At 38.6% G+C, this 235,387-nt stretch overlaps 2 protein-coding genes, 2 non-coding genes and 2 pseudogenes across 4 annotated transcripts; 4 read left to right on the forward strand and 2 right to left on the reverse strand.

The window, feature by feature from the left end:
• Positions 1–727: 727 nt before the first annotated feature.
• Positions 728–144,429, reverse strand: POLQ (DNA polymerase theta). Its single transcript, XM_053565718.1, has 30 exons — positions 144,242–144,429; positions 143,228–143,407; positions 138,795–138,925; positions 136,771–136,927; positions 135,059–135,167; positions 124,865–125,084; positions 120,094–120,241; positions 114,280–114,426; positions 112,006–112,218; positions 107,614–107,756; positions 105,310–105,514; positions 104,836–104,978; positions 95,000–95,193; positions 93,978–94,102; positions 91,309–91,552; positions 83,617–86,696; positions 81,625–81,768; positions 79,284–79,480; positions 76,057–76,297; positions 68,955–69,148; positions 65,415–65,552; positions 62,625–62,799; positions 57,841–57,970; positions 57,144–57,262; positions 41,867–42,051; positions 38,178–38,289; positions 18,331–18,455; positions 7,423–7,576; positions 2,252–2,367; positions 728–1,779 (listed from the first exon to the last, which is right to left on the reverse strand). The coding sequence occupies exons 1-30, from the start codon at positions 144,420–144,422 to the stop codon at positions 1,666–1,668; spliced, it is 7,764 nt and encodes a 2,587-aa protein (XP_053421693.1). The 5' UTR covers positions 144,423–144,429; the 3' UTR covers positions 728–1,665.
• LOC128568302 (U6atac minor spliceosomal RNA) lies at positions 121,109–121,235 on the forward strand. Its single transcript, XR_008375110.1, has one exon. It is a non-coding gene; the product is annotated as a U6atac minor spliceosomal RNA (small nuclear RNA).
• On the forward strand, positions 141,232–142,321 carry LOC128568071 (programmed cell death protein 2-like; annotated as a pseudogene).
• Positions 144,430–170,136: 25,707 nt separating the features above from the next.
• Positions 170,137–170,240, forward strand: LOC128568306 (small nucleolar RNA U13). The gene has a single exon (XR_008375113.1). It is a non-coding gene; the product is annotated as a small nucleolar RNA U13 (small nucleolar RNA).
• A 27,889-nt stretch (positions 170,241–198,129) lies between these two features.
• LOC128567457 (protein archease-like) lies at positions 198,130–198,602 on the reverse strand (annotated as a pseudogene).
• Positions 198,603–214,158: 15,556 nt separating this feature from the next.
• On the forward strand, positions 214,159–235,068 carry FBXO40 (F-box protein 40). Its single transcript, XM_053564879.1, has 4 exons — positions 214,159–214,296; positions 227,357–227,386; positions 228,225–230,132; positions 233,803–235,068. The coding sequence occupies exons 2-4, from the start codon at positions 227,384–227,386 to the stop codon at positions 234,016–234,018; spliced, it is 2,127 nt and encodes a 708-aa protein (XP_053420854.1). The 5' UTR covers positions 214,159–214,296; positions 227,357–227,383; the 3' UTR covers positions 234,019–235,068.
• The last annotated feature ends 319 nt before the right edge of the window (positions 235,069–235,387 follow it).

The raw sequence follows: 235,387 nt of genomic DNA on the forward strand, positions 1-235,387 counted from the left end.
TCAGGAATTAGGATGTGGATGTTGGTGAGGGAGGAAGACACTGGTCTGCCTAACACATTGCCCAACTGTTTTATTTACATAGTGATTTGTTGCGTGAAGAGCTACCAGTGAAATTTGAATTTTATGCAATTACTTTGGTAGCTGAAATGTGGATTATGTTGCAAACTCATTTAAGTAAACAATAGTGACTAGAATTTATGCATATCTGAATCATGCAAAGCAGGGGCTGCCTGTTTAAAGTCCAGCTGATGGGTCAAAAAGGATGAGACAATACATGTGACAATATATGCAGGCCATGGCTACCATGAATGAGTTAGTTTACCCTCATATTTGAAGAATACTTATAGGTAAAGAGAGTAAGCTTTCTCTTGTGCTAGATTTCAAATCTACCAGAATACTGACAGCACTACAGCTTTTTCTTTGAGAAGCATAGTACAGGTAAATATCTTCTACCCACTGCCCCTTCCTCTGTCTGAGTCTCTTTGCATTATACTCTACTTATAAAGTGATGGTCTTTTTTCTTTATTCTGACTAATAAATATAACACCTTGTCTGATAACTAAGAATATAATTAACACTTCCAATGTGCTCAGAGATTATGAACAAGTTATGGAATAAGTCACTTATTTAGTCACTTACTTACTAAAGAGGGGGCTGTGAACCAAGAAATGCTTACTTAGTCTACATACAATTAAAAAAAAACTACTGATATACAGTTTCTCATAAATTCATTTTATTTCAACAACAAAAGGTCAGTTTCACAACACTGATTGGGATTACAAAATACAATCTTTTCCACATTGGTATTTTCACCATGCTAGAAACAGAGAGAGAGAGGCACTAAAGGACTGCCATATTTCCCTTTTCTGGCAGTATTATACTTAACTACAATAAATAAATATTTAACATCCAATCTTATAGAACAAAATACCTCTTGAAGAGGTACAGCTAATTTTACAATACATAAGTACTACAAATATATTCATTGTACAAATTGGGAAGGGAAAAGGAATAAGAAACATTTCAAGAAACTTCATTTCCTAGATACCACCCATACCAAGTCCTACCACTACTTTACAGAAGTCGTAATTTATTAGCCAATACTATTTTAAAATACTATTTTGGTAGTCCTAAATTGATACTGGAGCAAAAAAAAAAGAAAAAAAAAATCACACGTAGTGCCTAACCCTGGTGGTGTATGTGAAACCAAATCCTTATCTGCCTCTGGCTCCTTCAGGGATGTATGTCCTGAGTGTCTGAATCCTGGACAAGCCTGAAGAAGCCCCTGAGGCAGCAGATCCATTCTCTTCATATTCAACCCAAATAGATGAGGACCCAAAGTGCTAAGTGCGTATTTCAAGCATCTGTTTTGAACATGTTTGAAGCCACAATAAATTATAAAAGTCAAATTCATAGCTACTCTTTGAGAGTGAATATAATCATCAAACTTGGTATTTCACTTCCCTCATCCCCCAAAAAAGTTTGTTGACTTTACAGAGAATAGACTCTAAAATACATTTTGAAACTCTCACTATAATATTACTTAACCTATGTCTATCAAAACTTGAGAGTTTATTTTCCTGATAGGTGAAAGGATAATGTCCATTCTTTACAAGGGACATTATCTGCACCTAGCTTCCCTGGGAAGATTTCATCAAGGCAGAGTTATACATCAAAGTCCTTCAACTCTCCCCAACTGGAACCTATTTTCACTTTCACTTTCAGTTTCACAGAAAGTTTTATAGCATTTTCCATCTCATTCTTAACAATCTGAGCTACCTACAAAAAAAAAAAAAAAAAGAGGTTAGCAAAAACTCTCCTCAAAGAATGTTTCCCAACCTACCCACTGAGAAGGTGATAAACCAGATTCTGGGGCTTTTCATCCGGTGGTACTTGAAATGCTACAGTAAAAAATGCCAGGCATCTCAAAGTGCTCTTCACTAATGAGCAGGAGCTTCTGATAATTTTGGCTAGAATACTTGGAGCTTGGATACCCTCAGGACAAGACACCAAATTCTTGTCTAACTTTCCCCCAGATAAAAAATCCCTGCATTAGGAATTTCATTAAAAATGAGTGTAAAACTAAGCACTTTTCACTCCTCTTCTATTTGTAAGTACTGAACATTTCTAGAACCATCCAGGGAATGGGGCAGGGTTCCAAATCCTCATGCGTAGGATGGAAAAAAAGGGATCAGACTGACCTACAACATCTTAGCTTCCCACTAAGTGAACACAAGCATTGCGAAGATACCTGAACAACATCCTCTTCTGCTACTTCATATAAGAGTTCATCATGGAGTTGAAGGATGAAGAAACCTCCTCTGATTGGGCAGAATATCCCTTGCAGTTTTCTTTTTGATAATAATCCTATACCATGAAAAAGTAACAAAACTGATCAGCATTTCACAGTGCCATAGAACAATGCTTTTAAAGATTTCAAGAAACTCTTGAAAACTTTAACGAGATTAAAATACCTAGGACTTAAAACTATCAGGAAAATAACTACTTGCTGATTGCTACCTAGCCTATCTATTAGGTAAACTCAAATCCTTATTAACTTCCTCCCAGAAAGGGGTCTAACAAAGAAGTCAGAAAATGGAGTATGAAGAAATTTACTCCAAACTCTAGCCTAACTTTCTTTTTATTTCAAAGTATTAAGGGAGTACAAATACTTTTGGTTATATGGATTGCTTTAATAATTCTTGAATCCATGGTTATAAGTGTGCCCATCACCCAGATAGTGTTCATTATACCCAAGAAGTAAGTTTAGCACATCCCTAATTACCCCTCTCCTTTGCTTGATTTCCATTGCATTTTATTTCCCTCTATGCATGTGTGTGTTAATCGTTTAGTACCAATTTAATAGTAAGTACATGTGGTGTTTGTTTTTCCTTTCCATAGATAATTATCTTAGGAGCATGGTCTCCAGTTCCATTCATATTGTTACAAAAGATATTAAGTTGTCCTTCCTCAAGGCTGAGTAGCATGCCATGGTATACATATACACATTGTGTTAATCTTCCCACGAATTGATAGACACTTGGGTTGATTCCACATCTTTGCAGTTGTGAATTGTGCTGCAATAAACATTCAAGTGCAGGTGTCTTGTTGATAAAATGACTTCTTTTCCTTTGGGTAAATACTCAGTAGTGGGATTGTGGATCAGATGATAGGTCTACTTTTAGTTTTTTGAGAAATCTCCATACTGTTTTCAAAAGAGGTTGTACCAATTTGCAGTCCCACCAACAGTGTATAAGAGTTCCTTTCTCTGCATCCATGACAGCATTTATTGTTTTTTGGACTTTTTGATAAAAGCCATTCTCAATAAGGTAAGATTATAACACACTGTGATCTTAATTTGCATTTCCCTGATGATTAGTGACACTGAACGTTTTTCATGTGTTTATTGGCCATTTGTCTATTTTCTTTTGAAAAGTTCTGTTCATGCATCCTTACGCCACAGGAAACCTGAACAGTTAGCCAAGGGTGGGATCCTGTGAGAGGCAATAGGGGTGGACTCAGCTGGAGTTCCAGCCTGCTAGCAGATGTTGAACAGAAACTGTAGAGAGAGGGAAAGCCACTGCTGAGAGCCAGATTGTAAATATCAGGTAGCCCCAACACAACAAGCAGACTTTCTGGCTAACTGGGACAACTTCAGCCTGTCTCTAGACCAATGGTTCTCAACCTGTGGGTTGCAACCCACAGGAACTGTATTAAAGAGCCATGGAATTAGGAAGGTTGAGAACCACTGCTCTAGAGGCTTTCCTCAAAGTTGGGATCAGACCTTTGACCCCTCCTGAAATAGCTAGCTTTCCAGCTTTTGTGAAGGCTGAAGGCAAGCTAATACAACCCACCCCTAGCCAGCCTCACCCTCACGCCCTGATCCCTGCTATAGCAGAGAATAAGGACTCACCTGGAAGTTCTAGAGTGCCTGAGTCATTTGAGTGCTCCACCTGAAGAACTAGAACTGGTCACACAAATAACAGTACAGCTTGTTCCTTCTAGCAAGTGCCACCAAATGAAAGGTTGATCAATTTGCACAGCCCTTACAGCGTTTACTGACTCAATTATAAAGGGTATGGTTGATTCTCATCCATTAGCACCACCTATACTGTCTCAGAGATTAAACTGGGTGTGCCAACACAATTGACACTGTTAAGAAGAACATAGGGCTAGGAAATGAGAAAAGATTTCAGAGACTGCATCCTCTCTCATCAAAGAGACAGGGAATCTACCCGCTCACATAGCTCACTACTGCTACAACATAATAACAACTAGCAACTGAGAAAACTACAACTCTAAGGGTATTTTCAATTAAGGCATCCATTCAGAACTTAGACGGTCACCAAAGCACCCACAAACAAAAGCAGAAGTCTTTACCCAACATGTGACACAAATACATCCTTACGAGAATCCTCCCCAACTCAATTTACAAGTGCAATCAGGATTACCTTAATATTCAAACAAGGAAGGGACACAATAATAAAAGAAAATTAAGGACAAATATCCCTTATGAATAAAGATGCAAAAATAGTCAATAAAATACTAGAAAAATAAATTCAACAGCACATTGAAAGAAAAATAATCCACCATGAACAAGTACTTCATCCTAAGGATGCCAAGGATGGTTCAACAGGTAAATCAGTATCATTCAACATATAAAGCAAAAACAAGGATCATATGATCATCCCAATGGATGCAGAAAAAGTATTCCACGAAATTAAGCATACTTTCATGACAAAAAACTTCAACAAACTAGCCATAGAAGGGACATACTTCAAAATTATAAAAGTCATATATGACAAATCCACACCCAACATCATACTGACTGGGGAAAAGCTGAAAGCATTCCCACTAAGAACTGGAAAAGAACAAGGATGCCCACTGTCAATACTTTTATTCAACACAGTGCTGGAAGTCTTAGACACAGCAATTTCAAGAGAAAGAAATTAAGGTTATCCCAATCACAAAAGAGGAGGTCAAACAATTGCTTTTTGTGATATGATCTTACATGCAGAAACCCCCAAAGATTCCATTAAGAGACTCCTGGAATTGATAAATGATAAATAAACTCAGAGAGGCAGCACCTATGTCTCGAGGAGTAGGGCGCCAGCCCCATATGCCAGAGGTGACAGGTTCAAACCCAGCCCCAGCATCCCCCCCAAAAAAAAAAACCTGCAAAAAATAAACAAATAAATAAACTCAGAAAAGTCTCAGACTATAAATTCAATGCATACAAATTAGTAGCATTCCTATATACTAACAATAGTCAAGATGAGGGTCAAATCAAAGACTAAATACCATTCACAATAGCTACAAAGAAAATAAAGTATCCAGGAATATACTTAACCAAGGAGGTGACAAGAAAAGTATGAATTACTGAGAAAAGAAATTGCACATAATATAACTGGAAAAAACATATCATACTCATGGATCAGTAGAATCAACATAGTTAAAATGCCCATACTACCCAAAGTGATTTATACATTCAACGCAATCCCTGCCAACATTCCAATGTCATATTTCACAGATCTAGAAGAAATAATTTTGTTTCATTTGGAATTAGAAAAGAGCCCAAATAGCTAACTAATCTTAAGCAAAAAGAAATAATCTGTAGGTACCATATTACCAGATTTCCAACCATATACTATAAGGCTATACTAACCCAAACAGTGTGGTATTAGAATAGAGACATAGACCAATGGAACAGAGACACTTTAAATATAAAACCATCCACATACAGCCAGCAAACTGATCTTCCATGAATCTGATAATAGCTTACACTGGAGAAAGGAAACCTTACTCAATAAATGGTGATGGGAAAACTAAATAACTACATACAGAAGAATAAAACAGGATCCCTATCTCTAGTCATATACAAAAACTAATTCAAGATGGATAAAAGACTTAAATGCAAGGCATGAAGCCATGAACATGCTAGGAGATAATGTTAGAAAAATTCTTCTGGATATTGGCCTAGACAAAGAATTGATGAAAAAGACCCCACTGGTAATTACAGCAACAACAACAAAATTAAATGGGACTTGATTGAATTAAAAATCTTCTTCACAGACAAGGAAATAATTGACAGAGCAAATAGACACCTACAGAATGGGAGAAAATATTTGCATGCTATACATGCAAAGGGCTGATACCAAGAATCTATAAACAAGCCAAACAAATCAGCAAGAAAAAGACAATAAATCCCTTTAAAAGGTGGACAAAAGACATGAATAAAACTTTTTCAAAAGAAGACAGACAAATGGCCAATAAACATATGAAAAACGTTCAGTGTCACTAATCATCAGGGAAATGCAAATTAAAACCACAGTGAGGTATTATCTTACCTTATTGAGAATGGCTTTTATCAAAAAGTCCAAAAAACAATAAATGCTATCGTGGATGCAGAGAAAGGAACTCTCATACACTGTTGGTGGGACTGCAAATTGGTACAACCTCTTTTGAAAACAGTATGGAGATTTCTCAAAAAACTAAAAGTAGACCTATCATCTGATCCACAATCCCACTACTGAGTATTTACCCAAAGGAAAAGAAGTCATTTTATCAACAAGACACCTGCACTTGAATGTTTATTGCAGCACAATTCACAACTGCAAAGATGTGGAATCAACCCAAGTGCCTATCAATTCATGGGAAGATTAACACAATGTGTATATGTATACCATGGCATGCTACTCAGCCCTGAGGAAGGACAACTTAATGTCTTTTGTAACAATATGAATGGAACTGGAGACCATTCTCCTAAGATAAGTATCTATGGAAAGGAAAAACAAACACCACATGTACTTACTATTAAATTGATACTAACTGATTACTACATATATGCATAGAGAGAAATAAAATGCAATGGAAATCAAGCAGAGAGGAAGGTGGAGGAGGGAATGGATGAAAATTTACCTAACAGGTATAGTGAATACTATCTGAGTGATGGACACACTTGCAATGCTGACTCAAGCATTACAAAGCAATCTATGTAACCAAAAACATTTGTGCCCTTGTAATATTTTGAAATAGAAAAAAAAGATGTATTTATTTTCATAAAAATGTTACTCATGTTAAATGTTATTCGTTAGGTTTATTGTTATTTTAAATGTTAATAAATGTTTTAAAATTCCTTTTAAAAATATCTAATATGGTAAATTTAGTAGATATAACCCACATAAATAAAAGCTCCATGGGATCCTTAATAATTTCTAGAAGTATAAATTCTAGAAAATTGAAAATATTATAGAAATACTTATACAATCCTATATTATTGGTCATTTTAGTTTCCTGCAACTGTCCAAATTATGAGACCAATATATTTGAGAACTGCTCGGAAAGTATAAAATACTTTGCCTTTTCTTTCCTGATACAATTATTCTCACCATGTTGTAGTAGTAGCCTCATCTCTGAACAAACCTGTTCTGTCATTTTGGAGCATACTCTCTCGATGACCATGGGATTTGAAGGTTGACTGGAAGGCCTCTAACTGCTTCTGAATGTTAACTGTGGCTATTTTGACAATATCAGCCGCTGATCCCTGGACTCTTGTGTTGATAGCCTGACGCTCAGCCTATAAAAAAAACAAAAACAGGCATTCAGATATGTCAACAAGGTTTCATACTTGCCTTTAGTGTCCACAAATCAGTGCTCATATTTGTAGCCAGACTAGAATCTGGACTGAGATGCACTCAGCACATCAATTATTAAGCTGTATCCTAACAACTATATAATCCAGGGCTCTAGACTGGGCTGTTTACATGAGGATAAATATAAGGTCAGATTGTTTCAGTTTAGAAATTTTCAAAACTCTTTAGGACACAAAAACCAATCTGCACTCAAAACTGTTTTATAAACATATCTTAAGTATTGTAGTTGTTCTAAATATCACTCTGAAGGATATATTCTTCAAAATACCCTTAATCCTAAGCAGATATGAGTAGAATATCAGTTGTAATGTAGGTTGGAATGTCCTACACACATCCTCCATATCCATGGTCTCTTGGTCCTATGTAGAGTTTTGCCCCATCAGATTTGGGGCCCTCTTGTATGAATCAGAGCTTTTGACAGGCTGCTGAGGCTAATCATTAGCTGCTAATCAAAGTGCAGATCCTAGATTCCTGAGTGTTAAGTTAGAACTTCCCTGAAACAACTGCTGCCAAGGGCTTTTTGGCTGGCAAGCATATCTTCTAAAAATATTTATGGAAGGGTAGAAGAGAGGGTCTTGCTTAATACCAAGATGTAATCCAGTGGTTATCAACCTTCCTAATGCTGTGACCCTTTAATGCAGTTCCTGTGGGTTGTGCCCCACAGGTTGAGAACCACTGATGTAATCTATCAATGACTATCACTCATGGTGCCCCAAAGTATCTCAGAAAATAGGAAGGGTCTACTCAGGGAGGAGGGCCAACATAACTTGAGTTAGTCTCTGAGCTACACCCAGGTTGAAATATATTAATACCTATTAAAGACACAGAAGGTTTTTTTTAAAAAAATAGAAGTTTTTTAAAGTCAAATACTCATTAATCTATTAGAAAGACACTCAGTTGTCACTGTTAAAAGAATGACTGAATTTCACTATTATACTGTTTCCTCTTCTTTCTGGAAATTGCATGTCTCTGTGTAGTAGACTGCAGTTACTGTTGCTATTACTTGCTGTTTTTTTTTTTTTTTCCTGTAAAATTACACAGTCCCACCCATTGTCATGTGATTTGAGGTGTTCCATGTAAAAGAATGATGTTGACTTGTTTTGGACAATTAAATAGTCTTATTTCCTAAGGTGTTAGTTTTAGGGTTGCAACTTGATGGTTTACCAGGCTCCCTTCTACCTTTTGAGGGTTGAACCCAGATATTTGCTCCTCCAAACCCCTTAAGACTTTCACCTTAGGAAATAAGATAAACTGGAAATAGTCCGGCTCTAACAGTGTTGCTTCAAATCATCATCTTGAAATAGGATCAAAGTAATTCTATATTGTTGGTCATTCTAGTTTCCTGCAAGAAGCAAAGGTAAATTCTGGCTCAGCACCTGTAGCTCAGCATCTAGGGCACCAGCCACATACACTGGAGCTGGCAGGTTCAAATCCAGCCTGGGCTTGCCAAACAACAATGACAATTCCAACCAAAAAATAGCTGGGCTTTGTGGTGGGTGCCTGTAGTCCCAGCTACTTGGGAGACTGAGGCAAGAGAACTGCTTAAGCCCAAGAGAAGAGCTTGAGGTTGCTGTGAGCTGTGACACCACCAAGGGTGACATAGTGAGTCTCCGTCTCAAGGAAAAAAAAAAAAAAAAAACAAGGTAAATTCTGTCTGAATAAAAATAGCATTATCATACAAGCTTCAAATTACATCCACAATCTTTCATATACAAGGTTTGACACTCAACAAAAACTAGGAAAACGTGGAATTGAGAAAATATAACCATTTTTATAGAAAACTTAAAAAAAAGGGGGGGCAGAAAGAACAGACTATAAGATACAAATATGTAACTTATCAGACTATTGACTATTATTTAACTTAACCTAGGATAATCATGCTTAACATAGTCAAGAAAATAAAAGACAAAACAGACTATATAAGGAGAGAACCACATACCATAAAATAAAAACAAAATAGATACTCTAGATCTGAAAAATATAATAAAAAAACAGAACTTAAACACTCCTGGGTTAACACAGCAAATTCTGAAAGGCAAATCAATGAACTGGAAAATAAATTGCAAGAAATATTCAGAATAAAGCATGATGAAAAAAGAAAACTATAAAAGATATGAAACATAAGGAATTAAAAAAATAGACTGAAAGTTGATAATAGGAGTTCCAGGAAAAGTAGTAAGAATGTGATAAAGCATGGACTAGTAAGATGGCCAACTAGAGGCAGCTTTCATCAGGGGCTCCTGTCCAGAGAGAAAGATACCAGACAGAAGTGGACTCAGTGAAACTGAAGGTGGGGAGCTGAGCTAAGAAAGAAGATAGACAAGTGCACATGAACCAATACCTGGAAGCATGGCACCTTCCTAGACTCAAACAGAAAAAATTAGAAATTTTGAATATACCTGTATCAAGTACTGAAATAGCATCAACTATACAAAATCTCCCAAAAAAGAAAAGTCTGGGACCAGAGAGGGCTTCACATCAGAATTCTATGAAGCAAATATCACCTTGATCCCCAAACCAGGAAAGGACCCAACAAAGAAAGAAAATTATAGACAAATATCATTAACGAATATTGATACAAAAATATTCAATAAGATCCTAGCAAACAGAATTCAATAACATAAAAAAAATTATACACCAGAATCAAGTTGGTTTTACCCCAGGGTTACAATGTTGGTTCAAGATACATAAATCTATAAATATATCACATAAATAAAACAAAAAACAAAGACCGTATGATTTAATAAAGACCATATGATTCAACAAAAACCATAAGATTCTATGCAGAAAAAGCTTTTGATAATATTCACCATCCTTTCATGGTTAGAACACTTAATAGGCTTAGATGGGACATTTCTTAAACTGATAGAGTCCATATACAGCAAACCTACAGCCAATATCATATTGAATGGAGTAAAATTGAAAACATTTCCACTCAGATCTGTAACTAGACAAGGATGCCGATTGTCATCACTGCTATTCAACATAGTAATGGAAGTCTTCACCATTGCAATCAGGCAAGAGAAGGGGATCAAGGGTATTCAAATAGGGTCCAGAGGAGGTCAAACACTCACTCTTAGGAGTTACATGTTCTTATACCTGGAAACCCAGGGACTCACCTATAAAGCTCTTAGAAGACATCAAGAAGAGATCAAGAGATAGCAGTGTCTCAGGATACAAAATCAATACAAGTCAGTAGCTTTTATATATACCAACAATAATCAAGCTGAAAGGACTCTATTTCTTTTATAGTAATGCCAAAAAAGATGAAATACCTGGGAATTTATCTAACAAAGGACATGAAAGGTCTCTATAATGAAAATGATAAAACCCTGAGAAAAGAAATAGCAGAAGATGTTAACAAATGGAAACATGCTTGTGGCTGGGAAGAATCAATGTTGTTAAAATGTCCATACTACCCAAAGCCATCTACAGATTTAATGCAATCCTTATCAAAGCACCAATGTCATACTTTAAAGAACTTGAAAAAATAGTATTTGTTTTATAAGGAATCAGAAAAAAACTCGAATGGCCAATACATTACTTAGAAATAAAAAGAAAATAGGAGGCATTACATTACCAGGCTTCAAGTTATACTAGAAATCTACAGAGTTCAAAACAGCATGGTACTGGCACAAAAATAGAGATACAGATATATGGAACAGAATAGAGAATCTAGAAATAAACCCAGCTACATAGTATCATTTGATCTTCGATAAGCCTAACAAAAACATACACTGGGGTAAAGATTCCCTATTTAACAAATGGTGGTGGGAGAACTGGCTAGCAACCTATAGAAGACCGAAACTGAACCCTCACCTTTCACCACTAACAAAAATTGATTCTCACTGGATAAAATATTTAAACTAAAGACATGAAACTATAGAACCACTAGAAGAGAGTGCAGGGAAAATGCTTGAAGATTTGGCCTGGGGAAATATTTTATGAGGAAGACCTCCCTGACACATGAAGAAATACCAAAAATATATTACTAGAATCTGATCAAGCTAAAAATCTTCTGCACAAGTAAGGCACTGCAAATAAAGCAAACAGCCTTCAGAATGATTCTGACAAAGGTCTGATAACTAGAATCTACAGACAACTCAAATTAATCAATAAAAAAAGAACACACAACTCCATTTCTTTGTGGACAAAGAGACTTGAACAGAAACTTCTCTGAAGATAACAGGTGAATGATCTACAAACACATGAAAAAAATGCTCACCATCTTTAATCGTCAGAGAAATGCAAAACCACTTTAAGATAACTACTAACTCCAGTAAGATTAGCCCACATCACAATATCCCAAAACTGTAGCGGTTGGCATGGATGTGGAGAAAAGGGAACGCTTCTACATTGCTGGTAAGATTAAAAACTAATACAGCCTTTTTGGAAAGAAATATGGAGAATTCTCAAGGAACTAAAAGTTGGCCTACTGTTTGATGCTACAATTACATTATTAGGTATCTACCCAGATGAACAAAAATCATTTTACAACAAAGACATTTGTACCAGAATGTTTGTTGCAGCCCAATTTATAATTGGTAAGTTGTGGAAGCAGCCCAAATGCCCCTTGACCCATAAATAGATTAACAAGTTGTGGTATATGTATACCATGGGATACTATGCAGCCATAAAAAACATGGAGACTTTACAGCTTGTATGTTTACATGGATTGGGCTGGAACATATTCTTCTTAGTGAAGTATCTCAAGAATGGAAACAAAATTGTCCAAGGTTCAATACTATTATGAAACAAATATATAATCATTTACACATTGATAAAAATGATAAAACACAAATATAGTCCAGAAAGAAGGGGGGGAGAGGAGAAAGAAGGGAGGGCAGGTGGAAGGATAGTGGAGGGAGGGTATTTGGCGGGATCTCACCTAATATGCACAATGTAAGGGTACATTTCAAAACAACTAAGAGTATATGATAAATGTCTTACCACAAAAAATAAGTGACAGTTATGACAATCAGTTTGATTTAAGCATTCCACATTGTATATCAAATCATCACATTGTGCTCCATAAATGTTTACAGTTATGATTTAATAAAAATTAAGTTAAAAGAATATTATAAAGCAATAACTGAAGAAATAACAAGCTAAAAATTTTCTAAAATCAACAAAAGGTAAAAAAGCCACAGATTCAAGAATTTCTAGTACCTTCAAGAAGGATCAATTAAACACATCTTCACACACAGGTACATCAATTAGAAAAACACATTCACACAGGCACATCACAAGAAATCTGCTAAAAACAAGACAGAAAGAAAAATATTGTATTAAAAACAACTAGAGAAAAAAGGTAGAGTGCAATCAAAGGAGTAACAATTAGCTGGGAATTTGGTAGACTATAGCCTGCAGGCCAAATCTGGTCTACTTCCTGTTTCTGTAAATAAAGTTTTATTGGAACACAACCACATTCACTCATTTATGAATTGTCTATGACTGCTTTTGCACCACACTACAGAACAGAGTAGCACAAAGACTTTAATCCTACAACACTTCCTTTATTTGATTCAGGCACTATTAGAAACCAAAAGGAAAGTTCTATCTATTGGCAAAATGTTTTCCTTCTGAAATCTGAGAAAAGGCAAAGATGCCTCTGTTCTATGCTGTCCTACTTCTATTCAGTGTTATCCAACCAAGTAAATCACACTTGTAATCCTAGTACTCTGGGAGGCTGAGGCAAGAGGATTGCTTACGGCCAGGAACAGCCTAAGCAAGAGTGAGACTCTGTCTCTACTGAAAATAGAAAAATTTGCTACCCAGGAGGCAGAAGTAGGAGGATTGCTTGAGTCCAGGAGTTGCAGGTTGCAGTGAGTTATGATGACACTGCACTGTAGCCTGGGCAACAGAGAAAGACTTTGTCTCAAAAAAAAGCATATGAAAAAAAAGCATCCACCAATAAATTACTGCAATTAGTAAATATTATTTGTTAGGTTTCTAAATAAATGAACAACAATGAAAATAATTATATTTCCAAGAAACAGCAGAAAACAGAAAACATAAGAAAAAACCTTTTTAAAGACACCATTAATAGCATTAAAACTTTGTAAATACCTAACTACAAATTGAAAAAAAAGCATCATAGTTTCCCCCAAACTATTTAATGTTATTGATTATTGAAAGAACTAAGAGAAATTAAGAAGGCCTAAAGACCTAAATAAATGAGACAAGTATTTCCTGGGTAATATGGGTTAGCAAACTCAAATTTGTAAATATGTCCACTAATCTCACCTTGATCTATAAACTCAAGGTTATCTCAATTAAAAATCCCAACAATATTTTGTATTTGTACAGAAATTGACAAGCTGTTTCTAAAATTTATATGAAAATACAAAGAACAAAGATTCGTCAAATACTCTTGGAAAAAGAAAAAGAGAGGAACAAGGTAGGAAAACTTACTCTACTACATCAAGACTCATACAAAGCTGTTTAACTGAGGCAGGTGGTATTATCACAGATCTAAATGTGAATTAAAAAGCCAGTCTCAAGAGTACATATGATTCCATTTAAATAAAATTCAAGTCCATACAAAAGTAACCCAGTGGAGATAGTACTGATTTGAAGGGAGCAGAAAGAAACCTATGGGGTGCTGAAAAAATTCTGTATCATTATCTTAATGGTGGTTACACAAGGGCTGTCCAGAAAGTATCCAGCCATGTGTGTCTCTATTTTCATATTACATGGCTGGACACTTTCTGGAGAGCCTTCATATACATACATAAGACTTGAAGCTTTACACTTACAATATGTGTCCCTTACTACTCATATGATATTTCTCGATAAAAATGTCAAGAATAAACAAAATTAATACTATCTCCTCAAAGGCAGACACAATGTGGGAGAGAATAATTTTCACACAAGTAACTAGTAACTTGTTTCTACAAATCAATGAGAAAAAGGTAGACAATAGAAAAGTGATCAAGAAACCTGAACAGGCATTTTCCCATGCAAAAATAACTAAAAGGCTGATACACATTTATAAGGTTGCTCTACCTCACTAGTATTCAAGGAAATATAAAACTATAGGATACTACTTTGTACCCACCAAAATAGCTAAAATTAGACAAGTTTAATAGTAAGTGTTGGCAAGAATGCAGAGCAATGAGAACTCTTACACCCTTCTGATGGGAGGACAAACTGCTACAACTACAACAGAAAACAATTTGGCTTTATCCACTCAAGTTGTGACTATGCAGCCGTCCTGTGACTTGTCTTTACCAACAACCTTGGACAAGAATGTTGAAATCAGGGAGATACACAATAGCTTCAAACTGGAAACCAAATGTTCATCAACAGAAAAATGGATAAATTATGGCATATTCATATAATAGAATACTATTTTAACATGAAGGACTTGCCTACAATTTGAATAAAAGAATCTACATACAAAAGCATACCTACATATGATGCATATAGAGCTCAAACATACGTAAAACAGAACTGTAATGTTAGAAGTCTTGATAGTGGTTATTTCTGGAAAGGCAGCGGGTACTGGTTAGGAGGCTTTAGGGCACTGACAATATTCTCGACTTGGGTGATAGGTACAGGTATAGCTCAGTGATAATTTACTGAAACTTACCTTTGTTTTCTGTGCTTTCTCTAGAAGTATATTTTCCAACACAATGGAAGTTTAAACAAAAACTAAACCAAACAAAAACAAAAAAATAATCTGGCTATATATACATAAAAATATATATATATATTTTTTTGGCCGGGGCTGGGTTTGAACCTGCCACCTCTGGCATATGAGCATATGTAGCCCATTTGAGCCACAGGCGCCGCCCTAATCTGGCTATATTTATTCCTAATTCAGAGGGCTGGAATATTTTTTTCTCAGCAACAACATAATTAATCAATTAGAAATTTTATGTCTAAGTATTTGGCGTGAAAAACCCTTACTTTCACATCTTTAGGGTACAAAAATATTAGCTTCCACAAATTTATATGATTCATTTGCATTAATAAATCTATATTCCATTTTTCATTGTTTATAAATCCCAAGAAATATAATTAATTTCTGTTAGATCAAATCCAAATTTCTCAGTCTGCTATTAAAAGCCTTCTGGCTTTTACAAAAAAGCCTTTTAGCCTTCCAGTTTCTAGCAGGCTCCATCTATCCAGTAGAAAATTATCCACCCGGAAGAGACAGTTCAAATTCTCCATTCCTACCAGGTTGGCTTCTAGCCACTCTTTTTGTGATTATCTTTTTCTCATTTCCAACAATCTAAATTTTATTTATTTTATTAGATCATAACTCTGTACATTACTGCATTTATGGGGTACAACATGCTGATTCTATATACAGTTTGGAATGCTTACATCAAACTGGTTAACATAGCCTTCACCTCACTTATTTAATTGTTGTGTTAAGACATTTATACTCTACTCTTAATATACTTGACATGTACCCTTGCAATATGCACAAGAGGTGAGGTTAATTACCATAACCTCCACCTGGCCACACCCCTCCCTCGCTCTCCTCTTCTCCCTTTCATTCTAGGCTATAATTGTGTCTTATCATTTGTATGAAAGTGTGGGTGATTATAAATTGGTTTCATAATACTACTGAGTACATTACTTTTTCTTCCAATCTTGAGATACTTTACTAAGAAGAATATGATCCAGCTCCATCCATGTAAACATAAGAGAGGTAAAGTCTCCACCTTTTTCTGGCTGCATAATATTCCATGGTATACATATACCACAATTTGTTAATCCATTCATGGGTCGATGGGTACTTGGGCTGCTTCCATGACTTGGCAATTATGAATTGGACTGCAATAAACCTTCTTGTGCAAATATCTTTGTTGTAAAATGACTTTTGGTCATCTGTATATATTCCGAGTAGAGAAACTGCAGGATCAAACAGTAGGTCTACTTTTAGTTCCCTAAGTGTTCTACAAATTTCTTTCCAGAAGGAACGTATTAGCATGCATTCCCACCAGCAGTGCAGAAGTATTCCCTTCTTTCCACATCCATGCCAACATCTGTAGTTTTGGGATTTTGTTCTATGTGCTAATATTACTGGAGTAAAATGATATCTCAAAGTGGTTTTGATTTGCACTTCTCTGATGATTAAAGATGATGAGCAATGTTATCATGTACTGGCACAAAAACAGGTAGACATATGGAACAGAATAGAGAACCAAAAGATGAACCCAGCTACTTATCATCATTTGATCTTTGATAAGCATATCAAAAACATAAATTGGGGGAAAGATTCCCTATTTAACAAATGGTGCTGCATGAATTGCCTGGCAACATGTAGAAGACTGAAACTGGACTCTCATCTTTCACCATTAACAAAAATTGATTCTCATTGGATAAAAGATTTAAATGTAAGACATGAAACTATAAAGATACTAAAAGAGAGTGCAGGGAAAACTTGAAGAAATTGGCCTGGGAGAATATTTTACGAGGAGGACCCCCTCACCCCAGGCAACTGAAGCAACACCAAAAATACATCACTGGGATCTGATCAAACTAAAAAGTTCTGTACAGCCAAGAACACAGTTAGTAAAGCAAGCAGATTTGAAGGTTATGTTTCTGGCAAAGATTTGATAACTAGCATCCACAGAGAACTCAAACTAATTAATAAGAAATGAACAAGTGACCCCATTTCATTGTGGGCAAGAGACTTGAACAGAAGCTTCTCTCAAGAAGACAGGCACATGGCCAACAATCAACAATCTGTTCAAGTCCTACCTTGTCCCTAAAGCTTAATAACTAATATATAAATGATGTTTTTTATGCATTTTTTGTGTTATCTTTTCCAGTAATTGTATTTCCCAGTGCACCAACTATAGTGCCCAGTTCACTTAGAGATTTGGTAAAAGCCTGAGGAATACCCTGCCTGCATGTGCTATGTGGGAGGCTGGAGAGTGAAGAAACTGATTGTTCCTTCATAGTCCCTAACTAAAAGCTCTAGTGCTCTGAAGGAGTAAAGCTCCAGATAGAAGTTTAGTTGAGTATTTTCATCACATACAATGCGTGATGAGCACTAATACACAAAATTATGAGGGAATGGCCACATAAAACCAGTTAAAAAAGGAAGACTTAGACTTTAATAAATATTTAAAAACTCAGATACATAGAATACTTTTATGAATTCCAATGATTTCAGAAAAAAATTAATCATAATTGGAGCAAACATCATCAATAAATCTTAAAAATGATAAAAATAGCCTTGTTTAGTATTTTGAGTATACTAACAACCTCTGATGAGACAGACCTTTTAAAGTAAATAAATGAGTAGAATAAACAAAAAATATCACAATTTAGTGTGTAGCTAATTTCTGAGTAGCATTAGCAATCTGTGATATGACACATCAGTATATGGTACCTGAAACAAAGAACAGTTAGCAAATGTAAGAATTACGTTTATTTGCAACTTATTAGCAAAGCTAATAAATAATTGGCTTATTGAAATACAACATCTTTAAGGGAAATATTAAGTGAACTCATGTTTACATTTATATCCAAAAGACTATGTTCCACAAATAGTGGTATATGTCATCACTTCAGAAATCTTTAGTGATAGTCGACCTTATACATTCAGAAGATCCAATTAATATACTAGTAATCCTTAAAAGGGACACTAGTAGTGTTTAGTCTTTGTTGAAAATGTACATGTGATTAAAAATCCAGAGAAATTTCAACATACATGGGCTTTATGGTAAGGGTTGTTGTCTTTGATTCCTGGCAAATATCTATGTCTTCCCAAAATGGTCTGAACAAATCCATCCCTTTTACAATTCTTCACCGTCTCTCTCATGAAATGATTAATCCCTACAAAAAAGGATAGAAACATTTAATTACAACTGAATTCCATACATCATTTCATTCCCTGGTTTCAATAAAGTGAAATATACCAAAACCCCACAATATAATTATTAACACTAATGTTTCATCAAAACTGTACATATAAATTTTCATTCACTTTTTATAGATTTTTCCTTTTTGAGAAACAAAAGTGACTTCAGAAATGACATAATCTAACCCTATTTTTGTTTTTTAACACCACCAGCACCAAAATGTGAAATTAAATTCTAGAAAAGACCAGGTACCAACATATTTTTAGTCCAGGAGGTAATTATTATACAATACTTTTCATAGATTTCTGTTGTAGTAAACAAACTTTCTTTTTTTTTTTGCAGTTTTTGGCCGGGGCTGGGTTTGAACCGGCCACCTCTGGCATATGGGGCCGGCGCCCTATCCCTTTGAGCCACTGATGCCGCCCATAGATTTCTGTTCTTTGATTGTGTGAATCCCCTTGTACTCTTTAATCTTACCATTTCTTGACTTAACATATCCCAATAAGCTCCTTGTTACCCATCTGTGCTATGATCCAAAGCAGGATCTTATGAAATCAATGAAAGAGTTATAATAAACATTTTACTAGAAATGTTTATGGCACACTTCTGAAAATTCAAAAAGACTATGTAGAATGTAGGATTCAAACACATTTTGATTCCTTAGCATTAATCCTTCGCAATCTAGGTCAGTTATTATGTCTTATGGATCTCCAGGATGAATCCTTTGCTGTTGGTGATATCTGACCACTAGCAAAGGTATTTCAGAAAACAATCAGGTTCTTATCATTTTCCCTTTAAGAATTACGGTTTTGGTAGTATTTTTCCAGGATGGAAATCTCACCCCACCTGTTTCCAAGTGGAATAAAAAGCCATTTTAATTGCAAAAAAAAGAAAGAAAGAAAGAATTGCTGTTTTATTGCAGATTGAAGAACAAAGAAAAGGATAAGAACATGGCTGACTGGAGCCAGCTTTCCACAGAGGCTCCCATCCAAAAGAAGAGTTAAAAGGATAGAAGTTTAGCAAGTAAGCTGATGGTTTGGAGCTGAGCCAAGAGAGAAGGTTGAAGAACACACATCAACCCTGCTGAGGCGAGCTGCTACTTCAAGGAAACAAACAATAGGTACAAAATCCATCGCCAAGCTGATGGGAGTCCCCTCCCCCATGAGAACAGCTCGCAGTATACTTTCTACAAACAAGTGAGCAGAGTTCTGGTATCCTCCTATGTTATCCCATGGGAGAGACCCCCTAAAACTTGGAACTACTTCACCAGAAAGGACCCACTTTCACTAGTGGCACTCTCCTGCCAGGCATACAACTGTATATATTCTCTATCTGCAATTCAGAACTCTGAGCACTCCCCTCCACTCTCACCCCAAGGTCTGGAAACCTGTCCCCCATGGAGTGCAGATTCTGAGGCATTTTCTCGAGAGGTGTGAACAAGGTATGGGCTGTTGCAGGTCTGTGCTGATTCTCTACTCGGGTGACAGCCACTGGCGTAACAGATCTGGGATGGAAATGCAGGCCCCGTGAGTAAAGAGTATGCAGTACCTGCCCGGGTACTGCAAGGATGGAGACTAGAATACACGTGCACAGAGACAGCATACTCCCAGGGCGGGACTGATCCAGAAATGCTGCTTTAGTGAGCCTAAAAAGCACTGGCCCTCAGGGGAACTTAGCTGAGACAAAAGCAGACGGGGCAACAGCACCAGCCCAGGGAGAAGCAGAAAATGAGAGCTGTGTGTGAGTACGGGCCCAGGGAGAGGCAGGAACTGAGCTGAGTGAGAGCTCTAACCACACCCACCCGAACACAGACTGCAGCACAGACAGAGATTCCAGCTCCATGAGAATTGGCACATGGAAGTGGCACAGGGCAGGGCTGAGTCACAGTTTCTGTGAACAGCACCTGGCCCACAGTGGAATATAGCCGGGACAGAAACATTAATTCTGTGAGAATATAAGTGGCAGCAACATCAACTGGGGGCAGGACTGGAACCAAGTGAATTGCCCCAGGTTCCATTAAGCACCTGAGGTTGTCAGCCTTCAGCTCCCCCAGCCAGCTGGTGGCAGAGTGCAGCGGCCTGGCCAACGAGACACAGATCTCCCTGTCACTCAGGCAGACGCAAACCCCTAGAGCATCTCCTCATTAGAGGGAACTGGGTCACAGCCCTGGAGGGTTACCAGTGACTGGGTGTGATGGAGGTGCAAGGTGGGAAAGGAGGCATCAACCTTACTATACTAATTTATTCGCTGGGTGGGCCCTTCTGACTCCAGGGAGCATCAAAGCAAGTCATACTCGAGCTGCCAGCAGACCCCTGCTATCTAGTTGCTGGAGACCTTTTGAACTCTCCCACTTGAGATTGGGTGCTAACTGGGACAATTCATTTAGAACTCTTGACCTGGGCCAATCACCTGAGGACTACACAAACTGGTACCCTGGGTGTGTGGTTGTGGGAAGGTTAAATTTTCTTTTTCCAGTTGTTGCCCACGGGAGGTGGGGTGACTTAGTGCTTGTATTTCTCCACAGCTGAGACTTCAACCCAGATTTACGAATTCTGTAGGACTGGACAGAGACCAGCTGAAAACAAGACAGAGCCACTTAGCCCCACCTGACCAAGCAGCTCCCCAGGGTCTTGGCCATAGCACTGGACAGGTACTTTGCAGAGCTCTAGGGGAAAAGGTACAGACACCAGCTCTTGGGCAAAGGGCTGGTTAATCCCTACTCCAAGAGCCTCCAACCTAACTTCACCTTATCTGCTCATCTAGCAAACAGTGTAAAATAATCATGGGGTGGAATCAGGGAAAAAACTCTGGCAGAATAATCAGAGTAGATCAACTCCCCCAAGGAATGACATGGCAGACATACCAGAAGATCCCATTCATAAACAAATGGCTGAAATGTTAGAAATTGAATTCAGAATTTGGATTGCAAATAACATTAATAGAATGGAGGTAAAGTTGGAATTAGAAATTCAAGGAGCATTTCAAAAGTTGTCTCAAGAATTAAATGAATTCAAAGACAAAATCACCAAAGATTTTGACACATTGAGGCAAGAACTTCTAGCCCTCAAAGATCTGAGAAATACAGTAGAATCCCTCAGTAACAGAATGGAGCAGGTAGAAGAAAGGATTTCTGACACTGAAGACAAAGCTTTTGAATGCTCACAAATGCTCAAAGAGGAAGAGGAGTGGAGAGCAAAAATGGATCATTCTTTCAGAGAGCTATGGGATAATTCAAAGAAAACTTAATATTTGCCTCATAGGAATCTCTGAAGCCAATAAGGTGGCTCTGAATGGCCCAGAAGCTCTAATCCATGAGATAATCAAAGAAAACATCCCAGACATGCCAAGAGATTCTCAAATTCAGGTAGCAGACAGTTTCAGAACCCCAGCACCACTCAACCCGAATAAGGCATCTCCAAGACACATTATAATTACTTTGTCAAAGTTAATATGAAGGAGAATATTCTGCAAGCAGCCAGACAAAAGAAAACCATAACCTACAAGGGGAAGAATATTAGAATGACTGCAGATCTCTCTACTGAAACCTTTCAAGCTAGAAGAGGGTGGTCATCGATTTTTACTCTACTAAAACAAAATAATTTTCTTTTTTTTCCCTTTCATGTGTTCCTCCAATCCTTTAATTCATCAGTTTAAGCAAAACGTCTCATTTTAGGGCTAGCATTTAACATCTAATTTTTTTTACTTTTTTTTTTTATTGTTGGGGATTAATTGAGGGTAGAATAAGCCAAGTTGATTGCAATTGTTAAGCAAAGTCCTTCTTGCAATCATGTCTTGCCCACATAAAGTGTGACACACACTAAGGACCCACCTCCCTCCTTCCATCCCTCTTTCTACTTTTCCTTCCCCCCTATAACCTTAATTGTCATTACTTGTCCTCATATCAAAATTGAGTACATAGGATTCATGCATCTCCATTCTTGTGATGCTTTACTAAGAATAATGTCTTCCACTTCCATCCAGGTTAATATGAAGGATCTAAAGGCTCCATTTTTTTTAATAGCTGAATAGTATTCCATGGTGTACATATACCACAGCTTGTTAATCCATTCCTGCGTTGGTGGGCATTTAGGCTGTTTCCACATTTTGGCAATTGTAAACTGAGCTGCAATAAACAGTCTAGTACAAGTGTCCTTATGATAAAAGGATTTCTTTCCTTCTGGGTAGATGCCCAGTAATGGGATTGCAGGATCAAATGGGAGGTCTAGCTTGAGTGCTTTGAGGTTTCTCCATACTTCCTTCCCAGGTTGTACTGGTTTGCAATCCCACCAGCAGTGTAAAAGTGTTCCCTTCTCTCCACATCCACGCCAGCATCTGCAGTTTTGAGATTTTGTGATGTGGGCCATTCTCACTGGGGTTAGATGGTATCTCAGGGTGGTTTTGATTTGCATTTCTCTAATATATAGAGATGATGAACATTTTTTCATATGTTTGTTAGCCATTCGTCTGTCATCTTTAGAGAAGGTTCTATTCATGTCTCTTGCCAATTGATATACGGGATTGTTGGCTTCTTTCATGTGGATTAATTTGAGTTCTCTATAGATCCTAGTTATCAAGCTTTTATCTGATTGAAAATATGCAAATATCCTTTCCCATTGTGTAGGTTGTCTCTTTGCTTTGGTGGTTGTCTCCTTAGCTGTACAGAAGCTTTTCAGTTTAATGAAGTCCCATTTGTTTATTTTTGCTGTTGTTGCAATTGCCATGGAAGTCTTCTTCATGAAGTCTTTCCCCAGGTCAATATCTTCCAGTGTTTTTCCTATGCTTTCTTTGAGGATTTTTATTATTTCATGCCTTAAGTTTAAGTCCTTTATCCATCTTGAATCAATTTTTGTGAGTGGGGAAAGGTGTGGGTCCAGTTTCAGTCTTTTACATGTAGACATCCAGTTCTCGCAACACCATTTATTGAATAGGGAGTCTTTCCCCCAAGGTATGTTCTTGCTTGGTTTATCGAAGATTAGCTGGTTGTAAGATGTTAATTTCATTTCTTGGTTTTCAATTCGATTCCAAGTGTCTATGTCTCTGTTTTTGTGCCAGTACCATGCTGTCTTGACCACTATGGCTTTGTAGTACAGGCTAAAATCTGATATACTGATGCCCCCAGCTTTATTTTTATTACTAAGAACTGCCTTAGCTATACGGGGTTTTTTCCGGTTCCATACAAAATGCAGAATCATTTTCTCCAAATCTTGAAAGTACGATGTTGGTATTTTGATAGGAATGGCATTGAATAGGTAGATTGCTTTGGGAAGTATAGACATTTTAACAATGTTGATTCTTACCATCCATGAGCATGGTATGTTCTTCCATTTGTTAATATCCTCTGCTATTTCCTTTTTGAGGATTTCATAGTTTTCTTTATAGAGGTCCTTCACCTCCTTCGTTAGGTATATTCCTAGGTATTTCATTTTCTTTGAAACTATGGTGAAGGGAGTTCTGTCCTTAATTAGCTTCTCATCTTCACTGTTATTGGTGTATACAAAGGCTACTGACTTGTGGACATTGACTTTATATCCTGAAATATTACTGTATTTTTTTATGACTTCTAGGAGTCTTGTGGTTGAGTCTTTGGGGTTCTCTAAGTATAAGATCATGTCGTCAGCAAGGAGGGAGAGTTTGACCTCCTCTGCTCCCATTTGGATTCCCTTTATTTCCTTGTCTTGCCTAATTGTATTGGCTAGAACTTCCAGCACTATGTTGAATAGTAAAGGTGACAGAGGACAACCTTGTCTGGTTCCAATTCTAAGGGGAAAAGCTTTCAGTTTTACTCCATTCAGTAAAATATTGGCTGTGGGTTTGTCATAGATAGCTTCAATCAGTTTTAGAAATGTGCCACCTATGCCTATACTCTTCAGTGTTCTAATTAGAAAAGGATGCTGGATTTTATCAAATGCTTTTTCTGCATCTATTGAGAGGATCATGTGGTCTTTATTTTTGCCTCTGTTAATATGGTGGATAACATTTATGGACTTGCGTATGTTAAACCAGCCTTGCATCCCTGGGATGAAGCCTACTTGATCATGATGAATGACTTTTTTGATGATAAGCTGTAATCTATTGGCTAGGATTTTGTTGAGAATGTTTCCACCTATATTCATGAGTGAGATTGGTCTGAAATTCTCCTTTTTGTTTGGGTCTTTTCCTGGTTTTGGTATCAGGGTGATGTTTGCTTCATAGAATTAGAATGTGTTGGGGAAGCTTCCTTCTTCCTCAATTTTTTGGAATATTTTCTGCAGTACAGGAATAAACTCTTCCTTGAAGGTTTGATAGAATTCTGGTGTTAAGCCATATGGACCAAGGCATTTTTTGGTTGAAAGATTTTTTATTGTTTCCTTGATCTCAGTGCTTGAAATTGGTCTGTTCAGAAGCTCTATTTCTTCCTGGCTAAGTCTAGGGAGAGGGTGTGATTCCAAATACTGATCCATTTCCTTCACATTGTCAAATTTCTGGGCATAGAGTTTCTGGTAGTATTCAGAGATGTATCTCTGTGGGATCCGTTGTTATTTCCCCTTTATCATTTCTGAGTGAGGTTACTAGAGATTTTACTTTTCTATTTCTCGTTAGTCTGGCCAATGGTTTATCTATTTTATTTATTTTTTCAAAAAACCAACTCCTTGTTTCATTAATTTTCTGAATGATTCTTTTGTTTTCAATTTCATTGATCTCTGATTCGATTTTGGATATTTCTTTTCTTCTACTGAGTTTAGGCTTAGATTGTTCTTCTTTTTCCAATTCCATAAGATGGCTTGTGAGGTTGTTGATGCGCTCTCTATTTTTCGAATGTAGACATCTAAAGCAATGAATTTTCCTCTCAAAGCTTCTTTTGCAGTATCCCACAGGTTTTGGTTGCTTGTGTCTTCAATGTTGTTATGCTCAAGGAAGTTAATGATTTCCTGTTTTATTTCTTCCTGCACCCATCTGTTATTCAACAGAAGATTGTTTAATTTCCATGCCTCTGTCTGGGGTCGAGCGTTTTTGTTAGAGTTGAGTTCAACCTTTAGTGCCTTATGGTCTGAGAAGATACAAGGTAAAATTTCAATTCTTTTGATTCTGTTGATATTTGTTTTGTGTCCCAGGATATGATCAATTTTGGAGAATGTTCCATGGGGTGATGAGAAGAATGAATATTCTTTATCTTTGGGATGGAGTGTTCTATATGCATCTATCAAGCACAGTTGTGCTAGGGTCTCATTTAAATCTCTTATATCTTTGTTTAATTTCTGTTTAGAGGATCTGTCCAGCTCTGTAAGACGAGTGTTAAAGTCCCCTGTTATGATGGTATTATCAGATATCATATTGCTCAGATTAACTAAGGTCTGTTTCAAGAATCTGGGAGCATTTAAATTGGGTGCATAAATATTTAGAATTGAAACGTCTTCTTGTTGTATTTTTCCCTTGACCAATATAAAGTGACCATCTTTGTCTTTTTTGACTTTAGTTGCTTTAAATTCACATGTATCTGAAAATAAGATCGCAACTCCTCCTTTCTTCTGAACTCCATTTGCCTGAAAAATTGTCTTTCAACCCTTGAGTCAGAGCTTTAATTTGTCTTTTGAAGCCAGGTGTGTTTCTTGCAGACAGTAGATGGATGGCTTGTGTTTTTTAATACAGTCAGCCAATCTATGTCTCTTCAGTGGGGAATTCAAGCCATTAACATCTATTGAGATAATTGATAAGTGTGGTAGTATTCTATTCATCTTATTTTGTGAGAGTCCATTGCTTAGTTTTATCTTTTGCATCAGTGTGGAGGTTTGGTTCTGTCCTTTAATTTCTGAGTTCTTACTTTGCTGCTGATCCATTGTGGTGGTCAGTGTGTAGAACAGGTTGAAGTATTTCCTGTAGAGCTGGTCTCGTTGTGGCGAATTTCCTCAATGTTTGTATATCCGTAAATGATTTGATTTCTCCGTCAATTTTGAAGCTTAGCTTAGCAGGGTACAAAATTCTGGGCTGGAAATTGTTCTGTTTAAGTAGAGTAAACGTAGATGACCATTGTCTTCTTGCTTGGAAAGTTTCATTAGAGAAGTCTGCGATCACTCTGATGGATTTGCCCCTGTAGGTCAACTGGCGCTTACTCCTGGCAGCTTGCAGAATCTTTTGCTTTGTCTTGACTTTGGACAGGTTCATCACAATGTGTCTTGGCGAAGCTCGGTTAGAGTTGAGGAGACCTGGGGTCCGATATCCCTCTGAAAGCACTGTGTCAGAATCTTTGGTAATATTTGGGAAATTTTCTTTATTCTCTAGTATGGCTTCCATTCCTCTGGGGCATTCTTCTTCCCCTTCTGGAATTCCTATAACTCGTATGTTGGAACGCTTCATAAAGTCCCATAATTCTGACAGCAACGGTTCTGCTTTCTCTCTCTTCTTTTCTGCCTCTTTTACTATCTGAGTTATCTCAAAAACTTTGTCTTCTACCTCTGAAATTCTTTCTTCTGCCTGGTCTAACCTGTTGCTGATACTTTCCATTGCATCTTTAAGTTCCCTAATTGACTGTTTCATTACCTTCAACTCTGCTATATCCTTTTTATATTCTTCATATCGTTCACCTCTGATTTGATTCTGTTTTTGGATTTCCTTTTGGTTATTTTCCACTTTATTAGCAGTTTCCTTCATTGTTTCCATCATTTCTTTCATTGTTTTCATCATGTGTATTCTAAATTCTCTTTATGTCATTCCTAACATTTCTTTACAGGTGGAATCCTCTGTAGTAGCTACCTTATAGTCCCTTGGCGGGGTTGTTCTGGACTGGTTCTTCATGTTGCCTGAAGTTTTCTGCTGATTCTTCCTCATGAGTGATTTCTTTTATCTGTTTCCTTGCCGTAATTTTCCTTTCACTTCCTCTTGCTCTTTAAGTTCTTGTGCCGTTTTTCCACTGTTTTAGTCCTCCTCTTGGGGTCCAGAAGTCTCTCGCTGACTCCCTGTATCCTCACAGGGATCATGATAAGCAGATCCCACCAGCCAGAGATGCCTGGAGTCCTATCTCCCCAAACTCACAGTGCTCAGATGCAAGGAAGGTGTTACTCGGCCGCCATCTTGCTCTCCTCGAGCAACATCATAGTAAACATGCCCAGTGGTTTAGAGGAGGAGAAATTTCTGTTACTTGTCTTAGATTCATCTTCCTAGTGCTCATTCCATACTACAGAACTTGACTTTCTTGAAGGTCCAAAGTCTGCAAGTCTTTGCCTGGTCTCCTCTCAAAACAAAATAATTTTCAACACAGGATCCTGTATCCAGCTAAATTGAGTTTCATGTGATAAAGAAATTAAATACTTTAATGACATTCGCATGTTGAAGAAATTTGCCATAACTAAACCAGCTCTCCAGGATATTCTCAGACCTATCCTCCATAACGACCAGTGCAATCCTCTACCACCAAAGTAAACTCACTCAGAAACTTTTGATCAAATTCCAACTTCCACAATGGGAAAAGGATTAAAAGTTTCCACTGGACTTTTAAAAAACTCAATACCCAAAATTCTACCAGGCTTATCAATATTCTCAATTAATGTGAATGGTTTAAATTTTACTCTAAAGAGGCACGGGTTGGTTGACTGGATACAAAAACTCAGGCCACATATCTACTAGGTATAAGAACCTCAACTTACCATAAAAGATAAATATAGACTCAGGGTGAAGGGATGGTCATCTATATTTCAGGCAAATGGAAATCAGAAAAAAGCAGGTGTTGAAATTTTATTCGCAGATACATTAGGCTTTAAACCAAGAAAAGTAAGGAAAGATAAGGACAGTCACTTCATATTTGTTAAGGGTAACACTCAACATGAGATTTCAATTATTAACATTAATGCACCCAACCAGAATGCACCTCAACTTATAAGAGAGACTCTAACAGACATGAACAACTTGATTTCCTCAAGCACCATAACAGTTGGAGATTTTAACACTCCTTTGGCAGTGTTGGATAGATCCTCCAATAAGAAACGCAGCAAATGGGTGGCCCCTGTGGCTCAAGTAGTAGGGCGCCAGTCCCATATGTCAGAGGTGGCGGGTTCAAACCTAGCCCTGGCCAAAAAAAAAAAACAAAGAAGAAGAAACACAGCAAAGAAATTTTAGACTTAAACTTAACCATTCAACAATTGGATTTAACAGCCATCTATAGAACATTTCATCCTAACAAAATTGAATACACATTTTTCTCATCAGCCCATGGAACATACTCCAAAATTGATCACATCTTAGGTCACAAGTCTAACCTCAGCAAATTTAAAAGAATACAAATTATTCCTTGCATCTGCTTGGCCCACCATGGAATAAAAGTTGAACTCAGTAACAACAGGAATCTGCATACTCGTACAAAAACATGGAAGCTAAACAACCTTATGCTGAATGATAAGTGGGTCAGAGACAAGATTAAGAAGGAAATTATGAAAGTTTTGGAACAAAACAGTAATGAAGACACAGTTTATCAGAACCTCTGGGATATCATAAAGGCAGTCCTAAAAGGAAAATTCATAACACTGCAAGCCTTCCTCAAGAGAACAGAAAGAGAGGAAGTTAACAACTTAATGGGACATTACATGCAACTGGAAAAGGAAGAACATTCCAACCCCAAACCCAGCAGAAGAAAAGAAATAAACAAACAGCAGAATTAAATGAAATTGAAAACAAGAGATCAGGAAATTATATAACAGATCAATAAATCAAAAAGTTGGTTTTTTGAAAAGGTCAATAAAATAGATAAACCCTTGGCTAAGCTAACCAGGAAAAAAAAAGAGTAAAAATGTCTAAATTCATCAGTCAGAAATGACACAAATGAAATAACAGATTCCTTAGAAATTCAAAAAATCCTTAATGGATATTACAAGAAACTCTATTCTCAAAAATAAGAAAATTTGAAGGAAATAGGCCAATACTTGGAAGCATGCCACTTTCCTATACTTAGCCAGAATGAACTGGAAATTTTGGGAAGGCCTGTATGAAGATCTGAAATAGCATCAACTATCCAAAATCTCCCTAAAAGGAAAAGCCATAGACCAAAAGGCTTCACATCAGAATTCTACCAAACCTTTAAAGAGGAACTAGTACCTATATTACTTAACCTTTTCCAAAACATAGGAAAAGAAGAAATACTACCCAATACATTCTATGAAGCAAACATCACCTTGATCCCCAAACCCAGAAAAGACCCAACAAGAAAAGAAAATTATAGACCAATCTCACTAATGAATATTGATGCAAAAATATTCAATAAGATCCTAGCAAACAGGGCCACGCCTGTGGCTCAAAGGGGTAGGGTGCTGGCCCCATATGCCGGAGGTGGCGGGTTCAAACCGAGCCCCGGCAGAAAACTGCAAAAAAAAAAAACAAAAAACAAAAACCAAGATCCTAGCAAACAGAATCCAGCAACACACCAAACAAATTATACACCATGACCAAGTGGGTTTTATCCCAGGGTCTCAAGGCTGCTTCAATATACGTAAATCTATAAATATAATTCATCACATAAACAAAAGAAAAAACAAAGACCATATGATTGTCTCAATTGATGCAGAAAAAGCTTTTGATAATATCCAGCATTGCTTCATGATCAGAACACTTAAGAAAATTGGTATAGAAGAGAATTTTCTTAAACTGATAAGAGGTCATCTACAGCAAACCCACAGCCACTATAGTATTGAATGGACTTAAATTGAAATCATTTCCACTCAGATCAGGAACCAAGCAAGGTTGCCCACTGTCTCCACTGCTTTTCAGCATTGTAATAGAAGTCTTAGCCATCACAATTAGGCAAGAGAAGGCGATCAAGAGTATCCATGTAGGGTCAGAGGAGATCAAACTTTCACTCTTTGCCGACAATATGATTGTATATCTGGAAAACACCAGGGATTCTACTACAAAACTCTTAGAAGTGATCAAGAAATACAGCAGTGTCTCAGGTTACAAAATCAATACTCATAAATCTGTAGCCTTTATATATACCAACAATAGTGAAGCTGAAAAAACAGTCAAGGAATCTATTCCTTTCCCAGTAGTGCCAAAGAAGATGAAGTATTTGGGAGTTTATCTAACAAAGGACGTGAAAGATCTCTATAAAGAGAGAACTATGAAATTCTAAGAAAAGAAATAGCTGAAGATGTTAACAAATGGAAAAACATGCCATGCTCATGGCTGGAAAGAATCAACATTGTCAAAATGTCCATATTTGGGTAAAGCAATCTACAATTTTAATGCAACCCCTATTGAAGCTCTACTGGTACACTTTAAAGATCTCAAAAAAATACTTCATTTTATATGGAGTCAGAAAAAAACTCAAATAGCTAAGACATTACTCAGAAATAAAAAACAAAGCAGGAGGAATCATGGTAGCACACCTCAGATTATACTATAAATTGATAGTGATCAAAACTGCATGGTACTGGCACAAAAACAGAGAGGTAGATGTATGGAACAGAATAGAGAACCAAGAGATGAACCCAGCTACTTAACGTTATTTGATCTTTGACAAGCCAGTTAAAAACATTCAGTGGGGAAAAGACTCCCTATTTGACAAATGGTGCTGGGTGAACTGGCTGGTGACCTGTAGAAGACTGAAACTGGACCCATACCTCTCAACATTAACTAAGATAGACTCTCACTGGATTAAAGATTTAAACTTAAGACATAAAACTATAAAAAATGTAGAAGAAAGTACAGGGAAAACACTTGAAGAAATATTTTATGAGGAAATGCATGCCCCTCCACCCCCCAGGCAATTGAAGCAACACCAAAAATACATTACTGGGATCTGATCAAACTAAAAAGCTTCTGCAGAGCCAAGAACACAGTAAGTAAAGTAAGTAAGCAGCCCTCAGAATGGGAGAAGATATTGGCTGGTTATGTCTCAGACAAAGGTTTAACAACCAGAATCCAGAGAACTCAAATGTATAAGCAAGAAAAGAACAAGTGATTCCCATCGCAGGCTGGGAAAGGGACTTGAAGAGAAACTTCTCTGAAGAAGACAGACGCACAGCCTATAGACACATGAAAAAATGCTCATCATCCTTAATCATCAGAGAATGCAAATCAAAACCACTTTGAGATATCATCTAATCCCAGTAAGATTAGCCCACATCACAAAATCCCAAAACCAGAGATGTTGGCGTGCATGTGGAGAAAAGGGAACACTTCTGTACTGCTGGTGGGAATGTAAGCTAATAAGTTCCTTTTGGAAAGATGTTTGGAGATCACTTAGGCATCTAAAAATAGACCTGCCATTCAATCCTTCAATTCCTCTACTAGGTATATATCCAGAAGACCAAAAATCATATTATAACAAAGATATTTGCACCAGAATTTTTATTGCAGCCCAACTCATAATTACTAAGTCATGGAAGAAGCCCAAGTGCCCGTCGACCCATGAATGGTTTAATAAATTGTGGTATATGTACACCATGGAATATTATGCAGCCTTTAAAAAAGATGGAGACTTTACCTCTTTCATGTTCACATGGATGGAGCTGGGACATACTCTTCTTAGCAAGGTATCTTAAGAATAGAAGAAAAAGTATCCAATGTACTCAGCCCTATTATAAAACCAATTTATAGCTTTCTTATGAAAACTATAACCCAACTATAGTCCAAGAAGAAGGGGAAAGAGGAGATGGGAGAGAGGAGGGAGGAGGATGGGTAGCGGGAAGGTAATTGGTAGGACCACACAACGATGCATTTAACAAGGGCACATGTTAAATTTACTAAATGTAGAGCATAAATGTCTGAACATGATAATTAAGAAAAATGCGGTGAAGGCTGTGTTAACCAGTTTGATTAAAATATTTCAAATGGTATATAAAACCAGCACATTGTACCCATGATTACATTAATGCACACAGCTATAATTTAATTAAAAAAAAAAGAAAAGGATGAGATATAAGAGGCTGCTCCTCTACAAATTCTCTTACTCCTATAGGAGGCCTCCAAATATTCAAATTGTAACAGCTACTTTAAAAAACAATCAGTTCTAAGGAATAGTGTATGTTTAACAAAAGGCATCCACTTCAAATGAACAGTTATGCACTTTAACAAATGTACATCCCCTTATAGCTACTAGAAGATATGAAGCACTTTCCTCTCCCTTTATACTCAGTCCCCATTATTAGGCTCAGACACTCATTGATTTGATAATATTTCTTAGTTTTTCATGTTCTTGAATTTCATGCAAATTGGATTATGCTGTGTACTCTCATTTGTGTCTGCCTTCTTTTACAAAGAAAACTATTTTCAAGAATCAATATAGTACTGAGCATCAATACTCAATTCCTTTTGTCTGATCTATATAATGTTCCATTTAAAAGACATATCAATAAACATTCCGGTACAAATATCTGTTATAATGTGATTTTTGGTCTTCTGGGTATATACCTAGTAGAGGAATTATAGGATTGAATGGCAGATCTATTTTTAGATCTCTAAGTGTTCTCCAAACATCTTTCCAAAAGGAATGTATTAATTTGCATTCCCACCAGATGTGTAGAAGTGTTCCCTTTTCTCCACATCCATGCCAACATCTCTGGTCTTGGGATTTTGTGATACGGGCTAATCTTACTGGAGTTAGATTATATCTCAAGGTAGGTTTGATTTGCATTTCTCTGATGATTAAGGATGATGAGCATTTTTTCATATGTCTGTAGGTCGTGCGCCTGTCTTCTTCAAAGAAGTGTTTCTTTAAGTCCCTTGCCCAGCCTGAGACGGGATCACTTGTTCTTTTCTTGCTTATACGTTTGAGTTCTCTGTGGATTCTGGTTGTTAAACCTTTGTCAGAGACATAACCTGCAAATATCTTCTCCCATACTGAGGGCTGTCTGCTTGCTTTACTTACTGTGTTCTTGGCTGTGCAGAAGCTTTTTAGTTTGATCAGGCCTCAGTAGTGTATTTTTGAAGCTGCTTCAATTGCCCAGGTGGTCCTCCTAATAAAATACTCGCCCAGACCGATTTCTCCAAGAGTTTTCCCTGCACTCTCTTCTAGTATTTTTATAGTTTCATGTCTTAAATTTAAATCTTTAATCCAGTGAGAGTCTATCTTAGTTAAGGGTGAAAGGTGTGGGTCCAGTTTCAGTCTTCTACAGGTCACCAGCCAGTTCACCCAGCACCATTTGTTAAATAGGGTATCTTTTCCCCACTGAATGTTTTTAATTGGCTTGTCAAAGATCAAATAATGTTAAGTAGCTGGGTTCATCTCTTGGTTCTCTATTCTGTTCCATACATCTACCTCTCTGTTTTTGTGCCAGTATCATACAGTTTTGATCACTATCGATTTATAGTATAGTCTAAGGTCCGGTAGCGTGATTCCTCCTGCTTTGTTTTTATTTCTGAGTAATGTCTTGGCTATTCGAGGTTTTTTCTGATTCCATATAAAATGAACTATTATTTTTTCAAGATCTTTAAAGTATGACAGTGGAGCTTTAATAGGGATTGCATTAAAATTGTATATTGCTTCGGGTAATATGGACATTTTAACAATGTTGATTCTTCCCAGCCATGAGCATGGTATGTTTTTCCATTTGTTAACATTTTCAGCTATTTCTTTCTTTTTTTTTTTTTTTTTGTAGAGACAGAGTCTCACTTTATGGACCTCAGTAGAGTGCCGTGGCCTCACACAGCTCACAGCAACCTCCAACTCCTGGGCTTAAGCGATTCTCTTGCCTCAGCCTCCAGAGTAGCTGGGACTACAGGCGCCCGCCACAACACCCGGCTATTTTTTGGTTGCAGTTTGGCCGGGGCCAGGTTTGAACCCACCATCCTCGGTATATGGGGCCGGCGCCTTACCAACTGAGCCCAGGCACCACCCTCAGCTATTTCTTTTATTAGAGTTTCATAGTTCTCTTTATAGAGATCTTTCATGTCCTTTGTTAGATAAACTCCCAAATATTTCATCTTCTTTGGCACTAGTGTGAACAGAATAGATTCCTTAACTGTTTTCAGCTTGACTATTGTTGGTATATATAAAGGCTACCAATTTATGAATGTTGATTTTTGTAACCTGCGACGCTGCTGTATTCCTTGGTCACTTCTAAGAGTTTTGTAGTAGAATCCCTGGTGTTTTCCAGATATACAATATCATCTGTGAAGAGTGAAAGTTTGATCTCTTCTGACCCTATATGGATACCCTTGATCGCCTTTCTTCCCTAATTGCAATGGCTAAAACTTCCATTACAATGTTAAAAAGCAGTGGAGACAATGGGCAACCTTGTCTAGTTCCTGATCTGAGTGGAAATGATTTCAATTTAACTTGATTCAATACGATATTGGCTGTGGGTTTGCTGTAAATGGCCTCTTATCAGTTTAAGGAATGTCCCTTCTATACCAATTTTCTTAAGTATTCTGATCATGAAGGGATGCAGGATATTATCAAAAGCTTTTTCTGCATCCATTGAGAGAATCATATGATCTTGGTTTTTTAACTTATGTGCTGAATTATATTTATAGATTTACGTATATTGAAGCAGCCTTGAGACCCTGGGAGAAAACCAACTTGGTCATGATGTATAATTTGTTCGATGTGTTGCTGGATTCTGTTTGTTAGGATCTTGTTGAATATTTTTGCATCTATATTCATTAGTGATATTGGTCTATAATTTTGTTTTCTTATTGGGTCTTTCTCTGGTTTGGGGATCAGGGTGATGTTTGCTTCATAGAACGTGTTGGGTGGTATTCCTTCTTTTTCTATACTTTGGAACAGGTTAAGTAATATAGGTACTAGTTCCTCTTTAAAGGTTTGGTAGAATTCTGACATGAAGCCATCTGGTCCTGGGCTTTTCTTTTTAGGGAGATTTTGTATGGTTGATGCTATTTCAGAACTTGATATAGGCCTGTTCAACATTTCCAGTTGATTCTGGCTAAGTCTTGGAAGGTGACGTGCTTCCAAGTATTGGTCAGTTTCCTTCAGATTTTCATATTTCTGAAAATAAAGTTTCTTATAATATTCATTTTTTGAATTTCTTTTTTTGTTGTTGTTGCAGTTTGGCCGGGGCTGGGTCTGAACCCGCCACCCTTGGCATATGGGGCCAGCGCCCTACTCACTGAGCCACAGGAGCCACCCTCATTTTTTGAATTTCTGAGGAGTCTGTTGTTATTTCGTCTTTGTTATTTCTGATTGATAAGATTAGAGATTTTACTCTTTTTTTCCTGGTTAGGTTAGCCAAAGGTTTATCTATTTTATTGACCTTTTCAAAAAACCAACTTTTTGATTTATTGTTATCTTGTATAATTCTTTTGTTTTCAATTTCATTTAATTCTGCTCTAATTTTGGTTATTTCTTTTCTTCTACTGGGTTTGGGGTTGGAATGTTCTTCCTTTTCCAGTTGCTTGAGATGTCCCATTAAGTTGTTAACTTCCTCTCTTTCCGTTCTCTTGAGGAAGGCTTGCAGTGCTATAAATTTCCCTCTTAGGACTGCCTTTGCGGTATCCCAGAGGTTCTGATAATTTGTGTCTTCATTGTCGTTTTATTCCAAAAATTTGGCAATTTCCTTCTTAATCTCATCTATGACCCAGCTATCATTCAGCATAAGGTTATTTAGCTTCCATGTTTTTGTATGAGTATGCAGATTCCTGTTGTTACTGAGCTCAACTTTTATTCCATGGTGGTCCGAGAAGATGCAAGGAATAATTTCTATTTCTTTAAATTTACTGAGGTTAGACTTGTGACGTAAGATGTGATCGATTTTGGAGTATGTTCCGTGGGCTGATGAGAAGTATGTGTATTCAGTTTTGTTGGGATGAAATGTTCTGTAGATGTCTCCTAAATCCAAATGTTGAATGGTTAGGTTTAAATCTAAAATTTCTTTGCTCAGCTTCTTGTTGGATGCAAGTTCTTTGTTAAATTAGAAGTACTAGAAATATTTTTTCTCTTTCTGTAGCTTATTTTTATAATTTCTTAATGGTGTCACTTATCTCTCTCTTTTTTTTTTTTTTGAGACAGAGTCTTATTATGTCGCCCTCAGTAGAGTAACGTGGCATCACAGCTCACAGCAACTTCAAATGCTTGGGCTTAAGCGACTCTCTTACCTCAACTTTCCAAGTAGCTGGGACTACAGGTGCCCACCACAACACCTGGCTATTTTCTTGTTGCAGTTGTCATTGTTGTTTAGCTGGCCAGGGCCAGACTCGAACCTGCCAGCCTCGGTGCATGTGGCTGGCACTATAACCACTGTGCTAAGGGCACTGAGCCAGCTTATCAGTTTTTAAATGGTTAATTCAATGTTATTATCACCAAAGAAATCTTTGCTTACCTCAATGTCACAAAGATTTATCTTGTTTTCTTCTGGAAGATTTACATTTTAGCTATGTATGAGGTTGGACAATTAAGTTTGCAAAATCATACTAGAAAAAGTGCTACGTATCTCATTGTTGAATATCACTATGGTCATCTTTGAAGTACTCCTCTTGGCCATCCAGTGACCACAGTTTGAAAGTCTATGTACCACATCAGGTTAATTTTTGTGTAAGATGTGAGATAAAAGCTGAGGTCCATTTTTTCCCATACTGGTATCCACTTGTTCTAGCATCAATTGCTGAAAAAAAAATCCTTCCATCCACTGAATTATCATGGCAACTTTGTTAAAAATCAATTCACTATATATGCATAGGCCTGTTTCTGGTCCTTCTGTTGTGTTCCATTATTCTGCCTACTCCTATGTCTACCTTGATCATTATTGTTTTATAATAAGTTATGAAATCAAAAAGTTTAAGTCTTCAACATTGCACTTTCCCCCAAAACATTATTCTCATTATTCCAGGCCATTTGCGTTTCCACATAAATTTAATCAGCTCATCAATTTCTATACAAAAGTCTAATGTAATTTTGATTGGAATCACATTGAATCTAAAAATAATTTATAGAGAATTGTCATCATAACAATCTATAAAATAATTTATAGAGAACTGTCATCATAACAATGTTGTACTTTCCAATAAATTATAATATGGTATATACCACATTTCTTTACATATTCATCAAATGTTTTGGCATTTTCAATTATATAAGTCTTACATATACTCTTAAATTAATGCCAAGTATTTCATATTTTTTGATGTCATTATAAATAATATAAAAATATATATTTTAGACTTCATTTACTAATTCTTGTAAGTATACAGAAATACAACTGATTTTTACAGATGGACATTGAATGGTGGAACCCTGCTAAATTTAGTTGTTTTTGTAGAATACATATGAATTTATATGTACAACATTATATGATGTGTGAATAACAACAATTAGTGGATAGGGTTGATTTACAAAAGAGCAAGAGAGAACTTTTTCGAGGTGAATTTTATTATATGTAAATTATACTTCCATAAACTGCCAAAAAAGAAGAGATAATACAAGATGATGATACTCAAACTCCTCTATAAACAGCAGTCGCTCTCAGAGTTGCTGGTACATTCGATCAATGATATATTGTTCAAACTAAAGCTATCTAAACTCAAAGCACAAGTCAGTTTCCAGATTTTCAGGATATTCATGACACAATAGCATATACATAAATCGCACTTTGCTATTCTATTACTACTTTTATTAAAAAGTTTTTTTCAAAAAACAGGAAGATTATATTTTAGTTAATAATACCTGATGAAAACATATGAATTAACAGATACTTCAACAGAAAATTTAGTAACACTAATTTTTTGAAAATTAATATAATGTAAAAAGATGGTCGAAAAGAATTAGTATCTAGAAGATAATTACCCTTGTATCTGGATTTGAAGGAGTCGATATAGCCAGCAGCATCATTTTCATTAATGTCCATCTGCTCTCCCAAAGCTTTAGCTCCCATTCCATAAATGATTCCATAGCAAATCTGAAAGGAAGTCACATACTCGGTAAATAAATTAAAGGTCATAAATAACTATATAAAATGTAGTTTGTTGAGATTGAAATTTTTATTTCATAGGGAGTTAGAAATAATTTTGATAGGTCAGATCCCCAGCAAACATCTTTTCTGCCTTTTAGCATTACTTTTTGAGAAAGAAGTACAAAGGGAGGGAGAGGGAGAATATTAATGATACAGGGTATATGTATGTCTTTTAAGAAAATAACCCCAATGTCTAAGAGGAAACATTTATTTCTACTTGTCCTTTAACCAGCAGTCTTTAGAGTAGCTTTTTACTCCTGATTAGTACTTCACTAACTTCCATTTGAAGAAGTGTCAACAATCAGGGAAGAGAAACATTACAAACCTTCCTCTCCTCACCTTTGGGCAGGACTAAGAGTAGAAAGAGTAGGCTTCATGGTTTAATAATAGGGTAGACTTCACTGGAAATAAATTATATTCCTCACCACACAGCCACTTGAAAGATCCCACATCTGCAGAATTCATTTCACTTAAATACAAATAAAAACTCTAGTGGAAATTCTGGGAGCAGCAAAAGGAAATGGTATAAATAGGTCACTAGAGAACCTGATTTAACCTAAGTATTGCCTGGGTTCAAAAACCTGTTCCACCATTCACAGGATGTATGATTCTGCACAAGATACTTAAGTTCTTTGTATCTTAATTTCTTCATTTATAAAATGAGGATAGTAATATCTATGTCATGGGATTTAGGATTACATGAGTTATTATTTATAACTATCTAGGAAATTTCCTAACATAAAAGAAGCTTTATATAAATGTTGTTAAATAAAACATAAAAAGATGATTATCAGACTTCCAAAAAACTTTTTTTTTGAGACAGAGTCTCAAGCTGTCACCCCGGGTAGAGTGCTGTGGCGTCACAGCTCACAGCAACCTCAAACTCTTGGGCTTAAGTGATTCTCTTGCCTCAGCTTCCCAAGTAGCTGGTACTACAGGCACCTGCTGCAATGCCTGGCTATTTTGTTGTTGTTGTTGCAGTTTTCATTGTTGTTCTAGCTGGCCCAGGCCAGGTTTGAACTGACCAGCCTCGGCGCCACTCCCAAAAAACTTTTAATGTGATGAACTGACTAGAGGATCCCTCTTCTTTTTTAATACATTAAGAAAGGGCTATTTCCTCCTTTTTTCTTTGCCTGTTTGGTTTTTTACATTTATTTTGTTGTGACTCCTACCGTTGCTTTTATACTCATATTACTAGGTACTATCTGAGATCTCACCAAGACTCAGGGATTAGATGGTTCAGTACATAGTGATATAGGAAAAGATACTGGTATAGCATAAACATTATAAAATCATGCAAGAAATTGTTAAATGGAGGTAGCTATCACCAGAGAATAATTGTGTAGGTTCTGACCTTCTGACTTATCCTGGCTCCACTTACAGATGCATGACTTTAAGCAAATTACTAAGTTTCTTTGCCTCAGTTTCCTCCTCTATAAAATGGGAACAGTAATAATCATACCTATTTTATGGGCTGATTATAAGTATTAAATATGAGAATATTATCTATTTTACCTAGGGCTTCCCCAGAGAGGATTAAACAGAAGACAGAGCGGGCTTTCTACACAATAGAAGAAACAAGTGTTGGTGCTAAAGTGCTGAAAGGAAATGTTTTATGGTCAATGAGCCAGTCAAAAATTATAGCTGTGCTGCACTCGATTGCTTATAGCAGCAGAATCCACAATTGCAAAGACACAGAAACAACCCAGGTGCCCACCAATACATGAGTGGATTAATAAAATGTAGTATATACATACTATGGATTACCACTCAGACATTAAAAAAAGGCGATCTAGTATATTTTTGGATAATCTGGGAACTGGAAACCATACTTCTAAGTGAAATGTCACAAGAATGGAGAAACATCGGTGGCGCCCATAGTTCAGTGGGTAGGGCGCCAGCCACATACACCCAGCCTGGCAGGTTCGAACCTGGCCTGGGTCAGCTAAACAACAATGACAACTGCAACAAAAAAATAGCCGGGACGTTGTGGCAGGCACCTGTAGTCCCAGCTACTTGGGAGGCTGAGGCAAGAGAATCGCTTAAGCCCAAGAGTTTGAGGTTGCTGTGAGCTGTCACATTATGGCACTCAACCGAGGGTGACATAGTGAGACTGTCTCAAAAAACAAACAAACAACAACAAAAAAACAGAATGAAGAAATGTCACAAGAATGGAGAAACAAACACATGCATTCAATACCAAATTGGAACTAATCCATCAATACTCAAATGCACATGAATCAGTGAAAATCAAGCTTGGGGGAGGGAGGAGGGGGTGGGTAAATTCACACCAATTAGGTACAGGCACATCAACCCGGGTGAAGGAAATACTTCTGTATAACTTTGATTCAATCCGTACAAAAACAAAGTATGTAAACCAAGCATGTGCATCCCCTAATATCCTGAAATATTTTTTAAAAACAAAACATGTGTACCCCCTAATATTTAAAAAGGAAAAAAATAAAAATAAATGAATTACAGCTGTAACTATAAGTGTAAATGGAAAACTAATAAAGCAGGATCTCAGAGTGGGATGGCATGCCTTTACCTCAGCCAACAATCCTGCTTTATTACAAATAGCATTGGATTTCCCACAGGTCATGTAAGTTATCAGAGTTCATTTAGGACAGAAAATGGTATAAATGTGGCCTTTGATTTTCTCTGTGCCTAAAAGTCATCCAGGAGTAGAAACTAATATGGATCCACTTCAAAGGTATAAGAAGGGCAGCAGAGTATCACAGGTAGATTAACTAATCAATAACCTCAAAAGCTATTAGGTCTGTAATCCTAGACTCCGGGAGGCCAAGGCAAGGTGGATTGCCTGAGCTCAGGCATTCAAGACCAGCCTGAGCAAGAGTAAAATCCTATTTCTGAAACCAGTGAGGCATTATGGCAGGCAATGTAGTCCCAGCTACTCAGGAGGCTGAGGCAAGAGGATCACTTGAGCCCAAGAGTTTGAGGATGCTGTGAGCTATGCGCCACAGCACTCTACCAATGGTGTCAAAGTGAGACACTGTCTCAAAAGAAAAAAAAAACAAAGCTAAAAAGCTATCACTTATTAACCATTATCCACATCTCTGAAATATATTTTCAGTAAACATTCAGAGAACACCTTCTATACAAAGTACTGTGGCTTGATGCTGTGGAAAAATATTAAAAGGAAAAAATGGAACTTTACCTTAGGACACTTAAGAGACTACATATACAAATGTACACACACACCCTTCCAGACACACACACAATGAGTACCAACACAACATCTACCATTACCAGGCACTATGACTAGCCATATTATGGTTTAAACGCATATGGCTTTCCTGACACTAAGTGGCCTCAGATCTCAGTTTTTCTAGTTCATTTTACTGCCTCTAAGAAAGTCAGTATAATGAAGAGATGAGCTCAGACAAAATGTAATTTGAAAGATCCAAAGATGAAGAATTGCTCAACTACAAATAATTGAGACAATTTAAACTTTTAAAATCATTCAACTCTCATTTATAGTAAATATGTTCACTAAGATCACCTGCTTTGCTTGTTGCCTCAGATCATCACCAACAGACTCTGGCTCAATCATCTTCCATTCTGCTGCAATACTCCTGAAAACATCAGCTCCAGTGTTTAATACTTGAATGAGACGATGATCATGGGATAAATGAGCCAAGATTCGCAGTTCAAGCTGAGAGTAATCAGCAGCCAATATTAAACCACCTGAAGAAAAAACCATTTTAGAAAGGTTAGTACAAAGTTCTATATAATATAATCCAAGTTCTCTACAACTAAGCAGGGTGACAGAAATTTAGATCTAACTTAGTTTTGAGATATGTTCAAATGTCAAAACCCTGCTCTTAATAGATGCAATTCAGCTCTGTATCTTAGATCATCTTTATCCCTTTAGCTTTCCAGTAAATATAATATGGGAAAAGCCACCCCTGACATCTTCCCCTAATACTGTGTGGTGCTTTCCTCAGTGTTATTGCAGCACCTCACACAGAATCTAAAACGGTTCATTCCCACCTTTCCAATGTGGCACTGAATTCTTGGGAACTAGAGACTTAATTTTCATTTTCCTTCTACAGAAAACCTTACACAATTCCTGGGACAAAATAGGCCCTTAACAAATGGTTGTTGAATTAATAAATTAATGGAGAAACTGGTGTTCAATGTGTGCACATGTTAAGTGGGATGAAGAGAAATATGAATTGCTTCAAGAATAACAAAGATATTTAATGAAAAAAATCAACTGGTAAACAGGTGAGTATTATTAAGAGAATTAAGATAATTTAGCTATAAATTTGAAATAGGTGGGTTAGATATACATGGCAAAAAGAAAATATTTTAAAAATAAAAGGAAGGTCAGAGAAAAAATAGGGAAAAATTTTGGAACTGATCACAAAGGACCAATAATTACTGTTGAAGAAAAGATCATTAAAACAGTGAACATTAAAAAAGTCAATGGTAACTACCCATTACAACACAAAGCAAAAAGTTGTAAGACTTCTACAGGACACTTCCTACTCTACACAATAAGATTTCTGGATAAGATACAAAAACATATAAAAACATTTTATATGTATATGAAATCTCCTTCAAAAGGAAATTATATTGGCTTGTGTGATGGCTCACGCCTGTAATCCAAACACTCTGAGGTGGGTGGATTGCCCAAGCTCATATGTTCAAGACCAGCTGGAGCAAGAGTGAGATCCCCTCTCTAAAAATAGCCAGGCATTGTGGCAGATGCCTGTACTTGGGAGGCTGAGACAATGGAATTGTTTGAGCCGAAGAGTTTGAGGTTTCTGTGAGCTATGATGCCATGGCATTCTACCAAGGATGACAAAGTGAAGACTCTGTCTCCAAAAAAAAAAAAAAAAAAAGAAGGAAATTATATTATAAAATCAAAAATATATTTAATATATAAATATACACATATATTATTATATATAATCTCCTTTATATTATATATAATCTCTTTCAAAAGGAAATACCTAGGGACCAGAACAAAAGATAAAACTCAAAAACTCAAAACTAGACCATAGATGTTTAAAATAATGTCAAAGAAGATAGTGGGGCACTATATTGGTCATTAGGCCATGGACTTTTTAAAAAAAATTATTATGAATACATAATAGTTGTATATCTTTATAAGATATGCTGTGATGTTTTCATACAGGCGTACAATGTGAAATATCAAATCAGGATAATTGGGGTATCCATCACCTCAGGCATTATCATTTCTTTGTGATAAGAACATTCTAATTCCACTCCCCTCTCCAGCCTCTGGTAACCATCATACTACTCTCTAATATTTGGCTCCCACATATGAGTGAAAACATGTGAGATTTTTCTATGTGTGGCTTATTTCATTTTTTAAATTTCAGATTAATATGAGGGTACAAACAACTAGGTTACATTGTTTGTGTTTGTTAGGTAAAATCCAACTTGTAGTGATCTCTTCACCTAGGTGTGCCAGATATTCTTACATTGTGCCCATTAGGTGAGAGCTTATTTCACTTAACATAATGTTCTCCAGTTCCATCCATGTTATTGCAAATGGCAATATCTCATTCTTTTTCATGATTCTATAATATTCCATTGTGTATATGTATCATAGTTTCTTTATCCATTCATCTGATCACTGATACTCAGGTTGATTCCAAATCTTGGCTATTGTAAATAGCGTTGTAATAAACATGGAGTGCAGACATCTTTTTTTATATACTGATTTCCCGTCTTTTTGTATCTTCTCAGCAGTGGAACTGCTGGGTCATGTGGTAGTTCCATTTTCAGTTTTTTTGAAGCATCTCCATACTGTTCTCCATAGTGGTTATACTAATTTACATTCCCACCAGCTATGTACAAGGATTCCCCTTTCTACACATTCTTGCCAGTATTTGTTTTTGTCTTTTTAATAAAAGCCATTTATTTTCACTGGGGTGAGGTAACACCTCATTGTAGTTTGGATTTGCATTTCTTTTATGGCTAATGATGTTGAGCACTTTTTCATATACTTTTTGGCCATTTGTATGTCTTTTGAGAAATGTCTAGTCAGATCATTTACTCATTTTTTAATTCAATTATTAATATTTAACTTTTTCCTTTTGAGTTTCAGAGCTCCTTATATAGTATATTCTGGCTATTAATTCCCTTGTCAGACAGGTAGTTTGCAAATACTTTCTCCCGTCCGTTTCTTCCCTTTGTTGACTATTTCTTTTACTATGCAGAAGCTTTTTAGCTTGCTGTGACCCCATTTTACAATTTTGCTTTGGTTGCCTGTGCTTTGGGAGTATTAACCAAGAAGTACTTCCCCAGACTAATTTCCTGAACGATTTCAACAATGTTTTCTTGTAGTAGTTTCAAGGTCTTAGGTTTAAGTCATTAATCCATTTTCACTTGATTTTTTTATATGGTGAGAGGTAAGGGTCTAGTTTCATATTTCTTCTAGTTTGCGCAGCACCATTTATTGGAGAGACTATCCTTTACCCAATGTATATTCTTGGCACCTTTGTCATAGATAAGTTCACTATAGATGTATGGGTTTATTTCTGGAGTTTCTTTTCATGCCAGTACCATGATGTTCCAATAATTACGGCTCGATAGCACAGTTAAGTCAGGTAATGTTATTTCTCCAACATTATTCCTTTTGCTCAGGATGGCTTTAGGCTCTTCTGGATCTTTTGTTGTTCTATATAAATTTTACAATTATTTTTTCTATTTCTGTGAAGAATGTCATTTTATTTTGATAGAGATTGCATTAAATCTGTAGTCTATTTGGGGTAGTATGGACGTTTTAACAATACTGATACCTCCAATCTAACAAGTAGGGACAACTTTTCCATTTTTTTCTATCTTCTTCAATTTCTTTCATTAATATTTTGAAGTTTTCATTATAGAGATCTTTCTTCACTTCTTTGGTGAAGTTTATTCATAGATATTTTATTTGTATCTATTACAAATTGGCTCACTTCGTTGGTTTCTATTTCAGATTGTTTACAGTTGGCATATAGGAATGCTATTGATTTTTGAATACTGATATTTTATCCTGCAACTTTTTTGATACTGATTTTATAACCTGCAACTTTACTAAATTTGTTTACCGAGTTCTAATACTTATCTTTTATTTTTGGAGAGATCTTTAGGTTTCTCTGGATATAAAATTATATTGCCTGTAAATAAGGATAATTTGATTTATTCTTTTCAAATCCTTTTTTTTTATTCTCTGTTCTTTCTAGAACTTTCAGTACAAAGGGCCTAACAGACATCTAAAGAACATTCTACCCCCAAACTACTGAATATACATTCTTCTCATCAGCCTTGCAATCATTTTGCAAGATTGATCACATCTTAAGCCACAAAATATGTCTCAACAAATTTAAAAAATGAAAATTACACCATGTATCTTCTCAGATCACAGTAAATAAACCAGAAATCAACTCCAACAGAAACATTCAATTCTATATAAAGTAATGGAAATGAAACAACCTAATGTTGAATGATTACTAGGACAAGGAAGAAATTAAGGTAGGAATCATAAGATTCTTTGAAAATGACAAGGGGGCACAAGTTATCAAAATCTGTGGGATTCAGGCTCGGCGCCATAGCTCAGTGAGTAGGGCACCAGCCACATACACCGAGGCTGGCGGGTTCAAGCCCGGCCCGGTCCTGCTAAACAACAATAACAACTGCAAAAAAAAATAGCCAGGCATTGTGGTAGGCGCCTGTAGTTCCAGCTACTTGGGAGGCTGAGGCAAGAGAATTGCTTAAGTCCAAGAGTTTGAGGTTGCCATGAGCTGTGATGGTACGGCACTCTACGGAGGGCGACAGCTTAAGACTCTGTCTCAAAAAAAAAAAAAAAAAAACTGTGGGATTCAGCAAAATGGCTACACCAAAAAGACAGAATGATCACAAATCAACAATCTAGTGAATCACCTTAAGAAATTAGAAAAGAGCAAACCAACCTCAAACCCAGCAGAAGACATACAAGGGCAAACATCAGACTAGAATTAAATAAAATTGATAATGAAAGAACTACACAGAAAATGAAACAAAAAGTTGTTTATTTGAAAAGATAAACAAAATTGACAGACCTCTTGCTAGATTAACCACAACAGAAAAGCATCCTAATTAGCTCAATTAGAAATGAAAAATGGATTTTAGTCTGTACTACAAAGCCATAGTGGTCAAGACAGCATGGTACTGGCACAAAAACAGAGACATAGACACTTGGAATCAAATTGAAAACCAAGAAATGAAACTAACATCTTACAACCAGCTAATCTTCGATAAACCAAACAAGAACATACCTTGGGGAAAAGACTCCCTATTCAATAAATGGTGTTGGGAGAACTGGATGTCTACATGTAAAAGACTGAAACTGGACCCACACCTTTCCCCACTCACAAAAATTGATACAAGATGGATAAAGGACTTAAATTTAAGGCATGAAACAATAAAAATCCTCAAAGAAAGCATAGGAAAAACACTGGAAGATACTGGCCTGGGGAAAGACTTCATGAAGAAGACTTCCATGGCAATTGCAACAACAACAAAAATAAACAAATGGGACTTCATTAAACTGAAAAGCTTCTGTACAGTTAAGGAGACAACAACCAAAGCAAAGAGACAACCTACACAATGGGAAAGGATATTTGCATATTTTCAATCAGACAAAAGCTGGATAACTAGGATCTATAGAGAACTCAAATTAATCCACATGAAAAAAGCCAACAATCCCATATATCAATGGGCAAGAGACATGAATAGAACCTTCTCTAAAGATGACAGACAAATGGCTAACAAACATATGAAAAAATGTTCATCATCTCTATATATTAGAGAAATGCAAATCAAAACAACCCTGAGATATCATCTAACCCCAGTGAGAATGGCCCACATCACAAAATCTCAAAACTGTAGATGCTGGCGTGGATGTGGAGAGAAGGGAACATTTTTACACTGCTGGTGGGACTGCAAACTAGTACAACCTTTCTGCAAGGAAATATGGAGAAACCTCAAAGCACTCAAGCTAGACCTCCCATTTGATCCAGCAATCCCATTACTGGGCATCTACCCAGAAGGAAAAAAATCCTTTTATCGTAAGAACACTTGTACTAGACTGTTTATTGCAGCTCAATTTACAATCGCCAAAATGTGGAAATAGCCTAAATGCCCACCAACCCAGGAATGGATTAACAAGCTGTGGTATATGTATACCATGGAATACTATTCAGCTATTAAAAAAAATGGCGACTTTACAGTCTTTGTATTAACCTGGATGGAAGTGGAAGACATTATTCTTAGTAAAGCATCACAAGAATGGAGAAGCATGAATCCTATGTACTCAATTTTGATATGAGGACAATTAATGACAATTAAGGTTATGGTGGGGGGGAGCAGAAAGAGGGACAGAGAGAGGGGGGTGGGGCCTTAGTGTGTGTCACACTTCATGGGGGCAAGACATGATTGCAAGAGGGACTTTACCTAACAATTGCAATCAGTGTAACCTGGCTTATTGTACCCTCAATGAATCCCCAACAATAAAAAAAAAAGGAAAAAAAAAAAGAAATGAAAAATGAAATATTACTGATATCACAGAAATATAAAACATTATCTCTGAATACTAAAAAAAACTTCTATGCACATAAGCCTGAAAACATTGAGGAAATGGGCAAATTCTTGAAAACACAACCTCAAGGAGGAAGAAATATAACTCTTGGGAAGAGGGAGGGGGCTGGGGGATCACGGCGTATGGCCCATCTCTTGAAGGCAGGACACAGAAGAGGAACTTTAACAATGCAATCAGTGTAACCTAATTCTTTGTACCCTCAATGAATCTGAAACAATAAAAAAAAGTACAATATTTTCAAAAAATAAATAAAAATACGGTTTGGGTAAAAAAAAAAGAAAAGAAAAGAAATATTACTCCTAGACAGACTAATATCAAGGAACAAAATTGAAGCAGCAATAAAAATTCTTCCAACTAAAAAAAGTCCTGAACCAGATAGTCTCATAGCCAAACAAAGAAGAATTGCTGGCTATTCTGTAGAAATTCTTTCGTAATGTAGAGGCAAAAGGAATAATCCCCAATGTGCTCCATGAAGCCAATATCACCCTGATAACTAAAGCCAGAAAAGAGCATAACAAAAAAAGAAAACTATAGATCAATATCCCTTACAAATAGATGCAAAAATTCCCAATACAATTTTAGTAAACCAAATTCAGCAGCACATCAAAAAAATTATCCCATGACCAAGTAGGCTTGATCCCAGGGATGCAAAGATGGTTCATAATATATGTAAACTTATAAACATGATTCACCACGTAAACAGAAACAAAGACCTATAATCATCTCAATAGATGCAGAAAAAGCATTTGACAAAATGCGTACCTTTTATGATAGAAACTTTTAACAAAATAGGCACTGATGAAACATACCTCAAAATTACAAAAGCTATATATGAGAAAGCCAACATCATATCCAAAGGAGAAAATCAAAAGCATTCCGCTTACAACTGAAGCTAGACAAGGTTGTTGACTGTCACCACTTCTATTCAACACTATCCTGGAAGTCCTAGGCAGAGCAATCAGGCAGAGAAGGAAATCAGGGTATCAAAATGGGGAAAGAGTTCAAACTATTACTGTTTGCTGATGATATGATCTTATAGCTAGAAAATACCAAAAACTCTGCCAAAAGACTCCTCAAATGGATACATAAATTCAGCAAAGTCTCAGGTTACAAAATCAATATACACAAATCAGTAGCATTCCTATCCATCAATTAACAGTCAAGCTGAGAATCAAATCAGACAATACCTTGTGAGAGTGTATAACACGCCCCCTGGGTGAGGGGCTCTTCTACAAGTGGAACTTTACCCTGGAAGTGAGAACAATTAACCTAAAAATTATACCCTCACATTAATTTCATTTAATTATAATAAACTTTTTAATAAAGACAATACCTTTCACAATATCAACAAAGAAAAATAAAATACCTAGGAACACATTTAATCAAGTAGGTGAAAGACTTCTATAAGAACCATGAAACACTAAGGAAGGAAATTGCATGGTATGTAAACAGATAGAGAAACATACCACCTTCATGGATCACCAGAATAAATATTGTTAAAATGTCTATGCTACCCAAAGTAATTTACAGACTCAATGCAATCCCCATTAAAATACCAACATCATTTTTTGCAGACCTAGAAAAAATAATCCTATGGTTCATACGGAACCAAAAAAGAGCATAAATAACTAAAGCAACTTTATGCAAAAAGAACAAGTAGGAGGAACCACTTTACCAAACTTCAAGCCATACTACAAGGATATATGATAAGCAAAACAGCATAGTACCAGCATAAAAACAGAGACATAGACCAATGAATCAGAACAGAGAACTCAGATATAAAACTATCCTCATATTACCATCTGATTTTTTGACCAAGCAGACAATATACACTGGGGAAAGAATCCCCATTCTATAAATAATGCTGGGAACACTGGATAGCCACATACAGAAGATTGAAATAGAATCCTTACCTCTCAGTACTCAGAAAAATTAATTCAAAATGGGTAACAAACTTAAACCCATTGACAAATGGCCAATCCATGTATAAAAAAAATGTTCATTGTCTTTGATCCTTAGGGAAATGCAAATCAAAATCACAATAAGATATCATCTAACTCCAAAAAGAATGGCTTTTATTAAAAAAAATCCCAAACAACACATGCTGGTGTGGATGCAGAAAGAAAGGAACACTTACACTCTCTCGGTGGGACTGCCAACTAGTACAACCTCTGTGGAAATCAGTATGGAGATACTGTAAGGAACTAAAAATAAACCTACCATTTGACCCAGCAATCCCATTCTTGGATATTTAATCAAAGGGAAAAAAGAGCTATTTTATCAAAACGACAGTTGTGCTTGAATGTCTATTGCAGCACAATTCACAACCACAAAGATGTGGAATCAACCCAAGTACCCATCAATATATGAGTGGATTTACAAAATGTGGTGTGTGTAAACCATGGAGTACAACTCAGCCATAAAAGGAAATGGTGAACTAACACCTTTTGTAACAACCTGGATGAAACTGGAGACCATTTTCCTAAGCGAAGTATCACAAGAATGGAAAAGCAAACACTACATGTTCTCACTATTAAATTGGAACTAAATGATCACCACTCATATGAACATAGGGAGGTAAAACTCAATGGAAATAAGCAGGAGGAAAGGAAAGGAGGGAGTAAGTAAAATTACACCTAACAGGGGTAATCCACACTATTTGGGAAATTGGCACATTTATAACTTAAAACATACAAAATAATTCATGTAGCCAAAACATGTGGACAGCTGCAATATTCTGAAATTGAAAAAAACACTTGTTACTGTGATTTTAGTTATAATTTTTTTTAAGTGTGAACCAATTCTAAAATGTAATACAAAAGCATGCAACTGATGAAGAATTAAGTGCATGTGAAGCAATTAGTACTATAACTGAAACAGTAAAGAAAAAAATCTAGAAGAATCAGTGTCACAAATTTCATGATAGCAGGTAATTGCAATTTGCTGCAACAGAGCTAAATAAAAAACCAGTGTGGTTCCACAGGGAAAAAAATCATTTTAGAAGAAACAAAGTGAATAACACTAAGACATTTTCAGCAAATTTACATCACAAATTTGATAAAATTTTTCCTCTCAGTATTAAAAAAGAATCAAATTAATAGCCTGAAATTAGAATTAAATGTCCAGCAAAAAAATTACTAACCTTTTGAGTGCCTACATGATACCCCAAGTGAAAATTTTCATTATCTAACTTCGTGTACCAGGTCAAAGTCAAAACTTTGTTTCATATGCAAATTTAAAATATTGTATAAAATTACCTTCAGGTTATGTAAATTATATATAAAACATAGATGAATTTCATGTTCAAACTTAGGTCCCATCCCCAAGATATCTCGCTCATGATGTAAATGAAAATATTCCAAAATCTGAAAAAATATGCAATCCAAAATACTTTTGGCTCCAAAGATTTCAGATAAGGGTCACCCTGTAATAATGACTTAGCATAAGAGTCAGTGAATTTATTTAACTTGGACATAGTTTCGAAACAAATGTTTTGCTTCGAACTTAAATCTGTACTTCTAAAAAAAAAAAAAAACAAAAAAAAACAAATGAACCAGTCAGATAAACCCATAGGAGGAGAAAAAAAGAAAAACTTTGTCAGTGTAGATGTGAATAATTTTTTTTTTTTTTGAATGAGTTTTTGGTGAACTCCTCACTGCTAAATTTGACTGGCTTTAAAAAAATAAAAATAAATAAAAGCCAGGCACGATGGCTCACACCTATAATCCTAGCACTCTGGGAAGCCAAGGCTGGTGGACTGTCTGAGCTCAGGAGTTTGAGATGAATCTGAGCAAGAGTGAGACCCTGTCTCTAAAAAAAAAAATAAATAACTACTATTTTGTATGTGTGTATATGTAGAGGAATGGACACCGTGCTTGCAAAGGACAGTTACTGATTCTTATCATATTAAAAGGAAACACTGAGAACAGGACGGTCTCCTGGCAAGCTGAGAGAAGTTTTGTGACTTGGGGGAAGTCCCCCAAGTTAACTCAGTGTTCCGGAATGAGATAAGATCCGTCACTCACTAGTAAGCACGTGTTAAACACTGATGCTTAGTACTTCTTCACGGGGGTTGTGAGGAAAGAACACGTGGCAATCCTAACGCATGCAGCCCTCATATGTAATTACCTCAACTCTCCACACCTGTTGTGTATGTCATTACCTTAACTCTCCACACCTGTCGTGTATAACCTTAATAAACAGCCATTGAGGAGGGGGCTCAGGGCTACCCTGCACTTAAGGTTAGCCCGCCTCCCGCAAGCTTGTACTTCTAATCCGTGTCACGCCTGGTTCCTTCCTGCGGCAACTGAGACCAGGGCCTTAGGGGTCGCGACATGTATGTGTGGTTTTAAATAAAAGGTTTGTGGCAGCCCTGCATTAACCAAGTCTATTGGTGCAACGATTTCCAACAGCATGGGTTCACTTTATGCCTCTGTGTCACATTTTGGTAATTCTAGCATTACCTTACACTTTTTCATTATTATACCCATTATGTTGATTGGTGATCAGTGATCTTTGATAGCCCTATCATCATTGTATGTACCATAAACCACACCCATGTTAGACAGCAAGCTTAATAAATGTGTTCTGACTGCTTCACTGACCAAGCATCCCCTGTTTTTCTCCGTCTCCTCAGGCCTTCCTGTTCCCTAAGACACAACAATATTGAAATTAAGCCAATTAATAACCCTACAATGGCCACTAACGGTTCAAGTGAAAGGAAGAGTAACATGATTCTCACATTAAATCAAAGTTGAAATGACTAAGTTTAGTGATTAAAGGCCAGGAGCTGGGCCTCTTGCACCAAACAGCCAAGTTGTGAATGTGGAAAAAAAAAAAATTATTCAAGGAAATTAAAAGTGCTACTCCAGTGAACACAAAAATTATAAGAAAGCAAAACAGCCTTATTTATGACTGAAATGGAGAAAATTTGAGTAGTCTGGGGATAGAGGAACAAACCAGCCACACGACATTTCCTTCAGCCAGGAAAAAGCTGTAGCTCTCTTCAATTCTTTGAAGGCTAAGAGATGTGAAGAAGGTGCAAGAGAAAACATTTGAAGGCAGCAGAGGTAGTTCATTAGGTTTAAGGAAAGAAACCATTTCCATAAAACAAAAGTTCAAGGTGAAGCAGTAAGTGCTGAGGGGAGAAGCTGCAACAAGTCATCCAGGAAGTCTCACTAAGATCACTGATGAAGGTGACTACAGTGAACAACATATTTTCAATAGAAATAAAATAAAATAGTCTTATATCAGAAGTCTTCTATTAGGTGCCATCTAGGACTTTCATCATAGCTTGAAAGAAGCTAATGCCTATCTTCAAAGCTACGAATAGACTGATTCTCTCATAAGGGGCTAATGTGGTTGGTCACTCTAAATGAAAGCCAATTGCTTATTTGCCATTCCTAAAATCCTAGGGCCCTTACGAATTATGCTAAATCTACTCTGCCTATGATTTATAATTGGAACAGCAATGCTTAGATGATAGCGTATCTGTTTACAACATGGTTTACCAAATATTTTAAGCCCACTATTGAGACCCACTGCTCAGAAAAAAGATTCCTTTCAAAATACTGGGTGTCCTAAAGGTCACCATACGTAATAAAATGAACAAACTCATACTATATTTTATATTTTTGTATTTATATGCCAACATGTAGAGAAATATTTTGTAAATAAATGAACATTTAGCAACAATTTCGTATTTCCCCTATGTATGTATAAAATGACCTTTGGGATGGATACCCTGTATTATTGCTCATTGACAGTGTACCTGGTCACCCAAGAGCTCTCATGGAAATGGTCAAGGAGAGAAATACAGTTTTCATCTTTGTCAGTGCAACATTCATTCTGTGGCCTGTAGATCAGTAAGTCTTGAAATAACTTTTTTTTTTTGCAGTTCTTGGCCGGGCTGGGTTTGAACCTGCCGGCATCCCACTCCTTTGAGCCACAGGCGCTGCCTCTTGAAATAACTTTTAAGACTAATTTCAGACATACATTTTATAAGGCTAGCTGCCATACATGTGATTCCTCTGTTGGATCTGGGCAAAGCCAATTGAAAATACTCCGGAAAAGATTCACCATTCTAGATGCCATTAAGAACATTCGTGATTCATGGGAGGTCAAAATATCAACATTTGAAAGAAGTTGATATTTTCCTATGCTAAAGGATGGAGGAAGTAATTGCAGATGTGATGGAAAAAGCAAGAGAACTAGAATTATAAGTGAAGCCTGAAGATGTGACTGAATTGCTGTAATCTCATGATCAAACCTGAACAGAGGAGGAGTTACTTCTTATGCAAGAGCAATGAAACTGGTTTCTCCAGATAGAATCTACTTCTGGTGAAGATGCTATCAACACTGTTGAAATGACAAGAAAGGATTTAGGGTATTACATAAACTTATGTAAAGTTTAGCTGATAAAGTAGCCACAGGGCTTGAGAGGATTGAGTCCAATTATGAAATAAGCTCTACTGTGGGTAAAATACTATCAAATAGCACCTGCTACAGAAAAGCATTTCACAAAAAAAAGAATTAACATGGCAATTGTCATGGTTGTCTTATTTTAAGAAATTGCTACAGCCACTCCAACCTTTAGCAATAACCACCCTGATCAGTCAACGGCCATCAATATCAAGGCAAGATCCTCCACCAGCAAAAATATTATGGCTCACTGAAGGCTCAAATGATCATTAGCACTTCTTTCTTTTTTTTTTTTAGAGACAGAGTTTCACTTTATCGTCCACAGTAGAGTGCAGTGGCGTCACACAGCTCACAGCAACCTCCAACTCCTGGGCTCAGGCGATTCCCTTGCCTCAGCCTCCTAAGTCATTGGGACTACAGGGGCCCATCACAACACCCGGCTATTTTTTTGTTGCAGTTTGGCCGGGGCTGGGTTTGAACCCACCACCCTTAGTATATGGGGCTGGGGCCCTGCCCACTGAGCCACAGGCGCTGCCCGTCATTGTCATTAGCATTTCTTAACAATTAAGCATTTAATTAAGGAATAAACATTTTTTTGCTATAATGCTAGTGCACACTTAGTAGAATGTAGTATAAACATAACTTTTATATGCACTAGGAAAATAAAAAATTTCTGTTACTTACTTTATTGTGATATATGCTTTATTGTGGCAGTCTGGGAATAAACCTGCACTATTTCTGCAGTATGCCTGTATAAATATAGATCAAGTATTTCTAATAAAAAGTTAGAATCTAAACTAAGTGTAAAATAGACGCTAGATTTAGAAGATTTAAAATGAAAAAATGTTAAATGTCTCATTAATAATTCTTATACAAATTACACGGTGAAGTGGTAATATTTTGGATATTTATGGGTTAAATTTTAAAAAGTATTAAAATTTGGCTCAGCGCCCATAGCTCAGCTGGTTGGTTTGAATCCAGCCCAGACCTGCCAAACAACTACTATAACCAAAAAATAGCTGGGCTTTGTGGCGAACACCTGTAGTCCCAGCTACATGGGAGGCTGAGGCAAGGGAATCGCTTAAGCCTTAGAGTTTGAGGTTGCTGTGAGCTGTGACAGCACAGCACTCTACCCAGGGCGAGACTGTCTTTTATTTATTTAAATAAATAAAACAAAAAGTATTAAAGTTAATTTCAAACTTTCTCCCCAATTTTAAAGTATTTAAAATATAGAGGGGGCAGCACCTGTGGCTCAAAGGAGTAGGGTGCCGGCCCCATATGCCAGAGGTGGCGGGTTCAAACCCAGCCCCAGCCAAAAACTTCAAAATAAATAAATAAAATAAAATATAGCAGTCTATGTCAAAGGTCTATGTCTATCTCTAGGGACACCTGGACATCCAGTTTTTGACTCTTAGCCAAGATTAGGGCAGTGAGATTAATAATAAATTAAGATCCAAAATTCCCCCTACTAACCCACAGGTTTAGCTTCTTTACTGATAGTTTGCCACTGGCCTAACCAATTAAGTCATCCTGGCTTGATTATATAGCCAGAGAGGCATTAAAGTCCCACTGGAAACTTCTGCTTTGAGGTCTCCTTCAGCCTAGATTCCTTTTACAGATCTTGGCAGTTCAAACCAGAAATAAAGTGTGGTCCTTCTATGTGAATAAAGACCTCTGGCTCACTGAAGGCTCAAATGATATGGGAGATCATCCTTGTTCATGGAATGTCTCTTGGACTTCAAATGCTTATCTATACTCTCTTTTTGATGTACCATATCCTTTGCTTCTAAATAAAAGCCCTATGTGAGTATGCTGCTCTGTAGGAATTTGGTGAGACCTTTCAAATGCTGAACTGGGGAAATCTTTACAATGTAGCTACTAGGAAATTTAAAATAACAAATGTGCCTCACACTAAATTCCTAATGAACAAGGCTTCCTCCCTTACAACACAAAAGGAGAAACCAGGATTGTATAATCTCGATTAAATTAACATATACCACACATATCTTTTGGAGACTCCCTTAGATAACTGTGATTGGATTTTGTATGCTGATACTGAAAATTGCCAAGCAGGTCGTGTTATCATGGACCTGAATTCACCCTTGGACTATGTTTCTGATGGAATTTAAGTAAACACAGATGGTTAATTGTACTCACCTGGACTTGCCAGCTGGCAAAAGATAAAGGAGCAAATATGCATAATAATAGTAGGGATAATCTGGGAGTTAGACCATTGTGACTTCCAAATGTTTTGATGACAAAAATGTTCAGGATTAGAGTACTGAGGAAAGAGAAGGCAGAATGAGGATAGCTGTAGGAATCTTCCTCATGCAGCAGCGTGGAAAAAGGAGAAACACAGGAGCAAAGCAAGTCAGAGAGAAAGAAACTGTGCCCCCAGAGGTCAAGGGAGGAAACTGAGGAAGGAGAAAGTTGATTTATAGTGACAAATACCGCAGAGAGGTCAAACAGGATGAGGACTGGCAATCCACGGGATTTAGCAAAGACTTTACAATGACATCGGAAAACACGGTATCAGCAGACACACAGCACAGAAGTTCACAGAGAGAAGATCATGAAGACAACAGTGACTGCTATGGACCTGACACAAAAAGAGGAGAGACAGGCTCCACTGCAGAGAGGAAAAACAGAGGGATCACTGCATGCTTCTGGACTTCACCAACGGCAGACATTTTCAGTGTTTTTTTTTTTTTTTAAACATTCCCAGGGCAATAAGAAGTTCAAGATACATCAGCCACCTTACCTGGGAAAGGCACAAAGGCATGTCGCATGCTAACCGAAAATGGCATTCCTCTGTCTGCAGCTTTCTCTTCCATCTGTGCCTGGTGCCCATGGTTCAGGCCACAACCCTTATTTTGTCCTCTGCAGTGCAAACAACATCATCAATAGAACATGAAGCAGTCTCAAACACATGAAAAACATCTGATTTCTGATAAAAGTCAATATTTCCACCTAAGAAACTTAACAACCTCATCTGAAACTCACTTGGAAGCTTAACAAAGCTGCTAGACTTCTTATAGCAAAGACTGAATTAAACATCAAGACATGTCTACAATAGCCTTTCCCACAAAGTGCTTCTGAGATAATTCACAACATTTAGCTTAATTCAACAAATCTCTTTGACCATATCTAATATAAATTATCTGTGCTTTTTCTTCCTTTTATGTGTATATAAGAGAGCAGGAAGGGGAAGTCACTGACATTGCTAAACTCTCATAAGCATACAGCTGTTGATTTAATTAGTGGCCCTGGTTTTCAGCCTTTCACCATCAATTAGCTTCTTTATAGACAGACTATGGATTTAAAATGAGTAATGCCTAGAATAGAAATAGGTATGTCTAGAACATAAAATTAAACTAATTTCATTATTTTGTCTAATAATCTATGTTTAAGCTATTCATACTCCAAAAATATATTAATACAGATACACAGAAACAGACGACCTGCCCATGGGAAATAGGCCTTTGCCTAAGGCTTGAGAAGGTGGGCTTTCTCCAACTAGTGTTGGCATTTTAATCTCAAAATCTCTTGGCACATTCTGAATATTTGGTTCTGTAAAGGTTACTCGTCCTAAAAATAAGCAGAATAAAAACATAAAATTAGAAGAAGTCTGATATTTATTTTAACAATATTTACATTTCTGAATTCTCTTAAAAATGCATGCTTTATGGATGCCAAATTCAAGTAAATTTATATAAAATATTTTTCATCATGTTCATGTCTAATAATGATAAAATAAGATGATTCCAACATCAATCTGCTACAATACTGTGTCCTGCCCTGCCCTACCACTCTGAAAACAATCCCATAAGAACTAATTTGATAAATTGAACTATTCCTGTGCTAAATGTGTGCCAGGTGTCAGCACTATACCGTGTTAACAGCCATATTAATGAGAAAAGGCAGGGTGGCACCTGTGGCTCAAAGCGGTAGGGCACCGGCCCCATATGCTGAAGGTGGCGGGTACAAACCCAGCCCCGGCCAAAAGCTGTAAAAAAAAAAAAAAAGAAAAGGCTAATCAAATAGATTTTAAGAGAATTGACCACTTAAGTCTCTAAAAGCCCATCACTTTCAGATATCAGCTGGCCAGTTTTTGTCACTGTTACCATTTGTCTAGACAATTAACAACAGTATTGAGAAGTACAGAATCAGGTGGAGACTAAAATCAGAAAGTTAATAACATTTTTCAGTGAACAGAAAGCTATTTTTGAAAAATGCTTATAAAGGCTTTATTTCCCCCAAAATATTTTATATTTTATTTAATTATTGGTTGAATTTCTCTGAAACATATAAACATTGTTAAAAAGAGTTTGAATAACTTTGTTATTGTTTTTATAATATATATAGCAACACTAAAACCCTGTTTTATGATGCCCTCTTCATTGTAACAGGCTGTCTACTAGCTACTATATATAATTTCATCAGGCTATTTAAGTACCTTGGACATTGTTTTCCTGAATGAACCTCTGATGCTATAAGCACAAAATAAGCACTCAATTAATGATACCTTTTTTTTTTTTGAGACAGAGTCTCAGTATGCCACCCTCAGTAGAGTGTTGTGGCGTCATAGCTCACAGCAACCTCAAACTCTTGGGCTTAAGCAATTCTCTTGCCTCAGCCTCCCAAGCAGCTGGACTACAGGTGCCTGCCACAACGCCCAGCTATTTTTTTTTTTTTTTTTTTTTTGCAGTTGTCATTGTTGTTTAGCAAGCCTGGGCTGGGCTCAAACCCACCACCTTCGGTGTATGTGGCCAGCACTCTACTCACTGAGCTATGGGCACCGAGCCAATTAATGATAACTTTTAATATAATCATTACCATTAAATGGCATGTTCCATGTTACAAAGCTAACAAATAGCAGAGGAAGGCATCCAAGGCTCCTTCTACATCAGTGCATTGTCTTCTTTTCTATAATAATACTTATTATTATAGAAATAATAATTTCTGCCCTGGCCTATTAGTTGAATTGATGAGGCGACACTGGCAGACAAAAAAGATAGTAAAAATAAATCACAATAACTTTTTCATAAATTTTTATAGTAATAAATTCTAATCATTTCTTTTTTTTTTTTTTTTTTTTTGTAGAGACAGAGTCTCACTTTACTGCCCTCCATAGAGTACCATTACATCACAGGATTCACAGCAACCTCCAGCTCTTGGGCTTACACGATTCTCTTGCCTCAGCCTTCCGAGCAGCTGGGACAACAGGCGCCCGCCACAGCGCCCGGCTATTTTTTGTTGCAGTTTGTCTGGAGCTGGGTTTGAACCCGCCACTCTCGGTATGTGGGGCCGGTGCCCTACTCACTGAGCCACAGGCGCTGCCCCAATAAATTCTAATCATGAATTGGCTTTGCTCTGCTTATGTAAGTTTGTATTTCTAAACTATCACTATAAAATTATATAAAATATTAAAATTATATATCTAAAATCAATCATAAAAACAAAATTGATTACTTTCAGCTTTACAAAACAATAAATGTGCAATACCTTTGAAAACTCTAGTTGCTGTTATTTTTTATCACCAAGGATATTATTTTACATTCATAGCATTATAAGTTTATAGTATTATAGCATATATTTCAAAGTGAAATTTAAATAACTAACAGAGCATATATGGCTAGGAAGGGCCAAGAGGTTAGCTAAATAGGGAAGAAGAAAAAGAGAATGTTGTTTAGAACACAGAACAAACCAGGCAGAGAAAAGTAATTCCAAGGCACACCCATCCATCCACAGCAACAGCAACAACTGAGTCAGCACTTCCCAGGAGACACGCGCAGACTATTCTAAACCCTACACATATTGACCTATTTAATGCTCAGCATGATCAGGTGAGGTAGAACTACTATTACCTTGTTTTATAAGAATACTTAGGCACTGAAAAGGATCTTGTCTAAAGATTCACAGTACTGGGATTCAGAGCTGATTTCTGGTTTCAAAGCCCACCTTCTATACCACCAATCTAAACTTCTTGCCTCTACAATGAATGAGTTAAAGGTAGCCTTTCTTCCACTGAACGTCAGGTTTGGCAAATATCTGGCATTTTGTATTGCCTAGACAAAGAATACTTTCTTTCCTCACCAGATTATACTCTTACCTGTCCAAACAGGACCATGAGATACCCAAAGGGGTCTACAGCTTTCTTTTCTGCTTGAGTAAAATAAGACCCTCAATTATTACACAGATTCACCAGAGGCCTCCTTAGATTCAACTTGGACAAATCTTAAAAGGCTCAGAAATAGCTGGGACTAAAATAAGATCAGATCCCTGACTTAAGTGCCTAATTCCTACACTCCAATCCAATGTTCTCTCAGACATCCCAGTTACCCTACCAGGGGTCCTCAAACTTTTTAAACAGGGGTCCAGTTCAGACCATTGGAGGGCTAAAAAAAAAAAATGAACAAATTCCTATGCACACTGCACATATCTTATTTTGAAGTAAAAAAACAAAACAGGAACAAATACAATCACACCGCTGCATATGGCCAGCGGGCCGGAGTTTGAGGACTCCTGACACGAGTGCTCAAAAGCAGGATCTGTATCTTACTAAAAATCCAGGTGCTACCTCTTTATGCTTTGGATATAGTATGTGGCTTTTTTGTATTTATTTGTGGCTTTTTTTTGAGACAGAGTCTCAAGCTGTCTCCCTAGGTACAGTGCTGTGGAGTCACAGCTCACAGCAACCTCAAACTCTTAGGCTTAAGCGATTCCCTTGCCTCCCAAGTAGCTGGGACTATAGGTGCCCACCACAAAGCCCAGCTATTTTTTTTTTTTTTTTGGTTGTAGTTGTCATTGTTTGGCAGGCCCAGGCTGAGTTTGAACACACCAGCTCTGGAGTATGTGGCTGGCGCCCTAGCCACTCAGCCACAGGCACCAAGCCGATGTAGTATGTATTTTATAAATGTCGTGGAACTTCACTGAGTCCAATGATCAACACTTTAATTCAGCCATCACGAGCAAATATTATAATATATGGATGGTCCCCAGGTTATAGACAAGACATTTCTGAGAACAATCTTAGGTCATATTTGTACATAACTAGAATCCTTGAGGAACAGCACATATACAGAAATAATAATAATAGGATAATGGCTCATATGTGGTAATTATACAACATAATAAAATAATAATAATAAGAATGAAAAAGCAAGTATCCAATGTACTCAGTACTAACATGAAGCCAGTAGACAAACAAATACATGCTCACACAAGAGAAAAACTCAATTAAATTCAAGTTGGGAAAAGAGGAGAGGAGGGTGGAGGACTGGTGTACTCTCACCAACAAGCACAATGTAAAGGTACACAGCACACCTCCTGGGGGAGGGGCACAACTACAACAGGAGCTTTACCTAACAAACACAAACAATGCAACCTAATCATTTGTACGCTCACATTAATCTGAAAAAAAAGTATAAAAAAAATCCCTGTACTGTAATATTAAATGTTACAGAAACTATTGTGTTCTTTCTTTTAATTCAAACAAACAGCACATAAAAACAAACTTATACAAAAGGTTTAGATAGGAGACACAAAACATTTCAAAAAAGTATTGAAAGTTCATAGTCAATGTTACATTAATTCTAGGCTAATAGGAATGTTATGCTTATTTTAACTAAATCAATAACCTTCCATTTCAATAATTAATCCAATACACTGCTTAATAAAACCTAATGCTTTCACTGGACCACTGATTTTCAGATGTTCTATTATTCCCACTTTATCCTTCATAATGGTACTGAGAGTCAAGCAACTGAAGCTCCATGTTTCCCAGGAATGATGGCACATGGCCTTTCTATGAACACATATATATTTCTACTTTTGATTCCACTATAATCACCTTTCTCTTTGCTGCAGGCTCACCTACACTTGCAGTGATTTCTGCTTTGGAGGCATGTTCATTGGGGTAAACACAGACTCAGAAAAGCAAATAAGAATTTAGATGAAAGTGATGCTGTGCATAAACAATTGTATAAACGAGATTAGCTGCTAGTGTAAAAAGGCTATGCCAATGAACTGCTGGTGCCATGAGCGTTTGTTTATATGCATGGAAGAATCTAGTTCCCAAATTATTAATTTAATTATCATAAATTATTCTTACGGGAAGTCTTGGAACATCATTTGTAAGTAAGAAATGCTGCAATTCAGGTCATCCATGACCCGGGGAATGCTTGTACATGAAATTTTCTTTCAAAATTAGACTTTATTCATATTTAAGATTTCTCATCACCTGTAGCAGTGTGTGATTGTGATACAGGGTATATTCTCTCCATTCCAAGAAAAGGATTCAGGCGCTTTTCCCGCTGCAGGGGAAAGACCACTTTGGTAATAGCATTAGTGATTCTTCTCCATTCCAGTATCAAGCCTGGTAAAGGATGTAATGCCTTTAATTTAGTTAAAACATCCTGCCAAAGAAATAGAATAAGGTAAGACTAAATTCTTGCCAAAATTCCATAGAAAACTAGAATATCTTTTAGATAAATGATACAGTCTCAAAATTAAATAACTCCTATAACTCAAAATCACTGTTTAGGTTGTTTTGGAAATCATCATATTGATAAAATTATAATAACTACAGCTTAGAAAATGCAAATGTGGTAATGCTGAGCACCATCAATTGTCAGTTTAGCGAAGTAACTGCCTGCCCACACCCCACCAATAGTTTTCATCATCTTTATTCATGAATTTTTCCCTCTCCATTCCTCACATGATTGAAAGTATCCCAGTTGCTTCTCCTTTCTCCCTGATACTTAACATAGTTTCCATATCAAGGAAATCAGAAGACATTCACCATATTTTGCTGTGCATAATGTGCACTTTTCTGCCCAAATTTTTCAAGGAAAAATAAAGACATGCATTATACATGGATAATACTAATTTCATATCTATATAAATGTTTTTAATTCTTTTATTTATGCTTATGCGTTAAAAGTGTAGATCTAGAAAGCAATAATGATTACCTATATGCAAAATAATAGCCTAAAATACAGTAATTGGTTTTGCTGAACGTAGTATTTATCTTCATATACTTTATGTGGGAGCTAGCAATCTACCTGATATTTTTATAAAAATTATTCAAAGATCTCTTGGAAAATGTTGAAATGGGCCAGGCATGGTGGCTCACACCTGTAATCCTAGCACTCTGGGAGGCTGAGGTGGGTGGATTGCCTGAGCTCACAGGTTCAAGACCAACCTGAGCCAGAGAGAGACCTCGTCTCTAAAAATAGCCAGACTTTGTGGCGGGCACCTGTATTCCCACCTCCTTGGGAGGCTGAGGCAACAGAATCACTTGAGCCCAAGAGTTCAAGGTTGCTGTGAACTCTGACACCACGGCACTCTACCAAGGGCAAAAAAGTAAGACTCTGTCTTCAAAAAATAGGGAAATGTTGAAATGGTTTTCATACACTGTAAGCATTAAACTAACAGTTATTAAATATGCTAAAGGGTATGGTAATAGAGCTGCCAAAAGACACTTTGGACCTCCTTTATTTTACATGAAATTTCTTGTAACAAAATGTATTAAAAAATAAATGCTAAAATTCCTCTAAAATACAAAAAACAAGTATCTAAATAGGAACAAATGAAAAATTTGAATTAAAAAATTAAAACAAAATTTTTTTTCTAAAAGTTTGGGCCAAAAATCTGGGTGTGCATTATACATGGGAGCACATTATACATGGCATAATATGGTATTTTTAATACTTTGAATTTTCGATGCTATGGAATTTCAGTGATATTTTAGGGAATAGTAACTTGTTGCATAAAAGAGCCAATGAGATCAAATAAAAAGTACTGTAGCCTGGAGCTATAGAAACTTATCAAGGGCATGAAAATCATAGTTAATGGAATAGGATCAAAATTCTACAGACTGGCAACTTGGACAGTTCTGAGGTTATATATTCTATCCTTATTTTTCCATTGGCATTTCAATAAAATATAAAATTAAGCCCTTTCTCTCTCCTCATAATGCATACAGTTTTCATGATTGTGATTAGCAACTTTACTTTGAAATTAGCAAACTTTTTTTTCAGAGACAGTTTCATTTTGTCGCCCTTCGTAGAGTGCTGTGGCGTCACAGCTCACAGCAACCTCCAGCTCTAGGGCTTAGGCTGTTCTCTTGCCTCAGCCTCCCAAGTAGCTGGGACTACAGGTGCCTGCCACAATGCCTGGCTTTTTTTTTTTTTTTTAATTGCAGTTTGGCCGGGTTCAAACCCACTATCCTCGGTATTTGGGGCCAGTGCCCTACTCACTGAGCCAAAGACGCCCCCCAGCAAACTAAATTCTTAAACTCATAAAAAAAAAATTACTATTTTGTACTGGAACAGAAAAAAAAGTCATTTTGTTAGTTCTGGCTTGGTTAAATTCTTAAAATAGAACTCATAAAAAACTTGCTATTTTGTCCTGGAACTAAAACAAAACAAAACAAAACAAAAACCTCATTTTGCTTGTTATAGCTGGGATTTTCTTTTTAAAAATTCTTCCACATCTTTCTCCATATTCTTATAACTATACAAATTACATTATTCTGTAATTCCAGAGTAGAGGATGCCAATAATTAAATAATGTCTACGGGTCCATGTTTATAAACCTTTATTAATATTGTTTTAATGATAGGAAGAACTATTAACTCAGATTATGATACAAATTTTCTTTCTCTCTTAAATTATTAGATTTTTTTTTTAGAAAGAGAGTTTTGCTATGTTTGCCCAGGCTGGAGTGCAGTGGCTGTTCCTCAGTGCAGCCTCAAACTCCTAGACTCAAGAAATCCTCCTACCTCAGCCTTCTCATTAGCTGGCACTATAGGCATCTACCACTGTGCCCAACTATGATCCAGATTTTCCATGCCGCAACATTGCCACAGATTTTGTAGGCTACTAAACCACAAACCAATTTGTTTCTTTGTATCTAGGTAAATTCATATGATGGACTGTATCAGATCTTGATTTCATCAGCATTCTTTGAAGACACTATAATGCTAAAAGTAGCTCAGATTCTGTCCTGTGACTGCCCCAAAAAGCACCTTACTAGTGCTGAACTGCCTTCCCAGCCTTAGCTTGCGTCCATTGTCATTCGCTCTTCTGGTAGAACCCAGAGTTTTCTTGCTACATTGGTTTTTCATCTCTCCATTTGGTGGCAACTTCAATTCCAAAAATAAGACCTACAAGAAATTAATCCTCCTTTACTCGAGAATTAAAATATCAGCTATTATCATTCAGAAAATACTTTTCAATGTTATTTTAGTTCAACATGGGTTAGAAGAATGTTTATTTGGACAATTTGGAATTATCACATTTAATAAGTGATGGCAATGAACATTTATGCTGTCAGGTAAGCTACCCTTAACCTAATTTAGGCACTATCAGATTAATACTAACATAGGGCCTTTAAACAGTCAGGAACACAGGTATGTATACCCTGTGCTGAGGAACTGGCAAACAAGCTACTAACATTAAGACTTGAGGTGGCTCCAAGAATTATGAACTCGCCTAAATATGGCAGCTCAATAATTTGAGCCCCACAGAAAGTTAACATGGAAGCCTACTACATGGCCACTATGTGATCACAAAATCAGAGAGCACACAAAGGTCTGAAAAGTCATCCAGTGGAGTAGTCATCCACTACTTGGAAAGTCCCTAAGCCGAAAAAGTTAGAAGGTGGGCAATCTATTGTGGAGATACATGAAGCCTGGAAGGTGGCCAGTAAGCACTCACTGAGTAATTAGGCCTTCACTGGGCAGCGATCCAGGCTCTAAGGCAGAAAGAAGATCCCATGTAAACCTAACACTCACCAGCTCAAATTAAAGAGGTTAAAACTCAGGCAATTCAAACATTATCTGCTATACCTTGAGTGGGTTTTAATGAACTTCGGATAATTTTCTCAACAATATAATTCTAAAAATTGAAACCATTTGCCTAAGTATAATTTTATCCACAACTTGGCCTAGGGGTGGAGTGGAAGATAATGCCAATACTTCCCTAGAACAGTAGTGATGACAGAAACAACAATCTGGTTTCAAATAGTGAAAATAACTGGAGTCCTGAAAATGAAAGGTACTGAGGCTTTTGGATGCTAGTTTACTACATAGCCCAAGAATTGTGTTACAGAGATGTGAATATATGCAAGCATGGAAAGTAGGATTGCCATGTTTGTCAAATAAAATTACAGTAGGCCCAGTTAAATTTGAATTGCATGGAGAATACTTACATTAAAATGTCATCTTTCTTTTATCTGACATTAAAAAAAAATTATTGACAAATCAGTTCTATGCAGTTAGGAGGTTTAATGTCGCATTTTGATATGTGTAAATAATGCAGCATTATTAAATTAATTCCATATTCATCATCTTGTTTACCTATCATTTTTCATGGTGAGATATTTGAAATTTACCTTACTAGTTATTTTGAAATATATAATACATTATTGTTGACTTTAGTTACTCTTGTATGGATTAAACCTCATAAAGTTTTCCTCCCAACAGAAACTTTGTACACTTTGATAGCAACAACCCACTCCCTCTCTAACCTCCCCAAACTCTGATAACTATCATTCCACACTCTCTGCTTCTACAAGTTCTACTTTATTAGATTCCATATATAAGTGATTCCGTGTGGTATTTGTCTTTCTGTACCTGGCTTATTACACTCAGCATAAGGCCCTCCAGTTTCATCCATGTTGTCACAAATGACAGGATGAAATTCAAATTTAAAACTGGATGGCCTACATTTATCAGGTAACCGTAGAACAGATCTTAGTACAGATTTCAAAGAGTAGATGAATGGCAGGATAGAAGAAAAGAATCAAATAAATAGACAAAATGAAGCCCTATTAAAGTAACAATAAAACAACCATCCCAGAAAGGGAGACCTGCAATGATTACGGCAACACAAAGATCTCAAGTTACATATTTAGAAGTTCCTTAAGATTCTTTTTTTTTTTTTTTTTTGGTGAAGACTTTAGAACTGTGAAAACTTCATATACAAATCACCTCTCCAGGTAACTTCTACTTTAACATGAAGATACAAAAGTAAACCAGTACCATCAAAAGCCTTTTACTCTAACCTGGAGTTTGATTTAAGCCTCTGGATCACTTGCTTTAGTTCCCATTTAAATCACAAGGGCACCAATTCCTGCCTTTGCCCCAACACTCCTTGGACTAAAACCCAGAGATTCTATATTTTTGATAAGTTCTCTATGCAATTTTATGTGCAGTCAGCTAGGTATTGGCTTGGGGACTTCTGGGCTAAGGAATTAAAAAGACAACACAAAAAATTACCCCCAAAGGCAGCACTAAATTCAATACAATTATATTACATGAATAAGAGAAATAAAATTCTTTATTTTTTAAAAAAATGTATAATTCTGTGGCTTTAAAAGGGGTATTTTTTAGGAGATATAACAGTAATTGAGCAATTACTTTGTGATGGCCTCGATTAGAAGTTTTTTTGACGTATTTGTGCTTCACAATGACTCTATGAGGTATTTTTATTATGACCTCATTTATTGACAAGGAAATTGAGGTATAAAGAGTTGATTTATTGGCCACAGGTCATGTAGCTAGTTAAAGAATGAAAGAGATAAGATTCAAACCCAAAAAGTCTGGCTCTAAAGTCTATGATCTTTACCAACATGCTATATTACTGAATGACTTCTTAAAGACACAGGAACTTCAGAGTTAGCAAGTGTCAGCACCACCGTCTGTCTATAAGCCCTATAACACCACCCAGGCACCCTTTGTAGGGACAGAATGTGGCAAGAGGAAAGAATGCCAACCTGAGAAAATGCAACATAAGTAAACTTTGTCAAAATTTACATAAGATGACAAAAATCTTAATTAAATTTTAAAAAGCAGGCTCGGCGCCTGTGGCTCAAGCGGCTAAGGCACCAGCCACATACACCTGAGCTGGAGGGTTCAAATCCAGCCTGGGCCCGCCAAACAACAATGATGGCTGCAACCAAAAAATAGCCAGGCATTGTGGCGGGCACCTGAAGTCCCAGCTACTTGGGAGGTGGAGGCAGGAGAATTGCTTGAGCCCAGAAGTTGGAGGTTGCTGTGAGCTGTGATGCTACAGCACTCTACCCTGGGTGATAACTTAAGGCTCTGTCTCAAAAAAAAAAAAAAAAAAAAATTTAAAAAGCAAACAGTCACAGAAATCCCTTTTTCATATATAACTTAGAAAAATATCCAGTTTCATCGCTTCAGCCTTTTAGCTAAGATCAAGTGTAGAAAAATATCCAGTTTCCAGTATATTTATTGGGACAGAGAAGAGGCGAGGAGTCATGAAAATAACATCACAGAGAAATAGCAATGGTGTCATACAACTACCAATCATTTGTTGAATAGATATTTAATGAGTGCTTCCTCGGTTGCAGGCAAATTGTCCTCTCACAGGGCTTACGGACCAGGAGCCTTCTTTACTACTATTTCTAAAAGCTCGTGGTATATTGATGGTTTTATTTTACTGATCTTTGGAATTTAGGTGAACACATTTAGAAAATACAGACACAAATGATTTTAACTCTAGGAATTACTGTTCTAAATTCCCTATTCCCATGATCCAACCTCAGCGATGTCATCTGAACTGGTGAAAGAAAAACTGTGCCCGGCTAGTTGACAGGCCTGGGTCTCAATGGCATCCAGCTTGGCTTGCATGATATGTTTCTGACTTTCACATTCTGCAGTACTAAAGCCAATTCCATTTAGTTCTAGCAAGGCCAAGCAGTACTGAGAAGGCATTTCCACTTTCCGGAAAACATCTGGAAGACAAAAAAAACTAAAATGTTAATTCATCAGCTAAGTGACTGGATAAGCAGCATTACCTAAACTGTATCAAATCTGTCTAGGAAAATTCAGAGATGCTACCCAAGCTATTCTTCAGGATTCAGTGTCCTGAGCAGCATCCACAAAACAACAATGAAAAGTACAGGACACTTCAGCACTAAATGCCAGACCTGTCTATGCAGAGAGTAGAGTGGGCAACCTTGTGAACAGTCTGGATTACAAGAGACTACATTTCTCCCAGGATAATGTTTCTGCTTCTACTCTTCAGCAAGAACAAGGTAATCAACCTTATTTACTGAGCTGACTACAAAATGTTAATTCTCTATAATTATTTCCAATATTCTTGGTCCCATAGTTATGTATACCTACACAAAGAACTAAACAGAGGCTTTATGTTTTCCAAGGCTCTTACCAAATAGTAAAGAGTAAGATTCTTTTTCTAAATTTTTATGTTTTTTAAGTTTAGAATATTACAGGGATATAAACATTTGGGCTACATACATTGCTTTTGTACTATCTGGGTCAAAGTTACAGGTATGCCCATCACCAGAGAGTGTGCACTGCACTCATTAGGTATAAAATTACCCATCCTCTCCTCTCCCCTCCCACTTACTTGATTTTTGATGAGTGTTATTTCTATACATAAGTGTTAATTGATTAGTTCCTATTTAACAATGAGTATATGTTATAGAGGATACAACATGTGGTGTTTGTTTTTCCATTCTTGTGATATTTTACTTAGAAGAATGACCTATACTTCAATCAAGGTTAATATAGGAGGCATTAACTCACCATTTCTTTAATGGCTGAATAGAACTACATGGTATACGTATACCACATTTTAATAATCCACTCACGTACTGTGGGAACTTAAATTGTTCCCATACCTTTGTGATTGTGAATTATGCTGCAATAAACATATGAGAGCAGGTATCTTTTTTGGATAAATACCCGGTAGTACAATTGCTAGATCAAATGGTAGGTCTACTTTTCCTTCTTTAAGGTATCGCCATACTACTTTCCAAAAAGGTCGTACTAGTTTGCAGTCCTACCAATGAGGTATCCATTCTCACTGGAGTTAACTCATATCTCCTTGTGGCTCTGATTACATTTCCCTAATGATTAGAGATGTTCAGCCTTTTTTCATGTTTGTTGGCCATTAATCTATCTTCTCTTGAAAAGTTTCTGTTCATGTCATTAGCCCACTTTTTTTTTTTTTTTTTGAGACAGAGTCTCACTGTGTCACCCCCAGTAGAGTGCTGTGGCATCACAGCTCAAAACAACCTCAAACCAGTCTTGCCTCAGCCTCCCAAGTAGCTGGGCCTACAGGCACCCACCACATCGCCTGGCTATTTTTTTGTTGTAGTTGCCATTGTTGTTTTGGCAGGCCTGGGCAGGGTTCGAACCCGCCAGCCCAGGTGTATGTGGCTTGCACCCTAGCCTCTGAGTTATAGGCACTGAGCCATTAGCCCACTTTTTAATAGGGTTGTTTTGTTGTTGTTGATTTGCTTGTGTTCTTTGTAGATTCTGGTTATCATCCCTTTACTGGACACATAGCATGAAAATATTTTCTCCCGTTCTATAAGCTGCTATTCACTCTAATGGCTGTTTCCTTGTCTGTGAAGAAGCTTTTTAATTTGATCAAGTCCTACTTATATATTTTTGTTGTTCCTGTGATTGCTTTTAGGGTCTTCTTCATAATTTTTTTTCCTAGGCTGATATGTGTAAGAATTTTTACAACATGTTCTTCTAGAATTCTTATAGTTTTATGCCTTAGGTTTGGGTCTGTTATCTATCATGTGTTAATTCTTGTGAGTGCTGAGAGGTGCAGATCCTGTTTTGGTTTTCTGCATGTGGCTATCCAATTTTCCCAGCACCATTTATTGAATAGGGATTTGTCTGCTTTGTTAAATATCAGAGGGCAAAATGAGGTTTTTATATCTGGGTTCTCTGTTCTGATTCACTGGTCTCTGTCTCTGCTCTTGTGCCAGCACCATGCTGTTTTGGTTACTATAGCCTCATAGTATAGCTTGACCTCTGGTAAATATATGCCTCCTAATTTTTTCTTGTTGCTGAAGGGTGCTTTGGCTATATGGGGTATTTTCTTATTCTATATGAACTACAGAATTTTTTTTTTCTAGATCTGCAAAAATTGACATTGGTATTTTAATGGGGATTGCATTAATCTATAGATCACTCTGGGAAATACAGACATTTTAACAATGTTGATTCTGCTGATTCATAAGCATAATGTTTTTCCATCTGTTTATGTCCTCTACTATTTCCTCCTTCATTATTTCATAATACATCAAAATTGTGGGATACAATAAAAAGAGTGCTCTTAAGGAAATTTATAGTCTTACACACTTAAATGAGAAAAGGAAAAATTATTTGAAAACTAATTACTTTAGTGCCAAACTTAAGAATTTAGAAAAATAAAATCAGAGGAACTAGAAGAAAAGAGATGATACTGATGTTGACAGAAATCAAGGAAATAAAAAACAAAAACAATAAGTAAAACTTCTACTGAAATTAAATAATAAATATTATGAAAGGAAAAGATGACATAATATATAAATCGGAGATTAAAAAAAGAGAATTAGCACTAGCTTTACACCAATAAATCTGAAATTCCAATGAAACATATAAATTCTTTAAAAAGTATATTTACCAAAACATACTAAAAAGAAATAACTGAATATTACTATAGTTATTAAAGCAATCAAAGTTAAATATCTTTACATAAAGAATAGTTTATAGCATAAATTCTACCCATGCCAAGGAACATACCATACTTTTTTTTCCTTTTGTGGTTTTTGGCCAAGGCTGGGTTTGAACCTGCCACCTCCATTATATGGGGCTGCAGCCTTACTCCTTTGAGCCACAGGCGCTGCCCCGGAACATACCACTCTAATAATACATAAACTCCTCCAGAATAAAAAGAGGTTATATTCACAACTCGTTTCATGAAACTAGAACAACTTTGTTAACAAAAACAAAGACAGCACAAAAAAGAAAAATTACATTTTATAATCAATTAATTGGGCAAAGTTGAGACACTATGAATCAGCAAGATTTCTTACACATTGCTATTTAGCAAATAAACATATACAACCATTTTGGAATACAATTCAGCATAATTTTTTTTTTTTGAGACAGAGCCTCACTTTGTCATCCTTGGTAGAGTGCCATGGTGTCACAGCTCACAGCAACCTCCAACTCGTGAGCTCAAATGATCCTCTTAACTCAGCCTCCCAAGTAGCAGGGACTACAGGCGCCCGCCACAACACCTGGCTATTTTTTTAGAAATGAGGTCTCGCTCTTGCTCAGGGTGATCTCTAACTTATGAGCTCAAGCAATCCACCCACCTCAACCTCCCAGAGTGCTAGTGATACAGGACGAATGGCACCCCAGCCAGCGTGTAGAGCTGGGGAGAGCAGACTTGCTGCCTCTGCCTTGGTGATGTTGGTGCAGTGGCAGCAAGCAGCAGAACCAGCTGGCTGGAGGATGGGAAGGTGGGGCCCCATTTCCTAGGCCTGGGAATGAAAGGGATTGTAGCCATTCATTTTCGACCCAGACATGTTGTTCCAGACATGTCCCAGACACACTAAATGTATCTACTAAGCCCCGCTAAACTACCAAGGGCCAGACATGTCCCAGACATGTTGTTCCAGACATGTCCCAGACATGATGTCCCAGACACACTAAATGTAACTACTAAGCCCCACTAAATCTAACTACCGAGGGCCCCATGGGACTATATATATATACACCTAGACAAAGAGCCTACAGACAGACAGACAGAGAGGGAGAGAGAATACTTTTCTCTCCTGACTGGAGTTTTCTCTCTCTGCCAGGAGCTCTGGCACTTCTGTATTATTTTCTGTAAATAAATCCTGTCTTACCACTGATCTGTGGTCCACGGATTCATTCTTCGAATCACCAAGACCAAGAATCTACTGAAGAGCGAAATTCCAGTATCACTAGGATTACAGGTGAGAGCCATTGCACCCGGCCTGAATTTAGCATAATCTTGAAATGCTGAATATTCCTATTCCCGTGATAGAGCAATTCCACACCCGAAAGAAATTCTTGCCCACATGGACCAGAAGGAATGTACATTTGTAAGAATATTCATATAGAATTACTTATAGCAAAACAAAACTAGAAACAACCCAAATGTTTATCAATAGGAAAAATGGATCAATAAATCTAGCACATTCATACATAGCAGAGAAAATGAATAAACTACAGATACTTGCAATATACATGAATCTTACTAACATGATGCTAAGTGAGAAAAGCAATCTCAGTATGAAACATTTTATAAAATTCAAAGCATGCAAAATTAAAATATTGTTGAGATTTATATGTAGTATCTATATGTGCTAAAATTTTTTAAGTTATAAAATTTTAAAAACCAAATTAAAAAATAAGGGAATGATAAACACAAGCTTGGAATATGAAAGAAATGAGAAACACATACATACGTATAACTTATTATTAAGGTGTGATCCTAGGTTTTCACTGTATTGTTAAAATAATAAAAGAACCATACATGGAGCAATGATAACAATAGACATAAAAAAGAAAATGATTAATGCAAAAATGTACAGTTAGTATTCTTTAAAAAAGAGGAAAACCAACTCACTCTATGATTTAGAAAATCATCTCAGATATGCCAAACTATTTACAGGAATACTTTGTCCAGGGTCACGTTAAACAAAGACACATTCCTTTGTTAGTATTTATTCCTACTCAAACAAAAGTGGATCTCCTCTGGGAGAAAGGCACCTGTCAGAACATGCCTACCAAGGAGGAAGAGGAGAAGGGAAAAAGAGAAAGATTCAAGAGGTCCATTGAAATCAATCAGCGTATCCTGAAATAACTACTTCCAAACTAAATTTGATAACTGTCAACCTTCTTTTAAAAGCTTCCCCTCTCAATGCTCTTCAGTTCTACGAATTCTATGAATAAGAAAATCTTAACACTGTATTAAAATGCACTTAATATCTCCTAGCCACCCATTTTTGGAAGTTTGCAAAAGGAGGAGCTTTCAAGGCACACTGAAATTGTGAAAGTTAAGAATAACAAATCTTGTATTTTTCTGGAAGAGAACAGCATATTCCTTTTTTTTTTATCATTAAATCATAAAGAGGTAGATCATGTATACATTAATGCATTTATGGGGTACAATGTGCTGATTTCATATACAATTTGGAATGCTTACCTCACACTGGTTAATATATCCCTTATCTCATTTACTTAATTATTGTGTTAAGACATTTATCCTCTATACTTAATAGAGCCAACATGGGACCATCCACTCCCAAAAAGAGTAAAAAAGCTTACACTATTAATTCTGATAATGGGTAACAAATGTAGATCAATTCATTTATCAGCATCACCAAAAGTCAGTGTCAGGGAACTATACAAGCTCTCCAGGAAACTCAGGTTAGGTAGACTAGGCAGAGAGAGGGAAAAGAGCTGTGTTCACCCAGCACAACTGCTCACCCAAGTAGAAGCAGCCACAGCACATGTACCACATACTTCCTCTCCACGGCCTGCCTGTGTTGGCTTAGGGCAGCCAAATTTGAAATACTATAGTGCTGCTACAAGAGCTTAACATCAATAATGCAAGAAGTCAGCCTATGTCTCTGTTATTCTACCCTAATGATGCTGGGGAGAACGTTCCCATCAGCACAAAGGGCTTATAGTAGCAATAAAGATAATAATTATAATAATCAACCAATAATAATAAGCACCTACCCTGTGATGAATGCTGGGCTATATTCATTATTTTATTTAATCCTTATAATAACTTTCTAAGAACCAGACTTAAATAGTTTCAATTGTTTGCCCAAAGATCTTCAGATAGTAAGTGGACTGTCCCTGATCCAAACCTTGATGTGTGTGAATTCATCAGTCCACTGTTTCCAGTATGTACCGATCACTCAATAAATTCATCTCCTCACAATGAAGCCAACTTGGTTCCACTTTGCCATCTCTACTGTAAACATTTGTTATGCTTTCTGAAGTCAAAGTACTCAATTGGGACAGCAGACTGCACAATAAATTTGTGTTATTTGTCATGAGAGAAAAAGAAATCCCTAAAAAGAAAACAATTCACTCTTTTAAATCCATAAAAGGATGTCTCCTAAGTACGAATAAAAATCTTTTGATAAAGTTCAAATATAAAATTAGCAACAACTGAATAAACCACCACTAATTCTCTTCATTACAGTAGGGTTAGAGGTGAGCAAACTATGGCCAAACCAGCACTAAATGAATGTTTTTGTTACTACAATGGTATTTGAAAACAGCCACATTCATTTATACTGGTATTTTCTATGGCTGTTCTCATCACAAAGAGTTTTTAATATCTATGATGGGAGATCATCTGGTCCACAAAGCCAAAAGTATTTACTATATGGCCTTGTACAGAAAAAGTTTGTTGATACCCCACACTAGACAATCCAACGGCAGGTATAAAATGTATAATTTACCCACCATGATAAAGACCAACTAAACAGGCCAGGCATGGTGGCTCACACCTGTAATCCTAGCACTCTGGGAGGCCAAGGCGGGTGTATCTCCTGAACTCACAAGTTCGATACCAGCCTAAGCCAGAGCAAGACCTTGTATCTAAAAATAGCCAGGTGTTGTGGCGGGCGCCTGTAGTCCCAACTACTTGGGAGGCTGAGGCAAGAGAATCACATAAGCCCAAGAGTTTGAGGTTGCTGTGAGCTGTGAAGCCACAGCACTCTACCAAGAGTGACAGAGTAAGACTCTGTCTCAAAAAAAGAAAAAAACAGTGACTATATATATATATATATATGTATCTCCAGTCTATAATATAAAAATTTTAGAAACTTGGTTCTACCTTGAAGGTTTTCCTTCTGCAACAAAGAGTTGAGTTGATTCATAGAGTTGAAGATGAGAATGGCCTCCACAGATGCTCTGTATCTTCCGGAATGCTCAGCGCTGACATTCAGCCCCAGGCTTTGAATTCCTTGGCCGGTCTCCAGCCCTTCTAGGAGTGGAAGCTCATGAGGAAGAAAACTGGTAACTATGCTATGAAGAGTTGGCTCCTTAGAATCTGGATCTAATAACCAGCATGCCACCTGAATGAGAGAGCAATCAGAATATTCTCTTGATTTTTCTCAAAAACATTTCTGTATCCTTAAATCCCTTAAATTAAAAGGAAAAAAAAGAAAGCTCATATCTAATCGCATTCATTTTCATCAAACACTTACTTCAGTGGTCTTCCCAGGAAAGGAGAAGGAAACAAAAATTGTAACCGGACTCATTATTTGTACTAATAAGAGCAGTAGCCTTCAAAGAAGAAAAAGTTGTCACTTTTCTATTACTCCAACACTCCTGGCTGATCCACTTCTGAAGTAGGCTCAAGAGCCAACTATCTCTCAGCGAACTGAAATCATGTGTCTTAAAATGAAGATAGACTCTTCTCTACTAATGCTGATTTTGGCTAAGCTACGATAGTAAAGAGGGGACTACATGGTTTTAGGTTTATTTAGTTCTTTCACCATCAAAAGAACTGAGGCATAAATGTTTTACCATTAAAGGTTCATACCCAGAGTCTCAGAAAGCACCTAGAGTAGACTTTGTCCAAAGCGTATGGCTCTGTTCCCAGGACCATACACCTGGTCATTTGATTGATATTTTTGGCTTCTCCATGAGACTAGGACACATGTAGTTTCTAATAACATTTCTCAATAGACCATGAACTGGATTGAGAAATGAGGAAAACTAATCCCTAATCACAATTTTTATAATTACTATATGACTCAGTAAATTCTTTTCTAAGTTAAGAATAAAATTTTATAGGGGAGTATTGAAAGAAATAATTTGATATAAAAGTTGGCAAAGGTTTCTCATAAAAGATTTCATAAATTAAGAGTCTAACTTCTTACATTTAAAATGTTGTGATTAACAAAGCCAATTATACAATATTTCAAGTCATTTAAGACAAAGTTGCTATATAAACCTGAGATGTTGCCATAGTTTTAATGAGAGTTTCATATTATCCATATGTGTTAGACTCCAGAAAATAAAAATTATGTGACAATCTTTTATAGCCAGTAAAGGTCAGTTTAGAAACTACATGGGGGCAGCACCTGTAGCTCAGAGGGTAGGGCACTGGCCACATACATGCAGGCTGGCGGGTTCGAACGTGGCCCGGGCCAGCTAAAACAACAATGACAAATGCAACAAAAAAAAATAGCGGGGCATTGTGGCAGGTGGCTGTAGTCCCAGCTACTTGGGAGGCTGAAGCAAGAGAATTGCTCAAGGGTCTGAGGTTGCTGTGAGCTATGATGCCATAGCACTCTACCGAGGGCAACACAGTGAGACTCTGTCTCAAAATAAAAGAAAGAAACTACATGGGACTGGACGCTGAGGTTCATGCCTATAATCCTAGCACTTTGGGAGGCTAAGGTGAGAGAACTGCTTAAGGCCAGGAGTTTGAGACGAGCCTGAGCAAGGGTAAGACCCCATCTCTATAAAAAAATAGAAAAATCAGCCAGGTATGATGGCTCACACCTGTAGTCCTATCAACTTGGGGAGGCTGAGTCAGGAGAATCACTGCAGCTCAAGAGTATGAGGCTGTAGTGAGCTAAGATGATGCCACAGCACTCTAGCCCAGGCAACATAGTGGAAAAGAAAGAAAAAAACAAAGAAAGAAGCAATCTGGAATACGTCATATATAAACCAAGCCTAGCTTCAAGTATAGAAAAGGGTAATATCTTTAGTGTTCACCCAATGCTGCCTTTGAAAATCTTTGCCAATAAAGCTAAAGAAACTAACAAACTAAAAATTATCCTATTAGTATTGATAATAATTACCAAATATTAACATTTCTCAACTCTGTATGCTTCATGTACCATGCAGGAAAAAACGATCCTTCTTCCAAGCCTCTAAAATTTAAATGTGTTGTTAAAATGCATTACACTGTTAAGTATATGTTACAATAACATAATTTACCTTTTCCTTGATAACTCAGAGTCATCATTACAAAGGGTATATTTCACTTTGCTATTAAACAGGAAAGTTCTCAAAGGCTAGTAAGGTGATTTTCCTCTACACCAAATGGTCCCTAATTACAATCTTTTGATATTTTATATTCAAGCACTTTTCGGAATTTCTATCTCCACCCTCAAGAATATTTGAAACATCCTGCTATATCATATACCTTAAATCTAATAGTTCTCATTTCACTTCTAATTTACCGTTGTACAGAACACTTAGAAATTATGATCAAAATTAAAATTTTTTAAAAATCCCCAAGGAATGGGCGGCTCCTGTGGCTCAGTGAGTAGGGCGCCGGCCCCATATGCCGAGGGTGGCGGGTTCAAAACCCAGCCCGGGCCAAAATGCAACAAAAAAATAGCCGGGCGTTGTGGTGGGTGCCTGTAGTCCCAGCTGCTCGGGAGGCTGAGGCAAGAGAATTGCGTAAGCCCAGGAGTTAGAGGTTGCTGTGAGCCGTGTGATGCCACGGCATTCTACCAGAGGGCGGTACAGTGAGACTCTGTCTCTACAAAAAAAAAAAAAAAAAAAAATCCCCAAGGAAAGATATAAACTTTAGGGTGCACTATTTATGACATCTTTGTTTCTACATACAGAAAGATATTTAGTGCATAATATCTTATTCTGGAGATAAGAGTACTGAATAAAAAAGTGACTACTCTAAAAGAAGCTGCATTATTGAAGCAAAATGCCAAGTCATTTAAAAATTAACCCTAGGCTGAGCACAGTGGCTCAATCTATGATCCTGGCCCTCTGGAAGGGCAAGGTGAGAGGGTTGCTTGAGTTCAGGTTTAAGACCAGCTGGAGCAAGAGCTCCTAATTTCTACTAAAAATAAAAAAAGAATTAGCCAAGTGTTGTGCCAGGCACCTGTAGTCCCAGATACTCAGGAGGCTGAGCCAAGGGGATTGCTTGAGCCTAAGAGTTTGAGGTTGCTGCAATTACAGCATTCTAGCCTATGCAACAGAGTGAGATGCTGTCTCAAAAGAAAAAGAAAAAGAAATTAACCCTAAACTCTGATTTTTTTTTTTTTTTTAAGTATATACAACTTAAACAAGACTCAGAACCTTAGGATCTTCATAACTTTGTTCCAGGGAGATGCCACAAGACAGAAGAAGAATTTTATAGGTCTGGATGAAGTCATAGATGACAACAGAACGTTCTTTATCAGATTCCTCTTGCAAACAGGATTGAAGGTGCCACATCCTGTCTTTCACAGTCAGGCTGGGATCCAGAGAAGGTGGAACCAAACTGGCACTGATTTCTTTAAAAAAAGAAAGACAAAAAAGTCTTCAAGGCAAAAATTACATTCATTCATTCAAAGCAGCAATCTTTAGCAGAAGGGACTGGTTCCATGTGACCACTAATTCAGCATGACCTTATCCAGGTCATACTGGTTATGTAGATAAAGTGTTTCATAATCTAAAAATTATGGACTGGGCTAGATATCAAGACTTCTAAATGTCAAGACTTATAAAAATAAAATTATATTCTCAGAAGAAGGAGTTAAAGAGAGGAAAATATTCTGAAGTAAATTTTAAAGGGAAATTTGGTATGAACATGTAATGCCATATTAAAAATAAAAGAAGTATTAGTATACTAATAGTATACTATTCAGCCATTAAAAAAATTGGAGATTTTGCAGCATTTGTATTAACCTGAATGGAGGTAGAACACAATATTTTTAGTGAAGCATCACAGGAATGGAGAAGCATGAATCCTATGTATTCAACTTTGATATGAGGACAATTAATGATAATTAATGACATGGGGGGGTTGGGGAAGAGGAGAGCAGACAGAGAGAGAAGGAGGGAGGGGGTGAGGGAAAGGAAAAAAAAGAGAGAAAAAAATAGTTACTAGTTCTCACATACATTGGATTTAATTTCAACCAAAGTACATTATTTGAACAATAATTTTTAATTCAACTTGTCAATCTGTTGTTTAGACTATTGCATCCTCATTTATAAGTGAAATATCTTTGTAATTTCCCTTTATAATAATATATTTTTTGCAATTTCAATATCAGGTATATCCAGATGAAGTAGAATGATTTTGAAGTATTTCTTCTTTTTCTATCGTCTATAAGATTTGACATAATTATCTTCTATTTTTATTTACAAAAATAAATAAATAAATTTATATAAATTCATTTATAATAAATGAAATTATCTCTATTTTTTGAGACTTTGGGAAAAAAAAGAAGTTAACTGATGACTCCATACTGAACCTCAGAGTCAAAGCATTTTATACTAGACGTACTTTTATCTGACAATGTGAATATTACTTTTTTGACATTATTATTATTATTGCTCAATATTTTGTTGCAGCAATCATCTTATTTCTTTTCCAAATGTATTTATCTTCATTCCTTCTTTACGAGGTTTTTGTTTCTAGTCCTTATCTTAAACATTGTTATTAAAGCCTCTTTAATTTTGTGAAGGCAAAAATTGGAAACCAAATAAACACATGTACATGTATACAGAAAATAAAAAAATAATAAAATAAAAAAATAAAAGATCGGGAGGCTGAGGCAAGAGAATCGCTTAAGCCCAGGAGTTGGAGGTTGCTGTGAGCTGTGTGAGGCCACGGCACTCTACCGAGGGCCATAAAGTGAGACTCTGTCTCTACAAAAAAAAATAAATAAATAAATAAATAAAAGAAGTAGAAATTCAAGTAACTACTTACCCCAATATATTTTCCTATAAAACAAATGAAAATATTTCATGCTTTCTAAGAAAAAGACTATATAGCATACTGTAAAATGTTTCCTTATTAATTTTGCTCCTATTCAAAACTAACCAACCAGCTGGGTATCTAATAACCACAATCAGATCACAGAGTATTTCCAGGTCACAGTCTTTCATTTCCAAAGACTTTACCAAAGATTATGTAATTCAACTATTAAAGATCTCTAGCTCAATATTGCCTTTAAGTGAGTTTCAGACCCTATCAATGGGAGGGGAAAAAAGACTAAAAAGAAACTGCTATAGTCCAGTCATCAAAAGTAAACCCTGGGCAGCGCCTGTGCCTCAAGGAGTAGGGTGCCGGTCCCATATACCGGAGGTGGCGGGTTCAAACCCTGCCCCAGCCAAAAAAAAAAAGCAGAAAAAAAAAAGTAAACCCTAAAGGTGGCAAGTCCCTGAAGTTCCACTGCCACCTCAGATTAAAAACAACATAGCATTAATGGCCTTATGTGACAAGGAGAGGTTAGTAAAGGAGGTGCTTCTTAAAACATTCACTCTACTTAATATATGCAATAATGTCCATTGTGGCTCTCCAAAATTTTGTTTTAATCCTACAATTAAATCTTAGGTAAATATCAGAAAATTACTCTCAACAAGCAAGATCACTACTTTAATAGATGTTACCTTAATTATATGGTGACTTAGCCAAGTACTGATTACTTACCAGAATGCTTTTGTTCTTTTTGCAGTGAAATATAATAGGCATCCCTTCCACCCCAGCATATTGCCAGTCCAACCACCAACATGTCATCACAGCCTTTAACTGAAAATCCATCATCTCTAACAGGAGCTTCCTGAGGTAAACTAGCTAAATAAACCAAAGGTGAAAAAATTAAAAACTTTAAAAATAAAGACATTAAGTTATAGAAACAATAATATAAATTATATTTGATAGGCAAAATTTCCAGATACTAAAATGTGTGTTATTTAGAAAATAATTTATATGTTTAAGAGCTGTCTAGAACGCTCATCAATTAAAATAATTACCATTATGAAAAACCAACAGGTGCAGTAACTCATGCCCGTAATCCCAAAATCTTGGGAGGCTGAGGAAAGAGGATCATTCGAGGCCAGGAGTTCAAGACCAGACGAGGCAACATAGCAGAGACCCCATCTCAAAAAAAAAAAACAGCAAAAAAATAAGGGGGTACAAGGATATAGGCTCAGGGTGAGGCATAAGGATTGCCTGAGCCCAGAAATTCTAGGCTGTGGTAAGAAGACCTCACTACTACACTGCAGCCTGGGTGACAGAACAAGACCTTGTCAAAAAAAAAAAAAAAAAAGAAAGAAATAGAAAGAGGAATTTTCCTCACAAAAAGAGAGTTATAAAAAAAAAATCTACCAAAGATTTTTTAAAATAAATCTATACTAATGACTAGATGAGTGTTAACTAATAAAAAAATAGAAAGTTGCACTTCAAATTTCTATGACTCAAATAGAAATAAAGATCATCTGTATGCTACTAAAACTTTGTAGCAAATTCAACAATTCTTAACTAGGAAACTCCAGAAAAATCAAAGGTCTTATTCATTAGTGAAGAATGAAGTATAATTTGTATCTGGAGTCCACATTTTTTTTTTTATCTAAAATGTTTCTCCAATTTTATTCACAATTATACCTCTAATACCAGAAAAATAACTGGCACAGAGGAACTCAATGCATATTTATTAAATTTAAGTGGACGTTTCTATCCTACTATCCTCCTGTACAGAGCCTGATACAGAATATGTACTCAAATTTATGTTTGTTGAATAAAAAAGTGGAAAGTGCTTTTCAATACTAAAGGTACATAAAGCTTGTCTTTAACATGTCTATTCCATGAACTGAGGATCAATCAAACATTCAAGCTTTATCAATGAGTGCATTCATAAATACTGAGTAAATCTAATCAGACTGCTGATTTTCACAACAGTTGTCAAACTGACTACAGCTATTCCCCATAATTCAGAATCCAGGATTAATGCAATAACATAGAAACATACACGGCATTACTTGACCAAAAGGTTCAGCTCTCTTAAAACCTGGGAAAGCTCTGAAAGGCTTTGGAATCAACATTTTAGCACAGAATTCACATCTATCACTGGAGATCTAAGTTCCACATGAGAGAAGTCTTAGAAAATAAAGCTAATGTACATTATGAAAAATAATAGTTCCTACTTGCTATGTACTTTTTGATTACATAAGCCAACAAAGATATTACAATTTAATAGGAAACAATTCATGAGCATTGATGATTAATGAAGATCATTGTGACATTAAAATACCCTTAAAGAAATGTTATATACAAATTTAAAATAAGATTGCAGAATATTATATACTGCATGCACCTCTCATAATGGAAGGCAACTATTATTAATCTAACTCTGCTGAATAAAGCTGTTCTGCACGTAAGTCCACACAGTAGATAAATTATTAAATTTTGAATAGATTACAATTAATATCCAACACTGAAAAACCTAAATCTCATATCAATCTATTAACTAGTTTATATGTAAATGTAAAAAACTATTTTTAGATGGGTCACTAACTCTTGATCCAACAAGTTTCAAACTCCTGAGCGCAAGCAATCCTCTTTCCTCAGACTCCCAGAGTGCGAAGATTATAGGTGTGAGCCACCGTGCCTGGCTATAAAATTTTTTTTTAAAAAATTTCTTACCTTGCTTAAATCTACTACCAATAGTAGCAGTTTTAGAAGACGCTGAACTTCTAATCTTTTCACAAGCCACTGAGATGGAAAATCGTTTTTTGTACTGCCACTCCTTAATGAATGTTTCAAAAAGGGTTTTGTTGCTTGCTACATCAATTATGGCCAAACTTCCCGAATTGCTTGCGGCTGGAGTTAACTGCAATCCATCCTGTGATGACAGCAGTGAAAAACTTGTGTCTCTCATAGGGCTGTCATCTTTGAGATCATTTCTGTTCTCTAGATTTAAATCATGGTTTTTAATATCTGAAGGCGAACCAAATGAATAACTTTCACCAGGTTGTAAAACACTACTAGTTTTCCAACGTTCTATGGGTGCTCCAAGAATCTCTGGAAATGGCAGCTTAGAAGCAGATGCTGGAGTGGGTGTAGGAGGAATGAGACCATTATCATCAGCTGCACAGTTTTGTTTACAAGGCAAGAGGGGTGAGGTTTCACCACACTTGGCACTGTTCTCTGGTGTCTCTTGCTTACTTTTTACTTCATTAGGGGAAAATGAAAATCCCTGCACTTGATTTGTCTCCATATTTGAAATTGCCTCCTGTTTCTCATTTAACTCTGTACTTTTCTCTTTCAAACCAGACAAGTTTATTGTTGCTAATTTTAGCTCTTCATTCTCCAGAGGACTGGGCACTTTATCTAAAATTCTTTGTAGTCCTGGACTTAGATCAAATGATGCCCCTGACCACATGAATGAGTGATTTTGCCCTGTCCCAGTTAATTTGGACTTATGAATCCTTTCATCTCCATCTCCTCCAGTTACTTCTTGGGGGTGGTCATTGCCTACAATCAGTGGATCACTTAGTTCCAAGGCTCTAAGAGATACTACAGTATTATGTTTCTCTTGGGCTGAAAATATACTTTCATTGTCCAAATCTTCAACCATCTGAAGAGAATTCATTTCTGAAAACATAATAGATTCATCACTGAAACAAGGCGACTGCTCCTGGATATCTTCACTCTCATTCACATTGGATTTTTTAATCAGACCCTCTTGTTGTAGACATGGGGAATCACTGAAATGGTTTGATGGTATCTGAGATGGAAGGGGTTCTTTTGCCTGGACATCAGTTGGTTGTTCTTTTACTAGGGAGTCTTCACTGAAACTGTCAAACAGTAAACTATCACTCATATTCAAACTTGTTTCAGGAACTTGCATGCATTCTCCTTCTGTATCAGTGGGAGTTTTCTGTTGAGGAACAAGAGGTATGACTTGTTTCACAGTTTCTTGTGTTTGATAGCCTTGAAGAAAACTATTCAATTGGGAGTCAGTAACAGAAAGTTCATTCCCTTTAAAACAAAGAACATTTTCCTCCAATAGCACTGGAGAACGAAAAACTGGGTTTTCTGGAGACAGGATATCAACCGCATGTGAGTCCGTGCTTTGTTTCACAGTACTTATAGACTTTAAGTTCAAATGATCTACAGTAGTCCTTCCTGAAGAATGCCGCTCACCAGGAAAAGTAGCGTGAAACTCGTTTTGAAAAGAGATAACTGAGTTCTGTTTGTCTAAGGTCCTCTGCATCATTCCTGCTGCCAGGTTGGTGTCTTTTCTCTCTTGTTTGGTATTTTCGGTTGCTATCTGTTGTATTATTTTCTCTGACTGAGTATCCAGGTAGAAGCTGTCTTCAAAATCACAGTGGACTAAACCTAAGTCAGAAACATGATGATTGCTAGCTTTGTTTGTTGCATAGGCACCTGTTTTTTCTTGTATTCCAGAGATGTTTAGAAAATTCTCATGCTGGCCTTCTAATGTGCCAAATGCTCCAGCTGATACAAGTCTTCCACCGGGTATCTCATTTTTGTTTGCATTTTCTCCTAATGCCCTAAAATCATCTGGTTTCTTTTCCTCAGTATTAAACTCTGTATTTTCACATTTCGTAGCAGTAACATCTGAGTCTCTATTCATATAACTATTGAATGCCTCACAGGGCATGTGCCTCTCTCTTTTTTTCTCTTTCATATAACTGTTTGCTTGTTTATTAGACTGCTTTTCTGGGCTGTGGTTATCAGGATAAGTGTCATGGTGTTTCACATAAACATTCTGGTTTTCTGGATCATTTTGTAGCAGCACTTCATTTACTTTTTCTGTCACAACAACAGCTAATCCTCTTCCATTTTCACTAACTGTCCTAAAGGTTTGACAATCCACATTTTTACTTTGGGATTCTGTGATAAAATGTTCCATAAGAATATTGTTAGTTATTCTGTTCCTTGAACAACTTTGCTTTATTTGTGATAGCAGTGAAGTTCTGTTATTTTTTTCCCCAGCACAAAAAGATACATTTTTAGCAAATGGCCCTGAATTTTTAAATTCTGTATTCTTCTCATCTAAGGTAAACGGATCTTCACAAAGAATAGGACTAGATACAGTCTGTCCTTGGAACTCAACTTTATACATTCTACAGTCGTTCAAAGGGCTATTATTTCTAGTTTGTTTCAGATGCTTACTATGTTTCTGAGATCGACAAGATTCCTTTTTTGTTTTCTCAAATGAGAAGGTCTGAACAACTTTCTTAGTGCTTGTTTTTCTATCATTCAGAGAGGTTACTGTCTTGTCTTTATTTATGTCCAAGGAAGCCTGTTTTCTTGCCCTGAAAATGGAATGTGTCTGATGTTCTTGATTCCTACTCTGGAACGAACAATAAAAAGAACTTGTATGCTCTCTACTTTTATCTAAATCTTGTACTATGTTTGGTGAATGATTAACATAAGAATCACTAAATATTGTGTTACTTTTGCTCCTTAGAGTTACTCTCTTACAAGAACTCTTAGTTTGGGGTGTAAATGTATGTTCCTTCCCTTCTGATGCACTACTGGTCGATGAATGTGTGCCAGAATTTAAAAGGGAAGATGGATCCCACTGTACTCCCATTTCAACTAAGTCCTGCTGCAGAATCATTTTGGCTTCTTCCACTATAAGAGCAGCTGCTTGCCTTTCAGTTAAACCTCGTCTGCCAGTCACCCAAATGGTTCGCATATTCCGACGTTCTTCAACAGCTTCTTCATCCTCATCTACTGCTTTTCGAGCACTATACAAGCAGATAGGAAAAAAGGAAATTAATGCGTTGATTTATTCATTCATATAACAAATATTTATTAAGCATTCAATCTGAGTTGTTCTAGGAAATGAAGAACACTGAATCAGAGAGAGATACATTTTTTCTCATGGGCTTTACATTCTAGTTGTAGAATTCAGAAAACACTCAAATATTTAAAATGCATTCTATGTCAATTGGTTAAAAGAGATGTACACAAAAGTGAAATAGCAAAAAGGGGAGGGTGGTGCTATAATTTTAAAATGGCATAATAAAGGAAAGCCTCACAAAGACAGATTTTTTAAGCAAAAGCCTTTAAAACAGTGAAAATCATAAAACTTTCACTAAAAACAAATCTTCCTAGATAATAAACTGAATAAAATATTTGAAGAGACTAGAGAATGACCAAAAGAAAGCAAGAAATTAAAGGGGGGGATTGAGACTTAGAACATGGAAATAGCAGTGGGCGAATTTTCACATTTTTTACCTAAAGGCAGGCCCCAATCAGCACCATGTATGTTGGCTAAAAACTCTTGATAAAAACCTGAATTTCACTGATTGACGGAATTCAGAATAGAGCTAAGGATAAATACATTGGTTAGAAATTGAAGGCAGAAAGTCTAGAAATCAGAGCTAGAGAAAGCAAATCCAAAATTCTTCATAAAAACTCTGCCCAAATATGTGGCTGAACTTTAAATTGTGTAACTGTGGGCAGATACCTAGTAACTACTTTAAAATCTAAACAACTAAACAAATATCTGAACTACTATCTGCTACATGAAGTTTGGACTTCGAGTTCAGCCAAACTGATAAAACACTGATATTCTTTGGAGTAACATAATAGATTCTAGACCCTAAAAATTCAAACATATATGTAATTAAAGTAGCAGGAGAAGAAAAGGGATTGGATGGGGCAAATTATGGAAGACATAATGACTGAAAGACTTCTAAGTCCAACTAATGTGGAGTAATAGGAACCAATTTAGTCTCTCACCTACAACTAAAAAACCAAAGGGAGGTCATGAATACACTGCAGGTTCCAGTTTGCTCTCTCTTGAATCACTCACTCTGGCAGAAGCCAGCCATTGTCAAGAAGTCTTATGGAGAAGTGCATGTGGATAACAACTGAGGCACCAATGTGCAAACATGTGTATCATCTTGGAAGCAGACCCAAGTCAAGCTTTCAGAAGACTATAGTCCTAGCCAACAACTGAACTACAATCTCATGAAGATATCCCAAACCAGAGTCACCAGTGAAGGAGCTCCCGAATTCATTACTTGCAGAAGCTTTAAGATAATATAAACTTACTATTGCTGTAAGCCACTATGTTTTAAAGTAATTTGTTACATAAAAACAAATAACTATTATGCCTAGAAAAACTACTAAAATTCAAAGAGGAAAAAGAAATCTCAAGGCCTAAATATAAAAAGATCAAATAATTAGTTTACAAGGGCAAAAGAATCAGACTCCCAATAGACATCTCAAAAACAATATATAAGGCAAGAAACAAGGGATGAGTATTTTCAAAAAACTCAATAAAACAAAGTGTAAATCAAATTAAACTGCAGGCCTGGTGGCCATGGTGCCTTACACCTGTAATCCTAGCACTTTGGGAGGACAAGGAGAAGGATCATTTGAAACCAGGAGTTTAAGACTAACCTGAGCAAGAACAAAAACCTATCTCTACCAAAAAAAAAAAAAAAAAAGAAGAAGAAGAAAGAAAAAATTAGCCAGGCATGGTGGTACATGTCTGTACTCCCAGCTACTTAGAAGTTAGGAGGCTGAGGCAGGAGGATTGCTTGAGCTCAGTAGTTTGAGGTTGTAGTGAGCTATGATGATGTTACCTGCATTCCAGCTTTAGTGTCAGAGCAAGACATTGTCATAAATAAATAAATAAATCTGCAAAGCATACCCAACAGTTATAGAAGGAAACATAGCAAATATTACATAATACACATAATCACAAAATAATTTGAGAAAATTAAGCCCAAACATATTGGTGATACCAGTAAATAGGATTAAATCATCTACTAAAAGAAAAAGATTTTCAATTTGCTTCCAAAATCAATATTCAACTATACCTAAATGTTATACCAAAAAGCATATCAAAAACAAAGTGATTTCAAAAGCCTAAAACTAAAGGGATAAACAAAGGAATTCCCAAAGGGAAACAAGAAGAAAGTAATGAGAGATATTCCAATACAAATAAAATACAATTCAAGCCAAAAAGCATTATACGTGACAAAGAATGATACTGGTAATGTTCAAAACCATAATCACAATAAAGAAAACAGCTATGAAAAACTATATATCAAAAAACTATTTTTTTTCTTTTAGAGACAGGGTATGGCTCTGTTTTCCAGACTGGAGTCCAGTGGCCTGATCCTAATCACGGTAGCCTTGAACTCCTAAGCTCAAGTGATCCTCCTGCCTCAGCCTCTCAAGGAGATAGGACTACAGAAGTATGCCATCATACCTCACTACTTATTTTTATTTTTGGCAAAGACAAGTCTCTCTCTGTCACCCAGGCTGCTCTTGACCTCCTGTCCTCAAGCAATCTTCCCACCTCTCAGCCTCCCAAAGTGCTAGGAGGGCCACTGAGCCACCACCCCTAGCCAAGGAGTAACCATTTTTATGAGGTAAATATTACAGAAGATACAAGGAGACATAGAGAGAAACACACTAACAATAGCAGGCTTTAACAGACCACTCTCATGGAGATGAAGTGTGTCTATGTATGTGTAGAAGGGTGGAGGGGAAAGTAGAAATTTACAAAATAAAAAATGATAAAGGAGAAATAATCAATAAAATAGAACAAATATTTAAAATGCAAAATAAAACCACCCTGATTTGTAGACCACTGTGAAATATATTTGAAAACGTAAATGAATCGTTTCCTAGGGAAATAAAGAATATCAAAATTAGAGATAGACAGCTTAAAGAGAATAATTCCTGAAAAAATAAAATAGAAATGCTAATCAAGGGACTAATTCCATAAAACAGCACTAGACAAACATGGTTTCATAGGGTAATCACATAAAACTTTCAACCATACAATCATGAGATTGCATAAATTACTGCAAATTTCATAATTTTTTTTTACTTTTTCAAAATATTTATATTTTACAAAAACAAAAACATATATATCCAAATGCTTAAAATGTGCACACAGTAATTTCCCTTCTGAAATTTGTATTCAGAAATTTCCTGATTTGTAATCAAGAATATGTACAAAGATTTATTACAAAGATTGTACCATTATGTTACTAATTATAGAAAATAGTTGGAAAAACCTTGTGGTTATGGTTTAAAATGGCTAATTAAATCATAATGCATCTATACAATGAAAAGTTTAATGCAGAGATTAAAAAATAACATTGTAGAATACTTACTGACACAGGAAAAGTGTCAGGTTACAACTTACAATATCCAGAACGCTCTCAATAAATGAATATTACATATTCACAGACAGAAACCAAAATGTTAACATTGGTGGTTATCTCTAAAAATGTGATTATGGGTTTTTGAAACATGTTTATTTATATTTATATTTTCCAATTCTTTTATTACAGATATATATTACTTTTATAATAATAAAATTAAGAGCTTGACAGAAATGAAAGGGATTAGCTTCAAGGGTAATATGGTTTGGGCTTCTATAGGTTAAGGAAGATTTGAGCTTTTTTATGGATGAAGAGAAAAGAAAAGAAGAGTTTGAAGCTAAATGAGAGGAGAAGAAGAACTGAAGAAGCCTAGCCTGGAGACACAAGAGGGGACCTGGGGACAAGGGGCCCAGGCAGATGAGGTGAGGATGGCAGAGGACCCAAAGCCCATGGGAAAGAGAACTGATTACAACACACAATTACCTGCCAGTGGGCTGTGAGCAGGGAGAAGATTAAGGGGATGAAGAAGAGTGGAAAAGGTTTACAGCAGCTGCTGTGGGGAATTAGGAACTCAATTAGCAATACAAAAAGAGATTGCAGGAAGATTCTGAGGGAGGGCCCAGCTACCACTGAGGAGCAGGACTTGATCCCACTGCCAGTTGATTTATTAGCTGCAGCTGAACAGGAACTTTGTGGCCTGCATCCATCCAGTGAATGTCCACACAAAAATCTATTACGCGTGACCCAGAATAACTAACTGAAGCACTGCCTGCCTCCCTAGTTTGGTTCCAGCAGTTGTACATCATCACTAAATTTCATAATTCTTTTATGAAACAAATTTGATACCAAACACTGATACCAAAAACTGAATAAAGATAGTGCCAAATTAAGAAAACTACAGATGAATATCATTTATGAATAACAGTGCAAAAGGACAGTAAATTAAATATTAACAAAGAAAATCTAACATCATGTAAAAAATAATAGCTCATACCCAAGTGACAGCAAAATTAATTCTGGGAATATAAGATTGATTCAGTATTAGGAAATCTATTACCTACTATGCTAACAGATATGAGGAGAAAAACAATACAGTATTGCTCAAGGACAGAGATATGGCATGAAATCATGTTTCTGCAAACATCATAGAGTGTATCTATTATTTAAAAATCAATGTGATTTTTCATTTAATAATCCTATGTTAATAGAGAGACTTTCTTACCTTTTGAAAGGTATAGCATTTTTTAGAACCACCTCCACCTCAGCAATGTTTGCTCTAGCAAGATCTGCCACAGTAAGAAAGCCAGAAGCATAGAGGGCCCTGGCTCGCTGTGCATTGAGTAAAGATACACGAACCAGGTCACACAGCTCCCTCTGGATGCCAAATGTAAGACGCTTCTGAAATTGGGAAAGCAGTAGTTCCATGTTGTGCCAGCCCAGACGGTTGGAAAATACTGTAATCATCCCTAGAAAATTCATAGAATATGTTTAGATTAAAATTCCTTATAGACCAATTTGCCCTTTCTTTAGATTTACTTTTTATTTTTTTTCTTGCCAAACTGCAAGGTTTAAAAAGGCCCAAGGTATAAGTTAACAAAAAAGCAGACATATATTAACTAGCTAATTGGATAATAAATGTGCCAAACACTAAATGTCATCTCATTTATTCTGAATTCTGAACTTACTTAAAAACTGAGCCAGAGCACAGTTTAAACACAAAACAATTAATAAAATCCCTCACCCTAGTTCATTTTTCTTCTCCCTTATTTTCTTTTTTTTAAGTAAAAGAGAACTCTGATTTAAATTTTTAAGGCTCAGATGTATACAAAAAGAAAATTTCCCACTGGTATTTTCTTCAAAGAAAGACTGCCCAAGAGGACATGCTTATAACCTCAACTCAATTTGTGCAAAACACAAATTATGTAAACAAAACCATGTACCGCCTGATATTATGAAATAAAACAATAAAAAACAAAAGACACCTTAGCTTAATAGTGACCCTCTTGAAATAAAGAGGCCAGAGCAGCTAAATGCCAAGTCTTTAATAAAGTCACTTCCCTATGACAAGATTAACCCTAGACACAATCATAGATCTTTGATGCCACTGAGTTGAGAGCAAGTTCCTCCCTTCTTACCACCTCCTCCCCCATCTTCCCCTCAGTGTCCCCTCATAAGCACCTTCACAAAGGAAACTCTTTCACATATAAATAAATACACCCTTTAGTAGTCCAGAGTTTCCTTCCTAAGGGTTGTAGAGATTGCTTAGTAAATTCAGACCCAGAATTTCTCTGTTTGCCTAACTTAGGATTTAATAGACAGGGTGTCCTAAAGGTTGCCATATATACATAAATATATAGGGAAAACAGGAAATTGTAGCTAAATATACCTTTACTTATAAAATATTCAGGCAAAATTTTATAAAATTTTATTTTTTATATTTATATTATTTATATAATTTTTATATTGATATTTCTATCAATATAAAATATTTAATATCTTTTTATATAAAATATAAATGTAAAATATTACAAATATTAATATAATATATAAACATATATATTAAGGCAGACCAGTGGCTCCTTCAAACGGTAGTCCCCAACTTTTTTACACTAGGGACTTGTTTTATGAAAGACAATTTCTCCATGGGACAGCTGGTGTGTGTGTGTGTGTGTGTTTCTCATAAGGAGTACACAATCTAGATCCCTCGCAGCACACAATTTACAGTAGGGTTCACACTCCTATGAGAATCTAATGCCACTGCTGATGTGACAGGATGTGGAACTCAGGTGGGGATGCGAGGAATAGGGAGTAGCTGTAAATAAAGATGAAGTTTCCCACTCTTCCTGGCCTGCTGCTCTCCTCCTGCTACACAGTCTGGTCTGGGGGTTCCTAACAGGCCACAGACCAATACCCCAATGCAGGTCTGTACCCCAAGGGTTGGGAACCACAGCCTTAGAAGAGATAATATTAAAATAGTTAGACAGGAGTCCAGAAATCCCTCTCCATCTGCCACACTCCTCATCACAAACACATATTAATCAATACCTTGATAAGAAAAGGTAGATCACTGATTTATGTTTCTTCCTTCCTACAACAGGGAAAAAAAGAAAAGAAAGAAACAGAAAAGAGGGGGACAGGCCCGGAGCAGTGGCTCACACCTGTAATCTTAGAACTCTGGGAGGCCGAGGTGGGAGGATTGCTTAGGCTCAAGAATTTGAGACCAGCCTAAGCAAGAACAAGACACTATTCTCTATCTAAAAAAAAAAAACTCATCCAAAGTGGCAGCACACACTTGTAGTCCCAGATGCTCAGGGAGGCTGAGGCCAGATGTTTGCTTGAGCCTAGGAGTTTGAGGTCACTATGAGCCATGAGGCCACGACACTAAAGTAAGGCATGGCAGGAGAATAAGGTCCAGACACTCAGCTGGTCCTCTGTAAAATGTTAATTCGGGGGAGCCATAAATTTAGATTTCCTGATGACAGGAGCCACACAAAATTACAGCACTTTTACAGAGGCCTACTATATAACAGAATTTTAAAAAGTTAACCTTATGCTGGGCACGGTGGCTCACACCTATAATCCCAGCATTTGGGAGGCCGAGGCGGGTGAATTGCCTGAGCTCACAGGGTCAAGACCAGTCTGAGCCAGAGCAAGACCTCATCTATAAAAGTAGCTGGGCATTGTGGCGGGCACCTGTAGTCCCAGCTACTTGGGAGGCTGAGGCAAGAGGATTGCTTGAGCCCAAGAATTTGAGGTTGCTGTGAGCTATGATGCCATGCCACTCTGCTGAGGGCAAGAAAGTGAGACTCTGTCTCAAAAAAAAAAAAAAGTTAACCTTAACTTGACCTCAAACCATAGAGTCTTAAAGTTAAAACTTTCTGTTTAACTGACCTGCATAAACAGCAGCTGACTGTTGCAAAGACTGAATCTGTCCACGATTGCATCCATATTTCTGATCAATTTCCTTTAAAGGAACCTCACTGATTAAATCTAATAGCACAAGGCTGGTGAAAAACCTAAAAATAAATGATGAAAAGTATGGTAAGAGATCACTTATGTCTACTACGGAAGTACAATGTATATTGCAAAACAACTAAGAACCAAAAAGGCAACAGAAGGTTAATACACTCTAGGAAGATCTTAACAGAAAATTGGGTTAATGGACAAAGAGACCAATGCTTACAAAACAAGTTTTTGACATGTATTAGAACTACAGCAAAGAACTGATGCCTGTATAACAAAACAAGTTACTCCTTTCAAAACTGCTAATTTTAAGAAATACGACTTGGTTCAAGAAATGTGTTGGCACAAAAATTTAAAAGAAGATCTGATACATAATTACATGATCATCTAATCACTATTTCAGTAAAATAGAAGCTGATTATAAAATTAAGTTTTGATTTGAGTGTCAACAGTGGCATAAACAATCCAAGTCTATAAATCCTCATAAAATTTATACTTGACTATTTTAAATAGAGATAATGCTTTAAGAAAAATAATTTCATTATATTTCAAAAAGCTAAAAGCCTTACAATTTCCCCACCTGAATCTTTTTCTTTAAGCAGTTTCCTACTGGTAATAAATCACTTCTAAAGATGACACAAAACATACCCCAAATAAAGCCACAATAAGTTGGCAGTTCTTCTGATTCACACCTTCTTTACAAAAAAGAAATAATTAAACAATCTATTTTAAAACAACTTTACATATAATGACGGCTAAACTATAAGCTGTATTGTAGAATGAAACTAAAATATCAACAAATTTAGTAAATTCAAAAAATTAAAAAATTTTCAATAGTCAGCCAAAGTTTTTATTTTATTGACAATGAAAGTGATTACAACAAGCTGGACACCTACTGTATGCAAAACACTGCATTAAATACTAGAGAGTCCAGAGTCCTTAATGTTTACCTTTTATGGATGGCCATTTGTCGGTGCTGTCTCTCAGTTCTGGCAACTACTTTTCCTTTCACACAGCGAGCCAAGAACCCTTCTTCAACTCCCACTAGCTCTGCCACCCTTTTCATAGAAGTTGGCAACTTCTCCCACAAACAGAAAAATCGGTACCAATCAATAACAGTCCAATCCTCAAACATAGGTGTAACCTACAGGAAGAAGCATCATTCATTAGATAAAACTACTCCATTATGAAAAATCAAAACAAAATTATAAACATAAACTTCATATTAGCCAAAAGCCTCAGGATTTAGAAAAATTTCTAACTATGGTAATACTGCATTAACATGGAAACATCATTTATTAACAAATAACTCACTGCCAGGAAAAAAAGAAAAAGAGACCACTAAACACATCAACTGAATTTTACAGAACCCACGTCATTAATCATAGACATTCCAAATATCAACATTCTGACTTTATGTTACCATCTCAAGTACTTTCTATAATTTCCAAAAAAAGAATCAGTGAAATAGAAAGGGAGGGAGGGAAGAATCAATTCTCACAGTTGATGTATTATCTAAAATGTCCAGGATTCAACAAAAAGCCATGAGACATACAAGAAAGAGGAAAGTATAGCCCAAACAGAAGTGGAAAAGCAGGCAAAAGAAACACCTTTGAGAGAGGGTCCAGGTATTGGAATAAGCAAAAACTTTAAAGTATATAAATATAGTCAAAGAACAAAAGAAAACCATTCCTAAAGAAGTAAATGAAAGCATAAGGACAATATCTCACCAAGTAGTAGAGAATATGAATAAAGATTATTTTTAAAAAGCCAATCAAAAATTTTATAGTTAAAACAGACAATAACTAAAATAAACAACTTACTAGAGAACTCAATAGTATATGTAAGCTGGCATAAGAAAGAACCAGCAAATTTGAAGATAAATGATAGAGACTATGAAAGAGAGGGGAGAAAAAGAAGGGAAAATGAACAAAGCATCAAAGAAATAGGCAAACATTAAATATACCAACATAAGAATAAGAGTACCCGAAGAAGATAGATAGGAACAGAAAAACTATCTTAAGAAATTATAGCTGAAAATACTCCAAATTTGGTGAAAACAATAACCTACACGGAATCCAAGAAACTCAGTGAACTCAAAGTAGGATAAAACGCAAAGAGATCCACACCAGGATGCAACTTAGTCAAAATGTTAAAAACTAAAGAAAAAAAAAATCTTGAAAGCATCAAGGAACAACAATGGCACAATAAGCCAATAAGGTCAAGAGGTAACTTGTTATCAGAAACAATGGAGACCAGACTGCAGTGAGATGTCATATTCAGACTACTGAAAGAAAAAAGAAAACACCTAACAAATAAGAATCTTAGGTAAAGCACTGACCACTGTAGTTGAAAACTTGAATGCTTCACTTTCCACAATAACTAGAATAACAATTTAGATCAGAGGGAAAAACATGCCCAAATCAATACTCAATCACTGCTCTCAATGTACAGAATGTATAGTTGCCCCTTGGTATCCATAGGGGATTGGTTCTAGGACCTCCCACAGACACCAAAATCCAAAATATCAGATATTAAGTCCCTGATATAAGATGGCATAGTATTTTCATATGAATTATGTACCTTCTGCCATACAGAATAATCATCTCCACACTAATTATAATACCTTATACTATGTAAATGCCATATAAATAGCTATCATACTGTATTGTTTAGGGAATGACAAGAAAAAGAGCCTATATATATGTTCAGTAAAGGCCCTCCCCCCCTTTTTTTTTCTTTTTAAGACAGAATCTCACTGTTGCCCCAGGCTGGAGGGTCATGGCTGAGTTCACAGCAACCTAGAACTCCTGGGTTCAAGTGATCATCCTGCCTTAGCTTCCCAAGTCACTGGGACTACAGGTGCCCATCACAACACCCAGCTAATTTTTCTATGTTTTTTAGTAGAACAGAGTCTCTTGCATAGGATGTTCTAGAACTCCTCAAGAAGCCATCCTTGAGCCTTGGCCTCCTAGGCTGCCAGAATTATAGGCCTGAGCCACCGTGCCTGGCCAAGACTTTTTTTGAATATTTTCGATCTCTGGTAAGTTGAATCTACAGAGGCAGAACCCACAGATACAGAAGGTCTAGTATATATCTTTCTTGAGCTGACATGATAGAACATTCTCCAGGATAGACCATATACTAGGCAATAAAACAAGCCTCCATAAATGTAAAAGGATTGAAATCATACACAGTATGTTTTCTGACAATGGAATAAAATTAGAAATAGCAAAAAAAAAAATTGGAAATTAACGATGAGTAAATTAAACAACACATGACTAAATAACAATGGGTCAGACAAGAAATCACAAAGAAATTACAAAGGACCTTAAAATAAGTGAACATGGAAAATGAAAACATATGCCAAAACTTAATAAGATGTAGTGAAAGTAGTACTCTGAGTGAAATTTACAGCTGTAAATGCCTATATTAAAAAAAGAAAGATCTCAATTCAATATTCTAATCTTCCACCTAAAACATTGTCAATAGAAGTGCTAAGTAAACCCAAAAGAAGAAAAAAATAATAAAGAACAGAAATTTAAGAAATAGTAAAAAAAAACAAAAAGTATAGAGGAAATCAACTAAACAAAAATAGGCAAGATTGGGCGGCGCCTGTGGCTCAGCGGGTAGGGCGCCGGTCCCATATGCCGGAGGTGGCGGGTTCAAACCCAGCCCTGGCCAAAAAAAAAAAAAAATAGGCAAGATTGAATTGAAAATCTTTTAGCTAGACTAATCAAGAAATGAAGAGAGAAGACCCAAATTACTAAAATCAGGAATGAGACTGAGTGCAGTGGCTCACACCTATAATTCTAGCACTCTGAGAGGCTGAGGCAAGTGGATTGCTTGAGCTCAGGAGTTCAATACCAGCCTGAGCCAAGAGCAAGACCCTGTCTCTAAAAAAGTTAGCCTGGTGTTGTGGTAGGCACCTGTAATCTCAGCTACTCAAGAGGCCAAGGAAAGAGCATCACTTGAACCCAAGAGTTTGAGGTTGCTATGAGCTGTGATGCTCCAGCACTCTACTGAGGGCAACAAACTGAGATTCTGTCTCAAAAAAAAAAGAAAAAAGAAAAAAAATCAGGAAGAAGAGGGAAAAAAATATCAGTAGAAGAGGGAACACCACTACCAGATTGACAGAAATAAAAAAGATTATGGGGAAATATTATGAACAACTGAATGCCAACAAATTAGATAATCTAGATAAAATGAGCAAATCTTGAAACACAAACTGATATAAGAAAAAAATCTAAATAAACTTATAACAAGTAAACAGATTTAATTAGTGACCAACAAATTTAATCCAAAAAAAAAGTCCAGGTCCAGATGACTTGAGTGGTAAAATCTCCCCGAGGCTTAAACAGGAATTAACAACTATCTTTCATGAATTCCTCCAAAAAACTAGAAGAGGAAGAAACACATCCTAATTCATTCCGTGAAGTTAATATTACTCCAAAACCAAACAAAGATAATATGAGAAAAGAAAATTACAGACAAATATATCTCATGAATATAGATGCAACAATTCTCAACAAAATACTAGCAAATCAAATCCAGGAACATTTAAGAAGATTATACAATGAACAAGTGAGAATTATCTAAAATTTTAAAAATATTTTTATAATATCCAGTAATTAATTAATATAATAGACAATAGTAATAAAACATGTAAAACAGTAATAAAACAAAAAAGACATGGTGGTCTCAACAGATGCAGAAAAGTGCTTGACAAAATCTCACTACCTTTCATGATGAAAACACATGACAAACCAGAAACAGAAGGGAACCTGATAAAGGCAACCTGCAAAAAAGCCCACAGCTAACATCATATTTGATGGTGAAAAACAAAGTGCTTTCCCTCTATGATCAGGAACAAGACAACACATCTGCCTCTCCTCCACATTTTATAGCCATGACAGTTAATTAGGCAAACAGAAATAAAAGACATCCATATTGGAAAAGAGAAGCAAAACTATCTCCATTTGCACATGACATGATCTTGTATATAGATAATCCTAAAGAATAGACGGGAATACTATTCGAATTAATAAGCAAATTCAATAGGTTGCAGGATACAAGATCAATATACCAACAAAATTTTTTTTCAGTATACTTCAGTAAACATTTTGAAAATGAGATTGAGAAAGGAATTCCATTTATAATAAATACAGGGAAAAAAAGTTTCAAAGAGCAAAATACTTAGGAATAAATTTAACAAAAGCAGTCTAAAACTTCCACTCTGAAAACTATAAAAATTGTTTAAAAAATTAAAGACAACATAAATTAAAAAGACAGTCCATGTACATGGATCAGAAGACTTAATATTATTAAAATGACAATATTCCCAAATTGATCTACATATTCAACACAATATCTATTAAAATTTTGCTGGCTTTTTTGCAGAAATTGACAAACTAATCCTAAAACTCATGCTGAAATGCAACGGACCTAGGATAACTAAAAAAAAATTTTAAATAAACATAACAAAGATGGAGGACTCACACTACCAGATTCCAAAACTTTCTACCAAGCTACAGTAACCAAAATAGTATGACATTAGCATAGGGATAGATACATGGAACCATGAAATAAAATTGTAAGTCCAGAAATAAACCCTCAAGTCTACAGTCAATTGGTTTTCAATTCAATGAAAAAAGAATTATGTGTTCAACAAAACATGCTGAGATGCCTGGATATGCACATGCAAAGGAAAGACGTTAATCCCCTTCTTTGCACCAGAGGAAAAACTAAATAAAGTGAATCATACACTTGAACATAAGAGCTAAAACTGCAAAATTCTTAGAAAGAAATACGAGTAAAGCTTTATGACAGTGGGTTACACAATAGATTCTTATATATAAAACTCCAGAAGTATGATCAAAAGGAAAAAAATATTGATAATAGGACAAGATCAAAATTTAAAACTTCTGAGCTTCCAAAGACATCATCAATAATACTAAAAGACAACACACAGAAAAGAAAATATTTACAAATCACATACACCTGTATCTGAATTTTTATCACTCAATTTTAAAAATGATCAGAAAATACTACATATGAACAGGCATTTCAGTAAGCTCATGACACTCAACATCATTAACCATTAGAGAAATGCAAATCCAAACCACAATGAGATAACTTTCACACTCACTAGGATATATTCAAAAAAGGGCAAATAATGACAAGCGTTAGACAGGATGTGGAAAAATAGGAATCCCTGTACATTGTCAATGGGAGTATAAAATTATGCAGCCACTTTGAAAAAGAATTTGGCAGTTCCTCAAAATGTTAAGCGTTATCATGTGATCCAGCAATTCCACTCCTAGGGATATAGCAAAAAGAATTCAAAACATAAATCCATACCAAAACTTGTACACAAATATTCACAGCACCATTATTTATAATGGCCAAAAAGTGGAAAGACCCAAATGTCCTTTAGCTGATGAATGCATAGATAAAATGTAGTCATCCACATAATGAAATATTATTCAGGAAATAAAAAGGACTTAAATATTGATACATACTATAACATAGATGAACCTTGAAAATATTACCTAAGCATGAGAAACCAGTCATAAAGGACCACATATAAGGAAAGTCTATAGAAACGAAAAGTAAATTTAGGGTATGAATGGTTACCGAGGGCTGGAGGAGATGAGGAGGTTGGAGAAAACTGGGAGTGATTGCTAATGGGTACAAGGTTTTTTGGGGGGGGTGATAAAAATGTTCTGAAACTACATATTGGTGATGATGTTACAACTCTGTGAGTATACTAAAAATCACTGACTTGTATATTATAAACGGCATAGTATGTGAATTGTGTCATAATAAAGATGTTCAAAACATAAATACCCAAAATCTCTAAGAAAAAATTCTTCAAAAGACTCCTAAAAACCCCAAAAATAAACTGAGACAGATAGAAATACATCTCTTTTCATGAGTAAGACACTCCAACATAAAAAAAGATGTCAGTCAGTTAACGTGGGATAATTCCTTCAACATATGGGGGAAAATGTACAGATTTACTCATAATATAAAAAACATAAATTGAAACTATAATCAAAAATACAAGCTCAGTGGCTAGGGCGCCAGCCATATACACTGGAGCTGGCAGGTTCAAACCCAGCCTAGGGCCTGCCAAACAACAATGACAACTACAACAACAACAAAAATAGCCAGGCATAAAGGACTTGAAGAGAAACTTCTCTAAAGAAGACAGACGCATGATCTACAGACACATGAAAAAAGGCTCATCATCCTTAATCATCAGAGAAATGCAAATCAAAACTACTTTGAGATATCACCTAACCCCACTAAGAGTAGCCCACATAACAAAATCCAAAAACCAGAGATGTTGGCGTGGATGCAGAGAAAAGGGCATACTTCTACACTGCTGGTGGAAATGCACACTAATACGTTCCTTTTGGAAGGATGTTTGGAGAATACTTAGAGATCTAAAAATAGACCTGCCATTTGATCCTATAATTCCTTTACTAGGTATATACCCAGAAGACCAAAAATCACAATATAACAAAGACATCTGTACCAGAATGTTTATTGCAGCCCAATTCATAATCGCTAAGTCATGGAAGAAGCCCAAGTGCCCATCGACCCACAAATGGTCTAGCAAATTGTGGTACATGAATACCATGGAATATTATGAAGCCTTAAAGAAAGATGGAGACTTTACCTCTTTCATGCTTACATGGATGGAGCTGGAACATATTCTTCCTAGCAAAGTATCTCAAGAATGGAAGAAAAAGTATCCAATGTACTCAGCCCTACTATGAAGCTAATTTATAGTTTTCATATGAAGGCTATAACCCAACTATAGCACAAGAATATGGGGAAAGGGCCAAGGGAGGGGAAGGGAGGGAGGGAAGTCAGGGTGGAGGGAAAATAATGGGTGGGGCCACACCTACGGTGCATCTTAGAATGGGTACAGGCGAAACCTACTAAATGCAGAATACAAATGTCTACATACAATAACTAAGAAAATGCCATGAAGGATATGTTGAACAGTTTGATGAGAATATTTCAGATTATATATGAAACCAGCACATTGTATCCCTTAATTGCACAAATGCACACAGCTATGATCTAACAATAAAAAAAAATAAAATAATAAATAAAAATAAAAAATAGCCGGGCATTGTGGCAGGTGTCTGTAGTCCCAGCTACTTGAGAAGCTGAGGCAAGAGAACGCTTAAACCCATGAGTTTGAGGTTGCTGTGAGCTGTGATGCCACAGCACTCTACTGAAGGCCACATAGTGAGAATCTGTCTGAAAAAAAAAAAAAAATGAATGCTAACAGTCACGTACATGGGAATGACATACAAGAGACAGACTTCTCTGACTATTCCTTTTTATACAGTTCTGACTTTTGGATCATGTAAATGTTCTAAATATTCAAAAAATTAAATAGTGCATACAAACTTAAAACATAAACGCATAATGTATAGTTATTTGCCAATATTATGAACAAGGGTCAAGGCCTTCTGAGCACGAGTCTGTTGATCAGAACTTACTATTGTTTTCTGAGTTAAAGCATACGGACAGCACATTGTCTAAGAAATCTAGTTTGTTTTGTAAAGTAAAGTTAGAAATTAAAGATAACTACAAAATAATCTCTGGGCAGTATACTTCTGGGTTCTTTCCTGTCATCAGTACTTTTTTTTTAAGTAACTTGCAAAGCAACCTAATTTTCACAGAAGTAAAATGGCATAAACAAGTTTTGGAACAAACACAACTAACTCTCAAAGGGCATACAGCTCCAACAGTGAGAGAAGGACAAGGCATTCAGCTCACCAATTCCTACCATCAGTCTTTAGGTAAGAGGGGTAGTTAGGTAATTTGGCAAATGACTTTATATAATTTTATGAGTGAATTTACTAGAAATAATAAATAATATTTTTAAAATATTTATTAAGAAATGAAACATTCATCAAAAACTATCAACCTTGAGATAAGTATTGTTATCTCCATTTTACAAATGAGGAAATGGAATCTTAAGAAAAGTTAAATACTCATTCAAAGTTGTACAGTTATTAAGTGATGAAGCCAAAAGTTGAACTAAGGTAGTTTCTGATCCCAGAGCCCATAATCTTAATTACTGTAAGTACATGGGACTTATTTTTAAGGCCAGGATAGACAATTTATAAAACCTACTTTGAGATTCCTCCTAGCCACACTCTACGGCACAAAATTTTGAGCCCATTAGGAGGATCACCCACTTATCATGCACATTTCTGAGGAAAAAGACTTTAGTATTTTCTAGACATTTCTCCTTTGCTCACTATATACTGTTTTTTATTAAAACATTTCCTGATAAATCTTCTTCATCCTAACAAGAGTTACAATTTTATCCATTTTCCTGACTTTCTTATCAAAATGCATAAATCTGCCCTTTGAGAAAAAAATGATTATTTCTGGTCAGATTCTTGCCAGATAACATGACCTCAAATTCTACTTTATCCAACTGGGTGCAGGAGCTCACACCTATAATCCTAACACTCTAGGAAACCGAGGCGGGTGGATTGCTTGAGCTCATGAGTTCAAGACGAGCCTGAGCAAAAGCGAGATCCCCATCTCTACTAAAAATAGAAAAACTGAGCGGGAGGCTGAGGCAAGAGAATAGCTGAAGCCCAGGAGTTGGAGGTTGCTGTGAGCTGTGTGAGGCCACGGCACTCTACTGAGGGCCATAAAGTGAGACTCTGTCTCTATTAAAAAAAAAAAAAAAAAAAAATAGAAAAACTGAGGCAAGAGGATTGCTTAAGCCCAAGAGATTGAGGTGAGCTATGATGCCACGGCACTCTACCCAGGGCGACAAAGTGAGACTCTGTCTCAAAAAAAAATTTTTACTTTATCCAATTCTTATCAAATCTTTGTTAGAAGGAATAGTACTTACAGAGAATTGTCCAATGTAAAAAAACTTCTAAAATTTCTTATTGCATTTTATTATAGAGATCTAATCAACAATATCAGTCCCAAAGTATCTTTTCTTTGAGACAGAGTCTTACTTTGTCACCCTTGGTAGTATGCTGTGGCAACATAGCTCACAGCAACCTCAAACTCTTGGGCTCAAGTAATCCTCTTGCCTCAGCCTCCCAAGTAGCTTGAGACTCCATAACACTCAGATAGTTTTAGAGACGGGGTTTCGCTCTGGCTTAGGCTGGTCTCAAACCCGTAAGCTCAGGCATTCCACCCACCTTGGCCTCTCAGAGCATTAGGATTAATTACAGGCATAAGCCACCATGCTCAGACCCCAAGTGTATTTTTAGAACTAAATTTCTCTTAATGAAATGCAGTACTTTTCCTAAACTTGTTTTGCTTTTTACTTTATGAATACTGAGACTAATCCCTCTTTGAATTAGTTGCTAGAATCTCAGAATCAAAGTTGGCAACAGCAACTGTACATGACTTAATAGCATGTTTATAGACCAACTTTTGCTTGAGTTTTAAATTATGGTCTCATCTTTAATTTCCTGTATCCCATTGTCCTTTGCTGTTCTTTTCTATATTGTAAAATATATACTTCTTAGGTATATTTCTTATAAGCTACCCGTAATCTTTTTTGAAAGGAGGCTGGAAAAAATAGATTAAATGATTACTAGGACAGTTAGCTTATTACTTTGAAACAATTCTCATCTCTTCTCCATTCCCAACATTACTTAGTCAAGGAAAACAGAAAAGAGGTTCTTTTAGGAAAGATATCTTTGATGTTCAGGATTTCATATACATTTTTTCTCCCCATTTTTAAAAATATAATTGTTAAGAAAACAGAACTTACCAGATAGACAATGTGAAGGTCATTCTCTAAAACAAAGCCCTTCATTGCTCTTTGAAGGTCAGCAAAAATATCTAAAGTATCAGTTGGAGAAAGTGAAGAAGAAAGAGTAGCCGAGCCAAGATGTGTTGGATGATACACCTTTCCTGATATGAACATAGAGTGGAAAAATAGGGGAGCACATGTTAAAAATAAAAAAAAAATTATCTTCCTGTATGCCATAATTAACCTTTTCAGCTGAAAGGTTTTATTTACAAATAGTACCTTATACAATGTATAAGCAGGTTCTGTGCTAATTAATTGAAGTTGCGGAACACAACACTGACTTACTAAAAACAACTTGATATACTGCTTGAAAAATCAATGTCCTTTTATACTACTTGAAGAGTCAATTTCCTTTTACTAAACAGCCTTACACATTCTAAGTCACTAAAGATAAAAAAGCGCGTATGCTGTAACTGAGGAATCACACTTAACCTTCTGTTCCATCACTGGCTTCTGTCATCTGGATAAATTCGTTTTCTAATAGCCACATCACACAGGCTTCGATTGCTCCGAGTTGAACAGAATCTTGATTTCTCTGAATTTCTTGCTTCCCTTCTTTCATACTTGCAGCCAAAAATGTGCAAGAAGCGTAAGTCTGCATATCTTCCGATGTACTTGCCACTCCACCAACTATTATCTGATAGAAGATATTTGAAAATTTCTATAAATTTTTAATAAGGCATGCAGGCCCTCTTGATATGAAAGAAATAAAGTGATTTTATTCTCTTAAAATAGTCTCAGAATCTTGATACAGAGACTATTTATTAATTCTTCCATCATCACTCATTATAATTGTGGACAACATGAAAAGTTCTCCTTAAAAGTAGTTAATTTTGTTATTAAAAAAAAAAAAAAATGGACCGAGGTTGGTGCCTCACACCTGTAATCCTAAAACTCTAGGAGGCCAAGACGGAAGGACTGCTTGAGTTTAGGAGTTCAAGACCAGCCTGAGGAAGAGAGAAAGAACCCATCTCCACTAAAAATAAAAAAATTAGCTGGGTGTTCTGGCAGGTACCTGTAGTCCCAACTACTTGGGAAGCCGAGGCAAGAGGATTGTTTCAACCCAGGAGTTTGAGGTTTGCTGTGGGCTATGATGATACCACAGCACTCTAGCCTGGGCAACAGAATGAGATTCTGTCTCAAAAAGAAAAAAAAGAAAAAGAAATGAGAGGTAGTGATGGCTCATGTCTGTGAACCAATCAATTCTTTCCATTCTTCCTTCTCAAATATATGAGCATGTAGGAATGCTACTATTCAATATTTCCCACCCAGAAGAGTGGGAATAGTGCAAAAAAAGTCAGTTGTGTTCTGTGGATTATCATTTTTCCTGTAACTATCCTATTTTATATACTAATTTGCCCCTTGCTTTCTTTCACTTAATATATATTGGGCACATATCAAATCATCATAAACAGAACTATCTCATTAATAACCACAAAGCATCATTTCACCATAGTTTATTTAGCATTAATAGTATTACAGATTTTTCCAATTTTTACTAATTACTAATAGTGCTGTAACAAACATTCCCAAACATGTAATTTGATGTAATTTCACATATTTTATCCCCTAGTTATGATGTTTAGATATGAAATTGCTAGATAAATGGATATGTAAATTATTTATTTTAGGAGGTATGGCCCAGGTACCCTCCAGAAGAATTTCAGTAGTGTATAAAAATGCCTACTTTTTACATCCTTACCTATATTATCAAGTATTTTCTTTTTTATCCAAACTGACAGCTGAAGGGGAAAAAAAAGAGTATGGGTATCAGTACCAGCACTAGTAGCAAACTGAATACCAAGGCATTCTGGTACATGCACAGAAAAGCCTTCTGAATGGACACATGAAACACTGAACAGGGGTTATCTTTGAGGACTCTAAACAGAAGAAGCTTTTATTTTTCACTTTAGATTTTTCTGTATCATCAGAAACTTCTAGTCATGTATATGTGTTATCTTGATTTTATTTTAATGTCAACAGGTATTACCTGGATGGAGAAAATAGGATCCATTTTTATCACCTTTTCTTTAAATTCAAAAATGATAAAAAAAAAAAAAAAAGAGTCATCTGGCAGTTAGTCTTTAATCACTGTTGACACGGACTGATATAACACTAGCTGTATTAAACTCAAAGAAATATAATAATTACACATTAATATAAATATAGATAGAAGCATGTAGATAGCTATATACAATTGGCCACTGAACAACATAAGGGTTAGGGGTACCAATCCCCAGTGAAGTTGAAAATCTGCATATAACTTCTGACTTCCAAAAAACTTAACTGCTAATAGCTTACTGTTGACTGGAAGTCTTGTCAATAATACAGTCAATTAAGATATTTTGTATGTTATATGTATTACATAATACATATACAATAAAGTAAGCCATATATAAAAGAAAGTATTATTAGGAAAATTATAAGGAAAATACTTTTACTATTAAGTAGAAGTAAATCATCATAAACTTGAGGAGGCTGAAGAGAAGAAAAAGGAGGAGTTGGTCTTGCTATCTCAGACATGGCAGAGACAGACGAAAATCCACAAGTAAGTGGACCTATGTAGTTCAAACTGCACACGTAAATTCACATATATATAAAAATAAATATAGATTCAGACTTTGGAAGACCATAAGTATAATAATCTTATAAAGAAACCCAAAGGTAAGATTTTCACACACTTCAATTTTACTTCAGGTGTACAAGAACCAATGGTCCTTTAGCAAACTCTCTTACCTCCAGAATAGCTCGTATCATGCTAGCTGTTACTTCTTCTCCTTCTCGTCTTTGCAGACAGCTGCGAACAGGTTTTAGAGATCCCTGAAGGAGAGCCATGCCTTTTGATTTCTCAGAATTCTTACAAACTAAGATACTCTCACCTAAAACAGAAAGACATGATTTACAAAATCCCAAATCCCACATTTCCATAAGATACCTGCTAGGGAGAATTTAATTTGTCTTACTTGTTTAAAAAGAGATAAGATGGTAGTGGTTGTTGTGGTAATAAAATGATAGCTAATGTTTTTAATTTTTTGAACTTTGGACAGGAAGAGATTCAGAATATTCCAATACCCCAAAATAGGCCACTTTATGGCCACTTTAGGCCATAAAGATTATTTTGAGCTGAAAGCTTCTGGGAACTCTATCCTCTCCCTATCTGCCTAAAAGCAAGACTCAACTTCCTTTTGTGAAAATGTTTCCCCTCCACCCTCCCATACTAGGAGAACAACCCTCATTACTGGAGACAGTATCAGTACTGAGATGGGTCGGCACAAACACCCACTACTAAAATAATCCTTGCCTTCCATTAGCTTCCCCCATATATTTATCATCTCACAATTTCTTGACCCTAGAAGCCCAATCACCTTTTGCTTTGTCTTGTCACTTCTTCACAATTCATTGCTCATTGTTAAGATGTTATATAAGACCCCAAGTCGAATAGCTTTTTAGGTCTTCAATTTTTTTTTTTCCAGAGGCCTCCATGTACATAAAAATTAAAATATTCACCTAAAATAAAGTTTATATGCCTTTTCCCCTGTTAATCTGTTTTTTTCTTCTAAGCATAGTACTGGTCCTCTGGAACAGCAACTTTACCTAACCTCCAGGCCTAGCTTAAAACACTGTTCAAGTGCAGATCTCAAATAGGGGTACCACCTGGCCAGGGATTATACTTTGGAGCCCAGCCTGATTAGAGGGGAATGCAGTGCCCAGCCAGCAACTCTGCCTGATTGCAGAGCTCAGCCAGTGGTCTTACCTGCCCGTGGAGCCCAACCAGCAGACCCACCCAAATTCAGCATAGCCCAACTAGCCAGAGATCCCAAAAGCAATTTCTGCCTACTGGAGTGGGGGAACCTGTGGCCTTCTGATTTCAAAGTCCCTTTTTAAACACCCAAAGGAGGCAAGAAAAACTTAATCTTTCTCTGCTGCACCCCTTATAATAAAAGGATTTGTTACGTAAAATTTGGATTCACTCAAAGGCCACACTTAAGGACCAAGAAGGTTACAAGTTTCCTTAATGCTACAGGTTCCTCATGTAGCCCATCCAGAATCATCAGCTAGACTAATTAGTAACAGTCTACCCCTGTAAAAGCCAGAAATGGCTATCTCCTCAAATATGAAGATACCAACACAAAGACACATGATTACAAAGAATCAAGAGATCATAACACCTTCAAAAGAAACTAACAAACTCCATCTATGAACCCTAAAAAAAAGGAGCTACGTATATATGAAATGACAAAGGATTCAGAATAATTTGCTAAAAGTTCAGTGAACTACATGGATATATGGATAAAAAAGTAAATAAAATTTAGAAAATAATACATGGAAAAAATGGGAAATTTGACAAATAAATACGAAACAATTTTTTTAATAGAAATTTTAGAAATTAAGTATACAACGAATGAGCTGAAAAAGCAATAGAAATCTTCAACAGTAGGTTCAATAAAGAAGAAAGAATCAGTGATCTCAAAGGCAGAATATTTGAAACTATTCACTCAGAGAAGCAAAAAGAAAAATAAATGAAGAAAGTCTACTGGAATGAGACAGTATTAAGAGACCTAATAGAAATTTAATAATGGCCAACAAATGCATGAAAAAAAATGCTTACTATCTCTAATCATTAGGGAAATGCAAATTAAAATCACAAAGAAATATTACCTTACACCTGACAGAATGGCTATTATGAAAGAGATAGAAGATAACAATTGTTGACAAGGATATGGGAAAAGGAACCTTTGTATACTGTCAGTGGGAATGTAAATTAATATGACCATTATGAAAAAACAGCATAGAGGTTCCTCAAAAAACTAAAAACAGAGTTACATATGATCCAGCAATTTCACTTATGTGTATATACCCAAAGATTTGAAATCAGTATGTCAAAGAGATCTCTGCACTCCCACGTTTACTGCAGCACTATTCACAATAGCCAAGGTATAAAATCAACATACATGTGTATCAATAGATAAATGACTAAAATGTGGTATATATATACATAATGGAATACTACTCGGCCATTTACTGCAGCACTATTCACAATAGCCAAGGTATAAAATCAACATACATGTATATCAATAGATAAATACTAAAATGTGGTGTATATATACATGATGGAATACTACTTGGCCTTAAAAAGAGGAAAATTACGTTGTCTAGAACAACATGGATGAATCTGGAGCACATTATGCTAAGTGAAATAAGCTTGGCACAAAAGACAAATATCACATTTTCTCAATTCATCCGTAGAATCTAAAAAAAATTGGATATAGAAAAGGAGAGAGTAGAATTTTGGTAAATACCAGAGGCTATGGAGTGGGGGAAATGGGGAGATACTGGTGAAAGAGTACAATATTTCATTAAAGGAAGAATAAATATTTGAGGCGATGGTTAGGTTAATTAGATTAATCCAGTCATTCCACATTGTATACATATGGCATCACTTTGTACCCAATAAATATACGTAATTATAATTTGTCAATTTCCAAATTAAAAAAAAGCATATAAAATACACCACCTAGGCTCGGCACCCATAGCTCAGTGTAGGTTAGGGTGCCAGCCACATGCAACGAGGCTGGCGGGTTCGAACCCGGCCAGGGCCAGCTAAACAACAACAACTGCAACAATAACTCAGGAGACTGAGGCAAGAAAATCTCTTGAGACCAAAAGTTTGAGGTTGCTGTGAGCTATGACACCACAGCACGCTACCGAGGGTGACAAAGTGAAACTGTCTCAAAAAAAAATTTTTTTTTTACCTAGAAAATGGATCAACTATACAGTAGCAAGACAACAAACCCTTTGAGTTGCTTAAAGGTTTTCTAGGCTTTGATTCTTCGATAAAATGGGCTTCCAATTTTTAAGGGGTTCTCAATAAATTCTATTAAGTGGGCAAACTCACATATATGGAATCTATATATAATGAGGATCAACTGTATTTGGAGACATCATATGACAAGAGAGGATGTACTAAAAGTCACTTGCTTGATATATTCTCCAGCTTTTTGTGTCCAAAATATCCCACCTATTTCCCCATTAACATTTTACCTTTTCTCCCAGATCTCGTTTCTCCTCCATAGCTACAAAACTGTTTGCCTGTTTTTTTAAATATCTAATACAATAATGGAGCTAATTATGTAAAAGAGAAGAGAGATGAAGTTCCCCAGAACGTTCCTTCCAACGGTCTTTAATATCAGAAGGCTAATGATTTAATTACACACAGAATGATGTAGCAGATTAGAAATAACTTTTGCTGCTATTTTAACAGTTAATTCGAACAAACCTCTTCCCCATTACTTAAGATAAAAGTTTTCTTTGGATTGTTGGTAATATTACCATAACTTGCTGGGATAAGGTTAAGAAAATAAAAAGGAATAAAAGGGTATGTTCAGAGCCAGGACAAATTTTGAGAGAAAAAGACAGCACATGAAGTTCCTACTGCCAAAGTGTGAAAGAGTACTTTCCAGCTCTCAGCATCCCTGTTTGATCGCTGAGACCAGTTACCTAGGCTGAACAAATAGCCATAAAAATTAATAGGCACTAAAGAGTACACTATACCTGGGAATTAAAACTCATCTTCCGGGCGGCGCCTGTGGCTCAGTGAGTAGGGCGCCGGCCCCATATGCCGAGGATGGCGGGTTCAAACCCAGCCCCGGCCAAACTGCAACCAAAAAATAGCTGGGCGTTGTGGCGGGCGCCTGTAGTCCCAGGTGCTCGGGAGGCTGAGGCAAGAGAATCGCGTAAGCCCAAGAGTTAAGAGGTTGCTGTGAGCCGTGTGACGCCCCGGCACTCTACCGGAGGGCGGTACAGTGAGACTCTGTCTCTACAAAAAAAAACAAAAAAACTCATCTTCCAGCTAACATTAAAAAGTAATCATGACTTGCATAACATTAAATCATATAATTGTATACAAAAGAAAATCTTAATTCTACATTTGTAAAAAATCAACAGTTGATGATATATGAAAATTATAATTGATACTATAAATATTAAGTGAATTCAAAACGATAATATTAGTTCATTGCATAGAACTACAGCATAATGGAAAACCAGTTGTCAGTCACTGGTCAAATTTCAAGTAGACTAATACTGTCTTTCAGCAATGCTATTAAAATTATCTTCAAACTTACTTACCCACTGTATCTACTCCTTTCCTGCCAGCACGACCAACCATCTGCTTATAAGTAAGAACATCTAGAGGTCGGCCACCAAAAATTGGGGTTCGAATAATCACACGACGTGCAGGTAAATTTACCCCTGAAGAAAGAGTAGAAGTTGCTGCCAAGACCCGAATGAGACCTTGACGGAAGGCTCCTTCAATGATATCCCTCTCTTCAAAGGTAAGACCTAAAAAAGGAGGAGTTTGCTATGACATATTCATTACTATTCCATGGAAATTCTATACTTGATCACTTAAAAATGAATCTGAGAGTCTGCTACAAGCCTTCAAAGACTTTTTTAACCAGTTATGACTATAAACAAAAAAATCAGAGTCTATCTAAGAGTATAATCTGCTACCCCTTGTACACTTCTGTCTCATTGGTTGGCAAACTTTCCCTGTTCCTGTGAAACAGATAATCTCTATTATAACAATGAGCATGACTGTGTTCCAATAAAACTTTATTTATAAAAAGAGAGGATAGGCTAGATTTGATCAGCATGCTATAGTTTGCTGACCCCTGTTCTAGACAATGAATTCCTTGACAGTAGGTATATACCTCATTCATCAGAGAATCTTTAGGGCCATCCAGCATAGCGGTCAGGAATATGTTTGACATAAATGTTTGGTAAATGAATACATGAATAACTGAAAAACAGCATATAGAACATATACTTACCTGACTTATTTTAAATTTTATTTAAAAAGTAAAAGAACCTGGGCTGTAGTGTATAAATTAAATTTAAATAAATTGCTGTATACATGGGTGTTCATTTTTTTCTGTATGCGTCATAAGTTATATACAATGTCAATTTTTTTTGGTGTGTGTATACAGTAGTTTCCCCCCATCCTTATCTGTGGTTCATTTTCCATCATTTTAGTTACCAACAGTCAACTGCCACCAAAGATACTAAATGGAAAATTCTAGAAAAAAATAATTCTTCAGCTTTAAATTGCATACCACACTACACAGGACATGAATCATCCTTTTGTCCAATATATCCACACTTACACACTGCCTTCTATAACATAATTGTATAGGAAAAAATACAGTGTATATATAGGGTTTAGGGGGTCCTAGAACACAACCCCTGAAAATACAGGGGATATTATTTATATATTTAATATGTGTATATTACATACATTTTAAAATCATATGTAGCATGATAAAAAAATTAAATAATTAAAAGAGTTAAATTCCTAACCTTGAAGGATATACGTCATCAAACCTATCCTTAGCACACACAGGTATGATATGGACAGCTTACTTCTTGAAAGTTCTATAATTCAATGACTATCAAAATCTTTGTAATTTTCAACACGTATTCATTTGATTTTGAAGTACTTTTAGCCCTCTTCAAATGTAATATGACAATTTCTAAAATATTTTGATATATTTGTAAGAATATTTCAATACTCTTTGAGATAAAAGGAGATATTCAGAGTGAAATAAACTTGACCACTCTAACCTAATCTAAATTTTAAGGAAACAAAGTAGGAAAAGGCAACAGTTTTAGAATCCATTTCCCTAGTGAGGAAAGGCTTTATCCAGTTTCACTTTCTTTAGTTTCAGTTATCCATGGTCAAATGCAGTCCAAAAATATAAAATGGAAAATTCTAGAAATAATTCATAAGTTTCAAATTGCATCCTTTCTGAGTAACATGATGAACCCTCCCAGCATCAAGCTCTACCCCACTTGCAATGTGAATCATCCCTTTGTCCAGTGTATCCCTATCTGCCTGTTAGTCACTTAGTAGCCACCTTGGTTACCTGATCTAGTATCGCAGTGCTTGTGGTCAAGTAACCCTTATTTTATTTAATAGTGGCCCCCAAAACCAAGAGTAGTGATGCCACTCTAGTGTTATAATTGTTGTTTTTTATTATTATTATTAATCTCTTGCTGAACCTAATTAATAAATTAATCTTTACTAAGGTACATAGATATAGGAAAAATACAGGATATATACCTATATACCTAACAGTAGGTACTATCTACAGTTTCAGGCATCCACTGGGGGTCTGTAACATATCCTCTGCAGATAAGGAAGGGACTATTATATAAAGATATATATATACTTAAACATGTTGGTTGTACTCTTGTTTTATCTTAACTGTACAATTTCTTAAAAGAAAATCTAAGAATATTAAGTATTGTTAACAGGAAATAAATTGTATATAAATATTAAAATGAAAACAGTATGAAGATTTTTAGAGAGAATATCTTAATAACACTATAAATATGAAATACCTGCATGGTGAAATGCTACTCCCCATGGTACAGTTTTCTGTAATACAGAGTCTAGTCCTGAAGGCAAACGTCTTAACTGATCCAACACTTCCAGAAGGTCTTTTTGTTCCAACATTACTGGTGGGAATTCAGATGGTTTTACCAATCCTGTCACACACAAAAAAATTCATCAACACCGTTCACCTTCAGCTGGGCCTTTTTAAACACTGCCTAAATCACAATCAGCTAAATACCAGGGCAATGGTTTAGAAACCAGTTTATATTATAATCACCTAGAAATCTTTTAAAATATTGATGCCTGACACTCACCAACCAGTAGTATTAGTACCACCTAGGAGCCTAATTCTCTGTGAAAATTATTACAGCTTCTTTACCACTAATCTACATCAACTTCTGTATTTTGCTTTTATGTGTAATCTTGTCCCCCAGTAAACATTAACTTTCTTTTATGTAGAAACCATATCTTCTTAAAGAATTTCCCAGACTTTTGGATTTTTGAACTCATAAATCTTTCCATAAAAATAAATGTATTTTGGCCAGGTGCAGAAGCTCACGCCTGTAATCCTAGCACTGACGCAGATAGATTGGAGCTCACAGGTTTGAGACGCAGATAGATTGGAGCTCACAGGTTTGAGACCAGCCTGAGCCAGAGCAAGACCATGTCTTTAAAAATAGCTAGGCACTGTGGTGGATGCCCGTAGTCCCAGCTACTTGGGAGGCTGAGGCAAGCGAATCACTTAAGCCCAAGAGTTTGAGGTTGCTGTGAACTATGATGCAACAGCACTCTACCAAGGGTGACAAAATGAGACTCTGTCTCAAAAAATAAATAAATAAACAAGTTTTCTTTAATTATTATGTATAAATTAATTTATTAATACATTAAAATGTTAATGTATTAACCAACACAATGCGAATTAATTAATTTATTAATACATTAAAATGTTAATGTATTAATAAATTTATACATAATAATTAATTATTAATTAATAATTATAAAATATGAATTAATTAAAAATATACTTCTAATATATTCTATGTTTTTAAATTTTAAGTAAACTTTAATCAAAATTTTGAATATCTACAGAGAGTTACCAATGTTTTGTTTTAATAAAGACATTAAAAATTCTTTAAGACTACCATCTTACTATCTTTATTTCAAAAGAAGTCACTTTAACATAAAAAATAGCCAGGATAGGGTCGGCGCCGGATGCACAGTGGTTACAGCATCAGCCACATACACTGAGGCTGGCAGGTTCAAACCCAGCCCAGGTCAGCTAAACAACAATGACAACTGCAACAAAAAATGGCTGTGGGCGCCTATAATCCCAGCTACTTAGGAAGCTGAGGCAAGAGAATCGCTTGAGCCCAAGAGTTAGAGGTTGCTGTGAGCTATGATGCCACAGTACTCTACCAAGGGTGACAAAGTTTGCCCGTATTTCAGCAGCAGTTACACTGTTTTTGAAGAAGATGATCCAAATGTGGATTGCTGCTACACGGTGGCAAGGCAAAAGATGGAAAATGTGTCTGTGTATCAAGAAAGCCTGAGTAAAAGAAAAAAAAAAGAGAGAGAGAAAACTCAAAACTACATTAGATTTGTTCTTTAGCAAAAGGCTTCCCGGGAAACACACCAGTCTCCACTATAATGTGGAGAGATAGCTTGCTAATTTAGTACATCTTGCTCTCCCATTATTTGTGTTGGAAGATTATGATAATTTCTCCTGAATTATTTTCAGGCAGTATATTACATTAGTTAATGAAATGTCATTGAATTAACTTTTTATTTATTTGTATATTATGTATTGTACATTAAATTATATTTTAGAATTACATGATTAATAAATTACTATATTGTATAATTAATAATTATGCGCACAATTATATAGTTAAGGTGTTAAGGTATTATGTTATATATTGATAAGTATTAACATGTGTTTATAAAAACATCCTGTATTGGTTGTAAAAAAAATAATAATAATAAAGGAAATCTTTACTATCCATTAAGTGTACATAGATCATCAAAAAAGTCTTTATCCTCATCACTTTCATGTTATGTAGGCGTGAGCAAAAGGAAGAGGAGGGGTTGGTCTTGTTTTCTCAGAGATGTAAGAGGTGGCAGGAGATACAGGCATACCAGAGTAACTTTATAGAAACATGTTAATTTCTGCCTGACTTTTTCCATTTGTCTAAAAAATGTTTCTGTACAATACTAATCCTTCCACCATTTGCTTTAGTTTTAGTTCCCATATCATAGAAGGGTCTATGTTGTAAAAGAAGTCAAAAACAGTCTTGAATAATAAAAACCTGTGCCAGATTTTCTAATATCAATTTGTTTTCTGGCACTGCTTCTATTACAACATTTTCCTCTTCATCTGGCACTCATTCAAAAGCCCTCATCTCCATCAAGTCATCTGTTAATTCCTCTGGTGTGGTGTCTAGTAGCTCTTAAATTCTCCAAAAGCCATAATTTAAAACCCTTCATTTCCACCTTTTTTTGCCATATCTACAATCAGTCATAATTTCCTCAATTGGCTGTTATAAATCCTGTGAAGGTACACACAACACATGGATAATTTTCTCCCAGCACAAAGTTATCATTTTGGGCTTGATGGCCTTCACAGCTTTTTCTGTAACAATGACATCTCTAGTGGTGTAATCCTGCCAGACTTTCATGATGTTCCACTGGGGTTCTCTTCCACAGCACGGACAATTCATTCTGTAGAGTACCATATATAATAAGCCTTAAAGTTCCTTATAACCCCTTGACCTAAAGGCTGGGTTGGAGATTTGTTTGGAGGCAAGGAGACCCCCTCAATGCCTTCAGTTTTAAACTCATTGGGGTTCTTGGAAGCCAGGGGCACTGTCCAATATCAAAAGAAATTTAAAATGTAACTGGCAGGGTACTTTCTGATCTCAGAGATAAAACATCAAAGGAATCAATCTAGAGAAAGAGTACTCATTGTCCAGGACTTTTGGTTGCACAAGCAAAATGCAGGCTGCTGGTGTTTATCTTTTCCTTTCAAGGATTAGCAGCTTTTTAGATAAGGACAGTCCTATCACAAATATAACTGTATTTGTAACAAACAGTAGTTAGCCCATCCTTCCTTGCCTTAAATCCTGATGCGTGCTTCTCTTCCCTACTAGTAAATGTCCTTTGAGGACATTTTTTTTTCCTGAATAGGGCACTTTCATCTGCATTAAAACCTGCTTGGTGGGGGGCACACTTATAACTCTGACTCAATTTATACAAAATACAAAATATGTAAACAAAACACATATACCCCCTAATATTCTGAAATTTTTTTAAAAGTGCAAAAAAACTAAATGAGAATATTAACATTTAAAATATTTTTAGTAAGTAGGACTACAAATCGTGGTTTTATTTTGAAGGTTTTCTCTCTGAATTTTAATTACTGTTCATGCATATGTTAACTAATAACACAATTAGAAATGTTTCTCAAAAACAAAAAAATTCCCCTCAGTGATTTTCTCAATGGCACCTGGGAACTCATCTGCAGCCTCATGGGTGGCTGAGGCTGCTTTTCTATTATCTTGGCATTTTCTTTTTTTGAGACAGAGTCTCAAGCTGTTGCCCTGGGTAGAGTGCTGTAGTGTCACAGCTCATAGGAACCTCCAACTCTTGGGCTTAAGCGATTGTCTTGCCTCTGCTTCCCAAATAGCTGGGATTACAGGTGCATGCCACAATGCCCAGCTATTTTTTGGTTGCAGCTGTCATTGTTGTTTGGCAGGCCCGGGCTGGATTCGAACCTGCCAGCTCCAGTGTATGTGGCTGGCACCCTAGCCACTGAGCTACAGGTGCCAAGCCTATCTTGACATTTTCAAACCAAACACTTAAAATTAGCAAGTCATCATTTGGTGGCATTAAATTCACCAGCTGTAGGTCCTCCATTTTCCTTTTCCTTTAAGTTGTCATAAAATGACTTTACTTTCATCAAATCATATTAGCGCCTATAGGTATGCCTTTTATATAGCAATCCTTACCCACATAGAAGTTGTACTTGCAGATTAAAAATTATAAAAAAGTACAAAGTTTCTGCAACTGCTGGCACAGCTGACGCAAAAGCTGCATGAATTTCCTTCTTTTTTTCTTTACAATAGTCTTTATGCTAGCTTCATTTATCTTAAAATGGCAAGTAATGGCAGCTGCAGACCTAAATCTACAGCACATACCAAGCAATTCAATCTCTTCTTGCACATTGGGGGCACTTCTAGCATCACCAGTGACACTTCTTATGGTTCCCATCATGTAACTCCGGGTTTACAATATTGCACTAAACACGATAAAAATATGCAATAACCACAAAAGACCACTATTTACTACAATAACAATTTACTAGCAAGATGAACTGCTCAAGAGAAGATAATCATTGGCATCACTCAGCATTTCAAGTGGACACTCATAACACATAAGCTAACCACAATAGCGACAGGAGAAATGGCTACGAAATTAATACAGTAGGACAGTACGTACTACAGCTGTATAAAATTTAATATGGCCTCATTTACATTTGTTTACATTTCTCTCAACTGAGAAGGGTGCCATGTCTGTGTCTGTGTGCATAAGTTTTAATAAATGTTAACTTTTTGTGTGTTGAGACAAGAGTCTTACTATGTCGCCCTGGGTAGAGTACTGTGGCATCACAGCTCACAGCAACCTCAAACTCTTGGGCTCAAGCGATTCTCTTGCCTCAGCCTCCCAAGTAGCTGGAACTACAGGAGCCTGCTACAACGCCCACTTATTTTTTTTATTTCAGTTGTCATTGTTGTTTAGCTAGCCTGAGCCAGGTTCAAAACTGCCACCTTCGGTGTATGTGGCTGGCACCATAACCACTGTGCTATAATGCCATAAATGTTAACTTTTTATGATAGATTTTTGCGTATTTTTATGGTAGTAAATATAAAACAGACTTGTATCTACATATATTTTATGTACTACTTACATACCTTTTTCTTTTTTTAAGCCCTATTGGGCTTGATCTAACTTTTACTTTGAGGCTATGTAGTTCATCTGTGAGTTTTTCTTTTTTTTTTTTTAGAGAGAGTCTCACTTTTATCGCCCTCAGTAGAGTGCCGTAGCGTCACAGCTCACAGCAACCTCCTTGGGCTTAGGCAATTCTCTTGCCTCAGCTTCCCGAGTAGCTGGGACTATAGGCACCTGCCACAATGCTCAGCTATTATTTTGTTGCAGTTTGGCCATGGCCAGGTTCAAACCCACCACCCTCAGTATATGGGGCCAGCGCCTTACTCGCTGAGCCACAGGTGCCGACCCATCTGGGAGTATTTCAAATTGTCACAAATCTTCAAAAAATTCTCATATATATATTAAAAATAATCCACATATATAAATGGACCCACACAGTACAAATGCGTATGTGCGTATATGTGCATATACGTATATGTCTAGTATGATTCTTTTTAGTCACACATTCCTTTGGAAAGAAAAAGAAAGATATGGCCACTTTTCCCAGGAATATGTATTTGTAAAGTTTTGCATACAATTTGAGGATTTCAAAGATCAAACTCTAGAATTCCACAGATCCCAGACAAAGGAGCTTAGTATACACCTGTATAAAACCAGTATGCTAAAAGTCTGATGCCGATTAGCCTGAGTGTGTATGTGTACACACTATCCATAATAAGGACAGGATAGAATTGGATTCACAAAAGCACAGCTTTATAAAAAGAGGGCAGGCAGTGGCAATGATGAAAGAGAGCTATGTTTTGCTAATATAATCACTAACTACTTTCAAGCCAATATACGAAGTATGGAGGCTTTCATTTCCATCTGTAACTCACCTTGAGCTTGATGGCGTAGATTATAAAACTCTCGGGCAATGGTATCTGCCAGCTTCTCACACCATTTCTTTGATGGACAAAAAAGTAATACTGAATGGTTATCACAAATGGTCTCATAACATAAATTAACAACATGGTCCTCGTCGCCCTAAAAAAGAAAGAGAAATAATCACTCCAGTGGTACTTTCAAAACATTTTCACATCAGTTTAAAATCACTCATTTTTCTTTAGGGGGAAGATTTTTCTACTCGAAAGTATAATAAAAACCAGTTACAGGGTGGCACCTGTGGCTCAGTCGGTAAGGCGCTGGCCCCATATACCAAGGGTGGTGGGTTCAAACCCGGCCCCGGCCAAACTGCAACCAAAAAATAGCCGGGCGTTGTGGCGGGCGCCTGTAGGGAGGCTGAGGCAAGAAAATCGCTTAAGCCCAGGAGTTGGAGGTTGCTGTGAGCTGTGTGAGGCCACGGCACTCTACCGAGGTCCATAAAGTGAGACTCTGTCTCTACAAAAAAAAAAAAACAGTTACAAAGTCAGTAACAAAACTAAGAAAAACAAAACAAGAAGAAAAAAATAAACCCCTTTATGGTGCAAGGTGAGAAAGAAATATTTATTATTCATTCAACTAATATTTATTGAGCTCAGTAAATAACCCTCAGGCAATGGGGTTACAATGGTGCCCATGGCTCAGTGGGTACGGCGCCAGCCACATACACCAAAGCTGTCAGGTTCAAACCCGGCCTAGGCCTGCTAAACAATAATGACAACTACAACAAAAAAATAGCTGGGCGTTGTGGCAGGCACCTGTAGTCCCAGCTACTTGGGAAGCAGAGGCAAGAGAATCACTTAAGCCTAAGAGTTTGAGATTGCTGTGAGCTGTAATGCCACAGCATTCAACGAGGGGCAACATAGTGAGACTCTGTCTCAAAAAAAAAGAAAAAAAGAAAGTCAAGGTCCTAATAGTCAGGGGTTAGACTCATTAAAGTACAGACAATTCCTAATTTACAGTGTTAGACTTGTGTTGCATGAAAGGAGAGAAGCTGAGCACTCCCCTTGACAAGGATGGAAGAGGCCCTCGGACCTGACGACACACATACGGTTAAGGCATTGCCACCTACTACTACAGTGTTATACTTATGTTTTTTCAACCTTACCACACAAGAGAAAAACACAATTAAATTCAAGAAGAGGGGAGAAGGGAGAGGACTCAGTAAGCTCCCACCTAATGGGTACAACGTAGGGGTACATGGCACTCCCCCTGGGTGAAGAACTCAACTACAACTGGATGTTACCTAACAAATGCAAACAAAGTAACCTAATGGTACATGCTCTTATATTAATCTGAAATAAAAATAATAAAAGATTTTTCAACTTTATAATGATGCAAAAACCCACATGCATTCAGTAGATATTATACTTCATGTACTCATGCAACCATCCTGTTTTTCACTTTCAGTATAGTATTCAATAAATTACATGAGATATTCAACATTAAGCTATAAAATAGACTTTCCATTAGATGATTCTGCCCAACTGTAAGCTAACGTTAAATGTTCTGAGCATATTTAAGGTAGGCTCTAAGCTAAATTATGATGTTTTGTTGGTTAGGTGTAGTAAATGCATTTTTTTTAATTTACAATATTTTCACCTTATAATGGGTTTATTGGAACGTAACATCCAATATAAGTCAAGGAGCATTTGTACTAAACCAATAAATGTAAAACACAATCATAAGATGTATTATAAAATAGTTTTACATGTTTTAAGGACTCAAATTTGACAGAAAAGACCTGAAAGAAGGTTTACTCTGAGAAAATAATTTAGCTGAGATGTGAAGAAGGGAAGATATTGGCTCAATGACTAGAAGTATGTCAATGTAACAGGATTAATTTCTCCATCCATCCACCCCTTAAACAAACATTTAACTCATTTAACTATGTTTTAGATATTGTTCTAGGAACTAAGGAAGGAGCAGGAAACAAAGCAGAAAAGAAAGCTCTACCCTCATAGTATTTCCTTTCCAGCGAGAAGAGATAATAACAAAAACAAGATAAGTAAAACACGTAGTACGTTCAATTTTGAAAAGTGCTAAGGAAAAAAATTAAACAGGGAAAAGAAATAGAGACCACATGATGGGGGACACTGTAATTTAGATAAGGTGAACAGAGAAGGTCTAAAAAAAGGACACGTGAGTAAGAATCCAAAGGTCAAGAGCGAACAACACTGACCGGGAAAGCATTCCCGGATTACTAGAAATCTGGAAATCCAGATACGAGAAACACCACAGACTCCACCAAGAGGCATCAGACTGGCCAAAGTTAACACGAAAAAGGAACTCCTAAAAACCGTAAGGTGAAAGTATCAGGTAACATACAAAGGAAAACAAATCAAACTAACTGCAGATTTCTCAACTGAGACTTTATAAGCCAGAAGGGACTAGGGCCCTATTCTCAGTCTTTTCAAACACAATAATGATCAGCTTAGAATTCTGTATCCTGCAAAACTAAGTTTCTAACATGAAGGAGAAATACAGACTTTTCTAAAAAAACAAACACAGAAGGAATCTGTCAAGACCAGGCCTGCCCTGCAGGAAGTATTCAGAGCTACATTATACATAGATCAGCACAATAAACACCCACCAGTATAAAACCACCCAAAAGCTAAAGGTCAGAGTCCAGACATCACTATGGCTCAAGAGTTAAAACAAATAAAGTTCTACTCAACAGGATGAAAAGAAATCCACCCCACTCATTCTTTCAATAAATGTGAATGGTTTGAATTCCCCACTCAAGAGACATAGGCTGGATGAATGAATAAAAAAAATACAAGCAAGTATCTGCCGTCTCCAGGAAACACATCCAAACCACAAAGACTCATTCAGACCCAATGTGAAGAGATCGAAAACAATATTCCGAGCAAATGGAAACCAAAAGAAAGCAGGTGTAGCCATCCCTTTATCAAATAACATACGCTTCAAATCAACAAAAGACAGTCAAAGATGGACACTATATAATGGTGAAGGAACAATTCAACAAGAAGACATAATAACCTTAAATATTTATGCAGCCAGCACAGGTGCACCCAGATTCATAAAGCAGACCCCACTTGATCTAAGAAAAATGCTAAATAGCAGCATTGTAATAGCTAGGGTCTCAAACACCCCACTGACAAAACAGGAAAGATCCTCCAAATAAAAAATAAGCAAAGAAATAATGAACTTAAACAGAACTCTAGAACAAATGGACCTAAAAGACATTTACAGAATGTAATTTACCCCAAAACCACAAATACACGTTCTTCTCATAAGCTCACGGAACATTCTCTAAGACTGATTGCATTCTAGGCCAAAAAACATGACTCAATAAATTTAAAAAAAATAAATAAAAATTATACCACATATCTTCTCAGACCACAGCGGAATAAAATTAGAAATTAACATACTGGGCAAGGTGGTTCACACCTGTAATCCCAGCACGTGGGAGGCCGAGACAGGTGGATTGCCTGAGCTCACAGGTTCAAGACCAGCCAGAGCAAGAGTGAGACTCTGTCTCTCAAAAACAGCTGGGCGTTGTGGCAGGTGCCTGTACTCGCAGCTACTTGGGAAGCTGAGGAAAGAGAATCGCTTAAGCCCAAGAGTTTCAGGTTGCTGTGAAATATTGCATGGCACTCTACCAAGGGTAACAGAGTGAGAGTCTGTCTCAATAAACAAATAAATAAATAAAACAACAATGAGGTATCACCTAACTGCAGTGAAAATGGCTTTGATACAAAAGTATGTAAACCACAAATGCTGGCATGGATGCAGAAATAAAACACTTTCACACTGTTGGAGGGACTGCAAACTAAGTACAACCTCTATAGAAAGTAGTACAGAGAAAGGTCAAAGAACTAATAGTCTACGATTTGTTCCAGAAAACCCACTACTGGGCATTTACCCAAAGGAAAAAGACATACTATTAAGGCTTGGCACCCATAGCACAGTGGTTTCAGCACCAGCCACATACACTGAGGCTGGCAGGTTCGAACCCAGCCCAGGTCTGCTAAACAACAATGACAACTGCCACAAAAAATAGCCAGGCATTGTGGCGGGAACCTGTAGTCCCAGCTACTTGGGAAGCAGAGGCAAGAGAATCTCTTGGACCCAAAAGTCTGAGGTTGCTGTGAGCTGTGACAACATGGCACTCTACCAAGGGCGACATAGTGACACTGTCTCAAAAAAAAAAATCCCTTCCACCTGAATATTTACAGCAGCAAAATTCACAATTGCAAAGATGTGGAAATAACCCAAGTACCCATCAATACGAGTGGATTAATAAAAAAATGTGGGACATGTACATGTATACCATAGTGTATTACTCAGGCGTAAAAAAAAATCGTGAACTGATACTTTTTGTAAAAAGTAGATGAAAGTGGAGACCATCCTCCTAAGTGAATTGCCACAGGAATGGAAAAACTAAAATTGGAACTAACACATGTATACATAGAGTAGTAAAATTAAATGGAAATCAACCAGGTGGGTGGGGGAAGGGAGGGTAGGTGAGTTCGCACTTAACAGGTACTACACACTATCTGGAGGATAGACACAATTATAACCTTGATTCAAACTATACAAAAGTAATGCATATAACCAGAATGCTTGTACTAACATAATATTTTGAAATAAAAAATAATAAATACCCAATCCAAAAAAAGGAAAAACTTGTTAACAACTTGCTTCAAAATGCAATCAAACACAAAGTTACTGATAAGTAATGATGTAAAAATATTGATTTACCTTCACTTGTAGAATGGGTTGGAATTCCCTCACAAGCTTCATTGAAGAGTCATATAGAAAATTTCCAATTTTTACTGACTCCAAAAGTGGTACAGGACGAAAATTGGTATGGTAGAGTTCAGCATTCAACCAAGAAGCCACAAGGTCCAAATTAGGAAGGGTAGCACTCATGCCAACAATTTGCACAGCATTAGTCAGAGGACTGGCTGAATCTGCCTGGCTATTTAAAACAAGTACAAATGATATTAAAAGATACACAATAAATTAACCAGTAGTGCTGCTAACAATATTCTTGCTCATGTCCTTTGGTATACACATGCATACATTTCTTGAGGGTGTATACCTAGAAATAAAATTAGTGAGTCACAGATTAGAGTGTCATACATTATCTCCAATTTTAATAGATAATGCCACAATCTGCGTGTTCTATTGTTTCACAATCTTGTTACCACTTGGTATTGTCAATCTTTTTAATATTTTTCTTTTCCATAGGAACACATCTCCAAATCAAGTTTTTTTTTTTTCTTTTTTTTATTGTTGGGGATTCATTGAGGGTAATAAGCCAGGTTACACTGATTGCAATTGTTAGGTAAAGTCCCTCTTGCAATCATGTCTTCCCCCATAAAGTGTGACACACACCAAGGCCCCACCCCCCTCCTTCCGTCCCTATTTCTGCTTTTCCTCCCCCCCAATTAATGGCAATTATTTGTCATTAATTGTCCTCATATCAAAATTGAGTACATAGGATTCATACTTCTCCATTCTTGAGATGCTTTACTAAGAATAATGTCTTCCACTTCCATCCAGGTTGATACAAAGACTGTAAAGTCTCCATTTTTTTTTTTTTGTAGAGACAGAGTCTCACTTTATGGCCCTCGGTAGAGTGCTGTGGCCTCACACAGCTCACAGCAACCTCCAACTCCTGGGCTTAAGCAATTCTCTTGCCTCAGCCTCCCGAGTAGCTGGGACTACAGGCGCCCGCCACAACGCCTGGCTATTTTTTGGTTGCAGTTTGGCCGGGGCCGGGTTTGAACCCGCCACCCTCGGTATATGGGGCCGGCGCCTTACGGACTGAGCCACAGGCGCCGCCCCGAGTCTCCATTTTTTTTAATAGCTGAATAGTATTCCATGGTATACATATACCACAGCTTGTTAATCCATTCCTGGGTTGGTGGGCATTTAGGTTGTTTCCACATTTTGGTGATTGTAAATTGAGCTGCAATAAACAGTCTAGTACAAGTGTCCTTATGATAAAAGGATTTCTTTCCTTCTGGGTAGATGCCCAGTAATGGGATTGCTGGATCAAATGGGAGGTCTAGCTTGAGTGCTTTGAGGTTTCTCCATACTTCCTTCCAGAAAGGTTGTACTAGTTTGCAGTCCCACCAGCAGTGTAAAAGTGTTCCCTTCTCTCCACAACCACACCAGCATCTACAGTTTTGAGATTTTGTGATGTGGGCCATTCTCACTGGGGTTAGATGATATCTCAGGGTTGTTTTGATTTGCATTTCTGTAATATAAAGAGATGATGAACATTTTTTTTTGTTTGTTAGCCATTCGTCTGTCATCTTTAGAGAAGGATCTATTCATGTCTCTTGCCCATTGATATATGGGATTGTTGGCTTTTTTTATGTGGATTAATTTGAGTTCTCTATAGATCCTAGTTATCAAGCTCTTGTCTGATTGAAAATATGCAAATATCCTTTCCCATTGTGTAGGTTGTCTCTTTGCTTTGGTTATTGTCTCCTTAGCTGTACAGAAGCTTTTCAGTTTAATGAAGTCCCATTTGTTTATTTTTGTTGTTGTTGCAATTGCCATGGCAGTCTTCTTCATGAAGTCTTTCCCCAGGCCAATATCTTCCAGTGTTTTTCCTATGCTTTCTTTGAGGATTTTTATTGTTTCATGCCTTAAATTTAAGTCCTTTATCCATCTTGAATCAATTTCTGTGAGTGGGGAAAGGTGTGGATCCAGTTTCAGTCTTTTACATGTAGACATCCAGTTCTCCCAACACCATTTATTGAATAGGGAATCTTTCCCCCAAGGTATGTTCTTGTTTGGTTTATCGAAGATTAGGTGGTTGTAACATGTTAGTTTCATTTCTTGGTTTTCAATTCGATTCCAAGTGTCTATGTCTCTGTTTTTGTCCCAGTACCACGCTGTCTTGACCACTATGGCTTTGTAGTACAGACTAAAGTCTGGTATGCTGATGCCCCCAGCTTTATTTTTATTACTAAGAACTGCCTTAGCTATACAGGGTTCTTTCCGGTTCCATACAAAATGCAGAATCATTTTTCCCAAATCTTGAAAGTACGATGTTGGTATTTTGATAGGAATGGCATTGAATAGGTAGATTGCTTTGGGAAGTATAGACATTTTAACAATATTGATTCTTCCCATCCATGAGCATGGTATGTTCTTCCATTTGTTAATATCCTCTGCTATTTCCTTTCTGAGGATTTTATAATTTTCTTTATAGAGGTCCTTCACCTCCTTCGGTAGGTATATTCCTAGATATTTCATTTTCTTTGAAACTATGGTGAAGGGAGTTGTGTCCTTAATTAGCTTCTCATCTTGACTGTTATTGGTGTACACAAAGGCTACTGACTTGTGGACATTGATTTTATATCCTGAAACATTACTATATTTTTTTGATGACTTCTAGGAGTCTTGTGGTTGAGTCTTTGGGGTTCTCTAAGTATAAGATCATGTCGTCAGCAAAGAGGGAGAGTTAGACCTCCTCTGCTCCCATTTGGATTCCCTTTATTTCCTTGTCTTGCCTAATTGTATTGGCTAGAACTTCCAGCACTACGTTGAATAGTAAAGGTGACAGAGGACAACCTTGTCTGGTTCCAGTTCTAAGAGGAAAAGCTTTCAGTTTTACTCCATTCAGTAAAATATTGGCTGTGGGTTTGTCATAGATAGCTTCAATCAGTTATAGTAATGTGCCACCTATGCCTATACTCTTCAGTGTTCTAATTAGAAAAGGATGCTGGATTTTATCAAATGCTTTTTCTGCATCTATTGAGAGGATCATGTGATCTTTATTTTTGCCTCTGTTAATATGGTGGATAACGTTTATGGACTTGCGTATGTTAAACCAGCCTTGCATCCCTGGGATGAAGCCTACTTGATCATGATGAATGACTTTTTTGATGATAAGCTGTAACCTATTGGCTAGGATTTTGTTGAGAATTTTTCCATCTATATTCATGAGTGAGATTGGTCTGAAATTCTCCTTTTTGTTTGGGTTTTTTCCTGGTTTTGGTATTAGGGTGATGTTTGCTTCATAGAATGTGTTGGGGAAGATTCCTTCTTCCTCAATTTTTTGGAATAATTTCTGCAGTACAGGAATAAGCTCTTCCTTGAAAGTTTGATAGAATTCTGGTGTGAAGCCATCTGGACCAGGGCATTTTTTGGTTGAAAGCTTTTTTATTGTTTCTTTGATCTCAGTGCTTGAAATTGGTCTGTTCAGGAGCTCTATTTCTTCCTGGCTGAGTCTAGGGAGAGGGTATGATTCCAAATATTGATCCATTTCCTTCACATTGTCAAATTTCTGGGCATAGAGTTTCTGGTAGTATTCAGAGATGATCTCTTGTATCTCTGTGGGATCAGTTGTTATTTCCCCTTTATCGTTTCTGATTGAGGTTACTAGAGATTTTACTTTTCTATTACTCGTTAGTCTGGCCAATGTTTTATCGATTTTATTTATTTTTTCAAAAAACCAACTCCTTGTTTCATTAATTTTCTGAATGATTCTTTTGTTTTCAATTTCATTGATCTCTGATTTCATTTTGGAGATTTCTTTTCTTCTACTGACATTAGGCTTAGATTGTTCTTCTTTTTCCAACTCCATAAGATGGCTTGTGAGATTGTTGATGCGCTCTCTTTCTGTTATTCAAATGTAGGCATCTAAAGCGATAAATTTTCCTCTCAAAACTGCTTTTGCAGTATCCCCCAGGTTTTGGTAGCTTATGTCTTCATTGTTGTTATGCTCAAGGAAGTTAATGATTTCCTGTTTTATTTCTTCCTGCACCTATTTGTTATTCAACAGAAGATTGTTTATTTTCCATGCCTTTGTCTGGGATCAACCGTTTTTGTTAGAGTTGAGTTCCACCTTTACTGCCTTATGGTCTGAGAAGATACAGGGTAAAATTTCAATTCTTTTGATTCTGTTGATATTTGTTTTGTGTCCCAGGATATGATCAATTTTGGAGAATGTTCCATGGGGTGATGAGAAGAATGTATATTCTTTATCTTTGGGATGGAGTGTTCTATATGCGTCTATCAAGCACAGTTGTTCTAGGGTCTCATTTAAATCTCTTATATCTTTGTTTAATTTCTGTTTAGAGGATCTGTCCAGCTCTGTAAGAGGAGTGTTAAAGTCCCCTGTTATGATGGTATTCTCAGATATCATATTGCTCAGACTGAGTAAGGTCTGTTTCAAGAATCTGGGAGCATTTAAATTGGGTGCATAAATATTTAGAATTGAAACATCTTCTTGTTGTATTTTTCCCTTGACCAATATAAAGTGACCATCTTTGTCTTTTTTGACTTTAGTTGCTTTAAATCCACATGAATCTGAAAATAAGATTGCAACTCCTCTTTTCTTCTGAATGCCATTTGCCTGAAAAATTGTCTTCCAACCCTTGACTCGGAGCTTTAATTTGTCTTTTGAAGCCAGGTGTGTTTCTTGCAGACAGCAAATGGATGGCTTGTGTTTCTTAATCCAGTCAGCCAATCTATGTCTCTTCAGTGGGGAATTCAAGCCATTAACATTTATTGAGATAATTGATAAGTGTGGTAGTATTCTATTCACCTTATTTTGTGAGAGTCCATTGCTTAGTTTTATCTTTTGCATCAGTATGGAGGTTAGGTTCTGTCCTTTAATTTCTGAGTTCTTACTTTGCTGCTGATCCATTGTGGTGGTCAGTGTGTAGAACAGGTTGAAGTATTTCCTGTAGAGCTGGTCTTGTTGTGGCGAATTTCCTCAATGTTTGTATATCCGTAAATGACTTGATTTCTCCGTCAATTTTGAAGCTTAGCTTAGCAGGGTACAGAATTCTGGGCTGGAAATTGTTCTGTTTAAGTAGATTAAAGGTAGATGACTATTGTCTTCTTGCTTGGAAAGTTTCATTAGAGAAGTCTGCGGTCACTCTGATGGATTTGCCCCTGTAGGTCAACTGGCGCTTACTCCTGGCAGCTTGCAGAATTTTTTCTTTTGTCTTGACTTTGGACAGGTTCATCACAATGTGTCTTGGAGAGGCTCGGTTAGAGTTCAGGTGACCTGGGGTCCCTCTGAAAGCAGTGTGTCAGAATCTTTGGTGATATTTGGGATGTTTTCTTTATTCTCTAGTATGGCTTCCATTCCTCTGGGGCATTCTTCTTCCCCTTCTGGAATTCCTATAACTCGTATGTTGGAACGCTTCATAAAGTCCCATAATTCTGACAGTGAACGTTCTGCTTTCTCTCTCTTCTTTTCTGCCTCTTTTACTATCTGAGTTATCTCAAGAACTTTGTCTTCTACCTCAGAAATTCTTTCTTCTGCATGGTCTAACCTGTTGCTGATACTTTCCATTGCATCTTTAAGTTCTCTAATTGACTGTTTCAGTTCCTTCAGCTCTGCTATATCCTTTTTATATTCTTCATATCGTTCATCTCTTATTTGATTCTGTTTTTGGATTTCCTTTTGGTTATTTTCCACTTTATTAGCAGTTTCCTTCATTGTTTCCATCATTTCTTTCATTGTTTTCATCATGTGTATTCTAAATTCCCTTTCTGTCATTCCTAACATTTCTTTATAGGTGGAATCCTCTGCAGTAGCTAACTCATGGTCCCTTGGCGGGGTTGTTCTGGACTGGGTCTTCATGTTGCCTAGAGTTTTCTGCTGATTCTTCCTCATGAGTGATTTCTTTTATCTGTTTCCTTGCCCTAATTTTCCTTTCACTTCCTCTTGCTCTTTAAGTTCTCATGCCTGTGGACTAAGGGTTAGATGAGTCCTTTTGGTACAGGACTAGAAGGGTGAGAAGGTTAAAGAGCAAAAAAGGGATGAATGAAAGGAGGACCGAGTGAAAAGACAAAAAAAATAGAGAAAGGAGAGGGGATGGGTAAAAGGAATATTGACAAAAAGAAGAGAGGCACAGAAAGAGGGAGACAGAGCAATATAGGTGTACAATTGGGTACTTTGACACAACCTTAAAAAAAAAAAAACCACCTTCTGGGGGTGCCCAGTTGGGTGGTTCCCTTGAGGTCAGCAGCTCTTTGCTAACCTGATCAGACACAGTATCCCACCTCCACCAAGTAGAGAGGAAAGACAAAAATGCTATAAATCAAACCAAAACAAGCAAACAGAAAACTTTACGGGATAAAATTGGGTGAAAAACCAAATAATAGCAGTAGAAACACTAGCAAAAATGAAGTTCTAGTTATTGAAAAAGGCAGCAATGGGAAATTACAATTAAACTAGAAAAATTGAGAAAGAAAAAAGATCTGTATGGAAAAAGTTGAAATTAAAAAACAAAACAACATCAACAAAATCAAAATAAACAAAAAGCAACCAAACCAAAAAAAAAACCCAGAAGAAACAAAACACAACCAAAAACAAAGCAGTATGTATATGTTGTTGAATAATGTCTGGGCAACACATGGTCTTCTGGGGTATGAGATGTTAATCACAGTTCTGATATGATTAGAGGCTGCTGATTTCTCAAACCCCAGCAGGTAGACACCCTAAATCTCTCTTCAGCCCACTTAAAAGGCACTTTGAACTTGTAAACTTGCTGAGCAGAAGCTTTCCCAGGAAAGTGCTTGTCGCTGGAATCACTGCTGGAGTGGCTATCCACTTACCCAGTGTGCCAAAACCGGTTTCACTCTGCCTCTGAGGGTTAGGGCTGCAAGGCGGCTCAGACCCCACCCTTAGGCTACTCGGTCGCTGGGTTATCAGCTCCCACCCGATTCTAGCTCTGCGACCTTGAGGGCGGAGCCTGCCGGGGCAGATTGCTCACAATGGCTCCCTATGGCCCACAGCCAAACACTATTAGCTCCGTCTGGCTCAGAGGCTCAGACTGGGGCCCTAGACAATGGCCAAAGTTCTCCGCATTCCCGCTCAGGCTCTCCCCAGGGCAGTTCAACTGAGTGCCAAGTCCAAGGACACCAAAACAGTTCACAGGTAAGGCCTTTCCGGTTTGCAGTCTCGCTGCTACTGAACTTACAGTTGCGGGCGGCTTTAGACCGACTGAACACACGCGACCACTTGCCGGTTTTCCACTGTTTTAGTCCTCCTCTTGGGGTCCAGAAGTCTCTCGCTGACTCTCTGTATCCTCACAGGGGTGATGATAGGCAGATCCCACCAGCCAGAGATGCCTGGAGTCCTATCTCCCTGGACTCACGATGCCCAGATGCAAGGAAGCTGTTACTTGGCCGCCATCTTGCTCTCCTCTACTCTTTTTAATATTTTTAATATTAGTCATTATGGACCATGTATAGCAACATCTCTCTGAAGATGTAATTTACATTTCCCTGATTACTAATGAGATTGAACATCATTTCATGTTTACGGACCACGTGGACATCCTCTTGCAAAAGCCTATTCAAGACTCTTGCCCACTGACAATTAGGTTCACCAACTTATCCTAGAAAAATTGCTATACACCTCACCAACTTCACCAGCTATCACCCGACGCCAGCACCTACTCTACACTTCAAAGCAATTTTGGAACTTCTTTTTTAGAATGACCATCAGAGCTGACATCTTCTGAGTATAATGGGTTATTTGTGTTTTTCTTAATATTTGTAGAATTTTTTTAGTGTTCTAGATAACAGCTTTCCTCTTCCATTAATTTTTGCTCCATTTTTATCATTTCTTTCCTTATTATTTTACTTATTTCCTTATTATTTTACTGACTTTTTCTATGTTGTGAGATGGATAATTAAATAATTGATTTTCAGACTCTCTTCCTTAATAACACATACATTTAAACTATCAATTTCCCTTTATAAACAACTTTAGCTACGTTTCGGAAGTTCTGCTAAGAGGTATTTTTATTATATTTTCAGTTCAAACTAATTTCTACTGTGATTACTTTTTCAACCTAAAAAATGTGTCAAAATGTATTTCCTAATTTCTGAACATGTCGGCATTTTCTAGTCATACTTTTATAGTTATTTATAGTTTAATTCTGCTGTTGTCATAGAATATAATTTTAGTGATCTCAATCCTATAAAATATGTTAATACTTGCTTTATGGCTCAGGATATGGTAAATTTTTTAACAAATGTTCTAGTGTAACTGAAAGAACATGTACAGTGGGCCTGGAGCCCAAAGCTCAGTGGTTAGGGAGCCAGCCACATAACATAGAGGCTGGCGGGTTCAAACCCAGTCCGGGCCTCCTAAACAACAATGATAACTACAACAAAAAAATAGTCGGGCATTGTAGTGGGTACCCAGCTACTTGGGAAGCTTTGGGAGGCTGAAGCAAGAGAATTGATTAAGTCCAAGAGTTTGAGGTTACTGTGAGCTATGATGCCACAGCACTCTACTGAGAGCAACATACTGAGACTCTGTCTCAAAAAAAAAAAAAAAGAATGTATACTTTTAGTAATTGTTCTACATACATCCATTAGGTCAAATTTATTGAGTATACTAGCCTTATCTTCCATATGCCTGACCATTTGGAATATGGATGGAGACAGACGCATATGAAGAAACACATAGAGAGAGACATATTCAAATCTCCCTAAAGTGGAAAGAACCTATCAAGTACCCAGCACAATGAATGAAAATAGACAAACACCAAGACACATCAATATGAAATTTCACAACTCTAAGGAAAAGAGGAGCGCCTAAAAAGTCCCAGAGAGAATGAAGGATCTCTCGATAGCAAGAGGAAAAGGAAGTAATGCCTTGACAACTCTGAAGGAAAAGTATTTTCAATCTTGATATTTATACCTGTACAATCTATGAAATACCTTATAAGGCATTTCAGACATGCAAGCTCTCAAAAAATTTATACCCACAATAGTGCATTCACTGAAATAAACTAACTTCCTGGAAGATATTCCCACCAAAATGAGAAAGTAAATCAGGAGAAAAATGTGATCCAGAAAAAAAGTGACTCAAGCAAAAAGCAATAGAAATGAATGATGATGATAAAGGGAGAGGCCAAGGTGGCAGGATCACTTAAGGGCAGGAGTTCAAGACTAGCGTGGGCAGCATAGCAAGAATCTGTCTCTATAAACAAGTAAGCAAGCAAATGAAAACAAGCAGAATGATCCCAAGATGGTTGCAGCCCAGCACATATATAGATTAACCATCTATTCAATCAGAACTCAAAAGGCTTTAGGAGACACTTCCTTCAGACAACATTCCAGCAAATGTGCTGGAATATACTGGGTGGAGATTGATGTAACTGAGGAAGAGGCTAGGAATAAACTACTAGTAAGTATCTAGAAAACCAAACCATCAAACAAAAAGGATATTTATTAATTTCAGAAAAACCAAAAAGAAAAATAAGTCACTATAGTATACTACAGCTCAGTTGACAACTATATTTATATAGTCATAACAGTGTAACACTGAATATTGATCTGAACAATACTGTAACATAACATACTATATTTAGAGAATGTAAAGCTGATTAGAGGATAAGGAGAGATGGTAGAGATGGGGAGAAAATTGGGTAGAGATGAGTAAAGACTATAAAAGAGAGCTAAATCTTCATCTTTCATAGGAGAAGTCAATATATAATGTCTAACATTAAAAACTCAAGTAGCCACATTAAGAGATAAAGCTATAAATACTAAATAGAAAAAGCTGGAAGAATTGAAAATAGTTACCCCTGAGAAGTAGGGGCTCAAGAAATGTTATTTTTCAAAAATTAACTTTGAGTAAAATTATATGTATGTATAGTTGACAAATATAAAAACTATTTTTTAAAACTTATAAAAAGTGTGTACGCTGAAATGAAGTAAACAGTCAGAAATTTTAAAATATTTATGAAGTAATTTAAAATCACTTTCAGTATTAAGCATTTCTTTACTTTTTCATTAGTATTTCTTTAGTTTTATACATTAGCACTCCTCAGTAAGAAAAGTATTGGCTCCTTCTCTAATTTAACTCCTGAGTTATTTAACTCATATGCACTTTTGCAGACATTGTCTCAACAATGGAATTTCAGAAGGTCAGTTATTTCAGGTACTCACCAAGATGCTGATTTCTGGGTTACATAGCAAATCTTAGTTAGCAAAAGTTCCAGTAGATATCCTCGGTGAGAATCTCCCAACATATGTAATTCATCCACAACCACCATTCCTAAAAATATTTTCCATATACTAGATTTTACAGAATTTCACAATTCCAAGAAGTTTTTTAAAAGATTCAATTTTATAGTGAGCAGCTGTCACTTTATTATTTATTATTAGTTACTGCAAGTAATGCAAATTTCAAACCATAAAACAAAAATAAAATTTCACATAAGCGGCGATTCTTTTCCAAAATGTTTCAGGTATCACAAGTTGTCCTATTACAATGTACTCCAGATTAGCTTATTCAGGGCTAATCAAACTCAGGGAAAACTGCCTCTAAATACCAGGCATTTCTAAATTGGCAACCATATTGAAATAAAACATACAATAAAATATCAAAGGCATCTAGTCAGTAGTATGTTGACTTTTCTATGGAAAACAACCATATTCATGATAAAAAGTTGCTTAGATAAAACAGAATCAGGTCAAAAAGATAAGAGATGATTTTAAGGGATTTTTTTTAATACAGCAGGCTAGTGAGTCCCTCTACTATAAAAGATAAATATGATCATAATGCCCTTCCCTACATAAAGAAGTGAACCAATCTATACACTAAAAATAATACTTAAGGATTACTGAAAGTTTAGCATCAACCAATACCTTCTTTAAACATTTTCATAATATCATATTCCACATGCACTGGTATCCCTCCCACAAATTTTCCCCACAAAAACCAACCTTTCTGACAACTTACTAATGACACATAATATTGGTAAGGCATCTCCAAATTGCACCTTATGATGTTATTTTAATATTTATTCATTCATCAAAATATATATATATTTGTTCTACCTACAATGTGCCAGGCACTGTGCTAAGTACAATAGACAGACGCTTACTAAGAGTCTACTGCAATCCTCAAGACAAAGTCCAACAGAATCCCAAGTAATAAGACAATTTTGATACAAATTGTGATTTCTCTCTCTAAGCTGCATAGAACAGAGCTATGTCTCAGTAATCTTTGATTCCCACCCTCCACCCCACCCTACCATAACTTTACCATGGTGTTTTTAAGTTCACCAAATTCTCACTGAGTACATGATATTCTTGCTGCTTCTGCTTCAATCTTTCTAGTCCTGCTGCTACCTCGACATAGTGGCCTTTCCTTAATGGTAAAAAAAAAAATGCATTAAGGTAGAAAATCTTCTTGGAGTCCTAAACTAAAATATGGTATCAGTTTCCATAGCTCTCTACCATTTCCATGTTAAATGGTAGTCTCTAGGTCCAGACATCATAGCACCAAAATATGATAATGAACACACATATACACTAACTGCGGAGATGGCAAATCCAGCTTCAGTATGTTTCCTTCCATTCCTGGTAAAGTTTAGACAGAAAAGAAGAAATAAGAGGTGATTGAGGGCTCAAGGATATCCTCTATGTTTAGTATAGTACAAAAATGCACCGTAACGGAGTTAATGATCGCAGCAGGACACAAAACTTAACACTTTTTTACACAGTGATATTACAGATGCCAATTCTCATCTCCAGAAATAGATGATAGGCAACAGAAAAACAACATGGGACATGAAGAAATCACAACAGCTCCTCTTCACTCCATTAAAAATAGCGATCAATAGAAAGAATTAGCTTATTTCTCATTCTCTTACCTAACATATCCATCTTATTTTCCTCTATGAGGCGATTGATCAGACCATTGGCTCTCTCAATCGTGCAGACTGCAACATCCAAGGAAGAGAAATGCCCTGGTGGAGAGGTACTGCCCATATAGCCATCCACTTTTATTCCTACTTCCTGAAACAGACTCTGCATTGAATAGAAAGGAACAACAGAGGTGAAAAAATTTGAAATTCATGAGTTATACACTGGTTCTATCTCAGAACATAGACATAAGTATCTAAAGACATTTTATCAGATTTCTGTCAGGTGCTCCTGGCCAGGACACACTAGTTCTTCTTGGAATCATATACTAAAAATATAAAGTTTAATAGAGATTTCTGTTAAGACAGAGTTAAATAAAATTCTGCGATTAATGACAGCATTTAATCATCTAAAAAGTTCTAAGGGCTACTTTTAGAAATTAAAATTTGAGAAAATCTAATCTAATAAACAGCAAGAAGCTAGCAATTTTTTTAATGTTAATATTTTAAGAAACAAATTTATACTTCATGAGGAAAACAGTCTCATTCCAGTAATGACCAGTTTTTTAGGGAATGGAAGAAAAGTTTTTAAAAGTCAAATTCAGTGTGGCTTTGAAGTTAATTTTTTTTTTAGTTCAATTCTTTTTTTTTTTTTTTTAATAAGCATTAAACAAAGTTTACTGAGAAAGAGAAAGGTAAGTTTACAGAGTAAAAGCAAGATACATTCACCACAGACAGTGAACGGGTCTCTACTGCCAGGGAAAGTAGGCAAAGAGACCTTTTAGTTTAACTCTTAACTAACATACCTTCTCAATAAAAGGGATCCTTTCATCATTTTGTTACCTTGGGTCTAAGTTGAGAGATGTTACCATGTAGGACCAGCTTTGTTGGCTATCTGGCCTCTGATATAACTGTTAAAAAGATTTATAGAACCATAGAATTTAAGAGCTGTTCATGCAATATAATTTTCCTGAGAAGTTATTAAGTTAACCCACAGTATTAAGGGTTAACGTCCTCATTTACAAATAAAAAAACAGGCCCAGAAGGTCACATGCCTGGCCTGAAAACACAGTGGCAAAATTGGGACTAGCACCCAGAGTTTTTGAACAATCAGTACAATGATCTCTCCATTCTAATAGCACTTTTTTTCACTGCAGAAATCAATATATTAAATTTGTTCTATTTAATCAAACACTGTATTTATGATAATACCTTAAAAATAAGCATATCACCATAAATCACTATTATTCATCTTCACAGAAGAGAACCACAGACCTTGAGCTTTACATCAGTAATAATGGATCTTGTCCTTCACCTCCTAAATATTCCCAAGTGGTCCTCAACTAGGATGGGAGAAGCTTCCTTAAACACTATTTCCTTTCTTTGCTTTAGTCCAGTCCTAGTATTCAGTAAAATGCTGATTCTTAATTTGCACGTGTATATGCTAATTGAAGCATTCTGTTTACTTCCTAAGGAAAAGTTTACAAAATTTTATATAATTTTCACGACTACCCTTTTCTTTCTTTTTTTTGTTGAGACAGGGTCCCACCCTATGCCCCTGAGCAGAGTGCAGTGGGCATGGTAGCTCACCACAACCTCAGACTCGGGCTGTGGGCACCCCGCTGCCTCAGCCTCCGGAAGCCCCTGGGATTACAGGCGCTCACCGCGGTGCCCGGCTGGGTTTTTCCATTTTTTTCACGAGTCGGGGTCTCACTGTCGCTCAGGCGAGTCTCGAACTCTTGAGCTCAAGCCATTCTCCCTCCTCAGCCTCCCACAGTGCTGGGATTACAGGCGTGAGCCACCGCGCCCGGCACGACTATCCTTTTCATCTGATGGCTCTTTCATCCTTATATAATTTTTTTTTTTAAAGTTTCCTTCTATAAATTTCTATCAGCCAACTGGTAAAACTATATAGGATGCAATAAAAGAAACTTTGTTTTCCACTTGCTTTCATAATCCTAATTTAAATGAATAAAGCCAAGGTTGCCAGTAACAGGCCTTTCATTATTTCAAACTTAGTTCAAGAGTATTACCTGGAGATAGTATTTCTTCTCTTTAGCCACAGAAACAAAGGGAAGAATAAACAAAACTTTCTTCCGCATTTCCAAAACCCTCTTCAAAATAAGTAATTCTGCAACAAGAGTCTTCCCAGCACTTGTAGGAGCTAAAACATGATTATTCCACAAGGTTATTAAAAACAAATAAGTAATATAAGATACACTACATTAATAAATGTTCTAAGCCATAACTAGTACTACAAAGCCTAGAGCTTGCCATATCATTAATGCCCTAACTAGCATTCAAAAATGTTATACCCAGAAATGTCCCTAACTTTAAAACACCTGTCTAAATAGTCTCATACTAAAAATACAAAGAAATCTTTATATTTCTTTATTTATACTCTCAGCAGTACACGGTGAATATTGTAGAGTACCAAACTTTTACCTAAGATTCTTTTAAGTACCAAATGATTAAAAGCCCTGTTTTGAGGAAGATGATGAACAACATTTTCTTTTTTTTTTTGAGACAAAGTCTCACTATGTCACCTTTGGTAGAGTGCCGTAGCATCATAGCTCACAGCAACTTCAAACTCTTGGGCTTAAGCAATTCTCTTGCCTCAGCCTCCCAAGTAGCTGGGACTACAGGTGCCTGCCACAATGCCCAGCTATGTTTTTGTTGTAGTTGTCATTGTTGTTCAGAAGGCACAGACTGGGTTCGAACCTGCCAGCCCAGGTGCATGTGGCTGGTGCCCTACTCAATGAGCAATGGGTGCCAAGCCAATGATGATGAACAGCTTTAACATATTGTGATAGAAGCTACAATGGAAGCTGAGGGAGAAGAGCTCTATGAGGAAGTTTATGGAAAGGAAATAGAACTTACAGGAAAAGAAGGAAGAAAGGGCAATCCCATTACTGGGCATCTACCCAGAAGGAAAAAAATCCTTTTATCATAAGGACACTTGTACTAGACTGTTTATTGCAGCTCAATTTACAATCGCCAAAATGTGGAAAGAGCCTCAATGCCCACCAACCCAGGAATGGATTAACAAGCTGTGGTATATGTATACCATGGAATACATTCAGCCATTCAAAAAAATGGAGACTTTACATCCTTCGTATTAACCTGGATGGAAGTGGAAGACATTATTCTTAGTAAAGCATCACAAGAATGGAGAAGCATGAATCCTATGTACTCAGTTTTGATATGAGGACAATTAATGACAATTAAGGTTATGGGCGGGGGAAGCAGAAAGAGGGACGGAGGGAGGGGGGTGGGGCCTTGGTGTGTGTCACACTTTATGGGGCAAGACATGATTGCAAGAGGGACTTTACCTAACAATTGCAATCAGTGTAACCTGGCTTACTGTACCCTCAATGAATCCCCAACAATAAAAAAAAAAAAAAAAAGAAGAAGGAAGAAAGGAAGGAGAAAGGAATGCTAAGCATAAGAAACACCATGTGCAGAGGCCTAGAGGAAAGCCTGGCATGTGCAGATGACAGTAATTTAGTAAGCCTGGAACATAAAGTGCTCCAGGAGAGTGAAAGAAGAAATATGAAAGTGCAACATGAAGAAAGGTTTGTAATCCCCACATGTAAGGGGTTTAGACTTTATCTGGAAAGAAATGTTAAGTAACTGATGAGTTTTACGAAAGAGAGTGACAGGATCTTATTTGTTCGTTATGAAGATCATTTTGGCTGTAGGAACAGAGCAAAAGACCAGAGGGAAAGATATACTAGCTACAAAGCTATTGTGAAGAAAGATGATAGTGTGTTGTAACAGGTAATGAGTCTAAGAATGGAAGGAAGTAGTAAGAATCAAAAGATACTTGAGGTAACAGACACAAGAGTGGTGATTAAGTGTGAGTTGGGGATCAGTTAGAAATGACACCAAGTTTTAGTTTTAAGCATTTAAAATGGTCAGGCCATTCTACCACTGACACCAGCTGTCACAGTTAGCGTTTGTGAGTACTTTCTACATACCAAAAACTGTTCTAAACTCTTCCATATATGAAATAATTTAATCTTTCCTAAATACTACCAAGTGGGACACACCCTTTTTAAATAATTTGCAAGTTTGCACAACCAGTAAGTAGACGCAGTTTTCAAAACTAATCATTCTAGCTCCAGAGCCTGAACTTGTATCTACTGGTTTAATTCCTTTTTGTGGCCAAATGAAAAATCTAGGTGATTTTTCAGAGAAATTTCAGAGAAAACTGATGCAAAGGAATTGCATCTTACCAACTGATTAAATTCTTAAAGTCAGTGTAGTAAGCATAGTTTAAAAACTGTGTATGTCAAAGCTGACCTTGAAAACTCACACAAATTTCCTATTTATATGGGCAAAAACAAAATCTCCCATAAAGTATATTACATATGGTTTGTATATACATCCCTGTACAAATTGGTCACTTTATAAAAGATAATGTATATGGGGGGACCCCCCAGAGGTGGCCTGAGGACCCAGCGCCACATGGCTGCGCTGGCGTCACCAGTGGAGCTGGGAGGCGCGGGCGTGGCGGTTGCGTAGAGACCAGTTCCTCAGCAAGGTGGTGGAGGGCCGTCTTGGCGGGGCAAGGCCCGGCTGCCAGAGCCCGGGGCCCTGGCCTGCGCGCCAGTGCAGCCACCCGCTTGCCTTCCTGCAGCAGGTGTACGCGCCGCTTCCCAGTCGCACCAACGCCTTCCAATTTCCAGCCTCTTACTCTTCTGCTGCCGGGAGCCGCCATGCTGCGCCAGCCTGCGTGTTTTTAGGAATCAGCTACCCAGGAAAAATGACTTTTACTCCTATGAGCCAACTTCTGAGAATTCTCCTCCAGAAACAGGAGCATCTTTGTGTCTCCAGCTTAAGTCTGGTCCTCATCTCTGCAAGGGTTTGTGGCTGTTTAGGCCCCAAAACATGCTCCTGATGCCACAAGGTGCATTACTGTGGTAAGGTGTATCAAGTTCTGGACTAGAGATCAGGACACAAGCAGGCATGTTCACAGCCCGATTATTTGGACCATGGAATTCCAGACAATTTTCTTGTTCCAGAATTTGAAATTATAATAGAAACAGAAAATAACATTATGCCTGAAGTTATGGGAGAGGAAGATGCTACAGAGATTGTGAGGAGCATGGGCAAAACACTTAAGAACTAGATTCCATGGCAAAACATGAATCCAGGGAAGATAAAATTTTCCAGAAGTTTAAAACTCACATAGCCCTTGATCCAGAACAGATTCTCAGATATGGCAGATGTCTTGCCCCCATCTAGATTTCTGGTGAAAATATCCCTGAAGAAAAGGATATTCCAGATTGCCCCTGTAGTGCCAAGAGACTATTTGAATTCAAGGTCATGCCTCAGCTGCTGAACTACTTGAAGGCAGATAGGCTGGGCACAAGTGTGGACTGGGGTATTCTGGCTGTCTTCACCTGTGCTGAGAGCTGTAGCTTGGGTACTGACTATACAGAGGAATTTGTTTGGAAGCAAGATGTAACAGACACACCTTAAAGACATCTTAAAGCTTTAAAAAATGTTAATGATCTCTTATACCTCACAATTCCACTTCTAGGACTTTATCCTAAGTAAATAACCCTACCAGAAGCAGAGGTAGAGAGATGTTGTTTGAGGCATGGCTTACAGTGCCTAAATATTAATAAAATAAAAATGTTCAAAATTAAATAAATTTTGGTGTATCTGCAATGGAAAGCTGTGCAGTCTCAATGATACATACCCATGTAGACACCAAAGAAGATACAAATCTAAATTGATACTAAAGGCAGTGTTCTGGGAGGCCAAGGTAGGTGGATTGCTGGAGTTCTGGAGTTCAAGACCAGCCTGAGCAAGAGTGAGACCTCATCTCTATCTAAAATAGAAAAATTAGCTGGGTGTTGTGACAGGTCAGGAGGCTGAGGCAAGAGGATTGCTTGAGCCCAGGAGTTTGAGGTTGCTGTGAGCTAGGCTAATACCACGAGGGTCTGGCCCAGGGCAAGAGTGAGACTCTACCTAAAAAAAAAAGGCACTAGATACTATTATAGGTAATATTCATGGTATGACCATATTTTTGTAAACCTATTTATACATATTTATGAATACAGTAATAAATCTGGGAAGATACATAATATATATATGTATATGTATATATGTATGTATAATATTCATATCCTGAGATCAAATGAAGGACTAGCCAGTTTATATCTCTCATCCACACTCAAGTTTGTTGAGCAGAATGGCAGGCAGAATTGCTCCTCTTTAAATTGTTTAATTTTTCTTGCCCACCCCCCAGCCATGTAATAGAACTTTCAAATGTGAAATATGCATATGCTGAAATTACAATTTTCGTACATATTTTAAGGCTTTCTCTAGTTCTAAAGCACTGCTTCATCTACCTTTTTAAAACATCATTAACTACAATAGAGTATCTTTGATAGCATTATTGCACTCATATCTTAAAAATAATAGAGACATTAGTTTACATAAATTGGAATACCTGAATAAACTAAATTCTTTCCTTCTAGGACTTGTCCAAGCAAAAGACACTCTGCCTGCCATTGAAACATCTTTTTTACACCAAAACTGTGATATTTTTCCAGGACTGCTGTGGGAAGTCCCCAGTTTACCAATAGCAGCTTGTCTATTTGGTCGTCAGGAACTGTTTGCTTGCATTCCTCTTTCAGGAAAAAAGAAAAAATTAATAGTTTAATTTAGATCGATGATGATTCCCACATTAAAAAACACTCCATTGGGTTCTAGTTCTAACTTATGACTTTAATAATGCTCCACTGTGTGTTGGAATTCTTCCATGTTAGAATGAAGCTATTGAAAGCACATCCTGACTTGAAGAAGTCTATGAGAAATAGCCCATATATAGAAAATAGTAAATTGTTATTTATTGGATACTACATGAAATTTTTTTTAAAGCCCCAAACAAAAAACTGTGCTGCACATAATGAATAAGGAGTGTTGAAATTATTGGCGGGTGAGGGGTGCAAGGCGGGAGATCTGCAAGTATTCCAAAGTTAAATTAGGAACGTTTCTATTTAAGTTTCAGTACTGCCATAACTGCAAATGAACCATAAGCAAGAAACTAGGTCACCGTTTACCGGACACCCAACTAATCTACGAAAATATTACAGATTAGGTTCCCCTTGCCCCTGGACTCCCACCCCTGTGCCATATTCAAGACCGGACAAGCGGTAAGTGTATGAGGATCTGTAAGGAGTACTGGACACAACCAGAGCGGGCCACTCTACAAGTGATTGGGTTTGGCCACCTAGAAAGTTATTTTCTGTAAAGGTAGAGCCATTTGAACAATACTACCAGGTGGTCACTGAAAGCATGCCTCCATCTGAACAGAAAGTGACCTGCCGCGCCAGGACTGAGTCACAGAGAAAGGAAGAGGCCTAGTGAGCTGTGCAAACAAGCTCTGCGTGGGGAAGACACCTCCAGACGAAGCCCGGCGAAGCTGCCCACCTTGCCGGCAGTGTACCCTGCCTGGGAGTACCTGCAGCTGCGGCCGACTGGCGGCGTCTGCCCTTCAAGCAGCGTCCCAGGCCCAGGGGCGGGCTCAGCACGGACCCCGAAAGGAACTGGAGGCTAGCACTGCTGTCACCCCCGCTTCCCAGCAACGAGTCCGAGCTTGAAGGTGAACGCCGCCGTTTCCCACTCGGACGTGGAAGATTCATTGCGAATACTTCCCGGAATTCCAGCGCATACCACAGCCCCAGCGGCCTACCGCTCCGGAGAACCCTAGCCTCGTGACAGCTGTGGCCTGCGTCTACCCGCCGGTCTTCAAACTCAGTCCTCCAGGCCCGCCCCGGAATCATAGAGTTCTCAGTGGCGAGAGTAGCCTGAAAAAAAAAAAACATAGAGTCGTGGGGAAGGAGCGGCTTTCGCCGGTGCGGGAAATTTCCGAACTTCGGTTGTTGGTTAAAGCGCGAAGACCTGTGTTGGGACTTAGATTAAGGGAGAAACAGTACGGAATCTTCATTATAATCTGCACTTATCATCAGAATGACCTAAAATTTTCCCTTCTTTTTTTTTACATTCTGTTTTTGAATAGGACGGTTATGCTAACTTTATAAAATTAGCCGTCTGTAATAAATAGATCAAAAAATTAGCTCTTAACATATTAGTATTTTTTAATTATTCCAGACTGTGTGCACAATGTATCATACAAGATAACCTAGCATTTCTAATGGAGCATAATCTGCCCCCCTCTCTTAGCGTATGATAGGGCGGGGGCTGTTTCTGTACACAATTTCTACCTTAGCCCTCATACACCGTGAGGAATACGTGATGAGTTGGGATTACGGGCTGACAGACTCCTTAGATAGAGCTGTAGGATGCTGCAAGAAAAGGGCTTTGAATGCGTGAGGGCGCATTCTGAGACTAGAGCTTATAGATTGCTGCTCTAGGTTTTGGCAAAGTAAAAGCAAACGATTTCTGAACATGAATTGGTGCCAGTTAATTACCTATTTGGGTAGGTGGAGGGAGGGGGATTAATGGGATTACACCTGCGGTGCATTTTACAAGGGTATATGTGAATCCTAGTAAATGTGGAATGTAAAGGTCTCAGCAAAATAACTAAGAAAATGCTATGAAAGCTATGTTAACTAGTGTGATGAAAATGTGTCAAACGATCTATGAACCAAGTGTATGGTGCCCCATGATCATATTAATATACACAGCTATGATTTAATAAAAATAAAAAAGGGAAAAAAAATTACCTATTTGCACAATTAATTTCGCCAAGCAAACCGAATAGGCGACAGGCCTGCCCTGAAGAGGCTGTGCTCTTCCAGACTACTAAAAGTCTCAAAAAGCCCAGTCCAATTTAACAACAACAACAAAAGACTCCAATACAAATTTGGGAAATAGCACTCGATCATCAGTTCCCTTGTGAAAAACCTACATAACCTTTTTAAGTAAGTGAGTTAAATGACGATATTCCAAAATTCCACGAGATGGAGACATTACTCCATGAAGGAAACATTTTTCTTCGCCCTTTATACATTCATTCATTCAACCCCATTTAGTGAGCGCCTACTGTGTGCTAGGCACTAGGTATATAGCAATGAAATTGTTCCTGCTTGCAAAGGGAAAGCATCTACAGAAGACACACATTAAACAAATTAATAATTTTAAAGTGTGATTTATGCTCAGGAAGAAATAAATGGAATGCTAGAAAATAAAAGGGAACCTAATGTAGATTGTAGGCATGGAAACACTTTCTGAGATTCAGTGTAAATTTAGGGTTTAACAGTGCAACTCCGGAGTCAGCTAGTCTAGGTTTGAAGACTTAGTAGCTGTGCAATCTTGGACAACTGGCTTAAACCCTCTGTTCTTCCTTTTCTTTGTCTATAAGATGGGAGTAATAATAACAATTTATTTGGTTTTCATGATGACTGATTAAGCCAATGTGTATGAAGTGCTTAGAAAAGTGCTGGCATATAACAAGTACTTTTTATAGCTCCCAGTATAAATTCAGTATTTTAATGGGAAAAGAATAAATTAGAAAAATCTCTTAGAGTTATTCTATCAATATTATATAAACCTCATATTAAATGAGAAGAAATAATTAGGAAGGAATTGAAAGGAAAGGTTTAGGCCATCCTACTTAAAGCCTAGAGAATATTTTAAAATTTACAACTTATTTTTAATGTTGAATATCTCTAATTTTTTTAAAAAAAACTTTTTGAAAATATAAAAGGCTGCATCTCATGGGGGTGCCTGTAACTCAGTGGTTGGGGCGCCAGCCACATGCCCCCAGGGCTGGTGGGTCCCAACTTGGCCTGGGGCCTGCTAAAAAAAGAAAACTAGCTGGACGATATGGTGGGCACCTGTAGTCCCAGCTACTAGGAAGGCTAAGGCAAGAGAATTGCTTGAGCCCAAGAGATTGAGGTTGCGTGAGCTATGACAACACAGCACTCTACCCAGGTGACAAAGTGAGACTCTGTCTCAATTAAAAAAGAAAAAAGGGGGCGGCGCCTGTGGCTCAGTCGGTAAGGCGCCGGCCCCATATGCTGAGGGTGGCGGGTTCAAGCCCAGCCCCGGCCAAACTGCAACAAAAAAAATAGCCGGACGTTGTGGCGGGCGCCTGTAGTCCCAGTTGCTCGGGAGGCTGAGGCAAGAGAATCGTGTAAGCCCAAGAGTTAGAGGTTGCTGTGAGCCGTGTGTCGCCACGGCACTCTACCCGAGGGCGGTACAGTGAGACTCTGTCTCTACAAAAAAAAAAAAAAAAAAGGTTGCTTCTCAAAACTATTTGGAATACTATTCAGTTATTGAAAAAGATGGAGACTTTGCATCTTTTGTACTAACCTGGATTGAGGTGGAACACATTCTTCTTCATAAAGCATCACAAGAATGAAGCAGCAAGAATCCAATGTATTCAATTCAATGAAGGCTGTAGATGATCTAATACAAGGGAACTTAAGAGAAGAAGGTAGCAGGATGGTGGCCACACCTCTTTGAGGCAGGACACAATTATAAGAGGGACTTTAACAAATGCAATCAGTGTAAGTCTTTCTACCTTCAGCAAATCCCAGACAATAAAAAAAATTATTTTTAAATGATTTGCTAGTTATTATTGGCTGGACAAGGTGGCTCACACCTGTAATCCTAGCACTCTGGGAAGCTGAGGTGGGAGGATTGCCTGAGCTCACAGGTTCAAGACCAGCCTGAGCAAGCGCAAGACCCCCATCTCTAAAAAATAGCCAGGCATTGTGGCGGGCACCTATAGTCCCAGATACTTGGGAGGCTCAAAAGAGCCTCTCTCTCAGCTGGAAAATTATTCATTTTTGTATCATACTCCAGATGTATTTGTCAAAAAAAATAAACTTTTTAATAAATATTAAAAGAAACCGTGGGCCAGGCAAGGTGGCTCACACCTATAATCCTACTGCTCTGGGAGCCTGAGGTGGGTGGATTGCCGGAGCTCACAGATTCAAGACCAGCCTGAGCTACAGCAAGACCCTGTCTCTAAAACTAGCTGGGCATTGTAGTAAAAGAATCGCTTGAGCCCAAGAGTTTGATGTTGCTGTGAGATATGATGCTATGGCACTGGACAGAGGGTGAAAAAGTGAGACTGTCTAAAAAATAATAAATAAATAAATAATTTGCCATGCTGATTATCATAATAATTAATGTTAAAACGCCAGAGCATTTTCTGTCTTTTAATTGTATCTAATTTTGTGTTCCTTGGAATTTTATCCATAAAAATCCTTCAAGATCTGAGGAAAGCCCTCCAAAAAAAATTTACACATACTTCTGCCAGTTACCTAGGAGACATGCCAATTCTAGATCAATTTAAATGTAATGTCTGATTTATATTTTCATTTACTACAGAATTAGTAGGATCATGTAAGGGACAGCAAGAGCCAGGTCTGGAGAGGCTTGCATCCTCCCTGTCTCAATCTGCAAGACAGAGTCATCAGTGCTTTATTTACTGAGAGTGGAACCCTTCTTGGGTTTTATGCAAAGGGTTTTAGATCTTACTTCTCACTTTGCTAGAAACCCCAGACTTTTCCTTTGAAATTTCAGAGGTTATATGTAAAATAAAATTTATACAAGCTACATTTGTAAATTGACTAAAACAGAATCATCTACCCAGAGTAATACTCTGTCCCTCTCACAGAGTGGAAGTGACTTGCAAAGATATAAATAAGAAAGAGCTGGAAGATACACAAAAAAATATGGATTGAGAGTGGTGCTGGTTAGGTATAAAGTGCTCAGAGTGAAGTAGTTGCTAATTAAGGAAAATTTTGTGTATTTTGTGCATGAAATCCAGGGGTTCTCAAGTGGAACAACAAATGCAGTGGCTACAGTTTAGATCCCCTGGGGGGCTTTTAAAATATGATCCTACTCCTAGATGTTCTTTTTTTTTTTTTTTTTTTTTTGTAGAGACAGAGTCTCACTGTACCGTCCTCGGGTAGAGTGCCATGACTTCACACAGCTCACAGCAACCTCTAAGTCTTGGGCTTACGCGATTCTCTTGCCTCAGCCTCCCAAGCAGCTGGGACTGCAGGCGCCCGCCACAACACCCAGCTATTTTTTTGTTGCAGTTTGGCTGGGGCTGGGTTTGAACCCACCACCCTCGGCATATGGGGCCCGTGCCCTACTCACTGAGCCACAGGCACTGCCCTAGATGTTCTTACTTAATTGGTCTGGAATGGAGTCCAGGCTCCATATGTCTTCAAAGCTCCTCAGGTATTCTAATATGCCACTGGTGTAACTCAAGAGATAAAGCCCTTAAATTCAGATGGCTTCAGTGATAAAGTTTTCAGAAGAAGCTTAAATATATAAGTCATCTTCATAAAGACCCAAAGAACTAGTAGAAATAGCTTACAGGTAGATGGGGATAAAAGCAAAAGTGAAATAACTTCAAAGGTCCAGGTTAAAACACCAGAAAGCTTTGAACTCCTGACAGAAAGTTTTAAAGGAAAAAAAAAGTTTTGAAGTAGTAAAACTAAAAAGTGAGTCCCTGAAAGAGACTGTATCAATTGAATATACATGAGCACAAACCTGAAACTTCCAAATCTCTACATAGGCTTGTCTTAGTTTAGGCTGATGAAGAAAAATACCTTATACTGTGTAATTTATAAGCAAGAGAGATTTATTGTTCACAGTACTATAGGTTGAGAAGTCCAAGATCGAGACTCCAGCCAATCTCGTGTTTAGCGAGTACTCATTCTTCCTAGATTGCCTTTCTGGCTGCATACTCACCTGTCAGAAGGGACTCTCAAGCTCCCCCAGGCCTCTTTTATATAGAGCTCTCATGACATAATCTCCCCCAAAGGCCCCATCACTTAATACCATTGCATGTGATTAGGTTTCAACATCTGAATTTGGGGGTGGAGACAAACATTCAGACCATAGCAAGACTGTTTTCCCAGTTCTCTCACATGGTAATACTGCTGATTACTTGTACAATAAACACTATAGCAGACACTTTGAGGAAGAAGAGCAAACAGTAAGGCTGGGAATCCTAAGGATGTGATTTTTGGAGTACATATAGCTTTTGATTAGATGACGACAAGGACTTTAACTTTACCTTTACCAAGAGGAAAAGTTACCAAATGGAGGAGTAGTGGAGCAAACTCCCGTTGGCTGGGGTAAATGAGAAGTCAGCATAATTCCAAGCAAACATTCCAGGACCGCCACTTGGGTATTTGGAGATAGTTTTTAGGCTGGGCGCAGTGGCTCATGCCTATAATCCTAGCACTCTGAGAGGCAGAGGCAGGTGGATCACCTGAGCTCAGGAGTTCGTAGACCAGCCTGAGCAAGAGCGAGACCCTGTCTCTAATAAAAATAGAAAAATTAGCCGGGAGTCGTGGCAAGCCTTTATAGTCTCAGCTACTTGGGAGGCTGCGGCAAGAGGATTGCTTGAGCCCAAGAGTTTTAGGTTGCTTTGAGTTACGACGCTATGGCACTCTACCCAGGGCAACAGAGTGAGAGTCTGTCTCAAAAAAAAAAAGGCGATCAGTAGATTAGTCCTCATGGATTCTGAGGACTTTCCCAGTTATTTTTTTCTTGATACCCTCAACCTTACTTCTTTTCTTATTTAGACAAAATCTTCCTCCAAAAGGTGAATTTGTGCCTTTCTCCACTGTCTCATTCCCTAATTCTTTCTTCTCATTTCACTTTGTTTTCATCCCCTTCCCTTTCTGTTTACGTTTAATCACTATTAAGATAGTATACTCTTACATAATACAAATGGAAAAAATTCTTTTATGCTAAGGGGAATCTTAACACTCACTCATAGTTTTCATGTTAGTAAAATAGCCACTAACATGATTCATAGTTATCCTTAAGTATGACTCCCCTCATGTATTCAGTAATCTTTGAGTATTAATTAGTAAATAATTACTTTTCAGGATTTCATCTCATTTCTTCCTAAACTAGAACTAATTTACAAAGATCATTCCCCCATATAAGCAAATCCCCACCTGTTTTTCCTGCCTATAGGCACCCATGTTGGTAGGCCTTCCTGGCACCAGAGAATTCAGACATACACTGGGTTATGCTCAGCAACAAGCCTGTACAACAACAACAAAAAAAGAAAAAGCATCCTAATCGGCAAGTATAAGCAGATTCTTTTCTTCTGCGTGGTCTCACCTGCCAGGGCAAAGCAAAAGAGTTTCTGTTGGTTCAACAGTATCAATAGTATATCATCATCTGCCAGACTCAGAACGTACAGGAAAATCTCTCAAAGGTATGATCAGGATTGGACCCCTTTCTAAGACTAGAAGACATATAATAGAGGTAAAATATTCCATAGTGAGCATGAAATGATATGGTTCAACTCAATCTAGCCAGTGAGGCAGTTAAGTCACCCTGACCTCCAGGAGCTCACCAAAGTAGAGAGACCATAGACAGTGCTGGATTTAAAAGCAAGGAGTTTACCCGGTGGCAGACTTAGATTTGAACCCCAGGGTGACCATTTCCTAGCATTTTTACCTTAGGCAACATTACTTAACATTCTTCAGGCCCAGTTTCTTTTTTCTCAAATTGAATTGTTAAAAATATCTATATCAGGGCAGCACCTGTGGCTCAAGGAGTAGGGCGCCGGTCCCATATGCTGGAGGTGGTGGGTTCAAACCCAGCCCCGGCCAAAAAAAAAAGAAAAAAAATCTATATCATAGCTTGTAGTGAGAATTAACATATATTGCATACGAAGTACTCAGCTTCAGGTTTGGCATGTCATAAGCAGTCAATAGTTGGTAGGTAACATTAATATTACTCTGGGGTATATTTAGCATAGAAAGTCAATAGGAAGGGTAGCTGAGGCAAAGACAAGTTGCAATATTCAAATTCATTATTTTTGATGTCAAAGTTTTCTCATATCTTAGATAGCTGAATACAATTCCCTCTCCTTATACACTCATTCATTTCTTTTCCTGGAGAGTTCTGCTTATTCTTCAGAACTCAGCTGAAATGATGCTTCCTCAAAAGAAAACCTTTTCTGACTCCAACAAATAGGTTACATGCCATTTCTTTGGGTTCCCCTACCACCCTTAATTTCCTTATTACTTTACATAGCCATACTTGACCATGATTATTTAAATATCTGTTTTCCCCACTAGTATTAACTTCATAAAGTCGAAGATTATGTGTATGATGTTTGACGATGTAGTTACCAGTTATATCCTGTTAGTGACTATTGAAGGCTTCAGGCATTCATTCCAAGTCTTTACTATAATCCTTTTTTTCTTTTTTTTGAGACAGAGTGTCACTATGTTGCCCTCAGTAGAGTGCTGTAGCGTCACAGCTCACAGCAACCTCAAGCTTTTCTGCTTAAGTGATTCTCTTGCCTCAGCCTCCCAAGTAGCTGGGACTACAGGCACCCGCCACAATGCTTGGCTATTTTTTTGTTGCAGTTGTCATTGTTTAGCTGGGCCTGGGCCGGGTTCGAACCCACGGCCCTTGGTGCATGTGGCTGGTGCCATAACAACTGCACTATCAGCACCGAGCATACTATAATGTTTTGAAATAGTTAATCATTCCCTCTAGCTGTTTTATTGAATACTGAGAGAGGGGTACTAAAGTCTCAAAATATAATTGTGATTTTTTTCTAGTTTTCCTTTCAGTCCTATCAGTTTTTGTTTCATATTTGTTTGATGCATACACATTTAGAATTGCATATACATTTAGAATTGTCTTCTTTGTAAATTGACATTTTTATCATTATATAATGTCCCTTTTTGTCCCTAGTGATTTTCCAGGCTCTTCAGTCTATTGCTTTTTTGTTTGTTTGTTTGTTTTGTGGTTTTTGGCCGGGGCTGGGTTTGAACCCGCCACCTCCGGCATATGGGACCAGCGCCCTACTCCTTGAGCCACAGGGGTCGCCCTCTTCAGTGTATTTTACCTGATATTAATTTAGCCACTCTAGCTTTCTTTTTATTAATGTTTGCATGAATCCATTCTTTTATTTTCAAATTACTTGTATAATTATGTGTAAAATTAGATCGTTGTAGACAACATATAGTTGAGTTGGGTCCCCCCTCACTCACTTTGCCAATGTCTGTCATTTAATTAGCATATGTAGAACATTTACATTTAACATCATTTTGATGTTAGGGCTTAGGTCTGTTATTTTAGTTTTTTTTTAATATGTTTGTTTCTTATGTTTGGGGTTTTTTTGTTTTTGCTTACCTTCCTATGGATTGCTCCAACATTTTTCATAATTCCATTTTGATTTATAGACAGTGTTTTAAAAGCTATACAATGATAGCATTTAAAAGTGATTTCTGAGTGTATGTATGTATTTAAAAATTAGCAATTATGGTTCAGCACCTGTAGCTCAAGCAGCTAAGGCACCAGCCACATATACCTGACCTGGCGGTTTCAAATCCAGCCCAGACCCGCCAAACAACAATGACGGCTGCAACCAAAAAAAAAAAGAAAAAATAGCCAGGCGTTGTGGTGGGCGCCTGTAGTCCCAGCTACTTGGGAGGCGGAGGCAGGAGAATCACTTGAGCCCAGGAGTTTGAGGTTGCTGTGAGCTGTGATGCCACAGCACTTTACCCAGGGCAACAGTTTGAGGCTCTGTCTCAAAAAAAAAAAAAAAAAAAATTAGCAATTATATATTTATAGGATATAAAATGCCAAGTTGTCTTAGCATTTAGAGTGAATTATAGAAAACTTACCTTCGTTTACTATTCCCCTATTTATAATATAATTGACTTATTTTTTCTATATTCATGGACAGCCACAATGAAAAGTATTATAATTTTTACCTCAACCATCAAACAATTTAGAAAACTCAAGAGGAGTAGAAAAGTCTACTGTGTTTACCCATATTTGTGTCTTTTGGTAGTCTTCCTTTCTTCCTGATGTTCCAAGAGTCTTTCTTTTATTAGTTCGTTTCTGTTTAGAGACCTTTCTTTAGGCATTATTTTAGAGTAAGTCTGCTGGTGACAAACTCTCTTAGTTTTCCTTTATCTGAAAGTGTATTGAATTCCCCTTCATTCTTGAAAGATATTTTGGCGGAATATAGAATTATGATTAACAGATCATTCAGCGTTTGGAAAATGTTTTGTCACTTCTTCCTGGTTTTCTTGGTTTCAGATTAGAAATACACTATCATCGAAATTGCTTTTACATTTTACTAATGTGTCATTTCTTGGTGATTTCAAGACTTTTTTCTTTATCTTTATTTTTCAGAAGTTTGACTATGATTTGTCTTAACATTAATTTTTTTCCGGCTTAATATTCCATTTGAGGTTTGCTCTACTTTTTCAATTTGTAAACTTAAGATATTTCTCAAATTTTGGAAATTTTTAGTGATTTATTTTTTTAAATACTTTGCAGCCCACCCTCTTTCTCTCTGCTTCTTGGACTATGATGACAACCATGTTAGATTTTTTGTTATGGTCCACAGGTTCCAACTGCCTTGTTCATTTTTATGCAGGCTATGTTTTCCCTCTTGTTGAGATTGGGTAGTTGCTGTTTTTCCATACCACATTTACTGATTCTTTCCTCTGTCCTCTCCATTTTGCTCCTGAGCCTGTGTGAAGAATTTTTAAATTTTGGTTATTGTATTTTTTAGTTCTAAAATTATAATTTCTATTTTTTCCTATCTTTATTTCTTTTTTGAGACTTCCTATTTATTTGCTGATACTTTCTAGTTTTTTAATTTGCTTGTATTTATAATTGGTTGGTGGAGAATTTCTATGATGGCCACTTGGAGTTGTCAGAAAACTTGACATCTGGGTCATCTCAGTGTGGGTATTTGGTTAGTATCTCAGTTTGAGATCCTCCTGGTTCTTTGTATGACAAATGATTTTCAATTGATAGTTTGTATATTACAAGACTCAGAATCTTATTTAAAGCTTGTGATTTTGCAGGCCCCCTGTGATACTAATCTGATGGAGGGGGCACCACTTCATTACTGCCAGGTAAGGGTAGAAGTCCAGGTACTCTGCTCAGCCTCCATTGACACTGAGTGAAGGGAGAAGGATCTCATCTCAGCCAGGTGGGTACAGACGTTTAGGCTCCTCACTAGGCCTCTGCTGATTCCATTCCTGGCTAAGTAGTGGACACCCATCATTACTGCTACTAATGTAGCATCCACTGACACTTTTTGCGGAAAGGACCTTATTGCTACTTAAATGTTATAAAAGTCCTTAATCTTTATCAAGGCTCATCTTACACCACCTCAACAAGGAGGGGGCAGAAGTCCTCATTATTACCAGGTGGGGGTGGAGCTCTAGGTTCTCAACTTGGTCTCAATGGACACCATTTGGAAGGGGGATTGCTCATTACAACTCAACATGGAAGAAAGCCCTGGCTCTCCATTTAGCCTTCTGTTATATCTCCCAAGTGCAAAGAGGCTAGGGAAGGAGCGCCTCTTACAGTTTGGCAAAGATGCTAGTCTAAGCTTTTCACTCAGCCTTTGCTGGCAGGAGTGGAGGTAGGTCCATTGGGGGAGGGGTATGCATACGTGATTTGGGGCTGGAGTAGAATGTTATTATCTATGTATACAAAGTTTTATATCTTGCTTGGCTGCCCTTTTTTTGTCTGTATCCATTGTCATTTCCAGGTTGCTGGCTTCTCCAGTGTCCAGTTTGGATGTAGAGAGCAAAAAACAAAAACAAAACTCAAGAAATTTACAATAGTGTAGTTTTTTGGGTCCCCAGGTCCTTAGCTAGTCTGCTTTCCTTCTACCTTTCAGAATCTTCCTATGTTTGCTTATATATAATGTAAAGGGATTTTAGCTGTGTTTAGCAGGAGCATATGTACATCTTCTCATAAGCAAAAGTCTCACTTTTTATTGATGAATGGAAGGGGCACCACGATCTTTTTTATAAGCAGACATTTATAGTGCATAATGTTGTTGCCCTTATGAGATCCTTTCACTGAGTGATGGACCCAACCCCACCTGCTGTTAAGTGTTGTCTAATAACTCACAGCTGCCCCCTGCTCTAAAGAATTTCCCTGGGGTAAACAGAAGCTGTCTCAGTCTGATTTATGCACTGCCATCCGCCCTTCCTGCAGGTGTCAGACTGCTATCAATGCTGCAAATTTGGAGCTTCTCCTGAAATAAAATGGAAGCTAGGCTAAAGCTGAGACCAGGCTCTTGACATTTATTCTGCTGAATATATCCATCTGCCCTTTGATGGTTACATAAATGCTGTTTGTGCATTTGTTATCTCCTATCCCTGCTCTAATCTTCCCACTACTTTTTCCTTTTTGGCCTCTTTGACCTTTCTGATTCTCATCCTTTACTCCTATTTCTCTGAATTTGTTTTTGTGATGGTAGATGTCAAAGCTAATCACTTCAGCTCTCTAAACTTTAATTATCTCATTAGCAAAGTGGGACTAATTTATCCATCTCACACATCAGTAGGGGTCCCTTAAGAACGTACATTTAGAGGCACTGGCACAAGGCCTGGAACATAATGATAAATGAAAATGATAAATGGAAAGGAGCAATGTTAATATGTAGTTCCTTTGGCTCTTCTATGTTACCTACTCTCCCTCTCTACTTTATGCCCTAATCTTATAAAATCGTGTATTATTTTCTCTGTGTAAAGACCATCCACAGCACAGGCAGGCATTGTCTGCCCTGCTTTGCTACCTCAGCCCCTCCATCTTACCTTGCTACTCTCTTCTTGGTCTGTCCCAGCCCAGAATACAATTTATTCCTGCAGACCATCCTCTTTCACATTTCTCTACCATGCTGGTGGTCCTTTTTGCCAGTAACATCTTTGCCACTGTCCTGGTCTCCCTCATGAAAAAATGCTCAAATCCTCTTGACCAGAGAACGCTCACAGACCAAGTATGAATTAGAGAAAAATTGGAAGGAGAGTCAGGGGGACATGCAGAAAACAATGAAAACTCTTCTTCTGGAATAACTTTTTTTTTTTTTCCAGGCGGAGTCTCACTCCGTCACCCTGGGTAGAGTGCTGTGACATTTCAGCTCACAGCAACTTCAAACTCTTGAGCTCAAGAGATCCTCTTGCCTCAGTTTTTCTATTTTTAGTAGAGACGGGGGTCTCATTCTTGCTCAGGCTGATCTTGAACTCCTAAGCTGAAGCAATCCACTGGCCTCAGCCTCCCAGAGTGCTAGGATGTGAGCCACACACCTGGCCTCTTGTGGAATATCTTCACCCATAAGTGGACTGGGAGCTTTATGATTTTACCAAAGTCTCATAAATCTATGTAGATTTGTCCATTTTACAGATGAATAAACTGAGATTCAGGGAGACAAATTCACTTACCCAACATCATACAGCTAGTAACGGGAAGCTAGCATTGACAAATGATTCTACCTGGATCCAGAACTCATGCACTAAACTTATGAATAATATTGGTTTATATGTTGAGAGGAAAGAAACAGGGGAAAAACAATTTGAAGCTGGAAGAGATAGTTTCTTTACGTTTCCAAGTCTTTTTGAGAGCTTGTCTATCAAAATCTGGCTCAAAGGTGCCTGTTGTGATTTCCTGATCTTTAGATCATTCCTGGTGTTCCAAAGTGATTTTGATCATGCTGCCATTTTCAGATTCATGATCTCAGCCATTGAAATCATAGCCAAACAAAAACATTGTGCCTACTTTCCATAAAACAATTTTCATGTTTAATTCTGTTTGTTCTTTATGTTCTGTGGTAGAGATGGAGATGACAAGTACAAAAATGTCTTTGCCTTGGAAAATTTAAAAGGTGAAGAGAAAGTTGGAGCTTTCTCCAAGCTGATAAGCAATTAATTTAAAAAATCAAAGTTGTTCATATTGATATTTATATGAACAAAGTGGCATGCAAAGTTTAATAGGAAGCATGATACATACTTTGTAGAAAAACACAAACACATAGACATTCTTTACAGAAATTAGTAGATGAAAAAGAACACAAACCATACATTAGGAAAAGGTGTATGTTCACAGACATACATGAAATAATTGTCCATGGTGTACGAGGAAAGAAAAGTTTAGGATCAAGCATATACCAGAGGCATCCATCAGGAAAGGCTTTTATGATTAAGAATTTAACTGAAACCTGAAAAATTAGCATAAGTTAATTACAGGAAATTGGAGGAGAAATAGCACTCCCAGAAGAGGACCAGTGTGAGCAAAGGCCCTGGGTTTAGAAAGAATTCTTTTTTTTTTTTTTTTTAGAGACAGAGTCTCACTTTATCGCCCTCAGTAGAGTGCCATGGCGTCACAGCATATAGCAACCTCCAGCTCTTGGGCTTATGCGATTCTCCTGCCTCAGCTTCCCGAGTAGCTGGGACCACAGGCACCCACCACAATGCCTGGCTATTTTTTGTTGCAGTTTGGCTGGGGCCGGGTTCGAACCTGCCACCCTCATGGGGCCAGCGCCCTACTCCCTGAGCCACAGGCACCTCCCGACCTTAGAGAATTCTAGAAACTTAAATGAGGCCAACATACTGCAGTGTGGTGGAAGACATTGCCAAAAGGTGGCATAAGAGGAAGGAAAGACCAGATTATGCACAGCATTGCCAGCCATGGTGTTTGACTCTCATTCTGTGGACACTGGAAAACCTCTGAAAAGTGAGAGAAAAATATGTTTCAATTTACGTTTTAAAAATATGACCTTGGGCAGCGCCTGTGGCTCAAGGAGTAGGGTGCCAGTCCCATGTGCCGGAGGTGGCAGGTTCAAACCTAGCCCCAGCCAAAAAAAAAAACCTCACACACACAAAAAATGACCTTGACCTTATGTGACAAAAGAGGAATACAAAAAAGCAGAAGGAAGTACATGATACTGTGGCCACCCTTCATTCAAGAAATATTGGTGGCTTTTGGTAATGGTGGAAATAGTGAAAATTATTCAGATTTGGGCGGTGCCTATGGCTCAAGGGAGTAGGGCGCCGGCCCCATGTGCCGGAGGTAGTGGGTTCAAACCCAGCCCCAGCCAAAAAAAAAAAAAGAAAATTATTCAGATTGTTTATCTGTATAAAAGTAGATTCAGGCTGGGTGTGGGGGCTCATGTCCATAATACAAGCACTCTGGGAGTCTAAGGCAGGAGGATCACTTGAGTTCAGAGTTCCAGACCAGCCTACAAAAGAACATGATCTCATCTCTACTAAAAATACAAAAAATTAGCCAGGCATTGTAGCATATACCTACAGTCCCAGCTATTCGGGAAGCTGAGGCAAGAGGATCATTTGAACCAAGGAGTTTGGGGTTGCTATGAGCTGGGCTGTCTCCAGGGCACTGTACCCTGGACAACAAAGTGAGACCCTATCTCAAAAAAAAATTAAAAAGTAGATCCCATAGGACTTTTATTGATTAGCTTACTTTTAAAAAATTTTTAAGAGGTGGGGTCTTGTTCTGTCATACAGGCTAGAGTGCAGTGGTAAAATCATGGCTCACTAGAGCCTCAAACTCCTGTGCTCAAGTGATTCCCCCTACCTCAGCCTTCCAGAAGGTGGGACTATAGGCAAACGCCACCATACCTTTTTAACTTTTTATTTAAGTGTTTTTTTGTTGTTGTTTTATTTATTTTATTTTATTTATTTTTTTTGAGACAGAGTCTCACTATGTCACCCTTGGTAGAGTGCCATGATGTCACAGTTAACAGCAACCTCAAACTCTTGGGCTTAAGCAATTCTCTTGCCTCAGCCTCCCAAGTAGCTGCATTACAGGCGCCTGCCACAATGCCCAGCAATTTTTTATTTATTTATTTATTTATTTATTTGGTTATAGGCCCCAGCTGGGTCATCATTGTTTGGCAGGCCCCAGCTGGGTTCGAACCCACCAGCTCTGGTGTATGTGGCTGGCTCCCTAGCCACTGAGCTACAGACGCTGAGCCTGAGCCTACTCTCCTTAAAAGGACAAGTCTGATTTGTCCTTTTTCTTCCTCCTAAAATGAGGAAGAGAATATCCATGAAGACCTTGATGGAGGCTTTTACACATGAAGGGAGAATGGGGCAAAGGTCAGAAATTACATTCCTCACAGAAGACAGCAAGAACAAAGGCTGAGAAGTGACTGTTGAATTTAGAAAAGAAAGGTGTAAGGAGGAGATCTGGACAAGAGCCGATGGTGGGAGAAAATGCGGGAAATGAAACTGGGTGTTTAAAAAAAAAATTACAAAAAAAATAAAAGAAAGAAACTGGGTCTTTAGCAGAGGCCTCCCATTGCATGGTTTTCAGGGATGTCTCTTGGAGATTGAGGGGTTCCACAGCCTTCCAGGGCCATCTTCTGACACCCAGGATCACACTCAGGACTCTATCCTGTCCCTTGTTAAGTCCAGATGACTAGACATCTGGTCTGGTGTAAGGAAAGATGTGGGCCTGAGGCCAGGCGCGGTGGCTCACACCTATAATCCCAGCACTCTGGAAGGCCAAGGCAGGTGGATTGCCTGAACTCACAGGTTCTACACCAGCCTGAAAAAGATTGAGACCCTGCCTCTATAAATAGCCGGGCATTGTGGTAGGCACCTATAGTCCCAGCTACTTGGGAGGCTGAGGGAAGATCATCACTTGAGCCCAAGCATTTGAGGTTGCTGTGAGCTATGACCCCATACCACTCTACCAACTGCAACAAAGAGAGACTCTGTCTCAAAAAAAAAAAAAAGGCTTGGCGCCCGTAGCTCAATGGGTAGGGCACCAGCCACATACATGAGGGCTGGCAGGTTCAAACACGGCCCAGGGCCTGCCAAACAACAATCACAACTACAACGTCAACACCAAAAAAGTAGCCAGGCATTGGACCTGTAGTCCCAGCTACTTGGGAGGCTGAGGCAAGAGAATCTCTTCAGCCCAAGGCTTGAGGTTGCTGTGAGCTGTGATGCCACAGCACTCTGCCGAGGGCAAGATAGTGAAACTGTCTTAAAAAAAAAAGAAAGAAAGATGTGGGCCCTTTAGGAGTCACCAAGCTTAGATTTGCTCTGTTCATTTGCACAGAAACTGTCCACACCCTGGACACTTGGTTAGACACAAGAGTCCACCATCCTACCCAATAGTTGGCAGAAAGCATTAAAATATTTTATCAGACTCTAGTCATATATTTTTGGAAGGAATGGACTAGGAAAGTGGGGGAAGGGAGAGGGTTACCTTTAATTTTTATCTCTTCTCTTTCCTTTGTCTTTGTGGGACTTCATCTCTTGTCTGCCCCTACCCTAGCTCCCATCTCATTCAATGCCTATTTTTTGTTTTTTCTGTATAATTTTCTTGTCTCCATCTCTGAACTCTCTGTCTGCCTCTGTCTCCAAGGGCTTTCGTTTCTTTCTCTCTCTCAATCACTGCTTGGCTATATTTTACTCTCTCTCCCTCCTTCTGTGTTCTCCTTCTCTGTCTCTGATTTTCTGTCTCTCCACTTCTGAATCCCATTTAATTCTTTTCCCTCTTCCACACTTCTAATTCTCATGACCCATCTCTATTGAAGAGGGGTTGTGAGTAAGAACTTTGGAGTCAGGAAAATCTTGAATTAGAACCTGGCTCTGTCAACTCCAGAGTATAATCTTGGACACATGTTGATACCCATATATAAACTCCACTTTTCTTTACTGATAAAAGAGGGATAATAACATAATCTATTTCAGAAGTTTTCCAACAGAGTGAAATACAGATAAACTCTATAAGCCAGGGCCTGGCACACAATAAATGAGGAAGTACACACTCTCCCCCCCAGTCAATCAACAATAAACAAATAAGAGCTCTTGGCTTGGTGCCCACAGCTCAGCGAGTAGGGCGCCAGCCACATACACCAAAGCTGGTGGGTTCGAGCCCAGCCTGGGCCTGCTAAACAACAATGACATCTGCAACCAGAAAATAGCCAGGCGTTGTGGTGGGTGCCTGTAGTCCCAGCTACTGTGGAGGCTGAGGCAAGAGAATTGCTTAAGCCCAGGAGTTTGAGGTTGCTGTGAGCTGTGATGCCACAGCGCTCTACCAAAGGCGACATAGTGAGATTCTGTCTCAAAAAAAATCTTAATATCTCTTATATATCTGGCTCTCCAGACTTATCATCTTCCTGGGGTACAGAGTACTTACTATTAGGTAGTCTAAAACTATAAAAAAAAAAAAAAAACTCGCTTTTATTTTCTTCCTATTCTCACTATAGACCACCTTACCTCTAGTTACCAAAATGGGTGGGGGAGATACTCCCGGCCCAGCACTCAGTTCTGCAGTGGATGCTCCAACAGACACCAGCTGGTTGTCCTCTAATTTAATTCTCTACCTGGAGATAGCATCTGATCTTGCAGGTTGAAAGCTCAGTCTCACAAGATATCCCCCACTCAGATGCCAGTTGCATCTGACCTGTGCTTCTGACCAAACAGCTATAAATCTGGGTTCCCACCACCCACTCTTTGAGTTTAATTAATTGGCTAAGGCTGTTCACGGAACTCAGAGAAATGCTTTACTTATGTTTGCCAGTTTATTGATAAATGAAATAATAAAAGATACAAATGAACAGCCAGATGAAGAGATACACAGGAAACAGCATGTGGAAAGGAGTCTTGGCGTTGCCATGCTTTCTCCAAGTGCATCACCCTTCAGAAACTTCCACATTTTCAGCTAACTAAAAGTTCTTCTGAACCCTGTCCTTTTGGGGTTTATGGAGGCTTCCTCATATAGGCATAATTGACTAGATCATTGGCCACTGGGGATCAACTCAACTTTAAGCCCCTCTCCCCTTCCTAGAGGTTGGCAGTGGGGCTGAAAGTCCCAGCCCTCTAATCATGCCTTAGTCTTTCTGGTGACCAGCCCCATCCTGCAGTTGTCTAGGAGCCCCGGCCACCAGTCATCTCATTCACATACAAAAGACACTCTTACCATTCCAGAGACGGCTCTGTGCTGGGACCGGAGAGGAAGACCAAGTAGACATGTATATACTTATATTTCTCTTATTATAAATCACAATGTCACAGCCCCTGCTCTGGTTGCTTCCACCTTGTGAAAGTTATCAGAATCAAAATGAGTCCTTGATGTTATAAAAACATACCCCCCCCCAAATAAAAACCCTGACTAATAAATCCAGAGAAGGCCATGAAGAGAGAGTTCTCATGCTTGTATGCCTGATAGCAAAAGCTAAGACAAAAGACTGTAAAAGCCATCACCTTGCCCAAAGGCAATCACAACCATATACAAAAAATACTCTGCAAAGACATCTGCCCAGCAACTGCCTGGCTGACATCAGGCTGGTGTTATCCTTGTTATTTATCTTTGTAGCCACGGCTAATTATTTCAATACAATAATCTTCCTTATTTTTTTCTTTTTCTTTTTTTTGAGACAGAGCCTCAAGCTGTCACCCAGGGTAGAGTGCTGTAGCATCACAGCTCACAGCAACCTCCAACTCCTGGGCTTAAGTGATTCTCCTGCCTCCGCCTCCCAAGTATCTGGGACTATAGGCGCCTGCCACAATGCCTGGCTATTTTTTGGTTGCAGCCGTCATTGTTGTTTGGCGGGCCCAGGCTGGATTCAAACCTGCCAGCTCAGGTGTATGTGGCTGGCGCCTTAGCCGCTTGAGCCACAGGCACCGAGCCCCTTATTTTTTTCTTTAAACGACTTTTTCTACCTTTACCTCCCTGAATATGAACATAGTTTACTATAGCATGTATTCCCGTTGCAATGCTCTATTCCCAAATAAATATCTTTTGCTTTTATTTATTTATTTTTGTTGTTGTTGTCATTGAGACAGAGTCTCACTATATTGCCCTCAGTAGAGTTCCATGGCATCACAGCTCACAGCAACCTCCACCTCTTGGGCTTAAGCGATTCTTTTGCCTCAGCCTCCCAAGTAGCTCAGACTACAGGCACCTGCCACAAGGCCCAGCTATTTTTTTGTTGTAGTTGTCATTGTTTGGTAGGCGTGGGCCAGTTTCAAACCTACCAGCCCCAGTGTATGCGGCCAGAGTTCTAAGGGCTGAGTTACGGGCACCAAGCCATCTTTTGCTTTTAGAGAGCCTCTCTCTGTTTGTTTGTTAGGTTGACATGTATATTGTTAGAGAGAGGACCTGAAAGAGATCACTATTGAAAGGAAGCAGTGATTCTTAGAACCAGTGTGTCATGCTCACTGGAGCCCTTTGAGCCTCTATTTCCATAGCTTGCTTTTTCTGCCCTGATGAATCTTCTCTTAGGCTGAGCCTCCCTCTTTTTGGTAGAGGATTTCTGATATTACCTGGGATTTAGTTTGGATAAGGTCACCTTAATAAAGGACCATACATCCTACTTGGGATAATAAAATACTTTTTGTCTTTTCTGGAAAGTCTCTTCTGGTATAAAGACATACGTCTCTCTGGGTTGAGTATTCTGATTTCCACAGAATTTACATTCTGTCTATGACCATGTCTTTCCTAGTAAATTTTCTTTCAGTTAGGTCTGCATACCCAGTTTAATATTTTGTTTGATATACATGCCTGAAGATACTTTTATCTTGGTTTCTTTAAATGTGGGTTCTTTTCCTTTGCTTGTTTCTCAAAATATTCCAAAAGCAAAAATACATGTTCTAACTGGTGGGCACAAGATAGCTAATTAAAATCTATTAGGGTGGTCACAACCATTTAAAACATCTAAACTCCTGATATTCCATGATAAGATTTATAGGGTTTGTTTTTTTTTGAGACAGTCTCACTAGGTTGCCTCAGCCTCCCAAGTAACTGGGACTACAGGTGCCAGCCACAACGCCTGGCTATTTTTTGGCTGCAGTTGTCATTGTTGTTTGGCTCGAACCTGCCACCTTTGGTGTATGTGGCTGGTGCCCTAGCCTCTTGAGCTACAGGCGCCAAGCCAGATTTATAGGATTTTTTTCTGCTCTTGAGAGATTAATAAAAAAATAGAATGGTAGTCTCAAACATTAAGGCATGACAGGTTTTCTGGGACTCCTTCCAGCTACATATTATGGGTTGTTATTGTATACATTTTAAAGTGGTGGGCAGGCTCAGAGCCCATAGCTCAGCTCCCAACAATGCACTGAGGCTGGTGGGTTCAAACCTGGCCCAGGCCTGCTAAACAACAATGACAACAGCGACTAAATATAGCCAGGCGTTGTGGTGGGCACCTGTAGTCCCAGTTACTTGGGAGGCTGAGGCAAGAGAACTGTTTAAGCCCAAGAGTTGGAGGTTGCTGTGAGCTGTGGCGCCACAGCACTCTACCCAGGGTGACATAATGAGACTCTGTCGCAAAAAAAAAAAAAAAAAAAAAGTGGTGGGTAAAATTACATCAGAGAAAATTCAGAGCTTAACCCTGGTGGTCTAATGGTTAGGAACTGTCTCTGCTGGAGTTCAATTCCTAGTCAGAGAATCCTTTCTTATGGTCATTATTTGAAAACCTTCGATTATATGGGCAGTGCCCATAGCTCAGTGGGTAGGACGCCAGCCACATCCACCCAGGCTGGTGGGTTCAAACCCAGCCTGGACAGCTAAACAACAATGACAACTGCAACAAAAAAATAGCCTGGCATTGTGGCAGGCGCCTGTAGTCCCAGCTGCTCAGGAGGCTGAGGCAAGAGAATCGCTTAAGCCCACGAGTTTGAGGTTGCTGTGAGCTGTGACGCCACAGCATTCTACCAAGGGCAACATAGTGAGAATCTGTCTCAAAAGGAAAGAAAAGAAAAAAAACCCTGCAACTATAAGGCTAACACATAAAGTCTTCTGAGTCCTTTGTCTATCTCTGTTTTTTTCTGTCTACTTTGACTCTGTCAACTTTTCTGCTGGTGCTGAGATAAAACTCACTGCTATGGCATTACAGTCAAGATTATAAAAATCAAAGAAAAGAGGTTTTAAAAGCCTTGCAAATTAATGGCTTTACAAATTACAACAGCTCCATGGTAACCAAACAACCCCTACACATAGTTTATAAATTTAGGTTTGCCTGGCCAACAATTATATACAGGGATGGAATATTTAATCAAAATTAATAATCTAAAAGATACAAATGTAGATAAATGTTTATAAAAGTTAGGCTGTAAGATCAAATGGGTCAAATTCTTGAGCTCAGAACACTAATATAAGGTATCAATGTCCCGCATAAAAAGTTGCTTTTTCTGCTATTCGAAGGCCAAACAGAAAAAGCTAGGAAAGAAAAGACTGCTGGGTTCTTCCCTGACTCCATTTGCTAATCAAGCAAACCAGACCATCGAACAAAAGATGTATTTGTTCCTGTAGTCCCAGCTACTCGGGAGGCTGAGGCAAGAGAATCGCTTAAGCCCAAGAGTTGGAGGTTGCTGTGAGCTGTATGATGCCATGGAACTCTACCAAGGGCCATAAAGTGAAACTCTGTCTCTACAAAAAAAAAAAAAAAAAAGATGTATTTGTTACTATTTCAAGACTACTTGGAAATACAGTTCTGTAAGTCCAGGATTAAAAATTTAATCCTGGGCAGCGCCTGTGGCTCAGTGAGTAGGGCGCTGGCCCCATATGCCGAGGGTGGCGGGTTCAAGCCCAGCCCCGGCCAAACTGCAACAACAACAACAAAAAAATAGCCGGGCGTTGTGGTGGGCGCCTGTCATCCCAGCTGCTCGGGAGGCTGAGGCAAGAGAATCACGTAAGCCCAAGAGCTGGAGGTTGCTGTGAGCTGTGTGATGCCACGGCACTCTACCGAGGGCAGTAAAGTGAGACTCTGTCTCTACAAAAAAAAAAATTTAATCCTAAACACATCCAAAATTAAAAATGGGCAAAAAAGGTTTTGTTTTACTTGGTTTTTATTTATCTATTTATTTATTTATTGTAATCCTTTATTAAATCATAACTGTGAACATTTATGCATTTATGGGGTACCATGTGCTGATTTGATATACAATGTGGAATGCTTACATGTAACTGATTAACATAACTGTCTCCTTGCTTAATTTTGTTTTGTTTTTAAATTGAACTGCCATGGAAACCGCTTTACCCAAAATTTTGGTCAACTCCTTCCATTAGATTACCTATGGAGAAAATAAAGTTTAGCCATGTAAACAGGTCCCAGTTTTGTCACAAATATAATTTGAATTTTTTGTTCTTGTTTTCTTTTTCCAACTGTCTTTTATAAACCAGGGGGTCTGTAGTACTATCTCATGATTAAAATTCTGAAATGAAAGCTATAAAATCTTTGTGTGTATACATGTGTTTAGGTATGTTTATGCATTTTACATATACTGTGTTTATGTTATATCTACATAGTAATATCTGGCATAGCTGACCAGAAATCCCTTAACAAATTCTATTTAGATAAATGGGCACTCATATCAAATATAAAACATAAAGTAAGTAACACTAATGTTTTTTAGTTCACATGACTTATGTGTATCTTCTTTTTTTTTTTTCTTTTTGTAGAGACAGAGTTTCACTTTATGGCCCTGGGTAGAGTGCCGTGGCCTCACACAGCTCACAGCAACCTCCAACTCCTGGGCTTAAGCAATTCTCTTGCCTCAGCCTCCCAAGCAGCTGGGACTACAGGCACCTGCCACAACGCCCGGCTATTTTTTTGTTGCAGTTCGGCCGGGTCCGGGTTTGAACCCGCCACCCTCGGTATATGGGGCCGACACCTTACCGACTGAGCCACAGGTGCCGCCCCCATGTGTATCTTCTTTTTCTTTTCTTTTCTTTTTTTTTTTTGAGACAGAGTCTCACTTTGTTACCCTCAATAGCGTGCCATGTACAGGTGCCCACCACAATGCCCAGCTATTTGTAGAGACAAGGTCTCACTCTGGCTCAGGCTGGTCTCAAACCTGTGAGCTCAGTCTATCCACCCACCTCAACCTCCCAGAGTGCTAGGATTACAGGCATGAGCCACCACATGTGGCCGTTATGTATATCTTTAATAAGTAAGCTAGTTTTAAAATTATTGGTAAAATAAAATTAGATATGCCTTCGGAATTGTTCCTATACATTTTTGCTTGACTGGTGAGACATATTTGTCTCTGCGAGATGTTTTAACCCAGCCTAAAACAGAATTGTTGTGCCAGTGTTCTAATTTGGACAGACCCAAGAGAAACTGAGGCACTGGAGGGCAAGTACGACATGCTCTTTATTTAGCTCTGGTGGCTTGTGAGCTAAGTTACATGGGAGGCCCTGACAGTCAGGTAGCTGGGCTACCGGTAAAGTCCACAATCCGCAATCCACTTACACCTTTATACCCAGGGGAACAAAAGTGGCAACATGACAGACAAAGGCATCACTGTACATGGTGATAGTTATCTAAAAGCACAAGGAGCCTTCTATCCCATCCCACCTCTGGATGGAAGAGCCCAGTTTATCTTGTCCTACACCCAAGGTCATGTTGAGGAAGTCCAAACACTTTTGTCTGTCCCCATAAGAATAATCTTTGTTTTTGTAATTTTTTGATAAGACTAATTTAATGTTCTTAGTTTAATAAAAACAGTCATATCTCTTGAATTGTCAGTAAAATACCCACATATTTAAATTTTAATTTTTTTACCTAGGTGAACACCTGATATTCACAGGCTATAAAAATGGTTACCATGAGGCTGGGCACAGTGGCTCATGTCTATGATCCTACTGTTGTGCCCAGGAGTTCCCCAGAGACCACACAACCAGACAAGCAGAATTTACAAGGGAGTCTCTTTATTCAGGAGCCAGCTGGTCCCAAAGAGAGATTTCTGAAAGCAGCCCCGACTGCTTAAGGGGTCGGGTTTTTAAGGCTTGGTCTGCATCCTGGTTGGCACGCAGGCTGTCCAGGTGCATTCAGGTAGGTAGCAAGCCAGCATTGTACAGAAGCAGAATTTTGCAGTTAGTCATATGTCATACATCTTTGTTTCAATATTTTCCTCCTATACATCTTAGTTTCAGTACTTTCCCCCGTACATCTTGGTTTCAGTACTTTCTCCACCTGGTATGGTTTAAAGATCAGTCCAGGGACAGTTGGTGCCTCCAAGTTCATTTACCAGGGAGTTAGCCAAGCAAGAAACTGAGAGTAAACTAGAAGCAAGAAATCAATTAATATTTTCTCATCTATCTTGGGAGTGAACTAGACTTGTTTCATCTTTTTTTTTTGAAAGCCTGCAGCCCGGAAATTTGCCAGGAGTTAACTGGTATTTTTCCATTATAGCCTAGGTCTGGCACTTTTCTGCTTTAGCCTAGGCCCACTAGGCCTAACACTACCATTTGGGAAGCCAAGGCAGGTGGATTGCCTGAGCTCACAGATTTGAGACCAGCCTGAGCCAGAGCAAAACCTTGTCTCTAAAAATAGCCAGGTTACTGGTGTTGATGTGGAGAGAAGGGAACAATTCTACACTGCTGGTGGGATTGCAAACTAATGCAGCCCTTTTGGAGAGAAGTATGGAGAATCCTCAAAGATCTAAATATAGACCTTCCATTTGACCCTGCAATCGGTATCTACCCAGAAGAACCAAAATTATTTTACCACAAAGACTTTGCACTAGAATGTTTATTGTGGCTCAATTCATAATTGCCAAGTCATGGAAGCAACCTAAGTGCCCATCAACCCATGAATGGATCAACAAACTGTGGTATATGTATACCATGGAATATTATGCAACCATTAAAAAGATGGAGACTTTACATCTTTTACATTTACCTGGATGGAGTTGAAATACATTCTTCTTAGTAAAGTATCATAAGAATGGAAAGATGAATATCCAATGTACTCCATATTAATATGAAATCAATATATAAACAATTACATGTTCTTATCAGTTTAATATCTAATACATCCTCTATCCTAAGAACAATAAAACACTATTACAGTCCAGTTCAGGGCAGAGGGAAGCAGGAGGTGGGAGGGACAAGGATGTATGGCGGAGGGAGGGAAGGCATGAGGCGGGATCTCACCTAATGTGCACAGTGTGAGGGTGTCTAGCAGGCCCCCTGGGTGAGGGGCTCTTCAATGGGTGGAGCTTTGCCCTGGAAGTGGGAGCAATGCATCCTAGATACTGTACCCTTGTATTAATTTGAATAAAGTTTAACTAATAATAATAATATTGTGATTAAAAACAGCCAGGTGTTATAGCAGGCGCCTGTAGTCCAAGCTACTCAGGAGGCTGAGGCAAGAGAATCACTTGAGTCCAAGAGTTTGAGACTGTTGTGAGCTATGACACCATGGCACTCTACCCAGGGAGACAAAGTGAGACTCTGTTGAAAAAATAAAAATAAAAATAAAATGGTTAACATGTAAATAATTTGAAATGATGACTACCTTTGTCTAATATCTCACTTTTCATAAACAATCTAGATAAACTGTGAATAAATAAATAAGGAAAATATAAATGAGATAAATATCTATAAATAAAATATTTTGTCATTTGAAATATTAAAGCTATCTTAAATTAAATAATAGGCTGGGCTCAGTGGCTCATGCCTGTAATCCTAGCACTCTGGGAGGCTGAGGTGGGTAAATCACTTTAGCTCAGAAGTTTGAAAACAGCCTGAGCAAGATTGAGACCCCTTCTCTACTAAAAAAATAGAAAAAGTACCTGGGTGTCATGGCAAGCTCCTGTAGTCCCAACTACTCAGAAGGCTAAGACAAGATGATCACTTGAGATCCTCTTCTAGTTCATAAGCATGATGATTGGGTTTTCATGCACTTGCGTGAGATGTGCCTCCCACAAATCTTGTTACAAGATCAGCCCATTACCCTTCTGACGTGAAAAGAAAAGGAAGAAAGAAAAAGAAAAAAAGAAGATCACTTGAGCCCAGGAGTTTGAGGTTGCTATGAGCTATGACATCATAACGCTCGACTTAGGGCAAGAAAGTAAGACGGTGTCTCAAAAAAAAAAAAAAAAAAAGGAATGAGACAAAGCAGAAGATACAAGCAATTGTCAATGGTTTTAATAAAGTTTGATAACATTTATGAAAGGAGAATTTAGGAAAGAAATTTTGTGTGTAATCGAGTTGGCTGTAATTAGAAGGGAAGTATTTATAAATAGTTCTAAAGATTGAGGGTTTTTCTTGTTTTTTCTTTGTTGTTGTTTAGAGAGAGAGTCTCACTCTGCCAACGTGGGTAAAGTACTGTGGCATCATAGCTCACAGCAACCTCAAATTCTGTGCTCAAGTGATCTTCTTGCCTCAGCCTCTTGAGTGGCTGTGACTACAGGTGCCCATCACCATGCCCAGCTAGTTTTTCTATTTTTTGGTGGGAGGATTGAGGGGGTTGTCTCATTTTTACTCATGCTGGTCTCAGACTGCTGAGCCAGGAGATCCACCCACCTCGGCCTCCTAGGGTGCTAGGATTATATATAGGTATGGGCTATGGTACCTCCCTGGCAGGGAGGTGTTAGACAGGAGGCAAGCCCAAGAGGAAGGAGAGCTGGGTAAAAAGGCAAACAGGATGAGGAAGAATGAGCCAAACAGACTTTAAGAAACAACCAGAGCGCCTGGGAGAAGGGAACCAGCCAACTACACTGAATAAATGGGTTATCTAGAATGAAGGCACAAGATCCTCCAACAACCATGCCCTATGCCATGGGACGGGCATGCAGTATCTTCCCTACAGGCTGTTGCTCCTTGCAGACAATATCCTTCCTTCTCAACAGAAGCCATGGACTGCTATTCCTGCTGACAATTTTCTCTTTGCTCCTTTCTGAAGTTGGGACTCTCAGGTATCATCCAGGAAGCCCTCACCCACGACGTTTTCTTCCCCTTAGTGCTCTACAGCCCTGCCTCTTCCTAAACTGGCCCCTATGTGCAAGGGAGGAATCTGCATTTCCTATCCAATCAAAAAAGCAGGTAGGCAGAGAAAACAAAGGAGCTGCCTGAGGGCAAAACTAGGATGGCCCCTGCTCTAGCGCAAAACTTGGTACACAACCAGGCAGACTGACAATCAGGAGACAGGGAGAAAGGGTTCAACAAATCTGATTTTTTTTCTAATTTTCATTTTTTTCCACTCATTCTTGTAAACAATAAAATAGTGGGCTCGGCGCCTGTAGCTCAAGGGGCTAGGGCACCAGCCACATACACCAGAGCTGGCGGGTTCAAATCCAGTCCTAGGCTGCCAAACAACAATGACAACTACAACCAAAAAATAACTAGGTGTTGTGGCAGGTGCCTGTAGTCCCAGCTACTTGGGAGGCTGAGGCAAGAGAATTGCCTAAGCTTAAGAACTGGAGGTTGCTGTGAGCTGTGATGCCACAGCACTCCACCAAGGACAATAAAGTGAGACTCTGTCTCTAAAAATAATAATAATAAATAAATAAATAATAGAAAAACTGAGGCTCCTGTCTCTACTAAAAAAAAAAAAAATAGAAAGGGCGGTGCCTGTGGCTCAAGGAGTAGGGCGCCGGTCCCATATGCCGGAGGTGGTGGGTTCAAACCCAGCCCCAGCCAAAAAAATCACAAAAAAAAAAAGAAAGAAAAACTGAGGCAAGAGAATCGCTTGAGCCCAAGTTGGAGGTTGCTGTAAGCTGTGACGCCATGGTACTCTACCCAGGGCGACAGCTTGAGACTATATCTCAAAAAATAAAAATAAAATAATGAAAATAATAGACAAAGTGAACATTCAGTAGAAACTATTAACAGTTTGTGCCCTTCTCTCTTTGTATTTTTTCTTTTGGCCTTTTTAATTACAAGCATAATACAATTATTTTATTTTATTATTATTTTTTTTTGTGACAGAGTCCCACCCTATGCCCTGAGCAGAATGCGATGGCATCATAGCTCACTGCAACCTCAGACTCCAAGGGCATCCTGCTGCCTCAGCCTCTGGAAGCCTCTTAGACACTCACCATGGCGCCCCGCTGGTTTTTCTTTCTTTTTTTTTTTGTGAGTCAGGGTCTCACTCTCACTCTCGCTCAGGCAAGTCTCAAACTTCTGAGCTCAAGCAATTCTCTCTCCTCAGCCTCCCACAGTGCTGAGATTACAGGCATGAATCACTGCGCCTGACACATTTTCTTGTTTAAAAAAAATAATCTTGGCATGTATCCATCCATGAAACAACTGTTTTTTAAGTTTGTTCTAAACCAATTGCTTGGCTCCAGGGGTTTAGCAGTAAACAATACTACCTTGAGGGATTTGCATTCAGTGGGATTTGCATTCACTTGAAGAAGACAGGAAATATAAATATATTAATTCATTATTTTTTGGGATAGATTTTCCAAGTTCATTTTTATTGTTGCAGACAAACTTATATAATAAATGTATTGTAAACTTGGTGCCCGTAGCTCAGTGGTTAGGGTGCCAGCCACATACACCAGGGCTGGCAGGTTCGAACCCAGTCCGGGCCTGCTAAACAAAACAAAAAGCTGGGCATGTGTTGGGCCTGTAGTCCCAGCTACAGTGGAAGCTGAGGCAAGAGAATCACTTAAGCCCAAGAGTTTGAGGTTGCTGTGAGCTGTGACACCATAGCATTCTACCCAGGGCAACAAAGTGAGACTCTGTCTCAAAAATAAATAAATAAATAAATAAGATTTCCTTTCCATATGCCTATTGGCCAGGCATTGATTCCAAGTTCTGTGCCAACAGAGACCTTTTCATTCTTTTTTTTTTGAGACAGAGTCTTACTTTGTCACCCTCAATAGAGCACTATGGCTTTCACAGCTCACAGCAACCTCAAACTCTTGGGCTTAAGCGATTCTCTTGCCTCAGCCTCCCAAGTAACTGGCACTACAGGCGCCCGCCACAATGCCCGGCTAGGTTTTGTTGTATTTGTCACTGTTGCTCAGCAGGCCCAGTGGGCTTTGAAACTGTCAGCCCCCGTGTATGTGGCCAGCACCATAACCACTGAACATGGGCACTGAGACAGCTTTTCATTCTTATTTCTCTTTATGTCACCAGCATTCAGCACATTCAATGCAGCATGTGATAGTGTTTAAAAAATAAATGTTAACTGACTTACAGTTCTAGCTGAATTTTTAGCTACTGAGTGGATCCATTTCTGGAATATTAGATTCAAACAAACCAAACTTGAAAGACCGTAATGTAAATGACACGTCTATTTATTAAATCCATCATTTAATGGCAAGATCTGAGGGAAGGCAGTGTGTGTATGTTTGTGTTTGGGCGATGAGCTGGTCAGGAATGACTAAGAATAGAGGCAGGGAGACCAGTGAGGAAGCCATGATAGTCACCCAGGAGAGACATGCTGGCTTGGATCAGTCTGTTGTTTGTTTTAACTTTGTTTATGGTGTCTTTTGTACTATAGATATTATGGTTTTGAGTTTCTGTATTAATATATCAACATTTACCATCATCCTTTTTCTTATTTTTTTTTTTACCTTTGTGCTTTTGTATTTTTTTGTGAAAGAGAAAAAAAGAGTTTGAGTAAGAGTTCAAGGGAGTTATTTTGAAAAATATTTCAGAGAAAAATCAAGAAAGATTGAAGGATTGACAAAATTGAGATAGCAAGAGAAAAGTACCAAGAGAAATATAGAAATGCCAGGATAAAGAGAGAGCAGATATATGACAGAGAGAAGAAATTATATAGGTGAAAGAAGTAAAATAGACCATGGAAAAGCAAGACTAAGATTGAAATGAACAGAGATTGATATTGACTTTGAGAAAAATGTTAAGAAATAGATATTGGAGGTTGACACTGTCAGAGATTTGGAGAGAGCAAATCGGAGTGGGAAAAAAAACTGAGATAATACTGAGTCAATGTGGAGAGATTGACGTACTTTTGAAAGAGATTGGGGGAGGGGTGAGAAAGAGAGAAGAAAGGGAGGACCTGAGGAAGGAAGGGACAGGTAAAGAGGAGCGCAACAGACAGCAATAGCAGAAATCAGCAGGTGTAGAAAACTAAGGGACATTTAAAAAGAGAGTGGGGTCCTGAGAGAGAATAAGAGAAATTTTGAGAGAGATGTTGGGATAAATTGTCCGGTTTCTCTATAGGTATTGTGTTCTCTTTCCGGAATTCTTGTCAATCATTGTCCTAGTTCCGAACCTTTCCTTTATTGCCTAAACTTTTTCTTTCCTCCTGTTGTCTGTAGTTTTATATTTAGTTTGGGAACATTCCTCGCTCTTCTCACATGACTTTCTGTCCTTTTTTCTTTGGCAGGATGCAGAGCATGAGCTCTGGTATTTTTGTTTTTGACATTGACTGTTTGATTTAGAGACAGAGTTTCAGTATGTCGCCCTCGGTAGAGTGCCATGGCGTCAGCCTCCAAAGTAGCTGGGATTACAGGGCCCTGACACAACACCCAACTATTTTTAGAAGTGGGGTCTCACTCTTGCTCAGGCTGGTCTCGAACCTGTGAGCTCAGGCAATCCACTCATCTCTGCTTCCTAGAGTGCTAGGATTACAGGAGTGAGCCACCTCGCCCGGCCCTTGTTTTGGGTTTTTAATTTTAATTTTTTTCTTTTAATTTTTTTTTCTTCTGGTGTTTTGTTTGTAGATCTTAGAGCTTACAAGTCTAAGACTTTGTGCCCTCTGGGCCAGCTGGCAGAGAAGCAGGTAAGGCTAGGGCATCAGAGACTCCTCCCTAGTCTAGAGAAGCCTAGGCTGGCAAGCCGATGGTGCTACCCTAGATAGCATGAAGCAGGAGTCAAGTCTATTATGGTCAAAATTGATCCCCTCTCATTCCCAGAATAGTGCTTGTAGCTAGCAGGCATTCAATAAATAAATAATGAATAAATGAATGAATAAAACAAATGAATAGATGGATGAATGAGTAAGACCAGTCAATTTGAGGAAGGTGGTGGTAGGGACAAGTGGATGAGGCACTAGAGAGAAAATAAAATTAGAGGTCAAGAGAAAGCATCAGCCAGAGCAATAAAATATATGTATCACGCTTCTGGCATTATGGCTAAATAAGCTGAACTCAGGACATTAAGATGATAGGAATTGGGCGGCGCCTGTGGCTCAGTGAGCAGGGCACTGGCCCCATATACCGAGGGTGGCGGGTTCAAACCCAGCCCCGGCCAAACTGCAACAAAAAAATAGCCAGGCGTTGTGGCGGGCGCCTGTAGTCCCAGCTACTTGGGAGGCTGAGGCAGGAGAATCACCTAAGCCCAGGAGTTGGAGGTTGCTGTGAGCTGTGTGACGCCACGGCACTCTACCGAGGGCAATAAAGTGAAACTCTGTCTCTACAAAAAAAAAAAAAGATGATAGGAATTGAGAAATATGAAGAACGGAACAAGAAGGTCTGACATAAATCTAGTAGAAATTCCAGAAGAAGCCATCAGAGAGAATGGAAGAAAGAGAATATTCAAAGAGAAAATGGCTTAGAAATGTCCATTACTGGAGAAATTAGATTGAAGACATTTAATGAGACATAAACAGGATAAGTAAAAACAAATATTACCTAGATGCTTTCAGGTAAAAATAAAGACTGGGAACAAAATAAAAATCTTTTTAAATCAACTAGAGAGTAAAGTCATCTACAAAGGAATAAAAGTTTGAATGTTAGCAGACATCTCAAATAAATGAATTCTGTGCTCACCTAATCACCTAAGATATTTTTAGGCAAATCAAGTTTGAAAATGTTTATAATTAACAGACCATCACTAAAAGAACTACTAATGATTCTACATCAGAAAGAATAAAACTCCCTGAAAAGAAAAAAGAGGATGAAAGAAGCAGTGATCAAAGCACTTGATAATGATATGGTTAAATCTGAATAAATATTTATGACAAAAAACAATAATAACTACACTTAGGGACACAAAAGCAAATTTAAAATAAAATAGTAGGCAAAAATAATATGAAACATTTTATAGGTGCGGAATTCATTATTAAAAATCTAAAGATCTTTTACTCAACATAAAAAGAGCCAATAATCCTTTATATCACTGGGCAAGAGAAATGAATAGAACCTTCTGTAAAGAAGATAGACAAATAGCTAACAAGCATATGAAAAAATGCTCATCGTCCCTAATTATCAGAGAAATGCAAATCAAAACCACCATGAGATATCATCTAACCCCAGCAAGAATGGCCCACATAACAAAATCTCAAAGCTGCAGATGCTGGCATGGATGTGGAGAGAAGGGAACACTTTTACACTGCTGGTCGCACTACAAACTAAACAACCTTTATGGAAAGAAGTATGGAGAATTCTCAAAGAACTCAAATTAGACCTCCCATTTGATCCTGCAATCCTATTACCAGGCATCTACCCAGAAGAAAAAAAAATCTTTTTATCATAAGGACATTTGCACTAGACTGTTTATCGCAGCTTGATTTACAATTGCCAAAATGTGGAAACAGCCTAAATGCCCACCAACCCAGGAATGGATTGACAAAGTGTGGTATATGTATACCATGGAATACTATTCAGCCACTAAAAAGATGGAGACTTTACATCAGCGGTTCTCAACCTGTGGGTTGCAACCCACAGGAACTGTATTAAAGGGCCACAGCATTAGGAAGGTTGAGAACCACTGCTTTACATCTTTTGTATTAAATTGGATGCAAGTGGAACACATTCTTAGTAAAGCATCACAAGAACGGAAAAGCAAGAATCCTATGTACTCAATTCTGATATGAGGACAATTAATGACCTAGTACACAGTGGGGGGTGAGTGAAGGGGGCTTCAGAGAGAGGGAAGGAGGTAGGGGAATGAGGAGTCACAGGATGTGACATACCTCTTGGGGACAGGACACAATTAAAAGAGGTACTTTACCTAACAAATGCAATCAGTGTAATCTGGTTCTTTGTACCCTCAATGAATCCCCAACAATAAAAAAAAAAAAACCTAAAAAATATATATAAATATGTATAGAGAGGTAACTGATTTTAGAAGTTTAAAAATTAAGTATGTACGTTTAAAAGCAATTTAACTTCAAATCTTGCATATAACTCACTATTCCATGTCATGACAGAGAGAAAATAAAGTGCAACATTTGTAAGCAGTAGCTGAATAAGTTTTAAAAAACACATATAAACACAAAGATTGCACAAAATAAGGAGATAGAATAAGTTCAAATACAATAGGCCTCCCCTTATCTGTACCAGATACATACTGAGATCCCCAGTGGATACCTGAAACCAGAGATAGTACCAAACCCTATAAATACTATGTTTTTTCTATACAATCACATCATATGGGACAGGTAGCATGTATAGAATAGAAATGCTGGACAAGCAGATGATTCACATCCTGGAAAGGACAGAACAGTAGGGCATACAATTTCGAACTTATGAATTGTTTATTTCTGGAATTTTCATTTAATATTTTTGTAAGACAGTTGACTGGGGGTGATTGAAACCTCAGAAAGCAAAACTATGGATAAGGTGTATTTTCTTTTTCTTTTCTTTTTTTTTGAGACAGAGTCTCACTTTTTCACCCTGAGTAGTGTCATGGTGTCACAGCCCACAGCAACCTCAAACTTTTAGGCTCAAGTGGTCCTCTAGTCTCAGCCTCCTGAGTAGCTGGGACTATAGGCTCCCTCCACAATGCTCAGCTTTTTTTTTTTTATTATTGTAGTTGTCATTGTTGTTTAGCAGGCCCAGGCCAGATTTGAACCTGCCAGCCCTGGTGTCTGTGGCTAGCACCATAACCACTGAGCTATAGGCACTGAGCCTGGATATAGTGTATTTTCTAATCATTATCCTATCAAATATGAATGGATTAAATCAATCCATATTAAAAATTTTCAATTGGACTGTGTTTTCAAAGATACCTAAAACTTTAGGCACTCAGTAGAGTGCTCTGGCGTCACAACTCACAGCAATCTCAAACTCTTGGGCTCAAGCGATTCTCTTGCCTCAGCCTCCCAGGTAGCTGGGACTACAGGTTGTTGTAATTGTCATTGTTGTCTTTAGCCGGACCAGGCTGGGTTCCAACCCACCAGCCCTGGTATATGTGGCTGGTGCCCTAGCCATTGAGCTGCGGGCACCGAGCTGACACACCTGAAACTTTAAAGGACACATGTTAAGAGGTGGTTACATCAAAAGGACACAGGCGCTAGCTTGAAGTGCTGGTTGTCACAGGTAGGAAGTTTGAGGGAAAAAAATAATGACTCTAGTTCCAGCAACAGTTACACTAAACTGTCGGCATACTTTACTGAACAAATGACTGAATGAAGGGTGGAGCATGGGGTGTGTCTGGGTCCTCTGAGGGAGGGGTCTGCTTGAATTAAAAATTGCATTTAAATTCACCTTCTTTCTCCAAAAGGACACAGTAAAGAAACTGAATTTTGAGAGAAACACACAGAACAAGATCGAAAATTGGCAGTCCGAGGGGATCCATGACAGGTATGCAGGGGAGATGGGGAGGCAGGAAGGAGGTGGAATTGGGGACAGAATGTGGGACTTTAACTGGTCCGAGAGGATTCAAAAGATCAAGACTGCATTGAATGATGAAACTCACTAGGCTCCATTTTTATTGGAGGGAAATGATAGGGGATTATAGGTTTAGGACAAAAGGAAGGTCAGACAGTCTGATTGCCTTGTGAAAATCAGGGAGCAGTCTGGGAGGTCAAGGCGGGTCAATGCTTAAGCTCAGGAATTCCAGACTAGCCTGAGCAAGATTGAGACCCATCTCTACTAAAAATAGAAAAAACTAGCCCGGTACTAAAATTTAAAAAAACTACCACAGTGTCGGGTGTGAGCCTGTAGTCCTGACTACTTAGGAGGCTGAGATGGGAGGATCACTTGACCCCAAGATTTTGAGGCTGCTATAAGATATGAGCCCATGGCACTCAAAATAAAAAAAGAGAGAGAAAGAAAGAAAAGATAAAGAAAGAAAAAAGAAAACCAGGGAGTGAATGTGAGACTCTTGCTTTTACTGAGGGTGGATGTCTGCTCTGCAGGAGTCCCAAACTTTCCCAGTCTGTGCTAACTAGCCTTGCCTTTGCAAATCCTCATTAGAATGAAAGCTCCATCATAGCAGCTATTTTTTTCGTGCTCCATTCGTTGCAAAAACCCAGCAGATCTCTGTAAGTACCCGTTTGTGGGCGGCCATCAATAATTATTTGTAGTAAATGCAGTGCTCCTACTAGAATTGTCTTCCACCCCCATCAGGAGAAACACTAGTCCAGCTGAATCACTTGCTTCTTTGTTCTATATGCAAATTTAAGCTGCAGATTCTCAATACCTTTGGGTCAGGTTTAGACTGTGTGTACAAGAATCTGTAAAACCTGATTGATTCCCAGCTATGCTTTTCCTCTAGCTGTCCAAACTTTAAGACCTTTCCTCTCTTTGTCTGTAAGAGGTTGGTAATAATTATGCTTGACCCCATGTGTTTGTCAAGGATCAGACGAATCATGTTATTTGGATATCGGACATATGGAAAGTATCCTCAAATGTTATTTCATTTATTTAAATTTTTTGTTTTCTGAGGCACTCGATTTGGGAACCAAATGTTATTTTATATACTGTATTAATATATTGTACAATATTGTAATGTTGTTAGTGTATATTATTCCATTAGTTTATTATAATATTTACCCCAAAGATTGTATGGAAGAACAGATGCATTGTGAAGTTCAATTTCTTTTTCTTCTTCTTTTTTTGTTTTTGTTTTTGTTTTTTAGAGTCTCACTCTGTTGCCCAGGCTAGAGTGCAGTATTGTCATCATAGCTCACTGCAACCTCAAACACCTGGGCTCAGGCTATCCTTCTGCCTTGGTCTCCTGAGTAGCTTGGACTATATATGTGTGCCATCATGCCTGGCTTTTCTTTTTTTTTTTTTCCGGTTTTTATAGAGACAGTGTCTTTTTTTTTTTTTTTGAGACAGAGGCTAAAGCTGTTGCCCTGGGTAGAGTGCTGTAGCATCACAGCTCACAGCAACCTCCAATTCCTGGGCTTAAGTGATTCTATTGCCTCAGCCTCCCAAGTAGCTGGGACTACAGGCACCCACCACAATGCCTGGCTATATTTTGGTTGTAGTTGTCATTATTGTTTGGCAGGCTTGGGCTGGATTCTAACCTGCCAGCTCAGGTGTATGTGGCTGGCGCCTTAGCTGCTTGAGGGACAGGCACCGAGCTTAGAGACAGTGTCTTGCTGTGTTGCCCAGGCTCATCTTGAACTCCTAGCTTCTAACAATCTTCCCAATTCAGCCTCCCAAACTGCTAGGATTACAGGAATGAGCCATAGTCCCCTCCGATTTTCTTTTCAATTACATGTCAAGTCCTGGCTTATCCCTTATTATTGCTTTTCAAACTTTTTTATGTCAGCCAGGCGCAGTGGCTCATGCCTGAAGTTCCAGCACTTGGGAGGCTGAGGCAGGTGAATTGCCTGAACTCACAAGTTTGAGACCAGCCTGAGCAACAGTGAGACCCCTGTCTCTAAAAAATAGTCAGGCATTGTGGCAGGCACCTGTAGTCCCAGCTACTTGGGAGTCTGAGGCAAGAGGATTGCTTGAATCCAAGAGTTTGAGGTTGCTGTGAGCTGTGACACCCCGGCATTCTACCAAGGGTGACAAGTGAGACTCTGTCTCAAAAAAAAAAAAGGCCAGGAGAAGTGACTCACGCCTGTAATCCCAGCACTTGGGAGGCCGAGGGAAGTGAATTGCCTAAGCTTGTGGGTTTGAGACCAGTCTGAGCCAGAGTGAGACTTTGTCTCTAAAAATAGCCGGACGTTATCAAGCTTTTGTCTGATTGAAAATATGCAAATATCCTTTCCCATTGTGCAGGTTGTCTCTTTGCTTTGGTTATTGTGTCCTTAGCTGTACAGAAGCTTTTCAGTTTAATGAAGTCCCATTTGTTTATTTTTGTTGTTGTAGCAATTGCCATGGCAGTCTTCTTCATGAAGTCTTCCCCCAGGCCAATATCTTCCAGTGTTTTTCCTATGCTTTCTTTGAGGATTTTCATTGTTTCATGCCTTAAATTTAAGTCCTTTATCCATCTTGAATCAATTTTTGTGAGTGGGGAAAGGTGTGGGTCCAGTTTCAGTCTTTTACATGTAAACATCCAGTTCTCCCAACACCATTTATTGAATAGGGAGTCTTTCCCCCAAGGTAAGTTCTTGTTTGGTTTATCAAAGATTAGGTGGTTGTAAGATGTTAGTTTCATTTCTTGGTGTTCAATTTGATTCCAAGTGTCTATGTCTCTGTTTTTGTGCCAGTACCATGCTGTCTTGAGCACTATGGCTTTGTAGTACAGACTAAAATCTGGTATGCTGATGCCCCCAGCTTTATTTTTGTTACTAAGAACTGCCTTAGCTATACGGGGTTTTTTCCGGTTCCATACAAAACGCAGAATCATTTTTTCCAAATCTTGAAAGTACGATGTAGGTACTTTGATAGGAATGGCATTGAATAGGTAGATAGCTTTGGGAAGTATAGACATTTTAACAATGTTGATTCTTCCCATCCATGAGCATGGTATGTTCTTCCATTTGTTAATATCCTCTGCTATTTCCTTTCTGAGGAGTTCATAGTTTTCTTTATAGAGGTCCTTCACCTCCTTCGTTAGGTATATTCCTAGGTATTTCATTTTCTTTGAAACTATAGTGAAGGGAGTTGTGTCCTTAATTAGCTTCTCATCTTGACTGTTATTGGTGTGTACAAAGGCTACTGACTTGTGGACATTGATTTTATATCCTGAAACATTACTGTATTTTTTGATGACTTCTAGGAGTCTTGTGGTTGAGTCTTTGGGGTTCTCTAAGTATAAGATCATGTCATCAGCAAAGAGGGAGAGTTTGACCTCCTCTGCTCCCATTTGGATTCCCTTTATTTCCTTGTCTTGCCTAATTGTATTGGCTAGAACTTCCAGCACTATGTTGAATAGTAAAGGTGACAGAGGACAACCTTGTCTGGTTCCAGTTCTAAGAGGAAAAGCTTTCAGTTTTACTCCATTCAGTAAAATATTGGCTGTGGGTTTGTCATAGATAGCTTCAATCAGTTTTAGAAATGTGCCACCTATGCCTAGAGAACTCAAATTAATCCACATGAAAAAAGCCAACAATCCCTTATATCAATGGGCAAGAGACATGAATAGAACTTTCTCTAAAGATGACAGACTAATGGCTAACAAACACATGAAAAAAAGTTCATCATCTCTATATATTAGAGAAATGCAAATCAAAACAACCCTGAGATATCATCTAACCCCAGTGAGAATGGCCCACATCACAAAATTTCAAAACTGCAGATGCTGGCGTGGATGTGGAGAGAAGGAAACACTTTTACACTGCTGGTGGGACTGCAAACTAGTACAACCTTTCTGGAAGGAAGTATGGAGAAACCTCAAAGCACTCCACCTAGACCTCCCATTCGATCCTGCAATCCCATTACTGGGCATCTACCCAGAAGGAAAGAAATCCTTTTATCATAAGGACACTTGTACTAGACTGTTTATTGCAGCTCAATTTACCATTGCCAAAATGTGGAAACAGCCTAAATGCCCACTAACCCAGGAATGGATTAACAAGCTGTGGTATATGTATACCATGGAATACTATTCAGCTATTAAAAAAAATGGAGACTTTACATCCTTCGTATTAACCTGGATGGAAGTGGAAGACATTATTCTTAGTAAAGCATCACAAAAATGGAGAAGCATGAATCCTATGTACTCAATCTTGATATGAGGACAATTAATGACAATTAAGTTTATGGGGGGGGGAAGCAGAAAGAGGGATGGAGGGAGGAGGGTGGGGCCTTAGTGTGTGTCACACTTTATGGGGGCAAGACATGATTGCAAGAGGGACTTTACCTAACAATTGCAATCAGTGTAACTGGCTTATTGTACCCTCAATGAATCCCCAACAATAAAAAAAAAAAAAAAAATAGCCGGACGTTGTGGCAGGCACCTGTAGTCCCAGCTACTCAGGAGGCTGAGGCAAAAGAATCACTTGAGCCCAAGAGTTTGAGGTTGCTGTGAGTTATAATGTCACCGCACTCTACCAAGGGTCACAAAGTGAAACTCTGTCTCAAAAAAAAAAAAAAAAAAAGAAGGGCAGCACCTGTGGCTCAAAGGAGTAGGGCGCCGGCCCCATAAGCCGGAGGTGGCGGGTTTAAACGCAGCCCCGACCAAAAACTGCAAAAAAAAAAACAAACCAAAAACTTTTTGATCTCAGAACCTCTTGACATTCTTAAATTATTTTTTATTTTTATTATTATTATTTTGAGACAGAGTCTTACTCTGTTACCTTTGGTAGAGTGCCATGTTGTCACAGCTCACAGCAATCTCAAACTCTTGGGCTTAAGCGATTCTCTTGCCTCAGCCTCCTGAGTAGCTGGGACTACAGGTATCTGCCACAACGCCCGGCTATTTTTTTGTTGTTGTCATGGTTGCTTAGCAGGCTCGGGCTGGGTTGCAACCCACCAGCCCCAATGCATGTGGCCGGTGCCCTAACCACTGAGCTATGTGCACAGAGCTAGCATTCTTAAATTATTAAGGACTGCAAAGAATTTTTGTTTGTGGATTACACCTATAGATATTTATCACATTCAAAATGAAAATTCAGAAGTTAAAATCTGGCATACCCTGTAGCTTAGTGGAGGGGGCGCCAGCTACATGCACCAGGGCTGGTGGGTTTGAACCCAGCCAGGGCCTACTAAAACAAAAAAATAGCTATGTGTTGTGGTGGGGGCCCATAGTCCCAGCTACTTGGGAGGCTGAGGCAAGAGAATCACTTAAGCCCAGGACTTTGAGGTTGCAATGAGCCATGATACCATGGCACTCTACCTAGGCAGACAAAGTGAGTCACTGTCTCGATAAAAAAAGAAAAAGAGAGGGCGGCGCGTGTGGCTCAGTGAGTAGGGCGCCGGCCCCATATGCCGAGGGTGGTGGATTCAAACCCAGCCCCGGCCAAACTGCAACAACAAAAAAAATAGCCGGGCGTTGTGGCAGGTGCCTGTAGTCCCAACTACTCGGGAGGCTGAGGCAAGAGAATCGCCTAAGCCCAGGAGTTGGAGGTTGCTGTGAGCTGTGTGACGCCACGGCACTCTACCGAGGGCAGTAAAGTGAGACTCTGTCTCTACAAAAAAAAAAAAAAAAAGAAAAAGAGGGCGGTGCCTGTGGCTCAATGGGTAGGGCTCTGGCCCCATATACCAAGAATGGCAGGTTCAAACTCGGCCCTGGCCAAACTGCAACAAAAAATAGCCGGGTTTTGTGGTGCGTGCCTATAGTCCCAGCTACTCAGGAGGCTGAGGCAAGAGAATTGCTGAAGCCCAGGAGTTGGAGGTTTCTGTGAGCTGTGACACCATAGCACTCTACCGAGGGTGACAAAATGAGACTCTGTCTCTAAAAAAAAAAAGAAAGAAAGAAAGAAAGAAAGAAAGAAAAATAAGTTAAAATCTATGTGTTAATTTATTTCAAAATAAAATGATAAATGCATTACATACCCTGTTTCCCCGAAAATAAGACATCCTCCGAAAATAAGACCTACTTACAGGAAAGATGAGACGTCCCCTGAAAATAAGACCTAGCGCATCTTTGGGAGCACACCTTACAATAAGAAATTGTCTTATTTTCAGGGAAACAGGGTATTAACTATATTTTCCACAAAAAAGCTAATGAGTCCCATGTCATTGTTAACATTGTAGTAAATTTGGCTTAATAGAGGACAACAGAATTCTCTTCTGCTTTTGCATTCATCGTTTATGGTATATTATTTTTGTTGAAGTTTATGAAGGAAATCTGACCTTATGCAGATGTATTATGTTAGAAAAGGAAGGAGTGTTCTAATTGCTTTTAGGATAATTGCAGATGTCCTCTGAAACTACAGCACAAACTCAATGAGTTTTTCTTAAATATTAGTTGTAATGTGCATTTTTTTTTTTTTTTTTTGAGACAGAGTTTTAAGCTGTTGCCTCGGATACAGGACCATGGCATCATAGCTCACAACAACATCCAACTTGGGCTCAAGCAATCCTCTTGCCTCAGTTTTTCTATTTTTAGTAGAGAAGGAGGGGGGGGTCTCGCTTTTGCTCAGGCTGGTCTCAAACCTGTGAGCTCAACCAATCCACCAGCCTCAGGCTCCCAGAGGGCTAGAATTACAGGCATGAGCCACCGCGCCTGGCCTGTAATGTGAAATTTGTAACTATCTTATCCTTTATGCTCTGTCACATTAAAATGCATTGGTCTAGGCTCAGCACCCATAAGTGGTTAGAGTGCTGGCCACATACACCCGGGCTGGCGGGTTCAAACCCGGCTTGGGGCTGCTAAACAACAGTGACAACTACAACAAAGAACTAGCCAGGCATTGTGGCAGGCGACTGTAGTCCCAGATACTTGGGAGGCTGAGCAAGAGAATCGCTTAAGCCCGAGTTTGAGGCTGCTGTGAGCTGTGATGCCATGGCACTCTGAGGGCAACATAGTGAGACTCTGTCTCAAAATAAATAAATAGGGGCAGCGCCTGTGGCTCAGAGGGGTAGGGCGCCTGCCCCATATGCTGGAGGTGGCAGGTTCAAACCCAGCCCTGGCCAAAAACTGCAAAAAATAAATAAATAAATAAATAAATAAATAAATAAATAGGTCTACACTGAACTCTAAGTGAACCATGTATGCATGCATAATATTACAATGTTACACTTTGGTCCTTTGCAAAATATTGGTCTATGAGTTACAAAGCTTTTCTAAATGTACTCCTCTGTACACTATGAAATAGAATGAGAGTGAAAAAGTAAAATAATGTCTCAATATTATCATAAAAGTAACTTTGACCTCAAGAACCCCTGAAAAGACCTCAGGGGGCCTCAAGGGCCTCCAAAGTACACTTCAAGTTCACCTAGGTCATCTGAACTTTCATAGTAATTGCCTCTTCTTCTTCCTCTCTTTCCCTCTCCCACCACCCTCCTTCTCCACACACTCTCTCTGTCCCTCCCTCCCACCTTTCATAAATTCTTTCCAAGCAGAAACAAAAATAATCTATATTCCCCTTCCACTGACACCTTACCTTCTCATAGCTAATCGCGCCCAAAGGTGAAACAAATGTACAATAAAGTAGAGCTGAAAAATAAATGTTTGAAAAAAATGCAATTGCTTTTATAATGAAAAGCACATTGCTAAGAAAGAGCTAGAGGGACCCTGTGAAGTGATAGCTTCTACAAGTTGTGCTGTTTACCCCAAGAAATTACAGGTGAATGTTGACTAGATATTAAGTGAGAGACAACAGTGGGGAAGGACATCAGCAAATACCTATAAACAGGAGAATCCTGACATGTTCCAAGATTGAAGGGAGTCCAGTATGGTCAGAACACACCAAGGAGAAGAGCAGAGAGCTCAGCTAGTCTCCAGCATTTGCAGGGCCAAGATGGAATACAACTAGAGCCCCATGCTACATATGTATTTAAAAGTTATAAATCAAGTTAGCAAATTTTAAGGTAAAATATGTTCTTCCTGCTCACCTTGATACGTACATCTTCCTGGAAGTCAAGATTCAAATTTTGAATTCTTGAGTTCCTTGAAGCTCTATCCAGAACATGACAATAGAAGAAGAGCTAGGGTTAGCCCCAGCCCCTTCACCCCCATCTTCACTTCCGTGTGTCCGGGGCCCAGGTTCTGTTGACCCCACTTGACCAAAGGTCACCTCTAGGGTTAGGGGAGTGCACACCAATGTATGTTCTCCCCTCAGGAGGATAAATTCAGTTAAGAGGCTGTGCAGTCTCAGGGTTACTTGGCAAAAAAACTCTGTGGGCCCTGGTATGAGGAGTGAGATTAAGAAATGCAAATATTCCAGGTCATAATGCTTTTGTCCTGCAGACTCCATACCCATGCAGAAAGGGCTGCTTTGAAAGCCTTGCTACTCCAAGTCTTATGTGAAGAGCAGTAAAATCAGCATCAACGGGAAGCTTGGTAGAAATATAGGCTCTCAAGCTCTACCTTAGACATGTTGAATCAGAATCTATTTTAACAAGATTCTTAGATGGTTTGTATACCTTTTAAAGTCTGAGATACAGGACTCAATGAAGGGATTCGAGACTAGGACTGTTTTCACCAGGTTAAAGGGCAGCACTGCTGGTTGCTCTAAGGCTCCCTAGGTCAGGACCAGAGAGGCTTTGGGATATATTCCACCTACACTGGGGAGACCTGGAAGAGTCTGCATGATACAATTTCATGGTCTGATTTATTTTTTCTAAATAACAATAGATCCCATCCCTTGAGCATAATGTTGCACCAGACCTTATGATTTATAAGCTCTCAGTGAATCTTCATTTTCCTGGTTATGATAGGGCGCTACATTTAAACAAGATGGCACCATTGGGGGAAGCTGGGTGAAGGGTGCACAGCACCTCCATATATTGCTTTTACTTTTTTTCAATTTCCTGTGAGTGTGTAATTGGTGCAAAATTTAAACAAAATGAAACCACTAGACAATTTTATGATTTTGCTTTCAATAATCATATATATTCCAAATAACTTAAAAAGAAAAACTTACTCTATTATATTTAATGAGACATTTGCCAGATGTGTAGCTTTTTCTTCATTTCTGAAGTTCTGGTTTTCCATTTTATATCGTTTCTCTTCGGCCTGAAGAACTTCCTTTAATATTCTAACAGGACTCCTGGCCACAGATTCTCATAGTTCTGAGAAGGTCATCATTCCACCTTAATTCCTGAAGGATATTCTCCCTGAATGTAGGATTCCAAGTTGACAGTTCTTTGCTTTCAGCACTATAGAGATTATCCTACTGGCTATTTTGTTTCTTTGTTTCTGATGAGAACTCAATGGTCACTTGATCTCTTAAGTTATTTTTTCACATGTAGATCGTACCAATCTCAAAGAAATATCTCACTCTGAGTTACAAAGATATTCCCACGTAGTTTCTTTTTTTTTTTTTTTGAGACAGAGTCTCACTTGGTTGCCCTCGGTAGAGTGCCGTGATGTCATAGCTCATAGCAACCTCAAACTCTTGGGCTCAAGAGTTCTCTTGCCTCAGCCTCCCAAGTAGGAAGACTACAGGCGCCCACCACAATGCCAGGCTATTTTTAGAGACAGGGTCTCGCTCTGGCTCAGGCTGGTCTTGAACCTGTGAACTCAGGCAGTCCACCCACCTCAGTTCCCAGAGGGCTAGAATTACAGGTGTGAGCCACCTCGCCTGGCCCACAGTTTCTTTTAATATTTAAAAAGTTTCATTTTTGAGAAATACATCTGGAGTATGATACAAAAATGAATTATTTTCCAGCTGAGAGAGAAGCTTTGGTGATTAACCCCTCTTGCCTGAGGTCGTAGAGTAAACCTAGGCCCCTTAAGAACATAGCAATCCAGTTAATGAATTACTTCATGAGCATCCCTGTCTTATATAGGTCTTCCACCTCCGATTTCAGAGGAAACTCTGATGAACAGAATGACCTCAGAGATTCCACAGCCAGACCCTTTTATCAACATGAATGATTCCAGCATGAACTTGATGTTACTACAGGATCCAGCTAGTCCCAGTGAGTATAGTTTTCCTTTGTCCTCCCTCTCCTTCTATTGCCCATACTTTGTGGGCCCCTATTTCTATTTACGATAGCATCGAAAATAATAAAATACTAAGAAACAAACTTAACCAATGATGTGAAAGACTTATACACTAAAAACTACAAATGTTGCCAAAGAAATTAAAGAAGAAACAAATAAATGAAATGACACCCTATGGGTATGGATGGGAACACTTAATATTATTAAAATATCAACACTACCCTAGTGATCTACAGATTTAATGCAATCCCTACAAAAATCTAAATGATGATGCAGAAATTAAAAAAAAAAAATCTATCCAAAAATTGGCATTGAACCTCAAGGGATCCCAAAGAGCCAAAACATTGTTGTAAATGTAAATGATGAACAAAGTTAAGAATCTCATACTTCCTAATTCAAAGCTTATTACAAATTACTGTAATCAGGCTGGGTATAGCGGCTCATACCTGTAATCCTGGCACTCTGGGAGGCTGAGGTGAGTGGATTGCCTGAGCTCAGGAGTTTGAGACCAGGATAAGAGTGAGACCCCATCTCTACTAAAAATAGAAAAAATTAGCTAGATGTTGTAGACAGCTGTAGTCCCAGCAACTTGGGAGGCTGAGGCAAGAGCATCTCTCAAATCCAGGCCTTTGACATTGCTGTGAGCTATGACACCACGGCACTCTACCTAGAGCAATAGAGATTCTGTCTCAGAGAAAACAAAACAAAAAATAAATTATAGTAATCAGTGTGGTACTAACACATACACACCAATGAAAAAGAACAGTTCAGAAATACTTTCCTTTTTCTTAAAGTACTCTCCCTTTCTTTCTTCTTTCTTTCTTTTTCTTTTCTTTTCTTCCTCCCTCCAGCTTTCTTTCCTTCTGATGAGGTCTTGCTGTGTTTCCCAGGCTGGTCTTGAATGTTTGTCCTCAAGGAATCCTGTCACCTCAGCTTCCTAAGTAACAGGGATTATAGGCATAAGATACTGTACTCAGCCAGAAATACATTTTTGAATATATATGGTCAAATGATTTTATTTTATTTTTTTGAGACAGAGTCTCACTTTTTCACCCTGGGTAGAGTGCTGTGGCATCATAGCTCATAGCAACCTTAAACTTCTGGGTTTGAGTGATCCTCTTGCCTCAGTGTCCCAAGCAGCTGGGACTACAGGCACCCACCACAACGATCTATTTTTAGTAGAGACAGGGATCTCACTCTTCTTCAGGCTGGTCTCAAACTCCTGAGCTTAGGCAATCCACCCACCTTGGTCTCCCAGAGTACCAGGATTATAGGCATGAGCCACTAGGCCTGGCCTGGTCAAATGATTTTTGACAAGGGTGCCAAGACCATTCAATGAGGAAAAGAAAGTCTATTCAACAAATGGAGCTGTGAATATTGATAAATACATCCAAATAAATGGAGTTTGATTCTTATCATATACAAAAAGTTAACTCACGGCTAGGTGTCCGTAGCACAGTGGTTACAGTGCCATCCACATATAGGAGGCTGGAGGGTTCAAGCCCGGCCCACGCCAGCTACACATGGTGACAATTGCAACAAAAAATAGCTGGGTGTTGTGGCGGACGCCTGTAGTCCCAGCTACTTGGGAGCTGAGGCAAGAGAATCACTTAAGCCCAAGAATTTGAGGTTGCTGTGAGCTGTGATGTCATAGCACTCTATCAAGGGCAACTTAGTGAGAACTGTGTCTCAAAAAAAAAAAAAAAATTTAACTCAAAATGGATCAAAGACCTAAATGTAAAACTACAAAATTCTTAGGAAAAACATAGGGAAAAAGCTTTATGACATTGATTTCATGGCTATGATACCAAAAACACAGGCAACAAAACAAAAATTGATAGATTGGACTAGATAAAAAAATTAAAAACTGGCTTGGCACCTGTAGCTCAGTGGCTGGGGCACCAGCCTCATATATCGGGGTTAGAGAGTTCAAACCTGGCCTGGGCCCACCAAACAACAATGACAACTACAACCAAAGGATAGCCGGGGGTTGTGGTGGGTACCTGTGGTCCCATCTACTTGTGAGGCTGAGGCAGGAGAATCACTTGAGCCCAGGAGTTTGAGGTTGCTGTGAGCTGTGACACTACAGCACTCTACTGAGGGTGACATGGTAAGACTCTGTCTCAAAAAATAAATAAATAAATAAATAAAATGAAAACTTATGTGCATCAAAGGACAAAAATCAATAGAATGAAATGGCAAGATAGGGAATAGGAGAAAATTTCTGTGTATCATATATCTGATAAGGGGTTAATGTTCACAACTTATAAAGAACTCCTATAATTCAATAACAACCACAAAAAAAAAATTAAAAGATGGGCAAAAGACAGATATTTCTCCAAAGAAGATATGCAAATGGATAATAAACTCTTTCAAAGATGCTCAGCACATTATTCATTTGAAAAATAATAAATGAAGGCTTGACGCCTGTGGTTCAAGCAGCTAAGGTGCCAGCCACATACACCTGAGCTGGTGAGTTTGAATCCAGCCCGTGCCCGCCAAACAACAATGACAGCTGCAACCAAAAAAATAGCTGGCGTTGTGGCAGGTGCCTGTAATCCCAGCTACTTGGGAGGCGGAGGCAGGAGAATTGCTTGAGCCCAGGAGTTGGAGGTTGCTGTGAGCTGTGATGCCACAGCACTCTATCTAAGGCAACAGCTTGAGGCTCTGTCTCAAAAAAATATATAATAATAATAATAAATCAAAACCACAGTGTACACCATTTCACACCCATTGGGATGATAACTATCAAAGAAACAGAAAATAGCAAGTGTTGGCAAAGATATGGAAAAATTGTGACCACTGTAGGAATGTAAAATGGTGTAGCCACTATGAAAACAGTAAGTAGTACTTGAAAATTAGAACTAGAATTGCCATATGATCCATCAATTTCACTTTTGGGTATACACACACACATATATATATTCACACACACGCACATACCCAAAAGAATTGAAATCAGGATCTCAAAGAGATAACTGCACACCCATGTTCATAGGAGCATTACTCACAATAGCCAAGAGGTGGAAGCCACCCAAATATCCATCAATGAGTGAATGGATAAGCAAAAGGTGATATGTACATACAATGGAATATTCTCTTAAAAAGGAAGGAAATCCTTTCATATACTACAACATGGACGAGCCTTTAGGACATTCCACTAAGTGAAATAAACCAGTCATGAAAGGACAAGTAGCTGTATGATCACATTTATGAGGTACCTTGAGTAGTCAGATTCAAAGACAGGAAGTAGAATGGTGGTTGCCAGAAGCTGGGGGGACAGGGGCAAGGGGAGTTGTTTAATGGGTACAGAGTTTTCAGGTTTTCAAGATGAAAAGAGTTTTGGAAATTGGTAGCAAGGTAAGTAAATATATTAACATTGCTGAACCATATACAAAAATATGGTTAAGATGGTAAATTTTGTTATGTATATTTTACCATATATAAAAATATGTAACAACAGAAATGACTGACTAAGGCAATGATCTTAATCAATTGAGGTTCATTAAGACCACGTAAGGGCACATCTGGGAAAAACACAAGCCACATATCCATCTGGGACTATTTTTCCAAAGAGGTTTTCAGGAGGTTTAGTATTTATGCATTACATCAAAGGGAGGTAGAAGCAACGCCAATATCCATCAATGAATGAATGGCTAAGCAAAAGGTGGCATACACACACAATGGAAGGCATGTGGGAAGCCTTCCTGTGGACAGGTAAGCGATAAGGTAAATGATTACATTCTCATGAGACTTTAGTTAGTGCCCCCCAAATCTACATTTTACATAAGGTGAATATTTGAAGAGGAAAAGGGTGTGAAGGAAGAATCAATTATGCAGACGTCTCTTGGATCAATGACTGATCTTGTCTTGTTCAGCACCTGGGAAGGTAAGCTTGTAATAATCATCACCAGTGGAGAATCAAAAAGACTTTCATTTTAGGAGCTAGACTTAAGACTGCAGACCTAAAATTTCAATTGGCATGTTCTTGTTTATGGGAAGCAAGCAAAGAATTTACTTATGAATAATCTGTGGGAGGCCTTTTACTTTTCATTGGGAGTCTGGCTAATGCCTAATGTTAGTACCATTGGAAGAGGGTGTTGCATGACTCAGCCTCTTGGTTTGATCTTCCCTTTTGCATAAGGAATTGTGTGTGTGTGTGTGTGTGTGTGTGTGTGTGTGTGTGTGTGTGTGTGGAGGGGGGTCCTTAGACTTTAAATTTTCCTTGACATAAATATGTTTGACTATGTATTATTTGAAGCTCTGGATGTAGGAAAGATTATTTTATCTATTGATAAATGTTTTAAATTCCTTAAAGTAAATATTCTGGTTTAAGTGGTACGAAGTATATCAAAATGAAAGATATTAAATTCCTCTCAAATCTTGCATCAGCTTACATATCTACTAATGATAAACGAGAGTGTATGTCCCCTGAATTATTATTTTATTTATTTATTTATTTTTGGTGAGACAACTGTCACCCTGGGTAGAGTGCTATGGCATCACAGCTCATAGCAACCACAAACTCTTGCGCTCAAGCAATTCTCTTGCCTAAGCCTCCCAAGTAACTGGGACTACAGGCGCCCTCCACAATGCCTGGCTATTTTTGTTGTTGCAGTTGTCACAGTTGCTTTAGCAGGCCTGGGCTGGGTTCAAACCCTCCAGCCTCAGTATATGTGGCCGGCGCCCTACCCACTGAGCTACAGGTGCTGCCCTATCCCCTGCATTAGTAAAAAGTCTTGATTTATAACCAAAATTTTTTCCAGTCTGTTGGGAGAAAAATTAAATAATTATTGGATTAATTTAAATATTGTGAATTACTAGTGAAGATGACCATTTTTTTCCAGGTTAAAATTCTTTTTTTTTTTGAGACAGAGCCTCAAGCTGTCACTCTGGGTGGAGTGCTGTGGCATCACAGCTCACAGCAACCTCCAACTCCTGGGCTCAAGCGATTCTCCTGCCTCTGCCTCCCAAGTAGCTGGGACTACAGGCGCCCACCACAATACCTGGCTTTTTTGGTTGCAGCCGTCATTGTTGTTTGGCGGGCCAGGGGTGGATTCGAAACCACCAGCTCAGGTGTATATGGCTGGCGCCTTAGCTGCTTGAGCCACAGGTGCGGAGCCCTTTTTTTTTCTTTTTATTTTCACATATACATGTGTTCATTAGGCTTCCGCTTAAAAAAAAATTTTTTTTTTTACTTTCTCTTCTAGACATGGTTTTCATACCCTTGAACCAATATTACGATAGAATTTTTTTCTCACGGTTTTTCTACAAATTTCTTTTAAAATAGAGATATGAATCCTTTCTCATTCATGTATGTTATAATACTTACTCTGATGTGATTTATTTCATCTGTTTAGGGTTTTGTTTTTTTTTTTAACAGAGTCTCACTTTGTCATCCTTGGTAGAGTGCTGTGGAGTCACAGCTTGCAGCAACCTCAAACTCCTGGGTTTAAGCTATTCTCTTGCCTCAGCCTCCCAAGTAACTAGGACTACAGGCTATTTTTAGTGACAGGGTCTTGCTCTGGCTCAGGCTGGTCTCAAACTCTTGAGCTCAGGCAATCCACCTGCCTCAGCCTCTGAGGGCTAGGAGTACAGGCATAAGCCGCGGCACCAGGCTATTAGGGTTGTTTTTTTGTTTTTTTTTCAACATAAGCTTTAGAAAACCTGTTTAGGGTTTTTCTTTCTTTCTTTTTTTTAACATAAACTTTAGAAATTAGCTACTGAATCCATTAGTAATTGCTTTTGAATGTTATGGATTTGAGTGTAATTTAATTTCTTGTACATTAATTGTCACTTGTTCTGTTCCCACTGAATGGAAATATTATCTTTCCATCTATGCTAATATTTTTTTTCTATTCTCTATTCTAATGCTAAATTAGCCTTTTTGGCACCAATATTGCAGTGTGCCATTATGTTACCTATCTATTCTGTGTTAGATGGCATTCTAGCTCATTTAGCTTCCTTTCTTAAATTTTGTTCTTCTCAGGGAGAGAAGGATATATAAACTCTTTTTACTTTTTTGTGGACCAAGTTATCCGTAGTCTGAAGCACCGTGATGCCTTGTGCTAGCCCAGAATACTGTTTCATGAGCTTCCTTTCATGTACTATAGAACTGAATATGGCACCATCTATGTACTGAAAGAAATGAAAATCTCATTCCAGAAGCAGTTAGGAAATGTGTTAGGAAGGATATGTCATATACCAAACAGAGGATTGTTACTCACTATGCCTCGTACTGTACATGGCTATGAAGTTTGCAGACAATCCCCAGCAGAATGATAATATGGAAAGACATGCTTAGAACTGAGAGAACAAAGTCTAGAAAAATTGTACGGACATAGTACATGTAAAGATTGAGTGTATGTATCACGTATCTACTACTGTTTAATACAACCTCAGGGGGTTGAAATGATAGGCATTTGTTAATAATCATGAACCTACAAGCCAGCTGGGCAGTTCTTTTGGTCGTGGCTGGGCTCTCTTGCCTGTTTGATGGTGAGCTAGCTGTAAATCCATACAGAATAGTTGACTTGGGGGAACATGAGCTCTTTTCCGTATATGGTCTCTCATTCCCTAGAAGGCTAATCCAGGCTGAGAGAGAGACAGTGCATAAATATGCATGGCATTCTTGGGATTGGCCTACCATCACTTGAGACTATCACTCTCTGGCTCAAGAAGATGTGTTTGGAAATAAAAGCAGGATAAGAAGAGAAATAGGGAAAAACAAGCTCTCATAGTCTTAAAAATGACTCAATTACATAAAATTGTTCTTTTTTACTTTTCACATTATGTGAAATATATAACTGGTTTTTTTTGACACAGTCTCACTTTGTGACCCTTAGTAGAGTGCTGTGACATCATAGCTCATAGCAACCTCAAACTCCTAGGCTCAAGCAATCCTCTTGCCTCAGCTTCCCAAGTAGCTGGGACTACAAGTGCCCGCCACAATGCCCAGCTATTTTCTGAGACAGGGTCTCTCATGTTCAGGCTGGTCTCAACCTCCTGAGCTCAAGAAATCCACACACTTCAGCCTCCCCAGAGTGCAGGTGTGAGCCACCAAGGCTGGCTATAAAACTGTTTATATAAAGATATTTCAGTTTTGGGCGGCGCCTGTGGCTCAGTGAGTAGGGCGCCGGCCCCATATGCCGAGGGTGGCGGGTTCGGACCCAGCCCCAGCCAAACTGCAACAGAAAAATAGCCAGGCGTTGTAGCGGGTGCCTGTAGTCCCAGCTGCTTGGGAGGCTGAGGCAAGAGAATCGCGTAAGCCCAAGAGTTAGAGGTTGCTGTGAGCCGTGTGATGCCACAGCACTCTACCCGGGGGCGGTACAGTGAGACTCTGTCTCTACCAAAAAAAAAAAAAAAAGATATTTCAGTTTTGTCAAATTGTCTAATAAATAGGAGTAAGTGTTCCCGAGATTGTAGCAGTCTGTATAGTCCAGTGGCTGGAGTTGTTTTATTTCCAAACTCAAATTTATATTCTCAACCCTTTTTCCATCTTACACAATAAAGTTACATCTTATACAATAAAGAATTTATCTGTTCTGAAACTCATTCTGTTCATTAATAAAATTGCAGCATATTGTGAGCCTTAATTAGATAATAGAGAACTCTGAACACCCATATAATAAAATAATATACTTTTTATTTATTTATTCAGTCTTCTGATTATTCTGACTACTTCTTCTTTTTTTTTTTTTTTTTGAGACAGAGTCTCAAGCTGTCACCCTGGGTAGAGTGCCGTAGCATCACAGCTCACAACAACCTCAAACTCTTGGGCTTAAGTGATTCTCATGCCTCAGTCTCCCAAGTAGCTGGGAGTACAGGTGCCTGCCACAACACCCAGTTATTTTTTAGTTGTAGTTGTCATTGTCGTTTATAGCCCCAGGCTGGATTCTAACCCACCAGCTCCAGTGTACGTGGCTGGCGCCCTCGCCACTTGAGCTGCAGGTGCTGAGCCTGATTACTTCTTCTAAGAAAACCAACTTGTCTTAATCAACTTGGAAGCAAAGCAAAATTCTAGATGTACAAAAGTATTTTCTCAAATTATTCTTTTTTAGAACAGGATTCAGTCCCAGGCTGCTGCTTACATCTGTGATCCCTTCTAGGACCAGGCTGGAGGGCTTGCCTTTCACTGGAAGGGCATCAGGCACCTGCTGCCACAGCAGGGAATTAACAAATGAAGGACCATAACTTCTGCTCAAGAACTGAAGAATTCTTTAAAATTTGAATGTTTGAGGATCACAGACCAAGGCTGTTCCCTGATTTTCCATTTCTGAAAGTCACACTTTAAGTTAAAAATTTGTTCTGGGGCTCGGCACCTGTTGGTCAAGTGACTAAGGCACCAGCCACATACACCTGAGCTAGCGGGTTCGAATCCAGCCCGGGGCCACCAAACAACAATGACAGCTGCAACCAAAAAATAGCCAGGTGTTGTGGCCGGCGCCTGTAGTCCCAGCTACTCGGGAGGCGGAGGCAGGAGAATCGCTTGAGCCCAGGAGTTGGAGGTTGCTGTGAGCTATGATGCCATGGCACTCTACCCAGGGCAACAGCTTGAGGCTCTGTCTCAAAAAAAAAAATTTATGTTCTGGACTCGGTGCCTGTAACTCAGTGCCAGCCAAACACACCTGAGCGGCGGGTTTGAATCCAGCCTGGGCCTGCCAAACAATGACAACTGCAACCGAAAAATGGCTGGGCATTATGGTGGGCACCTGTAATCCCAGCTGCTTGGGAGGCTGAGGCAAGAGAATTGCTTAAGCCCAGGAGTTGGAGGTTTCTGTGAGCTGTGACACCATGGCACTCTACCCAAGATGACATAGTGAGACTCTGTCTCAAAGAAAAAAAAAAAAAAATTTCTGTTCAGGGCCGGGCACGGTGGCTCATGCCTGTAATCCTAGCACTCTGGGAGGCTGAGGCAGGTGGATCGCCTGAGCTCACAGGTTTGAGACCAGACTGAGCCAGAGCAATACCTTGTCTCTAAAATTAGCTGGGCTTTGTGGTGGGTGCTTTAGTCCCAGTTACTCGGGAGGCTAGGGCAAGAGAATTACTTGAGCCTAAGAGTTTGAGGTTGCTGTGAGGTATGTTGCCCTGGCACTCTACCGAGGGCAACAAAATAAGATTCTGTCTTTAAAAAAAAAAAAAAAAATTCTGTTCTGGAAATTTCCATATATCAAAAGAAAATACAGCATTTAAATCATAGTAATGATAGTATGATAGTAATCATAGTATCTTCCTAAAAGGAAGAGAAGAAAAACAGTTCTTCAAAGGAGTATTTTTGTTTTCTCTTCTTTTTTGGTATTTTAAATGTCAACGATCACAAAACGTCAAGCTTCTCTTCACTGCTGCATTGCTGAATATGTTACTGCTTTGACTTCTGTTGCCTGAGGGTGCTTGAACAATGAAAATTCTTCTCCCACCCAATTGACCATAATCTGAAATTGTTTTCATCAATATTAAGCACTTGCACTTCCCAGAGTATGAAGAATTCATCAGCATTGAATTTATAAAGCCGTTCATCCAAAAAGTGGAATAGAGGAGACTGTAATTCATCTCCTTGGGTTTCTACTTCTGCTGTCTGGAGGGCTCCACAGTCATAGTATTTGTCATGTAACCAAACGTGGCCTTTTCACACTGCTTACATGCTTCCTCCAGAGAAATTCCCCATCCGCTGTATGAGCCAGATAATGGTGCTTCCTATTGACTGGCAGATACTTGGCCTTGACCACCTGCTGCTCTTAAATCAAATAGTGGACTCTAACATCTGCTTCTTCCTGCACCATGATCGCATGATTCTAATATAAATTTTAAAAATAATCGAAAACCTTTTTGAAAGACAAGAAAATTTCTCCAACATCGCTAGTTTCTCTTCCGAATTACAGGAATCAGTTTGGTAAGCTCTGTAAAAATATCTGCTGAGATATTGTTTAGGATTAAATTGAAGGCTGGGTGTAGTGGCTCACACCTGTAATCCTAGCAATCTGGGAAGCCTAGGCAGGAGGATGGCTTGAGCTCAGGAGTGGAGACCAGCCTGAGTGAGTTGGAGACCAGAAAGAGTGAGACCCTGTCTCTCCTAAAAATAGAAAAACTAGCCCAGCTACTTGGGAGGCCAAGGCAAGAGAATTGCTTAAGCCCAAGAGTTTGAGGTTGCTGTGAGCTATGACATAACAGCACTCTACCCAGTAGTGAGACTCTGTCTCAAAAAAAAAGAAACATAGTATGCTTTTCTACAGGGTATCCTAAAGATTTCCATAAATAACATACATAGGGAAAATGGGAAGTTGTAGCTAACTGTACTTTTATTTACAAAATATGTATCTTGTGTTGATACATAAATATAAATGTATTAAAAATATAAAATGTAATAAAATGTGAGTTTATTAATTTTCCTATGTATGGTGACATCCTTTGGGATACCCTGAATTATTCAGCTCATTTATGCCCTTTACCATAGATTTATATTTTCTTTCTTTCTTTGTTTTGTTTTTTTTTGAGACGGAGTCTCACTTTGCCGCTTTTGGTAGAGTGCCCTGGCATCACAGATCACAGCAACCTCAAACTCTTACACTCAAGCAATTCTCTTGCCTTAGCCTCCCAAGTAGCTGAGACTATAGGTGCCTGCCACAACATCCGTCTATTTTCAGAGACGAGGTCTCAATCTTGCTGGGGCTAGTCTCCAACCTGAGAACTTAGGCAATCCACTTGCCTTGGCCTCCCAGAGTCCTAGGATTACAGGGGTGAGACACCATGCCCAGCCTATATTTTGTTTCATATAAGCTTTGCACATTTCACTTAGATGTGTTCTTAGCATTTTGTATATTTTTTAGGTTATTGTGCATTGGATCTTTTAATGCACATTAAATGTGAACATTACATTTTATATTTGCTTTTGTAAAGTGGCTATTAATTATTGCATCTTAATTTTACGTTCTTCCATTGTGTTGAATTATTTTACACAATATTCTCCAGTGGAATTTCAGAAAGATGAACTTTTGTTTTTTTGCAAATAATGATATTTTGCTTATTTGTTATACTACTTATTTTTTACTCATCTTGTTGCATTTGCTGGATATACCAGGACAATGCTGCACAATACTTATGACACAGGACACTTTTGCCTTTTCTTTACTTTAATGACAATGCTTTTAATATTGTTACCAACCAACGAGGTTCTTTTGCCTGCTGCACAAAAGGAAACCAATATGCCAAGCCAGCAGGTGTTACAGAAGAGAGTTTAATTATTGCAGGACAGTTGAGTGAGGAGATGGGAGGATTCAGAAGCTAGGATTTTTTTAAGGGTGGTTTGGTGGGCAGGGGACTAGGAAATGGGTACTGCTGATTGGTTGGACGATGTATGAAATCATAGGGGATGTAGAAATTGTCTTCTTGCTCTGAGTCAGTTCCTGAGGGGGGATCACAAGACCAACTGAGTCAGTTACTTGCAATCGGCCACTGATTTTTTTTTTTTTAAGATACAGAGTCTCACTTTGTCACCCTTGGTAGAGTGCCATGTTGTGATAGCTCACAGCAACCTCAAACTCTAGGGCTCAAGCAATTCTCTTTCCTCAGCCTCCCGAGTAGCTGGGGACTACAGGTGCCCACCACAACTAACAGCCCGCTGGCTATTTTTAGAGATGGGGTCTTGATTTTGTTCAGGCTGGTCTCGAACTCCTGGGCTCAAGCAATCTACCAGCACTCGGCCTCCCAGAGTGCTAGGATTACAGGTGTGAGCCACTCGGCCAGGCCTACTTTAATAACTTTTAAAAGACTTCACTTTTAGTGATGAATACTCTAAAATAAAAAAACTATGGCTCAGTGCCTGTAGCTCAGCAGCTAGGGCGCCAACCATATACACCAGGGCTGGCAGGTTTGAACCAAGCCCATCCCTGCCAAACAAAACTGGCAACGATAACAAAAAAATAGCCTGGCGTTGTGACGGGCGCCTGTAGTCCCAGCTACTTGGGAGGCTGAGGCAAGAGAATCACTTAAGCCCAAGAGTTTGAAGTTATTGTGAGCTGTGATGCCACAGCACTCTACCAAGGGCGACACAGTGAAATCTGTCTCAAAAAGAAAAAAAAAAAAAGCAAAGGGAAATGTATACTACTAAGCCCATATGATTCGGAGATTACTGGTTACAACTCTGCCATACTGCCACTTGGCATACCATACTGCCTAGAAGAGATTAAATATCTTGCATGTTTATCATATTTGATTTTTTTTTTTTTTGCAACAGGGTCTTACTCTCTTGCCTAGGCTAGAATGCAATACATCGTCATAGCTCAATGTAATCTCAAACTTCTGAGTTGAAGTGCTCCTCTTGCCTCAGCCTCTTTAGTAGCTTGGACTGCAGGTGCTTGTGCCATCACGTCTGGCCCATTTTTCTAATTTTTGTAGAGACAAGGACTTACTCATGCTCAGGGTCTTGAACTCCTGGCTTCAAGCGATCCTCCCAGATTGGCCTCCCAAAGTGCTAGGACAACAGGCGTGAGCCACCTCACCCAGCCTATCATGTCTGACTAAGATGGTGTGTTCTCTGCTCTTGCTATCTCAGCATCTCACTCCTCTCTTGCTGCAGGATAGTTACTACTATCTATTGTGAAGTTTAGGTGACAGTTCTCATAGATTTTGCTTTCGTGGTCCATAGACTTAATTCTGCTTCCTAGTTTCCCTTTTAATAACCATGGTTCTCTCTGTTGTGCATTTTTTGTGTGAAATAAGTTTTCCTGTCCTTTTGTCAGTGAAGGGTAGGCCAGGAAGATTTTCAGCTCTAGAGTTTCCTTTTTTGTTGCTGTTTGAAGTTATCAGAGATCTGCCTCTTCCTTTTACCGGAACTTTTCCTTTCCTTGGTCTATATTGCTTATTTTGTGTTTAACAGTCCCTTCCAACAGAACTCGAATACAGTCTTTCCCCTACTTTTACTAGTTTTGGTATAGAGGGGAGCTTTGGTTTCAGATCATGGGGCCTAGACTGTTCCATGAATTTTAGACCTACCTAGGTTCTTTGCACTCACTTACAAACTGGACTCTGCAGAGCTCCTCTCAGCTTCAGATGCTTTTCTCAGAATGGTCTGCTGAACTCTCCCTTGTGCATCAGTGGAGGTTCTCCACCTCTCTGGCCATGGTGATGCCTTGCTGTCTTTCTTTTGCTTCTTTGTGTGCAAATAAATAGGCAATCACAACCAACCCACAGCTCCAGACCCATTTGTAAAAGCCAAGATATGGGTAGAAAAGCTTAGTAAAAAATTGTTAGTCTTACTTAAAGGGATGATATTTTAAATAAACAGAAGCAAGCTCATAATGATTCAAGAGAATATAAAAAGCTAAAAACACGGGCGGCGCCTGTGGCTCAGTGAGTAGGGCGCCGGCCCCATATGCTGAGGGTGGTGGGTTCAAGCCCAGCCCCGGCCAAACTGCAACATAAAAATAGCCGGGCGTTGTGGCGGGCGCCTGTAGTCCCAGCTGCTCGGGAGGCTGAGGCAAGAGAATCGCCTAAGCCCAAGAGTTAGAGGTTGCTGTGAGCTGTGTGATGCCACGGCACTCTACCGAGGGTGATAAAGTGAGACTCTGTCTCTACAAAAAAAAAAAAAAAAAAAAGCTAAAAACACATACAAAGGCTCGGCGCCCGTAGCACAGTGGTTATGGCACCAGCCACATACACTGAAGCTGGCGGGTTCCAACCTGGCCCGGGCCAGCTAAACAACAATGACAACTGCAACAAAAAATAGCCGGGCATTGTGGCGGGCACCTGTAGGTCCAGCTGCTTGGGAGGCTGAGGCAAGAGAATCACTTAAGCCCAAGAGTTTAAAGTTGCTGTGAGCTATGATGCCACAGCACTCAACACAGGGCAACATAGTGAGACTCTGTCTCAAAGAAATAAAAAATAAAGACACATACAAAGATCATTTTTTTCCTTTATCATCTATAAGCTTTTTGATTATTTAATTTACTTTTATATGTTGTATTTGGATGTACACAGGTAAGTTTAAAAGCTTTTACCTTGACTTTTAATTCATAATCAAATTAGACATTGCAAATATAATTGAACATAACATACATATGTTTACTAATAAACTATGACAATTTTTTGTTAAGCAAAATATAGGGTAGACATAAAGTTTGTGTGCACTTTAAAATAGTTTAACATAGAAATTGTACACAAAATTTATGGAGACCCTGTGTAGTCCAATGAGATATTTTACATTATTTTGTTCATATTAAGACTTTGAAATTCAGTGAACGCATTACACTTAAAACATACCTCAATCTAGATGCTAATTTTTCATCAGAAATACTTGATCTGGATTAGGATTTCATAAAATTTACAGTTGTAAAAGTAGTTTCACATACCCAAGTTGTCTCAAGCTTACTAAAAAGTTTCCCCCACACTGGATCAAATATCAGTTTTTTTAATTTAATAAAATTGTAAAAAAATTCAGTACTTTAGTGGAATCAGCCACATTTCGCATGCTTAATAGTCATTTGGACTGGTGGCTAGTATATTGAGTAGTATAGTTCTATAGAGTAGTTGGATAGCTGAGGAAAAGAGATGGTGCCAATTTTGTACTATTTGTGTATAACACTTATTCAAATAAATGAATAAATCAATTTCTTATTTTTAAACAATTTACTTAAGTAATTAGGCTATGGAAATCACAAATACCCCCCTATAGCATTAATGTGGGGGAAAGCGTTATCTTTGTATTTTATAAATAAGTTTCTTGTGTTATTTAATTAAAAGAACAGGCTCAGTGTATCAAAGATATGGCTATATAAGGTAAGCACATTTTGAACAGAATAGTTTTATTAAATGTGAGCAGAAAAAAAATCAGTATTTCTACATTTTGTATATATTTTATTTATAATATATACTTATTAACTACAAAAAAAAGGATGATAAATGTAGGAATACGTACATTTAAAATGGGATTAAATATACTTTATATAGGTTATATCCATCTACGTTTATAAGTGGTATTAGCCTATAGTTTTTTTTCAAGTGTTTATTCTTGCCTGGTTTTAATACTGGTATTATGAACTTTAAGTGCAAAAAGTGAAGAAGTAAGTCCCAAGTGAAGACCCCCTTTCCTTTTATTGAAATTCAATAACTTACCTATGTTTCTGTGTGCTTATCAGTTTATTCAAGGTCAATGGTTCTTTTGTAGCTACTTTTGGTAATTCTATTATTTATTTATTTATCTTTTTTTTTCTTTTGAGACAAAGTCTCACTTTGTCACCATCAGTAGAGTGCTGCGGCATCATAGCTCACAGTAATCTCAAACTCTTGGGTTCAAGTGATTGTCTTGTCTCCCTCCCAAGCAACTGGGACTACAGGCTCCTGCCACAATGCCCAGATATTTTTAGAGAAAAGGTCTTGCTCTTGCCCAGGCTGTCTTGAACTCCTAAGCTTAGGTGATTCACCCACCTTGGTCTCCCAAGTACTAGGATGATAGGCATGAGCCAGTGCACCCTGCCTGCTGATTCTATTTTTTAAAGAAAAATTCCTTTTCTTCTTTATTGCCATTTAAAAACATATTCTATAATTTTTCAATCTTCTCCACATTTTTAATTATGCTTCATTTCTTATGACACTTCCCCCCAAAAGAGTGAATAGAGCTTCAGAAAGTCCGTAATAGAAAAAGCCCATTTGCCAGACAAGATGGACTGAGTTCTTCAAGAAATAAATGAAGAGAGTAAACTCATTCTGAAGAGTATGTTATACTCAGGTGCAGAGACATGGGGTTTATTCCTGGTTTCTAGAAGAAACAATGTATGAAAAGGAACTTAAGAAGAAGGAAGCTACTGTCCACCGTTCTGAGGTTAGGTAGAATAGAAAAGTTGAGCACCTATATATTAGAGAAATGCAAATCAAAACAACCCTGAGATATCATCTAATCCCAGTGAGAATGGCCCACATCACAAAATCTCAAAACTGCAGATGCTGGCGTGGATGTGGAGAGAAGGGAACACTTTTACACTGCTGGTGGGACTGCAAACTAGTACAACCTTTCTGAAAGGAAGTATGGAGAAACCTCAAAGCACTCAAGCTAGACCTCCCATTTGATCCTGCAATCCCATTACTGGGCATCTACCCAGAAGGAAAGAAATCCTTTTATCATAAGGACACTTGTACTAGATTGTTTATTGCAGCTCAATTTACAATCGCCAAAATGTGGAAACAGCCTAAAGCCCACCAACCCAGGAATGGATTAACAAGCTGTGGTATATGTATACCATGGAATACTATTCAGCCATTAAAAAAAATGGAGACTTTACATCCTTCGTATTAACCTGGATGGACGTGGAAGACATTATTCTTAGTAAAGCATCACAAGAGTGGAGAAGCATGAATCCTATGTACTCAATTTTGATATGAGGACAATTAATGACAATTATGGTTATGGGGGGAGGGAAAGCAGAAAGAGGGACGGAGGGAGGGGGGTGGGGCCTTGGTGTGTGTCACACATGCAACACATGATTGCAAGAGGGACTTTACCTAACAATTGCAATCAGTGTAACCTGGCTTATTGTACCCTCAATGAATCCCCAACAATAAAAAAAAAAAAAAAAAAAAGAAAAGTTGAGCACCAGAGAAAAAGAGTAAACCTTTTTAGTACAAGGCAAACAGAAACTCAAGATCTTAAGTCAGTTCCCAGAGCGAACAGACTGAGTACAGAGAAAGGTGAAAAGGTAACCCAAACTAAAGCTCAGAAAACAGAGGACAGAGCATTGTTACATAGGGCTCAGCCATTCAGAGGCAAGATCTGGAATATCTGTGCCTTTCAGATCCTAAGCCTGGCTGGAAGGAAGAATGGAAGATTACGGCTGTGTTTTCTGTTTGTTTATTTGTTTTGCAGGATCTGTAGTGTAAGTATAATCACCCCTTCTCTATCTTTGCCCCACAGCAACACCAAAGAAGCACCAAGAACGCACCTCATTCACTCCTAAACAGCATGAAGCGTTGGAAGCTCTGTTTGGCCAAACCATGTTCCCAGATAAAAATCTCCAGAAGGAGCTAGCTTTGAAACTCAACCTACCGGAGTCAACAGTGAAGGTCTGATACCCTGGGGAGTGCCTGGTACCCCATCCAAACCACACACTGCTATTCAGCCTGAAAATTCCTTCCCTTAACACAGCGAGAGCACTTCATTTATTAAGTACTGACTGAACTGGTACTAAACTTGGCATATTGCATATGTTGGCCTCAGTATTACACAGTTTAAAAGATAAAATAATGGAAATTGAGGCAAAATGAAAGAATAAGCCACAGAGATAATTAGTACAACTAGAATTAAAAACCCAGAAATATTGTTTTTAAATACTTACACTATAGAGCTCAAATAAAGAAAAGGTTTTCATCCAGGTAAACTATATAGTCTTTTCAAACAAAACCCTGCAATCTATTTATTCATAATATTACCAAAAGCCAAATGACACCCCCCCCGACCCCTGAGTCTACAAAAGCCTATAAAATAATAGAGCTTACCTAAAATAATCCTTAAAAATCCTTCAATTTAGCTGGGCGAGGTGGCTCATGCCTGTAATCCCAGCACTCTGGGAGGCCGAGGCGGGTGGATTGGTTGAGCTCACGAGTTCCAGACCAATCTGAGCAAAAACAAGACCCCGTCTCTACTAAAAACAGAAAAAATGAGGCAAGAGGATAGCTTGGAGCCCAGGAGTTTGAGGTTGCTGTGAGCTATGATGACATGGCACTCTACCCAGGGTGATAGCTTGAGACTCGGTCTCAAAAAAAAATCCCTTAGTTCAAACTCCCTGCCTCTGCCTAGACTAGTGAACTAATCTTTCTTCTCCAGAGTACAGGACCCTGTTTTGAATACCCAACACAAACTCTGAAACACACCCCTTTCTTCCTGGGGTGCTGGTCCTACTCTTCATCATCCCTTTTATTCACTTTACTCTGCTCATGAAGAAGTCAGTGTCATGGTGGGAGAGGAGGACGTGAGGCTCCTCCTCCTCAAATGCCTTCTTCATGAACAGCCTACAATCTCCCCCACTCCCAGGTTTGGTTCAGGAACAGACGATTCAAATTGAAGAAACAGCAGCAGCAGCAACAGCCATCATCAAAGCCACCAAACCAGATTCGTCCAACCAAGAATATGCCTACTTCGCCCAGAACGTCCACCAATCTTTACTCTTCTTTGCCTGTGGTTCCAGATTTTCACAGCTCTCTTTCACATCAGCCCTTTGAGCATGCCAACCAGGCATGCGGCTCTACCTTCACTGAGAATCCCACAAGTAATTTCCAAATGCAGGATCCGCAGGAGGAGAACCTGGAGGCCTCCATTCCTGCTTTGTTCTCTGAAGCTTATGACATAGACCAAATCATAGAAATGTACAGTTTTCCTGATGAGGACGAGACATCTACCTGTTCCTTCCACTGTCTCTATCAGTATCTCTCACCTACAAGGTCCCAGAGGACAGGGCTCCTCTGTCAGTCCCCTAGGCAAACCTGTTCTAGTGTGACAAGCCAAGGTTTGGGAGCCTGCAATCTAAGAGACAGCCTGGAATTCCAAGAACACCTCCAAAATGAAAGACTTTGAATCTCTCTGATCAAAGTACTAATACCAGACCACTTAGAAAAAAAGATCTTCATTATATTTCCAATTGTTATGCTTAGAAATTTTGAAAAGAGATTTTCAATACAAATTTGAGGAGTAATCAGCAACACTATTAGTGTTTTTTGGAATTTTTTTTTTTTTTTTCTTACTCACCACTATACTAACGAGGATTCTAGAGTTTTTCTGAGACAGAGTTTCACTCTGTCACCCTTGGTAGAATGCTGTGGCATCATAGCTTACAGCAATCCCCAACTCTTGGGCTTAAGCGATTCTCTTGCCTCTGTCTCCCAAGTAGCTGAGACTATAGGCACCCACCACAACACCTAGCTATTTTTTGTTGTTGTTTTTGTTGTAGTTGTTTAGCTGGCCCAGGCCAGGTTCGAACCTGCCACCCTCCATACATGTGGCTGGTGCCGTAACCAACTGTGCTATGGGCGCCGAGCCTGGGGTTTTTATTTTTAGTAGAGATGAAGTCTCGCTTTTGCTCAGGCTGGTCTCGAACTCCTGAGCTCAGGCAATCCACCCACTTCTTCTTCTTCTTTTTTTTTTTTTGTAGAGACAGAGTCTCACTTTATGGCCCTGGGTAGAATGCCGTGGCCTCACACAGCTCACAGCAACCTCAACTCCTGGGCTTAAGCGATTCTCTTGCCTCAGCCTCCTGAGTAGCTGGGACTACAGGCGCCCGCCACAACGTCCAGCTATTTTTTGGTTGCAGTTTGGCCGGGGCCGGGTTTGAATCCGCCACCCTCGGTATATGGGGCCGGTGCCTTACCGACTGAGCCACAGGTGCCGCCCAATCCACCCGCTTCTATTTCCCAGAGTGCTAGGATTAAAGGCATGAATCACCGCACCTAGCCAACACATTAGTTTTAACATAGTTCAACAGCCTAGATACAGTAAGAGGTATAAAAACAGGCAGAGGAAGTGGTAAGACAAAATTTTGAAGATTGGGTGATTATATAGGAAAACTAACAAAATCAAACTTTAAGAATGACATTTTAGCACATTTTCCACCTACAAAATCAACAAAAGTAATAGAATTTCTCAATACTAGTAATAAAGAAACTTAATAAGTACCTCTCCAAAAAATTAAGATATTTAGGAATTAACAAAAAAATTTAAAAGGAAAGTCTCAAGAAAGCAGAAAGAAATGAAACAGAATAGAAAAGCAACAAAGAAAAGTCGATGAAACCAAAATCTGGGAGTTTTTTCTTTCCTTTTTTTTCTTTTTTTTTTGAGACAAGAGTCTCACTCTGTTGCCCTGGGTAGAGCACCATGTTGTCACAGCTCACAGCAACTTCAAACTCTTGGGCTTAAGTAATCCTCCTGCTTTAGCCTCCAGAGGAGCTGTGACTACGGGTGCCCACCACAATGCCTGATAGTTTTTTTCTAGTAGAAACAGGAGACTTGCTCTTATTCAGACTGGTCTCAGACTACTGAGCTCAAGCAATCCACCTGCTTCAGCCTCTCAGAGTGCCAGGATTATAAGTGCGATCCACCACATCCGGCCTCAAAATCTGGTTCTTTGAAAAGATCAACAAAATAACAAACCTGGCTAAATTGACCAAAAGAAAAAAATAAATGGAATAAAAAGGAGATTTTTCAACCAATCTTACAGAAATAAAAAACATTATATAGAAATACTGTGAATAATTGAAGCTCAGCAAATTAGATAACTTAATGAAATGGGCAAATTCTTTTCCATTTTTTTTTTTTTTTTTGAGACAGAGTCTCACTGTGTCATCCTTGTAGAGTGCCATGGTGTCACAGCTCATAGCAACTTCAAACCCTTGAGCTTAAGCGATTCTCTTGCCTTAGCCTCCCAAGTAGCTGGGACTACAGGTGCCTGCCACAATACCTGGCTATTTTCAGTTGTCATTGTCCTTTAGCAGGCCCAGGCTGGGTTTGAACCTGCCAGCCTCAGTGTATGTGGCTGGAGCCGTAACCATTGAGCTATGGGCGCTGAGCCAAAATGGGCAAATTCTGAGGGAGATACAAAATACCAAATCTGATTCAAGGAGGATAGAAATGCTGTGAATATGGTTTAGAATGATATGAATGTATCCCCCACAGTGCATGTGCTGGAAACTTAATCCCCATTGCAGTAGTGTTGAGAAGACCTCTAGGAGGTGACTAAATAGAGCCCTCATGAATGGATTAATGCTGTAAGGTGGGAGTGGATTAATTGTGCCAGGAGTTCCTTATAAAAAAATGAATTTAGGCCTCTTCCTCCTTCCCTTTCCTTTCTCTCCCTTCTTTCTCTCCTCCCTTTTATCCTCCTCACCTCACTCTGCTCTCTCATTCTCCCTCCCCACTTCCATAAGATGACAAAGCACAAAGACCCTCCAGATTCTAGCCCCTCCATCTTGGGCTCCCCTGTCTTCAGAACTGTAAGAAATAAATCTATGTTCTTCAAAAATTACCCAGTTTCAGGTATTCTTTTATTATAATACAAGATGGGTTAAGACAACTATAAGAAGAGATTCAGTTAGTAATCCAAAACTTCCAACAAAGAACAGGCTTAGATGGCTTTACTGCTAAATTATACTAAATGTTTAAAGAAGAATTAACAACAATCCTTCATGAACTTCCAAAAAACGAAAAAGGAGGATACACTGCATTTTGACTATCACCTGTCCCATGAGGTCAGGTGTGAAATTTTCCCATTGTGGAATCAGGTTGGTACTCAAAATGTTTCGGAATTCAGATTAGAGATTCTCAACCTGTAATAAATACCTCTTCTGAATATAAGTGTAAAAAACCTTACTAAAATACTAGGAAAAAAACCCCCAGCAACACAGAAGAAGAATTATATACCATGACAAAGTATGGTTTATTCAGAAACAGAAGATTGGCTTTTCTTTGTTTTTTTTTTTTTTTTTTGTAGAGACAGAGTCTCACTTTATGGCCCTCGGTAGAGTGCCATGGCCTCACACAGCTCACAGCAACCTCCAACTCCTGGGCTTAAGCGATTCTCTTGCCTCAGCCTCCTGAGTAGCTGGAACTACAGGCGCCCGCCACAACGCCGGGCTATTTTTTGGTTGCAGTTTGGCTGGGGCTGGGTTTGAACCCGCCACCCTCGGTATATGGGGCCGGCGCCTTACCGACTGAGCCACAGGCGCCGCCCAGCTTTTCTTTGTTTTTAAATTAAATCATAGCTGTGTACATGAATGCAATCATGGGGTACAATGTGCTGGTTTTATATACAATTTGAAATATTTTCATCAAACTGGTTAACACAGCCTTCACAGCACTTTCTTAGTTATTCTGTTAAGACATTAATATTCTACATTTAGTAAATTTCACATGTACCCTTGTAAGATGCACCGTAGGTGTGATCCCACCAATTACCCTTCCTCCACCCATTGTCCCCCCTCCCTTCTCCTCCCTTTCCTCTTCTTCTTGGGCTATAGTTGGGTTATAGCTTTCATATGAAAGCTATAAATTGCTTTCATACTAGGGCTGAGTACATTGGATACTTTTTCTTCCATTCTTGAGATACTTTGCTAAGAAGAATATGTTCCAGCTCCATCCACGTAAACATAAAAGAGGTAACGTCTCCATCTTTCTTTAAGGCTGCATAATAGTCCATGGTGTACATATACCACAATTTATTGATCCATTCATGAGTTGATGGGCACTTGGCCTTTTTCCATGTCTTAGAAATTATGAATTGAGCCGCAATAAACATTCTGGTACAAATATCTTTGTTATAATGTGATTTTTGGTCTTCTGGAGATATACCTAGTAGAGGAATTATAGGATTGAATGGAAGGTCTATTTTTAGATTCCCTAAGTGTTCTCCAGACATCTTTCCAAAAGGAACATATTAGTTTGCATTCCCACCAGCAGTGTAGAAGTGTTTCCTTTTCTCTACATCCTTACTCCCATGCCGTGCTGTAGAATCAGAATCAGCACAGACCAGCAACAGCCTATGCCTTGTCCACACCTCTCGAGAAAATGCCCAAGAATCTAGACTCCATAGAGGACAGGCTTCCAGACCTCGGGGTGAGAGTGGAGGGGAGTGCTGGGAGTTCAGAATTGCAGGTAGAGATTATATATAGTTTTATACAGTTTTATGCCTGGCGGGAGAGGGCCCTGGCACACCGGTAGGTCATCTCTGGGGAAGGAGTTCTGGTTTTTAGAGGGTCTCTCCTATGGGATAAAATGGGAGGGAATCTTGTTGTTTGTATAGAGCAGGCGTCCTCAAACTGCGGCCCACGGGCCACATGAAGCGGTGTGAATTGTATTTGTTCCCTTTTTGTTTTTTACTTCAAAATAAGATATGTGCAGTGTGCATAGGAATTTATTCATAGTTGTTTTTTTTTAACTATAGTCTGGCCCTCCAACCATCTGAGGGACAGTGAATTGGCCCCCTGTTTAAAAAGTTTGAGGACACCTGGTATAGAGTATACTGTAAGCCGTTCTCATGGGGGAGGGGACTTCCATCAGCTTGGCGATGGATTTTGTACCTATTGTTTGTTTCCTAGGGGTAGCAGCTCGCCTCAGCAAGGTTGATGTGTGCGCCTCAACCTTCTCTCTTGGCTCAGCTCCAAACCATCAGCTTACTTGCTAAACTTCTGTCCTTTAACTCTCCTTCTGGATGGAGCCTCCGTGGAAAGCTGGCTCCAGTCGGCCATTTTGCCTCTGCTCCCACCCCCACCCCCACCCCCAAGGTTGGCTTAACACACAAAAATCCACCAATGTAATACACAATATTAATAAAGGGCAAAAATCACATGATGATCTTGATAGACACAGAAAAAGCATTGGAGAAAATTCCACACCCTTTCATAAAGTAAAGAAGAAACTATAAAACCCCTCTCCTTCAACATGATAAAGACCATCTATAAAAATCCACAGATAATATCATACTTATTGGTGAAAGACTGAATGCTTCCCCCCCAGGACCAGGAAGAAGTCAAGTACGGTCACTCTCCCCACTCTTGTCAAAGAGTGTTGGAAGTTCTAGGCAGGCCAGTACAGCAAGAAAAGGAAATAAAAGACAACCCAATAGGAAAGAAGTAAAAATACTTCTGTTCACAAATGGTGTGGTCTTAATATAGAGAAAATCCTAAGGAATCCACAGGAAAACAATTAGAACTAAAAAATGAGTTCAGCAAAGTTTCAATATACAAAATCAACATAGAAAATCTGTACTTTTTTTTTTTTTTGAGACAAAGTTTCACTACATTGCCCTCAATAGAGTGCCGTGTTGTCAGAGCCCACCTCAAATTCTTGGGGGAGGGTGATTGGTGGGATTACAGCTGCGGTGCATCTTACAAGGGTACATGTGAAACTTAGTAAATGTAGAATATAAATGTCTTAACACAATAACTAAGAAAATGCGAGGAAGGCTATGTTAACCAGTGTGATGAAAATGTGTCAAATGGTCTATAAAACCAGTGTATGGTGCCCTATGATCGCATTAATGTACACAACTATGATTTAATAAAAAAATTCTTGGGCTTAAGCGATTCTCTTGCCTCAGCCTTCCAAGTAGCTGGGACTACAGGTACCCACCACAATGCCAGGCTATTTTTTGTTGCAGCTGTCGTTGTTTAGCTGACCTGGGCTGGGTTCAAACCCACCAGCCTCGGTGTATGTGGCTGCTGCTATAACCACTATGCTACAGGAGCCAAGCCAATCTGTATGTTTTTTAACTGCAAGTTGCCAACTAAGTTTACCTATACGGACTTATACGCATTGAAGGATCCAGGGGAAAGGGGAATTCAGTGACTGTTAATTCCAGCAGAATTTGGCACATTTGTTTTTAGTCAGAATTCATTCAAGTGCATTTAGATAATAGCTAACACCGAGCACTTGGTATATGGTACACATTCATGTGTTTTATGTATATTAATGCATCAATTAGTGTGTGAACACAGTTGCATATAGTCACACCAAGAGTTATCATTTCCATTTCACAATTGGGAAAACAGAGAGCGGTTAAGTAACTTGGTCAAAACCACATACTTGGAAATTAGCAAATTCAGGATTGTATTTTTCTTTCCTTGGAAGATAGCTGAATGGGTTTATTTGAAGAGGATAAGATAAACACTGGGCTGGGAGCTCAAAGAAGTAAGTGAGTCTTTCCTCTGGCTATTCCATTAGTGATCTGTGTGACCTTGGATGAGCAATTTACTTTCTTTGAGCCTTTGTCTCCCTGTCGGTAAAGAAAAGGAAGTTGGACTAAATGACAGGTAAGCCTTGTACGAACCATCTCTAATGCTTTCACACTGGACTTATCTATGCCTGATTTCTGAACTACAAACTCCAGCCACATAGAAAAGACAGGTGCCAAGAAAGGAAAGACACTTACCTGTCATGACAAGAAATAGGAGATACAGAAGCAGGACAGCTTGTCACTTGCACAAGTTGCTGCTTCAGCCAGAGATGGGTTTGGGTGAAAGGCATGGTTATAATTAGAGCAGCAGCCCTTCCCGAATTCTCCACCAGCCTCCTCAAGCACAGCTGGACCAGCCAACTGCATATGCAGGAGTCTGAGAGGCTGCTTTGGCATTGAAAAACAATCCTTCTTAAAAGGATTTTCCTCCTTCCTCAAGGGAAAAAAAAAACCCTGTTGATATAAAACCCCACTTCCCATCTCCTTTCCCCTGCTAAATGCCACTCCAGTACAGACCACGTGTTGATAAATACAGGGGAAAGGAAAAGTCGTAAGCTGAGCCTGGTCACATTGCCCCTTGTGATAGAGTTTTATTTTTAACTTCGAAACACTTGAACTATTTCTGTTGAAGTTTTCTCTCCTTTCCCTGCCTTCCTGACAGCGCTCTGTCCTGTGCTGCCGCTGGTACACTCCAGCCACCTCCCCCTGACCTGCTTGCTCACACTCAGGGACGCAGGTGCAGCAGAGGCTGATGCTGCCTTTTCAGCTCATTAAGGTAAGTGCCTCAAACAGCAGCAGGTGCAACAAGGGGACATTTGGAGGGGTGTATGAGCATGGAGACCAGGCGGGGTGCATATCACCTCTGTGCCCTGGGGAAGAGAATTGTTAAACAAAGAAGTTATGCATTGGGGGGAAAAAAACTAGCACTAAGAATGAGACCCAGCCATGTGTCAACTCCTGTTTCAAATTTAAAATCTTAGAGCAAAAAGAGATTACCTGCTTTCTGATAGCATAGGTTCTTTCATCTACAATCAAGCAGAACGGTTATGTGATACCTTTAAATTTACACTGTGGTGATGGCAGGTGAAGTGAGGGGGCAGAGAAGGTAGCGAGGCAATCGGTGGAAGGCCCAGAACCCAGCACTCCACTTTTCTAAAGTCCATTGCTGTGATCTTTTCCCTTAACATTTGCTGTGTTTATTGCAAGTTATTTACATGTAGCTTAATTTCCATCTTTTGTGTCTCACTACCAGTTAATGCAGCACAATTATACTTATTGTATGTATTATTAAAACCCTGCCTGCAGAGTTTAAAACTTTTTTTTTGTTCTCCAATATTCCCTAAATGTGGCTCTCTCCTCCCAGGCTCTCTCGAATCCAAAATGCATGAAACATAAGTAAAAGTATTTTACAGTTGTAAAACTTGTACAGGCTTATGCACCCAACTAAAAAATCATTACAACCCCCAAATTTGCAATTTCAGAGGGACAAAGTAAAATGACTAATGATGCTTAGGGTACCAAAAGTTATAAAATGTAGGCCATGCGCGGTGGCTCTCCCCCGTAATCCTAGCACTCTGGGAGGCTAAGGCAGGAGGATCACTTGAGCTCAGGAGTTCCAGACCAGCCTAAGCAAGAGCAAGCCTCCATTTATACGAAAAATAGAAAAACTAGCCAGGTGGTGTGGCGGGCGCCTGTAGTCCCAGCTACTAGGGAGTCTGAAGCAGGAGGATCTCTTGAGCTGGAGAGATTGAGGTTGCTGTGAGCTTGGCTGATGCCACACTCTAGCCTGCGCAACAGAGTGAGGCTCTGCCTCAAAATAAAACTTATAAAATGTACAGCTTGGGAGCAGCTCCTGTGGCTCAGTGAGTAGGGCGCCGGCCCCATATACCGAGGGTGGCGGGTTCAAACCCAGCCCCAGCCAAATTGCAAAAAAAAAAAAAAAAAAAAAATGTACAGCTCAGCGCCCATAGCACAGTGGTTATGGCGCCAGCCACATGCACCCAGGCTGGTGGGTTCGAACCCATCCTGGGCCAGCTAAAAAATAATGACAACTGCAGCAAAAAAAAATAGCCAGGCGTTGTGGTGGCCAGCTGTAGTCCCAGCTACTTGGGAGGCGGAGGCAAGAGAATCACTTAAACCCAAGAGTGTGAGGTTACTGTGAGCTGTGATGCCATGGCACTCTATCAAGGGCGACATAGTGAGACTCTCTCAAAAAAATAAATAAATAAAAATTATAAAATGTAGACAGTTTATTTCTAACTTCTGGAATAACTGTATAGGGTGTGTGCACAAAAAAATTGGCAGTGATAGAGGAGCAGCGTTTATTTCCTTATTTTTCTTTGGTTCAAAGTTCAACCAAGGACATCCTGGGAAGTGGCCTGTGCAGCAAAAACAATTCTGTACACTCTGAACTCTGATATACAGACTAAAGCCACCGTTGCCAAGTACAAAGAGGCCTAAAGCAACTGCTCAGATACTCTACTTCCCGGTGCTTGTCTGCCTGCCTCTGTAACCCCCATATGTTATAATTTTACCCATTTGCTGGGCATAATCAAATCCACTGTGTGCAATTACCAAATTTCATTTCATTTTTCCAGTGTTTTCATGGCACAGACTTCTCCAAGCTGCATGCTTAGGTGCTGTCTCAGTGAGGCTAGGGTGTGTTGGTTCAGGATTAATCAAGCAGGGCTTCACTCACAGCTACCCCTAGATAATACAGTTACTTACTTTCTTCATTAATACAACAGCAATTTAAAGTACTGATATTAATACTACAAGCACCAGATATTAGAATTAATTAGCTGATTAAATAACCAAGAAGTTTACAGGTAGAGAGATTTCTAGCATAGATGCAGAATTGCAGATTGTAACATTGAATAGAGGTTGGAAAGGATGGTTATGTATTTAGTGTATAGTGAAGGTACTGAAATCACAGCCTATAAACCCAGGATTATGGAAATGGATGTGGGAATTATCCACAGCAAACTGGTTATGTTAAAATTTCAAGCGGCAGGCTGGGCATGGTGGCTCATGTTTGTAATCCTAATACTTTGAGAATAACTGTATAGGCCAAGGCAAGAGGATTGCTTGAGGTCAGGAGGTTGAGAATAGACTGAGCAACATAGAGATAGTCCATCTCTATTTAAGAAAAGGAAAATTAGCCAGGCACGGTGGCTCATTCCTGTAGTACCAGGTACTCAAAGGCTGAGGCAAGAGGATTCCATGAACCCAGGGGTGTGAGCTATGCTGATACCACTGCACTCTAGCACAGCCAACAGAGTGAGACCCCATCTTAATACCCCTCCCCTCAAAAAACCTTCAAGAGGCAAGAGATTGCTTTGTTAACTTTATACATGTTCTTTCCCTGGAATTAAATATCTCCATAGCAGAGATACAGGTCAGCAATGTATAATTAAAATAACTAATTAGTTGGCTGGTTAATAGGTTAAGCATTAAAGAGTATCTTTGACCTTTAACTTTTAACCTTGTCACCTTCACTGAAGTTAAAGCTCAGAAAAAAAATCATGATTGCCAGGGCTAGCCACATGAGGAGTCAGAATAGTTAGTCACCGATATCATGTGAGGGGGGCTGAGAGGGCCCCTTGCCTAAAAATATCTCTCTGACATCAACCCTATCTGCCTACTAACTTTAAATTTACAGTAAAGAATGTTAAAACTATTATCTGTTAATCCCATTCTCTTTTGCTTGAGTCAGTGATTTAAATACACCTGCTATATGTGTTAGCATGACTTGGTTGGCCAGGAACACTGGTCACCACCTCTTCCTCATTCGTCCAGGCCCTGTCCTACTCTGCCCTTGGTACCATCTAAGCTGCCAACACACCCTGGGCCACCACCATGCAGGTAGCTCTGTGTGGGCCTCTGGTTTCTATAGACTCTCAATAAAACACCAAGGTGCAACAGAAAAAAATATGTAAGTACAGCCAGAGACCCTGGGAACATGGGCAGGACCCTTTACTTCTCTGAGCCTCCATTTCTCCACTAGGAAATACATAGATTAAACGATACTTTTTCTCTTCATTAGTATAGTGGTGAGTAAAAAAAAAAAAGAAATGAGAACTTTTCATTTTAAAATGAGGTCCTTGGACCATCAGCTGCATCTGGAGCTTATTGTAAGGGAAGAATCTCAGGTCTCACACCAGTCCTACTGGATCTGAATTTGAATTTTTAAAAACTTACCAAGGTGATTTCTATGCATCTTGACGTTTGAGAAGCTCCTGAATAGAGTATTTCTGGTTATCTACCTAATCAGATTCCTGATTCTGTGACTCCAAGTGTTTAAAAGAAAGTGTTGTCTTTTTTAATCCTCTGGAAACAATTCTGGCAGCACTGGGAATGTCTGTTTTAACTTGAGCCCACTGAAGTCTCTTCCATTCAGCGAAGATTATATTAACCTAACTAACATGAAAGGATTTCTTTTTCTGCCTTAAAACAAAAAACATCCCCAATTAGCATACATCTGCCATCACTTCCCTCTCCTAAAGTTAGTTCAAATTGCTCTCACGGCTTTCTTTATGCTGTCTTCTTTAGGGTTCTATTCAATTTAGTTCAATTCAGTCCTATTCTGAGAACACTGACTGAGTGCTGGGGGCAGTGTTAGCTACACTCACTCTTCAGTCCCTAGAAGCCCATTCTCATGGGTCCTTGAGACTGTTGATATTCTGATCAGAGTTCCTTCCACTGCCTGGACACATCCTGCTGGCCCAGCACCCCAGCTCCATAGTTGCCTGTCATCAGAACTTGTCACTGCTCACACCATCACGGCCACTTCCCCTGGGTTGTTCTAACTCTTGTAGCCAATCTCAGAGAGCAGCCACTCTAATCATCACCTTCCTTTTCTTCTTAATGAGCTGAATGATGTAGGCGAACAGTAAACATTACAAATCTGAGCCTAGGAAACAAAGATGCCCTCAAATTGTTTTTTGTGGCATCTAAAAGGTCCCAGGTCTGAAGCCATACTTTTTGAATTCCTAAATGCTTAAGGGCCAAAAGAGTAGGGGAGAGTAGGGGGATTTATACCATTAAAAGAGTCAGGTAAGATTTTTTTTTTTTTTTTTGAGACAGAGTCTCACTGTCACCCTCGGTAGAGTGCTGTGGCATCACAGGTGACAGCAACCTTCAACTCTTGGGCTTAAGCGATTCTCTTGCCTCAGCCTCCCAAGTAGCTGGGACTACAGGTGCCCACCACAATGCCCGGCTATTTTTTGGTTGCAGTTGTCATTTTTGCTTTAGCAGGCCTGGGCTGGGCTCGAACCTGCCAGCCTCAGTGTATGTGGCTGGCACCCTACTCACTGAGCTACAGGCACCGGGACAAGATTTTTTTTTTTTTTTAAATAGGGTTGGAATATTATTAAGCTGGAAATGGTGTATAAGATACATTGGAGTGAGAAGGAACTGAAAATTGAAAGGCCAGCCAAGGGCTACAGGAGGATATGATGGGAAGAAATGAAAGCCTGGATGAGGGTGGTGACCATGATAATGATCTTCCCCAAGGAGGAAGGACTAACGGTTGAGTTACTCATATATTAGACACTTTCCCTAGTTTATCTTATTTGATGCAGTTACAGTCCTATGGATTATCATGAGCCCCATTTTATGAATAAATTAGCTTTAGGGAATTCAAATGACATCAAAAATTGCTCAGCTAAGTCTTGAGAGTGCTCATGGATTCACCTGTATTGGGTGTCAGGTGAGCCTCTGCAGAGGTAACATGGAAGCCGAAATCTAAATGGTGAGAAGGAGCCCATCGCGCAAATAAGGAGCCAGAGGAAAGGTTTCCTGGTAAAAGGAACAAGTACAAAGGCCCTACACTGGAATAAGCCACAAGGCTGGGGCAAAGTGCACGAGGGTGCAAGGTCACATGAGAGGGGCGACCAGGAAACAGCTCCTGCAAGGCCTTGTGGGCCAAGACGAGTAATAACCTAATTGTTAAAATCACTCTTTCTGCTGGGGAATATGGATCAGGTGGTGCAAGATAAGAGGCATGAGACTAATTATAAAGCTACTGCTCTAGACCAGACAAAAGATGATGGAGCCTGGACTTGGGCAGTGGTGGTGGAGAGATAAGTGGATAGAATTTGCCCATAGCTTTTCCAGATCTTTCATCAAGACCTCCCAATCTAACTGGCAATAGTTCCTTTTTGATTAGGACATAATTCCAAGCTTTTAGTTCAATGGTTCTCTGAGCTTACATCAGAATCAGCTGGATTTCAAAGGTCTGATTCTGTAGGCTTAGGCCAGGTCCCAGTATTTGCATTTCTAACCAGCTCATAGGTAATGCTGATGCTGTTAGTCTGGGGACCACACTTTCTTTTGAGACAGAGTCTCAAGCTGTCACCTTGGGTAGAGTGCTGTGGTGTCATAGCTCACAGCAAGCTCTAATTCTTGGGCTCAAGTGATCCTCTTGCCTTAGTTTTTCTAATTTTAGTAGAGATGGGGGCAGTCTCACTTTTGCTCAGACTGGTTTTGAACTCGTGAGCTCAAGCTATCCACCTGCCTCGGCCTCCCAGAGTGCTAGGATTACAGGCATGAGCCACCTCACCTGGCCTGGGGACCACACTTAGAGACCCACTCTTCTAGCTGCCCTACCTTTGCTTATCAATTTACTCGTTTTTCAGTGGTCCACACAGAACCGTAACCTGGATCAAGTGAAGTTACTACTTGCTGGGTTCTAAATCCTTCTCTATTTCTTTGAAGAAAGCCATGCAGTTGGGGTAGCTCACACTTGTAATCCTAGCACTCTGGGAAGCTGATGTGGGTTGGTTGCTTGAGCTCAGGAGATGGAGACCAGCCTGAGCAAGAGCTAGACCTCTACTAAAAAAGTAGAAAAATCATCTTGGCATTGTGGTGGGTCCCTGTAGTCCCAGATACTTGGGAGGTTGAGGGAAGAGTATCATTTGAGCCCAAGAGTTTATAGTTTCAGTGAGCTATGATGCCACTGTACTTTAGCTTAGGCAATAGAGCTAGACCTTGCCTTAAAAATAAAATGAAGTCTGAGTGCAGTGACTTATGCCTGTAATCTTGGCACTCTGGGAGGCCAAGACAGGAGCATCCATTGAGCTCAGGAGTTCGAGATCAGACTGAGGAAGAGTGAGATCCCATCTCTACTAAAAATAAAAAAATGGACCAGTGTTATGGAAGGTGGCTGTAGTCCTAGTTCTCTTGCCTTGGGAGGCTAAGGCAAGAGAATCACTTGAGCTCAGGAGTTTGAGATTGCTGTGAGCTATGATGATGCCACAGCACTCTACTCAGGGCAACAGACTCTGTCTCAAAAAAAAAAAAAAGGTGGGCTTGGCGCCTGTGGCTCAAGCAGCTAAGGCGCCAGCCACATACATCTGAATTGGCAGGTTCAAATCCAGCCTGGGCCCGCCAAACAACAATGATGGCTGCAACCAAAAACTAGCCGGGTGTTGTGGTGGGTGCCTGTAGTCCCAGCTACTTGGGAGGCGGAGGCAAGAAAATTGCTTGAGCCCAGGAGTTGGCAGTTGCTATGAGCTGTGATGCCATGGCACTCTACCCAGGGTGACAGCTTGAGGCTCTGTCTCAAAAAAGAAAAGAAAAGAAAAAAAGAAACAGCCATACCTCAAACTCACACACCTGGTTCTTTCACCAACTTACATTCTAAATTAAAATTACATAAGTACAACCAGTAAAATCTCATTTCATGTAGCTCTTTGTACTATTTAAGTCTAAATTATGTTGTTTTGACTGCTGTTTCCTCTAAACAGAAGAACTTTAAAACTCATGTTATAAGGAGAATGTGTTGGCCATATACTTGACAAAAGTTCATTTTTTAAGAGAATGGATGTATTGTCGTTCCAGGTAGAAAGCAAGGATTTAGAGGTGAATATAGGGCATAAAAATTATAGGGGAAAATGGCATCTAGATAACCACGCTTTGTCTCAGGCATAGATTTTTGTCAACTTTCTCACAGTGAGTAGTTTCTATAATCTGTGTAGCTTCGATTTAATAGATGTTTCATTTTAAATCTCACAAGCCATATTCCAGGGCAGATTTTTAACCCTAAAACCTTCCCTTTCACACTTATAGGCCCTGAAACACAAAGCCATTAGACCAAGGTGCTCCTGTTTTTCCCTCTACTCAGAGGGGGCACCGTATGGGATGTGGCCCAGAAGATCTAGAAAGATTCTACTGTGAACACTCTTCTGTGCCGCAACTCTAGCCGTGGACTTGCATTCTCCCCAAATCATGGGGGTGGACCACATGGATCTCTGTGGGTCTCTGATGGACACAGTGCGATGTAGCAAAGAGCACAGAGTTGGGAAGCCAGACAAACCGAGGCCTTTTTGTGCCTCTGTATCCTTATCTGTAAACTGAAAATGATAATACCCACCTCACACAGTTGCTGTGAGAATTAAACAAAATGTTGTATAAAAGCACATGAAAGACACTAAAATTTTATTTCTCTTCCTCCCTGACACTCAAAACTCAAAGAAATCTCTTAACCTAAGAACATCAGACAACCCCCTCTGCGGATTAGGATCCAGTGGCTGTGTACTGGAACAAAGAAGATTAAGAGAACAGGGTATCTCTATCATGAGGCAGCCAACGCTGTGTCTAATTTGCTCAATTTGTGGCAACACCAATGGCTTCCATTTAAGGCGACCCATTAACTGTCCTTATTTTCCTGGGACTGCGGGAGTTTCTTGGGACATGAGACTTTCCATGCTAAACTAGGAGAGGCCCAGGAAAACTAGGACAATTGGTCCCCTTACTTCACTAGCCATAACTAAACTACCCAGAATTTGGAAATCACCCTTATCTGAGTAGGAGAAATTTCTCTCGGATTCACAGCAAAGGGTTCAGGTGTGATTCTTAATGCCCTTAGGCTATGTTTGTCTTCCTTCCTTCCACTGCCTGACGTCTCCAGAGTGGTCTCCATTTGCCATGCCCTTTTACTCCACTCACGTCCTCTCTCAAAGTCAGTTATCTGGTATAATGCCAGTTCTGGCAGAAGGGCTTTAAATAGCAGCACTAAAAAAAGCATCTTTGTTGTCCACTGGCATTGTTTTCTCTTAAAGGGATATTTTCAAATAACTTCAAAGAGATGGAGAGCAATAAGGCTGTGTCACAAATGCATCCAACTTCAATAACACTGTTCCCAGGAACCATAATCCTTAATGCTGAAGGGTAAGAAAGGATTGGGTTGAGAGTTCATCACCAAGGTACCTCCAGTGGACACATCCCTGCTGCTGGACAGATGGGGCACAGAGAACTAGCCACCCTTCTTTTCTCTTCCCAGGAACTGAGCTCAACTTCATGACAGCACGGGCTGGCAACTATGAAGCCAACCATTCCTGGTGCTGGTAGCTCTGTTCACGTAGGCTTGTCCCATTCGTGATTGGCCTCTTCTTTCTTACCTGTAGACTAACATGGGACTCAGAATCATCCAGACTCCATCCTTACTGATGAATTTCTCTTCTGAATACAAAGTAGATGGTCACATTCTGCCGGGCAGGACAGAGGCCCTGCCAACATTGGAGTTTGTGCTTAATAGATTTCCCCCTCCCATCAGTGCAAGCAACATATTTTGAATGCCCAAGGGTCCCACCACACAGCTGAATGCCATATCTGCTCTGGTAAGAGCTCTTTGGCAGCCTCTCACAAGTAGTGGCATTGTCATCACTGTTCTTAATTTGGTGGTAGCATTTGAGGCTACCGTCACCCTTTCCTTTACATCTGTGAAAACGTAGTCCTGACTCTTAGCTCTCTGGGCTCTCCTTCTCTGGCTCTGGTTCTTCCCGATGCCCCCCAAAGTTGTCACCCTTGGCTGTACACTTCATGGCTCAGATTTTTATTCTGTGCTCTCATTTCCCCAGTTATGGCTTCTTCTCTCATTTTATTTTATTTTATTTTATTTTATTTTATTTTATTTTATTTTATTTTATTTTATTTTATTTTTTGAGACAGTCTCACTATATCACCCCTGGTAGAGTGCTGCAGTGTCACAGCTCACAGTATCCTCAAACTCTTGGGCCCAAGAGATTCTCTTGCCTCAGCCTCCCAAGTAGCAGGGACTATAGGTGCCCGCCACAACACCCAACTATTTTTTGGTTGCAGTTGCCATTTTTGTTTAGCAGGCCCGGGCCGGGCTCAAACCCGCGAGCTTCGTAGCTCAGTGAGTAGGGTGCCGGCCACATACTCCTCTCTCATTTTAAAGTGGTTACTTCTCAGTCTATATCTCTACATTCCAGTTCCTCATCTTCCCATCCTCCTGATCTGCCTTCACCCAAAACTACTTGTATTAAATTTGTTGGACCCATCTTACCTCCCAAAATAATTCCCTCTTTAGACTTCCATTTTTCTCAAAATTATAGCCAATATTTTCTCTTTCTGGTTCAAAATCTTGCCATCAACTTGGACTTTCTTTTTTTCCATCTACAGACAGAAACCAAGTGATTCACCTTTTGTAATATCTCCCGTCTCATCTTGCCTATTTTTACTGTCAACCTCATGCATCCGGCCTCCATCTCATTCTCTACATAGCAGTTTGGAACTCTATGTTCTGACTCCTCTTTTTTCATCTGTCCCTCCCCCCCATAGCACCCTAATTACGATGTTTACAATGTTAAATGGATCCCTATTGTGTATCTAATAATTCCAGATGCTTTAGCCTAATACTTATGAATTTCCCAGTTAATCCACAATGGAATTTATTTCCAGAAGTGGTCTGGAATATGTCAGGAGTCTACATGAACATTAAATTACATGTTAAAAGATCAGTATGTGGACTCTGGCATCCAAAAGATGTGCTCCTTGCTTTACCCCATTCTGTTGCATCTCAGTTTGTCTTAGTCTGTTTGGGTTGCTACATCATAAACAGAAATTTATGCTCACAGTTCTGGAGACTGGGAAATCCGAGGTCAAGACATGGGCAGATTCCAAGTCTAATGAAGGCCTGCCTCCTGGTTCACAGACACCCGTCTTCTCGTGGGATTCTCATGTGGTAGAAGGGATCTGGGCTCTTAGAGTTCTTCTGTAAGGACCCTAATTCTAAGTCCTCTTAGCCTAGCCTCATGATCTAATCACTTCCCAAAGGCCCCATCTCCAAATACCTTCACATTGGAGATTAGATTTCAACATACAAATTTTAGGGGGGGAAGAAATGTTCAGACCATAGCAGAGTCCAACCCTCCAGCCCTCCCACTCTGCTCATCTCCTTCTCTGGCTTTAACACCTTGGTTTAACTTCTAGGCCCTGAGTCTGTTTGACATTCTGGTTTGTAACTTATCTACCTCCTGATTCAGGCTATTGGGAGTATAAAGCATTCTGACATGATCCCTCTTTCACACTTAACAGCTCCAGTGGGATCTAGAACAAGGGTTCTTATTTATTAATGTGCATAAGATTCAGAATGTTAAGAACATAAATTCTAGGAACACAGCCCTGGCTCTAGTCAGGGTTATTGGGCAGCATTAATACCAGTGGAGCTTTTTACGTGGATGGCAATGTTCTATTCTCTGTTGTCCAGTAGAGCAGCTGATAACCACATGTGGTTACTGAGCACTTGAAATGCGACTAGTGTGACTGAGGAAATGAATCATTTTATTTCATTTTGATTAACTTACATTTAAATAGCCACATGTGGCTGGTGACTATCATATTGAACAGTGCAGATTCAGGGGTCCTCAAACTGCGGCCCACGGGCCACATGAGGTGGTGTGATTGTATTTGTTCCCGTTTTGTTTTTTTTACTTCAAAATAAGATATGTGCAGTGTGCATAGGAATTTGTTCATAGTTTTTTTTTTAAACTATAGTCCGGCCCTCCATTGGTCTGAGGGACAGTGAACTAGCCCCCTGTTTAAAACGTTTGAGGACGCCTGTTAGTTTCGACAAGCACCACAGCTGATTCTAACAAGCAGTCCAGGTGACCCTTATGCTAACTTACTGGCACATGTTAGGTAATCAGCAAATGTTTGTTGGATGGATGGATGGACAAATAAATGAATGAAACAGACTATACTTTCCTTGAGATTTAGGGCTATCTCTCTTTAAAAAGAAAAGCTGGGAGATTGTTCCACATTAAAGGAAGCTCAAAGATTTAACAGCAAATGTAATAAATTGACCTTAAAAAGAGCCTTGTTTAAAATAATAAAAAAAAAAACTAAAAACAAAATTTAAAAAAACTACAATAGACATTTTTAGGAAAACTGAAGAAATGTGAATACAGACATGTTACATGATATTAGAAAAATTATTTTTACCTTTCTTAGATGTGATAATGCTGTTGTAATTACAAAGGAAAGTGTCCTTATTCTTAGGAAACATATGTTGAAGTACTTAGGGATGAAGTATCACAATTTCAGAAACTTAATTTTCAAGAGATTCGGCCAAAAAATGCGAGTGTGCTTGTGCGTGTGTGTGTGTGTGGAGGGGGGGGGTCATGAGAGAGATGAGAGATACAGCACAAAAATGGTAAAATGTTAAAAATTGTTGAATCTAAAATAGAGTATTTTGGGTGATCATTGTATGTACTATTTCATGTCTTTTGTGTTTGAAATATTTCCCCAAAAAAGGTTGGGGAAAACTCACCCATGATAAATTGGCAAATCCTAAAGTAAAATAAAATATTAAAATTCTGCACCTCTGACTTTTGGATGCTAGACACCCCACCCCATTCCAGACTAACACAATGCCTAAATTGTTACAAATTCTCCAGGCCAGGTAACAAACTGGCAACATACAGATATTAGCTAGTCAGTTTTCATGTTTTCTCCCTGACTCCAATAGAGTGTTGTTGTCTTTTTAAATTAAATTAGTTGCGAATCTTTAAAATTCTCAGGATTTTTATTTTGACAAATTATAAAATACTTTATATTATGAGGAAATAAAAAATACTTCTTTTATAATAGCATACAAGGGTAGATCACTTCCTGAGACGAGCACTGATTTAAGAGTTTCCTGTATATTTAACTCACTCCTCACAATAGCTGTAGTGGGACAGATGTAATCATTACCCTCCCTTTACAGATGGGGAACCAGATGACCAACTTTCCCAAAGTCTTAATAACTATTGACACTTGATAATTAGTGTCACTGTTGAAACCTATGCAGTCTGTCTCCTAACCAGGACACTCTATACCACCACTCACAAAAGTCTAACCACTTTCTCTGAAAAAAATCAGGTCTGGCAACACATTCCACATAAGACCAATTGACCAGAGCTGAGTAATTTCATTCTCCTGAAAGTCAGGCATCTTCTCTTCCGCTTGCCACACTCTCTGCTCAGTTGGATTCTGGGGCCTTTGGAGTTTTGTCACCGACTCCAGCCACAGCACAGCTAATTCACAAAGGAAAATGGCACAAGATGGATGGATATTTTACAGACACTTACATACTGCCTCAGACCAAGCTGGGCATCAGGCTGACATATAAGTAGACAGGAAGCCTCAGTGGGAGAGAGGGTTAACTAGGAGGTAACTTGTTCTAGAATGGGGGTGGCAGAGGGTGTTTGGAATGCAGGATAATTGTCTGTAGACAACGGAAAGAAGTTACAGGAAGTAGAAGTTACACATCCCATGTTTGGTAATATGCCCCATAGGAGGACAGTGTGGGTCAGTGGAAGGAGTGTGGGCCAGCAGGGGCCAGGCTGCAAAGCTAATTCTATCAATGTGTGACTTTGGACAAGTTACTTAATTTTTCAAGCTTGTTTTCTTGGCTGTAAAATGGGGCCAAGGATACCTCCAGGTGGAAGGAATTAAATGTGAGAGGATGTCAAGTCTCCTTGACCCCTGCGCATATAGATAACCACAATGCTTTTCATTCGTAATCATATTTTCATGTTTTTCCTCAGAGTTAAGAAGCAAGAAGTTGGGAAGCTATGGTAAGTACCAGGTGCTTATGCAGCTTTGTCTTTTAGAGGTCCGGGTCTTGTTTTATTTAGCTTATTGCTGAAGCAGCTGGCAGACTTGTCCTTATGGCTTGATGTTAGTTAACAGATTTTGTCAAACCAGAGATGCTGAACAGAACTTGGAAGAAATTGACACAGTAAGGGGAAAGCCCAGAGCTGAGAAAGATCTTTGTGCAAGAATTTTTAGTGAAAATTTTAAAATAAAATAGCAGAAAATCCAGCAGTAATCTAAGTGGCTAACAATTTCTTCATTCAGCAACCATTATTAAGTACCTACAAAGGTCTAGGCTTGGTGCCAGATGCTGGAGATGCAAATGTGAGCAAAACCAGGCAGGACCACCGGCCTCCCCAAACGCCCTCTGGTGGTAGTTGTGTAAATAACAGCACACCTGTATTCTGGAATATTACATTGCCATGTAAAGAAAATTTGCAAAGAATAATTAATAAAACAGTCTAGTAGTCTCGTGTCCTAATACCAAGTTAAAAAGTAGGACACAAATTGTATTCATAGTATTAACTATGTCCTTTAAGTCACCCATAATCCACAACTCAAAAGTAACAATTGTCAACAGGGTAGTCCATTACATTCCACTTTTCTTTTACTATTCAAAACATATCTACTACATACATAGAATCAACTATTAGAAAATTTTAAGAGGTTTGATAATTGTTGTTCCTGGATTGTGGGATTATGATTTATTTTTGCTTTCTTCTCTGTGGTTTTCTATATAGCAAAAGGTTTCTACAAAAAGTATGCTGCTCTTCCAGCACTCACTTGTTTTCTCTTTCCCCTTGCCCTTGGTGTGTGCAGGGCAGGGCACGCAGGCCCCCACCTGAGCAGCACAGGCATTGTGAGGGCTGCTTCAACCGCCACTGCCATGCTCCCGTGGAGCCCAAGGTCTCCTGCCTGGTGATAAGCTGCCACCTGCTCTGTGGTGCTACCTTCCACATGTGCAAAGAGGCAGAGCACGAGCTCCTCTGCCCATTAGAGCAGGTTCCTTGCCTCAACTCCCAATATGGCTGCCCCCTTTCCATGTCCCGCCACAAGCTGGCCAAGCACCTGCAGGCGTGTCCGGCCAGTGTGGTCTGCTGCTCCATGGAGTGGAATCGCTGGCCAAATGTGGACTCTGAAACTGCCCTTCATGAGAACATCATGAAAGAGCCCCCCAGTGAGGAGTGTTTGGACACAGCCCTGGCCCTACAGGACCAGAAGGTCCTGTTCAGATCTTTGAAAATGGTAGAACTTTTCCCAGAAACTAGAGAGGCTGCTGAGGAGGAGCCAGCCATGAATGGGGAAGCCAGCTTGGAGGACATGGGAGGAGCTGTGGGTGGAGTGGGTGACGATTTGGTACCTCACAGCTGCCTTCCAGCAACTAATGGGAACACAGCAGAGCTGACTCAAGAAGAGCGAGAGGCATTAGCCAAAACCAAAGAAGGGATGGACCTGCACAAGTTTGGCAAGTGGGAAAATATATTCAGCAAAGAGCATGCAGCGTCTGCTTTAGCAAATTCATCAGATAGCTGTGAGAGCAAGAGCAAGCCTAGCTCAGGGAAGGAGCAGATTTCTAGTGGCAATGTGACAAAGGTAGAGGGCACTGCCAAAGGGAAGGAGCCATGGGAAAACCAGAAGCAGCAGGACCTTCACACAGTCATGGAAACGACAGGGCTTGCTCCTTGGCAGGATGGTGTTCTAGAAAGATTGAAAACAGCTGTGGATGCAAAGGACTATAATATGTATCTAGTGCACAATGGGCGGATGCTTATTCACTTTGGTCAGATGCCGGCTTGTACACCTAAGGAGAGAGACTTTGTGTATGGCAACCTTGAGGCTCAGGAAGTCAAGACTGTTCACACCTTCAGAGTTCCTGTGAGCTACTGTGGAAAGCGAGCTCGAATTGGAGATGCCATGTTGAGCTGCAGGCCAAGCGAGCACAAGGCAGTGGATACTTCAGATCTGGGCATTACTGTGGAGGACCTGCCAAAATCAGATCTCATCAAGACTACCCTCCAATGTGCTTTGGAAAGAGAACTCAAAGGTCACGTCATCTCTGAATCCAGGAGCATTGATGGGCTGTTCATGGATTTTGCCACCCAGACATACAACTTTGAGCCAGAACAGTTTTCTGCTGGAACGGTGCTGGCTGACCTAACCACTGCCAGTCCCCTGGGACTCCACGTGGAGCTCCACAGCGAGTGTGTGACCAGGAGACACAACAAGAGCAGCTCTGCTTTCACTTTCACTTGCAACAAATTCTTCAGAAGGGATGAATTCCCCCTGCACTTCAAGAACGTTCATGCAGACATTCAGTCATGTATCAATGGCTGGTTCCAGCACCGATGCCCCCTGGCCTACTTGGGATGTACATTTGTCCAAAACCATTTCCGCCCCCCAGGGCAAAAGGCGAAAGTGATCTATAGTCAGGAGCTCAAGACCTTTGCCATCAAGCCAGAGGTTGCTCCAGAGCTGAGTGAGGGAAAGAAAAACAATCATCTCTCAGGTCACAGAGGAAAAAGCCAGCATGGTCTAACCAGCCTGCCCCTGGAGATTTTGCAGTACATTGCTGGGTTCTTAGATAGCATCAGCCTGTCCCAGCTCTCCCAGGTGTCCCTGCTGATGAGAAATATCTGTGCCACTTTGTTACAAGAGAGAGGGATGGTCCTCCTGCAATGGAAGAAGAGGTATTCCCATGGAAGAACCTCCTGGAGAGTCCACAGAGAGGCAAGTAAACACTCTTTTATTTTTTCATTCATTTCTCAAATATTTATTTACTTATTTATTTTTTTGCACAAAGTTGAAATGTTTTATTATTTCAGAATCATTCTACACTGTACAAAACCAGAACAATTCAACAGCATGGGGGGCACAGCACACAAATGATCAAATATTTATTGTGAGCTTTTTATGTGCCAAGCACTATTACTAGGCATTGGGGCCATTGCTGGGAATAACACGGACTCAAGGAGGTCAGTCTAGTAGGGAAGACGGACCTAGAAACATACAAATACCAACACAGATGGCACTGCCTGTTTTTTCCTAATGTGTCCTAAATATAGTGTTTTTGCTCATGTGAGCTATCCTCCATCCTTCTCTACCCTGCTCTGTCCCCTGGAAGCTGATCTCTATAGATTGCCTCAACTTGTTCCCTTGTCCCCCAGCTGCTAATCGAGGGGGTTATATCAGCAGGAGATGGGGTGCGGGGAAGAATGAGGGTGAATTGTCTTTTCTCCTGGCTTCCTCCCTGCACACTTCTTCCCCTTCATGACACTTCGAACTGCCTCTGTCCTTCCACTAAAGATGGCCCTGTTGTAGGGGCTCTCCACATAGTTACTCGGGGTTCTAATGACCTCTTTCTCCTTCCCTTCCAGGCTTTGGGCAGTAACTCCCCAGCTCCGGGGACTGCCCTGAATCTTTTGGCTTTCCTATATCTGCCCACATTTTCGTAAAGCGTTCCTTTTAAAAATCCTCTTCAGATCACTCAGTTTGAGAGTGCCATTTATTTCCTGTTGGACTGTGATTGATATAGTAAGCTGATGAATTCTCCTCAGTCTCATGTCAACTAATTTTTTTTTTTTTAGAGACAGAGTCTTACTCTGTTGCCCTCGGTATAGAGCCGTGCTGTCACAGCTCACAGCAATCTCCAGCTGGGCTTAGGTGATTCTCTTGCGTCAGCTTCCCAAGTAGCTGGGACTACAGGCTCCTGCCACAACACCCGGCTATTTTTTTTCGTTGCAGTTTGGCCAGAGCCAGGTTCAAACCTGCCACCCTTGGTATAGGGGACCGGTGCCCTACTTACTGAGCCACAGGTGCTGCCCATCAACTAATTTTTTTAAAGCAGTTTTGCCTTTGATAAAGGCATTTGTAATTCTAAATGAATTTGGCCCACTGATTGCCTCTGGTCCAAATATTAATTTAAGTTTTCAAAAACTTCTACTCTATAAAAATATAAAGAATCTTTCCCTTAGGAAAAACCTTACTCATTTTTCCCCGTGGGCCAGGTCTATTCAACTGTGTTCATGTCTACTGGGTTGTATCATATGGAAGTGGGACTCCTAATTCATCACATCCAAGGTGCCCATCCCATCTTTTCTCAGAGTAAATATATTGATAATATGAAAAATGAATTTATGGTGCCCACTTAGTCCAATAATTCCATAATCTCACTATTGAGGTTCTTCCTAATATACGGGTATTTGCACACTAGCATTGGAGAGTTAGAATTGTTGATCAATCTGTTTTTATTGTTTATGCCTAAAACGTCTTACATATTTTGCCAATTATTTATTCACTGATACATCTTCAAACGATGATTATAAGACTGTCCCTCACATATCCGTGCTTGCATCCATGTGTTAAAGAAACACTGATAGCCTATGTTAGGGGCAAATGTTAATGAGACTAAGATACTGCCTTCAGGATTAGAAGTGCCTTCCTCTATAAAAACCAAGTGCAAAAACAAAATCAGATGCAAATAATTTAATTTACCAACTAGATGTCCCATTATTTGGCTCAAGTTTGTTCCCAATTCAATGATTGCTGACCACTCTGGGATATCATGTGGGAGTGGGACAAATTTACTTCTTTGCAGAAAGACAGAGAATTTAGTTTGGACTAAAGGATACTTATATTGAAATGGTTTTTTAAAGTAAAAAGGCAAGTAGTTCGAAGATCCCAGGAAACACTTTTCTTATTTAGGAATAATAATAAGAAACTGAAGGTGAAGTAGTCAGGTTGAAAGGGTATTAGGTTGTATGTTTACTCTCATTACCATATTTTAAAACCAGCAACTTTGCCACCATATCTCAGGTGGAAAAACCAGAGGGTGTCTTACTGAATACCAGACTCAGAATTTTCCCAAGGAGTTCCTGTTTTAGTGAAACCCTTGTTAGTTAGAATACTTTAATTCCAAGCAATAGAAAACCAACCTAAAGTGGCATAGAGGATAATGGAATGTATTTAGCCTATATAACTGAAAAGACCAAAGGTAATAGCTTCAGGTAAGGCTTGATCTAGCATCTTGAAAAAAAATGCCCCAGGGCTAGGTGTAGTGGCTCATGTCTGTAATCCCAGCACTCTGGGAGGCCGAGGCAGGTGGATTGCTTGAGCTCGTGAGTTCAAAACCAGTCTGAACGAGAGCAAGACCCCATCTCTAAAATATAGCCAGGCATTTTGGCAGGTGCCTGTAGTCCCAGCTACTCAGGAGGCTTAAGCCCAAAAGTTTGAGGTTGCTGTGAGCTGTGATGCCATGGTACTCTACCCAGGACAACAAAGTGAGACTCTGTCTCAAAAAAAAAAAAAAAAAAATGCCCCAAGTGATCTTTTTTCTTTCTATTTTTTTCCTTCCTCAACAGCTCAATAATTCAAGACAGTTCTCCCTTGGTGGCACCTAGCTGACAGCTCCTAGAACTGTAGCTTCCCAAGAACAGTAGGAAATCCAGTAGAATCTCTGTAAGTTGATGTCCCAAGGGACTGTAACAAACTGGTCAACACTTGGAGACGGTCAACATAAGGAACTAGGCCTATTGTACTAATGCGTACACATGGTGCATCTCTGGTCTATGAAAATTATCTCATTTTAAGGAGGTGGTCAATGTAGGAGGTGGTGAACTTGGGAGGTTCTGTCTTTTTGTTTTAGTTTGAGACAGACTCTCACTCTGTTGCCTAGGCTAGATGTTGCCACTCTGTGGCATCAGCCTAGCTCATGGCAACCTCAACCTCTTGGGTTCAGGCAATCCTTCTGCCTCAGCTTCCCAAGTAGTTGGGATGATAGGGCACCTGCCACAATGCCCAGCTAACTTTTTTTTTTGGCAGTTTTTGGCCAGGACCGGGTTTGAACCCACCACTTCCGGTATATGGGGCCGGTGCCCTATTCTTTTGAGCCACAGGCGCCGCCCCCCAGCTAATTTTTTTGTATTTTTAATAGAGACAAGGCCTCGCTCTTGCTTAGGCTGGTCTCAAACTCCTGAGCTTAAGGGATCCACCTACTTCAGCCTCCCAGAATGCTAGGCTTACAGGTGTAAGCCTCTGTGCCCAGCCAATAATCTGGTTTTTGATATCTCAGACACAAGTTCTGGAGTAGAGTCTCATTGGTTCTAATTGTCCTGCTTTGAACTGTATGTCTATTCTAAAACTAATCACTGTTGCTAGTGGGAATAGGAGCAGGGCATGTGTCAATATGCTGACTGCTCACAACTACACGGCCAGCTGAGGGGATTATTAATTGGAAGAGCAAACTAGGAATTGGATGCCAGGGAAGGAACTAACAATGTCTGCAGGAGCTACTGAACATTCCAGAGGCTAAGAATAGGAAGAACAGAAAGGCATCTCCTGATACTGTTCAAATAAAGTATTGCCCCATTGTTCACCTTTGAGCCTCTATCTTTCCCAACAGATCTGGCAGTTCAGCAGTCTGTTCTCCAAAATCAAGAGCTGGGAGTTTAATGAAGTCACCTCCATGTCCGAGCACCTGAAAGCCTGTCCTTTCAACATTGTAGAGCACAAAACTGACCCAATTCTTTTGACCAGCATGTGTCAGCCCCATGAACAGGCCCCAGAGAGCTTGGTCTCCACCTTTAGAGCCAGAGCACGAGGAAGATACGCCTCCTAAAGATTCAGATGTCAGCATTCTTGGGTTTCTCCTTGGAGTTGCTGAAAGTAGGACAGAGTATGGTTTTGAAGATTCCCTTCAGTAAACTGTATGTTTGCTTATCAGGGTGTATTGGGACATGAAAAGTTCAAATATAAAACCTCCACCATCACATAAGACCTTCAAGACCTCTGCGGTCACAAAGACCTAAGAATTTCCTATGCCCTGGATTGTGCCATAGGGTCATACTGATGACTTAATTCCTTTCCTTTGTTTTTTTCTTTTCTGAGGAGAAAATAAGTAACTTGAGGCCATTTGGAAGATGAATCCAACTGCTTAAAAGATGAGAAACGAGCATGGGCCTGGTTTACAAAGCCCTTCCAAGTATGTGGAGCAGGCAACGTAGGGAGGGAACTAAGGTGCACAGAGTTACTTGCCAGGGCTCCTAGGGTGATGCACACAGCTGGAAGGTGCTGAAGCTGGATCTGTCTTGACAGTCAAGTCCAGGGCTTCTTTCAGTTTCCCTCCTGCCTTTAAGCCCAGATAATTCTAACAGCCCAACTGACAAGAAGCCCCTGTTGAGCTCAGCCACCCTGGAGAACACCATGGTCCAACAGATGAGGAGCCAATGTGAAGTCATAGAGTCTGTTGTACAGAATCTTGGCAACACATAGAAGAAAAGCATTGAAAAATAGTCCAAAAATGACACTATATTTATGAAAAAAGTAGGACCAAAAATCACAAGCCCACTTTTTAACTTCTTAACAATGGCTTAAGGGCAGGCACAGTGGCTCATGCCTAGCACTTTGGGAGGCCAAGGCAGGAAGCTCACTTGAGGCCAGGAGTTCAAGACCAGCCTGAGCTCGAGTAAGTCCTTATCTCTACAAAAATTAGAAAAATTAGCTGAGTGTGGTGGCACATGCCGGTAGTCTCAGCTACTCAGCAGGCTGAAGATAGGAGGATTGCTTGAGCCCAGGAGTTTGAGGTTGTAGTGAGCTATGATGATGCCGCTGCCCTCTAGCCCAAATGACTGAGTAAAACTCTGTCTCAAAAAATAAAAAATAAAAATGACTTAAGAGTCAAAGTTTTTTTCTTTTGAAAATTATATTCTAAGTCTGGGTGAGGGAGAGTATGGGCATTGGCCGGTACCATCTTGTGCTATGTGAAACGCCCTCAGTGCACCAACCTCATTGTCATGCCAGAATGCACAGGGGAGCCGAAGGACACCACACATTTGGTGAAGTCCAGTTGAGGTCCACTGCAGCTCCTTTGGTACCAGTCACCAGGTCCTAGAGACCACTTGAGTACCCCACTGGGGTCTCGGAGAAGAAAACATGTGAACACTATAGTTCCCTAAAATTGTTCTTACCTATTCTTGGTTATGCCGATA

The sequence above is a fragment of the Nycticebus coucang genome, chromosome 16, assembly GCF_027406575.1.
Source record: "Nycticebus coucang isolate mNycCou1 chromosome 16, mNycCou1.pri, whole genome shotgun sequence".
NCBI lineage: Eukaryota > Metazoa > Chordata > Mammalia > Primates > Lorisidae > Nycticebus > Nycticebus coucang.

Bases quoted from the DNA above. Each gene is read 5' to 3' on its own strand.
- POLQ (XM_053565718.1), bottom strand. From the start codon at position 144,422: ATGAATCTTCCACGTCCGAGTGGGAAACGGCGGCGTTCACCTTCAAGC. The intron at 114,427-120,093 runs GTGAGTTACAGA...TGTGTGTGACAG, and splicing joins TCTACGCCATCAAGCTCAAG to GATTGGTAAAACCATCTGAA. The intron at 42,052-57,143 runs GTAAGGTGGCTG...TTTTTTCTTCAG, and splicing joins TGCCTTTGTGCCTTTCCCAG to GTGGTTTAATATTGGCTGCT.
- FBXO40 (XM_053564879.1), top strand. The intron at 230,133-233,802 runs GCAAGTAAACAC...CTTTCCCAACAG, and splicing joins CCTGGAGAGTCCACAGAGAG to ATCTGGCAGTTCAGCAGTCT.